At 39.4% G+C, this 288,358-nt stretch overlaps 1 long non-coding RNA gene across 1 annotated transcript; it reads left to right on the top strand.

Moving 5' to 3' along the window:
* Positions 1-78,567: 78,567 nt before the first annotated feature.
* Positions 78,568-251,446, top strand: LOC112443227 (uncharacterized). The gene is made up of 4 exons (XR_003031548.2): positions 78,568-78,710; positions 81,360-81,478; positions 112,441-112,537; positions 251,215-251,446. It is a non-coding gene; the product is annotated as an uncharacterized lncRNA (long non-coding RNA).
* The last annotated feature ends 36,912 nt before the right edge of the window (positions 251,447-288,358 follow it).

Here is a 288,358-nt window from a genome sequence, read left to right as displayed (position 1 = left end):
CCTATTTACATTGTTGGTTCAAAGCTGGTCTTTTTTTTTGATTGGCTCAGTTAAAAACTAAGGTGGAGGGTTGGAGGAAGCTCTTTTCCAATCATTTTGGCCTGGGAATGAAAATGATTGGCTAATCAAAAGGCATTTAAATTAGGCAGTGGGCTCTTGGAAAGAAATCCAAATATGGTCTCCTATGTTATTGCTCTCTATTGCAGTGTTTGGTTTTTTAAGATGTAATACATTATTTTTCTTATGCTTCACCACAGGACGACAAGGCATAACACAATAGTTTGTAAACAAAAGTCTGACTAAATTTCTCAGGTTCCTTTTTGCTCCAAATTGTTTTTTTTTCCTTCTTTTTTCTTTTCCAAATGTTACCCCTTTAAAATGGCACATGCTAATTTCTTTTCACAGTTTTAAGGATTTCTGATTATTGTCTATTTTAAATTTCCTCTGTCCCTTTTAAAGACAATTGTACCATATTCTCTGTGTAAAAAATTAAGAAAAACAACAAAGAGAGCCTTTCTGATGATAACCATGGGTTTACTAATGGGAAAATAACCACTCTTGATTTCAAAAGGATAGAAACCAAACCAAACCACAACCTCCCAACATTGACCGCATATCTCAGATCATTTCTCATATATTTGTAAAGAAAACAAAAAGGATAAATAACACTGATCATCACATTTCAAATGTAAACTCAATATTACAGAATACTAATTTTTGCAAGTGTTCAGCAGTTATGACCTGAAACTTCCATGGGTTGCACCCTTAACACTGTTTTGCTGACCACACATGTATAGTTTCATCATACAGAGATGTTAGATCTGTGTTAGATCCTCTTGCAATATTGTAGTGTGTAATTGCAATTTAGTTCTGCTGTCCTAGGCATTTCCTTCAAATTTTCTACTTGTACCTTTCACATGAAATATTCATCTGAGTCCCTCTGATATGGCGACAAGCCTCAGCTGTAAAGTGGAGAAGATGTTTTTGGATGTCCCTCTCCAGATATCCGGATTTGCTTCTCTATAGTACTTGAAAAATGAATAGCTTCCATCAGCTATATACAAGGCCTGATAAGCTCACTCCCTTGACATATTTTAAAATATTATTATTCAATGCCATTTTTTTCTGTGGCTACCCAAACTCCTCAATTTCAGCTTCAAAGCATAGTGCCTTTACTCTAATTATGTATGTTATTTTTCATGTTCACAGTCTCCTTGCTACAGCTGATTTCTGACATGTAGGCAGAGACAGGAATTTGCTGGTGGGCTCTCATCCATGAAATTACTCTGGCTTCTCAGAGTCTAAGACTGCAACTTCACAACTTTTGAAATAATAGTTCATTTTAGGGTGGGTCAATTTCTTTAAAGAATATTTGTGGTGATTTGCTGCAATTCTTTAACTTCCTATGTTTTAATGAACGCTCCAGGACAACTTGTTCTGAGGGAGTTAGTTTTAAGCAATGAAAGGTATTGGTAGCCACGCAATTTGGTGAAAAAGAAGTCCAGCGCTAATTTTTTTTTTTTTTTTACTGTTGTTTGCTTTGGGAGTCAGCCATGAAAATGTGCTCAGCTCATTACTGAAGGATATCGAAACACATTTCTTGCCGACATGGCGTCATCTGTGGTGTGGATGGAACCTTCATGCTGACAAATACTGCATAAATGGCTGTTACAGCCAGTAGGCACTCCTGATGATTAACTATAAAAACGTTTTTGACTCTGGCTGCTGACAAGAATGACAATGCTTTGGCCAGACTGGTCTCCTTCTGGACACCAAAGGATGTTCCAGTCTTGGTTTCACCATCTGGTTTCAATATAAGCCAGGAACGATGAAGAGAAGAGAGTTTTAAAGAGGCAACAATAGACTAATACTTCCGGCTGTATAATCTCTCTTTGATAGATAACAAAAAAGCATTTATACCTGGAGAAAAAAGCAACAGCTTCTGAAATTCTATTTTCTAGGATAGATAAAGGTGTTTTGAACATTCCCCATAAGGCAAAGGGATCTGACTGTGTGAGTCACAAACAAGCTTTATGTGGAAAGGACAGTTTGTCCTGTAGAGCTGAAGTTTAGTATGCATGAAGGAAGGCCAAGCACATATTTAATAGGAATAATTTCCTTCTAAGCAAACTTAAATTTATTAATCTGATGAACAGATACTTAGTTCTTTAAATGGTAATAAAAGCAGCAATAGCAATAATATTTCTATAATGCTTTATAACTTCCAAAAGGTGTTCAAGGAGATTGTTTCCTTTGATCCTCACAAATACCCTGTACTAGAAGTATTACTTTTATATCTTCAGTTTATACATACATGAGGAAACCAAGTCAGAGAGATGAAAAATTCATCCAAGGTCACAAAGAAAGTGGCAGGAGTCAGAGTAGTGGAGGAACTCTAACTCTGGTGACTTGTCGTCAAAGCAGTAAGCTTTCCGTTGCCTCATGCTGCGTCATTTCCTCCCAGCAACATTCCTACAGCCCAAGGAAAGTCAGGTTAACTCCCTGACTATAACTTTAAGAATAAAATATTGCCTTATTCTTCCTATAACTCATCATGGATTTACATAGAATGCTTCTTAGACTCAAATGCCATGGACTATTTTGCTTTATCAATAAATGATGAGAACTTGAATTGTGCAGGTTATATGGTATAGATTATAATTATCTTGAGTGGGAAAGCATGGAGAAAGCCTGGTATGTTTGGGTTCAGAAGGGCTTATTTGTAGAGTGATGTTGCTTAAATGATGCATCAAATAAATCCCCATATCTTTTAGAGTTTCTTCTCTCCTATTCTTGTCTCCTAGACTTTACAACTGTATGTCCTTGTCTCTGTGCAAACTGAATGGTACTTTCATAAAGAGGAAGGCAGTAATGGTAAGGATAAATTTATTACACTAAATACTATGTCTATTTAGTATAATAACTGACACATAGTAAATAATACATAAAAGCTTTTATTTCAGAGGCAATATGAAACCCTGACCACTCCTTGAAGTCTTCCCTAGAAATTCAGACCCATACATTCCTTTTTTTCTCTGAATCAATATAGTACTTACAGCTGATCCAGCAGACAAATTTTAATAAATTAAATTTTGATTAATTAAATAATATATTTAATGAATAAATTTTATTAAAGTTTTTAGTGTTTCCCAGATGTTACATGTGTGTTAGTTTGCTCTTTCCTATGAGGCTGTACATACATTAGTTTATGAATCATGATTTATATTTTTATTGTAAACTCCAAAATAAATATGCTGGTATATAATTATTTTTAAGCAAATTCTTATTGGTTATTTAAAACGTATGCATAGAAATATGTGAACTAGCAGTCCTATTCAGACATAGAAAGATGAAGATTGGGAGTAAGGATGGGATGAGGGTAGATGGAGAGGAAAAGAGAAGGAAAATGACTGACCCCTTATACTATGTAACAGGTATTCTAAGTCATCCAGTGTATTCCTCCTAACAACCCTATTCTTATTTTATATAAGAAGAGAAACGTGGTGTAAGATAACATTTGTTTTCTCACCTGAAACTTGGGTAGGTGGGTAACTGGGACCATTCTGAGAAGAGCTAGAGTTGTAGATGTGCCATAGACTACATAAGCCAAAACTACATTGCCTGGCATTCAAGCTTAAGAGTGGTTTTTTTTACTGATAAGAGGTTAATATAAATATATATATATATATATATATATATATACACATAGCTCAGACAACTCAATATTTAAAAAACACCCCAACAATCCAATTAAAAATGGGTGCAATATCTGAACAGAGATTTTTCCAAAGAAGATATACAGGTGGCCTATAGGCACAGTGGCAAAGAATCTGCCTGCTAAAGCAGAAGGTACAAGAGACACGGGTTCGATCCTTGGGTCAGGAAGATCCCCTGGAGAAGGAAATGGAAACCCACTCCAGTATTCTTGCCTGGGAACCCATTATGGACAGAGAAGCCTGGCCATGAGATCCCAAAGAGTTGAACATGACTGAGTAACTGAGCACACAGCACATAGGCATGTGAAAAGATGTTCAATATTGCTAACCATCAAGAGAAATGCAAATCAAAATCACAGTGAGGATCATCTCATACTGTCAGAATGGCCATCATTAAAAAGTCTACAAACAACAAATGTTGGAAAGGATGTGGAGAAAAGAGAATCCTGGTACATTGATGGTGGGAATGTAAATTGGTGTAGCCACTGTGGAAAACAGCATTGAGGTTCCTCAAAAAAACTAAAAATAGAGCTACCATATGACCCAGCAATTCCACTCTCATAAATTTGAAGAAAATGAAGACACTAATTTAAAAAAGATACATGCCCCCAACATTCATAGCAGACTTACTTACAATAACCAAGGTATGGAAGCAACTTAAGCATCCATCAATACATGAGTGGATAAAGAAGACTGTGTGACTGTGTGTGTATATATATACACACACACAAACATACACAACAGGATATTACTCATTCACAAAAACAAATGAAATTCTGCTACTTACAACAATGTGAATGGACCTAGAGGGCATTATGGTTTAGTGAAATACATCAGAAAGAGAAAGACAAGTACTCTGTATTTTCACTTATATCTGGAATCTAAAAATGAATGAATATAACAAAATCTAAAGAGACTCACAGATACAGAGAACAAACTAAAGGCTACCAGTGGGGAAAGGGAAGCAGGGAGGGACAAGATAGGGCAAGGGAATTAAGAAATACAAACTACTATTTACAAAATAAATAAGCAACAAGGATATACTATTGTACAGCACAGGGAAATATAGACATTATTTTGTAATAACTTTGCATGCTTAAGTCATTTTAGCCATGTCTGACTCTACAACCCTGTGTAGCCCTCCAGGTTCCTCAGTCCATGGGATTCTCCACGCAAGAAAACTGGAGTGGGCTCCCATGCCCTCCCCTTCAGGTGGATTACAGTCTGTAAAAATCTTGAATCTCTATGTTGCACACTTGAAACTAGCATAATACGTAAAACAGCTGTGTGCTATGCTGTGCTTAGTTGCTCAGTCGTGTTTGACTCTTTTTGACGCCACCAATGGACCTCCTGCCAGGCTCCTCCATCCACGGGGATTCTCCAGGTAAGAATAATGGAGTGGGCTGCCATGCCCCCCTCCAGGGATCTTCCCAACCCAGGGATCAAACCCAGGTCTCCCACATTGCAGGTGGATTGTTTACTGTCTGAGCCACCAGGGAAGCCCAAAGCAACTATACTTCAATTCAATTTAAAAAAAGAGTGGGGCTTTACTAGTATCATTTGTCTTTTCACTTTGTATGCTCCTTTCTCAGAAGCGACAGCATCCAGATCTCAGTTCGTAAATTTGCAGGTGGCTCTTGAGGTTTCCCTGCTGATCTTAAAGAACTTTCTGAGTGCTACCTTCTTCACTTTCACCTGGGTCTGTTGGTTTGGGGCTGCCCATTAAGGAACCCAAGAGACAGGGAAGCTGCTTAGCTCTGCCTTCACAGGCTCTGATATTAGAACCCTCGGTAGAGGCTGGTCCCAGCCCGTCTGCAGGCATTCTGGATCAAACAGAATGAGACCGAGTGATAAAACAGTTACTACCTTCTGTCAAAATCAAGTCCACCAACTCAGTTCCTAACATGTCTGAATAGGTTCCAGGATAAAACTTGGTTTTTTGGACAAGTACCAGCATGAACTTATCATCCTTGTTTCATCTGTTCTTTCTCCAAATCAGTAGAAAGCCTGGCTAGTTGAGCAACAATGCACCTTCTACTGATCATGGAATATCATGGATTAATTATTGGGGCTCTGAGTTGGTTTTTATTGGTTATGGTTTATTTTAATGCATTATACATTCTCAGGGCTGGAAAGAACCTAAAGAGTTCTGGTATTATAAGGCAAAGACTCCTGAGACCAGTGCCTATCACAACGGAACAGATACACTATCTGTGTCAGGAAAGATGATGGTCAGAGGTGATGAACAAAAATCCAGATTCCTGGGTCCCGGTTGAAACTTCCTGAATCTCCTCTGCAAGTGGAACAAAGGAATCTGCATTTAAAAACATGATCCCCAGGTGAGAACTACTGCCATTAACTTTGCAGCCCACTTGATTCTATTTACCCAGTGGTAGCCTCGAGAATTTGTGACAAGCAGGGCAAACAAACTCTGAAAAGGTGGTGGTGTTTATAAAAAGATGTGCTTTTTATTCACATCAGAAGAAAAGATAAATTCAGTAAACAAACACTGATTAATTAAGCATGTATTGTAGCTCTGTCCCTGTGGTAGGCACCTGGAGGACAGAAATGAAATGAGTTAGAACTCTTCTTGAGGACTTGCAGGTTAGTTCTAGATACAAACCAATGCAAACCTAATTACAATATAATTAGGTTTCTAATTCTCCAAGCCAGGCTTCAACAATACGTGAACCATGAACTAGCAGATGTTCAAGCTAGATTTAGAAAAGGCAGAGGAAATCAAATTGCTAAATCCATTGGGTCATTGTGGAGAAGGAAATGGCAACCCACTCCGGTATTCTTGTCTAGAGAATCCTGTGGACAGAGTAGCCTGGTGGGCTGCTGTCCAAAGGGTTGCACAGAATCGGACATGACTGAAGCTACTTAGCATGCATCCATGCACTGGAGAAAGAAATGGCAACCCACTTCAGTATTCTTGCTTGGAGAATCATGGGGATGGAGGAACCTGGTGGGCTGCTGTCTATGGGGTCGCACAGAGTTGGACACAACTGAAGCGACTTAGCAGCAGCAGCAGCAGCACTGAATCATCAAAAAAGCAAGAGAGTTCCAGAAAAACATCTACTTCTGCTTTACTGATTATGCCAAAGCCTTTGACTGTGTGGATCAGAAAAAACTGTGGAAAATTCTTCAAGAGATGGGAATACCAGACCACCTGACCTGCCTCGTGAGAAATCTGTATACAGGTCAAGAAGCAACAGTTAGAACATGGCATGGAACAACAGATTGGTTCCAATTTGGGAAAGGAGTATGTCAAGGCTGTATATTGTCACCCTGCTTATTTAACTTATATGCAGAGTACATCATGCTAAATGCCAGGCTGGATGAAGCACAAGCTGGAATCAAGATTGCCAGGAGAAATATCAATAACCTCAGATATGCAGATGACACCACTCTTATGGCAGAAAGCAAAGAAGAACTAAAGAGCCTCTTGATGAAAGTGAAACAGGAAAATGAAAAAGCTGGCTTAAAACTCAACATTCAGAAAACATAGATCATGGCATCTTGTCCCATCACTTAATGGCAAATAGATGCAGAAACAGTGGAAACAGTGACAGACTTTATTTTGGGGGCTCAAAATCACTGCAGATGGTGACTGCAGCCATGAAATTAAAAGACACTTGATCCTTGGAAGAAAAACTATGACCAACCTAGACAGCACATTAAAAAGCAGAGACATTACTTTGCCAACAAAGGTCTGTCTAGTCAAGGCTATGGTTTTTCCAGTAGTCATGTATGGATTTGAGAGTTGAACTATAAAGAAAGCTGAGCACCAAAGAATTGATACTTTTGAACTGTGGTTTTGGAGAAGACTCTTGAGAGTCCCTTGGACTGCAAGGACATACAATCAGTTTATCCTAAAGGAAATCAGTCCTGAATATTCATTGGAAGGATGGATGCTGAAGCTGAAGCTCCAATACTTTGACCACCTGATGTGAAGAACTGACTTGTTGGAAAAGACCCTGATGCTAAGAAAGATTGAAGGCAGGAGGAGAAGGGGACGACAGAGGATGAGATGGTTGGATGGCATCACTGACTCGATGGACATGAATTCGAGTAAGCTCCAGGAGTTGATGATGGACAGGAAATCCTGGCACACTGCAGCCCATGGCGTCGCAAAGAGTCAGATATGACTGAGCCACTGAACTGAACTGAATTACAATATAATGTGACATCGCCAATGGGAATTGAGTAATTTGATGGCAATATGCATAAAGAACCTTAAAAATGCACACAGACAAAATAATTTCATGTCTATGAACTTATCTGGATGAATCACAAGCTGGAATCAAGATTGCCAGGAGAAATATCAACAACCTCAGATATGCAGATGATACCTCTTCTAATGTCAGAAAGCGAGGAGGAACTAAAGAGCCTCTTGATGAAGTTGAAAAAGGAGAGGGAAAAAGCTGGCTTAAAGCTCAACATTCAAAAAACTAAGATCATAGCATTTGGACCCATCACTTCATGGCAAATAGATGGGGAAAAAGTGGAAACAGTGGCAGATTTTATTTTCTTGGGCTCCAAAATCACTGAGGACGGTGACTGCAGCTATGAAATTAAAATATGCCTCTTAAGAGTACAGCTACATGAACAGTCATGGGAAAGCTGCCTATTATTATAAAAATAGGAAATATCCTAATAATATTCAGCATCAGGGTCTTGGTTAAACAAATTATGCTATAGTCGTATAATGGGATAATACATTCAGATATTAAAAATTGTACTAGAGATAAATTGTCCCAGGCAGGAATTTAAGCCAAAACATAAGGTACTTTCAAATGGTCTACTATATTTTATCAATTTGTGAGTCTGTTTCAATGTAGCCATATTTAGATAGAACCATAAAATTGGAAATGTGATTATTTGGCTAGACTTAACCAAATCCTCGTAATCTCCTACAATGTAGAATCTCTTTATTACTTGAATTCCAATTGTCTGTATTGGAGGCTCTGAATTACATGGTGGCGTAGAGAGATTATCATAAATAAAGAACTGAGTTCTTGTCTAACCTAACTGCTGCTGCTGTTGCTGCTAAGTCGCTTCAGTCACGTCCGACTCTGTGCGACCCCGTAGACGGCGGCCCACCAGGCTCCCCCGTCCCTGGGATTCTCTAGGCAAGAACACTGGAGTGGGTTGCCATTTCCTTCTCCAATGCATGAAAGTGAAAAGTGAAAGTGAAGTTGCTCAGTCGTGTCCGACTCTTCGCGACCCCATGGTCTGCAGCCTACCAGGCTCCTCCGTCCATGGGATTTTCCAGGCAAGAGTACTGGAGTGGGGTGCCAACTAGATCCCCAATATTCTCCAAGGAACTCACATAATAAGATGACTCTAACTCTGAATCTCTATTTGACTATATGAACAATAGTGGAGAGTATTTCCAGAGCCCAGGATATCATGCCCTGACCATTAGAGATCTAGCTATTTCTGACTATCAGAGACGAAAGCTAATTGGGTAATGGGTTGTCAGGTTAATGTAATCCTGGCCTTGTTGTCTTACTTTATAAATAATTTTGACATAAATGCTGGGGATATGCCTTATTTAAAGCTCAACATTCAAAAAACTAAGATCATAGCATCTGGACCCATCACTTCATGGCAAATAGATGGGGAAAAAGTGGAAACAGTGGCAGATTTTATTTTCTTGGGCTCCAAAATCACTGAGGACAGTGACTGCAGCTATGAAATGAAAAGATGCCTTTTGAACTGTGGTTTTGGAGGAAAAAGATATTAGCATTTAAAAATACAAAATAGTGCACTTGTAAAATGTAAAATTAAATGCAAAGCTGAGATAATTACAATGTATTCTCAACGTGCTGGAGTTAACTTAGAGTCCACTATCAACTGGTACGTGTACATGTGTGTGTGTGCATGTGTGTGTGTGTGTACATTCTCACCAATATTATGAGAAAAGTGACTGACAATCAGCAAACTTGTGTCAGAACTGTATATATATTTTAATAGGAAGACTAAGACATATTCCAAGTTCAGTTCATCTGTACTGAAGATGGAAATTTCTATACATTTAATTGGATTACTCACATTTTTAATTTCCTGGGTTAAAACAAAGTATGCATTAATACCAATTAACACATAATTAGACTATTAAATTAACTAGGATGATTCTGTAACCATTCCAGGAGTTTTATTATCCTACCCAAATTAATTGCCCCACCCACATCTGTTTTTAAGCAATAAAGGAGAAAAAGTAGGGATTTATGTCTCAGGTATTAACACCCATTAATCCTACCAGGTAATGCCTCAGACTTTTACTTTGTCTGTGAAGATTATATATATACACAGATGTGTGTATATATAAATACATGCAATTCCTTGTTTTCCAGAGATAAACATCTTTAAGTAAGGACATACTTGTGAACTGTAACATCACTGAACTTTCTGTGACTTAAGATGAAGTACTTCATTTTCCAAGTCACATTATCACCTGGAAAGAGATGGCTGTGTTTAAACTGCATTTAACTGTATTTAAAATGAAATAAAACATATTTACATTTTCTCCCCGAGTTTATATAAAGTTTACACTTTAAAAATTTTTAAGTAGAAAATGTTTCCCAGAACTTGGATTTGTATGTGTTCCTTTGACTTAGCTGTAGGAATCAATCAGATCATGTTAAGGTGCACAATAAGGCTCTTTTTGAAGCCTGTTATTAAATATACATAAGAATAGACACTTTTTTTGTGTGTTCAGAAATAAAGAGAAAGAAAATGTTCCATGTTTTTGAAGATTGAAATCCTTCAAAGCTCTTTTCGTTTGCAAGAAAACAAAAGGCTATTGTAAATTGAAGCGCTGAAACAGCGACAGCAGCAAAGTAATTAATTGCTCATTCATGAAAGAGAAAAGTATAAGTGAGAGGCAAAAGTTAACCCCTCAAAATAAAGCATACGGCTAACAAACCAGCTATCAGCTTTTCTGTTTTTAAACATGATGGTTCTCTTTGTGCCTCTGATTGTTTTGTTACGAGGACTGGTGGCAATGGTTGATGTTGCCATACCTATCTTGCAAAAAAACCACAAACTGCTTCTAAAGATTTAATATTTTTTTCTCAGAGGAAGCGCTTGCTGCTTATGGTACCACAATATGAAAGCCAAGCTAAAGCGTATTCTGGAATTAGTGTCTAGTACTTTTAATACGGCATATTTATGATTAGCTCTGTGATTAGGTCATCTAATTAAGACATACATAAATATAAATAGATACATGTATGGTAGAAGTGATTATTAAGCTTCCAGGGAGCTGTGAACAATTGCTAGATACTGAAGACTATGTAGCATTTCCCCTAAAACAGTCAAATTAAGTGATCAATCCTATTCAGAAAGGTTTTTCAATATATTTCATATCCCAGGGAATCTTGGTCTAACCAAGAGCTATGGCTACTAGAAATGCTGTCTACATTTGCAACAGCTTGAGCTATGCCATCTCACAGGGTTTAGGGAAATTGCTGCCAGCATAAAGCAAATAATTCCCTCCCTCCGGTCCTCAAGAATTGCAGGAAACTGTAATTTCTCATTATCAAACCTTCTGCTCTGTACCATCCTGCTGTACCTTCAAACTGTAAGCCGTATTCACTATCACCTTTCTGTCTTAAGCACAGGTGTATATGTATTTTGATGTGACAATATCACACTTAGTTGTTAGCATTATAACATATTCCTAAGGTGAGGGGGAGAAATCTGAAGCTGATTGAAGGGTGGCTAAGAAGTTCTCATCATCTTAATATTAATACCTTGACTGACTTAGGTTCACACATTTACATTAGTTGAAAAATGAAGCATCCATTTGGGTTTCACCCAAAATATTTGTTCACTTTACCTGAAAGAGCCTAAGGCATAACTTCCCAAATTTCATCTCTGAAAGTTAATTTAACTAGAGGGATCTTTTTTAGATTACACTGATTTAGTCTCTTAAGCTACTGGTATCAACAAAACAAAGACCAGAGTTTGGGGCTTCCCTGCTGACTCAGAAATCTAAGATCATGGCATCCAGTCTCATCACTTCATGGCAAAGAGATGGGGAAACAATGGAAACAGGGACAGACTTTATTTTGGGGGGCTTCAAAATCACTGCAGATGGTGACTGCAGACATGAAATTAGAAGACACTTGCTCCTTGGAAGAAAAGCTATGACAAACCTAGATAGCATATTGAAAAGCAGAGACATTACTTTACCAACAAAGGTCCATCTAGTCAAAGCTTTGGTTTTTCCAGTAGTAATGTATGAATGTGAGAGTTGGACTATAAAGAAAGCTGAGTGCCAAAGAATTGATGCTTTTGAACTATGGTGTTGGAGAAGACTCTTGAGAGTCCCTTGGACTGCAAGGAGATCAAACCAGTCAGTCCTAAAGGAAATCAGTCCTGAATATTCATTGGAAGGACTGATTTTGAAGCTGAAACTCCAATACTTTGGCCACCTGATGTGAAGAACTGACTCATTGGAAAAGACCCTGATGCTGGGAAAGATTTAAGGCAGGAGGAGAAGGTGATGACAGAAGATAAGATAGTTGGATGGCATCATCTACGCAATGGACATGAGTTTGAGTAGGCTCCGGGAGCTGGTGATGGACAGGGAGGCCTGGCATGCTGCAGTCCATGGGGTTGCAGAGTCGGACACGGCTGAGCAACTGAACTGAACTGGTGGCTTAGATGGTAAAGAATCTGCCTACAATGCAAGAGACTCGGGTTTGATCTCTGGGTGGGGAAGATCCCCTGGAGAAGGAAACGACTATCCACTCTACTTTGGCTCAGTCGGTAAAGCGTCTGTCTACAATACAGGAAACCCGGGTTTGAGCCCTGGGTTGGGAAGATGCCCTGGAGAAGGAAATGGCTTCCTTCCAGTCCACTTCCTTCCTTCCACTCCAGTACTATTTTATGGGAAATCTCATGAACAGAGGCCCCTGGTAGACTACAGTCTATGGGGTCGCAAAGAGTCAGACACGACTGAGCGATTTCACTTTCACTTTCCAGTATTCTTACCTGGAGAATTCCACGGACAGAGGAACCTGGCAGGCTATAGTCCTTGGGGTTGGAAAGAGTAGGACACGACCGAGCAACTAACACTTTTCTTTTTCCCTTTACCTGAAAGAGCCTAAAGCGTAGCTTCCCAAATCTCATCTCTGAAAGTTATTCATCTGGAGGGATCTTTCTTGGACTGCATTGATTTATTTAGTCTCCTGAGCTACTGAAAATAACAAAACAAAGACCAGAGATTAGAGTTAACAATAAAATGGAAACAATTATACCTTTCTGTTAAAGGGTAAATGCAGTTCTTAGTGTATGAATAGCTAGTCTCACAATTAATTTCATTTGTAAACTCATATTTAAACCTCAGAAGCCATTTTCCCATGAAAACATTGTAATAAATGGTTATCAAGTTTCTTGGCTCACATGTGAAATGTATTTGAAATGCAGAAAAGTAACTTATTTAAAACATTATTTCTATAGGAAAATGCATTCAGAGTACCCTAGAATGTCAGGGTAGGTCTTTCTCTGAATCCCAAAGTAGGGACAGGAACATCCCCTCCCCTATCTGTGACCACAGGACTTCAAGTGCTAAGGACTGAAAGCACCAGAGGTGACTCAGGCTGGAGAAGAATTTTCATCAGGACAGTGGGTTGAATGAGCTTGGCTGAAGGACTGGAATGGGAGGCATGGAACCGAGATGCTCAGAGACAGAGAGATGAAAGGGGATGGCGAGGGAGATGATTCTCAGGGGCCTAAAGTTCACATTTCATCCTGACCAACTCCCTGCTGTGGCAGGAAGGAGGGTGCAGTGGCAGTGCTTTCTCCCTCTTGAGGGATAAGGACTTCATGGCAATAGAAGAAGCAGAGTGATGAATTCATGTCTTAGTCTAGATGAGGTATTATTTGCACGTATAAGCAAGCCTGTGCTGAATATTTTCTTTGGGGGATCTTCTTAATTCTGGCTGCAAATTATCAGTGATGCTTAAGAGAAAAGTTCTTGCACAAAAAAAGATTATGTGAACATTTGTTCACTGAACAAACAGTTATTGAAGGTTTTATTTGTATAAGGCACTAGCTATCCCAAATTCTTTTAGGAACAAATCGGGTACAAAATAATGCAGTGGAAAATTTAAATTGCAAACTGTATTCTAGTGGCTCTGTTTCTTGACTTCAGGAGCTTCCAGCAATGGGGAAGATAGTATTCTCCACCTTATTTTATGGGATTCTTGTAACTGTGAGGGTGTAGAAAGAGCATAGTAAGCCTTCAGAGGAGGAAGTGAACACTTCTAGACAGAGAAGTTGGAGAAGACATCATGGCGATAGTGGCGTTTAAAGCAGGTATTGAAGGATGGCTAAGACACATGGACATAGGGTAGGCCACATCAGTCAAGCCACAGTGAATATTTGAATTAGGCTGCTTTCCATGGGAATGGATAATGGGGCACAAGACTGACAGAAATGAATGCAGAATCAACTGGTCTTAGCAACTGATTAGATAAAAAGAGTAAGAGAGTGTTACTATGATTTCTGAGCTGGAGTAATTGTGATGATACCATGATCATCACTGATAGAGAAAACTCAGAAGGAGGTTTGTAGTTTAGGTCAAGGTGAGTCTGAGCTGCCTTTTCATTTATGCAGGTAGACAGGTGCAGCTGCCAGCAATAAGAAACAAGAGATTAGAGTTATGGAGAGGTGCTGGGGCAGAGTCCCAAGTTCTATAGAAGTCGTGGGTTAGATAAGATCATCAAGGGCTCCAGAAAATTTAAAAGGGTCAATAATACATTTGGGGGGTTAGCTCTCACTTTAGAAAGCAGGAGGAAGAAAAAGGGTGTTCAGAGAGGTAAGGAGCAGAGAATGATAGGAAAAAGACAGTTATTATCACAAAATAAAAAGACTTATTTTTCTTGAGCACAAATAAACATCCACCTACTAGACTAGTAGCCAGGAAATTTTCTGCAGGGGCTGCAACTCATGGCATGTGGGATCTTAGTCCCCCGACCAGGGATTGAACTTGTGCCCCATGCAGTGGAAGCATAGATTCTTAACCATTGGATAGCCAAGAAAGTCCCAGGAATTTTTAAAAGAAGGATTTTAATAATGTGATGAAGCTGAGTGCCTGCTTCCTGGCAAGGTTCAGGAAGCAAGACAGGGTAAGAGAGTGGAGGTTGTGTAGAGAAAGGATAAACCAGTCTCATGGAGAAAAGTGTTGCAGATCAAAGGACAAAATCAAGTAAACAGACAGGTCAAAATGCAAAGGTGAATACGTGATTCTTTTACTCAAAAATACTCTGTAGCTCTTAGGGCCTAAAAGATACAGCTCATATTTTTTTTTTTCATATTGTAGATCTTTTTTCTTATTGAGATATAACTCATGTGCCACAAAATTCTCCATTTTAAAATGGATAATCCAATAGTTACTAGTATATTCTCAGAGTTGCACAACCATCACCACCAGCTAATTTCAGAACATTTACAACACCCAACCCCCATCTCAGAAAAACTCACACCTGTGAACAGTCGTTTCCTGCCTCTGAGACCCTGCTGCTAAGTCGCTTCAGTCGTGTCTGACTCTGTGCGACCCCATAGACGGCAGCCCACCAGGCTCTGCCGTTCCTGGGATTCTCCAGGCAAGAACACTGGAGTGGGTTGCCATTTCCTTCTCCAATGCATGAAAGTGAAAAGTGAAAATTGAAGTCGCTCAGTCGTGTCTGACCCTCAGCGACCCCATGGACTGCAGCCTTCCAGGCTCCTCCATCCATGGGATTTTCCAGGCAAGAGTTTTGGAGTGGGGTGCCATCACCTTCTCCATCTGAGACTTAGCAACCACTAAGCTATCTTTTCTATCTCTGGATTGGCTTATTCAGGACAGTTTGAATATAAATAGAAAAATAAAATACATGCACCCTTTGTATCTGGCTTATTATACTTTAGAATGGTTTGTAAGATTTACTCATGTAGCATTTTTCACTATTTCATTCCATTTTATGGGCGAATAATATTCCATTGCATGGACATACCATATTTTGTTTATTCTATCTTTACCTGGAGTTGGGAGCTGACTGTGGCTCTGATCATGAACTCCTTATTGCCAAAATCAGACTTAAATTGAAAAAATTAGGGAAAACCACTAGACCATTTAGGTATGACCTAAATCAGATCCCTTATGATTATACAGTGGAAGTGACAAATAGATTCAAGGGATTAGATCTGATAGACACAATGCCTGAACAACTATGGATGGAGGTTCGTGACATTGTATAGGAGGCAGGGATCAAGACCATCCCCAAGAAAAAGAAATGCAAAAAGGCAAAATCGTTGTCTGAGGAGGACTTACAAATAACTATGAAAAGAAGAGAAGCAGAAGGCAAAGGAGAAAAGGAAAGATATATCCATTTGAAATCAGAATTTCAAAGAATAGCAAGGAGAGATAAGAAAGCTTTCCTCAGTGATCAGTGCAAAGAAATAGAGGAAAACAATAGAATGGGAAAGACTAGCTATCTCTTCAAGAAAATTAAATATACCAGGGAACTTTTCATGCAAAGATGGGCACAATGAAGGACAGAAATGGTACGGAACCTAACAGAAGCAGAAGATATTCAGGAGAGGTGGCAAGAATACACAGAAGAACTGTACAAAAAAGATCTTCCTGACCCTTAATCACAATGGTGTGATCACTCACCTAGAGCCAGACATCCTGGAATACGAAGTCAAGTGGGCCTTAGGAAGCATCACTATGAACAAAGTTAGAGGAGGTGATGGAATTCCAGCTGACCTATTTCAAATCCTAAAAGATGATGTTGTGAAAGTGTTGATCTCAATATGCCAGCAAATTTGGAAAACTCAGTAGTGGCCACAGGACTGGAAAAGGTCAGTTTTCATTCCAATCTCAAAGAAAGGCAATACCAAAGAATGTTCAAACTACCGCACAATTGCACTCATCTCACACGCTAGCAAAGTAATGCTCAAAATCCTCTAAGCCAGGCTTCAACAGTACGTGAACTGTGAACTTCCAGATGTACAAGCTGGATTTAGAAAAGGCAGAGGAACCAGGGATCAAATTGTCAACATCTGTTGGATCATTGAAAAAGCAAGAGAGATCCAGAAGAACATCTACTTCTGCTTTACTGACTATGCCAAAGCCTTTGATTGTGTGGATCACAACAAACCATGGAAAATTCTTCAAGAGATGGGAATACCAGACCACCTGACCTGCCTCTTGAGAAATCTGTATGCAGGTCAGAAGCAACAGTTAGAACTGGACATGGAACAACAGACTGGTTCCAAATGGGAAAAGGAGTATGTCAAGGCTGCATATTGTCACCCTGCTTATTTAACTTACATGCAGAGTACATCATGAGAAACGCTGTACTGGGTGAAACACAAGCTGGAATCAAGATTGCCGGGAGAAATATCAATAACCTCAGATATGCAGATGACACTACCCTTATGACAGAAAGCAAAGAAGAACTAAAGAGCCTCTTTATGAAAGTGAAAGAGAAAAGTGAAAAAGTTGGCTTAAAACTCAACATTCAGAAAACATAGATTATGGCATCTGGTCCCATCACTCATGGCAAATAGATGGGGAAACAGTGGAAACAGTGACAGACTTTATTTTGGGGGCTCAAAATCACTGCAGATGGTGATTGCAGCCATGAAATTAAAAGACACCTGCTCCTTGTAAGAGAAGCTATGACAAACCTAGACAGCATATTAAAAAGCAGAGACATTATTTTGCTGACAAAGGTCTGTCTAGTCAAGGCTATGGTTTTTCCAGTAGTAATGTATGGATGTGAGAGTTGGACTATAAAGAAAGCTGAGCGCCGAAGAATTGATGCTTTTGAACTGTGGTGTTGGAAAAGACTCTTGAGAGTCCCCTGGACTGCAAGGAGATCCAACCAGTCCATCCTACAGGAAATCAGTCCTTAATATTCATTGGTAGGACTGATGTTGAAGCTGAAACTCCAATACCTTGGCCACCTGATGTGAAGAGCTGACTCACTGGAAAACACCCTGATGCTGGGAAAGATTGAAGGCGGGAGAAGAAGGGGATGACAGAGGATGAGATGGTTAGAGGGCATCACCGACTCAATGGACATGTGTTTGAGCAAGCTCTGGGAGTTGGTGATGGACAGGGAGGCCTGGCGTGCTGCAGTCCATGGGGTTGCAAAGAGTCTTACAGGACTGAGTGACTGAACTGAACTGAACTGATCTTTACCTGACTGGTATTTAGGTTGTTCCCATCTTCTGGCAATTGTGAATAATGCTGCTGTGAGCATTTGGGTACAAGTTTTTATTTTTTAGACATGTTTTTCATTTTGTGTGAACAATTTTAATTTCTCCTAGTTGTGATGTTGGTAGGCTATATGGTAACATAAATATATGTTTAGCTTTCTGAAAGTGAAAATGAAAGTGGCTAGTTCGTGTCCAATTCTTTGCGATTACATGAACCATACAGTCCATGGAATTCTCCAGGCCAGAATACTGGAGAAGCCTTTCCTTTATCCAGGGGATCTTCCCGACCCAGGAATTGAATCTGGGTCTCCTGCCTTGCAGATAGATTCTTTAGCAACTGAACCACAGGGAAGCCCTTAACTTTTTGAGGAACTGTCAAACTCTTTTCCACAGCAGGTGTACCATTTTACACTTCTATCCCTCAATGTATCAGGGGTTTGATTTCTCCATATCCTCACTAACATTTGTGATTAGTCTTTTTGATCATAGATATCCTGGTGTGTGAACTGATACCTTACAGTGGTTTTGATCTACATTTCCCTAATGCCTAATGATATTTAGCATCTTTTCATGTGCTTATTGGCCATTGTGAATCTTATTCTATTGGCCATTGTGTATCTTTTCAAATACTTTCCTCACTTTTAAATTGAGCTATTTGTCTTTTTATTGGTGAGTTTTATGAGTTCTTTGTATATTCTGGATATTAGACACTCATCAGAAAAATTATTTTCAAATATTTTCTCCCATTACATTGGTTGTCTTTTCACTTTCTGGATATTGTCTTTTGAAGTTCACATTTCTGGGCCATATAAAGTCCTCTAGGATCTGCTCCCAATCTATCTTTCAGTCTCATCTTTCTTGATTCTACTCATGCTAACTAGATAACATTCATTTTTTATTTTTCAAAAACATTTAGGTACACTCATCATGCTAATGCCACTCTCTACACTGAAATATGCTTCCTACTTCTTCTACAACTATCTGAGTCCTATCTATACTAAAAAGCCCACCTCAAATTCCGCCTTCTTTCTAAAACCTTCATAGACAATCTTAGCCTAGAGTGGACCCTTCTTCCTTTAAAATGCCTGTAGTCTGCCTACACTTTCTGTTGCTGCTACCAAATATTTGGTACCTGGCATATGATATATAAACTCTTATGCTTAATAATTTTTTCAGCATTTTTACCCAAAGTGGATCCCTTCTTTGCATATTTACATTTAAGTGTTTGTCTAAGAGACAGAGAGGCAGGTTTTTATTTTATTCAACTTTGTTTTGGGAAAAGCTGTCTAGTTTACCTCCAAAACAATGACAAATGATTGGTACTAAATCAGTTCTCTCTTACTAATTCATGTTTATTCCTGATATTAAATATATTTAGCCAACTACCTTTCTTCATAAAAACAAATATTTGCAGTTTATGAGTTCTGAATGTGATTCTCAGAGAAGAATATTGGTAAGAAAACAGATTCCACTCATTTTAATACTCAAAATAAGTGTATAATTTATTGTTATCCTTTAATTATATTTATTATTACATGTAAGACAATTAGAGAAATATGAAAACATAGTTACTTCCAATATGACAAGGCTGTCTTTTAAAAAGGAACATTATAGAAACCAACCATTAATGTGGAGACTGGGAAAACTATTTGAATATGTGATAGCTCCCAGCAGGAATACTGAGAAAGGAATGAAGGTTACAGTTGGGCTATAATTTTGGAAGAACAGGTTCCCCAGGGTTACATCATGATTGACACTGTCTAATAAGTGACACTCCAAATATTGAGAATAGAATACAGAAATAACATCTGAAGTGGTCAGGAATCATGTGAAAGAAAGATTAGAGGAAATACCCACCCCTTTCATATTTTTTTAACTAGGAAGATAAACTTTCATGTTGTATTTTGACACTGGTAATGGATAAAATAACATAGTCTTTTTTTCATTCTTGAAAAATTGACATGTTTATATGAGGTTTTCAAGGTAGAAGAAAGAAATGGGAATGGATATCTAATTTCTCTTTATTCCTTCTTCACCAAATTAAGCAAGGATTAATACACTCAAGGTCAAGGTCTTGTTATACATGATAGACATAGATATGAAACAATATTTATCAAGCTAGGATCTCTGTTTCCTCCCCCATGCCCACAATTCCACCATGCAAGGTGGGGACATCAAAACATTCTTTGGGGTGGGGAAGACAGAGCGAGTGTTAGAGAGATAGCCAGAGAGTTATAGATAACTGAGATGGGACACTGCCCCATGAACCACCTCACGCCAGGGCAGAGGAATCAACCCCCTTGACATACTTGGCAATCTGAACAATGGAGATGTGTGCCTCATCTTCCAGGAAATGTCTCAAAAAATGACAAGGTAAAGCATTCCTCTACATCCCTGATGTCATATATCAGCAACAGAGTGGCTGTGATGACAAGTCACGCCTGATCTCAAAGAGTCGGAGATAGTCCATCTGAATTTGTACTTTCCTGACCAAGAATAACATGATAAAGTTGCCACAGTGTCCTGTTCTCTGAGAGAGCTGTGCAGAAATTGGTTGAGAGGAAGTAGGTGAACCCACAGGGACCTCATGATTGTGACACAGGAATGCTATAATGGAAGGCAGATCGGAGCAAGAAAATTAGAAGAGGGTGTGGAGCGGAGATACTTTGGTGGTTTCCACCATGGAAGGGAGAGGTCAGATGAGGAATAAATAGTACTGTATGAACATGTCACAGGATGTCATGGTGGACAGATGCTGGAAGAGACAGGTCTCTTTCTAGAGGCATGGACAGTACAGAAAGACCTTAGAATGCAAATGTTCCTCTCCAGAGAAGGAGATGGATGGAAAGTTTATCCATAATTGACTAGGATCACATTTCTGTCATAGGGGAGAGCAGCAGTATGCTGGAAAATGTTTAACAGCTGGCTCTCTCCAGCAACAAAACAAAACAAAACCCAGATGTGTAACATTTGCTGACTTCCAAGGTGTAAATATTCCCACCACAGCTGATTTTGAACTAGTAACCTGAAGTCACCGAGTATGGACCTGGGAAGAAATGAACACAATTAGCTTTTGAGCCAGTAGCAGCCCATCCTGTTGTATCATTGGGGGAGGCTATCTGAACATGAAATGAGGTGGTATAGAAAAAAATAAGTTGAAAAGGTACACACTTAAGTACAGGGCTTGAAAATTTGTATTGGCTGTAATTGGAGTAAACTAAATTTTGATCATTGCTTTCTTGGCCATTTATTTCACATGCTCTTAAAATTTATTAGCATTTGGGTTAATTTTCCCAGATCATTTGCAAAGGGAGAGCAAGGGCAGGTAGTCATTCTTGCTTGTTTTACAGTCTTACTACTTGACTGTACAAAATGAATATTGCTTCTTAAATCATTCTTATATCTTCAAAGGAAACCAGGTTTATAAATATTTCCAAGGCTAAGAGTAGGTAATAGTTCATCCCAGGTGGAACGAAAAGGGAGAGGGGATAAGACAGGAGGTGTTCAATTAGGAAAATACAGCGCACCATTACTTCTTGAGGGATTGTGGGGCTGCCATCCATTGCCAGCTTTTAATATTCTAGCATTTCAATTCCTCAGGAAAGAGGTACCAGTTACATCCCAGGTTATTGTTGAATAACCATATGCCTTGTCATATATTTAACAGTGTGCTTCAAAAGTTTCTAAGAGCTAAAATGGGTTGCAGTAGGCCTTCAGATCTTTATGATATTCATATTTAACAAATGATGGGGTTCTTTAAAGAGTAAGTCTCCTATTCCATGATGATGCTTTTCCATTGATATATCAGAAATGAAAAAATTAGGAAAAGAAGATACTACATAATAAAAGATACCAAGGGAAAATTTCATGCAAAGATGAGCTCAATAAAGGACAGAAATGGTAGGGACCTAACAGAAGCAGAAGACATTAAGAAGAGGTGGCAAGAATACACACAACTGTACAAAAAAGAGCTTCACGACCCAGATAATCATGATGGTGTGATCACTGACCTAGAGCCAGACATCCTGGAATGTAAAGTCAAGTGGGCCTTAGGAAGCATCACTACAAACAAAGTTAGAGGAAGTGATGGAATTCCAGTTAAGCTATTTCAAATCCTGGAAGATGATACTGTGAAGGTGGTGCACTCAGTACACCAGCAAATTTGGAAAACTCAGCAGTGGCCACAGGACTGGAAAAGGTCAGTTTTCATTCCAATCCCAAAGAAAGGCAATGCCGAAGAATGCTCAAACTACCACACAGTTGCACTCATCTCACACGCTAGTAAAGTAATGCTCAAAATTCTCCAAGCCAGGCTTCAGCAATACGTGAACTGTGAACTTCCAGATGTTCAAGCTGGTTTTAGAAACGGCAGAGGAACCAGAGATCAAATTGCCAACATCCTCTGGAACATCGAAAAAGCAAGAGAGTTCCAGAAAAACATCTATTTCTGCTTTATTGACTATGCCAAAGCCTTTGACTGTGTGGATCACAATAAACTGTGGAAAATTCTGAAAGAGATGGGAATACCAGACCACCTGACCTGCCTCCTGAGAAATCTGTATGCAGGTCAGCTTATGCAGGTCAGAAAGCAACAGTTAGAACTGGACATGGAACAAAAGACTGGTTCCAAATAGGAAAAGGAGTACATCAAGGCTGTATATTGTCACCTTGCTTATTTAACTTATATGCAGAGTACATCATGAGAAATGCTGGGCTGGAGGAAGCACAAGCTGGAATCAAGATTGCCAGGAGAAATATCAATAACCTCAGATATGCAGATGACACCACCCTTATGGCAGGAAGTGAAGAACTAAAGTGCCTCTTGATGAAAGTGAAAGAGGAGAGTGAAAAAGTTGGCTTAAAGCTCAACATTCAGAAAACTAAGATCATGGCATCTTGTCCCATCACTTCATGGCAAATGGATAGGGAAACAGTGGAAATAGTGGCTGATTTTATTTTTCTGGGCTCCAAAATCACTGCAGATGGTGAGTGCAGCCATGAAATTAAAAGACACTTACTCCTTGGAAGGAAAGTTATGACCACCCTAGACAGCATATTAAAAAGCAGAGACATTACTTTGTCAACAAAGGTCTGTCTAGTCAAGGCTATGGTTTTTCCAGTGGTCATGTTTGGATGTGAGAGTTGGACTGTGAAGAAAGCTGAGCGCTGAAGAATTGATGTTTTTGAACTGTGGTGTTGGAGAAGACTCTTGAGAGTCCCCTGGACTGCAAGGAGATCCAACCAGTCCATCCTAAAGGAGATCAGTCCTGGGTGTTCATTGGAAGGACTGATGTTGAAGCTGAACCTCCAGTACTTTGGCCACCTGATGTGAAGAGCTGACTCGTTGGAAAAGACCCTGATGCTGGGAAAGATTGAGGGCAGGAGGAGAAGGGGATGACAGAGGATGGGATGGTTGCATGGCATCCCTGACTCAATGGACATGGTTTGGGTGGACTCCGGAAGTTGGTGATGGACAGAGAGGCCTGGTGTGCTGCAGTTCATGGGGTCACAAAGAGTCGGACATGACTGAGCAACTGAACTGAAATGAACTGAAATAGTAAAAGTGAGTAATGAGTTTTATACATACCCTCTAAGAAATCAGCATTACTTTCCTGTCATATTTTACAGTATTAACAGGAATAAAAGCCTAATATGTGATAATAAAAGGGTAATAAAAGGCAATTGCATATTTATCAGAAAACTAGTTGTGATGATTCATCTGTCTTCTTGTAATATTAAAATGCAACCAGTATTCCTTACAAAAGTAGTGTAAAAGCTGAATGAGTTAAATTTTTCTAGGCAATTTTCAACACTAAGAAAAGAGATGCCTTTTGAAACTAATGACTGTTTCATAGATGCAGTGGAGAGATATTCAGCATCTATAATTCTCTTTGGCCCAAGAATGAAGAGATAAGTAGTAATCATGCCTTCAAGGTAGAATTCATAATCAAATTCTTAATTAAACTCAATATGAGAAGTACTTAATAAATACCAAAATCTGACTATCAGATTTTCTGGCAAATATTTAATGCTGTGTTCAGTATCTGCTATCTGAACATCACTGTGGAAAGAATGAAGCCTTTCTTCTATTTACTGGGTACTGGGGGACTATCCCTGTCATATTTAAACTGAGAAATATGTTATATTTTAATAACATAGCTTCATATTATCCTATTTTTTTTTGCTTTGCACATACTTAACACTTTCCAGAGGAATTTCAACTCATTTTACTCTTTTAAAATTATATTAATTATTTATTAAGTGATTATGTGCAGCTTATTCTTCAAGGAGTTTTTAATCAGTCCTCTTCTATTCATCCAGACCAATAATCTCATTGTCTTTCTTGACTCCCCTCTTTCTCTTATAACTCACTTCTTTATATTCTCTTTAGCATTTGTCATCCTTTAACATACCATATAAGTTATATATTTATTTCGCTTATCATGTCTCCCCAGGAAGAACGTAAAGTTCCACGAGGGCAGCGATTTCTGTGTTGTCCACTATTGTGTCATCGGTGCCTAGAACGGTTGAATAAACATCTACTAAATGAATGGATGAATGAAATACTTTGTTCGTGTGGATTAACCTTCATAAAACATGTAGAACTATTTAAATGGTACAAGAGTACATGCTGCATTTATGCTGTACTGAGAACAATGAGAACAGGAAAAAGAAAAGTACTTTTTTATTCTAGGAAGGCAGTTGTTCAAACGTCTCAATTAGGACAAAATGTCATCTCCTTGATACCAAGTCCACACAGGCTTCTAGAAAGAGGTAGTGTTTCAGATCCTGCTTGAAACATGGAAGGAATCCATTGTAACCACCTTCTTTGAGTTTGAGAACACTTGAATTTTGGTAAAGTGTTAGAAATTAGAGTAGGCTGGCTAGATTGGCAGTATAGCCTAGTGGTTAAGAGAAGGGCTGCAAGGTAAGAAAACTTGGATTTGTATTAGGGGGTCTAAGGTGCTATACCTATGAGAATTGGGTATAATTGTTAAATTTATTTGCCTCAATTCCCTTCCCTCCAAAAGGAGGATAATTATAGTACCTGCTTCATAGGGTTGTTGTGACTGTTAAATAAATTAATTCATGTAATCACGTAAGACAATGTTTGAACCTAAGAAGTGCTCATTAAATTGGAATTAGTATTTTCATCATTATTATTTTTACCACAAACACTGATGACAGAGGCCATTAGGCAAACCAAGGGAGCTATTGCCCTGAAAATTGAGGTCAAAGAAGATACTGAATTGGAAATGGATCACTGGTATCTAAGGTAGAGCAATATTGAGGGTGGTAGGGATGGTGGGGGGTAGTTTGAGGAACATTTCACAGTGGAGGGTTCTGAAGCCAGATTGGTTGGATTTCTGACCGTCACTACAAGCTATAAAGCAGAGGATAGAGGGAACGAATGTATTCCAAAAGCCCCTATCATAATTTCCCCCAAATTTCAGATATCCCAGTAAGATAATGAAGTGAAGGTGTAAGGTCAGAGTAGAGAGAGCTGGCAGGGAAGGAGAAACAGTGTTTTAGCTGTGACTGGAAAATGCTATTCAGTAGGAGGAGTGCATAAAAATACTCTCATTAAAAATTAGAAAAACTAAGAAGTAATCTAAAATAAAGTCAAAGATAGAGTCAAATATCCAGATGACATGCCAAAATTCTATCAGCCATTTGATGTTTCTGAATATCTTGGTGTCTAGCATTGTGTAGGTAAAATATCCAGCTGCTTGTTTAAATTTTTCATTTTTCATCCAGATGTTTCCATCCCTTATTGTACATGGATATATTTAATAATATTTATAGTTTAATTAGGCATTTATGAAAGCAATTATGAAGTTTGATTGGATATTCACAGTTATGAAACTATAAAGAATGGCATAAAATGTTTGTACTGCTATAATAAAATTCTATTTTTATTTTGCAAAGATGTACTTGATTTTTCAATAGGAGAAAGAATATAAAAAATTCAGTGTAATAACAAATTTGACACATCTGTTCCTCCTGTACAGAATCCTAGAACTATGAGGCTGAAATGTACTTTAGGTTACAGACTGGCTCTAACAGAGGGCCAACTTAATGAGAAGAGTTTGGGCAGGGGTTATCTAAGATTCATGGAGCTGACAGCTGCCTTGCTAAAGTTCTGTCAATTAACCTTCTTTCAGGATTTTACAGTTGGTGTTCAAAATCCATCTTTATTCTTTCCCCTCAGGCCAACCTTAAAAATGTTTAAAGGCAACACTCATATCTCTCCTAACTTCTCCCTACCTATATATCTCTTTCCTTCCATCATTCTTCATGTGATCGTGTTGAAGTACTTCTCTATCCTAATCACAAATCTCTGTATATAGACTGCTGTTGTTGTTCAGTCACTCAGTCACGTCAGACTCTTTGTGACCTCATGCACTGCAGCACACCAGGCTTCCCTGTCCTTCACCATCTCCCAGAGTTGGCTCAAACTCATGTCCACTGAATCAGTGATGACATCCAACCACCTCAGTCTCTGTCATTCCCTTCTCCTCCTGCCTTAAATTGTTCCCAGCAGCAGGGTCTTTTCTAATGAGTCAGATCTTCTCATCAGATGGCCAAAGTACTGGAGTTTCAGCTTCAAAATCAGTCCTTCCAATGAATCTTCAGGACTGATTTCCTTTAGGACTGACTGGTTTGATCTACTTGCAGTCCAAGGGACTCTCATGAGTCTTCTCCAACACCACAGTTCAAAAGCATCAATTCTTTGGCGGTCAGCCTTTTTACTGTCCAACTCTCACATCCGTACATCACTACTGGAAAAACCATAGCTTTGACTATACAGACCTTTGTTGGCAAAGTCAAGTCTCTGCTTTTAATTGCTGTCTAGGTTGGTCATAGCTTTTCTTCCAAGGAACAAATGTCTTTTAATTTTGTGGCTGCAGTCATCATCCACAGTGATTTTGGAGCCCAAGAAAATAAAGTCTGTCACTGTTTCCATTGTTTCCCCATCTATTTCCCATGCCGTGATGAGACTGATTGTCATGATCTTACTTTTTTGAATGCTGAGTTTTAAGCCAGCTTTTTCACTTTCCTCTTTCACTTTCATCAGGAGGCTCTTTAGTTCCTCTTGCTTTCTGCCATAAGGGTGGTGTCATATGCATATCTGAGGTTTTGATATTTCTCCCCACAATCTTAACTCCAGCTTGTGCTTCATCCAGCTTGGCATTTAGCATGATGTACTCTGCATATAAGTTAAATAAGCAGGGAGACAATATACAGCCTTAACGTACTCCTTTCCCAATTTTGAACTAGTCTGTTGTTCCATGCTGTGTTCTGTTGCTTCTTGACCTCCATAAAGGTTTCTCAGGAGGCAGGGAAGGTGGTCTGGTATTACCATCTCTTTAAGAACTTTCCACAGTTTGTTGCGATCAACACAGTCAAAGGCTTCAGTGTAGTCAATGAAGCAGAAGTAGATGTTTTTCTGGAATTCTCTTGCTTTTTTCTATGATTCAGCAGATGTTTGCAATTTGATCTGATTCCTCTGCCTTTTATAAATTCAGCTTGTACATCTGGAAGTTCTCAGTTCATGTATTATAGAAGCCTAGCTTAGAGGATTTTGAGCATGACCTTGCTAGCATGTGAAATGAGTGCAATAGTGTGGTAGTTTGAGCATTCTTTGGCATTGCCCTTCTTTGGTATTGGAATGAATACTGACATTTTCCAGTCCTGTGGCCACTGCTAAGTTTCCAAATTTGCTAGCATATTGAGTGCAGCACTTTCGCAGCATCATCTTTTAGGATTTGAAATAGCTCAACTGGAATCCCACTAGCTTTGTTTGCAGTGATGCTTCCTGAGGTCCACTTGACTTTGCACTCCAGGATGTTTGGCTCTAGGTGAGTGATCACACCTTCATGGCTATCTGCGTCATTAAGATCTTTTATATATAGTTCTTCTGTGTGTTCTTGCCACCTCTTCTTATATCTTCTGCTTCTGGTCCATACCATTTCTGTCCTTTATTGAGCCCATCCTTTGCATAAAATATTACCATGGTATCTCTAATTTTCTTGAAGAGATCTTTAGTCTTTCCCATTCTACAGTTTTCCTCTATTTCTTTGCACTGTTCACTTAGGATTACTTTCTTATCTCTCCTTGCTATTCTCTGGAATTCTGCATTCAGATGGGTATATCGTTTCTTTTCTCCTTTGACTATGACTTCTCTTCTTTTCTAAGCTATTTGTAAGGTCTCCTCAGACAATCATTTTGCCTTTTTGCATTTCTTTTTCTTGGGGATGGTTTTGATCACTGCCTCCTGTACAATGTTATGAAGCTCCATCCATAGTTCTTCAGGCACTCTGTCACATCTAACCCCTTGAATCTATTTGTCACTTCCACTGTATAATTGTAAAGGATGTGATTTAGGTCATACCTGAATGGCCTAGTGGTTTTCCCTACTTTCTTCAATTTAAATCTGAATTTTGCATTAAGGAGTTTATGATCTGAGCCACAGTCAGCTCCAGGTCTTTTTTTTTTTTTTTTTTTTTGCCGACTGTATAGAGCTTCTCCATCTTTAGCCACAAAGAATATAATTAATCTGATTTTGGTATTGACCATCTGGTGATGTCCATGTGTAGAGTTGTCTCTTGTGTTGTTGGACGAGGGTGTTTGCTATGACTGGTGCAGTCTCTCGGCAAAACTGTTGGACTTTGCCCTGCTTCATTTTGTACTCCAAGGCCAAACTTGCCTGTTACTCCAGGTATCTCTTGACTTCCTACTTTTGCATTCCAGTCCCATATGATGAAAAGAACATCTTTTTTTGGTGTTAGTTCTAGAAGATCTTGTAGGTCTTCACAGAACTGTTCAACTTCAACTTCTTTGGCGTTAGTTGTTGGGGCATTAACTTGGATTGCTGTGATATTGAATGGTTTGCCTTGGAAACGAACTGAGTTTGGCCTTGGAGTACAAAATGAAGCAGGGAAAAGGCTATTAGAGTTTTGCCAAGAGAATACACTGGTCATAGCAAACACTCTCGTCCAACAACACAAGAGATGTCTCTACACATGGACATCACCAGATGGTCGATACTGAAGTCAGATTGATTATATTCTTTGCATCTGAAGATGGAAAAGCTCTATACAGTATATAGATTACTGTGATTTTAATTTCCTTTGAAAATTATGACACTGATAAGAAACCCAATACTCACCCTGGAGTCTGACTATAACAGAGGTCAAAGGAATGATTACTTTTCTTATTTCGGACTTTATAGATATGCATGCAGTACAGTACACAAGTATTCATCAGTTTTTTTTTTTAAAGTTACATTTTGTTGCTGATTTTTGTTGGTTGATGTTAACCAAAACATTTGGATTCTTTTCATGTAGATTCTTCTCTCATTTTGTATATCCCTCATTCTGTTAGGAGCCTTTGGTTGTATACTACCATGGCATGACTTTTCTCTCTACTGAGTTTTATCTTGGAAGTTTCTATACATCATTTAGTGTACTCAGAAGTATCCTTTCCACTGTTAGGTCAGATGAAGATTTTAAAAAACATGGTTTTGATATTTTTATTTAAGGATTTTATTAAAATCTGAATAAAACAGAGCTAGACTTGATCTCCATGGAGTCACAAGAGTCGGACACAACTTAGGAATTCAACAATAACAACAGACTTGACTAACGACCTTGGAAATGTCTTTCCTAGTGGTAGCAGTGAGGAGGGCCTTCCAATCATATAACCTCTGGAGAATATCTGTGCTTACTCAGAGTCTGAGATAAATCTTTGGGAATAAACATGTTTTGTTGTAGAGTTTACAATTTGAGCACCTTAAGGGTTTCGTTTATTGCTAAGAATTAACATCTAATTAATTTGTTAAATTGTTTCAACAGCAGTAAACAAAGTAGGTAAAGGGGAAAAAAAGCAAAGCAGTTAAAAAAAAGATTGGTTGATGCCATGTGCAAGAAGTGAAGTTGAATTGTGCCCTGATTAATTGATTAAGGATGGTTCCTGTGGTGAATAATTATGTTCAATAACTGTCAATATAATTTGCAATCAATTATCACTTATAAGCCAGCCTATAGCAAACTCAGTTTTACATGCATCCTAATGCAACTGCCACATTAGGCAGCATAACTTTCCATTTCTTTAATCATGTCCTTTATTCAATGAATCATATTTGAACATCTCACTTTTTATTCCCTTTCAGAAACTGCCTTAAAGTTTGTTTTTTATTTTTTTTTTCTCTAGAGAGTCCATTGTGATTAGTGGCTGTGTCAGAAGTCACCCAGCCTGTAGTAGATTGAATTTCTCACAATTCATCACTCCTGTAGAGGCATTATACATCCACACCTTTGACATAACCTCATGGTAGGTGAAGAAAATTTCCTGCCTTGACTCTGGGACTCTGTCATGTGACTTGCTTTGACCAAAGGGATGCAAAGGCTTGAAATGTGCTTATTATAGATGGGCCTGTCCTCTTGTGCATCGCTAGGAGAAGAGCACCCCTTGGTAGCCACTTGCTCTTTCAGCCTGGATCCCAGAAAGAATGTACATGGAACAGAACTGAGCCCAGCCTGTAGTGAGGAGTCACATCCAGTCAGACTCAAAACTTGGAGCAAAAGCCCTTGCTTAGCCCAGCGTAGATGAGCTTAATCCTAGCTGACCTAGAGCCCGTGAGCATGAGAATAAACGTCTATCATCACATGCCACTGCATTTTGGGATTGACTTTTTAATGGAGCAATAGACAACAACATGGTTGTCTCACATTTCTTAATGTAAGTGAGATGTTTATTGTCTATTCTATTATTTAAGTTTAGTAGAAATTCTTCTAGTCAGAATTTGGTTTCCAGAAACCTCATTCATCTGTAATGCAGGCAAGGACACAGAACAGAGAAAAAGAGAGCTCCCAGTAGCCAAAATGGATATAATGTCCACATACTAACACTCACACAATTATTCATAGGAGAATTCTTTGGACATCCAGTCAGATATATTTAATCTGATTTTTATATCTCATATAAAGTTTTTACTAATCTGTTGTCCCAGCTATAAGGAAGTATAAGAAGCAATATAAATGTGAGATAAAGACTTTTACATTGGACACCTGAAAGGAAATATATAGATAACATATGGTTTGATAGGAAGTGACAACACATGGCAAGTATAGAAGTCTAGAATGTTCAGTATGGGGCCAGAAACCGACCTATGTCTGCAACCCTTGAGAACATCAGTGCTTTCCTGAGTGGCTCCTAAACAGAAGTGCACAAAGATACATACTTTGGGGGCATGCTATAACAGAGTAAACATGGGTCATACTTTTGGACTTTAAAATTTTCTTTTTAGACTTCATGGTAAAGTAAAATAGTAGATCCAGGATTTTGAATATTTTGGACAAGTAAAATAAAAGTGGAGTGGTTCTGTGTTTTATTTTTTTTATCAATTAAAGGGCATTCATCAATATCATTTCATAAAGAAAGGCTATTTTAACATTAACCAAATAGAAGAGACATAAACCTATCCAAAAGAGGTCATTTGGTAAAGTGAATACTTTGTCAAATCTATGAACCAGTGTTAGGAAACCACTGATATAAAAGAACTAGCTTCACCTTTAAACAAAGATATATTATCGAATGCAAAATTTAGATAATAGTGTAAGATAAAAATGGGGCATTTCATGCTTATTCACTTGGAAACAAATGTTCACTCTCTTCTGCTGATAAAAGTTGTGTAGAAAATGTTGAGAGATGATGCTCTCATTGTTAAATCAAGTCCATGTTGGCCTATTTGAGAAAACAGAGAAGTATATTCTGTATTCTAGAATGTAGCATAAGTTTCCATCAAATGGTTAAAATGGAAAAGATTATGATGCTTTAAATTTAGGAGTACATTTCTGTGTCCATGGAAATCATTACTCTGGAGCCATTTGTTCAGTTACCACAGTCTAGATAGCTGAGTCATCACTCTTTATCAGTCAAGAGAATCTCACCTCTTCTAGGAAACTTCTGGTGAGATATAGCACTGAGTTAATTTATGGTGATTCTCAGAGCCATAGAAATGTCAGTTTGCATCCAGGGCTACCTCTATCAGGAAAGAAGAGGTCATGGCCTGCATGGACGGAGTCGAGGGCCAAGTTGTCCTTCCCCCAAGCATTCCTTACCTGCCTGCAATTTCCTCCATTGGTATAGATACTATGACTTTTATAATGAATTATCAGGCCAGGCAAGCCACGGACACCACCAACATTTCCTGCCATATGCTAGGAGGGATGCGAGACACATACATGTATGACTCCTGCCTCAAAGAGTTTATAATGTAGTTGGAGAAATAAGATGGGTATGAGACAGTAAAACAATAAAGACAAAGCAGTAGGTAACTAGGGCTTCCCTGGTGGCTCAGATGGTAAAGAATCCACTCGCAATGTGGGAGACCTGGGTTTGATCCCTGGGTTGGGAAGGTCCCCTGGAAGAGGGCAAAGCAACACACTCCAGTATTCTTGCCTGGAGGATGCCAATGGACAAAGGAGCCATGGGGGTCGCATGGGGTCGCAAAGAGTCAGACATGACTCAGTGACTAAGCACAGCACAGCACAGCACAGTAGGTAACTGAGAATGAAACTATGTGGTACTGTTTCCAGGATTTGTAGGAAGCTTGAGGAGGAGAAGTTTAGCAGGACTGAAGTAGCAAGAAGGTTTCAGGGCTTGAGGAGTAGTCTTTGAGTGAGAGTACAATTGAAGAGAGTGGCCAGAAGAAAAGAGGTCATCCAGGGGACTGTGGTGTTGGGGGATGGTGACTTGAATGGTAGAAACCTACTAGCAGCAGGTAAAAATACTTTTCGGTGATGAGGAGTAACACTAGGAGATCAAAGGCATTAGAATTAAAGTAAAGGGAAATGAAAGGCTTTTGAGTACATAAGTAATCCAATAATAAGTAAGTTGACCTGAAAATAGGAATACAACAGGAGAACAGTTAACTGTATCAATGAGCCACTTTTTAAATTGATAGAGTCTTCATCAATTTAGGCAACATAAAGATACCCTGAAGAGGTGAGATAAAGGATAGGCAAGTTCCCCTGTATGTATGCGTATGGGACGCTTGAGTGACCAATACTACTTCACAATTTGACTTCTGCAATCTGGGATGGTACATTTGGTTCACAAGTTGTAGAACTGTGAATCAGCCTTGGGTTCACGACTGAAGCGACTTAGCAGTAGCAGGGTTTTCATTCTGGTTTTTCAACCACATGTATCTTTTCCTCCTCTGTTCTTTTTCTCTCACGAAGTAGAACCAATGAGCATTTTGGAAGATTGACTTGCTGGACAAAGTGAGATTATGTATAAAAATAAATAGCATTTTGTTTAAGAACTCAAATAACAGAAAATAGAAGTGGCACATACATGTATAGTATATATCCATTTATGCACTCCTCTTGCTCTCTAGATAAGAAGTGCTGCTTGAAGTGAAAGTTTTTTTTGTTTTTAATATAGAGAACCTGAAATAAAATCTTTCAATCCTCAATCAAGAGCTTCAGTTCAGTTCAGTTCAGTTCAGTCACTCAGTCATGTCTGACTCTTTGCGACCCCATGAATGACAGCATGCCAGGCCTCCCTGTCCATCACCAACTCCCGGAGCTCACTCAGACTCACGTCCATCCAGTCAGTGATGCCATCCAGCCATCTCGTCCTCTGTCATCCCCTTCTCCTCCTGCCCCCAATCCCTCCCAGCATCAGAGTCTTTTCCAATGAGTCAACTCTTCGCATGAGGTGGCCAAAGTACTGGAGTTTCAGCTTTAGAATCATTCCTTCCAAAGAAATCCCAGGGCTGATCTCCTTCAGAATAGACTGGTTGGATCTCCTTGTAGTCCAAGGGACTCTCAAGAATCTTCTCCAACCCCACAGTTCAAAAGCATCAATTCTTCGGTGCTCAGCCTTCTTCACAGTCCAACTCTCACATCCATACATGACCACTGGAAAAACCATAGCCTTGACTAGAGGGACCTTTTTTGGCAAAGTAATGTCTCTGCTTTTCAATATGCTATCTAGGTTGGTCATAACTTTTCTTCCAAGGAGTAAGCGTCTTTTAATTTCATGGCTGCAGTCACCAAAGACAGACAAAAAAAAAAAAAGGTGTTTTCTATACTGTGTTCAGCGGAGGCCTGAGGGTAGGGGAAGAGATAAAATGGGACCTACCTGATATTTGGGGTCTCATGACTCCTTCTCCTATCCTAGATACTCTTCTCCTTAAAGGACAGTTATTTTCAAATGTGTAAAATTTCCTTGGACAAAGGGTTATACAGCTTAAAAAATGAGGGCCAATTTTCAAATCCAGTTCCTTTCTTTTTTCGCAAACATCATCAGCTTAACAACTTAGCTGAATTTACTCTGAAATCAAACCTTGTTTTCTGTTTAGTGCTGCAAATGATACAATGCAGAATATGTTATTCTAAACGGGTAAGAAGATATGATCAAGATATTGAAATAGTGACTAAATATACTCACATAACCATTCAAGTGAGAGAAAAACTGACTCCAGAGGAAAAATAGCTGTTCTAAGCCACAAAAATAACAGGCCCTGCTTCAAAATTCTTTGGGCAAATCGAGGATGGAACTTACTCTTGGGAAAGCAAGTGGCACAAAGAATTGAAGTGTTACATACAGCAAAGACTCAGACATCAACTAGAAACATCATCATTTAGATCTTTACAGGAGAGTTTTAGGGATGAAAGAGGCATTCAAAGATTTTTAAAAACTTCTGATACATATTCTTGGATTTGCTCTCCAGACTAGTTTTAGTATTTCATGCTACCAAAGCTCATCAAAATATTCTAGGAATGGTAGTTAGCCCACAACTTCATTAATTGGGTATTGTCATTTAAAGATCTTTTCTGGCTTCAGGTATTAGGGGAAAAAAACCAACAATTGGAGGAGGTACAGCTTTCCTCATCAAGTGGTACCCTGAGTTGCTGCCCATTACTATGGGAGCATGGAATTGTACAGAGCAGAAAGCGAAGTGAAAGTCACTCAGTCATGTCTGACTCTTTGCGATCCCATGGACTATACAGTCCATGGAATTCCCCAGGACAGAATACTGGAGTGAGTAGCCTTTCCCTTCTCCAATGGATCTTCCCAACACAGGAATCGAACCAGGGTCTCCTGCATTGCAGGCAGATTCTTTACCAACTGAGCTATCAGTACAGAGTAGGACCCATGCAAACTGTCCTAATCTGTACCATCTTGGGGGGAGTCTACAGCCAATCCATTGGAACTAAAGCTTTCCAAAGAGCATAGGTTCATTTGAATGAACATTATAGTTAGCAATCTGCAGCACTGAACAATCTGAGATAATTGGAACTTTTGAATAACCAACTGCAGTACAATGTTTGAAAAGCTATAAAAAAGACTTCCTCATGATTCACAACTGAAGATGGAGACTTTTATAATTCTGCCCCGAAGTGTTCCATTTTAAACATCTTATAGGTAAATAGAAGTAAATGACATGTATTTAAATTGAATTTGTTCTCAAACCTGTTTCAACTTGAGCAATTGCTGCAATAAAATTTCCTTTAATATCTTTGTTTAACTGCCATTGGTAAAAAACCCCAAATCTGAAGCTATTTCTAAAATTGAAGATTGAACATAATTGATATTAAGTACCATTAAGCTCATTATCGGTCTTGTAAAGATATTTCTATATTCTCTGGAACAGATATCATCTCAGAGAAAAGAAAGTTCATCTCTTATGTGTTTCCTTTATTCAGTTCTGTTCATCAGACTATGCTATGTAATGGGCTAACCTCTAAATACCAGAAAAATGAGGAACAAACCCAGTCTTTAAGAAGCTCTGTATAGAGGTGGGTGGCATATGTTCAAGTACACAAATAATCCATTGTGATGGGCGCTGTAATACAGACACATATAAATGCCTTGAAAACAACAAATCTGAAGTTACTAATTCTGAAATCACAGTAGGGGGGAATGGGATGAGACAGGCCAGAGAAACTAATAAGAGATGGCATTTTGGCTGGGACTTAATTTGTGAATAAGAGTTTGTCAGGTCAATGAAGCGGGCAAGGAGATCCCAGACAATGGCAGAAAGAAAATCCAGGAAACAGTGGGAAATTTAATGTGTGTGGCCACATGAAGAGGAAGAGGCTGGAAAGAAGCTTGGAAATTCTAACCAGGTATGCCGCAGGCAGGCTGTGAATTGCATATTTATTTGTCCACTGAATTCTGAGCTAGAATGTACCTTTACTTAAAATCCCGGAGTTGTGGGATAAGTTCTCACTCGATTGCCTCTGTAAAGAACTGCATTTCCTTTCTTCTAAGATATATATGAAAGGAAAAATAATGATTTTGAGAATGAATTCTAATACATCTCCTTCTAACAACATTTATTTGTATTTGAGTTTCTAAAAAAAAAAAAAAAACAGGTATTCAGTGTATGGATCTGTAGAAATGTATGTGATTTTACTGAAATATATATTTCCACAGAGCCATAATCATTTCTATCAGATCTTTCCTATTCTGCAATAAAAAGTCCTTAAAATGAATGACAAGCCAATGGTCTAGCATTATCATTATTAGGAATTCTTAGAGATAGTATTTGTCAGTGTTTGAATAGTGCATTTTTGCATGGGAACAAGCAAATTGTGGGCCTTAACAAAAAGCATCTCAGAGAATTCTTTTGATGATGATGAATTTTATCTTTGTACATGGGGTTATGCTGGGTGATTTCTAATGCGTCTTTTACTCTCTCTGCCTTTCTGTCCCCCCACCTCCACTTTTCTGTCTAACTATCTATTTGTCTACAGGGCGGTGCAGGGGCGGGGGGGGGGGGATAACATCTGGAAACATACTAATATTATTTTATTATATTATAATATCAAAAATTCTCTATTATAATCCATGTCTACAGACTTGATGGCTGGAGTGTAGTTTCAAACTGGCTGATATTGAAATGTCAAATATATTTTGACATTAAATAAGATAAGATGCTTAAAAATAATTGATTCTATAAAGCTATGGTTTTTCCAGTAGTCACATGAGAGTTGGATGATAAAGAAGGTTGAGTGCCAAAGAATTGATGCTTTCCAACTGTGGTGCTGGAGAAGACTCTTGAGAATCCCTTGGATAGCAAGGAGATCAAACTAGTTAATCCTAAAGGAAAGTGCAAGTCGCTCAGTCGTGTCTGACTCTTTGCCATCCCATGAACTATACAGTCCATGGAATTCTCCAGGCCAGGATACTAGAGTGGGTAGCCTTTCCCTTCTCCAGGGGATCTTCCCAACCCAGGGAATGAACCCAGGTCTCCCGCATTGCAGGCAGACTCTTTAGCAGCTGAGCAACAAGGGAAGCCCAAGAATACTGGAGTGGGTAGACCATCCCTTCTCCAGCGGATCTTCCCAACCCAGGAATTGAACTAGGGTCTCCTGCATTGCAGGCGGATTCTTTACCAACTGAGCTATGAGGGAAGACCAAAAATCAACCCTAAATATTCACTGGAAGGACTGATGCAGAAACTGAAGCTCTAATACTTTGGCAACCTGATGTGAAGAGCCAACTTACTGAAAAAGATCCTGATGCTGGGGAAGATTAAAGGCAAAAGGAGAAGGGGGTGGCCAAGGATGAGATGGTTAGATAGCATCTTTGACTCAGTGGACATGAATTTGAGCAAACTCCAAGAGATAGTGAAGGACAGGGGAGCCTGGCACTCTGCAGTCCATGGGATCACAAAGAGTCGGACATGACCTAGCAACTGAACAATAATGGTACTTTGGTAGAGCACCTTGTCACTTTGGGGAGGTATTTCAGGTATAAGTTGATATTTCAATATCTCTGTCAGAAAGCAGCTTTAAATGATGGTCTATGTCCTGGATGAAAATAGAATATAGAATTGGAGGATAGAGGATAAGTTGGAGGCCACAACAGACTGATTATATATACAAATGACAGTCTGTCAGAGCTTGACCTTGGTCATATTCTATCTGTACAGAACATTTCAGTTGTACATATAGGGATAGGTGTTATTTATTTATATTGGCTGCTCCATATTCTTCTAACAGTCAAATAGAACATTTTAGATAGCATGTGTGTAACTTCTGTCAGTGTCCTAGGTATGGAAGACTAACAGTGACCCATTAGTCAGTCCCTTCCTTCTGAATTCCCCCCAGGCCAGGCCACAAGTAGCTCATATGACCAAGCTTTGCAAAATAAGAATAAAGAGCCTCTTCTTCTAGATGGACATAGTCCAGGGAGCATGGATTAGGGATAGAGTACAAGATTGATCTGGGGTAACTTGTGCCAAGAGAACACACTGGTCATAGCAAACATCCTCTTCCAACAACACAAGAGAAGACTCTACACATAGATATCACCAGTCAACACTGAAATCAGATTGATTATACTTTTTTGCATCCAAAGATGGAGAAGCTCTATACAGTCAGCAAAAACAAGACCAGGAGCTGACCGTGGCTCAGATCATAAACTCCTTATTGCCATATTCAGACATAAATTGAAGAAAGTAGGGAAAACCACTAGACCATTCAGGTATGACCTAAATCAAATCCTTTACGATCGTACAGTGAAAGTGAGAAATAGATTCAAGGGATTAGATGTGATAGACAGGGTGCCCAGTGAACTATGGACAGAGGTTTGTGACATTGTATAGGAGACAGGGATCAAGACCATATGCATGAAAAAGAAATGCAAAAAAGCAGAATGGCTGTCTGAGGAGTCCTTGAAATAGCTGTGAAAAGAAGAGAAGCAAAAAGCAAAGGAGAAAAGGAAAGATATACCCATTTGAATGCAGAGTTCCAAAGAATAGCAAGGAGAGATAAGAAAGTCTTCCTTAGTGATCAGTGCAAAGAAATAGAGAAAACAATAGAATGGGAAAGACTAGAGATCTCTTCAAGAAAATTAGAGATAAAAGGGAACATTTCATTCAAAGATGGGCTCAATAAAGGACAGAAATGGTATGGACCTAAGAGAAGCAGAAGATATTAAGAAGAGGTGGCAACAATACACAGAGGAGCTGTACAAAAGGGACCTTCACGACCTAGATGATCACAGTGGTGTGATCACTCAGCTAGAGCCAGATATCCTGGAATGTGAAGTCAAGTGGGCCTTAGGAAGCATCACTATGAATAAAGCTAGTGGAGGTGATGGAATTCCAGTTGAGCTATTTCAAATCCTGGAAGATGATGCTGTGAAAGTGGTGCACTCAATACACCAGCAAATTTGGAAAACTCAGCAGTGGCCACAGGACTGGAAAATGTCAGTTTTCATTCCGATCCCAAAGAAAGGCAATGCCAAAGAATGCTCAAACTACCAATTGCACTCATCTCACATGCTAGTAAAGTAATGCTCAAAATTCTCCACACCAGGCTTCAGCAATATGTGAACTGTGAACTTCCAGATATTCAAGCTGGTTTTAGGAAAGAGGAACCAGAGATCAAATTACCAACATCTGATGGATCATTGGAAAAGCAAGAGAGTTCCAGAAAAACATCTATTTCTGCTTTATTGACTATGCCAAAGACTTTGACTGTGTGGATCAGAAAAAACTGTGGAAAATTCTTCAAGAGATGGGAATACCAGACCACCTGACCTGCCTTGTGAGAAATCTGTATACAGGTCAAGAAGCAACAGTTAGAACATGGCATGGAACAACAGATTGGTTCCAAATAGGAAAAGGAGTACGTCAAGGCTGTATATTGTCACCCTGCTTATTTAACTTACATGCAGAGTACATCATGAGAAATGCAGGGCTGGAGTAAGCACAAGCTGGAATCAAGATTGCCAGGAGAAATATTAATAACCTCAGATATGCAGATGGCACTACCCTTATGGCAGAAAGTGAAGAAGAACTAAAAAGCCTCTTGATGAAAGTGAAAGAGGAAAGTGAAAAAGTTGGCCTAAAGCTTAACATTCAGAAAACGAAGATCAAGTCATCTGGTCCCATCACTTCATGGGAAATAGATGAGGAAACAGGGGAAACGGTGGCAGACTTTATATTTTGGGGCTCTGAAGTCACTGCAAATGGTGACTGCAGCCATGAAATTAAAAGACGCTTACTCCCTGGCAGGAAAATTATGACCACCATATTAAAAAGCAGAGCCATTACTTTGCCAACAAAGGTCTGTCTAGTCAAGGCTATGGTTTTTCCAATAGTCATGTTTGGATGCGAGAGTTGGACTATAAAGAAAGCTGAGCACCAAAGGATTGATGTTTTTGAACTGTGGTGTTGGAGAAGAGTCTTGAGAGTCCCATGGAGACTGCAAGGAGATGCCTCCAGCCCATTCTAAAGGAGATCAGTCCTGAGTGTTCATTGGAAGGACTGATGTTGAAACTGAAACTCCGGTACTTTGGCCACCTGATGCAAAGATCTGACTCATTTGAAAAGACCCTGATGCTGGGAAGATTGAAGGCAGGAGAAGAAGGAATGTAAGAAGCTATTTGTAAGGAGAAGGATGAGATGGTTCAACAGCATCACCAGCTCAATGGATATGAGTTTGAGTAAACTCCAGGAGTTGGTGATGGACAGGGAGGCCTGTCATGCTGCAGTCCATGGGGTTGCAAAGAGTCGGACACGGCTGACCAACTGAACTGAACTGTGCTGAAAATAAACTGTGTGATGGCCCTGCCTCCATTATCTAGCTCCAGGCACCTCCCGGGCATTAATTCTTTTTTTTTTTTTTCTCTAATTTTATTTTATTTTTAAACTTTACATAATTGTATTAGTTTTGCCAAATATCAAAATGAATCCGCCACAGGTATACATGTGTTCCCCATCCCGGACCCTCCTCCCTCCTCCCTCCCCATACCATCCCTCTGGGCCGTCCCAGTGTACCAGCCCCAAGCATCCAGCATCATGCATCGAACCTGGACTGGCAACTCGTTTCCTACATGATATTTTACATGTTTCATTGCCATTCTCCCAAATCTTCCCACCCTCTCCCTCTCCCACAGAGTCCATAAGACTGTTCTATACATCAGTGTCTCTTTTGCTGTCTCGTACACCGGGTTATTGTTACCATCTTTCTAAATTCCATATATATGCGTTAGTATACTGTATTTATGTTTTTCCTTCTGGCTTACTTCACTCTGTATAATAGGCTCCAGTTTCATCCACCTCATTATAACTGATTCAAATGTATTCTTTTTAATGGCTGAGTAATACTCCATTGTGTATGTGTACCACAGCTTTCTTATCCATTCATCTGCTGATGGACATCTAGGTTGCTTCCATGTCTTGGCTATTATAAACAGTGCTGCGATGAACATTGGGGTACACGTGTCTCTTTCCCTTCTGGTTTTCTCAGTGTGTATGCCCAGCAGTGGGGTTGCTGGATCATAAGGCAGTTCTATTTCCAGTTTTTTAAGGAATCTCCACACTGTTCTCCATAGTGGCTGTACTAGTTTGCATTCCCACCAACAGTGTAAGAGGGTTCCCTTTTCTCCACACCCTCTCCAGTACTTATTATTTGTAGACTTTTGGATCGCAGCCATTCTGACTGGTGTGAAATGGTACCTCATAGTGGTTTTGATTTGCATTTCTCTGATAATGAGTGATGTTGAGCATCTTTTCATGTGTTTGTTAGCCATCTGTATGTCTTTTTTGGAGAAATGTCTATTTAGTTCTTTGGCCCATTTTTTGATTGGGTCGTTTATTTTTCTGGAGTTGAGCTGTAGGAGTTGCTTGTATATTTTTGAGATTAGTTGTTTGTCGGTTGCTTCATTTGCTATTATTTTCTCCCATTCTGAAGGCTGTCTTTTCACCTTGCTAATAGTTTCCTTTGATGTGCAGAAGCTTTTAAGGTTAATTAGGTCCCATTTGTTTATTTTTGCTTTTATTTCCAATATTCTGGGAGGTGGGTCATAGAGGATCCTGCTGTGATGTATGTCGGAGAGTGTTTTGCCTATGTTCTCCTCTAGGAGTTTTATAGTTTCTGGTCTTACGTTTAGATCTTTAATCCATTTTGAGTTTATTTTTGTGTATGGTGTTAGAAAGTGGTCCAGTTTCATTCTTTTACAAGTGGTTGACCAGATTTCCCAGCACCACTTGTTAAAGAGATTGTCTTTAATCCATTGTATATTCTTGCCTCCTTTGTCGAAGATAAGGTGTCCATATGTGCGTGGATTTATCTCTGGGCTTTCTATTTTATTCCATTGATCAATATTTCTGTCTTTGTGCCAGTACCATACTGTCTTGATAACTGTGGCTTTGTAGTAGAGCCTGAAGTCAGGTAGGTTGATTCCTCCAGTTCCATTCTTCTTTCTCAAGATCGCTTTGGCTATTCGAGGTTTTTTGTATTTCCATACAAATTGTGAAATTATTTGTTCTAGCTCTGTGAAGAATACTGTTGGTAGCTTGATAGGGATTGCGTTGAATCTATAAATTGCTTTGGGTAGTATACTCATTTTCACTATATTGATTCTTCCAATCCATGAACATGGTATATTTCTCCATCTATTAGTGTCCTCTTTGATTTCTTTCACCAGTGTTTTATAGTTTTCTATATATAGGTCTTTAGTTTCTTTAGGTAGATATATTCCTAAGTATTTTATTCTTTCCGTTGCAATGGTGAATGGAATTGTTTCCTTAATTTCTCTTTCTGTTTTCTCATTATTAGTGTATAGGAATGCAAGGGATTTCTGTGTGTTGATTTTATATCCTGCAACTTTACTGTAGTCATTGATTATTTCTAGTAATTTTCTGGTGGACTCTTTAGGGTTTTCTATGTAGAGGATCATGTCATCTGCAAATAGTGAGAGTTTTACTTCTTCTTTTCCAATTTGGATTCCTTTTATTTCTTTTTCTGCTCTGATTGCTGTGGCCAAAACTTCCAAAACTATGTTGAATAGTAATGGTGAAAGTGGGCACCCTTGTCTTGTTCCTGACTTTAGAGGAAATGCTTTCAATTTTTCACCATTGAGGATAATGTTTGCAGTGGGTTTGTCATATATAGCTTTTATTATGTTGAGGTATGTTCCTTCTATTCCTGCTTTCTGGAGAGTTTTTATCATAAATGGATGTTGAATTTTGTCAAAGGCTTTCTCCGCATCTATTGAGATAATCATATGGTTTTTATTTTTCAATTTGTTAATGTGGTGTATTACATTGATTGATTTGCGGATATTGAAGAATCCTTGCATCCCTGGGATAAAGCCCACTTGATCATGGTGTATGATCTTTTTAATGTGTTGTTGGATTCTGATTGCTAGAATTTTGTTAAGGATTTTTGCATCTATGTTCATCAGTGATATTGGCCTGTAGTTTTCTTTTTTTGTGGGATCTTTGTCAGGTTTTGGTATTAGGGTGATGGTGGCCTCATAGAATGAGTTTGGAAGTTTACCTTCCTCTGCAATTTTCTGGAAGAGTTTGAGCAGGATAGGTGTTAGCTCTTCTCTAAATTTTTGGTAGAATTCAGCCGTGAAGCCGTCTGGACCGGGGCTTTTGTTTGCTGGAAGATTTTTGATTACAGTTTCAATTTCCATGCTTGTGATGGGTCTGTTAAGGTTTTCTATTTCTTTCTGGTCGAGTTTTGGAAAGTTGTACTTTTCTAGGAATTTGTCCATTTCTTCCACGTTGTCCATTTTATTGGCATATAATTGTTGATAGTAGTCTCTTATGATCCTTTGTATTTCTGTGTTGTCTGTTGTGATCTCTCCATTTTCGTTTCTAATTTTGTTGATTTGATTTTTCTCCCTTTGTTTCTTGATGAGTCTGGCTAATGGTTTGTCAATTTTATTTATCCTTTCAAAGAACCAGCTTTTGGTTTTGTTGATTTTTGCTATGGTCTCTTTTGTTTCTTTTGCATTTATTTCTGCTCTAATTTTTAAGATTTCTTTCCTTCTACTAACCCTGGGGTTCTTCATTTCTTCCTTTTCTAGTTGCTTTAGGTGTAGAGTTAGGTTATTTATTTGACTTTTTTCTTGTTTCTTGAGGTGTGCCTGTATTGCTATGAACTTTCCCCTTAGGACTGCTTTTACCGTGTCCCACAGGTTTTGGGTTGTTGTGTTTTCATTTTCATTCGTTTCTATGCAAATTTTGATTTCTTTTTTGATTTCTTCTGTGATTTGTTGGTTATTCAGCAGCGTGTTGTTCAGCCTCCATATGTTGGAATTTTTAATAGTTTTTCTCCTGTAATTGAGATCTAATCTTACTGCATTGTGGTCAGAAAAAATGCTTGGAATGATTTCTATTTTTTTGAATTTACCAAGGCTAGCTTTATGGCCCAGGATGTGATCTATCCTGGAGAAGGTTCCATGTGCGCTTGAGAAAAAGGTGAAATTCATTGTTTTGGGATGAAATGACCTATAGATATCAATTAGGTCTAACTGGTCTATTGTATTGTTTAAAGTTTGTGTTTCCTTGTTAATTTTCTGTTTAGTTGATCTATCCATAGGTGTAAGTGGGGTATTAAAGTCTCCCACTATTATTGTGTTATTGTTAATTTCTCCTTTCATACTTGTTAGCATTTGTCTTACGTACTGTGGTGCTCCCGTGTTGGGTGCATATATATTTATAATTGTTATATCTTCTTCTTGGATTGATCCTTTGATCATTATGTAGTGGCCTTCTTTGTCTCTTTTCACAGCCTTTGTTTTAAAGTCTATTTTATCTGATATGAGTACTGCTACTCCTGCTTTCTTTTGGTCCCTATTTGCATGGAAAATCTTTTTCCAGCCCTTCACTTTCAGTCTGTATGTGTCCCCTGTTTTGAGGTGGGTCTCTTGTAGACAACATATGTAGGGGTCTTGTTTTTGTATCCATTCAGCCAGTCTTTGTCTTTTGGTTGGGGCATTCAACCCATTTACATTTAAGGTAATTACTGATAAGTATGTTCCCGTTGCCATTTACTTTATTGTTTTGGGTTCGAGTTTATACACCGTTTTTGTGTTTCCTGTCTAGAGAATATCCTTTAGTATTTGTTGGAGAGCTGGTTTGGTGGTGCAGAATTCTCTCAGCTTTTGCTTGTCTGAAAAGCTTTTGATTTCTCCTTCATAGTTGAATGAGATCCTTGCTGGGTACAATAATCTGGGCTGTAGGTTATTTTCTTTCATCATTTTAAGTATGTCTTGCCATTCCCTCCTGGCTTGAAGAGTTTCTATTGAAAGATCAGCTGTTATCCTTATGGGAATTCCCTTGTGTGTTATTTGTTGTTTTTCCCTTGCTGCTTTTAATATTTGTTCTTTGTGTTTGATCTTTGTTAATTTGATTAATATGTGTCTTGGGGTGTTTCTCCTTGGGTTTATCCTGTTTGGTACTCTCTGGGTTTCTTGGACTTGGGTGATTATTTCCTTCCCCATTTTAGGGAAGTTTTCCACTATTATCTCCTCAAGTATTTTCTCATGGTCTTTCTTTTTGTCTTCTTCTTCTGGAACCCCTATGATTCGAATGTTGTAGCGTTTAATATTGTCCTGGAGGTCTCTGAGATTGTCCTCATTTCTTTTAATTCGTTTTTCTTTTATCCTCTCTGATTCATTTATTTCTACCATTCTATCTTCTAATTCACTAATCCTGTCTTCTGCCTCTGTTATTCCACTATTTGTTGCCTCCAGAGTGTTTTTAATTTCACTTATTGCATTATTCATTATATATTGACTTTTTTATTTCTTCTAGGTCCTTGTTAAACCTTTCTTGCATCTTCTCAATCCTTGTCTCCAGGCTATTTATCTGTGATTCCATTTTAGTTTCAAGATTTTGGATCAATTTCACTATCATTATTCGGAATTCTTTATCAGGTAGATTCCCTATCTCTTCCTCTTTTGTTTGGTTTGGTGGGCATTTATCCTGTTCCTTTATCTGCTGAGTATTCCTCTGTCTCTTCATCTTGTTTAAATTGCTGAGTTTGGGGTGTCCTTTCTGTATTCTGGCAGTTTGTGGAGTTCTCTTTATTGTGGCGTTTCCTCACTGTGTGTGGGTTTGTACAGGTGGCTTGTCAAGGTTTCCTGGTTAGGGAAGCTTGTGTCGGTGTTCTGGTGGGTGGAGCTGTATTTCTTCTCTCTGGAGTGCAATGAAATGTCCAGTAATGAGTTATGAGATGTCTATAGTTTTGGGGTGACTTTGGGCAGCCTGTATCTTGAAGCTCAGGGCTGTGTTCCTTTGTTGCTGGAGAATTTGCTTGGTATGTCTTGCCCTGGAACTTATTGGCCCTTGTGTGGTGCTTGGTTTCAGTGTCGGTATGGAGGCATTTGATGAGCTCCTGTCAATGAATGTTCCGTGGAGTCAGGAGTTCCCTGGAGTCAGGGTTTGGACTTAAGTCTCCTGCTTCCGATTATCGGTCTTATTTTTACAGTAGTTTCAAAACTTCTCCTTCTATACAGCACCATTGATAAAACATCTACATTAAAGATGATAAGTTTCTCTACAGTGAGGGTCACTCAGAGAGGTTCACAGGGTTACATGGAGAAGAGAAGAGGGAGGAGGGAGTTAGAGGTGACCCAAATGAGATGAGGTGAATCAATAGTGGAGAGAGTGGGCTAGCCAGTAGTCACTTCCTTATGTGCACTCCACAACTGGACCACTCAGAGATGTTCACGGGGTTATACAGAGAAGAGAAGAAGGAGGAAGGTAACAGAGGTGGCCAGAAGGATAAAAGGGGGGAATGAAAAGGAGGGAGACAGATCCAGCCAGTAATCCGTTCCCTAAGTGTTCTCCACCGTCTGGAACACACAGAAATTCACAGAGTTGGGTAGAGTAGAGAGGGGTTAGGGAGGAGACACAGGCGACCTGGTGGAGAAAAAGGAGGGTCCAAAGGGAGAGAGAGCAGTCAAGCCAGTAATCTCACTCCCTAGTGAAAAATGGGTCCTGAAGATTGGGTCCTTATAGGTACAAAATTGGTAACAAATACATAAAAGCAAAAATTAAAAATCTAGAGTAGAGTTTGGAATTTCAAAAATACGATGTTAAAGAAAAGAAGAAGGAAAAGAAAGAGAGAAAGAACGAACAAACAAAAACAAACAAGGTCGCGAAAATTATAGAGAAAGTACAGGTACAAAATTGATAACTAATACCAGAAAGTGAAAATTAAAAATCTAGAGTAGAGTTTGGAATTTCAAAAATATGATGTTAAAGAAAAGAAGAAGGAAAAGAAAGAGAGAAAAAACAAACAAACAAAAACAAACAAGGTCGCGAAAATTATAAAGAAAGTACAAGTACAAAATTGATAACTAATACCAGAAAGCAAAAATTAAAAATCTAGAGTAGAGTTTGGAATTTCAAAAATACAATGTTAAAAAAAAAAAAAAAAAGAAGAAGAAAAATAAAGAGAGAAAACAAACAAACAAATACGAACAATGTCACAAAAATTATAAAGAAAATACAGGTACAAAATTGATATCAAATACCAAAAAGCATAAATTAAAAATCTAGAGTAAAGTTTGGAATTTCAGATATACAATGTTATATAAAAGAAGAAGAGAAAGAAACAGAGAAGAAGAAAAAAAAAGAAAAAAGAAAAAAAGTCACAGAAATTATATAAAAAAAAACTATAGGTACAAAATTGATAACATATACCAAAAAGCAAAAATTAAAAATCTAGAGTAGAGTTTAGAATTTCAAAAATACAATGTTAAAGAAATGAAGAAAAAAACAAAAACAAACAAAAAAAAACAAGGTCAAAAAGTTATAAAATATATATATATGAAGTTTGTTGAAGAAGAAAAAAATAGGGTCTTTTTTTTTTTTTTGCAAAGTAATAGGATATAAAGGTGAAAATTAAAGGAACAATAGAGGACTTAAAAATTTTTTTTTTAATTAAAAAAAAAAGAAAGAATGATCGTAAAAATAATAAAAGTATATCTAGGACTTTTTTTTTTTTTTTTTTTTTTGTGGGTGTTGTGGGTTCAGTTCATTTTTGGCTAGTTCCTTGGTCAGATTTATACTTCTCAAGATCTATAGGCCCCTTCCTATGTAGTCCGTAGTAACCACAGGGTTTTGATCTATTGCCTGTAGCTTCCAAGGCGTTTCCCTCTGTTATATCTTCTTCTGTTTGCTAGTCTCTTCAGTATCTGGTTTCCGCCCTGACTCAAAGGGCACGGTGGAGGACACTTTTTTTTTTTTTTTTTTTTTAGGCTTACTTGTTCAGTCGCGCTGTGGGGAGGGAGGGAGGGATGCTGCAAACAAATAACACTGGCGTGGGCTCGCAGTGCCTCAGCCACCCTGGGTCTGCCCCCGCTCACGGCGCGTGTAGCCTCCCTGTCCACACTGCTCGGACTCTAGGTTGTTCCGCCGGGAACAATCCGAGGCTGGCCCTGGGCTGCATGCACCTCCCAGGTCCAAGCCGCTCAGGTTCAGGCACTCGGGTAGTCCTCAGAGGCGCAGACTCAGTTGGGCCTGCGTTTTGTGCTCTTCCCAGGTCCGAGCGCCAATTTGCTCTTCCCAGGCGAGCGCCAATGCTGCGACTTATCGCCTCCCCGCCACTCAGTTATCTGGATGTAAAACCGGCGCACCTTCTCAGGCAGATGTTGACCGTCCAGACCCCCAAGAAGTTTTAGTTAGCAAAGAAGCCTGCTTACAATTTTATAGATAATGTCTCTCTGGGGCTGCGATTGCCCCCTTCCGGCTCTGGCTGCCTGTCACCGGAGGGGGAAGGTCTGCAGCCGCTATCTCTGTTCAGTCCTTTGTTCCGTGCGCGGGCCTGGCGGTCTTAGGTTAGGGCTGGCTTTTCGCGTGGTAGGTATCCCACAGTCTGGTTTGCTAGCCCAAATTATTTCGCTCAGATAGCGCTCAGGGTATTCAGGCCAGATTCTTACTCTCAGCGATGCAGCCCACGCCGCGCCTCCCTGCCCAGCCCCGGTTTGCTAATGGCGGATGCAGGCGTCTGCGCTGCTTCTCTGCTGGGGGAGTTACCGTAGGGCTCGCAATCTGCGAGTTTTAAATTGTTTATTTATTTTTTCTCCCTGTTATGTTGCCCTCTGTGCTTCCAAAGCTCGGCACAGATTCGGCAGTGAGAAGGTTTCCTGATGTTTGGAAACTTCTCTCTTTTTAAGATTCCCTTCCCGGGACGGAACTCCGTCCCTCCCTCTTTTGTCTCTTTTTTTTTTGTTTTTAATATTTTTTCCTACCTCCTTTCGAAGAGTTGGGTTGCTTTTCTGGGTGCCTGATGTCCTCTGCCGGCATTCAGAAGTTGTTTTGTGGAATTTACTCGACGTTTAAATGCTCTTTTGATGAATTTGTGGGGGAGAAAGTGTTCTCCCCGTCCTACTCCTCCGCCATCTTGGCTCCTCCCCCCCGGGCATTAATTCTTAAGAGAGAATCCTATTGCCCACTTTTGGCTGAACACTTATTGTGTACTCACATAAGTATGTGATTAATTATCACTACTAATATGTATACTTAATAATATACATATATATGTATAATATACTAATATACATATAGTATACATATTAATGTAATACTTAATATGGAGGCAGCATTTCAAGATTGCTAGATTTTTCCAATTCCCTTTGCTAAAGTAATGACAAACCTTTGAAAGATTTCACCCCATATGTTTCTGTTATCAGTTATTCTAAACCATAAGAAATAGTGTGAACTCATGAAATATCTTGATCATTAAAGCAGATGGTCATAAAAGTCTATAGAAATTCAGTTAGCATCCTGAAGTCCAGAGGATGAAGTGTTATCCTGGTGCTTGGCTAGGATGAGGAGGAAAAAGTATTTTCAGAAAGTCATATAACAATATGAATCCATGTTTACTTAAGTTTCACATTTTTTTACTCTTTTTGAAAGGCTGAATAATGGTCTCCCCAAAGCTTTAATCTCTGGAACCTGTTACTATGTTACCTTACATGGCAAAGGAACTTGGAAGATTAAGTTTAAGGATTTGGGGATGGGCAGATTATCTTGGATTATCTGAGTGGGCCTGACCTAACCAAATGAATCTTTAAAAGAGCCTTTCCTGACTGAGATAAGATTCAGAGGAAGTTGTGGTTATGAAAGAATGGTCAGAGAGAAATGCAATGTTGTTGGCTTTGAAACTGGTAGAAGGCAGCCATGAGTCAAGTAATGTGGTCGGCCTCTGGGGAGCTAGGAAAGGCAAGCAAATATATTTTTCCCTAGACTCTTCAGAAGGAATGCAGCCTTGAAGACAGAGAGTCCCTTGGACTGCAAGGAGATCCAACCAGTCTATCTAAAAGGAAATCAGTTCTGAATATTCATTGGAAAGACTGATGGTGAAGCTCCCATATTTGAGTCACCTGATGCGAAGAACTGACTCATTTGAAAAGACCCTGATGCTGGGAAAGATTGAAGGCAGGAGGAGAAAGGGATGAAAGAGGATGAGATAGTTGGATGGTATCACCAACTCAATGGACATGAGTTTGGGTTAACTTCAGGAGTTTGTGATGGACAGGGAGGCCTGGTGTGCTGCAGTCCCTGGGGTTGCAAAGAGTCAGACATGACTGAGTGACTGAACTGGCTGAACTGAGGATCCATTTCACAATTCTGACCTATAGAATCGTAAGAGAATAAATTTTCATTCTGTTAAGCCACTAAGATTATGGTATTTTGTTACAGCAGCAAAACAAATACACATTTTAAGTCTATCATGCTAAATTACATACTGCAGGTTTATATTTGTTCTGGGATGCCTCTTTCCAAGACTTCAAGACATGTAATTTTTAAATTGAAAGTTAATATACTTTGAACTTAGTGCACTGAAGGACACTATCAATGGAGTGAAAAAGCAAACCACAGGATGGGACAAATTATTTGCAGATCATATATCTGATAAGGGATTAATATCCAAAATATATAAAGAATTCTGAGAGTTTAACAAAACAAAAATAATCCATTAAAATTGGGGAAAGTACTTGAATAGATATTTCTCCAAAGAAATACAAATGAAAATAAGCACAAGAAAAGATGCTCAACATCACTAATCACTAGGGAAATGCAAGTCAAAATCACAATTAGATACTAATTCACACTATTAGAATACCTAAATTAACAAAAAAAAATCCAAAATATAGCAGCACTGGTGAGGTTGTGAAGACACTGGAACCCCTGTGTAATGCTGGTGGAAATATAAAGTGCTGCAGCTGCCATGGAAAACAGATATTGGTCTAGGCACATTTGAGAAATGGTAAGGAAAGCACAGCAGGAGAAAAAGGGTCTCGACTAGGAGAGATTTTTATCCCCCATGGACATTTTTGATTGTCACAGATGAAGGGTTGCTACTGGCATCAAGTGGGTAAAGGACAGGGTTGCTGCAAAATATCTTACAATGTAGAGGTCAGCCTCCCACAGCAAAATGTCTGGAGTGCTGTAGGTAAGAAACCAGATAGAGTTGGAGACAACTGTTGAGAAGTATCTTAAAAAAGCCAAGTTTAGAGTTTGTGCAACAGGGAGATTTTGAGACAAGATGGTGGAGTAGAAGGACCTTGGGCTCACCTCCTCTTATGAGCACACCAAAATCATAACTAACTGCTGAACAACCATCAGTAAAAAAGATTTTCTGTATCCAAAGAGGATGCCACAGGAAATGGCAGGAGGGGTACACTCACAATATAATCAAATCCTACACCCGCCTGGGTTGGGCAACTCACAAACTGAAGAATAATTATATTGCAGAAGTTCTCCAACAGGAGTGAGGGTTCTGAGCCCTAAGTAAGGCTTCCCAGCCTGGGTCTGGCATCAGGAGGAGGAGCCTCCAGAGCACTTGACTTAGAAGGCCAGCAGGGTTTGCCTGCAGGAACTCCCCAGGACTGGGGTAAACAGAGACTCTGCTGTTGGAGGCATGCACACTCCTGGAAGGTCTCTTGGACACTGGAACCCAGGGCAAAAACAGTGAACTTCTTAAGAGGCTGAGCCGCACTTGCTAGTTTGGAGGGTCTCCTGACGAGGTGGGGTGTGCGTAGCCGTGGCTCACTTTGTGGACACAAACACTGGTGACAGAGAGATACTGGGAGTATTTGTCTGTGTGAACTCTCCTTGGAGGATGACATCTTGATTGGGTCATTAGCATCAAGAGCTGGTCCTACAGCCTATAAGCTCCAGTGCTAGAATGCCTCAGGCCAAACAACCAGCAAAGCGGGAATGCAGCCCAACCCATCAGCAGACAGGCTACCTAAATGCATTCTAAGTCCCCAGCCACTTCTAGATATATCCCTAGACAAGGCCCTGCCCACCAGAGGGCCAGGACCCAGCTCTACCCACCAGTGGGCAGGCACCAGCCCTTCCTGCCTGGAAGCATGCACAAGTCTCTAGACCAGTCTCACCCACCAGGGAGCAGACATCAGAAGCAAGAAAACTACAATCCCATGGCCTGTGGAACTAAGTCCACAAACAGGTCAGAACCTACCCTGGGACCAGCTGCTGCCTAGACCTTGGGTGACAAGAGGTGAGTGTACTGCTGGAACACATAAGACATTCCCTACAGAGGGCTGCTTCTTCAAGGTGGAGAAAGGTAACCAACCTACCATTTACATAAACATACAACTAGACATTTAGACAAAATGAGATGGCAGAGGAATATGTTCCAGGAAGAAACAAGATGGAGATGGTATAATAGGCAAAAAAGTTTTTTTTATGGTGGGATAACAGGGACTTGATGATGCAAGGTTGGATTAGATGCAAGGATAGATTAAGGGTAGGAGACCAGATAGGCAGTTACTGTGATAATCTAGTTTGGTACAGCAAAATTCATAATGATCTGTGTAGTTGCATGTGCCAGGCACTATTCTAGCCCTTTACAGGTATTAACTCACGCAGCCCTCCTAATACCTATGTATTATACCCATTATTCTCATTTCACAGAAGAGGAAATAAACGGAGGAAATATTCAAGGTCAATAATGGATGGAGCTGGCCTTTCAACCTACAAAGTCTGTGCTGCTTCTTTTTATAGGCTGAAATACTTTTTTAATACTCAGATGTATCTCCTTTTTTTTTCTATCAACTTGGTTGGAAAATTGGGTTTATGGTTAAGTAGGATAAGTGGATTTTACTTTAGTACCCACTTTCTACATTAGATTGAGTTTGAGGAAGACGGAACTGATAAAACAGCATTTGGTTTCTTGAATTTTAGAAAACTGCTTGGAGGGAAGATTAGAATTGAGAGTGGGTGAATTAAAAATATAGGTTGGAGGAGGTGAATAATCAGGGAGAGATCGCAATTTTTCACCCACCAGCTCTCAAATTCTGACTCTCCAAAAGCTTCAGCAGCCTGTAGATGCCATTCCATTGACATGCATCAAACTTGAAAAACACAATCTAGGCCAGGACTGTCACTCCACCTCCCACTCCCCGGTAACACTCACTCATCCTGAACACTTCCCACTCAATAATTCTTTCCCATGAAAAGGAAGGAAGATGGCCATGCCCTGCTGCTAGGGCCTTATGTGAGCCTGTTTAGGAAATAGAGGAAGGAGAAAGGAGAGAGAGGGGGCTCTTTGTTTCATTGAAAGCACATCACACTCCACTGTTTGCCTGTTATTTATAATCAGGATTGCAGTTTGCCATAGTGTTGAAGATCTGGAAAAGGCTGAAAAACTCCTGGCCCAATTACTGTTTGTCCCTGAAGAGGTTAAAGACCAGGAACCCAGCTGTTGAAGCCTTGATTCTATCACTAATAAAGTCTGTGATCTTGAACACTATTACCATATTCATCATTATTTTACTGCCTGTTTTTCCATGCAACTTCTTCTTTTTATATTCATAACAGGCTGTTGGAGTAGGCAAAGCAGATATTATTCGCACTTTTTTCTGATGATAAAAACTGAAATTCTAAAAGGCTAAGTGATCTACTCAAGGTCACTCAGCTAGCATGTGATAAAACTAGGACACAAATAGGGTGTGATTCACTTCAAATCCATTGGTTCTAAAAGACATTATTTTTCCAACTCAAGGGTGTATAAGCATCATCTGGAGACTTTATTAAAACATACTCCTGGGACCTCTCTAAGGTATAGAATGTGCTTTACTATAGAATAATACTAATGGTATCTATCACTATAATATCTCTATTATTCAGATAGTATCTCCATGTTAATTTGTAGATCTGGGGTGGGATCTGAGAATATGCAATTTTAACAACTGCCCAGGTGGTGCAAGTCTATGGCCCATTTAAAAAGTAGCATCATTTTGTGCAATACCCATGCACCTCTTTGTACCACAGTTTCCTCATCTATAAAAGAGAGTTGTTAATAACTGGTTGGGTTCTCTTTATCTCTGAGAGTTCCAATTCAGATTACAGTGAATTAAAGATGTCTACAAATATTTCGCAAGTCCTCCCTTTAAGAGAAACAGTCTATTTCCTTGCCTCCTGAATCTGAGCTGGTCTGGTGTCTTGCTCTAACAAATAACATATGGTAACAGTGACATGTGACTTTCAAGCAAGACCTTAAGGGGCCGTGAAGCTTCTATTCTTATCCTCATGGAACCCTCAAGTCACCATGTAAAGAAGTCCAGGCTAGAACTGGTGGTGGCAAAGACCCTGCTGGTGATCCAGACAAGAGTGAGGCCATCCAGGATTGTTCTTTCAGTTAAATGAAGCCACATGAGACAGTCAAAGAGGTAGTGGCAGAAGAACTGTCCCATTAACCCACAGGATTATAAAAAAGGATAAATTGTTGTGCTTGAGGCGGTAATTTTACATCAATAGATAATTCAAATAAATTAAATTCAAATGAAATAAATGAAATAAATTCAAATGAATAAAATGGAAAATGACTATAAAATATTTTGAAATTATAGTAATAGCTCTGCAAATTCTGTAAGAATAAAGCTTTTTAAATAATTAATAACATTAATAAAATCAGCCATAATAAAAATTAACAAAGCAGATAAAAGTTTTAAAACCAAGCTATCAGAATAAATAGCATGTTGAAATATCCTTTTTATTAAATAAGATATCTATGAAGACATAAAAAAAAGATACATGATAAATGAATGGGAGAAAAAAGGATTCTTCTATCCACAAGTGAGTGTACAGGGAGTGTTGAAGTTAGACAATCAGCATTTTGCAACCACGTGGTAAAGACGGATTAGAGCAAGAGTCATCTGTGGATGCTAAATCTAGGGGGAAAGTTTGATGAAGGTGGTATTTGCTTCGTCTCATAATATCTTCACAGATTGTTACTGCAAAAGGAACATTTTACATTACACAGTAGGAAAATCATACAATACTATGACTAGATAATCAAAATTAAGTTCATCAATGAAGGTCAATGGACACTGTTTGTCTCTAGATGTGATACTATGAGAAGGACATAGCTTGAATCTACTCATGAGGAAACATTAGATAAACTCAAATTGAGGGATATTTTGTAAAATAACTAGCTTGTATTTTTGAAAAAATAAAATGTCAGACTGAGAAATCGATCCAGATTAAATGAAACCAAAGACATAGGATGACTAAATGCAAGATGTGATCTTTGATCTTTATCAAGATCTTTAGTTATCTTGATAACTAAATGCAAGATGTGATATTGTACTCAAGGAGGAAAATGCTGTAAAGGACATTACTGGGACATTTAAAAATAAATAATTACACTCATGCATACATAAGAGGCAGACAGACAGAGAGCAGCAAGTTGGGAACATGCAAGACACAAAGCAAAGAAGCAAATGTGGCAAAATGTTAAAAATGGATGAATCTTGGTAGAAGGTACATAAGAGTTCTTTTAAGTTATTCGTGCAACTTTTCTGAGCTTGAAATTATTTCAAAACAAAAAATTACAGATAGTATATAAGTGAATATATTTTAGACTTCCAAGTGAAGATGAATATTGTGAACTTAAAGAAAGAAATCATAACATGAATAAGTGATAGATTTTACCATATTAAAAAGAAAGTTTCCATAAAATCATCAGCAAATTAAAAGACAGAATGAAGGCTATGGGAATATTTGCAATAAAAATAACATAAGGCAAATATAATTAAAATTATAAATATGGACAGCTCATACAAATTGCAGTAGGTAAGTAGAAAATATGGGTGCATGTAGGGATGTGGCCATGGCCAGGTAAGCACAGACTGCCTGAGAGGGGTTAAGTGTCTACAGTCTCCCATCCTCCAGGAGGTCTGCAGTGCACCCTGAAACCCTGGAGCTTCAGACTGTGGCACTCCATACATGATGATGGATTAGCCATGGTGGGAAAAGTATGTGATCTTGAACCTCCATCTTTGTGCTTCTGTGTCAGAAGCTGTTGGCCTTCCATGTCTACTTCTTGCTTCTGAGGAGCAATGGCGTCCTGGCCCTACTAATGTAGGGTCACTGCCAATTCTGCCCTGTGATGTGGCACCTGCTGGACCATTCCTGGATCACAACAGCATTGCCACCTCCAAGCACTGTATGCTGTGGTTGTCTCCTATTTCCTTCTAGCAAAAGTTGGAACAGAGGATCAAGGACCCCAATATCCAAGCCTTCAGGGGCACCATTGCCCAGAAGGACTCACTCTGTACTTCCTACAGTAGCAGCCCCATCAGGCCAGGTCCAGGGTAGCACCTAAGAGGAAGCACAGGTCAGAAAGGTAGAGATTTGCCCCAGACCATGCAGCCAGTGAGTGGCTGAGCTTCTGTAGAACCCAGGGCTGTTATCTTCAGAGTGCGTCATCAGCCCCACCCATGCTGCATCTCAAAGTAAAACAGCTTTTCAGTGGGTGCTTACTCTGAGTTTTCAGCTTCTCCATCAGATGTCAAAATCTATCTACCCTGGTTCCCATCTGGGAAAGGCTTTGCACTCCTCATTCCCCTCTGTCTCCCTCTCTGTGGGTCTTGATACCAACAGCAGGAGGGTCAGAGTTCAAGATCAGAGTCTAAGGGAAAGAGGCTGGAGTTACTCTAGTGTCCCATCCGGGCCTCATGTACAGCTTGGACAGTGGGATCCTGTAGGGGTGGGTGAGCCTTTTGTTAAGAGTTATTGCCACTCCTTTCTCAGAATATGAAAGAAAATGTCTTGTGGTATCTGCCATCAATTCTAACCTTCATCTGTACCTAACCAGGTCTGGGGTACCAGGTCTGAGAGTAAATGCCATGTTCAAAGAATAATACAGAAGTAGCTGCTACCTTTATGGAATGCCTCTTACCTGCTAGGTCCTGTCTGTGCCAGTCATTTTACCCACACTATCTCTTTGAGCCCTATCACCCTTTGAGGTGTGGGTTTCCAAATTATTGCTGAATATCACACGTTAGCCATGTTGACGATACTGATTCTTCCAATCCAAGAACATGGTGTGTTTCTCCACCTATTTGTGTCATCTTCTATTTCTTTCGTCAGTGTCTTACAATTTTCAGAGTACAGGTCTTTTGTCTCCTTAGGTAGGTTCATTCCTAGGTATTTTATTCTTTTTGATGTGATGATCAACAAGGTGTTTCCTTAATTTCTCTTTCTGACCTTTCATTGTTAGTGTATAGGAATGCAAGAGATCTCTATCTATCATTTTTGTATTCTGCAACTTTACCAAATTCACTGTGAGCTCTAGCAGTTTTCTGGTAGGATCTTTAGAATTTTCTATGTATAGTGTCATTTTATCTCTAAACAGTGACAGTTTAATATCTTCTTTTCCAATTTAGATTCCATTTATTTCTTCTTCTCTGACTGCCATGGCCAGGACTTCCTAAACTATGCTGGATAATATTGGTGAGAGTGGACATCCTCACCATCCTCATGTCTGTGTTCCTGATCTTAGAGGGAATGTTTTCAGCTTTTCACTGTTGAGAATGATGTTAGCTGTGGGTTCATTATATATGCAATCTCTATCAAATTACCAATGACATTTTCACAGAACTAGAACAAAAATTTTAAATTTATATGGAAACATCAGATCAGATCAGATCAGTCACTCAGTCGTGTCCGACTCTTTGCGACCCCATGAATTGCAGCACACCAGGCCTCCCTGTCCATCACCAACTCCTGGAGTTCACTCAGACTCACGTCCATCGAGTCAGTGATGCCATCCAGCCATCTCATCCTCTGTCGTCCCCTTCTCCTCTTGCCCCCAATCCCTCCCAGCATCAGAGTCCTTTCCAATGAGTCAACTCTTCGCATGAGGTGGCCAAAGTACTAGAGTTTCAGCTTTAGCATCATTCCTTCCAAAGAAATCCCAGGGCTGATCTCCTTTAGAATGGACTGGTTGGATCTCCTTGCAGTCCAAGGGACTCTCAAGAGTCTTCTCCAACACCACAGTTCAAAAGCATCAATTCTTCGGTGCTCAGCCTTCTTCACAGTCCAACTCTCACATGCATACATGACCACAGGAAAAACCATAGCCTTGACTAGACAGACCTTTGTTGGCAAAGTAATGTCTCTGCTTTTCAATATGCTATCTAGGTTGGTCATAACTTTCCTTCCAAGGAGTAAGCGTCTTTTAATTTTATGGCTGCAGTCACCATCTGCAGTGATTTTGGAGCCCAGAAAAATAAAGTCTGACACTGTTTCCACTGTTTCCCCATCTATTTCCCATGAAGTGGTGGGACCAGATGCCATGATCTTCGGTTTTCTGAATGTTGAGCTTTAAGCCAACTTTTTCACTCTCCACTTTCACTTTCATCAAGAGGGTTTTTAGTTCCTCCTCACTTTCTGCCATAAGGGTGGTGTCATCTGCATATCTGAGGTTATTGATATTTCTCCCGGCAATCTTGATTCCAGCTTGTGTTTCTTCCAGTCCAGCGTTTCTCATGATGTACTCTGCATATAGGTTAAATAAACAGGAAACATACGTGACTCCAAATAGCCAAAGCAATCCTGGGAAAGAAAAATGAAACTGGAGGAATCAGGCTCCCCAATTTCAGTCTATACTATAAAGATACAGTTATCAAAACAATATGGTACTGGTGCAAAGACAGAAATGTAGATCAATAGAGCAGGACAGAAAGCTCAGAATTAAACCCATGCATCTGTGGTCAATTAATATATGACAAAGGAGGAAAGAATACACAAAGGAGAAAAGATAGTTTCTTCAATAAGTGGTGCTGGGAAAACTTGACAGTTATGTGTAAAAGAATGAAATTAAAACATTCCTAGACAGTATATTAAAAAGCAGAGACATTACTTTGTCAACAAAGGTCTGTCTAGTCAAGGCTGTGGTTTTTCCAGTGGTCATGTATGGATGTGAGAGTTGGACTGTGAAGAAGGCGTAGCATCGAAGAATCGATGCTTTTGAACTGTGGTGTAGGAGAAGACTCTTGAGAGTCCCTTGGACTGCAAGGAGATCCAGCCAGTCCATCGTAAAGGAGATCAGTCCTGGGTGTTCATTGGAAGGACTGATGTTGAAGCTGAAACTCCCATACTTTGGCCACCTGATGTGAAGAGCTGACTCATTGGAAAAGACCCTGATGCTGGGAAAGGTTGAGGGCAGGAGGAGAAGGGGACGACAGAGGATGAAATGGTTGGATTGCATCACTGATTCAATGGACAAGGGTTTGGGTGGACTCCGGAAGTTGGTGATGGACAGGGAGGCCTGGTGTGCTGCAATTCATGGGGTCGCAAAGAGTCGGACATGACTGAGGGACTGAACTGAACTGAAAACATTCCCTAACACCACACACAAAAATAAACTCAAAATGAATCAAAGACCTAAATGTAAGGCCAAACACTATAAAACTCTTAGAGGAAAACATAGAATAGTCTTTAACATAAAGCACAGCAATACCTTCTTTGACCCACCTCCTAAAGTAATGAAAATATAGTAAAAACAAAAATAAACAAGTGGAACTGAGTTAAAAGCCTCTGGACAGCAAAGGAAACCATAAACAAAAGGAAAAGAAAACCCACATGATGGGAAAAAATGTTTGCAAACAAAGTGATTGATAAAGGATTAATCTCTGAAACATACAAACAGCTCATACAGTTCTGTATCAAAAAAGCAAACAACCCAAGGGAGTTCCCTGGAGGTCTTGTGGTCAGGATTCAGTGCTTTCACTCCTGTGGCCTTGTTTCAATTCCTGGTCAGGGAACTGAGGTCCCACAAGCTGCATGATGTGGCCAAACAAGCCGATCAAAAAATGGGCAGAAGATTTAAATAATTATCCAAAGAAGACATACAGATGGCCAAAAATCATATAAGAAGATGCTCAACATCACTAGTTATTAGAGAAATGCAAATCAAAACTACAATGAAGTATCATCTCACACTGGTCAGAATGGCCATCGTCAAAAGTCTATAAACAATAAATGCTGCAGGGGCTGTGGAGGAAAGGAAACCCTCCTACACTGTTGGTGGGAATGTAAGTTGGTGCAGCCACTATGGAGAACAGCGCCAACACAATATTGTATAGCAATTATCATCCAATTAAAAAATTAAAAAACAAAAACTGAAAACAGAATTAACATACGATTGAGCAATCCCACTCCTGGGCATATATCTGGAAAAGACTACAACTTGAAAAAATAGATGCACCCTAGTGTTCATTGCTGCACTATTTACAGCAGACAGGACATGGAAGCAACCTAAATGTCCATCGATGGAAGAATGGATAAAGAAGATGCATATACAGTGGAATATTACTCTGCTATAAAAAAGCATGAAATAATGCCATTTGCAGCAAGATGGATGGACCTAAAGATTATCATACTAAGCAAAGTCAGAGAAAGACAAAAACAGATATCACTCATGTGAAATTTAATTAAAAATGATACAAATGAACTTATTTACAAAACAGAAATAGACCTACAGATATAAAAAACAAACTTATGGTTGCCAAAGGGGAAATGTAGGAGAGAGGGATAAACCAGGAGTTTGGGATTAGCTAATACATAAATATTATATTTATTTATATATAACAAATAAGATAGAAAAAGAATATAGATAAAGAAGATAGATAACCCAAAAGGACCAACTGTGTAGCACAGGGAACTCTACTAAATATTCTGTACTAACGTATATGAGAAAAGAATCTGAAGAGTATGAATATATTTATATGTATAACTGAATCGCTTTGCTGTACATCTGAAACTAACACAACACTATAAATCAATTATACTCCAACAAAATTTTAAAAAAAAGACAGTACAAGCTATAACATGGGGCAAGAAGGGGAAACCTGCACCTGAGCCGGGACTTGAGCCCCTTGAGGAAGGCATTTTTGCTTGTTTCCAGGAGGGACCACCCTAGAATCCTGGCTTCCCTGAGTCATGAGATCAAGTCCCTTATCATCTGTCCTTGCTGCTGCTAAGTCACTTCAGTCGTGTGCAACTCTGTGCGACCCCATAGACGGCAGCCCACCAGGCTCCCCCGTCCCTGGGATTCTCCAGGCAAGAACACTGGAGTGGGTTTCCATTTCCTTCTCCAGTGCATGAAAGTGAAAAGTGAAAGTGAAGTCACTCAGTCGTGTCCGACTCTTAGCGACCCCATGGACTGCAGCCTACCAGGCTCCTCTGCCCATGGGATTTTCCAGGCAAGAGTACTAGAGTGGGGTGCCATTGCCTTCTCCATCACCCGTCCTTAGGACACACTATAAGTAAAGCTGGCAAATAGAGATGGAGGGTTCTCTTCCTCCTGGTGGCAACTTCTTTCTCCTCTGAAGAAGGAAGAATTTGAGCAAAAAATAATTAGAATCAGAAAAGTCTTCAGTCTGGCCCTGCCTGGGAACTATTGGGCCTGACCCTTCCATTTCTGGGAAACTGGCTTTCCTCTCCTCTTCTGGGTACTGGGAAAAGGCCATTTCAAGCAGAGCTTTCTTTTTCCTCTTGGGTCCCACCACCTCTACTGCCTAGCACTTTCCACAGTCATCTGAAAAGATGCCAGGTCCCATCTGGAGAACAAGGCAAGGCCAGGAAACCATCAGGGCTGCTTTTTATCCCTCTTACCTGCCTCTACTGTTTCCCCTTTATTATCAGCACCATATAGGTTAGGGATTGGGGTGACCAGAGGGATGTGGGAGAGTTAGGGGGTCACAATTTTTGATCAAATTCTTTCATTAGCTGAAGAAAAGAGGAGGAAAAAAAGTCTTTAAAATAGGAGAGTGGCCATTTGTGGGGACAAGTAGCTTTGACTGTTTTTAAAGTTACTGCATTTCTTTAGGGAAGAAAAGTAGCCAGCTGTTGCTTTAGCGTGTGGTTCTCTTTTAGCTAGGAAAATTTGGCCTCATCTCTGAGCCTAGATTTAACACCTGAATTGGCAGCAGGTAACCCTGAATGAATCTGTAAATGGGCATCTTGCTGGGCATAAAGGAATTACCTAGGAGTAGTACTAAAGTAGCCTGTCTGGTAGAGAACAAGCAATCCTGGGGCCCAGGCATCAGAAATGGGGACAAAACTTTTTTTTTTTTATGGAATCCTAATCTTCACTACTTACCTTTTTGTTAAGAATTCTTCTAAAGGCAGTGTGTTGGTGATTGTTAAAAATGGATAATGCATTCCTGGGGGTTCATGATAAATATTTTCTCTGTTTTTAAAATATATATTTAAAAATTTCTAAAATAAAGCATTTTTTAAGTGAGTAAAAGATAAAAATACAAACCAGACTACTCAAAAAAAAAAAGAAAAATCAATAACCAGTGTTAAAAATTTATCCTTATAAATAAAACAAAAATGAAATAGAAAAAATTTTTTTTTTCACTTAGGAAATCAGTAAAAATGGAAAATGATAATATTCAGTGATGTCAAGGATGCAGCATGGTGAGCAGTTAAGCTGGTAACTGAAAATCTACACAGTTTGGAAAGCATGTATCAAGAAATTTTAAGCGTGTTCTTACTCTTGATCCAGTAACTAAATTCTAGAAATTCATCCCATAGAAAGGATCAGAAATCCACACAATAATTTATGTCTAAAGATGTTCTTTGTAGCTTTTTTTTTTTTTTTTAATTTGGCTGCGTCTGGTCTCAGTTGTGGCACGTGGGATCTTCGCTGTATCATGTAGGATCTCTTGTTGATGCGTGCGGGCTCCCTAGCTGTGGTGCCCAAACTTAATTGCTCCACTGCATGTGGGATCTTAGTTCCCTGGGCAGGGTGTGAACTCACGTCCCCTGCATTGCAAGGTGGATTCTTAACCACTGGACTCCTAGGGAAGTTCCTAGTGTTCATATGATTGAAATTTGGAGATAGTGCAACAAGAAGTTAAATAAATTAGGTTGCACATGATGTCTGTAAAAAGTTTTTAGTAATACAGGGAAATTCTTGTAATATATTAAGCAGAACAAGAGCATAGACTTAAAAATTATATGGAAATGAAACAAAATATTAACAGTAACCCACCAGACAGGATCCTTGTAGGACAGAGACGGCACAGCTGATAAAGTTTAACCCACCAAGGTTTAAAGAAGGGATGATCTACAGAGGTGTGGGCAAGATGATAGGGGCCTTTTAAGAACTCAGCAGTAGAGAGTAATATTATGGGACCCAGTCCTCAGGAAGGCAAGCGCAAGGCATGATGACTAGAAATTGGTGACAGCTGAAGCTTGGCAAGATCCTAACCTAGTTCTTTTCCTACACGATGATCGCCTGATCTCCCACTGTGTGCAGCAGAGGTGAAGCCAGGGAATGCAGTCCCTAGAGATGAGTTTGCTGGCCCACAGAACAGGGCAGAGAACTATGCAAAGTGAACCTAGACATGCAAACAGAAACTAACCAGGACAATACTATCTCTGGGCTGCTCTCCTGGTGGCTCAGTGGTAAAGAATCCACCTGCCAATGCAGGGCACATGGGTTTGATCCCCTGGTCTGGGAAGATGCCATGGAGTAACTAAGCCCATGAGCCACAACTATCGAGCCTGTGTTCTTGAGCCCAGGAGCTGCAACTACTGAACCCACACGCCTCCACCACTGAAGCCTGTGTGTCCTGGAGCCCATGCTTTGCCACAAGAGAAGCCATCACAGTGAGAAGCTCTCCCACTGCAACTAGAGAGTAGCCCCTGATGTCCACAACTAGAGAAAGCCCACACAGCAACGAAGACCCAGCACAGCCAAAAAAAAAAAAAACTACCTCTGATTAGACGGTTATGAGAGCTTATTATTGTCTTTTTATCTGTGAGCCTATAAAACTCGGAGGCCTAGTGTGAACACACCCTTGTCCGCGAGAAGTTTGGTAGCAAAAGCCGTATAGTTTACATATTATGTTTCTTTTCGCAAGCTGTCATAGTTAACACAATTTAAAATGCAAAATTTATATTAAGAAGCATATGCTTGTATTTTTCTAAGCTATATCTTATGTTCTTTAAAAATTAATCCTTCTTCTCTCTTAATTCTTCTTTCCTGATTTTCTATTTTTTTTTTCCCCATATCATGTTCTTAATAAGTAAACTTCTTACATCAACAACAAAAAAAACCTCACAGGACCATCTGCTTTAAGAATAGCTGTGACTGCATAAAGCAATGTACTGTTATAGCAGCAGCAGGAAGAACAGCTTTGATTTGATCAAGACCAATCAGAACAATCGGAGAAGGCAATGGCACCCCACTCCAGTACTCTTGCCTGGAAAATCCCATGGACGGAGGAGCCTGTAGTCCATGGGGTCGCTAAGAGTCAGATACGACTGAGTGACTTCACTTTCACTTTTCACTTTCATGCACTGGAGAAGGAAATGACAACCCACTCCAGTGTTCTTGCCTGGAGAATCCCAGGGACGGGGGAGCCTGGTGGGCTGCTGTCTATGGGGTGGCACAGAGTCAGACATGACTGAAATGACTTAGCAATCAGGACAAGGGCCGACCACTTCCTTTGCTCCAACCTGGGGAAATACAGTTCTTAGAATGTCCATGGCTACTGTAGAGGTGGAGGAAGATTCAAGACTAGTGGAAACACCAGTTTCCTATTTTTAGAATCACTGTGACTATATAATGGATTTTTTTTTTTAGGACTGCCCTGGCCAAATGATCATGTACCTATAGTTTGGAAGTACAGTTCAATTCAGTTCAGTTCAGTCATTCAGTCTTGTCTGACTCTGTGACCCCATGGACTGCAGCATGCCAGGCTTTCCTGTCCATCAGCAACTCCTGGAGCCTGCTCAAACTCATGTCCATTGACTCAGTGATGCCATCCAACCATCTCATTCTCTGTCATCCAGTTGAGAGCACAACTTTAACATAAAAATATTAAAATTCATTTTAGTTGCATTTAGGAACATAATACTTGAATACTATTATTTGAAATGTGTTGATTTTATAGAAAGTGTTTGATGTGAAACAAGTGAGTATATTATAAAATATGAATTTAAGAAAACTTCCCCACAAAGATCTAGTGTTAATTCAACCAGGTAAATCTGATTTTTGTTATAGAAATTTTGTGTTTGAAAAGTGGTCATACTGGAGGTGTGTAATGATATATCATTTTAGCCTTGACAAGGTAATTTGAAAAAAAAAGATTATGGAAGAAAAAAGGTATATTATTCACTTAGAATTTTGAATAACTTTTAAAAGTATAATTTGAAATGATTAAAACAACTCATTACCTCCTAAAGGCTTGGGTCAGGTGTATTTTGACTTATTTTGTTCATTGACATTGATTTTGATCATTTGTTCATTATCATGGTTTCTATGTGATTATTATGCAGTCAAACTATTAACAACACAGATTTCAATTCTGAATGTTAAAATTCACTGAAACATTATATGTGGATTTGGTGTATTGAGAAATTCAATCTGAGCTTAGAAACCAATCAATCGAGAATATCAATCTGTCATGGCTTACTCCCTTGGAGAGGCACTAATTTTCTCAAATGCTTTGGCCCATTTGAGTGTTAAGAACCTGGACCCTGAAGTGAAGTGAAGTCGCTCAGTCATGTCCGACTCTTTGCGACCCCATGGACTGTAGCCTACTACGCTCCTCTGTCCATGGGATTTTCCAGGCAAGAGTACTGGAGTGGATTGTCATTCCCTTCTCCAGAGGATCTTCCTGACCCAGGGATCAAACCCAGGTCTCCTGCACTGTAGGCAGACGCTTTACCGTTTGAGCCAAATGAACTCATCTTTCTAGGTTTCAAATATAGCTTTAAAAACATTATTTTGGAATAAATTAGATGAAATAGTTTGGGGTCCTTTAATGGACTGGAACCTGGTGGTCCAGAGTCGATGATAAGAAAGTGAAAGAGAGAAAGAGGCTGATATTCCCTGGTTTACGCAGAGAACCAATAAAGCCCTTGACACAGGGCTTGCATCACTCACGAAGGCACAGGGTGGCCCCTCGAGGGGGTGAAGGCACAGGGCGCCTTCTCAAGGGCTTCTTAGATGCCTGGGCAGGAGAGTGAGCAGGAGGGGTTTCTAAGATCTGGAGAATTAGCTGGGGGGTGGGGTGGGGAGAGAGAGAGAGAGAGAGAGAGAGAGAGAGAAAAGACATGGGGATCTAAGCTCTGATGAAGCAAAGGTGCTTTAATGATCTTTCTGTGAGTATACATAGGCTGTGGTACAAGAAATTTATTTAGACAATGATAAAGATCAGAAAACCAAATGTACAGCAACAGTTACCAAGGGGACAAGGGATTGATAATGGTCACAAGGTCAGGAGACAATTCATATCTCAAGAAAGGGGATTGAGACTAAGCAGTTCTGTCGTAAAGAGAATGTTTACTAAAGGAGATTCAAGCCTGTCTCACATAATGACCTCAGTCCTGGGAGCAGCTTGCTGCTCCACTTGATAAGGAACAAAGGACTTATGAGAAACAGCACATAGGAATCCTCCTGTTAAACACTCTTGACAAAGTAGATGCTGATGTCCTTCCTTTTCATTTTTTCATGTTTTTACATGACTTTGTTATCAAACTTGAATCATTAATTTAAGCAAATGCACTGCCATGGTATGTTTATCAGTTCCCTCAGTCAATGGACAAAATACTTTTTTTCTTTGCAAGATATGAAATTAAGAGCCATAACTTTAGTGTTAGTTGATAACAGACATGCAAACAAATTACTCATCTGGCTTCCGTAAACCATGTAAAACTGCTTAGTTATCAACATATTAGAAGGGTAAAAATTCAGCATTGAATTTTTGTAACTAAGTCAAAATACAGAAGTATAGCAAGAATTAAATTGATTCGTGACATTGTGCAGGAGACAGGGATCAAGACCATTCCCATAGAAAAGAAATGCAAAAAAGCAAAATGGCTATCTGGGGAGGCCTTACAAATAGCTGTGAAAAGAAGAGAAGCAAAAAGCAAAGGAGAAAGGGAAAGATATAAACATCTGAATGCAGAGTTCCAAAGAATAGCAAGGAGAGATAAGATTGCTTCTTCAGCGATCAATGCAAAGAAATAGAGGGAAACAACAGAATGGGAAAGACTAGAGATCTCTTCAAGAAAATCAGAGATACCAAAGGAATATTTCATGCAAAGATGAGCTCGATAAAGGACAGAAATGGTATGGACCTAACAGAAGCAGAAGATATTAAGAAGAGATGGCAAGAATACACAGAAGAACTGTACAAAAAAGATCTTCACGACCCAGATAATCACGATGGTGTGATCACTGACCTAGAGCCAGACATCCTGGAATGTGAAGTCAAGTGTGCCTTAGAAAGCATCACTACAAACAAAGCTAGTGGAGGTGATGGAATTCCAGTTGAGCTATTCCAAATCCTGAAAGATGATGCTGTGAAAGTGCTGCACTCAATATGCCAGCAAATTTGGAAAACTCAGCAGTGGCCACAGGACTGGAAAAGGTCAGTTTTCATTCCAATCCCAAAGAAAGGCAATGCCAAAGAATGCTCAAACTACCACACAGTTGCACTCATCTCACATGCTAGTAAAGTAATGCTCAAAATTCTCCAAGCCAGGCTTCAGCAATATGTGAACCGTGAACTTCCTGATGTTCAAGCTGGTTTTAGAAAAGGCAGAGGAACCAGAGATCAAATTGCCAACATCCGCTGGATCATGGAAAAAGCAAGAGAGTTCCAGAAAAACATCTATTTCTGCTTATTGACTATGCCAAAGCCTTTGACTGTGTGGATCACAAGAAACTAAGGAAAATTCTGAAAGAGATGGGAATACCAGACCACCTGATCTGCCTCTTGAGAAATTTGTATGCAGGTCAGGAAGCAACAGTTAGAACTGGACATGGAACAACAGACTGGTTCCAAGTAGGAAAAGGAGTTCGTCAAGGCTGTATATTGTCACCCTGTTTATTTAACTTATATGCAGAGTACATCATGAGAAACACAAGCTGGAATCAAGATTGCCGGGAGAAATATCAATAACCTCAGATATGCAGATGACACCACCCTTATGGCAGAAAGTGAGGAGGAACTCAAAAGCCTCTTGATGAAAGTGAAAGTGGAGAATGAAAAAGTTGGCTTACAGCTCAATATTCAGAAAACAAAGATCATGGCATCCGGTCCCATCACTTCATGGGAAATAGATGGGGAAGCAGTGGAAACAGTGTCAGACTTTATTTTTCTGGGCTCCAAAATCACTGCAGATGGTGACTGCAGCCATGAAATTAAAAGACGCTTACTCCTTGGAAGGAAAGTTATGACCAACCTAGATAGCATATTCAAAAGCAGAGACATCACTTTGCCAACAAAGGTTCGTCTAGTCAAGGCTATGGTTTTTCCTGTGGTCATGTATGGATGTGAGAGTTGGACTGTGAAGAAGGCTGAGCGCCGAAGAACTGATGCTTTTGAACTGTGGTGTTGGAGAAGACTCTTGAGAGTCCCTTGGACTGCAAGGAGATCCAACCAGTCCATTCTGAAGGAGATCAGCCCTGGGATTTCTTTGGAAGGAATGATGCTGAAGCTGAAACTCCAGTACTTTGGCCACCTCATGCAAAGAGTTGACTCATTGGAAAAGACTCTGATGCTGGGAGGGATTGGGGGCAGGAGGAGAAGGGGATGACAGAGGACGAGATGGCTGGATGGCATCACTGACTGGATGGACGTGAGTCTGAGTGAGCTCCGGGAGTTGGTGATGGACAGGGAGGCCTGGCGTGGTGTGATTCATGGGTTGCAAAGAGTCGGACACGACTGAGCGACTGATCTGATCTGTTCTGATGACAATGGTTTGAGCTAAGGATAAACAAGATGAAGAATGAGCCCATTTATATATAATGTAAATCATTGCCGTTTTTCATTTACTAAATATTTAAGAACACTAGACTCTTACCTTTGCAAAGGGGACCACTGCTAGGGCCTGCACTTGAGAATGTGCACGTAGCACACATAAGCATAAAATAAATTTATTAAACAATGTATCATGGGAAACTCTGCCACTAGGGTCTAGTGCTTAACAATAACATAGCAAGTTTCATTAGGCTGCAAGGCCTGAGAACAATAATCTGTAGCTTGATACCTGGACCTGGATCCTCAGAATGTCCTCTGTGCCTATGGCTTTATCCTTGGGTTTATGTTTTCCAGTTGGTGCAATCCAGGATGGCAGTATTTCTGTTGGAAAATCTTTCTGGTCTTCTGTGCAGTTCATGGGGATCTAAGACATCACACAAGAAGGTCTTCCAAAGACCTTTCCTGGGTAACCCCATCTTTATTCCCAACTTCTGCTGAGATGGTTGCTGGGATCCATGAGTTACATGCCTTAGCAAATACCATACCATCCAGCCATACCATTGGTATTCTCTCCAGTGAACTCTCTCATCTTTTGCCATCTGCACTGGTTAAGAATTTTCCAAATAAAATACTGGTTTCTTTTTGTTCAACCGTTCCTTCTTCAATATCTCTCTTTCCCCTTGCATTTTATAATAAGCAGTAAGTGTACCTTCCACGCTTGGCTTGAAAATCTCCTTTGCTAAATATCCAAGGTTCATCAATTATAAGCACTACTTTCCACCTAGGAGAAGGAAATGGCAACCCACTCCAGTATTCTTGCCTGGAAAATCCCATGGACAGAGGAGCCTGGCAGGCCATGGTCCATAGTGTCGCAGAGAGTCAGACATGACTGAAGCGACTAAGCATGCACACATGCACTTTCCACCTAACTGCTGCCGCTAAGTCGCTTCAGTCATGTCCGACTCTGTGCGACCCCATAGACGGAAGCTCACCAGGTTCCCCCATCCCTGGGATTCTCCAGGCAAGAACACTGGAGTGGGTTGCCATTTCCTTCTCCAGTGCATGAAAGTGAAAAGTAAAAGTGAAGTCGCTCAGTCGTGTCCGACTCTTCACGACCCCATGGACTGCAGCCTACCAGGCTCCTCCATCCATGGGATTTTCCAGGCATGAGTACTGGAGTGGGGTGCCATTGCCTTTCCACCCAACACTAGAACACAAATCAGCAAAGTTTTCTGTCAATTTATAACAAGGACTGTCTTTACTCTGGTGTTCCATAATATGTTCTTAATTTCCTTCTATGAGTTAATCAAATCACCTTTAATGTCCATATTTCTACCAACTATCACTTTAAGGCAAATTAGGCTTTTCCTATAAAGCAACACAAAATTATTCCAGTCTTTTACCAATTATCCAAAGCCACTTCCACATTTTAAGGTATTTGTTACAGCAGTATCTACCTCTTAGTATCAAAATCTGTTTCCTAGGGCTCTGTAACAAAGTACCACAAACTAGACAGTTTAAAACAACAGAAATATATTGTCTCATGGTTATGGAGGCTTGAAGTCCAAAATCAAGGTGTTTTAAAGGAGCCCCTACCTTGCCTCTTTTTAGCTTCTGGTGTTTGATGGCAATATTTAGCATTTCTTGGCTCATAGGTATATTACTCCAACCTCTGTCTCTGTCATAACACATCTTTCTCCCTTCTGTCTCTCCACATAGCCTTATAATGAGGATACAAGTTACTGGCTTTAGAACCCACCTTAATACAGTATAACTTTATGTTAACTAATTACATCTGCAAAGACTATATTTCTATATATGATCATGTTCTGAGATTTTGGGTGGACATTAATTTTGGGGGGACACTCTTCAACACAGAGAACTTCAAACATATTAAACTGCCTAACAAACCACAAAACCAAAACTGTTCATTATAGTCAAATTAGCAGTAAAGTGAATCAATAGTCATTGAGTATCACAGATATTTATGACCAATTAATTCAATTTGCCTCAGGAAAAGTGAATTTCAGGTGCAGTTCAGTACACTTTTCTTAGAATTTTTTTTATGTATCTTAGTTGGGTTCATCTTCTCAAACTACTTTAGAGAGGCACAATCTAAAAAAAGTCAAAGGACAAAAGATGGTGTTTTAAAAATGTTTTACTGAGGTATGGTTGATTTAAAATATTAGTTCTAGGTATATGGCAATATAAAAATGACAATCATTTTTGTTTTCCGCTTGCTTCTTTCACTCTCCCCTCACTGTCCCTGCCAAACTCTCCTCTCTGCCAGTTGTATTTGTGATTCTCCATTCCCCTTTAAGTGATCTTTTTATTTGGGGGAAAATTCCCAACTTGTAAGTTCTGCCTACATATATTAAAATCCCTAGCCCCCTTATCAGTTCTCTTTAACACTGAACCAGAAATTCTAGCCAGGCAAGGGGGAAAAAAGGTAAGCAAGTTGGAAAGAGAGAAAGAAAACTACCTGTGTTCACAGATAGCACTGATCGTTCATACTGAAAATCCTATGGAACTGACCACAGAAAAAGCCACTAGAACTAATCATTGAGTTTAGAAAACTTACAGGATATAAAGTCAATATACAAACTATATTTTCATTTCTATATATTAGCAGTGGGGCTTCCCTTAGAGCTCAGTTGGTAAAGAATCTGCTTTGCAGTGCAGGAGACCTGGGTTCGATTCCTGGGTCAGGAAGGTCACCTGGAGAAGGAAACTGCAACCCACTCCAGTATTCTTGCCTGGAGAATCCCAAGGACAGAGAGCCTGGCAGGCTACAGTCCATGGGGTTGCAAGAGTTGGACATGACTTAGTGACTAAACCATCACCATATTAGCAGCAAACAATCAGAAAATGAAATAAAAATAATACCATGCATCATAGCATCAAAGACATGAAATACTTAGGGCTAAATATGACAAAATTTGTACAAGACATGTACATAGAAAATTACAAACCACTGTTGAGAGAAACTAAAGAAAACCTAACTTGAAAGATATATGATATTCATGGATCAGCAGAGTCAATATTATTAAGGTGTCATTTATCCCCAAATTGTTCCATATATTTAAAGAAATCAGAATTAATATGCTAGAAGACTTCTGTACAAGTTGGCAAGCTGATTCTAAAATTTGTATAGAAACACAATAGACCTAAATAGCCTCCCTCCCACCCGCTAAACACACATGAAAAAGAACAAAGTTGGAGTATTCACACCACCTGATTTTAAGACTTATAATGTCTTAAATCAAGACAGTATGGTATTGGTACAATAACATATAGTTTAATAGAATAGAATATACAAATAGATTCAAATAGGTTTGGTCAATGAGTTTTGACAAATATGATAGGGGATTCAACAGAGAAAGAATCCTCTTTTTGACAAATGGGTAGTCTATAAAAAGAATGAATCCTGAACTCACACCATATACAAATATTAATTCAAAATGGATCATATATCAAAATGTAAGAGCTAAAACTATAAAATTTCTAAATGAAAACAGGAAAAAAGATTAACTTGGGTTTGGCAAAGATTCATAAATAATAGACAAAAAACCCCACAAACTACAAAAGAAAAGACATCAGTAAGTTGAACCTCATGAAAATAATTTTACTCTTTGAAAGACAAAGGTAGGAAATGCTAAGACACACTAGGAAAATGAAAAGGTATGCCACATGACGGCAATTAAACACACACAAATGTGCTCAACATCACTAGTCAATAGGCACCAAATAAAATGGTTAGTCAATAAGACTGACAATGTCAGGTGCTGATGAGACTCTGGGGTTACTAGAACACTCAGAGACTGCTTGTGCTAATGTAAAATGGTATAGCCATTTTGAAAACAATTTGACAGTTTACTAAAGTAAAAACATACCCCAACCATTTGACTCAGGCATTCTTCTTCTAGGTATTTACCCAAGAGAAATAAATGCATGTATTTGCACAACAACTTGTACATGAATATCCATAGGAGTTTTATTTGTAACAGCCCCATACTGGAAAAAAGCCAAATACCCATCTATGGATAAATGAATAACTGAAATAAGTTATATCCATACAATGTAATGCTATTGAGAAAAAAATCATGTAGGGCTTCCCTGGTGGCTCAGATGGTAAAGCATCTGTTGGCAATGCAGGATACCTAGGTCGATCCCTAGGTTGGGAAGATCCCCTGGAGAAGGAAATGGCAGCCCACTCCAGTACTCTTGCCTGGAAAATCCCACGGATGGAGCAGCCTGGTAGGCTACAGTCCATGGGGTTGCAAAGAGTTGGACATGACTGAGTGACTTCACTTTCACTTTCATTAACTCCGAGAAAAAGAACAACAACAAAAAACTACTAAAAAATGTGATCATGATTTTCTACTTGGTTAATCATGTCATCTGACTGAAGAGATGGCACAGACCTACTAGAAAGTTTGCTTTGCATTAGCCCAAGGGTTAATATTGCCACAGATCCCTACCCACAAAACCTCCTGTCCTTTCTCAGTAGCTGGTAGTCAAGTGTCTTGATTAACTAGACATCACTGTGAGTCAGCATTTTTATTATGTATGATTACATCACAATAAACTGTGGAAAATTCTGAAAGAGGTGGCAATACCAGACCACCTGACCTGCCTCTTGAGAAACCTATATGCAGGTCAGGAAGCAACAGTTAGAACTGGACATGGAACAACAGACTGGTTCCAAATAGGAAAAGGAGTTCGTCAAGGCTGTATATTTTCACCCTGCTTATTTACTTATATGCAGAGTACATCATGAGAAATGCTGGGCTGGAGGAAGCACAATTTGGAATCAAGATTGCTGGGAGAAATATCAATAACCTCAGATATGCAGATGACACCATCCTTAAGGCAGAAAGTGAAGAAGAACTAAAGACCCTCTTGATGAAAGTGAAAGAGGAGAGTGGAAAAGTTGGCTTAAAGCTCAACATTCATAAAACTAAGATCATGGCATCCGGTCCCATCACTTCATGGCAAATGGATGGGGAAACAGTGGCTGACTTTATTTTTCTGGGTTCCAAAATCACTGCAGATGGTGATTGCAGCCATGAAATTAAAAGACATTTACTCCTTGGAAGGAAAGTTATGACCAACCTAGACAGCATATTAAAAAGTAGAGACATTACTTTGCCAACAAAGGTCTGTCTAGTCAAGGCTATGGTTTTTCCAGTGGTCATGTATGGACGTGAGAGTTGGACTATAAAGAAAGCTGAGCACCGAAGAATCGATGCTTTTGAACTGTGGTGTTGGAGAAAACTCTTGAGGGTCCCTTGGACTGCAAGAAGATCCAACCAGTCCATCCTAAAAGAGATCAGTCCTGGGTGTTCATTGGAAGGACTGATGTTGAAGCTGAAACTCCAATACTTTGGCCACCTGATGCAAAAAGCTGAGTCATTGGAAAAGACCCTGATGCTTGGAAAGATTGAGGGCAGGAGGAGAAGGGACGACAGAGGATGAGATGGTTGGATGGCATCATCGACTTGATGGACGTGGGTTTGGGTGGATTCCAGGAGTTGGTGATGGACATTGAGGCCTGGCATGCTGTGGTTCATGGGGTCACAAAGAGTCGGACACGACTGAGCAACTGAACTGAACTGAAGTACGTGAAAGTTGAGGATGATTTGTGATAACGATACTGCCATTTACTGATCCCTTATTGCATGCCAAATGCTTTCCTTGGTTTCGTTCATTGATTTTTATTTATTATCAGTTCCATTTTAAGATGTAGAAATTGAGATTTAAAGAGGTTAGGCAACTTCCACAGAGTGATAGGGCTTGGATTAGAAAGTAGGCAGTGCACTTTCAGGGAGTGTACTCTTTTTTTCCCATTTAATGAAGTATAGCTGATTTACAATATTGTGTTAGCTTCAAGTGTACAGCAGAGTGTTCAGTTTTGCATTGTTATTGTTCAGTCACCCAGTCATGTCCGACTCTTTGCAACTGCGTGCAGCATGCCAGGCCTCCCTGTTCCTCACCGTCTCCAAGAGTTTGCCCAAGTTCATGTTCACTGCATTGGTGATGCCACTCAGCCATTGCATCCTCTGATGCTTTCTTCTTCTTCTGCCCTTAATGTTTCCCAGGATCAGGGACTTTTCCAATGAGTTGGCTGTTTGCATCAGGTGACCAAAATACTCGAGCTTTAGCTTCAGCATCAGTCCTTCCAACGAGTATTCAGGGTTGATTTCCTTTAAGATTGACTGGTTTGCATATATATATATATATATATATGTTTTTTTTCAGATTCTTTTCCATTATAGGTTATTACAAGGTATCAAATATAGTTTCCTGTGCTATACTGCGAATCCTTGTTGTTCAGAGTCTATACTCTTGACTATTGCTCTTTTCTGCCTCAACACATACTTTCCAGGATATGAGGAAGGGATATATACTTAGGAAACCAAGGAGGGGAACCAGAGGAAACCAAGTTTCCTCTGGTGGAAGTGGGGATAGAATAAAGCAGACTAAGGCCAGACAGCAGGAGGAGCAGGGACAGTAGGCTGACCTGTCAGTCTACTCATAAGAATTCAGAATTGATACGATATTTTAACGACTCATTTAACTTAGAGATGCTGAAAAATTCCTTTACTCTACTGAAGAGGGCAAGAACATTGGCATCAAAACGGATTCTTCTCTTGCAACTCTCACTTCATCCCTTTCATGTCTTTTGACTACCATTCTTTTTTCATTTCTCATTCCCTTTAATCACCAGGCTTCACAAGCAGAGAAGCCCAGGTCTGGTTTCTCTTGTCTGAACTTTCCTTCACTTATATGTGTCCCCAGGAGTCTTGGCAACTAAGCAAGGTGACGACAACCTGGAGGCAAAGAGGACCTAGTTCCCTCTCCCACCCCCGCCCTCATTATAATATGGTGCAGTTCCTACCAAGAGGGCTGGGGGTGGAGGCTGTGTGGGCAAGAGACACAGCTTCCAAATGTTCTTGTAAATATTCATAAAAACATGTCAGTGTTGCTAAACCCACAGCAAACGATAATCATCTGTCCCCCTACACTCTCATCTTTTTGCTGTTAATCCTTTTGTCCGTTTTGAATTTCTTCCCACAACTACTTCTCCCTTATCCTTGCATTTCTGAATTGCTGCCAGCCTCCCTAGCCTCTGCAGTCCTTCATGCAAGTCTGTGGTACCCTTTAAAAAGCAGTGGTGCTCTGTTGCCAGCAAGCGATGTGAATAACACACCGTTCCAAGGACGTTGCTTCTTCTCATCTCCATTCCTTACTCTTGGGGAACACAACAATTATTCTGCCCTGGAACTGATGGGGATTTCTGAACAACCTGGCACATCTGAAACATTTTTCTGACTCATTGAGCTGGCATATACTGCTAAATCAGCACTGGCCCTGTTCCACACAGCCTGTCACCAACAGTGGGTGTTGTTGTAAGCGCTAGTTTTGATTGTGGCAAGATGGGCTCTGTGACTCTCCTCTTGTTCTGTTGAGTTCAGAAAAGGCATCTGGTCTCCATTCACATTACATTTGACAAGAGTCCAAAATCTAAATGAATGTTGCTAATAAAGAACTGTAAGGAAAAAACATGTTGTGAACTACTGAGTGTATTCAACACATACCAAGCTTTGGAGCAGAGGGAGGGGGAGGAGAGCGCATGCACTGGGTTAGAATCACCAACTGGAGGGCAAGGTTTCCGGGCTCTGTTCCTGGCTCTGCCCATGGACTGTGTCTAAGACTGCCTTCTTTGAATTCAGAGTACTCAGCAATTTCTTATAATACAGAAGAGGCTATAAGTAACCTTGTATATGCTTAACTCTCCTGTTGGTCAACTAAGTTACAGAGGAACTAGTGTTAACTGAACAAACACGCTGGGCTTAAGTCAATGGCTGCCAAGGGGTGGCTTTAGGGCCCGCATAGTCCAGTCAAGGCTATGGTTTTTCCTGTGGTCATGTATGGATGTGAGAGTTGGTCTGTGAAGAAGGCTGAGCACGGAAGAATTGATGCTTTTGAACTGTGGTGTTGGAGAAGACTCTTGAGAGTCCCTTGGACTGCAAGGAGATCAAACCAGTCCATTCTGAAGGAGATCAGCCTTGGGATTTCTTTGGAAGGAATGATGCTGAAGCTGAAACTCCAGTACTTTGGCCACCTCATTCGAAGAGTTGACTCATTGGAAAAGACTCTGATGCTGGGAGGGATTGAAGGCAGGAGGAGAAGGGGATGACAGAGGATGAGATGGCTGGATGGCATCACTGACTCGATGGACGTGAGTCTGAGTGAACTCCGGGAGTTGATGATGGACAGGGAGGCCTGGCATGCTGCGATTCATGGGGTTGCAAAGAGTCAGACACGACTGAGTGACTGATCTGATCTGATCTGATAGTCTTCACTGGTTCCCCATCTCCAAATTCTGTGATCTGGATAATTGGCATGTCCTTCACCTTTTGTATAGTACATTCAAACTTGGCCTATGGCTATCTCCCTTTTATCTTTCAGAGACATATCTCTTGCATGTGGACCTAACCAGCACAGAAAGAGAATTTATTTCTAAATGGACTTGGTCAGAATAGGCTGAAAAATGCTGATACATGTGAATCTAAATTAAACTTAATATCAATGAAGCCCCCATTGAACAATGAGTTTTTCCTGGGGTAGCTTCTAAAAATGAACTATCTGCAAAACATACACCCAATGGAGGTAACTGAATGAGGAAACTTTTTTCTTTGCTAAAATATAGTGGATTTACAACGTGGTGTAGTTTCAGGTGTACAGCACAGTGATTCAGTTATTCATATATATATGGAGATATATATATATATTCTCTTTCATATACTTTTCCATTACAGATTATTACAAAATATTGAGTATATTTCCCTGTGCTATTCAGTAGGTCCTTGTTGCTTATGTATTTTATATATAGTAGTGTATACATGTTAATCCTAACCTCCTAATTTATTTCCCCTGAATGAGCAAACTTTTAAAAGAACAGCTCTTAAAATTCCAGGATAATTATAACAGTTAAAGTTCTGTTTTTCAGATAACATGATAAAATAAAATAAAGCGATGGATTCCAAAGCACCTTAGATTAACCTGATAAAATCATATTGTCTGTACCTGAAAGACTACTTATTTTTATATTATAGAAGGTATATGGTAGTGGTGGTTTAGTTGCTAAACTATGTTCAACTCTTGGAACTCCATGGTCTGTAGCCCACCAGGGTCTTCTGTCTGTGGGATTCTCCAGGTAAGAATATTGGAGTGGGTTGCCATTTTCTTCTCTAATAGAAGGTATATGCCCCTGCTTATTAACAAGTGTATCACAAATTAGAAGCCAATTTCCCCACTGGGTATTTTTAACTGCTTTGTCCAGAGAAAGTTCCTACTATCTAAATTTTTGCAAAAATATTATGATGCGGAATATCTATATTTTAAAAATTTTAGTTGTATCCCATGACTCTAAGACCATAACCAGTCTACTTCAAAGACTGGGAAAAGTAAATAAAAGCTACAGATAATCTAATGCTGCTGTTTGTGGTGGGTTATCTTATGGTAGATAACCATATATATAGGTTGTCTGCACTTCAGACAAAATACTGGGCCAGGAATTCAGAAATGATTTGTCAAGCAAATGTTTGGTATACAGTGTTGATGTAACATATAAAAAAGTAACGGCCTATTATTTTGGGGAAGTAAAAGGCCATCCTTTTTGAAGATGGAAAGTTGTGTCTTGGATCTAGCTATGTATTACTATCTAAACAAGCAAGGAATGGAACACAACATTCAGAAGCGTTTCCAAATACCTTTGGAGGTAAAAATTCTTGGCAGAGAAGCTAGGAAAGTAATCTGATTGACTCAAAGGGAAGACTAGTGATGAGTGCAATCACACGTGTGTTAAGTTCCAGATGTTGGTGGAGTAGACAAGCATCAAAGAGCCTGAAGTCAGCTAAGAAGGTAAAATTATAGGGTTGAGGGGCAGATTTGGGATTCAACTGTTGAAATCAATGTTATATGAGAAGTGTATGCAGGATGGAACAGAGTACAAGGACCTGAAGCTTGCGGGACCCCTGTGACAACAAGTCAAAAAGGGCAGTTGACAGGAATGTGCAAAGTAAAGGGAGATGGAACTTGAAGAACGAATCTCATATTTGGATTAGAGCAGATTATTTGTTCAGTCATTCAGCCTCTAAACCAATACTTATTGCATGCCTATTTACACCTGAACCTGTGCTAAGAGTTGGAGACACAAAAACGAAAGAATGTGTCTTGCCTTTTAGTGCTGGAATAGAAAAACAAATACTTTTACATAATATAAGATGATAATTGCTATTATTACAGAAGTACTTACAAATTGCATGGACCTTCAACCCTTAATTTCTTCCAACTAACAAATTCCCTCTCTTCATCACAGTCAAATTTCTACATTTGCTGTTTCCATGTCTATATTTGCTTGCACCACTCTATCAAAACTGCTTTCAAGTGCCCCTGCTAAATTCTAAGATAATCTGCAGTTCTCATTTGCTTCACTTCTTGGCAGGATTCGATACTTTTAATCGTCCTTTCTAAAAATTTTTTATTTTATATTGAAGTATAGTTGCATTATAATGTTGTGTTAGTTTTAGGTATACAACAAAGTGATTCAGTTTTGCATGTGTGCGCTGAGTCACTTCAGTTATATCCGACTCTTTGTGGCCCTGTGGACTGTAGACCCCCAGGCTTCTCTGTCCATGGGAATTCTCCAGATAAGAATACTGTAGTGGGTTGTCATGCCTTCCTCCAGGGGATCTTTCCAATCCAGGGATCGAACCTTCATCTCTTACGTCTCCCACGTCGGCAGGCAGGTTCTTTACCACTAGCGCCACCTGGGGGGTCCTCAGTTATACGTATACATACATTTACTCTTTTTCAAATTCTTTTCCCATTTAGGTTATTACAGAATATTGAGCAGAGTTCCCCGGGCTATACAGTAGGTCTTTATCTATTTTAAATAGAGTAGTATGACTATATTAGTGCCAAACTCCTAATTTATCCCTGCCCCACATTCCCCTTTGATAACCGTTACGTTTGTTCTCTAAGTCTGTGAGTCTGTTTCCATTTTGAAAATAAATTCCTTTGTATCATTTTTTTAGGTTCCACATATAAGTGATATTGTATATGTCTTTTCTTTTCAAAATGCTTTCTTCCTTTGAATTTTCAAGGAAACACATTCTCTTTTGTCTTATTTGATCAGTCCTCTGAATATCTTCAGGAGACATACGACATAAGGTTTAATCCCTGAGTTGCAAAGATATCCTGGAGGAGGGCATGGCAACCCACTCCAGGACTCTTACCTGGATTATTCCATGAACAGAGGAGTCTGGTGGGCTACAGTCCATAAGATCACAAACAGTCAGACATGACTAAAGCAACTTAGCATGCATGTACGCCCTGAATCCCTTGGGCTTCCCAAGTGGCACAGTGGTAAAGAGTCTACCTGTCAATGCAGGAGATGCAGGTTGGATCCCTGGGTTGGGAAAATCCTCTGGAGCAGGAAACAGCAGCTTGCTCCAGTATTCTTCCCTGGAAAATCTTGTGGACAGAGGAGCCTGGTGGACTACAGTCCATGGAGTTGCAAAGAGTTGGACATGACTGAGTTACTGAGCACATCCACACTGAATACCTTTCTTCCTCTACTCACACCCTAAACATTAGGGTCCTTGGAGCTCTCTCTTCTTACTCTCTGTACCTTGATTAGTTCTTCACAATATTCATTGTACTTTGTTGTTACTTCACTGTCTTTCTTACCACTGTAAACTTTATGAGGCCATGATTATGTCACCACTCTATTTTCAGTATTAGCACCATGCAAACATGAAGTCTGTGCTGAATAAATATTTGTTGAGTGGATGAATAGTTGATTGAACCCTTTACAGAAAAGTTATATTTGAGTTGAGGATTAAAAGAATAGGAGTGTCAAGAAAGAAAAAGTAGAGATTTTTAACATGACAGGTGATTGAGAGGCATTTGTGAATTTTTGAGCAGATGAGTGATATACTGAGATCTGAAGTTAGATCACTCCAATGACAAGGTGAAGCACAGACTGGAGCAGGGGGTAGGGGTAACTGATATTTCAATATTCTTAGCAAACAAAGTGAAGGCTATAGATATGAAGGAAAAGGAAATGAATGGTTCAGGCATAATTGGGAGATCGAGCCAACAAACCTTAGATGGACTGGTTATAGGCAGTGAAGGAGACAGGAATCTTGGATGCCTTGGATTCTTTCACCAGCATAGGAGGAACAGAAGAAAAAGAAATCTGGGAGAAAAAGCTAGTTTTGGACCCCAAGAGCTTCAGGTTCTTAAGTGTTCCATTATGGGTACAGAAGTTAGATTACATTATAAAGTCTAGGCATTCAGAAACCATGTCAGTTTAATCACATAGTTCATCCTTGTTGGTGCTTGATAAATTCTTTTGGTAGTATTGGCAGAATATGACATCACCAATACTGCACTGCTGATCCCTCTGGGGAACCCCTTTATATGAAGCTCATGTGTTTATTTACTTACTCTTGTGGGGGTTTATGACTCGGTTGCCCTTTAGATGAACATTATCTATTTTTGCAGATGCTGTTTCAAAATTGATTAGTTCTCTGACCCGCCCACTGAAATCATCCAAACTATTGAAGAAGCAGAATGGGATGTGGATTACAGGGTTTCAGATAACACCAAGTCCCCAGTGAAAGGTATGTTATTTCAGTGCTTTGTTCTCCTTTTGGAAAAGAGTAGCTGTGTTTTCTTTTCTCCAACTGTATAGGTCACAGCAATTTTTTTTTCCACTGGGAATTACAAGCTATATGGAAGATTTCCAGAGTAGAATCAGTCTCACATAAATGCTAAATACAACTAATCAGGGCCTGGAAGGTACACAGAGCGTAATTAGTAGGTTATATTTGGGTCAGTACTAAGGTCATTTATGAGATACAAGAAAAACAGACCTTTTGCTGTTCTGTAGAAAAAAAAGAAAATATATTCATTTTGTGCACTGTAGTATATGTATTATAATTGGCTAAAGGCATTTTTGATAATTTCATGTGTATATGTAAGATAATTTTAAAGAGTAAGCAAAAAAATGCATTGTATTCACAATAAGAATATTAAGATTGATAGCAAGAAATTGCATATGTTTGTCTAATATGATTATAACTAATATAAAAATGGAATTATCTTAGCAGATTAGTATGTGTTCTGCTACTAAGAAGTCATTCACTTGACATGCTTAAAGCTTTTACTTTACAACTACAGCTAATGAGTTCATGATAACAGAACATGATTATTGAGGATCTTAGTTCCTTTTCAGGGCTTGTCTGACTGTTAAGGACACCAAATGAGAGGAAATAATGTTCAAAGTGTAAATGTAGGATAGATATTAAAAAATCATTGAAGATAGTGAAGTTCATCAAATTGGTGAATTACAGTAATGGATTAAAAATAAAGCAAAAAAAAAAAAATCTCTTCTTCATACATCCGTATGAGTTAATCTTATCTATATCTATTGTTTCAACCACTATTCTTAGAGCAGCAGATTTCTCCCCACTTTTTCTCTCTAGGTCAAACTTTTTCTCCTGAACTCCAGATACACCAATCCAATTGCCTTCTATATCTGCATCATTTTTTGTCTAGATCCATAACATTATCAATATATTTTTCTATATTTCAATGTGTTCAAAGTTAAGCTCAATGTCTTCTTCCATAAACTTCCCCTTCCTGCTGAGGTTTCTAATAAACAAAATGGTCAGTCCTGGATTATCATCCTTTTGTATTTCTCTCTCATTGCCAGTATGTGAACAGTTACTTCTTAGAATGATTCGCTCTATAAATACCTATGGAAACCAATCTTTTACCCACTTCCTGTCACTGTTTTACTTCAGGCCTTCATGATTTTCCCCTGAATGACTCCAATGACTCTGGTTGGGTCTCCCAGCTTCTAGTCTTTTGCCATTTTCTCTCTTTTAATCCAGTCCTTAAATCTCTACCAGAAAAAGTGTTCTAAAATACAAATCTGGTCATATAACTCTCCCTTTTAAAACCCTGGTCTGCCTTTCTTACCCTCAAAAAATAACCATTAACTTCTGCTTCCTACATAAAACAGAGACCTTCAAGCATGAACTTTCTTAACTTCATTTAACTCTCATTGTGTGAATTTGTATTTACACTCTTCCCAATTTTGCCTCCTCAGTTTCCTTACTTCTGGACAAGGCCAAACTCCAAGCCTTTCCTTTCTGCCTCCTCAGGGCCCTCAGGCCATCACTGGTGGCAATTCTTCTCATCTTCCACCTCTCTACTACCTTTCTCCCCTTAACATATAGACATGTCCAAATTTCCCTGATCCCAGGCCAAAATAGAACTCACCATTTCCCAACATTTGCAGTTAACTCTTTTTTTGTTTTTCAAAACTCAGCTAAAGTTGTACTCCCTGCCCCTACTCCCACACTGTGCTATGTGACCTTGAAAGCTTATCAAATATTTCTCGTATCATAGCGAATGATTTGCTAACTTATCTTCTCTATGAGACTGTGAACTTGTAGGAACTGGTATTAAATCATTCTTACAATGTGTGTTAGTCGCTCAGTTGTGTCTGACTCTTTGCAACCCCATGGACTATAGCTGGCCAGGTTCTTCTGTCTATGGGACTCTCCAGGCAGGAATACTGGAGTCGGTTGCCATTCCCTTCTTCCGTGGATCTTCCCAATCCAGGGATTGGACCCAAGTCTCCAGCACTGCAGACAGATTCTTCACCATTTTGAGCCACCAGGGAGGCCCAAATAATTATTACCAGTAATTAATTAATTAAACAGCGAGTCAAAATGTAATCAAAATATCGTCTCAGGTATAGATGCTCTTATTTTTCTAAACTTTAAAATTTTAGCTTTCATTTTGTCAGAAACTAAACTGGAAAAGGTCAGTTTTCATTCCAGTCCCAAAGAAGGGTAATGCCAAAGAATATTCAAACTACCACACAATTGCACTCATCTCACATGCTAGCAAAGTAATGCTTAAAATTCTTCAAGCCAGGCTTCAGCAGTACATGAACCATGAACTTCCAGATGTTCAAGCTAGATTTAGAAAAAGCAGAGGAACCAGACAACAAATTGCCAACATTCATTGGATCAAAGAAAAAGCAAGAGAATTCCATCAAAATATCTACTTCTCCTTTATTGACCACACCACAGCCTTTGACTGTGTGGATCACAACAAACTGGAAAATTCTTCAAGAGATGAGAATACCAGACCACTTTACCTGCCTCCTGAGAAATCTGTGTGCAGGTCAAGAAGCAACAGTTAGAACTGGACATGGAACAACAGACTGGTTCCAAATTGGGAAAGGAGTACGTCAAGGCTGTATATTGTCACCCTGCTTATTTAACTTTTATGCAGAGTACATCATGAGAAACGCTGGGCTGGATGAAGCACAAGCTGGAATCAAGATTGCCGGGAGAAATGACTCCACTCTTATGGCAGAAACTGAAGAAGAACTGAAGGGCCTCTTGATGAAAGTAAAAGAGGAGAATGAAGAAGCTGGGTTAAAACTCAACATTCAGAAAACTAAGATCATGGCATCCAGTCCCATCACTTCATGGTGGGGAAACAATGGAAACAGTGACAGACTTTATTTTGGGGGCTTCAAAATCACTGTAGATGGTGACTGCAGCCATGAAATTAAAAGACACTTGCTCCTTGGAAGAAAAGCTATGACCAACCTAGATAGCATATTAAAAAGCAGAGACATTACTTTGCTGACAAAAGGTCTGTCTAGTCAAAGCTATGATTTTTCCAGTAGTCATGTATGGATGTGAGAGTTAGACCACAAAAAAGGCTGAGTGACAAAGAATTGATGCTTTCGAATTATGGTTCTGGAGCAGACTCTTGAGAGTTCCTTGGACTGAAAGGAGATCAAACCAGTCAATCCTAAAGGAAATCAACCATGAATATTCATTGGAAGAACTGATGCTGAAGCTGAAGCTCCAATACTTTGGCCAACTGATGCAAAGAGCTGACTCATTTGAAAAGACCCTGATGCTGGGAAAGACTGAAGGTAGGAGGAGAATGGGATGACACAGGGTGAGATGGTTGGATGGTATCACTGACTGGATGGGCATGAGTTTGAGCAATCTCCAGGGGGTGATGATGGACAGGGAAGCCTGCTCTTGCTGCAGTCCGTGGGGTCACGAACAGTCGGACACGACTGAGTGACTGAACTGAAACTTATTCAGTCAGGTTTATTACCCCACTGTCCCCCACGCCCCAAGACTGTGTGCAGATGACAGGCAGGATATGAAGTATTGATGCTGGTGGTAGGGGCAACATGGGATATGTTTGGTCCCAAGTTGCCCTGGCTGCATGCCTAAGACTCCCCATTCCTGCCTGATCTCTATTCACTGTGCATTCAAAATGGCTACACCCTCCTGATCAAGACAACAAGCTAAACTGACTTGATTTTGACTACTTCAATCTCTTCTCAGGAACTATGTAGATGGAATTTCTCTTGTCCCTCTCCTTCCTGAGATTAGGACGGGGTTGAGCAGAGAGGAAAATTTCTTCTTAGGAAATATCAAATGTTAGTTTTCTTTCTTTCTCTCCTTCTTTGCCTTAAGAAATCAGTTTTTAGATCAAACTGACTTTGACTTTTGCTCCCAAATCTGTTGGCATAAACTTTACATTATGACTCTTTCAGAGATTAGGGTTTTGAAACCCTAGTGTATCAGTTCTGATGCTTCCTGCTGTAAAAAACAGAATACCTAACTTAAAAGGCTACAACTCATGGGCCGCAAAAGAGTAAGACACAACTTAGTGACTAAACAACAACACAAACTAAAAAGTAGCCCCCACAATAAGAGGTTTTAATGATCTCATACAGGAGAAGGTTCAAAGGTAGGGAACAATTCTTGGGTCAGTCTATGGCACAGCAATGTCAATGATAATTCAGGTTCTTTCCTTCTCTCTGAATCCCCTTGCCCTGCACCCTGATCCTTTGCATGTTGGCTCAGTTCTCAAACTTGTTTCTTCATGGTCTCAAGATAGCTGTCACTCTCTCTCTCTCTCTCTAATCATTGGGAAGGAATATATATTATATTGGGCTTCCCAGGTGGCACAGTGGTGAAGACTCCACCTGCCAATGTAGGAGACGCAGGAGAAACTGGGGTTCAATCCCTGGGTCAGGAGGATCCCCTGGAGGAGAAAATGGCAACCCACTTCAATATCCCTGCCTGGAAAATCCCATGGACAGAGGAGCCTAGTGGGCTACAGTCCATGGGGTCGCAAAGAGTCAGACACGACTGAGTACATATATCATATTACACTTCTAGAATAAGAAGATACTGCAGGATCAAGTCATTCACAGTGTGGTAGCATCTAAAATGTTTGTAACCCTAGCAAACTAGGAAATTAAATGATCATGGCAACTTTAATATAACAAATAACATTAGCATAAACATTTCCAGATTTGTCTTAAATTTGGAAGTCATGCATGGTGGACATTATTTAGCTGGCTTACATAAAACATCTCTGCAAAATACACACTAACCAATTTCTATGTGTGTGTATATATTGGTGTGTGCTAAATCACTTCAGTTGTGTGGGACTCTTTGCGACCCTATGGACTGCAGCCTGCCAGGCTCCTCTATCCATGGGATTCTCAAGGCAGAAATACTGGAGTGGGTTGCCATGCCCTTTTCCAGGGGATCTTCCCAGCCCAGGGATCAAACCCGCATCTCATGTCTCCTGCATTGGCAGGTGGGTTCTTTACCACTAGCACCACCTGGGAAGCCCATATGTATTGGCAGTATGTAATAATCAACAAAACCAAAAGAAAAATAAAAAAGGAGGGTAAGAATTTGTCTAATATACAACTCAAAGCCTAATGCATTAGAAACTCATGCCTGCATGTGAAGGTTCAAATGTCATGCTTTGATTTAAATGACAGTACACTGGTTTTCTAGAGAAACTTTTCTGTACCTTCATCAACTTACTTTGCTTATAATAAGCTTTCTTCCACTTTTGCTTACTTACAAAGCATTTTATTTCTGTCTTATAAGTCTGTTACACTCATCTTTACCTCTCTGATGATTGACCTGTAGGTTGTCAAGCTAGGTCCTGGAGCAGCCCAGAATCAAAGCATCTGATGCTTTTCATGATAACATCGAATCCCTAGGTGGCTATATATTTTACTCCAGAAGGAAGAGATTGTTTATATCTGGCTTTCGTCCTTCCTTAGTTTGCATTATAACCACAAAAATTATGCACTCATGAGATGAACCAGCTCACAAAATAACAAATGAGTAATGATACTTGGCTCTTGTTTTCCTTTTTTAATTTTAAAGGACATAATGTGTGTTATCTCAGAGAATGTCACTTTGCTGATTCAAATTTGGCCATGTGGTTGAATCCAGCCACCCTTTATAACTCTACTTTTTAATATATTTAAAATTTCTTTCACATTCCAAATAGCATAAGTGAATGCATTTTCAAGGCCAAAACTGGGATTCCTGCTTGGATTCCTGTTGAGAACAGTCAAATCTCAGAATGAGCTTCTGTAGGCCATGACCTTTTTTTTCATAGACTCCAGAATCTTAAACTCTGTGGCATATGGGATCCTTACATATTACCTGCCAAGGAGACTGTCTAGCTAAGAATGAACTCAAATGCATGCATTTTTATAAAGTTTTGAAAAATGAGCTCCTAATACTATTCTTTGTCAATCATCCACTTATTATTTATTAGGTTTCTATAGCACCTTTTCTCCAAAGAGCTCAAATGTATCATAAACACATGTTACAATGCACTTTAAATAGGTGTTACCAAATTTGGCATTACATGTGAGAAATAGTGCTAAAATTATGAATTCCAACTGCAAATCATTCAAAGGATAAAAGGAAATTTCAGCATCATTTAAAAATTACATATACATACATACATACATACATATATATATATATATATATATATATTTCCCACCCCCCCCCCAGTCTTGTTAGCTCTGTTAGAAGCTCTTTCCAAAAGAATTGCAGGGTTAGCTTTGAAACAGTGAACACTATCTATAAATACAGGCACTTAACTGGTATTTGAAATGTTATGCAGTTTTCTTGTTTGCAAAGGTTCTGATGTTTCCTCTGATTTCTAGAAATACAACAATAGCCATTTATGTTTAAATGTCAAGTGACAGGCCCAACAGGCCTTGGATGTTTATTAGGTTGGACTAAAAGGGGCTCCCAATTCTTTTGTGGTTAATATGCTATTTCTTTTCTTTTTGCCATTAGTGTTGAAGCAAGACTGAATACCAGGGAGTTATCATCAATGAGCTCTTGTCCCCTCGATAGAGGAGGGAGGAGAGTGTGAGGGTGATGGAGGCAATTACTATCTCTCTCTTCTCAGAAGAGGGAAATAAACACATTATAATCTTTAAGTTAAAAGTAATTCAAAAAGCCAGAGGCAGGCAATGCCTTCTAATTTAGAGACATTTTCTCTTTCTTTGCCACTCCCTCCCCAAACTACAACAGTAATAAAAGAAACCCCACAATCAAAGACCCAATTCCGACCTCCTCATCCTAGAAATCCCAAATTGGGGGCTTCAGTTGCATTCTGCTCTGTTCTTTTCTTTCCTCTCTCTTTTACTCAGGTGGATTGCTTTCAGTTGGGGCAGTCTTCATTCCACATGAGCTTTGAAATCATATCCTTGGATCTCTATAGAACGGCAGTAGTTCAAAGTATTAGTAGCAGCCTTCCATAGTAATGCTGCCATTAGATCATTATAACTATTCTAAGGTTCTACCTGTGAGCATGGCATGAATTTTATATTTGGAAATAAAATCCTCCCGGGATACCACAAAGCTGCACGCCGGCCTTGCCCCTTCTCCCAGGCCGTTAGGATTGGCTGCCCAGGCTCCGTCTTGTGTTACGCAGGAATAAGTCCTGCCGTGTTTGTTTCACATAAGAACCCCTTCAATTTGTTTATAATGATCTGAATGATATTATTAGGTGAACAAAGCCACTCAATGGTGACATTTATTAACCAGTCATATCATCTGTGTTTAAATCTCGTATTACATTTCAGGGAAATTGTGTGAACCTAACTCCAGCATAACTTTTCTTCAGGGACCATTGCTTTGTATTGAGTTTGAAATAAAATAGAAGAAAGTACAAGGCAGGTTTTATTTCCAGGACAGCATTTCACTTAAGAGGTTTAGACTGAGCCAGATTATGTGTAGAGGCCCACAGAAAGGTGGATGTGGGGACTTTTCAACCTAGCACGCTGGCTATGTGTCTATGATTGAGTTACGGAGTATGGTGTGTTTCTAAAGAGGGATATGACAATCAGAATGAACAGTACTGGTGAAGTAGAACAGAGAGGTATAGTGCAATGAATGGAAGAATACCATGTCTATAAAAATGAAGTCTTTGTGTGTGGGCCGGGATAAAGATGGATTTGCTGTGACACCTCCATGAGGATGAGTGTGCATGTGTGGGGTAATGCCCATTGTCTGGGAAGAAGGTATGCAGATAGCGGTGACTGTGGTTAGGTAAGTGGGTAAATCAGACTGTGGAGAAATTGGAACATGACTGAAGAACTGAAGAATCACAGCCTGTGAGAGCAAGGAGGGCTGGCATGGGTGTATGATTTTGAATGATGATGAAATTATGTACTTAAATTTTTTTTGTGTGTGTGTGGAAAACCCTAAATATCACCCAAGAGTAGAAGGAATATAGTATGATGAAGCCACATGTCCATCACTTAGCTTTGACAATGAACTCATAGACAATCTTATTGCACCTTCACTTCCCCCTCCTCCCATCACTACTGTATTAAACGTATCTTTGCATCCATATTGACTTCTGTTTGAATCTTAAAAGATAAAGAATCTTTTTAAAAAACCATAATGATGGTACCATTTTCATACCTATAAATCAATAATTTATCATCAAATATCTAGTTAGCTTCCAAATTTCTCTGACTGCCTCATATATATATATACTTGTTAATGATTGTTGTTTTTGTTATTCAAGTGCTCAGTTGTGTCCAAGTCTATGCAACCCCACTGACTGCAATATGCCAGGCTTCCCTGTCCTTCACCGTCTCCCGGAGCTTGCTCAAACTCAAGTCCATTGAGTTGGTGATGCCTTCCAACCATCTCATCCTCTGTCATCCCCTTCTCCTCTTGCCTTGAATCTTTCCCAGCATCAGGGTCTTTTCAAATGAGTCAGCTCTTCCCATTAGATGGTCAAAGTATTGGAGCTTCAGCTTCAGCATCAGTCCTTCCAATGAATATTCAGGATTGATTTCCTTTAGGATGGACTGGTTTGATCTCCTCGCAGTCCAAGGGACTCTCAAGAGTCTTCTCCAACACCACAGTTCAAAAGCTTCAATTCTTCTACACTTAGCCTTCTTTACAGTCCAACTCTCACATCCATACATGACTACTGGAAAAACCATAGCTTTGACTAGATGGACTTTTTTTTGGCAAAGTAATGTCTCTGCTTTTTAATATGCTGTCTAGGTTGGTCACAACTTTCCTTCCAAGGAGTAAGCATCTTTTAATTTCATGGCTGTAGTCTCCGTCCGCAATGATTTGGGACCCCAGGAAAATAAATTCTGTCACTGTTTCCACTGTTTCCCCATCTATCTGCCATGAAGTGATGGGACCAGAAGCCATGATCTTCATTTTCTGAATGCTGAATTTTAAGCCAGCTTTTTTATTCTCCTCTTTCACCCTCATCAAGAGGCTCTTTAATTCCTCTTAGCTGTCTGCCATTAGGGTGGTGTCATCTGCATATCTGAGGTTATTGATATTTCTCTGGGCAATCTTGATTCCAGCTTGTACTTCATCCAGTCTGGCAATTTACATGATGTACTCTGCATAGAAGTTAAATAAGCAGGGTGACAATATACAGACTTGACATACTCCTTTCCCAATTTGGAACCAATCCATTGTTCCACGTCCAGTTCTAACTGTTCCTTCTTGACCTGCATACAGGTTTCAAGAGGCAGGTAAGATGGTCTGGTATTCCCACCTCTTTAATAATTTTCTACAGTTTATTGTGATCCACACAGTCAAAGGCTTTAGTGTAGTCAATGAAGCAGTAGATGTTTTTCTTGAATTCTCTTGCTTTTTCTTTGATCCAATGGATGTTGGTAATTTTAATGGTTGGTTTGTTCAAATCAGAATTTTAAGAAGGTCAACAGATTACATTTGATTATGTCTCTTAAGAATCTTTTAATCTTTAAGTCATCTCTTTTATTTTTCTTGTGATTTGTTTACAAAAATGAGTCATTTTCTCTGTACATTTCCCCACATTTTGGATTTTGCTGATTGCATGTCTTCTTTATTTCCTGTGAAATAGTAGTTAGATTAAGAGGCTTGGTCTGATTCAGGTTTGATTATTTGGCAAAAATACTTCATAGGTATTATGGCGCACTTCCATCAAGAGGCACATATGTATGATTATCTCTATTTTGGGGAATGTTAGCAGTGCCTGATATTTATTTCACAGGTCCATTATTTCATTAAGGGTTTGCAACATGGGATTTTCTTCATTTCTTTGCTGGATTATGTCTATGGAGATAAATATTTCCTTAACAATGATTATTTGTCACTGAGGCACAGTTCATACAGGAAAGACAAAACAAATGCTTGATTTTTTTCCTTTTTATTTAGGTGGTCTCCTAATATTCTCTAAGATCAATGAGGTTTGTTTCCTCTAGTACCATTATGAATGCATGGATTTTAACGTACTTCATTCATTTCAATCCAAAGAACTTGTTAATATTATTATTATTATTACTATTGATGTTCAAGTTCTCCTATCTTTGGCCATTGGGAGACTTTTCAAATTGACTCCTTATTTCTTTGACACAATAGCTTTTGAGCACTTTCTTGCCTTTTGGTGTAACTGGATATCCCAGGCTAGATTTTTGCATATCCTATACAAGGCCTGAAATCAACCATTTCTTTAGGAACCTTGGTTCCTTTCAGTGGAAAGTGGAAATTATGGGTGATCATCATTTTTAGTTTGTGGTTTGTTTGTGGAATGATTTGCATTAGGGTTTGCCAATATTTCTGAAGTAGAGTGTGTTTGTTCAACTCACATTTGTTCTGTGGTGATATTTACAATTGTATCAGGATATTTTGTGTAGCAGGAAACAGAAAGTCTGACTCAAGCTGACATAAAAGGGAATTTTCTTTCTTTTTTTTTTTTTTAAGGGAATTTTCTTTTCTTCTGTTCTTTTTGCAGCTGCAAAGTCCACATTTTCAGTTCAAGGGAAACTTTCAGTTTCTTTCTGTCTCTGATATATCTTTCTTAATGCTGGTTCCAAGCTAAAACCTGCTCTCCTATCAGTCGTGAGATGGTGCCATCAGCTCCAGGATGGCATGTTTCCATAGTTATAGCCAGCAAAAGTCATCTGTGTCTCTTCCTTTTCAGAAATAATCCTGAAATTCTTTCTGAATGGAAATATTTAGTTGGTATATGTATTCAAGACAGAGCCAAAAACTTGCTAGTTGGAGTCAAAGTGCTAACTGGTTACCTAGATTCCACCCCTGGAGCTGGAGACAAGAGCTTCTCTAGAACCACCTGAATCTTCAAAAAGAAATTAGAACTGTTGGAAGGGAAAGAAAGGAAGGGAAGCACTGGACGTTGGAAAGGGGCCAAAAAATGTCCGCTATTACCATATAGTATTTTTTCTTTCTAGCCATCTATGAATTCAGCTATACATGCTATTTAGGTACTATTTTAAGCATTATGGAGGCACATAAGAGTAGAGTTAATAGAGGTAGGCCTTCCCCGGTGGCTCAGATGCTAAAGAATCTGCCTGCAATGCAGGAGACCTGGGTTCGAGCCTGGGTTGGGAAGATCTCCTGGAGAAGGGCATGGCAACCCACTCCAGTATTCTTGCCTGGAGAATTCCATGAACAGAGGGGCCAGGTTGGCTACATTCCATGGGGATTGCAAAGAGTTGGAAATGACTGAACGACTAACACACACACACACACACACACACACACACACATATTATCCTTGCAACAACCATGAGAAGATACTATAAAGTGTACAGTGAGGTCCAAGGGATGACAATCATGTCTATTTGGGCAGAGGTCTTCTCAGTTGCAAAAATTTCATGATTCTGATTACTTTATGATACTTTTGTTATATTCCAAAGAACATACATTGGAAGGCTCAAACATTGAAGCATTATGAAAATAATATTATTTCACAGATTCATTAAGAAAATTCTTTCACATCTATAGCAAGAAAGTATCTGCAGTAAGAACAAATTTCTGGGATTCTCTTCCCATATGGCCAGAAGGGACAGACTGGTAATGTTCTTCTAGAGATGAGAGAAACTCATGTTGTTAGTGCAAAGCTGTTTGATCATTCTGAGTTGGTTCAGATGTCATCAGAAAGTTATATACATTTGTAATTTAAACGAAAACAAGATGCCAAATCCAAATCATTCCTTTGGGATGACCATTTATTGATATGTAGGTGCACTGTGGCTCAGATCATGAACTCCTTATTGCCAAATTCAGAATTAAATTGAAGAAAGTAGGGAAAACCACTAGACCATTCAGGTATGACCTAAATCAAATCCCTTATGATTATACAGTGGAAGTGAGAAATAGATTTAAGGGCCTAGATCTGATAGATAGAGTGCCTGATGAACTATGGACAGAGGTTCACGACATTGTACAGGAGACAGGGATCAAGACCATCCCCATGGAAAAGAATGCAAAAAAGCAAAATGGCTGCCTGGGGAGGCCTTACAAATAGCTGTGACAAGAAGAGAAGTGAAAAGCAAAGGAAAAAAGGAAAGATATAAGCATCTGAATGCAGAGTCCCAAAGAATAGCAAGAAGAGATAAGAAAGCCTTCCTCAGCGATCAATGCAAAGAAATAGAGGAAAACAACAGAATGGGAAAGACTAGGGATCTCTTCAAGAAAATTAGAGATACCAAGGGAACATTTCATGCAAAGATGGGCTCGATAAAGGACAGAAATGGTAGGGACCTAACAAAAGCAGAAGAAATTAAGAAGAGGTGGCAAGAATACAGAGAAGAACTGTACAAAAAAGATCTTCACGACCCAGATAATGACGATGGTATGATCACTGACCTAGAGCCAGACATCCTGGAATGCAAAGTCAAGTGGGCCTTAGAAAGCATCACTACGAATAAAGCTAGTGGAGGTGATGGAATTCCAGTTGAGCTATTCCAAATCCTGAAAGATGATGCTGTAAAAGTGCTGCACTCAATACACCAGCAAATTTGGAAAACTCAGCAGTGGCCACAAGACTGGAAAATGTCAGTTTTCATTCCAATCCCAAAGAAAGGCAATGCCAAAGAATGCTCAAACTACCGCACATTGCACTCATCTCACATGCTAGCAAAGTAATGCTCAAAATTCTCCAAGCCAGGCTTCAGCAATATGTGAACCATGAACTTCCTGATGTTCAAGCTGGTTTTAGAAAAGGCAGAGGAACCAGAGATCAAATTGCCAACATCTGCTGGATCATATAAAAAGCAAGAGAGTTCCAGAAAAACATCTATTTCTGCTTTATTGACTATGCCAAAGCCTTTGACTGTGTGAATCACAATAAACTGTGGAAAATTCTGAAAGAGAGGGGAATACCAGACCACCTGATCTGCCTCTTGAGAAATTTGTATGCAGGTCAGGAAGCAACAGTTAGAACTGGACATGGAACAACAGAATGGTTCCAAATAGGAAAAGGAGTATGTCAAGGCTGTATATTGTCTTCCTGCTTATTTACTTCTATGCAGAGTACATCATGAGAAACGCTGGGCTGGAAGAAGCACAAGCTGGAATCAAGATTGCCAGGAGAAATATCAATAACCTCAGATATGCAGATGACCCTTATGGCAGAAAGTGAAGAGGAACTCAAAAGCCTCTTGATCAAAGTGAAAGTGGAGAGTGAAAAAGTTGGCTTAAAGCTCAACATTCATAAAACGAAGATCATGGCATCTGGTCCCATCACTTCATGGGAAATAGATGGGGAAACAGTGGAAACAGTGTCAGACTTTATTTTTTTGGGCTCCAAAATCACTGCAGATGGTGACTGTAGCCATGAAATTAAAAGACGCTTACTCCTTGGAAGGAAAGTTATGACCAACCTAGATAGCATGTTGAAAAGCAGAGACATTATTTTGCCAACAAAGGTCCATCTAGTCAAGGCTATGGTTTTTCCAGTGGTCATGTATGGATGTGAGAGTTGGACTGTGAAGAAGGCTGAGCACCGAAGAATTGATGCTTTTGAACTGTAGTGTTGGAGAAGACTCTTGAGAGTCCCTTGGACTGCAAGGAGATCCAACCAGTCCATTCTGAAGGAGATCAGCCCTGGGTGTTCTTTGGAAGGAATGATGCTAAAGCTGAAACTCCAGTACTTTGGCCACCTCATGCGAAGAGTTGACTCATTGGAAAAGACTCTGATGCTGGGAGGGATTGGGGGCAGGAGGAGAAGGGATGACAGAGGATGAGATGGCTGGATGGCATCACTGACTCAATGGACGTGAGTCTGGGTGAACTCCGGGAGTTGGTGATGGACAGGGAGACCTGGCGTGCTGCGATTCATGGGGTCGCAGAGTCAGACACGACTGAGCGACTGAACTGAACTGAACTGAGGTGCACTGTTTTGAATTACAATATTAAACTTCTCTACCACATGAATTTCATGGCTGCAGTCACCATCTGAAGTGATTTTGGAGTCCAAAAAAATAAAGTCTGTCACTGTTTTCATTGTTTCCCCATCTATTTGCATGAAGTGATGGGACTGGATGTCATGATCTTCATTTTTTAAATGCTGTGTTTTAAGCCAGCTTTTTCACTTTCCTCTTTCACTTTCATCAAGAGGCTCTTTAGTTCTTCTTCACTTTTTGCTATAAGGGTGGTATCATCTGCGTATCTGAGGTTATTGATATTTCTCCTGGCAATCTTGATTCCAGCCTATGCTTTATCCAGCCCAGCATTTCACATGATGTACTCTACATTAAGTTAAATTCTGCAGCCATGAAATTAATAGATGCTTGCTCCTTGGAAGAAAATCAATGACAAACGTAGACAGCATATTAAAAAGCAGACTTTACTTTGCTGACAAAGGTCCATCTAGTCAAAGCTACGTTTTTCCTAGTAGTCATCTATGGATGTGAGAGTTGGACAATAAAGAAAGCTGAGTGCTGAAGAATTGATGCTTTTGAACTGTGGTGTTGGAGAAAACTCTTAAGAATCCCTTGGACTGCAAACAGATCAAACCAGTCAATCCTAAAGAAAATCAGTCCTGAATGTTTATTGGAAGGACTGATGCTGAAGCTGAACTCTAATACTTTGGCCACCTGATGTGAAGAACTGACTCCTTGAAAAAGACCCTGACGCTGGGAAAGATTGAAGGCAGGAGGAGAAGGGGATGACAAAGGATGAGATGGTTGGATGGCATCACTGACTCGATGGACATGAGTTTGAGCAAGCTCCAGGGATTGGTGATGGACAGGGAAGCCTGGTATGCTGCAGTCCAGGGGTTGCAAAGAGTTGGATACAACTGCGTGACTGAACTGAACTGAATCACATGAATTAGAGCAGAAGTTGGTAAATGAATACCTCTTAATCGCATTGTGGGCTTCCCAGGTGGCGCTCGTTGTAAAGAACCCACTTGCCCATGCAGGAGATTAAGAGACACGGGTTTGATCCCTGGGTCAGCAAGGTCTCCTGGAAAAGGGAATGGCAACCCACTTCAGTACTCTTGCTTATAGAATCCCATGGACAGAGGAGCCTTGCAGGCTACAGTCACAGGGTCACAAAGAGGTAGACACAACTGAAATGATTTAGCATGGTAATTCTGATCCCATCTAGGCAAATCTCATTTCAGAGAGCAAAAGATATCCTTGGTGGAGAAGTCCCACAGCAAAATCTCTGGGTATGAAGGTCACAAATGATCTAAAGATCATCAGTTGAAAAATAAATTTAAAATAGCCTGATCAACTTATTGTAGAGATATGGAGAGGAGACTATCAACTAATTTAAAGTCAAACATGCCTTCAATGTAACAAAATATCATTATGAAAGGCTCTAATGACGGTTACCTTTTTCATGTTATTGGCTGATGTGACATTCTAATAATAAATTACAATCACAACTTACTCTGTAAAAAGCAACTTTAACTTTTAAACCCAGGGAATGTCACTAATTATATTTTTAATCATCAAAATGATTCATGCATTCCTTTGTCAATCTACTTTTCATCATTAAAATGGTTGACACTTGTTAACTGACTGTATTCTGTCTAGTCTCCCGTTCTCATTCACTTTTATGATTTATTAATAATATCTTAGAGCCCTACCATACTGTATTGCATAAGGCTTATTGTGGTCAAGTTTGCCCCTGAAAAAGCCCTGGGGGAAAAAACCACCCAAACAAAGCTAGCAATCTTAAACCCAAACCCAACCATCTGTGCTGTTTGATGGGGCGTTCCTGATGTGGAGCATTAGTCCTGGCTGAGAGGTACCACAGAGTAAAATCGTTTATGCTGTGCCACTATGTAGAGCAGACAATACCACACAATCAAAGCCTTCACACTCAAACAGACATCACACTCTGTAATTATATTTGTCTGACAGATTATTATAATTGTACATGGCAGGTAGTGTAAAGCAGCTCCTTTTTACAGCCTAAATAATGTGGCATATTCTGCGTACTCTAAATCAACCTTGCAGAAGGTAAATTATGAAAGCTAAATGCACGTTGAGTGTTTTTATTTACTCTTTCAGTTAGCATCTTCTGTGGTGCTAGACAGCAAAAGAGCATTACCTTATTTTGCCTGGTAGTATTTCACTTAACACTTTGTTATGCAAAGTTCCTTTCTGCATGACAACTTCTTTCATTTTGGCATACTCAGTAAAGCTCTAGTAATGATTATTGGCAATTCTTTTCCTCACACCCAAACTGACCAAATACCAGATCAGCCTATGCTAAGTCAGAATGAGGATAAAATGCCTTCCTTAAAATTAAAGAAACAAAAACCAAAACCATAAACTTAGTTTTATGGCTTCTGCAACAATGAGAATAAAAACAACTTGTTGGTGAAGCATCCATACAGTTGTTTGCAGAATTTAAGAACTTTGTGATAGCCTCCTAGACAAAGAGACATATCTTATGGTAGAGTCTTTCAGTGCTCTCAGTGTCTGATCTCTTCTTCGTTCAAGTAAATGGGAGGATTACATTTCTGAGTTAGATGGGGGCTTGTTGACTAGTTTTTGCAATTGGTTGTATGTGGAAGTGATGTATATCATTTCCTTTACCAATATACTTAGCAATGTGAGACCCTCCAGGGTCTTCTTATCCTGCTGGTGACAAAGAGGCCTGCAATGTTCCAAAAGAAGCAGATATTAGAAAGCAGCGCTTCTGTCATCAGCCCAAATCCCTGAGTAGCTGAAGCTAAGCTCCTGCAAGCTTCGTGTTTCATTTGTTACCTTAGAATAATTTAGCCTATCCTAACTGATATATGACTGTTTAATACTTCATGTGTCTAAGTCGATCACATTTTACATTAGATTTGTGATGTTACATCAAGTTGTCATACTTTCCACATTACAATGATTCTATCATGTATGCTCCAAAAATATACGTGTTAAAACCATAACAGCTATTACACACTGAATGTGTGACATATGCTGCCATTGTGTAATTTTTACTTACAGTATGCCTAATTCTCAGAAAAACATACATTTGAGATCACTGAAAGCAGGTAATTGATTTCTAAAGTCCATACAGGGGAATGACTGTTCAAAATCAGTCCTATCTAGTTCCAAAATCTATTTCACTATACTAGTTAATGTTTTTATCTCCTGAAATAGTTAAATGAGTTAAAAAATACAAACAGCAAATATATTTATATTTCCCAATATTTTATAGTATTCCGTTTATCTATTGCCTGGATTGATATGTGGGGTTAGATACTATATAAGGCTAATCTTACAAGGCAAAGCATTGTCTTCAGATACTGTTATTCCAGGAAGAAGATATGAAACATACATAAATGCATTCAAATAAAATGGCTGATATTTTAAGTGATCAATCCAGCTTTTGAATTTTGACACATTTATCTATGAAATTCTAGAATGTACTCTTCTTTTTTTTTTTTTTAAGAATGTGTTTATCTTTTGATAATTATTTTTTACATTTATTTATTTGGCTGCCTCAGGTCTTGTGGCATGCAAGATTTTCGTTGTGTCATGCAAGACCTTTTCAGTGAATGGACTCTCCAGTTGTGGCACGTGGGCTCCAGAGCATGCAGGTTCCGGAGTCATGGCACACTGGCTTAATTGCTCCATGGCATGTGGGATCTTAGTTTTCTGACCAGGGATCGAACTCACATCCCCTGCATTTCAAGGCAAACTCTTAACTACTGCACCACCAGAGAAGTCTCTTGGATGTACTCTTAATACTGAAGTCAGTTTCAGTCCTATCTCAAAAGACTGTTGTATTTAATATGGAAACATATTTAGAGCTGCTGCTAAGTCACTTCAGTCGTGTCTGACTCTGTGTGACCCCATAGACGGCAGCCCACCAGGCTCCCCCGTCCCTGGGATTCTCTAGGCAAGAACACTGGAGTAGGTTGCCATTTCCTTCTCCAACACATGAAAGGGAAACGTGAAAGTGAAGTTGCTCAGTTGTACCCGACTCTTAGAAACCCCGTGAACTGCAGCCTACCAGGCTCCTCCGTCCATGGATTTTCCAGGCAAGAGTACTGGAGTGGGGTGCCATTGCCTTCTCTGATACTTAAAGCAGAAATTAACATACAGTAAGGTTTGGGTTAGGGCTGAGCTAAGGTGAAGCAAGAGAGGCACCTAGAGTGTGAAATTTACAAAGATATTAACAAAACCCTGACAGTGCCTTCTTAAATCTTGTTCCTCAGGTGGCTCTCCTGTCCTACTCTAGTCCTGATCCTAGGCTGAGCGATTATTCATTCATTCATTTATGTATACTTCACTGTGAAAAGCCATAAGGAGAGTTTTGTTATGCATACAAAAATAGGGATATTTAGAGTTCCTACCCTATGAGTTTTTGTGAGGATCACGTGAGATAATTCACATAAAGAGCTTAGCACAGTATCTGGCATGTAGAAAGTATTAAATAAATGTGAGCTTTTAAAAAAGAAGGTGATGGACTAGGTAACCACTACCATTGCCTCACACCTTTAAAAATCTGTATTTATATATATCCAGTTAAAATGTAATTACTGAAAACTCTCTCGAAGAAAGGTGGCACCAACATTTAGCAGCGTGACTCTGTGGGGGTGGGATTATAATAGGATGGAGAAAAAAGCATGTTCTCAGTCATAAGGGGCTCACAATCAGGCTGAAAAAAGGCAGGTGAATAAGTAAAACATATTCTCATACATATGTAACAACACTATCTATATCCAAATACACTTTCCATGGGGAATGGCAGGCTGTTGAGATAGAACTCTTTGGAAAGCTGCTTTTCATTCTAACCAGTCAGGAATGATTTTGAGAAGGTGGCCAGCTTTGAGTTCTTTGAAGTATTCACTGGGAGAGGGCCATTGTTTAGTCTGATGGGAGTTTGGGAGGGTGTTTGAAGGCTGGGAGGTAGAATGGGTGGAATCTTAGGTTTAGAGCTGAATCAACTGAGAAGGTGAAGCTAGATGTATTAAAAAGTGAAATGATGGGATAAAGGAACACAGTTTAGCATAAGGATATTAAGAATGGTACTGGATGATCTTGATGGATAGGTCCCAGAACTTCATGGGTAGGTGACAGACCCTTAAAGACTGCTAATGTAATTGCTCATTTGCCCATCTCATTTATCAAGGCAAGCCTCTTAGCCTAACTGATATCTATTATTTGTTATCTAAGGGCTTAAAGAAGTACAGAATGGCTTAAAATCCTGGTGATTTGCCCCAGATTGCTATAGACTATACTTCTGTCAAGAGAGATTTGCTGGAATTCCTTGTTATTAATTAACTGGTCAACAAGCTGTAAAGGTCCACATGCTACTCAAAAGTAGAGTGACATCTTTACATACATAAAACATAAATTAAGTACTACTTCTGATATTTGGAGAAATGTAGGAAAAACATAAACATTCCCTGGTGACTTTGAAATAAAGACATACCCAGTGTGGATGCTTAAATATTTCTGGCATGGCATATGGTATAGAACAAGTTATACACTAGGTACTCAATAAGTACCTGTTGAATGAATCAATCAATAAGTGAGAATTGTCTTTGGATTGGGTAGAAGTAATTGTGCAGTGTTTCTTAAGTGTGTATATTATTTCATACAGTTATTCTAAGGATGATGCTACAGATACAAATTATTACATGAAGGAAGTACACATTACTGAATTATAGAAGTAAAGGCTAATTGATGTAGATGCAATTATTTTGAGGCAAAAGGATGTGCATATGTGGGTATTATATCCTTAAAATTAAATGGAAGTCAGTAGAAAAGTCTGAGTCACTAACTTCATAAAAGTCAGAGGTTTTAAGAGCTGCAGAATGTCTTATGAGGATATATAGATTAAGGTATTCAAAAAGAATTTGCTGTAAATTCATCACCATCGTAATTGGGTTGTGGCTGCTGCTGCTGCTAAGTTGCTTCAGTTGTGTCTGACTCTGTGTGACCCCATAGACGGCAGCCTACCAGGCTCCTCCGTCCCTGGGATTCTCCAGGTAAGAATGGTAAGAGTGGGTTGCCATTTCCTTCTCCAATGTATGAAAGTGAAAGTGAAGTTGCTCAGTTGTGTCTGACTCTTTGCAACCCCATGGACTGCAGCCCACCAGGCTCCTCCGTCCATGGGATTTTCCAGGCAAGAGTACTGGAGTGGGGTGCCCTTGCCTTCTCTAACTGAGTTGTGGAGGTAACCTAAATGTCCAACCACAGGCAACACAGTGTTTCTTAATGGAATATTATACAGGTATTAGAGTATTACTGCAGTTGGAGAATATTTAAACACATGGGAAGTTGTGTGAAAAAAAAAGGAACTTAAAAATCAGTGTGTGCCAGATTAACTTTTTCAAACATGCACAGAAGAAGCCTGGAATAACGAGATCTAAAATCAATAACAAAATAATTTCTCAGAGATAGAATCATTGACAATTTTTTCTTTTATGATTGTGTGTGTATTTGAATTTTTTTACAATGGACCCCAAATTTTAAATATGCTATTAAATTATTTCTTAAAATAAAGAAGAGACCCAAAGGACCTACTAAAATTAGAGATAACACCCTCTTTTTGTTTCCCTGCTGAACTCAATGTCAACCTCCAGGTGCTTCTGACCTTGGCATTACCTATACCAATGATTTACCCTCTTGCTTGTGCATGGAGTTAATGTCTCCTGCTATTTTAATACAGCCACATCCTACTCAGCCCTGAATTTTACTCCATAAAATAGATTTATGAACTAGATATCACACATTCTTTCTGAAACCTGAGCATAGTTTTGTTACCATAAATATTCATGAGTATAGCTCATAGCAGCCCCACCTTGCTCCACAGCCATCAGTACAATTACGTCATAAGGTCTGTGACCTTATTATTTGGCAATGACAAAGAATGTTCAAACTACCGTACAACTGCATTCATTTCACATGCTAGCAAGGTCATGTTCAAAATCTTCCAAGATTGGCTTCAACAGCACATGAACTGAGAACTTCCAGATGTACAAGCTGGATTTAGAAAAAGCAGAGGAACCAAAGATCAAAGTGCCAACATCAGTTGGATCACAGAAAAAGCAAGAGAATTGCAGAAAAACATCTACTTCTGTTTCATTGACAACACTAAAGCCTTTGACAGTGTGGATCACCACAAACTGTGGAAAATTCTTAAAAAGACATGAATACAAGAAAACCTTACCTGCATCCTGAGAAACCTGCATGCAGGTCAAGCAGCAACAGGTAGAACTGGACATGGAACAATGGACTGGTTCCAAATTGGGAAAGGAGTACGTTAAGGCTGTATATTGTCACCCTGCTTATTTAACTTATATGCAGAGTACATCATGAGAAATGCTGGGCTGGATGAAGCACAAGCTGGAATCAAGATTGCTGGGAGAAATATCAACAACCTCAGATATGCAGCAATGGCACCCCACTCCAGTACTCCTGCCTGGAAAATCCCATGGACAGAGGAGCCTGGTAGGCTGCAATCCATGGGGTCGCTGAGGGTTGGACACGACTAAGCGACTTCACTTTCACTTTTCACTTTCATGCATTGGAGAAGGAAATGGCAACCCACTCCAGTGTTCTTGCCTGGAGAATCCCAGGGACGGGGGAGCCTGGTGGGCTACCGTCTATGGGGTCACACAGAGTTGGACACGACTAAAGTGACTTAGCAGCAGCAGATATGCAGATGATACCACCCTAATAGCAGAAAGCAAAGAGGAACTAAAGAGCCACTTAATGAAGGTGAAAGAGGAGAGTGAAAAAGCTGGCTTAAAACTCATCATTCAAAAAATTAAGATCATGGCACCCAGTCCCAATACTTCATGGCAAATAGATGAGGGAACAATGGAAACAGTGACAGACTTTATTTTTTGGGGCTCCAAAATCACTGCAGATGGTGACTGCAGCCATAAAATTAAAAGATGCTTGCTCCTTGGAAGAAGAGCAATGACAAACCTAGACAATGTATTAAAAAACAAAGACATTACTTTGCCAACAAAGGTCCATCTAGTCAAAGCTATGGTTTTTCCAGTAGTCATGTATGGATGTGAGAGCTGGACCATAAAGGCTGAGAGCCAAAAAATTGATGCTTTTGAACTGTGGTGTTAGAGAAGAGTCATTAGAATCTCTTGGACTGTAAGGAGATCAAACCAGTCAATCCTAAAGGAAATCAATCCTGACCATTAATTGGAAGGACTGATGCTGAAATTGAAACTCCCATACTTTGGCCACCTGTATGGCCAAATGTATGGCCATACATGTATGGCCATCTAACGGCTGACTCATCAGAAAGGACCCTGCTGCTGGGAAAGAGTCAAAGCAGGAGGAGAAGGGGGTGACAGAGAATGAGATGGTTGGACGGCATCACTGACTCAATGGACATGAGTTTTAGCAAGCTCTGGGAGATGGTGAAGGACAGGGAAGCCTGGTATGTTGCAGTCCATGGGGTTGCAGAGAGTAGGACAAGACTAAGGAACTGAACAACAGCAAAAGTCTACAAAGATAATACCTTTGTCGATGGATGGAGTAAAAGACAGAAAGGTCAGAGAGACTATTAAAAAAGACCATTTCAGAACTGACCAGGGCCTGTAGAAAGGTCAAATTAGGCTATTTAGCATTTAAAAGAAAATGATTTGTTTGCTTAATACACTGTTAGTACCACTGTCAACACATATAGTGTTTTAACATTATGAGTTTATTAAAATAGTAAATCTGTGGAGAACATTCAAATCTTCACACAATTAGGCTTGAACCTAATGTTCAAGTGAAAATAGGCTATGGTAATAACATCGTACAACACTGGAGACAATTTCTCAGCCTGCAGGTACAAAAAATGTTACTGATTGCCTGAGGTTTGTGCCAGCTCCTTTTTATCTGTCTGCGTGCTGCTTTTCATTCAAATTATAACACCTTTTCCTGCAAGATAAATTAACAGGTTTTTTTTTTTTTTTTCTTCCTAGTTTTAAGTTTAGATCTTTCGAAAAGCTTAACATAAAGTAGAGTCATTAGGCTTTGGTAAGAGGCCAAATTTAGGCAAAGCAGATACAAAAATACTTCATGTAAAATAAAAATGCAAATATGGGATGCATGCATGGAGCTGCCTGATTGCTGTATTTTAGAGGGCCTGCAGGTTTGTTTTAATTTCTTCCTGCATTCATGAATCCTTGTTTTTACTTTTATTTTTGCTGTCCTTTCTCTTACTGTGGGGGCTTTGTATTGGCTTTGATTTCCCCTTTCTGATCCTTTTATAATGAGCAAATGAATTTTTCCTTATCACTCATATTTTTTTTTGAAAGGTGCAAAGTATTCTCTATTCTTCAGTAATCATTAATTTATATATTTTCTTGATATTGAAGCAGTACTGAGTGCTTTGGTCTGGTAGCATAAAAAGGAGAACAGGAGAGAAGAAGGTTGGTGAATAATGACTACCTGGAGCCCAAAGCTTTTCACTCCAGAGGCATAAAGGCCCAGAGAGCCATGACATTCAAATAGGCATTGTCTTTAAAATGCGTCCAGATAGGGACGGCAGTTGAAGTCAAATGTTAACCCAGGTGAAAAGGATTTCAGTTCCTTTCCTGACAACTTACTTAGTTGGATACGCTGTTCTTTTCCCAAGTTTTAAGGTGATATGCAAATTGACATCTATTATTAAAATCATGATGTGTAGTCACTTAGGATATGTACATAATAGTAAGAGAATATGAATATAAAAGCAAGATGACCAGTACTGCTTTCAAAGTGTTTCTAATCCAGATGTGTTAATACCATGCCATCATTTAAGACTATGCAGATTTATGAATCTAATCCTCACAACACCCCTAAAACGTAGAAGAAGCAGATACAATGATTTTTAATTTATAGGTGATAAAACTGAGTTTCATAAACAGTAAGGATCTCCCAACTGGTAAGGGCAAAGCTGGGTGCATGCAGACATGCTCAGTCTCTTCAGTCGTGTCCAACTCTTTGTGACCCTATGGATATAGCCGGCCAGGCTTTTCTTTCTGTGGGATTCTCCAGGCAAGAATACTGGAGTGGGTTGCCATGCCCTTCTTCAGGGGATCCTGTGTCACCTGCATTTCAGGTGGATTCTTTACCTGCTGAGCCACTGGGCAAAGCTGGGACCTGATGTCAGATCACTTGATTTTGAGTGCAGTGAGCTTAACGATTCTCACTTGTGATGATGTAGGAATTAGAACTACAAGGTAGTATTTTTAATTGCTCAATGCAGGTGCCTTCATACATTCTAGCATGTGATCTTAGAGTTTAGATGACTATTTTCTTCTCTACACGTATTAGACTACAGAGGAGGTCAAAGTGAGGTGGATGGGAGGGCAGATTCGTAAATATTTGAATATACATATGCGTTTCTTCTCAGATGTTTTTAATATTCCTGCTTTACCCAACTGAATCTATTAAGAAGCACTGAGGTAAATACTGAGAAAAGATAAGAATATAAGCCAGGGTACAATATGTGTCACTTGAGGAACCAAGAAGGGATTGCAATCTGTCCTATCTGCCTCTATTTGAAAGCTTGTCTTTCAAGCCTTGCAATACCTGGTATGGGACCCTGTTTTATTAACTACTAAACAAATTGTGAGCAAACCGAATACAAGTATTGATGTTCCTTTAGAATCTGGCATGATCAGGCCAGGCCCTGAATTAGTGTCCCTGAGTTGGGGACTTGCTTCAAATCACTTGGGGTTTTTCTCTAATCTGTAACAGTTACACTAATCGGATTTAAAACTGACTGAACACTTTTATTATAGCCTGCCAGAGGTATGCATTAAAATTTAACACTGTTTCCTCTTTGAACATAAAGAAAGTCCTTATGGTGTGATTATATAGGATTAGAATTTTTCATTAAAAAGGGCTTTAAACACTTCAGCAACTAAAAGGCAGAATCCTATTTAATGAGTTTTTAAAGGTAGTGAAAGTAAGCAAAGTTTAACAGAACTGTTTTCCCTCCCCTCACATGAAGCCCCCATTTCACTGTGATGTATGATGAATAAATCAGGGCCTTATGACTTGTATAGGACTGCCACTTGCCCACAGCAATAGAAGACAAACCCTGTTATAAAATGATGGAGATATTATACAGAAATCTAAAGAGCAGATCAGAATGCTTCATAGTCTTGAGTTTGGAGAATATCTAAATTATAACTATACAGTGATTTTATAGGCTCTATACTGTGAACTAGGGGAGGTACTTGATGGTCTGTAATCATCTTAAGAGGCTTATAGCCTGGATTCCTAAAGAAAGTTCAAGGTCTAGGAATTTGAAGGCAGTTACTGATGTGTGGAGTCCTCTATCTGTGTGGTTCACAGTGGTGGATGGGTGCCTGGGGCATTCCCTATGGGGCATGGTTCTTATGGAGGTTGGCAGTTGTAGGGTCATTTAATACTGCCCTAGTTGCCATGTGCAAACGCCTAAGCCACATAATACAAAGCTCAGGCTTCTGGAAACAGGAAATCTAGCCAAAATATTTAACCAAGTAATTTTATCACTGCCTTTGAAATGGCTATGGTATGCATTTTAGTCAGGTTCAGGAGTACATGAATCTCAAAGAACTTGGGCTGAAACCTACCTTAGATCTGTTTACCCAGTAAGATCTAAAGATTCAATTTTCCAAGCATTTCTGAAACAGGAGTTGTTGGAATTGGAGCAAGGCAGCTCAGTGGCAACAGTTTAAGTTTTTTCTGTTGTGAACGCTCTTAGGAACAGAGTGGCTATTGGAAATATTGTGTGTACATTCTCATTTATGACTAATTAGAAATATTTTTGTGACTGGATATGGGGAAATGTGTCATGGCTGTCAGCACACTGCATCGCACAATTAGTAAGAATTGGCACTAAAGGCACATGTATCATATTTGGAAGCAAACTTTGATGATGAAGACACAGTTTCAGAATTGTGTATACATTCTCATTTATAACTAATTAAAAGTATTTTTTATCTGGTATCTAGGAAGTATGACATTAATGTCAGCAGAATGTACTATACTAACAGTTGCATCTCAATTACGAAAAAAAATAGATCACCAATGTGAACTTATCTGCTTCTTGAAGAAATGAGATGACCAGGAAGTTGGAAAGAGAACCCTTCAGGCCAGGCTGAACACCTGTCAAGAGGGCACTGTTTGCCAGGCATACCCTGTTCCACCAGCATTCTATTGGAAACTTTGGAGCTATTTTCTTCTTCCCTTTGTCTTTTTTCTTTGTCCATGTTCTCCTTATCCTTCCTCTCTCTCTTTATTTCCTCCTAGAAGCAGAAGTTGTCTTAGCTGCAGGAGTGGAGTGGCTGTGGGTGAATGGTCACCCCGCTGCCATGACAGTGAAGCATAACTCCTCTGTCTAACTAAAGGCTGTAGCATCTAAGAGCTCAGCTATTTTTCTTTCTATAATCAATTATAAAGAAATAATAACAGCTAAACTCTATACAGCATTTACTATGTGCCAGGTATCATTCTGAAAGCTTGCTATGCATTTCCCATTTAATTTTCTTAAGTCCAATGAATCAGGTACTACATTATTATTATTTCCATTTTCAGTTCAGTTCAGTTCAGTCACTTAGTCGTATCCAACTCTTTGTGACCCCATGAATTCCATTTTACAGATGAGGAAATTGAAACCCAAAGAAATGAAATAACCTGCCCAAGATCATGCAATCATGTGACAGAGTCAAGATCTGAATGTAGTTGTCTGGCTCCACAGTCTGTACTCTTAACCAAATATGCCAAATGGTCTCTTCATTTTTCTGTTGGGTATTCATTGCTTTAATGGTTTTCTGATTATATAATTAATCTATGCTTACTGTAAAATTTAAAACAAGAAAAGTCTGAGGATGAACATAAAACTCTACCTGAAACCTCATCTCCCAGCAGACTGGTGATTGTCCTTTTTTATCTGTCACAGGCAGGTACTCAGATGTGTATGGTTTTACCTGAATGGAACAGTAACATTATGTCATACATGTGATCTTTTACATGATGATCTCTTTTTCCTTCTTTCATTAACCCCTTCCTTCCACTCCCACACCACCAACCACATTTAACAAACTAGTATCTTTTTTAGTTTAAAGGTAACTAAAAAGTAAATTCTCATATATTACATTTTCAAGTAAGTGTTTTTCATATAGATACAAGGATTTAGGGGAGGCTATTTTTTGTTTTATTTCATATTACATAACAGCTCTGCATCTTGCTTTTCATACCAAACAATGTCCTGAAAATTTCTCACATTTAACTGGATCCACAGTTTCCAATGCTTGCATACTATTTCACTGTATGGTCTGTTTTACACATTTGGATCACAAAATTCGGCCTAAATTTTCTCCTTTTATAGATACTTAGCCTGGCTTTCCTTCTAAAGCAAAGTCCGAGGCAAGGGTTTGAACGTGTGTAACTTAGGGAAGTGATCCAGGAAGGGAGATCCAGAAGGGAGAGACTAGGGAAAGGGAAACTGACAATGCCGGGTCATCAGTGCAAACCTGCTTTGCTGACTTGCTGGGGACCTTGTCTGAGGGGTTTTACCAAGTGCGCCTTGGAATTCGGGCTTTTAGCCTCTTGCCCACTTGCCCAGCGGCTGAGAACCGTTCCTCAGGGTAAACCGCGGAGCCGACGGTCAGCCAGCTGCGCATGCGCAGTTGCAGAGGTGCGCGGCGGACCGGAAGTTGGGGCTGGCGGCCCGCGTAGTCACGCTCCACGCGCTCCACACCTGCTGGGCTGGCTGAAGTAAAAAGCTGAGGTAATGAGGCTTCTGATACAGAAAGTTAACACGTGCATTCTCAGCCCGAGAGTCCATGGTTTTAATGCAGAAGACAATCGCATCCTGTGTTGTGATATTATTCAAGATAATAGTGTACTTCGTCTTCCACAGCAGCTTTGTTCAGGGTGCTTGCTCTCTGTATCGCATCACCATCGTGACAACAGTCACATAAGGTAGAGGTAGGCAGGTATTTTACACAGGGGACAAGGCGGGGCCCAGGGAGATAAGGGAGGAGAGACCATCTGTACCACGTTCTCTTTGTGTTCTTAATGGTTAGCACCTCGCCTGCCGTGTAAAGGATACTTAACATATCCTTTTAAGGGGATGCTGTTCAAGTAGTTTACCAAGTCACACACTCAATATATAGCAAATCTGGTGATTAAACCCAGGACTTCTTAACCCCAAAACCTGTATGTCTTCAGTTATACCAGTGGAATGAAAAAATTGCAAATTTTTCCTCACAGTTCAGTTCAGTTCAGTCACTCAGTCGTGTCCGATTCTTTGCGATCCCATGAATCGCAGCACGCCAGGCCTCCCTGTCCATCACCAACTCCCAGAGTTCACTCAGACTCACGTCCATCGAGTCAGTGATGCCATCCAGCCATCTCATCCTCTGTCGTCCCCTTCTCCTCCTGCCCCCAATCCCTCCCAGCATCAGAGTCTTTTCCAATGAGTCAACTCTTCTCATGAGGTGGCCAAAGTACTGGAGTTTCAGCTTTAGCATCATTCCTTCCAAAGAAATCCCAGGGCTGATCTCCTTCACACTCAGCCTGAAAGAATTTCGTAAAACTTCTTGCACGTTAAAAAAAAAAAAAGTGTAAAATTGTTCATTCTAAATTTGAAAGCTTATTTTTTAATATGAGAAAGGAAATGCTTAACATTTTATAAGATGAAGCTAGGCTACACTTAGTACATGTAAGCTATGTTTATATTATGATATGATAAAATGAGGTTTAACTTCTCATTGAATAGCATTCTCTATGAAAAAATTGTATGAATATTTTACTTGTGGATTTTTATCCAGTACAGCTTGGAAAAATCTTGAACACATTACAATTACATGTAAAGAATTGGCATCACTACCCTAAACAGCTTCAGTTCTGAATTCACAGTATTCCAACATTGACCAAACTTCTCCCATACAGAGATAATGTTTAAAGTGGAGGAAAATCAGGAAGCTCCATTGGTTTAATATTCAGCAATTAATCACTGAAGGATTAGAAACCAATATTTCCGTTTTTTTTTTTTTTTTTCTTCTGCTCTTGGAGTTTTCCGCTCAGCAGAATACTGCACCATAAAAAGGTTTGGGATGGATGGGGGGCGGGGGGACTGCATTTCTTTTGAGAAGTTGTTATCTTCTTAGACCTCTGGGCCTGTTTAAAACATCTTGACTGCTTTGAAATATATTATTTTCATGATATTCTAGTTCTTTTTTAAATAGATGACACATGTTAATGACAAAAAAATTAAGCCATATAAAAGTACAAAGAATATAAAAATCACATCAAATCGTACTACCTAGATAATGTAATGTTATCCTCTCCTCTGCCTTTGATGTGATGTTGTCTTTTTATGGTTCTCCCATCCTTGTCTTTTGGCTAACTCCTTGTCTATCTTCCGAAATCTAGTTTAATTCCTAAAACAAAATTCCTGTGGGTTGGATGTGGAATCTGATCTCTTGATACCAGCAAAGATCCCTGAGTTCTGTGATATGTGATTGTCAGGTTAAGTCTGAAATAAAAGGCTCTAAACTTCTAGCCATGATAACCTGTATGTGGGAAGTCAAGGGCTGGTACCTCTGGATGTAGAATTTGAGGATGGGATTCTCTTGAAGGAAGTTTCTTCTCCAGCTTTTGTATTTTGTTCCTGTTGGATAACAACACACAAACAATGGAGACTTTAATGTAGAAAATAAGTACATTCTTAGTAACTTCACTTCAAAAAAGAGTTTGGGCCAGTTTAGTTTGAATATAAAACCAAGCTGACTACTTATCAAGTCTCCCTTGTTTCTCACTCAGGTGTTTTTTTATTTGTCTCATTTCCATGAAAGTATATTATGGTTTGACAGATAAACTGTAACTACTCAAAAAGTGCCATTATGTTTCCAAAATATACTGTTTTCTCACAGATATTTCAAGTAGCATATGCATTGAAACACATACAATTAAATAGAAGAATGAAATTATATTTGGAAACTATTAACTAAAAGAGCCTACCTTTATGTCTTTTACCACAATTCTTAAGCCTTACAACAACAACAAAAAAATGTGTTTTCTTACTACCCGAGAGCAAGGTTTTCTATGTGCTTCTTCTGAAGTGAAGAAATTTACCTTCTGACTGTTGAAAATAATGTGGTAACTAAGGAAATTAAAAGGAAAAACAAAGTGTGGGCTCAGTATGCTTTGCTGAGGGCTGGGTTCTGACTGGTCCATGAATTATGAGATGCCAGTATACCAAAAGATTAATCCTTCATTAACAATGTGTAATCAGTTGGGAAGACTTGCTCCACAAGGCAGCACACCAGTGGTTGTCCTGCAGAAATATCCTCAAGTCACAAGTTAAGAGTTATTTGCTCTTCCCTGGGCTTAAATGCATCGAGTCAGGCTAGACAGAGCAGCCTTCCATCTGTGATTGCATGCCCCAGGTTTACATTCCTTAAAAGCTAAAGTGATCCATTCCAAACACCTATGTGCCTGTACTTGTTAGCTATTGCTACATAACTCACTAATGCAAGACAGCTACCATTTTATTGTATCTCACTATTTTGTGGGTCGAGAATTTAGGCATCTCTTCTGTTCTTTGGTTGGTATCACTTGGTGACTTTCAGATAGTATCTGGGCTAATCTGGAGGGCTCAAGACAACTTTACTTACGTATTTGATCACTTGACAGTCTCAGCTGGGTCTCTCTCTTTCTCCACGTAGTCTCAGGGCCTTGCTGTATTGTCTCTCCTTTAGAGTAGTTGAACTTCTTATGTGTGACAAGTAAGTGAAGGTGGATACTGCCAATCTCTTATAGTCTGGGTCCAGAAATGTGCTCAACATTACTTCTACTGTATTCTGTTAGTCAGAGCAGGCACAGAAACCCACCCAGAATCAAAGGGGTGAAATAGAGATCTCATCTCTTAATGGGAGGCATATCAGAGAATTTGGCACTGTCTTCAATTTGCCTTAATGTATTCTTGCCCCCACTGTTAACATCTAGGAAGAGGGATGAAGGCAAATACGAGGAAAAGCACTCCCAGACTCCTTGCCTGGAACATCTCAGCCTCAGGGAAAGAATGGAGGACTTTGGCAAACAGGTAAGGAATATATTTAACTTGGGAGATAAAGTTTCCAAGTGCCCTCTGTCAGCCTCCTCGTGAACTAGCCTCTGCAGTGTTAAAATACAGTGAATTGAGCTTTCCCAAAGTAAGAAGGCTTTGATTCATTTCCTTAACTTGGAAGGCCATGTGGCCCCTTTGCAGCACCTGCTGTGGCAGCTGATGAGCAGGAACATGGCCACATGGCTTCAGGAAAAGCTTCCCGCCACAAAGTGGGGAGCATCCTCAGCTTCATTCTCTAAGGAGGAATTCTTACAAGGTGTGAGAAGGGAGAGAAGATCAGTGGGGCAGGATAAACACACCAGTTGTCTGTCTCTTCTTAAGAAAGGAAATAGGATTTGCGGATAAATTCTACAATTATGTTTCAGTATTAATTCGTATCAAAAAAATAAGAACAGAGAACATTAACCTAAACCAAGGTGTTAACGTCAGCATGATTAGTGTAAAAATGTCTTTTCAAAGTTTTGTGATAAAGCACTTATTATGGTGTCGGAGATGAAAATATGAGTTGTGGCAGGGGAGGTGGTCAGACTGCACTGGGTTGAATTTCAGCCTCAAAATGTGCAGCAGTGTGATCCTGGCCATTCTTTGTTCCTTCATCTGTAAAATGGTAGTGATAATAGTATTCAGTAACAATAGGGTAATAATATATACTCACTTCCTAGGACTGATGTGAGCATTAAATGAGATGATGCATGGAAAACCCTCAGTACCATCCCTGACTCTTATTAAGTGATCACCATATAAAAAGTGTTCAATAAATGTCAGCTTTTATCACTGTTATTATAGCAGCAGCCCCCACCCTGGTGGCAAAACACAAGGACACTGGGGAACTAAAGAAAGGGAGGGGTGGAATCACAAGTAAGACTTCTCATTCCTCTCTCTCTGGTTATAGCCACTGGGGTATAATGTGATCTATAAACTCTTCTGTCTGTTGACATGCCAGCAAATGATACATCTCTCTGATCTACTTAGATTTGCAAGCTAAATGTAAGGGCCCAGGTGCTGGAGGCTCAGAGCAGAGAGAGAGCTGGGGGCTGGGGGCTGTCCTGGCCTTTATAAACCATTGCCACTCTTATAAATAAAGCATTCACTCAGAGAGCCTGAGAGCTGGGGAGCCACATTGCGTGCAAATCCAGATCAGTGACTGAGCTTCTTCCAGGTTGAAGCTAATCACAACTGACATGTTAGAGTAAAACTACTTTATAAAATCGATATTAAATTTACAACCTTTGACATCCTGGGACATCAAAGATAAGGGGGAAATAAGCCATAGAGTAAACAGTCCTCCAGCTATGCCAGCTGCTCAAGGAGATGGGGGAGATGTGGGAAACCAGAAGCCTAAATCAGACACTATTAGTCTTGTTTTTATGTCAACGTCTTGACATCAATAAAAACATTAAAAAAAAATCACACAAACATTTACACACAGAAAAGACAGGGAACCAACAAGGAGAACTCCACCAATCCATCAGATGCCCAGAATCATTCCAGAGTGAAATGATTAGATTCCTTCTCCAACAGCGAGACTTGATTTTTCTGGACAGTGGGCTGCTTCAATTAGGGAGAAAACACCATGTTGTGAGGCTGGCAAATCCCCTGCTGAAAATCCTAACCTATCTAGCCAGGGACCCTGCTGTAATAAAAGCCTGCACCTCTCTAGCAGGTCCTCACTGTAGTCACTGGGATTTGAATATAGCTGCAAGGGACACTTGGAAGCAGAGCAAAGCTATAAAGGTCATCACAAGGTAAGAATATGTTTCTCTGAGTGCTCCTCATGGGGTACTAGCTCTCAGCTGCTCAAATCTGGAATGGATTTCTACCTCTGGAAAGAGGATTGAATTTTAATATCCAGAAGCAGAATTGCCATAAATTCTACCAGGAGGAGTGGGCAGAGTCAGAAGACCCTGTAACATCTAGCACGGTCAAGATCATGAAGGATTTCCTAGCCCTTAACATCCAAAAGCATTTGTCTCAAGGGCTGGTCAGAGAATTGTGTCACCTTCACTGTAAGTCTGAGGAAAATACCAAGTGCTCTAGGAAAGGTGGAGTGAGGAAGTTAAGGCCATGTGGCCCAGCTGGTCTAAACAGATTCTTCTATAGTGCTTCCTCCTTTGCAAGAACAACTTGAATTTATACCCAGGTTCACCTGCACTCCATGGTGTGAATCTGAACTTACTAAAATCGATGTTTAATTCAGTGTTTCCATCTTTTAAAGCTTTAAGGGGAATAGCAGCCATACCCTTCTCTCCGCACTCCTCTCCCTGTCTCCCATCTAACCCTCAGAAGTGACTGATTTGAGCCTCTCTGCTTTGTGGCCATCATGAGGTCATTTCTGATGGATTTTGAATGGTCCTATGATCAGAGACAGGGACAGTAAGATCAAACCTATCAGTAACATTTGGTTTCCATCTGCTTCCTGAATGCAAAATAAAACATAAATAATATTCTTCATTTAGAATTCTACAGAAACAGACTCACAGGGTCAAAAGACTAGGAGGTGTGCAGCTGTTGGTGGGTCTTGCTGACGTGTATGAGTATGAATGTATGGGAGCCTTTGGCACAATGGTTGAGACCAACAAATGCCTACTTGAGTCTGGTATGTGTAGAAAGTGAAAAAATTACTGCAGTACATAAAAAAAATTTGCTTTTTTGATAAGGTTGTAAACTCCAAGAGTTCCTAGAATGGTGTCTGGCACATAGAATGTGTTTTTTTGTTTTGTTTCTTGTTGTGAATACATGAATTAGAATTTCCTAGATAAACTGTGGGAAGAAACTGATACTTGTTTAGGGCTTTATCTGTGCCAGGCACTATGGTAGATCCTCTTCTTAAGCTTTCTTACAGTACCTCTGTATTGCTTTTTTAATTGTCACTGGAACAAATTATCACAAGCATGGTAGCTTAAACAATACACATTTTAAATATTATAGTTCTGTCGGTCAGAAGTCTCACACAGATCTCACTGGGCTAACATCAAGGGGCCAGGAGGACTGTGTTCCTTTCTGGAGGTTCTAAGGGAGAATTTTTTTCCTTGACTTCCCCAGCTTCCAAAGGCCGTCCTTTTTTCTTAGCTTATGGACCCCTTCCACCATTTTCAAAGCCAGCAGTAGCAGATGGAATCTTTCTCATCCTGCCATCTTCCTGTTCTTTGTTCCACTGTCACATCTTTTCGTGACCACAGCTTGGAAAGTATCACCACTTTTAAGCACTCATATTTTAGATTGGGCCCAGGATAATCTTCCAGGATAAAGAGTCTATATACCCTGCAGTCATTTTTTGCCTGTAAAATATCATATTGACGGAATCTGGGGCATGATGTGTAGTCATCTTTGAGAGCTCTTATTCTGCCAATCACAACCTCTATACGATAGATATCATTGACCCTATTAACAGAGAAAAAGACACTGTATCAGTAACATGATCCATACAGTATGTGATAAAGTTGAGACTCCAGCCAAGGTCTATGTGTCTCCGAAGCCCATGCAATTCCTACTGTGCTACACCATTTCACACCACAAAATGGCTTGCTGCTGGATGGGTTGGGCTTAGGGTCTAGTGAGGTGGGAGCCAGAATAGAAACTTAAAGGGGAATTCTCATAAGAGGCAGGGTGAGAATCAGGGAATTGAATTCTGTTGGAAATGCTCCCTTGGAAGAAGAAATGGATTTGCACTTGAAAAAAATAATTCACTTCTTTGAGGGAGAAGTTAGTTTAGGAGCAGGGGATCAAGTCTGAGAGTTAAATAAAACACCTTCTTCTCTCCCAGGGCCTCAGGGACCCTAGTGATCCCATATCCTATGTGGTCCTGCACCCACTTGGAAAGAGTTTTACCAATCCAATTCCTTACAAGCTGTAGGGACTCCATATGTTACCCTTCTCAAGAGTTTTACATGTAAAAACAGAGCGCCATAACCCAAAGTCATACACAGAACCTCTAGATTTCTTGGTTTTTTGAATGGATAGGAAACAAATCAGAGCACTATAAGTTTTCATTTGTTATCATGAGCTAACTTAGTTTGTTGTAGTAGTGAACTTTTAATCACTATGGCACCTGAGTCAAGGAGATATTCTTGGTGGTGGAAGCCTTCCAGGTTTGAGGCTGGTTACCACCTATTCTAAACCTAGATAGCATATTCAAAAACAGAGACATTACTTTGCCAACAAAGGTCCATCTAGTCAAGGCTATGGTTTTTCCAGTAGTCATGTATGGATGTGAGAGTTGGACTGTGAAGAAAGCTTGAGTGCTGAAGAATTGATGCTTTTGAACTGTGGTGTTGGAGAAGACTCTTGAGAGTCCCTTGGACTGCAAGGAAATCCAACCAGTCCATCCTAAAGGAGATCAGTCCTGGGTGTTCTTTGGAAGGAATGATGCTAAAGCTGAAACTCCAGTACTTTGGCCACCTGATGCAAAGAGTTGACTCACTGGAAAAGACTCTGATGCAGGGAGGGATTGGGGGGCAGGAGGAGAAGGGGACGACAGAGGATGAGATGGCTGGATGGCATCACAGACTTGAAGGACATGAGTCTGAGTGAACTCCAGGAGTTGGTGATGGACAGGGAAGCCTGGCGTGCTGCAATTCATGGGGTTGCAAAGAGTCGGACACGACTGAGTGACTGAACTGAACTGAACCACCTATTGTGTATGCTTGAGAAAAATATGTGGGTAACGTACTGTGTTTCCCACGTTGCAGGCAGATTCTTTACTGTCTGAACCACCAGGGAAGCCCCCAAATGAAAAAGATTGATATAAAATTAAAAAAAAAATTGTATTGAGTATTTGCCTATAACTTGAAACTGCTGGGGCACATACTTGATTGCTTGGAGAAAGGTAGTTCGAGGAATTGGGTTTTGTTGTTGTTCAGTTGCTAAGTTGTGTCCCTCTCCTTGCAACCCTATGAACTGCAGCTCACCAGGCATCCCTGTCCTTCACTATCTCCCACACTTTGCTCAAACTCATGTCCACTGAGTTGATGATACCATCCAACCATCTCATTTTCTGCCACCCCCTTCTCTTGCCTTCAATCTTTCCCTGCATCAGGGTCTTTCCAGATGAGTCTGCTCTTCACATCAGGTGGCCAAAGTATTGGAGCTTCAGCTTTAGCATCCGTTCTTCCAGTGAATAGGCAGGATGTTTACCCTAATACTTGGTGTTCAACTTCTTTTCCTTTTTTTATAAGATAAAAAAATGATAAAAGTCAGCCTTCCTGAATTTCATTCTCTCATGCTAATAGGATAGAGCAGCAATGACATACCATAAAAAATAAGGATATGATTTACAAGCAAACCAGATGGCTCCTATCTCATCTCATTGAATTGTTATCTTTTGAAGAGTTCCTTTTTGTGGATTTTAAAGAGAATGTAATCACTTTAGAAATCCCCAGAGAGTTTCATAATGAACCCTACTTACATTGTGTTGACACTAATAGTAGCTATAACCATGATCTTCAAATCCCCATGTAGGAGGCAGGCTTGTTGAAATTATAGCATGGGCTAGTAATCCATTTAAAAACATACTTTTAAAAATGAGATTTATGATGACCGAAAGCTCACTTAAATCAGTTTCACTTACAAATATGAGATGCTATATTAATAATGAAATCAATCTGGTTTAACTCAAGAAAAACAACATTTTACTGACAAGTTTTACCCAGTTTAGTCTCATGTCAAATTAAGAAACTAAGTAAACCAAACATTTATATGACTGACTCATACCGTGAAAAAAATGTGATCACAGCTTCATATCACAAAACTATTAAGTTCTGTTCAAGTAATTTCCTCTCAGCATTTCCTTTCCTCACTTAAGGTTTCCTTCTTAACCAAAAAGCATCAAATTAGGAAGCTTAAATGACTGAAGTATTAACACTCTCAGGAAAAAAATTATTGCCTTTCAGAATGGGGGGAAAATATCCTCTCACCAACCTATCTAACCAAGGCAAATGGTTACGAAGTAACAGGAACACAGGGTTTTTTGTTGTTGTTGTTACATTCTTTTCTAATACTTTGGTTTTTGATTTGAAATTTCTTTAAAATTAATCCTTTAAAATCATTTCCAGCAGTGAGCAATTCAACAAGTTCAGAGAACAAAATGGCCTTTGTATCCTTGAAGATTGGATTTAGACTAGTGGAATTGTATTGAAGTAACTTTGGCTATTTCAAGTATAATAAATTATAACTCATATATGGTTCAATTAGCATTCCTGTGACTAAATCTAACATTTTCCTCTATGCAATCTTTAATTTGGTATGCCTAGTTCATTTTCACAGTATGTCCGAATAAAAATGAAATTTTGAAATTTCACCTATCTTTGCAGATTTTATATCTATCATATGTAAACTACCCTCCCCCCCGCCCCCGTACCCTGCAATACACACACAGAATAATTTGTTAAGTGAGGCTGATGTTTATTAAGGTGGCAAATGTTAAACACTCCCAGACCAGGTATAAAAAAATATCTTTTCTGTGGAGTTTGGACCTCACTCTCAAAGTTCTAAACACATTGCCTTAGGTAGCCATTACCAATTAATTGATTGAGGCATTTGAGTCCAGACCTTCATCATAGCATTTAGTTCATAAAATAGAACCTGCTTTAAATATCTTGAATGGAATGTAATACAGGGAATTAGGTGCTTTAAAATAAAATCCTGGAAGACCTGAGGAGCTGACTTGAGGCCTGACCTCCAGGAATGACTCCCAAAACACCACAGAACGGAGTCCCCAGTTGCATGCTGCCTGCCAAGTTGCTTCAGTCACGTCCAACTCTTTGTGACTCTATGGACTGTAGCCCACCAGGCTCTTCTGTCCATAGGATTCTCCAGGCAAGAATACTGGATTGGGTTGCTATGCCCTCCTCCAAGGAATCTTCTTAACCCAGGGATCGAACCCACATCTCTTACATCTCCTGCATTTACTGGTGGGTTAAGGAGATCCAACCAGTCCATTCTAAAGGAGATCAGTCTTGGGTGTTCTTTGGAAGGAATGATGCTAAAGCTGAAACTCCAGTACTTTGGCCACCTTATGCGAAGAGTTGACTCATTGGAAAAGACTCTGATGCTTGGAGGGATTGGGGGCAGGAGGAGAAGGGGACGACAGAGGATGAGATGGCTGGATGGCAGCACTGACTCGATGGACGTGAGTTTGAGTGAACTCCGGAAGTTGGTGATGAACAGGGAGGCCTGGCGTGCTGCAGCTCATGGGGTCGCAAAGAGTCGGGCACGACTGAGTGACTGAACTGAACTGAACTGAACTCTTTACCACTAGTGCCACCTAGAAAGCCCCATTCAACCAAAACTTTAATGCATCTTGAAAATAGAAAATGGATGAAGCAAATACCCATAGCAATATGGGTCAGTATGCTAAATGTTAAATGTTTACTTTTGCAGTTTTATGTAACTGGCAGAGTGATAGTGATATGACTTTTCCATCTCTGATGTATGTGTTTTCAATCTATTTTAACGTATGCTGTGTGTTTAGATACTACAGCCTAATAACCATTTTAGAGCAACTCTACATTCCTATGGAAATATCTCTTCTGCAGAAAAAAATGTATGTGTATAGGAACATGGCCAGGGTTTCCCAGATGGCTCAGTGGTTAAGAATCCACCTGCAGTGCAGGAGACACAGAAGACACGAGTTCAATTCCTGGGTTAGGAAGATCCCCAGAGGAGGAAATGGCAACCCACTCCAGTATTCTTGCCTGGGAAGTCCCATGGACAGAGGAGCCTGCTGGGCTGCAGTCCATGGGGTCACAAAGAGTTGGATACGACTGAGCAACTGAGCACACACACGTACACATAGGAACATGGCCATGAAGCTGGAATTTTTTGTTGTAACTCTTTTAGTAGGCTCCCTCCACCATGTTTGTGTCCATATGCAACTATTCCTTTCAAGGCTGCTCTAAATAACTGTCTCTCCCTGCCTTCTCCCTCTGATATCACTGTGTAAAGCTTCTTCTCACCTGCCACATCTTCTAAGAGCCAAGTACATTTTAGTAGGTTTTAATATCTAATCTTACTTGGCCTGTAGGGCAAGCACACTGATATGTAGCTTTTTATCCCTATATTTTTTTCAAAGTGACTTCCTGAAGCTAAGTCAGTGTGAAGGGAGGCTACTCAGTCCTTCTGAACCTAAACTATTTGATGTGAGATATAAATACAGCCTTCTTTAGGCTCTTGTGTGTTAGTCACTCAGTCATGTCCAACTCTTTGCGACCCCATAGACTATAGTCAGCCAGGCTCCTCTGTCCATGGGATTCCCCAGGCAAGAATATTGGAGTGGGTTTAGGCTTTTAGGACCCCGTGAAAAAAGATTTAATTTTTCAGCCTGAGAGAGTTAAAAAAACACAGTAGAGGTAGAGCTGGACTTGAATATAAAAGATAAATCACAGAACTGGAAAACAATTCTATCAGGAATATTTCTGTATTAAACTTACGTGTTATTTGCTTAGATTTTTGAACTAATTGTCTGTACTCTGTCACTACCTCTTTCTTTGTCAGCAAACTCCACAAAGGAAGTCACTCAAATAAGTTACTTAGAAAAGTTTCTTCCTTTTTTTTGTTTGTTTGTTTTTTCATCATGGAGAAGCTTGCCTACTCACAAGTACTCTGTTGGTTTTTTTTTTTTTCCTTAAATATGGTGCCTATAAAGAAAGAAGCTGGATGACTAGCTTTAGGTCAGAAGTCATTTGTATCCAAGAACCCTAAATCAGTCAAGCCTGACTGATTTAGTTGGTAGTAATGAGAATCTGGGAAATACAATAAATGGGACAAGGAGTGCTCTCAGGTGACAGTTTCTGATGGCTTGTAATATCACATCATGTCTTAGTTTTTGGTCTCTGATAATAATCTGTTATGATGTACAGCAGGTTCTGGTATACAGAGTAATTCAAGTGCTCTTCTGTTGGGCATATGGTGCTTTTAAGTACACTCCAAGGGTTGATTTGACTGCTCCTGTTGATAAAGGGTGGCACAGTGGGAAGGAAGGGAACAAGCTATGGATGGTGCGTGGGATTCAGAAGAGGAAGGGATTCGTATGAGAGCAGAGCTGCTGAGAAAAACAACATGCAGTGACTTAATTAGAAAACCAATTTTGCCATTCTTTAAGTTGAGTTCCTGCAAGTGTCACTGTTTCTTATGGTAAAATTTAATGATATATGTGTGTATAAAATATGCATGTTATATAAGGTGTGTTTTATATATGTAAATATGCATGCATATATACATGTACATATATTAAACAGCAAACTCAAATGAAGTAGCAGAAAGACAAGATTTAGTCCCAGCTGTTGAACTGCGAGCAGGGGCAAATATTTAATAAGAGCAAAAAGAAATGATTCTAGAGGAAACTTTTTGAGTAACAGAGAAGAATCTTCCAGGAAACACAGCTTGGTACTCTTTCTTTCTGCTTTTAAAAACAGGGAAAATAATGCATTTTTTTTCTCATAATATCATCCACAGATCCCATTCACTGGCAAGAGAAGTGACTCTGTATATAAAATTAACAGGTTGTTTACACTTGAAGAGTTTTCAGAATTTTCTTTTACAGGAATTTGTGTCATAGAAAATAGAATCAGAAATTGTCAGAACAATAGAAATATGGCTGACCAAATCTGTGCAGTTATAGAAAATCCTCATGCCAAATTTGAGTGATTTTAGGCAGAGAGCCTGAGAACTCTGCAATCAGAAGGTCAGCTCTGATATAAAAACAGACCAAACATCAATGAGGATGGAACAGAGAGGGAGAACTCAGGACTTCACAGGACTAAGAGTTCAAGAAAGACTATGCTTAAAGCAGGTCCATGATAGACATAAATTAGTCATTCTCAGCAAAGACTTTCTTGAAACCATGGTGGTCCAACATATGGCCTATGAACTCAATAAATTATGTCTGAAATTGGGTTGCAGTTCACCTGTGATTTGAGGGGGGGGGGAATTCCCTCATTAACTAATTTTTCCATCCTAACCAACTGACATGCTTAACTAAAAGCTGAGTGCTGCTGGGTTTTATAGAGGAAGCTTAGATCAATATTTGTAGTTGAAGCCAAAGTTATTAGTTGTATACTTGTGAGTTGTTCAGGTTTAAATATGTGGCTCAGATCATGAACTCCTTATTGCCAGATTCAGAATTACATTGAAGAAAGTAGGGAAAACCACTAGACCATTCAGGTATGACCTAAATCAAATCCCTTATGATTATACAGTGGAAGTGAGAAATAGATTTAAGGGCCTAGATCTGATAGATAGAGTGCCTAATGAACTATGGAATGAGGTTCGTGACATTGTACAGGAGACAGGGATCAAGACCAACCTCATGGAAAAGAAATGCAAAAAAGCAAAATGGCTGTCTGGGGAAGCCTTACAAATAGCTGTGAAAAGAAGAGAAGCGAAAAGCAAAGGAGTAAAGGAAAGATATAAGCATCTGAATGCAGAGTTCCAAAGAATAGCAAGAAGAGATAAGAAAGCCTTCTTCAGCGATCAGTGCAAAGAAATAGAGGAAAACAACAGAATGGGAAAGACTAGAGATCTCTTCAGGAAAACTAGAGATACCAAGGGAACATTTCATGCAAAGATGGGCTCGATAAAGGACAGAAATGGTATGGACCTAACAGAAGCAGAAGATATTAAGAAGAGGTGGCAAGAATACACAGAAGAACTGTACAAAAAAGATCTTCACGACCCAGATAATGATGATGGTGTGATCACTCACCTAGAGCCAGACATCCTGGAATGCAAAGTCAAGTGGGCCTTAGAAAGCATCACTACGAACAAAGCTAGTGGAGGTGATAGAATTCCAGTTGAGCTATTTAAAATCCTGAGAGATGATGCTGTGAAAGTGGTGCACTCAATACACCAGCAAGTTTGGAAAACTCAGCAGTGGCCACAGGACTGGAAAAGGTCAGTTTTCATTCCAATCCCAAAGAAAGGCAATGCCAAAGAATGCTCAAACTACTGCACAATTGCACTCATCTCACACGCTAGTAAAGTAATGCTCAAAATTCTCCAAGCCAGGCTTCAGCAATATGTGAACCGTGAACTTCCTGATGTTCAAGCTGGTTTTAGAAAAGGCAGAGGAGCTAGAGATCAAATTGCCAACCTCCGCTGGATCATGGAAAAAGCAAAAGAGTTCCAGAAAAACATCTACTTCTGCTTTACCGACTATGCCAAAGCCTTTGATTGTGTGGATCACAAGAAACTGTGGAAAATTCTGAAAGAGATGGGAATACCAGACTACATGACCTGCCTCTTGAGAAACCTATATGCAGGTCAGGAAGCAAGAGTTAGAACTGGACATGGAACAACAGACTGGTTCCAAATAGGAAAAGGAGTACGTCAAGACTATATATTGTCACCCTGTTTATTTAACTTATATGCAGAATACATCATGAGAAACGCTGGACTGGAAGAAACACAAGCTGGAATCAAGATTTCTGGGAGAAATGTCAATAACTTCAGATATGCAGATGACACCACCCTTATGGCAGAAAGTGAAGAGGAACTCAAAAGCCTCTTGATGAAAGTGAAAGTGGAGCGTGAAGGAGTTGGATTAAAGCTCAACATTCAGAAAACAAAGATCATGGCATCTGGTCTCATCACTTCATGGGAAATAGATGGGGAAACAGTGGAAACAGTGTCAGACTTTATTTTTTTGGGCTCCAAAATCACTGCAGATGGTGACTGCAGCCATGAAATTAAAAGACGCTTACTCCTTAGAAGGAAAGTTATGACTAACCTAGATAGCATATTCAAAAGCAGAGACATTACTCTGCCAACAAAGGTTCGTCTAGTCAAGGCTATGGTTTTTCCAGTGGTCATGTATGGATGTGAGAGTTGGACTGTGAAGAAGGCTGAGCACCGAAGAATTGATGCTTTTGAACTGTGGTGTTGGAGAAGACTCTTGAGAGTCCCTTGGACTGCAAGGAGATCCAACCAATCCATTCTGAAGGAGATCAGCCCTGGGATTTCTTTGGAAGGAATGATGCTAAAGCTGAAACTCCAGTACTTTGGCCACCTCATGCGAAGAGTTGACTTATTGGAAGACTCTGATACTGGGAGGGATTGGGGGCAGGAGGAGAAGGGGACGACAGAGGATGAGATGGCTGGATGGCATCACTGACTTGATGGACGTGAGTCTGAGTGAACTCCAGGAGTTGGTGATGGACAGGGAGGCCTGATGTGCTGCAATTCATGGGGTCGCATAGAGTGAGACATGACTGAGCGACTGAACTGATCTGATCACATTATGAAATTTAGATAATTTAAATGATTGTGGAATGAAGAAGAGTTAGCATAAAGACCACTCATGCTTGAGTTGAGGTCAATATTCAGTAGACTCATTATTACTAGCTAAATAAGTAAGTAAGTGAATAAATAAATGTCATCTACTACTGTAGACATGAGTGTGCTCTTAGATCAACAGCAGAGAAGGAGGAAAAGGTGAGATAAACTTAAGTGCCCCTTATATGCCATGAATGGCTCTAGAAGTTTTTCATATATCTCTTCTTCCCTCAAAAGCCCACAATATGTAGATTCCCACCTCATAGTCAAAGAATCTGAGGCATAGAGAGCCTATTTAACTTGACCAAAGTTCCACAGTTCGGCGAGGTACATAGCCAGCTCTTTGAACCCATGGTTCTAAAGTCTGTATTCTTAGTTATGCCTAAGACTAAGAATTAATGTGTATATTTATGGATGTATTAGTGTTTCTTAAACCTTATGTAGTTAATTTATTAATGTAAATTTAGGTCTTTTAAACTAACTATAAAATAACATAAAATTGATAAGATTAGCAATAATTTAAAAATACATTACATGTAATTATAGTGCAGTACGCAATGAAATAATATTTTTTGTTCCTTAGAAAACTGTGAGTTGAAAGAACTCAACTAAGTTACTAAGAATGATTATTTCAGAGTGGTAGGAGAATGGGTGACTTTTGATTTCTCCTTTGTGCTTTTTGTATTTCCTGTTTTTCTGTGATCATCATAGGTCGCTTTTTCTAACATGTCATTGTGATGAGCTTCCTGAAATAAGTAGACTCCAATGTCGCTTGTAACGCGCTTCTTGGATGCTGTCAGAAAACCAAAGGCATACCTTGCCATCCCTGTTCCTTTCCATTTTGAGTGTGTTACCTCTGAAATTTATTTGGTCAACTTTCTCATTTCCAAGTTCAAGGCCTTTTATACTCAATTAAGTTAAAAACATTTGTTTGGAACAGCCTATGTAGGAAGTGGTAAATGTTAAGGATATATTTGGTCCCAATTGTTAATTCAAAGCTGAGTGTCAGAAAACCAATGATCCCGCCTATATGAGATTTTTGGAAGTTGTACATGTGTTGTATAGTGCAAGAGCTTTAGGGCAAGATGGTTTAGGTTGGATGCCAGTTCTATCATGGTAGGTGTATTTTATATGGTTAAATTTTAAATCTTCTATGGCTTAACTCAGCCTTCTGTAAGATGGGAATAATTATAGTACCTGTATCTCATAAGTTTGTTGGAAGAATTAAATAAGTTGATATATGTACATAAAGCATTCAGAATAGTGTCCGATACTTCACTTAAGCACTCAGTAAACATTAGCTGTAATTTAGCTCAGGTGGACATGTATCACAGTAAGGAAAGAACTAGCTTACACATTTCTACAGACTTGTGTTATATATAACCCAAACCTTTCTCACAGAATACAAATCTATGCTCTTAGGATGAAATAATTTGGAAGCACATTATATATCATGTTTGAACTCATGTTTGATAACTGTGAGCCCCAAGAGGTTGTCTTAAAATTGTATTGTGCTTTTCTCTTTTTCTCTGTCAGGTAATCTGCCGTGGTTATCATGAAATTAGTGTTACATCTTCCCTTCCTTTATTTGATCAGTATGGGAATGTTGTAAGTGTGTGGGAAGAGTGCAAGCAGTTGGAGGTTTGGCTTTTAAATGCTCAGTAAAAACAGCTGCTAATAAATTGGGTGCTTTACCATGATCAAGCTCTACCATGATCAAAGCACTCTCCAAGAGTTAATGTAATCTTCCTTCTCTTTCTGTATCTATATGATGACATGTATTATTACCTCTGTATTATAGGTGAGGAAATTGATCTCTAGAAATTAGTCACACAACTAATTAAGAGATGGAATTGGGATTAAAATCCAAGCAGTGAAAGATAAGTCTGGCTTTCCTGTCAGCTCTGTCTTGTCCAACAATGAATGCAAATAATAGAAACCGTGAACGTAGATATTGACTTTAGGCCCAGAGGTATGATATTCAAAATATTCACCAGCTGGTCATCCAAGGCATTAATTCTGACCAATCAGAACGGATGCCAGCTGTGAACAACTGGTTTAGCTATTTGGGTGTGAACTGTCTGAATACCAGCTCTAATATTTTAGTGACAAATGGTTAATTTGTGAAGTATATCACTCAAAATCTTCAAAAAGAAAATTGATTAAATTACAAAGGATCACTAAAGACCATATTAAGTCCAATATATAAGGCAGGTCATTACATGCTCCTTCCATACACATTACTCAACCCTGAGTTACCCATCAGCTGAATGGCATGTTGTAAAGATGTCTGTGTTCTTTTCCCAGATGATGCTGCTCTCCTTGCTGGTACCATGAGCTAGTGGTAGCCAGGCTCAGGATGGAAAGAGCTGTCTTTAAGTCTTTTTCCCTTAAATTCATCTACCAACCTGTCCAAGGGATATTAGAATGGATTTTTATTTCAATTCATTTCATTGATTTGGCATCTGTTTGGTGTGATGTAGGGAATAGGATGAGTTTAATGTTACAGTACTGGATGGTTAAAAATGCTGTCTGTGCTTCCCTGGTGACTGCAGTAAAGAATCTACCTGCAAATTCAGGAGACATGAGTTTGATCCCTGGGTTGGGAAGATCCTGGAGAAGGAAGTGGCAACCTACTCCAGGATTCTTGCCTGGGAAATCATATGGACAGAGAAGCCTGGAGGGCTACAGTCTGTGAGGTCACAAAGAGTTGGACATGACTGAGTGATTAAACAACAACATTACCACCCAGAATCCAGTGATAAATGTTAGTGGACTCCTGTTTGATGTATTTTGACAAATACACCTACATTTAGAGCTCCCACTTTTACTGCAATGGTACATGCAGATTTTCTTACTAAGGTTTTTCACCTCTGAGAAGCAATTACTTCTGTCACTTATGGTTTGAAATGTAATATTAAGGTCATAGAACTAAACACATCTGGGTGATGGCCCTAGACCTGCTTCTGACAGACCTGAAGCACGACAGCTCATGTGTAAAACAGTCCCTACTGTGGAGAGCTGTGGGGCAATTTAACGATCTCAAGCCTGCACTTCCTTTCTGAAACAACAAGAGCAAAAATATTAAAAACATTTGGAATCCCCACATTCTCTTGACAAGTTTTTGAAAGTGCCATAGTCCTTAAAAATACTTATTTGAGAAAAAAGTTTGTTATTATTATATCCTTGGCATGTGTGCTAATTTGTTTCAGTCGTGTCTTGCTCTGTGTGGCCCTATGGACTGCAACCTGCCAGACTCCTCTGTCCATGGGATTCTCCAGGCAAGAATACTGGAGTGGGTTGCTGTGCCCTCCTTCAGGGTATCTTCCCAATCCAGGGATCGAACCTGCATCTTTAACATCTAACCTGAATTGGCAGGTGGGTTCTTTACTACTAGCACCACCTGGTAAGCCCTTATATTCTTGAGGGGAGTAGCAATAAGATAGACATTGTGAGCTGCTTTGCCACTGTCTCCTCTACATTTTGTCCACCCAGATGTGTGTGTGAGGCCCAGTTTGGCATGCCTCTAAACCCTAACCCTGTCATAAGGAAGTTATATTTAGGGTCCAAGAAGCTTATTTTAGGTTTATAGCTAATGAGATACATTTCTTTGCTTCCTTAAAGATTTTTCCCATTCAGATTTTAGATCCTCTTATAGTTTTCTTAATAAAATGATGGACCCCAGCTTTTATAATATACTATTACAAGCGCTGAAGAATTGATGCTTTTGAACTGTGGTGTTGGATAAGACTCTTGAGAGTCCCTTGGACTGCAAGGAGACCCAACCAGTCCATTCTGAAGGAGATCAGCCCTGGGTGTTCTTTGGAAGGAATGATGCTAACTGAACCTCCAGTACTTTGGCCACCTCATGCGAAGAGTTGACTCATTGGAAAAGACTCTGATGCTGGGAGGGATTGGGGGCAGGAGGAGAAGGGGACGACAGAGGATGAGATGGCTGGATGGCATCACTGACTCGATGGACGTGAGTCTGAGTGCACTCTGGGAGTTGGTGATAGACAGGGAGACCTGGCGTGCTGCGATTCATGGGGTCGCAAAGAGTCGGACACGACTGAGTGACTGAACTTGACTGAACTGAACTGAACTGAACTGATTATGTTCTTCTGGCCAGTTTTCTCCCAGCTTATCATTTTAAGCAGACACTTGGAGATGTTTTGATTTTTTGAGGTTGTCACCTTCCGAGTCGCAGAGTACCCACTACTACAATAATCTGTCTCACCTGGTGTCCAGCAACAACTAGGAAATGATTCTTCTTTTGGTATTACTACTCTGTGCATTTTCAAGTCCTGATTTTCAACTTTTGAGTGCTCTTTTCTATTAAGTAAAATTGCTCTGGGCTTATGTGAATGACGAGTTGGGCTTACGTGTAGTGTAATATACAGTGGAAGCAACAGACAACAATGCCCTGCGGGGCTCACCATAGGCCAGAAGAGCTCATGGAAGATAAAACATAGGGGAAAAGGTGCACTGGAAGCACAGTTTGATTTTGTCAGATTCTTGGCATCTGGTTTTCAGTTAATGCTGTTTCTTGAATTTGAAAGAAATAGCACACATTTTTGCTCTAGGAGCACTTAGAGCAAGAACAGTATCACCCATCTCTAAAAATATTTCCTGGTGGATAAACTGTTAAGAAAACATGTTTGTGGGTCACACTTTGAATAGAAATATTTACTATTCATACTCTACTTGAACTTTTTTTTTTAATCAAGTAACTAAATTGGCTTTTTGTGAGATGTTGACTAAAATCAGGGCACTGGGTCATCACATTTATAGCCAAAGCAAATGATTAATAATAATTTCAGAGCCTTGAAATAACCTACACTGACCCAGCTTACATTGTACTGAGGTTTGTTTTAATTCAGAAGCACAGTATTTCAGGAAAACATGTTAGAAATTAGTTTGTAAAAACCTGAAAGACAATGAGTATTTGATCATTTCTTGAAACTTTAATGAAAGCCTCTTGTGTTCATTAAAAAATGAGCGATTCTAGTTACGTTGATGAAGGTCTGAGCTGATGGGCTTAATTAATGTCACTATTGTTTTTCCCCAGTCAAACTTACTTACAGTCAGTGTATATTTTATAGCAATTTCTTTGTTAAAAAACAAAAAAACCCTTTTTTTTTCAGAATGGACCAGGTGTATGGGGGTCTTTAAAATAAGGTAACTTAATGGCTCAACTCACCAAGTCTTTGCTAGGTGTCAATCAACCCTTTATTTCATCTGCTTACCATCAAGCCTACATTTTGGCTTCTTTTCTAAGTGACCCAAATTTGAAAGAGGATGATTTACCCATTCTGAACAGTATTAAGGATAATTGAAAGCACTGCAGATAGTTTTATTTATTATTTCCTTGCAACTTTACAGCAGTTTTATTTAGAGTAGGATCATTTACAAATACAGGTTTTGTAGTTATTTTTGTTCTTACTGCATATATCATCACTGATTTTTTGCTGCTAAACTGTTCAGTGTGTAGCAGTGTTTAGCTCATTCAGTGCTGCCTTATTTAAAAAAAAAAAAAGGAGAACAAGATGTTGGAGGAGTAGGTGGACGTGGAGTACATCTCTCTCCACGGATACATCAGGCATACACCAGCTGAGAGTGGCCAGGAGGACCTGACCAGTGGAAAATAGTATATAGACCCACACAAAACTCAGTAGGACGAAGGAACTAGGGGGAAAAACAGGAGTGTTAGTAGGATTGGACCTGCCCTCAGCGTGTGGAGGAACTGAAGCAGGGGTCCGGATCCCCACATCCGGGCAATTGTCTGAGTCAGAGGAGAAACATTTAAGGCTGAGAGTGAAACAGCTGATCTGTGGCAGCCTAAATAGAATGAGAATCAGACAGTCTTTGCCACAGCCATACATTCCCCGGACAGGAATGCTGGTCTCCTGGAAGGCGCAGGGGCTGGAAGCTGGAGTTTAGGGATTGTGGAGCAATCCCAGGGTGAGGGCTGCTGTTGACTGTGGAGAGACTGATCCAGGGGATGTGAGAGAAGAGATCGTGGTGGGAAATGCCTGTGTAAGAAAGCCAGGCAACCATGGAAGCAAGGCGATACTGCTGAGTCATGCATATTGGGTGGAGTCATCACCATAGCCCCTCTCTCCCCACACGCCAGCATCAGCAGCTAAACAATAGAGAGGCTGGACCATCAAATGCCTGATGCATTGAACTACAGAGTAGGACCCCCCACCAGGGTACTCATTTCAGTGATTGATGCGCTGAAATACAGGGTAGAACCCCACCCAGAGTGCCCCTTTAAGTGCCTGATGCACTGAACAACATAGAAGAACCCCAGGAAAAGGCTCCCTCTAAGTGCCTGAATGGGGCGGAGCTATGGAGAAAGATGAGCCAAAGAGGCCTTCTGATCGCCAGCTACAAGAAGCTCCAAAAAGACTCTGAGAGAGCCATACCTCCTGCGGCAGAGGCAGTCCATGTCCCTGCACACTTGGCGCCGCCAGAGTCCCCGCAAGCCAAGCAGCTGCACCATTATCACACTCAACTCTCACTGGGGCAGAGCTGCCACAGGCAAAAAATGTCTTGCGTCTATGCGCGCAGGGTCGCTTCAGTGGTGGCCAACTCTTTGCAACCCTGTAGACTGTGGCCGGCCAGGCTTCTCTGTCAGAGAGGGAGTTCTCCAGGCAAGAATACTGGAGCATATTGGCCAATACTGGTTGCCATACCCTTCTAGAGCACTGTATTTCCTGCTACCCTAGCTGCCAACTCCTCTGAGTACCTGGTGATGCCAGAACCCCTGTGACCCAAGCAGCAGCATCACCTCCATACCTGGCCCTCACAGGGGCAAACCCAAGCCCTCCAGGGCAGCCTCAGGAGCTAAACCCCAGTAGACGACCCACATGTAGAGGTGGAAATAAAACCACAATTGATACCCAGGGACAGTGTGGCTAAGGAAGAAGACCCAAAACCTTCCCACCAGCTGTACAAGCTGCAACTTACATCCACATGATCAACTAAGAAGACTCTATGTCTATGGAATATATAAAAGGCCATTGAGAACTCCCACAAAAAAACACACTAGCTCTGATAGCTGTGGACATTGGAGGCAAGAACTCATAGGAGTAGGACCAGATTAGAATCTGATCTGGGACCACAGCAGGTCTAGAGATCAGCACAGTTTTGGAGGGCATCCTAGGGAGGTAAGGTGAACTGTGACTCCCAGCGAAGGAAAGGACTCTGACAGCAGTGACTCAAGAAAAACATTTATTATTCTTGTTTTTTGACTTGTTCTTTTGGATTTTTCCCCCCTTCCCACCCCCCGCCCCTGGTTGTAGTTGTCGATTTTATTGGCACTAAGAAATCCAATTAAGCTTTTGAACTTTTTTTTTTCCTCAGTCACATTTTTTATTGTCATAGACCTCTGCCTCTACACTGGGCTTTTGCATGTCTGTGGAGTTTTCCTGGTTTTTTATTTTCTCTTTTTTTAATTTTAATTTTTTGAACCTGTTGTTATTTTTTTCTACATTTATTCCTTTGTTTGCTTTTCCTACTGTTCTTTTCCCCTTGCAGTTAACCTTTAATGTATATAAATCTTCTTTATCTACCTCTATTTAACTTTGCATATCTATTCTTTCTTTCTCTCTTTTCCTCTCAATGTATTTGTTAGTTTTATTTTCATTGCTTTATTCCCCAATTGACACCTTGCTTTATTTGTTTTCCAGTTTGTGCTTCAATTAGCTTTGTTCTGGTAGATGTAATTTTTGGTTTCTTTTGTTCACTGGGGCAATTTATTGTACTTTATTTTTGTTGGACTATTTTGATTTTGCTTATAGATGTATATGTGTAAGTGTATATTCAGTCACACTTTCTATTGTTGTTATAAACCTCTGCCTGTACACTGGGCTTTTGCAGTTCTGTGGAGTTTTCCTTTTTTTTTCCCTTTTTTCTTTCTTCTTCCATGTTTTTCTTTTCTCTTTTTTACAATTTTAATCTTTTAAACCTATTATATTTTTTCTACATTTATTCCTTTGTTTGCTTTTCCTACTGTTCTTTTCCTCTTGTAGTTAATCTTTAATGAATATAAATCTTCTTCATCTACCTCTGTTTAACTTTTATTGACTTACTTTCTTTCTTTTCTTTCTTTCCTTTCCTCTCAAGATATTTGTTAGTTTAGTTTCCATTGCTTTATTCCCCACTTGGCACCTTGCATTAGTTTTGTTTTCCAGTTTGTGCTTAAAAGGTAGTTTTGTTCTTAACAGGTAAATATAATTTTTAATTTCCTTTGTTCACCAGGTCAATATACTGTACTTTATTTTTGTTGGACTGTTTTGACTTTGCTCATGGGTGTATATGTGTATATTCCATTATTTTAATTATTATTTGCCTGATTTTGTAACAGCCATTTGTCTGGGGTTCATCTTTGATTTCTTATTTTTGGATATCTGTTTTAATCTCACTTAATGTCATACAAACCACTTGTGGAATCTTTGTTCCTGACCAGAGATCAAGCCCTGAGCCTTTGGAATGGGAGCACTGACTCCAAGACTCTAGACTACCAGAGAAACCCTGCTGCTGCTGCTGCTAAGTCGCTTTAGTTGTGTCCAACTCTGTGTGACCCCATAGACAGCAGCCCACCAGGCTCTGCTGTCCCTGGGATTCTCCAGGCAAGAACACTGGAGTGGGTTGCCATTTCCATCTCCAATGCATGAAAATGAAAAGTGAAAGTGAAGTAGCTCAGTTGTGTCCGACCCTCAGCGACCCCATGCACTGCAGCCTTCCAGGCTCCTCCGTCCATGGGATTTTCCAGGCAAGAGTACTGGAGTGGGGTGCCATTGCCTTCTCCAAGAAATAACCCTAGGGAGTATCAAATAGTGATAACTCACACAAAGGAAACCACTTGAATACAAGACTTGGCATCACCCAACCGTTGGTAGTACTCTGTGCAGGATGCCTCATCCAAACAACAAACAAAAATACAAACCCAGTCATTAGCAGACAGGATTACCACCTCACTCAGCCTTGCCCATCAGAGGAAAAACAAACAAAAACTTAGCACAAATCTTGAAGCTATATGAAGTTTACACAAACCACTGGACCAATCTTAGGAGGGCAGAAACCAAAAGGAAGAAAGAATTCAACCTTCTTCAGGGAAAGAATTCAACTTTCCTTGAAGCCTGGGAAAAGGAGACCTCAAACAGAATAACGTAAAAAAAAAAAAAAAAATAATGAAAAGGCAGAGAAATACTGCGCAAATGAAGGAACAAACTAGAAACACTGAAGTCCAAATAAATTAAGAGGAAATAAGCAAACTACCTGAATTTCAGATTAATAATAGTAAAGATAATCAAAAACCTTGAAAATAAAATGGAGAAAATGCAAGAATCAATTAACAAAGACCTAAAAGAATTAAAGAATAAACATACAGAGACAAGCAACACAATTACTGAAATTAAAAATACTCTAGAAGGAATCATAGCAGAATATCTGAAGCAGAAGAACGAATCAGTGAGCTGGAAGATAAAATTGTGTAACTTCTGAAGAGTAGAATAAAGTAAAAAGAATGAAAAAAGGTGAAGACAGTCTCAGAGACCTCTGGGACCAAATCAAATGCACCAACATTCAAATTATAGGGGTCCCAGGCGAAGAAGGGGAAAAAAAAGGGTATGAGAAAATTTTTGAAGAGATTATAGTTGAAAATTTCCCCAACATGGAAAAGGAAATAATCAATCAAGTCCAAGAGGCACAAAGAGTCCCATACAGGATAAACCCAAAGAGAAACACGCCAAGACACATACTAGTCAAACTAACAAAGACTAAAAACAAGGAATATTAAAAGCAGCAAGGAAGAAGCAACAAGTAACATACAAGGGAAACCCCATACATTTAACAGCTGATCTTTCAGCAGAAACTCTGCAGACCGGAAGGGAATAGCAAGATATATTTAAAGTACTGAAAGGGAAAAATCTACAACCAACATTACTGTACCCAGCAAGGATCTCATTGAAAATTGATGAAGAAATAAAAAGCTTTTCAGACAAGCAAAAGTTAAGAGCATTCAGTACCACCAAACCAGCTTTACAACAAATGTTAAAGGGACTTACACAGTCAAGAACTACAAGAGAAGAAAAAAGATCTACAAAATCAACCCCAAACAATTAAGAAAATGGCAATAGAAACATATATATCAATAATTACTTTAAATGTAAATGGATTAAATGCTCCAAGCAAAAGACACAGACTGGCTGAATGGATACAAAAACAAGAGCCATATGTATGCTGTCTACAAGAAACCCACTTCAGACTTCAAGATACATATAGACTGAAAATGAGTGGATGGAAAAATATTTTCCATGCAAATGGGAAGCAAAAGAAAGTTGGAGTAGCAATCCTCATATCATACAAAAATAGACCTTAAAGAAGATTACAAGAGATAAGGAAGGACACTACATAATGATCAAGGGATCAGCCCAAGAGGAAGACATAACAATTGTAAATATCTAGCATATTAAAAAGCAGAGACATTACTTTGCCAACAAAGGTCCGTCTAGTCAAGGCTATGGTTTTTCCAGTGGTCATGTATGTATGTGAGAGTTGGACTGTGAAGAAAGCTGAGCACTGAAGAATTGATGCTTTTGAACTGTGGTGTTGGAGAAGACTCTTGAGAGTCCCTTGGACTGCAAGGAGATCCAGCCATTCCATCCTAAAGGAGATCAGTCCTGGGTGTTCATTGGAAGGACTGATGCTGAAGCTGAAACTCCAATACTTTGGCCACCTCATGCGAAGAGTTGACTCATTGGAAAAGATTCTGATGCTGGGAGGGACTGGGGGCAGGAGGAGAAGGGGACGACAGAGGATGAGATGGCTGGATGGCAGCACCAACTCAATGGACATGAGTTTGGGTGAACTCTGGGAGTTGGTGATGGACAGGGAGGCCTGGCATGCTGCAGTTCATGGGGTCGCAAAGAGTCAGACATGACTGAGCGATTGAACTGAACTGAACTGATGCACCCAACATAGGAGCTCCATAATACACAGGACAAACACTAACAGACATAAAGGGAGAGAATGACAGTAACACAATAATAGTGGGAGACTTTAACACCCAACTCACACCAATGGTCATCAAAATGGAAAATTAATAAGGAAACACAAGTCTTAAATGATACTTTAGATGAGATGGATCTCATTGATATCTTCAGGACATTCCATCCAAATGCAGAAGAATACACCTTCTTCTCAAGTGTACATGGAACATTCTCCAGGATGGACCACATCTTGGGTCACAAATCAAACCTCAGTAAATTAAAGAAAATTGAAGTCATATCTTCTCCAACCAAAATGCTATGAGACTAGATATCAGTTACAAGAAAAGAGGTGTAAGAAACACAAACACATGGAGATTAAACAACCCGTTTTAAGATAACCAACAGGTTACTGAAGAAATCAAAAGGGAAATCAAAAAATTTCTAGAAACAAATGACAATGAAAACATAACAACTCAAAACCTATGGGATGAAGCCAAAGCAATTATAAGAGGGAAGTTTATAGCAGTACAATCCTACCTCAAGAAACAAGAAAAACATTGGATAACCTAACTTTACACCTAAAACAACAGGAAAAGGAAGAACAAAGACACCCAAAATTAGTAGAAGGAAAAAAAATCACAAAGATCCAAGCAGAAATAAATGAAAATAGAAATAAAAGAAACAATAGTAAAGATTAATAAAACTAAAAGCTGGTTCTTTGAGAAGATAAACAAAATTGACAAACCTTTAGCCAGACTCATCAAGAAAAAAAGAGAGAAGAGTCAAAGCAACAAAATTAGAAATGAAAAAGGAGAGGTTACAACAGACAATGCAGAAATACAAAGGATTATAAGAGACTATTATGAACAACTAAATGGCAAAAAAATAGATAACCTGGAAGAAAAGGACAGATTTTTTAAAAAGTTCAATCTTCCAAGACTGAACCAGGTAGAAACCGAAATTATGAATGACCCAATTACAAGCATTGAAATTGAAGCTCTGATCAAAAGTCTACCAGAAAACAAAAGCCCAGGACTAGATCGCTTCACAGGAGAATTCTATCAAACATTTAGAGAAGAGCTATGCCTATCTTTCTAAAACCCTTTCAAAAAATTGCAGAGGAAGGAATACTTCCAAATTCATTTTACGAGCCCACCATCATCCTGATACAAAAACCAGACAAAGACAACACACGAAAAAGAGAACTATGGTGAACATAGATGCAAAAATTCTCAACAAAATTTAACAAACAGAACTCAGCAACACATCAAAAAGCTCATACACCATGATCAAGTTGGGTTTATTCCAGGGATGCAAGGATTCTTCAGTATATGCAAATAAATCAATGTGATACACTATATTAACAAATTGAAAGATAAAAACCATATGGTAATCTCAATAGATGCAGAAAAAGCCTTTGACAAAATTCAGCACCTATTTATGATTAAAAGTCTTAAAAAAATGGGCACAGAAGGAACCTACCTCACATAGTAAAGACCATATATGATAAGCCTACAGCAAACATTATTCTCAATGGTTAAAAACTGAAAGCGTTCCCCCTAAGATCAGGAACAAGACACGGGTGCCCACTTTTGCCACTATTATTCAACAAAGTTCTGGAAGTCTGAGCCACAGCAATCAGAGAAGAAAAAAAAAATAAAAGGAATCCATATCAGAAAAGAAGAAGTAAAGCTCTTACTGTTTGCAGATGACATACTGTACATAGAAAACCCTAAAGACAGTTTCAGAAAAGTACTAGAGCTAATCAGTGAATTTAGCAAAGTTGCAGGATACAAAATCAATACACAGAAATCACTTGCATTTCTATATACTAACAATGAAAAATCAGAAAGAGAAATTAAGGAATCAATCCCATTCACCATTGCAACAAAAGGAATTAAATATCTAGGAATAAACTTACTTAAGGAAACAAAAGAACTGTACACAGAAAATTATACGACACTAATGAAAAGAATCAAGATGACATAAATGGATGGAGAGATATTCCATGTTCCTGGGTAGGAAGAATCAATATTGTGAAAATAACTATACTACCAAACTCAGTCTACAGAGTGACTGTGTGGATCACAATAAACTGTGGAAAATTCTGAAAGAGATGGGAATACCAGACCACCTGACCTGCCTCTTGAGAAACCTATATGCAGGTCAGGAAGCAACAGTTAGAACTGGACATGGAACAACAGACTGGTTCCAAATAGGAAAAGAAGTATGTCAAGGCTGTATATTGTCACCCTGCTTATTTAGCTTATATGCAGAGTACATCATGAGAAACACTGGGCTGGAAGAAGGACAAGCTGGAATCAAGATTGCCAGGAAAAATATCAATAACCTCAGATATGCAGATGACACCACCCTTATGGCAGAAAGTGAAGAGGAACTAAAGAGCCTCTTGATGAAAGTGAAAGAGGAGAGTGAAAAAGTTGGCTTAAAGTTCAACATTCAGAAAATGAAGATCATGGCATCTGGTCCCATCACTTCATGGGAAATAGATGGGGAAACAGTGGAAACAGTGTCAGACTTTATTTTTCTGGGCTCCAAAATCACTGCAGATGGTGATTGCAGCCATGAAATTAAAAGACGCTTACTCCTTGGAAGGAAAGTTAAGACCAACCTAGATAGCATATTGAAAAGCAGAGACATTACTTTGCCAACAAAGGTCCGTCTAGTCAAGGCCATGGTTTTTCCAGTGGTCATGTATGGATGTGAGAGTTGGACTGTGAAGAAAGCTGAGTGCTGAAGAATTGATGCTTTTGAACTGTGTTGTTGGAGAAGACTCTTGAGAGTCCCTTGGACTGCAAGGAGATCCAATCAGTCCATCCTAAAGGAGATCAGTCCTGGGTGTTCATTGGAAGGACTGATGCTGAAGCTGAAACTCCAATACTTTGGCCACCTGATGCGAAGAGTTGACTCATTGGAAAAAACCCTGATCCTGGGAGGGAGTGGAGGCAGGAGGAGAAGGGACGACAGAGGATGAGATGGCTGGATGGCATCACCGACTCAATGGACATGAGTTTGAGTAAACTCCAGGAGTTGGTGATGGACAGGGAGGCCTGGTGTGCTGTGATTCATGGGGTCGCAAAGAGTTGGACACGACTGAATGACTGAACTGATTGACTGATCAAATTACCAATGGCATTTTTCACAGCACTAGAATAAAAATTGCCACAATTCATATTGAAACACAAAAGACCCGGAACAGCCCAAGCAGTCTTGAGAAAGAAGAATGGAGCTGGATGAATCAACCTTCCTGACTTCAGATTATGCTACAAAGCTACAGTCATCAAGACAGTATGTTACTGGCACAAAAACAGAAATATAGACCAATGGAACAAGATAGAAATCCCAGAAACAAACCCATGTGCCTGTGGGTACCTTATATATGACAAAGGAGGCAAGAATATACAATGGGGCAAAGACAGCCTCTTCAATAAGTGGTGCTGGGAAAACTGGACGGCTCCATGTAAAAGAAAGAAATTAGAACACTTCCTAACACCATACACAAAGATGACCTCAAAATGGATTAAAGACCTAAATATAAGACCAGAATCTATAAAACTCTTAGAGGAAAACATAGGCAGAACTCTCAATGACATAAATCAAAGCAAGATCCTGTATGACCCCCCTCCAAGAGTAATGGAAATAAAAAAAAAGTAAAGAAGTGGGACCTGATTAAGCTTAAAAGCTTTTGCACAGCAAAGGAAACTATAAGCAAGGTGAAAAGACTACCCTCAGAATGGGAGAAAAATAATAGTAAATGAAAAAACTGATGAAGGATTAATTCCTAAGATATACAGGCAGTTCACAGAACTCAATACCAGAAAAACAAACAACCCAATCAAAAAGTGGGGAAAAGACCTAAACAGACATTTCCCCAAAGAAGACATACAGATGGCTAACTAACACATGAAAAGACATTCAACATAGCTCATTATTAGAGAAATGAAAATCAAAACTACAATGAGATATCACCTCATATTGGTCAGAATAACCCTCATCAAAAAGTCTACAAACAATAAATGCTGGAGAGGGTGTGGAGAAAAGGGAACACTCTTGCACTGTTGGTGGGAATGTAAATTGATACAGGCACTATGGAAGATGGTATGGAGATTCCTTAAAAAACTAGGAATAAAACCACCATATGACCCAGCAATCCCACTCTTAGGCATATACCCTGAGGAAGCCAAAATTGAAAGAGACACATGTACCCTAATGTTCATTGCTGCACTATTTACAATAGCTAGAACATGGAAGCAACCTTGATGTCCATCAACAGATGAATGGATAAAAAAGTTGTGGTACATATACACAGTGGAATATTACTCAGACATAAAAAGGAATGCATTTGAGTCAGTTCTAATGAGGTGGATGAACATAGAACCTATTACACAGAGTGAAGTGGGTCAGAAAGAGAAAGATAAGTACCGTATTCTAATGCATATATATGGAATCTAGAAAATTGGTACTGAAGAATTTATTTACAATGGAGAAACAATGGAGAAACAGACGTAGAGAACAGACTTATGGACATAGGGAGAGGGGAGGAGAGGGTGAGATGTATGGAAAGAGTAACATGGAAACTTACATTACCATATGTAAAATAGATAGCCAATGGGAATTTGCTGTATGGCTCAGGAAACTCAAACGGGCTCTGTATCAACCTAGAGGGGTGGGATGGGAAGGGAGATGGGAGGGAGTTTCAAAAGGGAGGGGATATATGTATACCTATGGCTGATTCATGTTGAGATTTGACAGAAAACAGCAAAATTCTGTAAAGCAATTATCCTTCAATAAAAAATAAATTAAAAAAACTTTACTTCATTCCTCTTCACTTTCTTGTCATGAGATGATTTCCATGGTTGATAACTGAGGATGTTTGAGATACAAACGCAGTAATATAAGCTGCCTTGCTTTATGACACTCAACACCTTGACATTGTTTCCAGGTAACAGAGTCATTCTTGATTCCAACACTCGAAATGGGGATGGGGTAGAGCTCCAGCACAGCACAGGCTGGTCAGAAAATCAGCAAATGGCTGCAGATAGTCGTCACTTACTTTTTCTTTTGTTTTAGGGTAGAGTTTTGTCTCAGTTTTAAGAACTTTAGAAAAAGGATGATATATTACTACATCAATATTATATTGATGATGATATATTACTACTTAACATGGAAAACCTATTGACATAGTTTATATTATTACAATTTCATGTTATATTTGAAACTTTATATAGTTCCATTTATTATTCTTCCCCAATATCAGATGCCGCCAGGATTTGTTCTAAGTTCTAAGAAGCAGATGGAATGTTCTTGTACTGTTTTGCATCTTAAAAAAAATAAGTGTTTTTGGCTGTGCTCGGTCTTTGTTGCTGTGCACATGCTTTCTCTAGTAGCGGCGAGCAGGGTCTGCTCTCTAGTTGTGGTGCGTGGGCTTCTCATTGTGGTGCCTTCTCTTGTTGCAGAGCACGATCTCTAGGCGTGTGGGCTCAGTAGTTCTGCTCAAAGGCCCTAAAGTGCTCGATAGTTGTGGCACACAGGCTTAGTTGCCCCACGGCGTGTGAAATCTTCCTTGACCAGGGATTGAATCCATATCCCCTGCATTGGCAGCTGGATTCTTAACCACTGGACCACCAGGAAAGTCCTGCATCTGTATTTGAAACTAAATTTCTGAAGAGATGATGAACAGACTTCAGGAAATCATAAAGAGAACGCTTCATGATGCTTTTAAAAGGCAAAGGTCCATTCAATATGTTTTTTCCCCCCACTTTGTATTTCCTAATTCCTCCTTCCTCCCACCATTTTTGAGTTCAAATTAAGGCAGTAGAACAAGGAGAGGATTCTAAGTGTTCAGTAACACTGCTTCAGTATTCTACATAAATACAGTGATAGACAAGAAGAGGGCCAGAGGCCCAATAGCCACTTTCTGGACTCCAGCCATTCTTGGTAGGCAACCCCAGTGAATTCAGAAACAGAAAGTCAGTATTCTTAAGTATTTATCAAAGCCACCAGAAACAAGCTTTCAAGACATTTCTTCCGTTCTTGTTTGCTTTCCTCTTTTTCTCCATTCCTCATTTTTTGGCAGGTATTCTTTAGTTTTCCTTATCCTTTCCTGTCTTATATACAAGTTGCTTAAGTTGGAAAGGAAAGTTATGACCAACCTAGACAGCATATTGAAAAGCAGAGACATTACTTTGTCAACAAAGGTCCGTCTATTCAAGGCTATGGTTTTTCCAGTAGTCATGTATGGATGTGAGAGTTGGACTATAAAGAAAGCTGAGTGCTGAAGAATTGATGCTTTTGAACTGTGTTGTTGGAGAAGACTCTTGAGAGTCCCTTGGACTGCAAGGAGATCCAACCAGTCCATCCTAAAGAAAATCAGTCCTGAATATTCATTGGAAGGACTGATGCTGAAGCTGAAACTCCAATACTTTGGCCACCTGATGCAAAGAGCTGACTCATTTGAAAAGAACCTGATGCTGGGAAAGATTGAGGGCAGGAGGAGAAGGGGACAACAGAGGATGAGATGGTTGGATGGCCTCACCGACTCAATGGACATGGGTTTGGGTGGACTCTGGGAGTTGGTGATGGACAGGGAGGCCTGGCGAGCTGCAGTTCATGGGCTCACACAGTCAGACACAACTGAGCGACTGAACTGAACTGAACTAAGTTGGAAAAGGTTAAAAAATACTCAACAAGGGAAATTTTTAAGAGCAAGGAGATAAAAATAATGGCCAGAGATTAGGAAAGAGATAACTGGGAAAAATGCACTTCGTGAGTCCCTCTTAGACTTTGAGAGAGTCTTGATCAGGGAAGAAATAATGGTTTTAATATGTAGAATAATGGCTTTAATATGTAGAGCAATTCTAGTTAGGACTTTGGGAGTAGTGATACATCTTAATGTTTAGAAAATGTTTGAATTTTTAAAAATAAAATAATATAGTTTTATATAGTAAGATGACAAAATGTAATCAAATCATGCATTATATATATATTTTTTTTCTTTATTTTTTTGACCATGGCTCACAGCTTTGTAGGGCTTCCCAGGTGGCGCTAGTGGTAAAGCAACTGCCTGCCAGTGCAGGAGACACAGAAGATGTGGGTTTGATCCCTGGATTGGGAAGACCTCCTGGAGGAGAGCATGGCAACCCACTCCAGTGTTCTTGCCTGAAGAATCACATAGATAGAGGAGTCTGGTGGGCTACCGTCCATAGGGTCACAAAGAGTCAGACATGACTGAAGAGATTTAGTACATAGCACATGGCTTTGTGGGATCTTAATTTCCCAACCAGGATTGAATACATGCCCCAGCATTAAAAGTGCAGAGTTCTAACCCCTGGACCACTGCGGAATTCCTCAAATCATCTATTATAGATAGGAGTAATTGGCATGATTTTCATCGTAAGTACCAAAGATTTATTGACTAATCAGAAAAAAAAGGTTAAAGAGCCTTACTATGATAACATAAGTTTCTTAAGAAAGAACTAGCTTAGTAGGATCAGTAATCCAAGTGATTTTGCATGCTTCCAATTCAAATTAAAAACAAAAAAAATCTCTGCTAAAATGTAATCATTGCAAAGGGAAAATGGATTCACCTCCTAATTCCTGCCTCTCCAGTGACATGGAAAGTATTAACTTATGTTGCTTCTCCTCCTTTGCCCCCATCTCTTTGAGATGACACGTGAGACTCAATAAGACCTTATAATTAAAGAATAATGTCCTGATGGTGAAACACTTTTCATTTCACTAAATAGTTTTGAAAATAGAAATTCACTAGAACCGATAATTTCAGAGATCCTGATGCCAAGAATGGGTGACATCAGCCAGGTTTTTGTGTGAATATCATCAATGGCTGTTAAAACTGTTGGGGGTTAGCCAAAGCCAAAACATGTTCTCCATGCTGTTGCATTTTACGTTTGGTTAGCATGACTACATGCTCCATGAAAGAGGTGAAAAAGGCAAGGGAAAAATCCAACAAGAGGAAGTAAAATATCTGACTACTTTTCTCTGTATGATAACAATCTTCAGGATATATAAAAGAGAAAAATCATAGAAACATCAAAGCAAAATTAGGATAAGAAACCCAGACAACTTAGTCTCTAAGGGTGCACTTTTACTCAGTTCTGATACCTGCTCAAAATTTATACCCATGCCATATAATGGCAGTTATTGATCTTTGTTGAATGAATCAATGAATGGCCAAGTTTAGCACAAGCTTGTCTAACTCACTAAAGGAGCTGTTTGCTCAACCAAATGCTTGGAATTACAGGGAAATAAAGGAAATAAATGTAAGACATGGTATCTTCACTCAAGTTAATATCCACCTCTGAGAAATTCACCTTCTTTTAGGGGTCTGCTGCCTTGACTTGATTTGATTTTTCACTCTTTGCACAATCCAAAAGTACTGGGCTTATACTAGTAGTGGCAATACTAGTGCTCAAAGGCCATTTTTCCAAATATGGAAACCATTGACCAAATGACAATTTAACCATTTCTCCAAATACCCATAAATGTATTTAATAACTTACTAAGGAAAATTTCAAGGCATCTCTGGTGGCTCAGTGGTAAATAATCTGCCTGCCAATGCAGGGGATATAGGTTCGATCTCTGGGTTGGGAAGATGCCCTGGAGAAGGAAATGGCAGCCCCCTCCAGTGTTCTTTCCTGGGAAATCCCATGGACAGAGGATCCTGGCAGACTATAGTCCATGAGGTTGCAAAAGAGTCAGACATGACTTAGTGACTAAAATAACAACAACACAAAGGAAGATATCACAATATATCAAAGCTTTGAAATAGCAGGCACAAATTAGCCTGAAACCTAGACAGTGTATTAAAAGCACAGACATCACTTTGTTGACAAAGGTCATCCATATAATCAGAGCTATGATTTTACCAGTAGTCATGTACAGATGTGAGAGTTGGACTATAAAAAGGCTGAGCACTGAAGAATTGATGCTTTCAAATTGTGCTGGAAAAGACTCCTGAGAGTCCCTTGGACAGCAAGGAGATCAAACCAGTTAGTCCTAAAGAAAATAAACCCTGAATATTCATTGAAAAGACTGATGCTGAAGCTGAAGCTACAGTAGTTTGGCCACATGATGCAAAGAGCCGGCTCATTGGAAAAGATCCTGATGCTGGGAAGGATTGAGGGCAGGAAGAGAAGGGGGAACAGAGGATGAATGGCTGGATGGCATCACCAACTCAATGGATATGAGTTTGAGCAAACTCCGGGAGATGGTGAGGGATAGGGAAGCCTGGTGTGCTGCAGTCCTTGGGGTTGCAAAGAGTTGGACACAACTTACTTAGTGACTGAACAAAAACATCCCATCGTCTGGATGTGGAATCGAATCATCAATTATAGGTTTGGATGGGGATTTGAGAGCTGTTGGTTATATTAATACTTTTCTTGATGAAGCATTGTTATTTTATTTGCTTTTGCCATTCTTCATTTCCCTAATTTAAAAGGGCAGCCTTCCATTGCATCCATGCATTTTATTTCACAGAATGACAAGCTAAGAAATGAAGGGAATATTCCTTTGTGAGGAGAGTTTGGGCAACTAAATGACTTACCATTAGCCATCTTAGTATCTTTGAAAGTGTAACACATGTTTTGATTTGGATTCCCTGTCTGGAAAACTGCTTCTTCCTCTCAGTTCTTTTAACTACTGCCAGAATCTCAAAGATAAGTGGAATCTGTTACTTCATTTATGTGATTTCAAATCACAGAGTTGTATAATTAAGTGAGATTCCACTTACCTTAGAGTACCAGGAAGGCATGTTGGAATTTATCTGGGGAGACTTAGGACTCATACATTAGATAAGGCTACAATGCTGAATTCTGCACAATCAAGACAACAAGGTTGTAATGCCAGTGAATCTAAATTAATAGTTAACATCTAAAGAGAGCCAAATATACACAGAAACGCTCTTGGTTCTATACAGTTAAGAGTATCCTGCTAGAAATTTATATGTAAATCAAACTATGCCTTGGGAGTGAACAACCAATTATTTAAGAGACATCTTATTCCCTTGCTTGGCCAGTATGTATCAGAGTATATTTTGGATTGACTTCTCATATTGAATCATTCAATAGTATGAATACTTCTCAAGATGATGCTGAAACTTAATTCTTTTCTTTAGGATGTGTACTTTCTATAGAAGTAATGCACTTTGTATGAGTTACAAACCAATTCAAAGTTATGTAAGTTTCAAATCAAATCCAGCTACTATTCTAAACAGATAAGGAGATAGGGTGGGCAAATGGTAGGTTCAAAGACTATAGACTTTTAATAAGAGGAACCCAGAAGGCTTATAAATAACTAAAAGAAAGTAAACATCTTATTCATATAAGAATAAAAAAAGAAGGAATTAGGTGAGCAGAATAAAAAATGACTCATCAGTATAATTTTGTCTACAGTATTGTGTACACTAGTTGCTCCTTAAAGTTTTGATCACACAAACACTGCCAGGAGTGCATATGAGCTTTTTTGACCCATACAGGCATTTTTATAAATTACCTTCCAAGCACTGATAAGAAAACTTCATCATTGTAGCCTTAGAGGTAGATGTCAGACCAGGGACTAAAAAGACCAGGAAGAGCCCTGAGAGAATGGGGGTCAGGTCCCGTTGTGGATGCAGAGTGAGGTTAATAACAAAATGCCCTAGAGATCTGCACCAGAGGAGATTTTTGTTGTTGAATACATTTATTAACTATCTATAAGATGAGGTGAAAAAAGGACTGATATTATTCAATGACCCTAAAATTTCAGTCCAATAAGAATCACAAGGGACTCCAGCAAGACTTAACCAAACTAGGTAATTGGGAAATATGATGAAGATGAAATTTGAAGCAGGCAAGTGTGAGGTGATGCACATCTGAAAGAACAATTTAAGCTAATCATACACAGTGATGGATATTGAATTAGCCATAACCTTCCAAGGAAAAGATCATGAGCTTTGCTCAATGTGCAACAATCCTAAAAATAAGTCACTGGAAGAAGAGTGAGAATAATGTGGAAAATATTAAGGTGCCATTATATAAATTGACAGTCTTGTCTAGAATATTATGTTGAGTTTTTGTCAGCTCATCGTAAAAATGGAATGGAAGAAACAGAAAAATGCTCTGAAGGCCAGCTAAACTGATTAGAAATTTAGGATAAGCTTCATTATGAAGGAAATATTTTATGCCACATTTAATGATCTCCTGTTGCAAAAATCCTATAGAGATATAAAAGATAGGCATTTATGACTCTCAGTAGCATCTCAGGTATGTCCATTAAAGAGAAAATAAGCACTCACATTTTTCACTGTAGTTTCTAGACTCGAGTAATCAAGACATTTTTATCCTCAAATAGTGTCTTGAGTCCACTGAAAGTAGTATAAGTTGGTGGCATCTTTTGCAGGCAGAAAAGAACATCTCCTTGGAAAACGTCTTTGGGCTCGAGATGATGCTTGTCTGTGTTTCACTTTTGTAGTGGTAATTGGTGTTCATAATTGGTATTCATGATAATTCTAGGTCACTGCATGATTAAAAACTTTCAAAATCAAATAACTTGAACAGACAAAAAACACAAGTAAATTTTATTCAGTATAAGTGAATGAATAAAAGTTGACCTATTTTTTCTAAAACTTGGGCATTGATTTTTGGTCAGTGTTCTAATTTATTCACTATAATATTTATTTACTCAGTACATTCCAATTCTTGGCCACAAAAGATAAATTATTATCGTTGTTTCCCAGTCTCTATTTAGCCTGAGAACTTCATCCAAGTTAACAATAAAATGAGATAAAGATAAAATAACACATGATACTAAAAAAAGGAAAGGTCAGGCACCGATGTTCTTCTCTCGGTTGCCTTCGAACTTGTGAAGGGGTAGGTGGTGGGGGTGGGGGTGGAGGTGGAGCATGAGGGTTTCTATCTCCATTATTATCTTTGTATGTACACACTCAGCCTCTGACTGTTAAAACTTGTTTTGAAGGAGGAACTGAGAAATAATGTACAAGATGAGCTCAAAAAGAGAGGAATCTAGTACTTGGTAGCAAGAGTAATAATCAAGTTAGGCTAACTTAAGAAATGTGATTGTTTACACTAACTTGGCTCATACTTTCTTTTCCTGGAAAATCTATTTATATGATAAATGGTATCTTGGGGGATGGTTTCTTGCAGAATGTTTAGACTCTTTAACGCTTCGAAAGATAATCTCTACCAGGATATAAACCTCAACAGTCCTTGCCATAAATTAGATGAACATCATTTCAGAATTTGTTGTTATCTCTAAAACATCATCTGGGTTGCTCTTGTAGATATAATGAAGACCAACCAAATGAGAACAAAGGCCTTTGCTATAGTGTGAGGTTGAGCTACTTCTGTCATTTGTGTTTTGGTAAAGATTTAAAGGCATGCAGAGGAATGGTGAGGTTTTATAGTGGACAAAAAGGAAGGCTTCAGATGTGTTCTGATTGACGGCTGTTGACATGGGGAAGCTGTAAACTTCCTAAGCTGTAAGCTAGGTGGATAACTAGATGTGAGATATCCTATGTGATTAATCAGGAGTACATATTTTTCTCTGGTTGATTCTAAGATAGAAGCAGGAATAAAAATTATAGAAGCTGTCAGTTATTAAGACCTGCATGTTTGGGGCTGACTGTTACAAGGATTATTGTTTGGTTTCCCAGGTTGTTACTAGAGATAACAGCATGACTTCCTACAAGTCTGACTTGTAGGAGGCAAACAGTGGTAGATAATGAGTTGGTTTCCTGGGCAAGTTGCTTGAAGTTGCAGGAGTCAGATTTCTCTTTTTATATATGGTCTGACCATTGTCCATTTGTATGTTCAGTCTCTCACTCCCTAAAATGAGAAATGAAGTTCACATTTTGAGGGAACTGAGCTCTTCAAAGCATCAGACTTCCCATTTTTGAATAGCATTTTTAGTTTTCTCATGCCTGAAATAAATCATCACCAAGATAAGAAAACCTTTGGGAGTCTCAGATTATGTCTTGCTTGTACTTTGGGCAAGAAGTGACATGAGTATAGAAATTTCATTCAAATAAGGCAACTTAAATTATAGAATTCAAGTTGAAAGTATGGCAATATGAAAAAAATAAAGAAAAAAGACTACCATATGTTTAAAACTTCTTCTGTACTTTTATTAGTTAAAGAGGATAGCTTTTAGTCAAGTCCAAGAGTGAACCAGGCTGTCTTGAAAGTTGCAGTAATAATTTCAGGCCACCAGGTCACCATTTTGGAAGCTGGCTGGTGGCTCAGATGGTAAAGAGTCTGCCTGCAATGTGGGAGACCTGGGTTTGATCCCTGGGTTGGGAAGATCCCCTGGAGAATGGAATGGTAATCCACTCCAGTATTCTTGCCTGGAGAATCCCATTGACAGAGGCGCCTGATGGGCTACCACCCATGAGATTGTGAAGAGTCGGACACAACTGAGCAACTAAAACGCACATTGATATTCTCACAGACCAAAGAAGCATACCTTAAGTGAGGTAAGCTTAAGTGCCCTGGATGCTTTCTCTGAAGGATACAGTATGAACCTGGATGATCTGCCTTAGCAATAAAGAACATCTGATTGATGGATTTGATAATATTCAGTATCCTAGGTTGAATGGTTTTAAGCCAGCAGAAAGAGCTAATTTTTTTTTCTAGGTGCTAGCAATGACGTTTAGCCATGTATCATATACTAACACAATTAACTAAAATATACCGTTCCTGAAATGTGTTACAACTGAATGCACTATATTTTTCATATGATTTGCAATTTCCATGGAGAGCTCATTTGGATTACGTTTATAATATTCATTTAGCAAACTCCATTAGCAATGTTTACAAGTGCTTATGGATCTGGTAAATGAGTTTGCGGATGTGCTGTGAACGAAGCTAAATGCATCCATTTGTGTATGGGATCTAATTCATAAACTCATTCCAATCAGGTAGGGTGTGTAGCACATTAAACTCTAACCTTGGAGTCTGGATTCCTATATGGTTCCTACATGGTTTCTTAGTATGACTGAATTGATTAACCTTCTGGTTTCTTGATTTCCCCTGAAGGAGAAAACTCATTGAAAAATTGGATTAATATGAGCCACTGAGCATAAGAATTCTTAAAGGCAAATACACAAGTAAACAAATACACAAAATAGAGAGATTGATTCAGTCTCTTCCTAGTTTGAAATTAGCTTTTTAGTGCAAAATTGTTTTAGCACACTGAGGGTTTTAGAATGTTTGTCACATTAATGGGAATATTAACTTTATAAATTTCCTGGTAAACTGAAAAGCTTTCTGCATCTTGAAGAAGGGCTTAAGTTAAAAACTTTAAGTGTTAGTACTTGGAGTGGCTGATTCTTTGATGGGAAATGTTTAGAGGCCTATTAGAAAGAATAACAAAGGTCCTTTGTTAGACCATTGATGATCTGCATTAACTATGGATTTACTAATTCATGAGATCCAAATTGCTAGGTCATTGTTTATGCTAGGTCAAGATAGGGGTGTGGGGATGTGGGACCTGGGGAGGTAGTAGGTCAATGATTCTGAGATCTGTGTAGATCTCCCAGGATTAGGATTAGAAAGAAAGCCTATAATGATATTAACTAATATTTATTGATGTTTGGCGTGCTGCGATTCATGGGGTCGCAAAGAATCTGACACGACTGAGCAACTGAACTGAACTGAACTGAAGCACTAATCCTCATAACAATCCCATGAGGGCAGCACTATTATTTTGATCTTTATTTTGCAAATGAGGAAACTGAGGCATGGAAGAATTAAGTAATATGTTCCATGGTTACACAGCTACAAGGCCACAGTGCCAGATTTTGAGTTCAGGTGCTCTGACTCCAGACCCCCTGCTCTTTACCACTGTATGGCAGATATTTTCCTTAGAACTCACATTAAAATACAAAACTGGCTGAAATAGAAGAATCAGCAGTCTTTCCCAAGATTGCACTTGTTCTTTTAGATAGAAGTTCTAATTTTGGCTTACTGAAGACATAGGGTAAAATTCCCCATCTTGAATCTTATTAATATCCAGAAATTTGAGTCATTTTTGATATGGTAAGAAATTTATCAAACAGTGCCATCCAACGAGGATATTTTCTTGTCTTCTTTCAAAATCAAGTTGAGAGTTTTAGTTATTATTTTAAAAATTTTCACAAATATAGCTTTTTTTTTTTTTCATGAAACACAGATGCTCTTAACTCCCTAGCAGTCACCATCTGTACCTCAATTTACATTTCCCAAAACACTGGTGACATCTGTTTAAATGCCAATCTCCTTCCAACTTAGTAGGATTTTTAGCTCAAAAGTGATATTCTATTTGTGATTTGAAATTTCAAAGTTAAGCTGATTTTAATCAAAATACTCAATGGCTTTATAGGTGTATAGGCTTTATCTGCTGCTTTGAGAAGGTTCCCACAAAATGGAGGCAAATATTGAAAGTGATCTATCATTTCCAGTGGAATGTGGGACCATTTTGTCAGGTTAGACTTTTCATCTATGGGAAAAGGAAGGGATGGGTTCTGAGTTGTCATGGAGGGTATTCTGGTTGATTTAAAAATTCTCCTTGAGAATTGCTGCCCCTGATTCCTTTCCACAGGTTGATGCCCCTTTTGTATAAGGATGTCTGACTTTCTTTAATGAATCATTTTGTGAGAAGAGGTATAGAAAATATGTCTGGGGATAGACACAGTGCAAAAATAGGACAGATGGCTGATTGAACAATGGGCCTGAGAGATAATCATGAGCTGTGGGATATATATACATATACATATATATTTTTTAAAGAAATTATGTCCCTAAATGCACATTGTTCCTTCACAATAAGTACCCAGAGAAATGATCAACTTAATCCAATGGTGCTATAACTATTCAAAACATTCTTAGAGTTACTTTGAAATCAGGGACATATTTTGGGGGAAATTCTTAGTGATAGCAGGCTTCCCTGAAAACTCAGTTGTTTAAAAATGCACCTGCAATGCAGGAGACCCCAATTCGATTCCTGAGTTGGGAAGATCTGCTGGAGAAGGGATAGGCTATTCACTCTAGTATTCTTGGGCTTCCCTTGTGGCTCAGCTGGTAAAGAATCTGCCTGCAATGTGAGAGACCTGGGTTTGATCCCTGGGTTGGGAAGATCCCCTGGAGAAGGAAAGGCTACCCACTCAAGTATTCTTTCCTGGAGAATTCCACGGACTGTATAGTCCATAGAGTTGCAAAGAGTCAGACATGACTGAGCAACTTTCACTTTCACTTAGTAAAATCTTAATTTGAGAGAAAATTGGATTTTTTGAAAAATCCAAAAGTCATCTGGAATATGGTATTGCTGTTGTATAAAGTGAGTTTAAGGGGGCAGTTTTTCCTTAGTGGTTTACTAACTCACTCTAAGAAGAGAATTTCAAAAGATGAGCTTTAGAAAACTTGTAAACAATGGGAGCATCAGAAACTAGATATATATTCCTTTATGGGGAGGGAGGAAGGTGGGAGGCGGGTTCAGGATGGGGAACTCGTGTACACCCGAGGCGGATCCATGTTGATGTATGGCAAAACCAATACAAGATTGTAAAGTAATTAGCCTCCAATTAAAATAAATAAATTTATATTTAAAAAAAGAATTCATTTTGAAGTAAAAGTTTGGTCATGTCTATGTTTTGAAATCAGACAGAACTGGGCTTTAGATCTGAACTTCATACATATTTCAAATGTATGACCTGTGCTTTTTAACTATGTTAAGCCTCAGTTTTATGTGTTAAATGGAGGTAATAATAATACTTACCTGGTATTAATACTTGTAATAATAATACTTACCTGGCATTGTGAGGATTAAAGAGGGTGGTGTGTGTAAAGTGTCTTGCCCTGTGCTCAGCATATAATAGTGTTACTTGCTCAGTCATATCTGACTCTTTGCTACCCCATGGACTGTAACCCACCAGGCTTCTCCATCCATGGGATTCTCCAGGCAAAAATACCAGAGAGGGTTACCATTTCCTTCTACAGGGGATCTTCCTGACCCAGGGATCAAACCCAGGTCTCCCACACTGCAGGCAGATTCTTTACCATCTGAGCCACCAGGGAAGCCCAGCATAAAGTAGGCAGCCAGTAAAAGTGATGCTGGTCATGCATGCCCTCCTTTATATCCTCAAGGTAGGCATACAGAATCAAATCTCATGTGATGCAGTGTGAAGTATGAGAATGCATTGGAGCCATGTTCTACCATTTATTGGGCTATAATGGTCCTAGGCAAGTAATTTAACTTGTATAGTCCTGAATCCTTCTTTGTAAAGTGGGTATAATAATACTTCTTTTCCCATTCATTACCATGAATATTAGAGCCAATGTACATAAATAATTTAGAGCAATAATTATGATTATCTTGGAAATGAATCTTGGGATAATAACCTTTTAATGAGGTCTAGATTGTTTTATGAAGATGATAATAAGTTTAATGTTTACTAACATATGCATTTTAAAACTAATATTTGCACAAAAAATCAAAATTTTAAACTAGATCTTGGGAATTTTTCAAGATGGCAAATATTTTTGGGCATGGCTCTCGTACCTATATTTGCTCATTTCTAGGTGCAGACCTAAATTATCATAGGTTAGATTGTCCCACTTATATCTTTGCATGGATTTCATAGTATTATCATCCTATGGCCTTAATTAACGATGGAGCCCAGTGGAATATCACTTCCATGGTTAGAAGTTTTTCGCTAACTACATTCCAAGACCTTAAAGGATAGTTTCAGTTATGAAATATTTAAATGCATCTTTTGAAATTCAAATAAAATTTTTAATAGAGATAGAGTACTATTCTCTTCCCAATTTTCAGCATTGAATTTCCCCTGAAAAGTCTTTCAAGAAATTATTATAACAAAGGAAAATCAGATCCTGTAGCAGCATCTCTCTTTCAAGAGGAGAGCATATTCATATTTTCTTTTCAGTTTGGCAAAAATGTCTTAGTTAAAATGAGATGTCTGACTCATTTCTACAGCCAAATAGTTCTGAAATAAAAGTTTGAAGTTACAAAAAAAAAAAAATCCAGTTCAATTCTGAAATAGGCTTAAAACTTGCTGATTTAAATAAAACCAAAATGTTTAGAAACAAAATTTTAGTGAATAAGTAGTTTTCAAAGAAAAAAAATTAGAGTAGAGTCTTTTCTTCAAATTGACTCTTACAGAGAAGTCTAAAGTGAGAAACAGATAGAATCAAGGCTTCTTGAGTTAAAGAAGGGAGAGGCCCACCCTTCACCTTTCTAACTTCTCCTTCCTTCCCTCCTCCATTCCCTCTGATCATGTGATACTTTCCCAGAGTCCCTGGGATTCCCAGAAGCATGATTTGGGAGTTGTTCTTTTGGTTTCATCTGCCTGTTCCTTTGGTTTCATCTAATGGCCCTTTAAAAAATAAAAAGACAGTCTTTATGCATAGAGTGTTAATTCTGTCAGCTTGAGTAGGCAGGAGACAGACATGTTTATACTCTGACAGCTTAGTTCTCTCTGGTTTGCCCAATGTTTGGGAGCAGGGGTTCTGAAGATAGACAAGTCTGTCTGCAAGTTTGATTTCTGTTGGTGGTGAAGTCTCTCCTGGTTGACTTGGCATATTTTCTCTAATGACTTTCAAATCAAGAGGACAGGTCTTAAAAAGTAGCTCTACTGATGTTGGATAACTGAGTCATGTTGTTGATTGTCAAAGGACAATGTTAAAGCAATGGTGTGCTGGAAACTTGAGTACTCAGAAAGAACAGAGACCCTCTGCAGCATGTTCCATCTGATTAGGAAAGATTGTTTGCCCTTGGTGAGGCAAAGGATGGGGAAATGTCACCAAGGTACAATCTCTGTCTCATGCCCTGTAGTGTTGATGTGGCTTGTGCAGTCTCTCAAGCGTCCTTCAGTTAGCATCTGGATTTTAGAATCCAACAGCCAGAAATCATCTCACTCAAGGAGTATAACTGGAAGTACTTGTAGAATGATGCCCCCAGACCCCAAAGTAGACAGAAATTGCTTGGGACTGATGCTCCACATTGGCCTGAGTGCAAGGGACCTCACTGACAGAGGGAGGAAATAGTGGAGGAGAGGCTGACATAAATAATGAACTGTGCTGCTGGTTCTTCACCTCCTGGTTCTGTGCTAGTCAAAAAACCTAGTGGTTGATATCATAGGCCTGTAAGGAGGCACTCAAAGAGAGAAACCTACAGCAGAGTTTTATGCTTCCAGTCCGACTATGACTCTACTTTCCTTAGGTTATGTGTCTTTGGGCAATTAACTTAACTTCTCTAATTAAACCTTGGTTCTCACAGCTATACAGTAAATTCCAGTGTTTCTCAAGCTGTCTTTTCTGAAGGACCAGGTTTTTAAAAACATTTCCAGTCCATCTATAGACCTATACTTTTGTAATATACAATAAAAGTGAATTTATAGAAATACTTAAATATTTTATTCTTAAATTCAAAAGACTAACGTTACTCTATCAAATTGCTTTTAAGGTTTATAAACATTTGCTCTCAATTTCTGTAGTATTTTATTGCAAATCAGTAACAATTTGTGGACTGACGTCATTAACAACTTGTAGACAGAAGTTTGAGTGTTATTGGTACAGATATTAATGGTATTCACCTTATATGAACGTGTTGTGAAGTTAAATGGAATAGTACATATATTTGATAACCATTTTCATAATTTTTGTTTTTCCTATAGGTTTAGCCTTTGGAAAAAGCATTTTGCCACCAGTAAATTCCTACTTTTATTATCCCTTAACACATAAAGGGTAGTCTTCCCAGGTGACTCGCAGATAAAGATTCTGTCTGCCAATGTAGGAGACACAGGAAACATGGGTTTGATCCCTGGGTTGGCAAGATCCCCTGGAGGAAGAAATGGCAAGCAACTCCAGTATTCTTGCCTGGAAAATCCCATGGACAGAGGAATCTGGAGGGCTCCAGTCCATGGGGTTGCAAAGAGTCAGACAGGACTGACCACACACATATGCATGTATTTCATAAAGGGTACATTAGAGGAGAGAGAAAGAATGGTTCAAATCAACCTCTGTGGAGAGACTGAGGAATGGTAGGTCTCAGGAACAGTAGATGAAGGTTCAGGCTTTGGAAGTCGATCCATTCACCAAGCACAAGTCGTGGAACTGCTACTTTAAAAATAAGAACTGAAGACATCCCAAATAAGCCCTTAGATTGGGTAAGAGACATATCTGCAGCATGATCAATCAGCATGATGCTCCAGTGATTAGAAGGGATTTCATTCCCTTTGCAAGAACTGCCAGGCAGGTGAGCAGCACAGGCTTTAGCACTTGGGTTTGGGAACACACAGACTCGGGTTTTGAAAGTCTCCTGCTTATTGCTAGTGTGACCATAGATGAGGTTATTTATGCTCTTCAAGCTCCCATTTGCTTCTGTATAAAGCGGGGACTAATAATAGTGCCTGCTTTTCTTAGTGCTGCCTAAAGGATTAAATGACAATTCCTATTAGTACTCAATAATTTTTGAATGGGTAATGATAGTTAATAAGACCAGAGTGAGCACCTCAATTTTAGCCAAGCTCTGCTAGCACACCGCCAAGATTTTACTTGGAATTGTAGACAAAGGGGTCACTCTCTTGGACACAGTAGAAGAAAAGAACCCCAAACCCTGGTGCACCACTTTTAAAAGGTTTCTGACCCTTAAATTATGACTTTCCCTATCGCTATCTAATACTCTCTCCTTCCCTTCACCCCAGCTGTGAAAGAGATGGTTATAATATGGAAAAATGAATCAAAGTCTTGAATATATCATCCAAGGTGAGGAAAACTGCAGGGGTTGAACAGAAGTCTGGGGAAGCAGGAGTCCACCTTTTTTTCCTATCTTACACAATGTGCAAAGAATATCCATGATTAAAATTCTTAACACGATTTCAAAGCATCACCTTCCTAGGTAGATGACATGCAAAGGCAGACATCGAGATTGAGGAACCATCTGACTCGAGTGGCTCATTTGTAAGAGCTTGAGTAACACTCCATAATGAATTTGCTATTTACTGATAGAGCAGTGCATTGATTTGGCATTAATGGGCAGGGCCAATGTACAGTCATAGTTATTTTATTTAAATTCAAGCTTTGGTACCAGGTGACTAAATTGCTGCAAAAGGAAAGTGACATGTCAATTTCAAAGGTACTTATTGCCATACCATCTAGTAGCTGAAAAACAGAAAGAAGGTATGAAAAATAAGATGAAACTATAAATTCTGGCTAATGATGATAATTATGATGCTACTAATAACACTTTATTTGGAAGGCACAATTAGTGAAAGTAGATTTCCTGAAAAGGTATTTGGCCCACAAGGCGTGAACATAAGCTGCAACATGGGCCAGTGGTTCTCAAATACTTCTAACTTTTACAATTATGGGGAAAAATTCATTAGGTGTAATTTTTAATTGAGCATCCATAGGCTTCAACTCTCACCCCATCTTCAATCCAAAACTCTTTAGTTGTTTTTGAAGTCTTCAGGCCAGATGGTGTCTCACATGTGCCCTAAAATGAGCCACCTCAGATGTTTTGGTCTCCTTGTAGAAGGACCTTGACACTGACTCTGTCCTGGAGGCCTCTGTAAGAATGCTTCCTTCCAGTACAACCCCACTTTCTCTGGGAGGCTGTCTTGACCACGCAGGCTGTGGTCTGCAGCAGAGCGGAGATGGTAGTTCTTCATCACACAGTCTTTTGTAAACATAGGTCTCCCATTTTCTTACAGTAACCTCTCTCTTATAGAAACTCAAAATCAGGCTAGGTTTTGTGTGTGTGAAGCAGGAAGGCAGGTGAAGATAGAGACCATGCTATTTGGTGCATCAACTTCATCTGACTCCTCCTAGGCACTCTATGCAGTCCCTGGAAACCGTCCTTATGCACATGAAAATTGGCAGAGTGGAGAAGATCATCCAGCTCCACTCACCAAATGCATCTGGATCTTGGCTGCAGTCCAGAGAAGAGCACCCTTAGATTAAAAAATTGATTAAGTCATATATATCATTTATGCCTTCACATATATGGATTTTAAAGATATTTTTCTAGGAACACACTTGGATAGGAGAATAGTTGGAGAATATTGGAAAAGATTAGAGTGAAGAGATAAAACATCAAGGATACTAAATCCAGCTTTGATGACATCACAGTCATACTTTCAGATGGCTCTGCTCACCCACCTTTAGCAAAATTTAAGACACGTCAGAAATGAGGTGTTTCTGCTTATTTGGTGTAACTGAAAGGAAACTTAGGTTCAAGTGTTTTCATTTGAGTCAGCCACTGTGTGTTCTGCCTCGGTATATGGCATTTCTAATGTTGGGGCTGAATCAAGATCCCCTTTGAAAAATGAGATGAAAATCCTTAGAGACTGGTTATCCGGCATTCTATGATTATGAGCAGTGTCCTCCCAAAGAAAAGTCATACATTTCCACCTTTGATGCTGCAGTTCTTCTCTGAAGATATGTTTCAGAGGAGAGCTGCAAAGGATTCCTATACTTTTGACTCTGAGGAGAATGCTGGTCATTCTCTGAAATCTGTTTCTCCAATGTCCAGGTCACTTCTGCTGTAGACGTGGCCTTTGGCAAAGGTGGTGAGGAGGAGGCATGTGGGGATCAGGAAGGATTTGTTCAGGCCTGGCCTGTGCCTCACTCAGAGTCTCTTGACCTAACTCTAGATCTTTTCCAATGGAGTGAATCCAGGGAGATTGTGCAGACAGTTGGAAGCACAAGTGTAGTCAGGGCCAGGTTTCCTCCTTTTGTCATCACCAAGGCCTTTTAAAAAATTGTTCTTTTTCCCCCTCAGGGACTTCACACATTAGCAATTTTATTTACCAAATAGCATTTATCACGTAATAATCGCTTTGTTTTCTTTGTTTATTAAGATAAGCTAGGGATAACTGCCAATCAGAGTTTTTGATTGACATATGATAACTAGTGTTATTGATTTGATACAATGCCATAAAAATTAAACAAAACAAAATGAAAGAAAGCCTAGTGTGTGTGTACTTATGTTTATTTTAGTTATGTATATTTCCACTAGGTTTTCAAAATACTAAATTTAATTCACAGATGTCTATTACTGCTTTTACTCAAACTTTGAATAACACCAAAATTTAGGACAGCAGGATGGAAAAGTTTCCTGGGGTCTACCAAGTTTAATGTATGGAGAGCCACATCATGCCTTTGGAGACTTTGGGGCTTTTGGAATACAGTCAGCATTTCAGGGTGAATGATAGGGGTATACCTACTCCTTGGATATATTCTGGTTCAAAAATTTTGTCCAAAGAGTGGTGGCTTTCTTCAAGCTACCTGCAAGACTGGTTATTTAGACCACTGTCTTTCTACGTATCCTGTTTTATTTGCGTTTTTCAGCCTTGACACCACAGAGAGAATATTGCATTAACCTGGTTCTAGTCAACGTCAGTGAGCTGTGTGGGCAAATTTAGCCTATGTAACAACTTCCACAAGTCCTTATTCATCAATTTCTTAGCAAAAGGAAATATACCATTGTAGTGAAATGTAGCGCTTAGTCACTGTCTTGTCCAACTCTTTGCGGCCCATGGACCGTTGCCTGCCAGGCTCCTCCATCTGTGGGAGTCTCCAGCAAGAATACTGGAGTGGGTAGCCATCCCCTTTCCAGGGGATCGTCCTGACCCAAGGATTGAACCCAGGTCTCCTGCATTGAAGCCGGATTCTTTACCATCTGAACTACCAGGGACGCCCAGTGAAATATGGGGCCTGAGGAAATATGTGGTGGAATTTGGGTGTCATTTCAGCCATTTTCATAGGCCCCTGGTTTAAGTTCTCACCTACACTTGCCAAATGGAAGAGTGAAAACAAAGTGAATGAGTTCAGCAGTTTGCCTCCATCACAGAGATGTCTGTTAAGGCATTTGTACCTTATGAGCAGTTTTGAGGGTAACCATGTATTAGTGTACACCTACAGAATCTTATGTCATCTTTGGATTGGTGATGAAAGCAGGATAGGAAATGGGGAAGTAACTTAGATTATGATATTTTGGAGAGAAGAGTAGAATCTTGGATCCATTGAATTACTGACCTTTTGTGGTTATTAATAATTCAGGTAAGAGACTTCTCATATGAAAGGTTAACTTAAAATACGTATAACAGACAAATAAACATAGAAAACTTTTGGGAAGCGGTGGTGGCTCAACTGCCTATTTAAACCAAACATACATTTGATTGTTTTTAAATATTGATGCCTTTGCTGTTATTACAAAACACTGAGTAGGAGTTCACACAATGAGGGCGACATGTGAACGTGTCAAGCTAATGTCAAAACAACAGCCTTGAGCAGTATTGCAGTCTGACAGGTTTCAGAATGGAGTGACTGCTGACTGGACTGCTCTGAGGTTGAATTAGGTCTCTCCTCATAAGGACTTTGCTATTTTCTTGGGTGTCTGCAGCCTGGAGTCATGTCAGACTTCACTGATTACATCCCTGTGCAGAGAGGGAGGGCATGAACTTTGCCAACAGGAGGGATGAATATGTATGGTGTTTTTCTTTGGATCAGGCTGACTGCGACCTCTGTTGAGAGCGATTGTATGACAGTATGCTTGACTTTCTTAGCATGAGGCCTGCCAAATAAAGCATCGAGGTTACATCTCTCATATAAGGACCATCAACCAGCCAAGGCTGTACTTCCTAGTGCCTGGAAAGCACTTCTCTTGCTGTAGGGCCACTGAAAATGCTATTTCCTTTGCCTGGAATAGTTTTGACTTCCCCTTTACGCTGGTCATGTCTGACATATAACCGTGATGTAAATTTTGGCCTAAATGTTGTTTCTTCAAGAGGCCTTCACTGATTTCCCAAACTATGTTAGGAGGACCCTTTAATACATGCCCTTCTGTGCTCAGTAGCTTAGTTGTGTCTGATTCTTGCAATCCCTCGGACTGTAGCCTTCCAGGCTCCTTTGTCCATGGGATTTCCCAGGCAAGATTACTGGAGTGGGTTGCCATTTCCTCCTCCACGGTATCTCTCCAACCCAGGCACTGAATCTATGTCTTCTGCATTATCAGCCACTGAGCCACCACTGAAGCCTATACACCCCTATATCACCCTTCTTCCCCCATTGTAGTAATCAGGATTTTCCAGAGAAATAAGAACAACAGGATCTGTGTGTGTGTGTGTGTGTGTGTGTGTGTGTGTGTGGAGAGAGAGAGAGGGAGAGATATCAATTGATTGGTTTTAAGAAGTTGGTTTACGTGCTTATGGAGGATTAGAGAGTAGATAGCATATTAAAAAGCAGAGACATCACTTTGTCAACAAAGATCTGTATATTCAAATCTACGGTTTTTCCTGTAGTCATGTACAGATGTGAGAATTGTACCACAAAGAAGCTTATGAATTGGTGCTTTTGAATTGTGTTGCTGAAGAAGACTCCTGAGAGTCCCTTGGACTCTGCAAGAAGAGCCAACCAGTCAATCCTAAAGGAAATCAACCCTGAATATTCACTGGAAGGACTGATGCTGAAACTGAAGTTTCAATACTTTGGCCACCTAATGCAAAGAGTCAACTCACTGGAAAAGACCTTGATGCTGGGAAAGACTGAGGGCAGGAGGAGAAGGGGGCAGCAGAGGATAAGATGGTTGGACGGCATCATTGATGCAGTGGACATGAGTCTGAGCAGGCTGCAGGAGACAGTGAAGGACGGGTTGCAATCACCTGATACAGGCACTCTCATGAGCATCCCAAACGAGGAGATTATAGTATTGACAGATTAAGAAACTTGTCCCCAAACAAATAGCTTATAAGTGACTAAGCCAGGATTTGGGTCTAGCTATTTGACTCCAAAATCCACATGCATAACCAGTATGTTCCACTGGCTCTGGTAACCCCATGGGATAATCTGTAAAGGAATCATGAGGTTGTATAGGCTTGAGGGTCCAGTTGAAGTTCAAGAGAATAGTGACAGCCTCAGTGGAGGTGGAAACAAGGTCTCTGATATCTGATGACAGAGAATACTGGAAAATCTTTTCAGTGAGTAGAGATCTCTAAAGTGGTGAGTGGCATGTGTGTGGTGTGGGAGAAGCGGTAAAGTCTATCCACACCTGTCAGGGTGTTTTAGTTAAGTCACTTGCTGCTCTGCCTAATATGTGCTCTGACACTTTGAAGAATAGGGTACAGGCTTCTTGAAGGAGGCAGGGTGATGACAGCTGAATTTCCATGTGACATGCATAAGGGATTCTCTGAGACAGGGATAATACTGACAGCTTGGTCCATCTTGCTTTCTTCTGAAAATTTCTAAGCATGGTCCACACATACACACACAAATCTGTGCATTTATATTTTGATGTGGTTATCAAACAATCAGGTTGATAAAATTGGTGAGGATGAGAGGAATAATAGGGAGTCACATATCAAAGAGAAGCCAGGCCACCTGCTTGTTCAGGGATTGGCACCATCCCTCCCACAGTTGTCTGCCCTGTGATTCTCTCTCACTGTGGCTGGGCAGGAAGGACAGAGTCCACTCACCTGAGCTCTCAGAAGCAGGACCATTGCTTCAGTCCTTATGCCAAGAGGTCTGTGTGCCTTGTCTCCTCTTCTGCTCAGTCAGCTTGTGGGGAGAGGAGATCAGGCCTTCGAAGACTTGTTGCTGTTAAACAAGTCTCTGTTGTCATATCAAAGAAGATAAAATTTGTGGTCTCGTATCAATGTATGGAAGAAAAAAAGCACTCAGCTATTTATTATTTTTTTTTAAACAGGGAAAAGAGCTAGATTGCTAACTAAAAAAGTGTTACCAGATTTCCAATAGGTGATAATTGCAAAAGAAAGTCTACATGGGCTCTTATTTTGAACTAAAGGGTGAAAAAGCCATTGGAGTTTCAGAATGATAACCTTTTGTCTTCTAGTATACAGAAGAGTCTTTTGCAATTCTGAAATGCCTGACCAAAATGGCATTCACTTGGGTTGAACTAGGCTAGCCAGCTAATTGTCCCCATGTTTATTCTGTTCATAGACAGTTGTCACCTGAGCCTCTGGTACTACTCCTAACAGAAAGCAGTAGTTGCATTACCCAACAGCATCTGCTTTGATACAGTGATCAAGTGGATGCCTTACTCTATGGTGGTATGTTCAGTATAATGCAACTGACTTTTACTGGACTCCAGATAGATAGATGCAGGCACTGTCTTAGTCCTTGGATAAGATAGAGTCAGTTGTGCTTTCTGCTCTCCCATCCTTCTGTGTAGAAAGGAGACAAATGCGTGAGTAATTTTGGCATAATGCAGATTGAACTGTAATGTAGGTACATGCTGAGTGCAATTAAAATTATTTGTAGTGATAATATGGGGCTTCCCTGGTGACTCAGATGGTAAAGAATCTGCCTGCAATGCAGGAAACCCAGGTTCAATCCCTGAGTTGGGCAGATCCCCTAGATGAGGGAATGGTTACTTACTCCAGTATTCTTGCCTGGAGAATTCCATACTAGGGGCATTCATATCTTTAATAAACTTCTGTGATGATGAACCTGTAAAATGGGAAAAGCCTGAGATAGATTTGACCTATAATAACTAGCATTTGAGCTATATCTTAAATAGAATATGGACCCACAATAATTTATCTAACATAATATTAGTTAACACTTTTGAGTGCTTATTATGTGTCAGGCTCTGTCCTCCATGGTTTATATAGAATATTCCATTGAATTCCCATACTCTATGAGACAGAAACTGTTGTTTCCTCCATTTACAATTAAATAACATGCTGAGAGAGATTAAATCAGTCTCCATTGCCAGGTACTAGTAATGGTGAAGCTAGAGTTAGAAACCGTGTTTGACTTACTCTAAAATACTTCCATGTTGCTGTGTTTCATATCTGCATATATGGAATGAATGTACCAAGATACAATGATCTCTAGTGTATAATATTTTCTGTCTCAATAAGGTTCGTCATGGCCCCAAACTGCTTCTCCTCAGGTTTCCTCATATCACAAAAGAAATAAATGGTCTTGGGTCAAAATTAAAAAAATTTTTTTTTTGCAGTTTTGGTGCCAGGAGTGCTTTTATGCTAGAAATGGCACTGTCAGATACATGAACGTGAGCTGGGCATGAGAGATTGTTACCGAGTCCAAGCTAATGCTGCTTGTCCATGACAGGCCAATAAACTGAGAGATAGGTGTTGGAGCAAAGAATAGGGATTTTATTCAGAAATCCAGCAAAAGAGTGTCCTGAAGACCCATCTTACCTGAATTAGAATTCTGGTTTCTTTTATCCTAAAAGGACAGCAGATGTGGCTGGTTGTTGCAAACTTCTTCGATGCTGGAATCTTTTGTTCTTATAGTGTCCATGTAGGTGTGGTCACAATGTTCCTATAAACCTCCAGCAAGTTAGTTGTCATTTTTTGTTGTGAAACTTTTTATCTCTATATGAATGGGAAAGTGTTATACCCTTAAAGTTTAGAGCCTTGAAGATGGACTATCATATATATTAATATTTCAGGTTAGAGGCACTATTCTTTTACAAATGTGTAAAATTAGCATGACTAAGCACAGGCATTAGAGGAGAAGGGTTAGAGCTGAGGGAATAGATCCAATATGGAGTCAGGTTTGTTCTTGTTCTTTCTGTTACAATACGAGTTTCGGTCATTTTTTTTTTTTTTAATAGCTCATTCTTGCAGAACATCAGAATTCTGGAAGAAGTAGAACAAGCAATATGGTAGCTACTAACAAAAGGAAAGTTCTTTAACTTCCTTCAATTAATAAAATGTAGATATTATATTTTACTTAAAACCAATAAAAAGTCATTTAAAAATGTACTTCTGAACATGAAGACACGGAAGGATGTCTTTTGGAAAAGTGTGCAGTATGAGATCTGGACTGACTGAACACTGTCACTGATGAAACTGTGATTTAGTTGTGTCCAAGAGAGTCCCTTGGACTGCAAGGAGATCCAACCAGTCCATTCTGAAGGAGATCAGCCCTGGGTGTTCTTTGGAAGGAATGATGCTAAAGCTGAAACTCCAGTACTTTGGCCACCTCATGCAAAGAGTTGACTCATTGGAAAAGACTCTGATGCTGGGAGGGATTGGGGGCAGGAGGAGAAGGGGACGCCAGAGGATGAGATGGCTGGATGGCATCACTGACTCGATGGACATGAGTCTGGGCGAACTCCGGGAGTTGGTGATGGACAGGGAGGCCTGGCGTGCTGCGATTCATGGGGTCGCAAAGAGTCGGACATGACTGAGCAACTGATCTGATCTGATCTGATCTGAATGCTGTCTGAGGTTGTGTCGAGAGTCTTCTCACTGGCCCAAGTGAAAATTGTGAGGCAAAATAGTTGCTTAACCTTTTCATCATAAACGTAGCCTCTGGTCTGCCTGAAAGTCTGTAGGCCAGGATTTGGGTTTTAACTTTGCTGCTCAATTACATTTGTCAGTTTCTCTCCATGTCTTCTTCTGTCAAGTGGATGTGAGGGCTCTCTAACTGTGACTTTGGAAATCATATTTTATTCAGTTTAGGTCTTTCAATGCTTCATGTGCATCTGCCACTGAGAAGGAGAGCATCCTGTGGCCAAATCTCAGCTGTGAAATGGGACTAACAGTACTTATCCATCTACCATCTTGTTGGAAGTTTTCAACTAGATAATGGATATGAAAGCTCTTTAGCTCAGAGTGCACCTAGGATGGGGCTAGGCACATTGCCTATACTAATTTATACAGCATCTTCACAGACTTATGTTGTTCTATATTCATAACGTCATCTGCAGTGGGAAAAGAGGTAGCATCAAATCTGTTTTACAGATGAGGAAACCGGTCCAGGGTGATTGTGACTTATTGGTAATCAAGAGTGAATTAGCAGAATCAGGACTGGATCACAGCTCTGCTGCTGGGCACTTTCCCCTTTAAATATGACATATTATTTTACTTTGAAACACAGAATAATGGAGAACAAGGAAAATTGAGTCTTTTAAAGTAGTTTTTAAAATGCTCTAAAAGCTTACAAATAGCTGTGAAAAGAAGAGAAGTGAAAAGCAAAGGAGAAAAGGAAAGATATAAACATCTGAATGCAGAGTTCCAAAGAATAGCAAGAAGAGATAAGAAAGCCTTCTTCAGCGATCAATGCAAAGAAATAGAGGAAAACAACAGAATGGGAAAGACTAGGGATCTCTTCAAGAAAATTAGAGATACCAAAGGAACATTTCATGCAAAGATGAGCTCAATAAAGGACAGAAATGGTATGGACCTAACAGAAGCAGAAGATATTAAGAAGAGGTGGCAAGAATACACAGAAGAACTGTACAAAAAAGGTCTTCACGACCCAGATAATCACGATGGTGTGATCACTGACCTAGAGCCAGACATCCTGGAATGTGAAGTCAAGTGGGCCTTAGAAAGCATCACTACGAACAAAGCTGGTGGAGGTGATGGAATTCCAGTTGAGCTATTCCAAATCCTAAAAGATGATGCTGTGAAAGTGCTGCACTCAATATGCCAGCAAATTTGGAAAACTCAGCAGTGGCCACAGGACTGGAAAAGGTCAGTTTTCATTCCAGTCCCAAAGAAAGGCAATGCCAAAGAATGCTCAAACTACTGCACAATTGTACTCATCTCACATGCTAGTAAAGTAATGCTCAAAATTCTCCAAGCCAGGCTTCAGCAATATGTGAACCGTGAACTTCCTGATGTTCAAGCTGGTTTTAGAAAGGGCAGAGGAACCCGAGATCAAATTGCCAACATCCGCTGGATCATAGAAAAAGCAAGAGAGTTCCAGAAAAACATCAATTTCTGCTTTATTGACTATACCAAAGCCTTTGACTGTGTGGATCACAATAAACTGTGGGAAATTCTGAAAGAGACGGGAATACCAGACCACCTGACATGCCTCTTGAGAAATCTGTATGCAGGTCAGGAAGCAACACTTAGAACTGGACATGGAACAACAGACTGGTTCCAAATAGGAAAAGGAGTACGTCAAGGCTGTATATTGTCACCCTGCTTATTTAACTTCTGTGCAGAGTACATCATGAGAAATGCTTGACTGGAAGAAACACAAGCTGGAATCAAGATTGCCGGGAGAAATATCAATAACCTCAGATATGCAGATGACACCACCCTTATGGCAGAAAGTGAAGAGGAACTCAAAAGCCTCTTGATGAAAGTGAAAGTGGAGAGTGAAAAAGTTGGCTTAAAGCTCAACATTCAGAAAACGAAGATCATGGCATCTGGTCCCACCACTTCATGGGAAATAGATGGGGAAACAGTGGAAACAGTGTCAGACTTTATTTTCCTGGGCTCCAAAATCACTGCAGATGGTGACTGCAGCCATGAAATTAAAAGATGCTTACTCCTTGGAAGGAAAGTTATGTCCAACCTAGATAGCATATTCAAAAGCAGAGACATTACTTTGCCAACAAAGGTTCGTCTAGTCAAGGCTATGGTTTTTCCTGTGGTCATGTATGGATGTGAGAGTTGGACTGTGAAGAAAGCTGAGTGCCAAAGAATTGATGCTTTTGAACTGTGGTGTTGGAGAAGACTCTTGAGAGTCCCTTGGACTGCAAGGAGATCCCACCAGTCCATTCTGAAGGCGATCAGCCCTGGGATTTCTTTGGAAGGAATGATGCTAAAGCTGAAACTCCAGTACTTTGGCCACCTCATGCGAGGAGTTGACTCATTGGAAAAGACTCTGATGCTGGGAGGGATTGGGGGCAGGAGGAGAAGGGGACGACAGAGGGTGAGATGGCTGGATGGCATCACTGACTCGATGGACGTGAGTCTGAGTGAACTCCAGGAGTTGGTGATGGACAGGGAGGCCTGGTGTGCTTTGATTCGTGGGGTTGCAAAGAGTCGGACACGACTGAGCAACTGATCTGATCTGATGTGAAAAGACAAAAAACTTTTCCCCCCATTTAAAGCAGATTTTTTTGAAACTCATATTTATTAGGGTAAACAGGGCTGTTTGAGAGAGAATTCCTCATGGTATTTTATTTTATTTTTTTGGTGGGAAGTTGAATTTTTTTTTTTTCTCTGCAGTAGGAAAATATTAAGTTTTAAGTGAGACTTGGGAATGTGAAAACAGGCTCTCAGATGAAAGTTGTATGGGGCACTTAGCATGCTGAAAAATATTTGAGTCATTATGTTGCAGTTCTAAAATTGAATTAATGCTGTATTTAATAAGACACAACAGGCCATGAATTATTACACATTAATTCATACCCGGTGTGTTGCTAGGCACATGGCTGAAAGCTGAGTGCAGTCAATGCAACTAAACATGAATACATCATAATTCACACACCAGAAAGTCCCACTGTAATTATAAAATGCTATCAAGCATTATTGAAAATATTTAGATATATTAAGTTTTATACCTACATGATTCATTATATGTGGTGTTCTTATAAAATCAGCAGCTCTCTCTCCTTTTTCATTCCCATAATTTCAGGATTTTCATCTTGAATCCTAGATCTCCACTTGTCTCATCAATAGACTCCCTAAGGCTAGAAATCTTATTCTGTAGTTTTCAGTTGGAAAGAAACAGATCTTTCTCTTAAGCAAAAAGTGTCATGCCAAAATGTGTGGAGCAATGTTTTAAATAAAGGGGAGTAGAAAAGGGTTAGAAATTCTATTGCAGTTTCACTGGAGACAAAACGATGGTCAGGCTGGTGGGTGCAAGTGGGTTTTCCCAGGAGGATGCTGTGGGGCACTGAGGAAGGAGAAACAGAAGGGAAGCCCTGATGCTAGTTCCAGATATCACCAGGAGGGTGGGTGAGAGTAAGTGAAAGGCATGATTGCTGTGGCCTGCTTTTATTTTTAATTTCATGAAGAAGTATGGTTTGTGTTAGGAAGATTGCATTTAATGTTGGCAATTGTTGATGAGATATTAAAAGCCAACTCATTCATAAAATACATGTATAGTACTTCCTCAGGAACTACATAGGCATCATCTCCAGTGACCCAAAAGCGTAATGGAGACCGGTGGAACTCTAGGACAGAGAGCTGTGGGTCCTCAGGCCTAAACACGATGAAAGTAAAGTTGCTGTGATGTGTGCAATAAAACTTTAGTTTACATAATATATTAAAACTGTAATATTTATGAAAGAATAAACAGTTGACTGGTTCATAAGATATTTTTATAGTCTTATTGATACTTGTGTAGCATAATATTTTACTTCATTAAAGTGAATAAGTGGAGAAAAATTGACCTTTTACCTCCAATCATTAGAAAAATAAGATTTTTCTTTTAATAATTATAAAAAGAATCTTAGCCCCTATTTTTTTTCTGAAAATCTATTCCTGTGCTACCATATTAAATTGTAATTCTATTGTCTATGTTATTAAAGTATATTATGAAGTTTATAGGGGCTTCCCAAGTGGTGCTAGTGCTAAAGAACCTGCCTGCCAATGCAGGAGAGGCAAGAGACGTGGGTTTGATCCCTTGGTGGGGAACAGCCACTGAGGAGAAATGGTAACCCGCTGTAGTATTCTTGCCTGGAAAATTTCATGGACAGAGCAACCTGGCGGGCTAGGTCGCAAAGAATCGGGCATGACAGAAGTGATTTTGCACGCACCTGCGTGCAAGTGTAGCTATTATATTAATACCTTGTCTTATAAACTTCATGCATATGTGAGTGCAAGTTGCTTCTATTGTGTCCAACTCTTAGCAACCGTGTGGACTGTAGCCTGCCAGCCCCGCTCTGTCCAAAGGATTCTCCAGGCAGGAATGCTGGAGTGGGTTGCCATGCCTTCCTCCAGGAGATCTTCCTGACCAGGAGATCGAACTCGTGTCTCCTCTGTCTCCTGCATTGGCAGGGGGGTTCTTTACCACTAGCACTGCCTAGGAAACCCAATAGCTAGATTTACATACTATTAAAAGCCAAACCAGGAGGGATATCGCTAAAATTAATGAACCAAGTTTAATTTATGTTTCTATTATCAAGACTAATTGTAAGAACCTCCACCTTGATTAGAGTCCATAGTAAATAAAAATATGCTCAAATTTTTTTAGAGCATTTGAATTGCTCAAGTATCATAGGACATTAGACTTGACCAAGACATTCATCTGTTCAGACTAAGGTTGGAAAAATGAACTTCATTAAACAATAAACCAAAATACAAATTAAAGATCTCTATTGTCTCTGTCATACATTTACTGGTTGTGATTTTCTTGCACATATTGTATTGAATATACAGCCATCTTTAGCCATCTTAAACATGTTGTAAACTAGTTAAGGTCCCTCAGTAAACTACAAGTAAAACCACTGCACTTAACGTTGCTAGTTCTGTTCTCAGCCCAGTGCAGTAGCTCTCCAACTTCCAAAGAGTGTCAATAGCACTTGGCCAGTTTGTTAAAACCCAGATTGCTGTACCCTAACCCCAGAGGTTCTGATTCAATAGGTCTGGGGGCGCTCAATAGTTTGCTGTTTCCAATAAGTTTCCAGGTTTGTCAAACTGTTACTGTTGCAGCTTTGAAACCAGCTTTGAGAACTTCTGTTGGTGGTTTCACACTTTGGTGTTTTTTTTTTTTTTTTTTAAATACATTACTGTTTTCTTTGATTTATTAGCACCCAAGTTGGTGTTTGTGGAGCCTGGTAGAGGTAACTTGAGTTTATGATTTATTTTCTTGATGACCAGTACCATAAGTTAATAAATCTAGATTGAAAGAAGAACATTCAATATAGGATTCCTTCTAAGCTCTTTATGGACATTAGTAGGTCGAAGGCTTTCAATCACACAAGGTATATGCATATTCCTGGTTTATGAGTTTGTTGTTGTTGTTTTTGTTTTTTTGTTTGTTTGTTTTGTTTTTTGTTTTTACTGTCCTGCAAATGGCAGAACTAACTAGAAAAAAAATGCCTCTTAAATCCACATGTGGCTGAAACATGGTACCAATTGAACTCTTGTTGCCTACTATGTAAGGAAATATGTTCTCAAATTAATAATGATTAAAATTATGACAGCTTAAAATGTCCAAAGTGCTTTAACATGTATTACCTTATGCTGATTGCAGCCATGAAATTAAAAGACGCTTGCTTATTCCTTGGAAGGAAAGTTATGACCAACCTAAACAGCCTATTAAAAAGCAGAGACATTACTTTGCCAAAAAGGTCCGTCTAGTCAAGGCTATGGTTTTTCCAGTGGTCATGTATGGATGTGAGAGTTGGACTATAAAGAAAGCTGAGTGCTGAAGAATTGATGCTTTTGAACTGTGGTGTTGGAGAAAACTCTTGAGAGTCCCTTGGACTGCAAGGAGATCCAGCCAGTCCCTCCTAAAGGAGATCAGTCCTGGGTGTTCATTGGAAGGACTGATGGTAAAGCTGAAACTCCAATACTTTGGCCACCTCATGCAAAGAGCTGACTCATTTGAAAAGACCCTGATGCTGGGAAAGATTGAGGGCAGGAGGAGAAGGGAACGACAGAGGATGAGATGGTTGGATGGCATCACCGACTCAATGGACATGGGTTTGGGTAGACTCTGGGAGTTGGTGATGGACAGGGAGGCCTGGCGTGCTGTGGTTCATGGGGTCACAAAGAGTCAGACATAACTGAGTGACTGAACAGACTGACTGACCTTATTTAATTGTCTCAAAAGTTCTATAAGAAAGATCTAATTACAGTAACTTTAAAGTGTATTCTGCCTATGGTCCTACAATCAGTCCCTGATGGAGTCAGGATTTGAATCTAGGCTCTTTGACTCTGGATCCTGTGCCATTTCTACTTGCTGTAACATTTCTAAGTGTCACCTAGGACCTTGACACTCTGGGATCATATGAGTCTGTCTGGAAGCCTCAACCGCTGAACCTAAGTCTGAGTTTTTAACTCTTCTTACCTGAATTTTGTGGTTTAACACCTACTGATCTTGAACCCAGAGTGCCTACTTGTTCCTTTATACCTAATCCTTGATACTTTTTTGCTTTAAATGTCCTTATTGGATTTGATCTTTAGCTCACTGTGGCAACTTTCATTTGCCCTTTCTGTCTAGCAGTTCAGGTCCTTTTTTAGCCCAGGAGATTCAAGCTCAATATAGAGTGATAAGGCAAATGGAATAAAATGTTATTCTTGAAAAGCAGATGGTTGTTGTCATTTAGTCACTAAGTTGTGTCCAACTCTCTGTGACTCCATGGAGTGTAGCCCAGCAGGCTCCTCTGTCCATGGGATTTCTCAGGCAAGAATTCTGGAGTGGGTTGCCATTTCCTTCTCCAGGGGACCTTCCTGACCCAGGGATTGAACCTGTATTTCCTGCATTGGCAGGCAGATTCTTTACCACTGAGCCACCAGGGAAGCTCCAAAAAGCAGATTACCTCAAACTTAATATCAACAGGGTTTTCTCCAGCTTTGACTTGAAAGATTGACCACTATGCCAGTGGACTAGAGAGATTTCCCTAATTGCTGAATTTAGGGACAAGTCAGATCATCATGATTATGGCAATAAGTGAAATCCCCACTCTTAAACCAGAGCACTAGTGCATAAGTATATGGTTTATATGTCCTTTGAGATATTAATTATTGATCAATCAAATATGGAGCAATATTAAGTATGGGTGCCAACTGAGGATGCCATTCTGATAGGGCTCATTCCTGGCTTTAAGAAGACTAGGTTCATAGTCCTCAAAGCTGTGTTTTTTCCATACACCTTTTAGATTATACAAAGATGACTTACTCTTCAGTTGTCCAAAGTGCCAATTATAATGGTAGAAGACAAGTGAGGTACCCAGCAACCTCAATTAGCATAAACGAAGGTACATAACCATTAAGCTGAAGAATACTTGGCGTGTCTGTCTGACTAAAGAAACACCAGTAATGAAAGCAGAGCAGTGCCACCAGAAACAGGGGGGCTGAGGTCGCCTTCAGGCCCATGGAGAGTTAATATTAGCCCTCTTTAGACATGAAAAATAAAAATTAAACACTGCTTGTCAATTAATGCCAGCTTAAAGAAAAGCCCTACACTTAGATTAAGTGAGGAGCATGGGTTGCCTGAGAACAGCAAGAAAGGAGGAGGGGAAAGGGTATAAAATAATGGAAGAGATAAGGTAAAAAGGGAGAATAATTAAACACAAACATACTTTTGCAGAGTTGGGGCACTCATATATCTAATTAGAATTTCAATGCAGGAGCCCAATTTAACCTTAGGGAGTCTTTATATTCACGTCACTGTTGTACACAGCAATCAATTCAACTCTGGCATCTTACTTGCAAGTTGAATTTTCATATTACATTAGTGGAGCCCCAATCTCATTGTATTTTTAATGGATATTTTCTTTTTTGGAGCTTTGGTATGTGTTTTGTCTTCGGAAAATTCTATGTTGAGAGGAACAATAGCCATTTAGATACTGGAATTCAAAAGAGTCAGTGGCTTCTTGACATTAACCCATTTCTTTCTTCATAAATGCAGTCATAGTACTTTTGGAATCATCCTTAATCATGTCTGCTTGAGTGAATTTAGAAGACTAATCAATGTATGTTCAACAAAACAGCCTGGTGCACTAAGCAGTGGATGGCAATAAAAGACCCCAGAATTCGGTCTCCTGTGACTGACTAGTGTTAATAAATCATCTCACAATTGAGTTCCTCCCAAATCTCTAACATGGAATTTTGACTTTGTCCTCTCCTCCTATTGTCTTCAGCAGATTCATGTTTAGCTGGCAATTTCTAATCTTTGCACATATTATATACCCACAGCCTATTGCTCTATATAGCTAAAAAGTCAGTAGTTCTAGTCCTCCATCGTATCAGATGGGGAACTGAAACCAGAGAGATTAAGTATTTTGCCCCAAATAAGAGGGCTCAGTAGGAAGTGATTTTAAGTCATATCATGTAATGTAGAACTAGCATATAATTAAGTCCTCTTAAGCAGAAATTTATGAATTCCCATGCCATACCTTTTTGGCCAAGCCTTAATATAAGACTGTTTATTGGGTCAGATCTAAATATTATTGAGGCCTGTAATTTGTCTCTGACAATATAAGTAAGAGATTATTATGTCCCAACTCCTACTGTCTTTAATGTGGTTTTCATCTGAGATCTTAGAAACTAAGTGTGTTTTGGCCTATCTCAATATATGCGTGGTTTCGTCTGACTGGCAGTATGTGGGCAGAATCAGCAACCAATACAGACTCTAAATGAGCTTGCCAACTTAGAGCAATGATGAGCCACAGAAAGGTGCATTCTGTACACCTGGGTACCAGCCAGAGAGCTAGAACAAAAGATTGTGCATCAGGGTAGCAGCTGGGAACTGATGGGGAGATTGGCTGTTTACCCAGGACATCCTCAATTTCTTAGTCTAAAGAGACTGAGGGAAACATTGATTATCATTGCCTGAATATGTGTGCTGGGCAGCAAGGTGCAGGCATGGCTAGTCTTGGTCCACATTCTGTGTTGGATTGTGAGGCTAAGAGAAAAAGAAATCCCTCAGCTATATATGATCAGATACATATTAATTCATACCAGATCATTTAATTGCAATATTACAATATGTTAATATAATTTGGCACTTGAATCTCTGAGGACAAGGCCTGTGTTTGTTTTATTTCAAGCACTACTCACTGCCTGAGACATTGGAGAGGCCAAATAAATGTTTATCTAAACAGTTTTCAATTCACTACTATAGAAGAATGGTTTTGCAATGCCAAAGGATGTTCAAGCTACTGCAAAATTGCACTCATCTCACACACTAGCAAAGTAATGCTCAAAATCCTCCAAGCCAGACTTCAACAGTATGTGAACCATGAACTTCCATATGTTCAAGCTGGATTTAGAAAAAGCAGAGGAACCCGAGATCAAATTGCCAACATCCGCTGGATCATAGAAAAAGCAAGAGAGTTTCAGAAAAACATCTACTTCTGCTTTATTGACTATACCACAGCCTTTGACTGTGTGGATCACAACAAACTGTGGAAAATTCTGAAAGAGATGGGGATACCAGACCATCTGACCTGCCTCCTGAGAAATCTGTATGCAGGTCAAGAATCAACAGTTAGAACAGGACATAGAACAACAGACTGGTTCCAAATTGGGAAAGGAGTACATCAAGGCTGTATATTGTCACCCTGCTTATTTAACTTCTATGCAGAGTACATCATGTGAAATGCCTGGCTGGAGGAAGCACAAGCTGGAATCAAGATTGCCGGGAGAAATATCAATAACCTCAGATATGCAGATGACACCAGCCTTATGGCAGAAAGTGAAGAGGAACTGAAGAGCCCCTTGATGAAAGTGAAAGAGGAGAGTGAAAAGGCTGGCTTAAAACTCAACATTCAAAAAATGAAGATCATGGCATCCAGTTCTATCACTTCATGGAAAATAGATGGGCAAACAATGGAAGCAGTGACAGATTTTATTTTCTTGGGCTCCAAAATCACTACAGATGGTGACTGCAGCCATGAAATTAAAAGATGATTGCTCCTTAGAAGAAAAGCTATGACCAACCTAGACAGCATATTATAAAGCAGAGACATTACTTTTCAACAAAGGTCCATCTAGTCAAAGCTATGGTTTTTCCAGTAGTCATGTATGGATGTGAGAGTTGGACTATAAAGAAAGCTCAGTGCCAAAGAATTGATGCTTTTGAACTGTGGTGTTGGAGAAGACTCTTGGGAGTCCCTGGGACTGCAAAGAGATCAAAGCAGTTAATCCTAAAGGGAATCAGTCCTGAATATTCATCAGAAAGACTGATGCTGAGGCTGAAGCTCCAATACTTTGGCTACCTAATGGGAAGAACTGACTCACTGGAGAAGACCCTGATGCTAGAAAGCTTGAAGGCAGGAGGAGAAGGTGATGACAGAGGATGAGATGGTTGGATGGTATCACTGACTGGATGGACATGAGTTTGAGCAAACTCCAGGAGTTGGTGATGGACAGGGCGGCCTGATGTGCTGCAGTCCATGGGGTTGCAAAGAGTTGCACACTACTGAGTGACTGAACTGAACTATAGAGGTATTTACAATTTACCAGGTGGTGGGGAAGAAGCAAAGGTAAGCCACACATAATCATTACATTCAAGGAGTTTACAAATTCTAATGAGTGAAATGCAAATGATAATAAAGATTAGAAAAAGTGTTGCAGGGGGTGAAACTGGTAGATATTACATTAGACAAAGAACAGGGGAGGACTTCATGGTAGAGACATATAAGCTGGGCCATGGAGGACAAATAGAGGTTGAGATGTGATGGACTGGGAAGGAGAAAAGAACAAGATAAGTCTAGCCAGGACTTGAGAAAGTGCTAGGCCATGATCAAAATGTGTCCTCAGAGGTGGAAGAGGAGGAGGAGGAGGTGTTTGTGTTGGTTTGTGTGTGTGCATGCGCATACTTCATGGGTGTGTATGTGTGATAAATTCATGAATTTATCTGGGAGACCTTGGATGAGTTGATTTCAGTAAATAGTAAGAATCACTTAGTCACAACTATGTATTAGTGTACCTTCCAAGAGTATACCAAATTGAGGGTGAGAAGTCAGTTACGAAGTTACTGTATAAACTTAAGTTGGAGGTAATAAAGGCCTGTAAAAATGTATGGCAGCCAGAAATGTAAAGGAGGAAATGGATTCAAGAGATAATGTAGGGTTTATAATGAAAAAAAAAATTGTAGATCAGTTGAAAGAGGGTGATGAGGAAGATTAATTATCAAAAATGACTGATATTTTATACTAGAGCAATATGAAATCCCAATGACATTAACTGAAATAAGGATAAAAGGAAAGGAAAATTTAAGGGGTTGAAAAAATTGAACAGCTACCTAATTCTCAAAAGATGGAACTTGAATCAGAGGTACTTTGTTCCTTATCCATCTCCACTCTGAAATCCTAGTCACCTCTGCCACACTGAGGAGTTGGTTGGCCGCATGCAAGTTATGGAAGGTGTGAGCAAGACTCTACCGGAGTGGAAGGGGAGCAAATACAAAGCCTTGTGCTCTTTGGGCCTGGAGAAACCCCTACAGGCTGCAGCAGAATACTCAGAGTGTGAGGACTAGAATACTATGCATCCTGGAGAGGAGTCAACTTGAGTCACCCTTAGGTCATTCCTGAGAAAGAGCAGCACCCCCAGGAAGTGGCCTTACTGGTTCTCAGAAGCTATCAGGAAGTGGCATGTTACTCTGGAGGCTGGAGGAACCCCAGCCTTGACTGCAGTAGAGACTGGGGAGGGGCTTCCTTCCAATGCCCAGGTAACAAACTGGCGAATTGACTGCTGGATTTGACCTGTGGAAGCAACGTGCTTCTCTTTTGGGTACCCCAAACTCTGGAGATGAGATTTGAGAGTGAGTTAGAAATCAACAAAGAACACTCAGCAATGACAGGAGAAGAATAGCATCCAGAATATGTAACTCCTAAGAGAAATAGAACTGCTAGTGGAGACTGAAAACAATTTGAACAAAAAAATAATAAGAGAACAAATGCAGTTTTAAATCTCTTACATTCTTGGAATTAAAAAACACATAATTTTTGAATTAAAAAAATCAATACATGAAAAGGAGGAGAAGATAGTTACCATTGAGTCCTGAATCAGTGGCCTGGAAAATTAAGTGAGAGGGGAGAAAAAATAGCTGAGAACAGAAATGGAAAGGTAGAGAAAACAAGAAGGGAAAGATAAGTGATTTTGGAAAACAGGCGCTCAAGATATAAATAGGAATTCCAAAAGAAGAAGTAGGCATCAGTGGAGATAAGCAATAATAAGACAAATAATAGAAGACAATTTCTCTGTACTGAAGGAAGATTCGAGCTAAGGAATCAAAAGGTTCACTGAATTCCTGGCATAATTGTTACACAGACACACACACACACACACACACACACGCACAAGCAACAAACTAGTCCTAGCCCAGGAATCTCTGAGTTCAAAGGATACAAGGGAAATTGTGTAGACTCCCAGAGAGAAGGAACTAACTGTTTTAAAAATAAGGAATTAGGAATTAAACTGGCAGTTAGACCTCTTATCTACAACACTGGAAAATAGAAGGTAACAGAGTGAAATCCAAAGATAGCCAAGAGAAAAAGAAGACAATCCAAAAATTCTGTATCTAGTCAAAATATCCCTTACTTTTTTGAGGGGAAAAACCTGAGGATGCATAATAATTCAGAGAATGTATTATCTACATACCATATCTGGGGAGAATATTCAAGAAAATCTCCAACAAAGAATAATTGAATGAAAACAGATGATGAATGTATATGTGTAAAAGTGTGTGTGTAATATTGTAGCATGATGGGAACATATAAGTGCTAAATAAAGATTCTTGAAATAGAAGTAATATGACTAATGATGCAAACTTTAGGAATGGGGCCTGGCATAGTAGAGTGGGGAAAGAGGGAAGTAAAAACATTCTAATGACTACTGATTGGATCTAATCAACATGGATCCTGTTTTATTTATATTTTTGACATTTTTTCATTATTAATTTTTTTCATATAATTATGAGTTTTTTTTTTAAACTAGTGCATTAAAGAATCACTTATTTTGATTGGAGTTTTTTGGTGCTCCCTTCAATTTTGTATCCAAAGCCAGTGCCTCACCTGTCTTAACTTCATCCCAGCCTTGCCAGCAGAAAAGGAAATGGGGGAAGAAAACAGCAGTCACAGAGCCAAGTAAGAAGAAAGTTTTAAGAAGGGCATCAACAGAGGGAGCATAGCATACAGTCTGAGCAGAGTTCATGGGGTCTGTGCTAGGCAAACTGTGGTACTAGCTGCAGTCATTAGTAAAGTCTAAGTGAGCACTTTTAGAAGTAGAAGCTACTGATAAATACAATGATTAAGCATGGTACTGGTTTTATAAATGAGAAAGTCAGTTGTTAACAAAACCAACAAGCTTTTGTCCTTAAGGATGACATCACAAAAAATTTCTGTGAAGAGAAATGACTTGGACTTAGGGCATCACCAAAAGCAAATAGCTGCTACTTATCTTTGGCTATTGAGGCAACACTGAGATGAAACTGGTCTTTGAAAGAAAGTTTCTAGGAAGTCCATGTCTCCTTGGATGTCACATAGCCAGGAAAACAACACAGGCTTTCAAATATCATTGTTATCTTCCTCTCACATGGGTAGCCATGACTGTGGAAAATGATGTGTTCTCCTTTCTTATCCATCCTTCATTATGCACATGCACTTCTGAAGGAATAAAAATAGGGAACTTATAGACTCTTTCTTTTTTATGGCCCCTCTTCAGACCAGACTCCCTTTAGGACTTACTCTTCCTGTATATACTTCTAGAAGTGTTGCCAAGGAAACCCAAAACAAAGACGACTTCATGCACTGAAAGCAGGAAAATGCATCAGCACCTCAAATCTTTATACATTACCATGGATTGACAGTCTCCATCCTTTTTCTAACTGAAGTTTTAAAGAACAGCCTTAAAGCACTCCACATTTATTTTTTTTTTTAATTCTAGGATGCAGTCAATAGGGAGTTTTTTCTCTTATCTTTTGGCTACTTTACAAGTGTTTTTGCCATTATTTCACAGTTTATGTATCCAAAAGTAAACATTACAATAATAGCAACTCTTCATTTAAAAAAATGAAAGAATTAAATAAAGAAATGTAGTTTTTTATTCCATATTGACTTCTGTAAGCATCACCTCTACCAAATATTGCTGTGGCTTATATGTTAATTTTAGAACTCCTAAGGCTAGTGTAAATATCAGTGGAACAGATCTTCTGTTGTTGCTTGTCAGAGTATATAACCCAATAAACCTGCTAACACCTCAAAATCTTTTGTGTATGAATTGGCTAGTTGTAGGAGTTAATTGTCATAGCGAAATAAGGGTCATTTTCAACACTGTAAATTGATGTATCTGATTTAATTCATTAGATTGTCTTTTGCATCATGTTATTAGAACAGGAAGAATGCACTATATTAAACAAGAGTCTTTCAGTTCAGTTCAGTTCAGTCGCTCAGTCGTGTCCGACTCTTTGCGACCCCATGAATTGTAGCACGCCAGGCCTGCCTGTCCATCACCAACTCCCAGAGTTCACTCAGACTCACGTCCATCAAGTCAGTGATGCCATCCAGCCATCTCATCCTCTATCGACTCCTTCTCCTCCTGCCTAGGGGGAAATAAAATCCTGATACTTGACTAGTGACATGGGCAGTGCATGGCTAGATAAAAATAACCAGATTTTTCATTAAAAAAGGAGAATATTGTATAAGCAGAGGGGTATTGGAGTAAAATCTGGAGTAAGATCTGGTGAAAACTAGAAGGAATGAAGGTGGATAGAGTAAGAGTATCTGTTTGGGATTTGGAAAGAATGGTCATGGAAATAAGATTTGAATCTGAGAGGGTATGTGTCTCTGTGTGTCTCTTTTCCAAAAAACCAAGTTTAACTTTCCCTGTGGTCATCTCCTTCTGAAGGGCACTATTTTCTTGACTGTATCTTGTCTTGAGGTATTATTTTTGAGAAACTGCACACAGCCTCCAGGGAAGAGATAAATGTGATGTTGTGAGAAGTGAAGGGACTCGTACACCAGCCACCTGTGTCATATGGAGGCAGCCCAGAGAGGTAGCACTTTAGGAGGTGTGGCAGCTATCATGTGATAATCATATCCTTGGAGAATCACAGATCCAAGTCGTTCTTCTTACCTCACAATGCCCTAGGGTGTGATTATCTTATGATAACCATCTTAAAGATGTCTTTTTTGCTCAATTAACACATACTTCCATGAAAATTAGCTATCAAGATGAGTTACAAAATACCGATATTTAACATGACAGATTAAAATAGTACAGATGTCTTCATCCAATTATTGTAATTTGCATTCTGGACAAGGAAAACTACTTGGATGAGTCACTCAAGTTGCTAACATTTATAGGTTTTGTAATTGTATATGATTACCAGATTTCTTCATATTGGGCAAACTCTGTATTTTCCTGACAGAACTGTCTTTTTGAAAGGCAAACCCAGGCAGGTTTACATGAGTGTCTTCAGCTTCTATCAGTTTATTCTGTTTGGACCTCCCTTTTACAAAACTTCCTCAGGGATCCCAATACATTTTCTCATCTGTTCTATGGCATGCAATGAGAAGGAGCCAGACCATTTGTTTTTGAGCATTTGCTGGCACAGAGTAAAACATACTACTTGTCATGTGTGCACAGGGGCTTGGAATATTTCTTGAGAATAAACGGGGCAGTGAAATGAGGAAAAGTTTGTACATTGTTGAAGGAGTTGGTATTGATCTGAGTTCTCCCTGATTCCTGGCAGAGTGCAGTAATGCCTCTATGGACTGTGGGTTCCTTCTCTGAAAGTAAGCATATCCGTTCAGATAATCTCTAATTTTCTTTCCAGCTTAAAATGTCTGTGCTTCTGCAATGACAATACATATGACCTCCTGATAGAGGAGGGTGCTAAATGGTTAGGTCTTTTCTATACCAGAGGTGTAGAATTGGTATAGAATTTAAAGACTCAAGAGACAGTTTACTATAACAGGTTAACCTGGGGTATCCTCTAATGCACATTAATGAAGCCTCCTTTATGTACAGTTGGGAAGATTCCCTGGAGGAGGAAATGGCAACCCACTCTAGTATTTTTGCCTAGAGAATCCCATGGACAGAGAAGCCTGGCGGGCTACAGTCCATGGGGTCACAAAAAGTTGGACACGACTAAGCGACTAATACTATACTTTCTAAAATGCTTGGGGTGGTAGTTCTCAACTGGATGCAGGGACTGTTGACAATGTCTGGAGACATTTTTGGTTGTCACGCTGAGGGGAATGCTATTGGCATCTAATGGATAGAGACCAGGGATGGTGCTAAACATCCTGAAATGCACAGGACAGCTCCCTGCACCACCCCCCGCCCCCCTCAAGAATTACCCAGGCCCAAATGTCAAGTGCTTAGATTGAGAAATCTTGCTTAGGGCAAATTCCTTACATCTCTAACCCTGTTTCCTCATCTGTAAAGTGGAGGTGATAATATGAACCTAATGGAGTTTGCCAACAAAGGTTCGTCTAGTCAAGGCTATGGTTTTTCCTGTGGTCATGTATGGATGTGAGAGTTGGACTGTGAAGAAGGCTGAGCACCGAAGAATTGATGCTTTTGAACTGTGGTGTTGGAGAAGACTCTTGAGAGTCCCTTGGACTGCAAGGAGATCCAACCAGTCCATTCTAAAGGAGATCAGCCATGGGATTTCTTTGGAAGGAATGATGCTAAAGCTGAAACTCCAGTACTTTGGCCACCTCATGCGAGGAGTTGACTCATTGGAAAAGACTCTGATGCTGGGAGGGGTTGGGGGCAGGAGGAGAAGGGGACGACAGAGGATGAGATGGCTGGATGGCATCACTGACTTGATGGACATGAGTCTGAGTGAACTCCGGGAGTTGGTGATGGACAGGGAGGCCTGGCGTGCTGCGATTCATGGGGTCTCAAAGAGTTGGACATGACTGAGCGACTGATCTGATCTGATGTGATCTGAATGGAGTTTCTGTGAAGCAATGCACATAAAGCAGCTAGCCCTGCGTACACGTATTGGGTTGACAAAAAAGTTCGTTTGGATTTTTCCATAAGATGATACAAAGACCCAAATGAACTTTTTGGCCAACCCAATAATAAAGACTCCTTAAGTGTAAGCAGTCATCACTAATTTAAAAATTAAAAGTGCCAATAATATTTTTAAAATATGCTTTCTGCTATTGTTCAGTTGCTAAGTTGTATCCAACTTTTTGCAACTCCATGGACTGCAGCATGCCAGGATTCCCTGTCCTTCACTATCTCCTGTAGCTTGCTCAAATTCATGTCCATTGAGTTGGTGATGCCATCCAACCATCTCATGTTCTGTCATCCCATTCTCCACCTGCCCTCAATCTTCCCTAGCATCAGGATATTTTGTAGTGAGTTGGCTCTTCATGTCAGGTGGCCAAAATATTGGAATTTCAGCTTCAGCATCAGTCATTCCAATGAGTATTTGCTGTACACTTGGAAGAAAAATCCTTTTGAGTCAGTTTTTCAGTGACTCTTTCATCAAGTATGCCAACAACTTGAGAGGCATCCTGGACCTCTGAAACAGTGTACCACAGTGGTTCAGAAGATATGGTCCCTGAACCTGCTGCATCAGCATCACTTGGGAACACATGAGAAATACAAATTCTTCAGCCCCTTCCCAGATCTACTGAATCAGAAATTCTGATGGTGGAGTCCAGGAAACTGTTTTAACAAACCCTCTCAGTGATTCTGACGCAAGCTAAAGTTTGAGAGTCACTGCTCTACATATACGTTGGGAATAAGTCCTCAGTGAGGGAACTAGATCTCATCTTTTTAATTACTCAACACCTGGTTGAGTGCCTTGTATGTGGTATGTACTTGGTAACATGATTGAATGGGATAAAAAGCTAATTCATGAGCAGGACTTGATCCTACATTTTTGACAATTGTCCCTGCGGTTTGTCATTGACTGATGTTGACAGATACAGCTGAGTTATACTCACGGACCCTAATCTCTCTCTGTCTGCCTGTACCAGGTGTAAGGCAGCATGCCTGTGGGCTAAAGAGGCCACTTGTGCTTACAAGTTGAGACCTGCCAGCACAGCTCAAGTGATCCTACACCTTAGTCAAGGCCAAACAGAGGGAGAAGTTTCATTAGAAATAATTAAACTCAAATGCAACAAACCCAGGAGTTCGACAGAACTGCACCTGTGGCTGTCATCAGATCATTCTCTGTTGTTTATAAGGAGCAATTTTGCAACTCACAGACAAATGTTTTGGGGATGTTTGTGTGTATATTTGGATTAAAGATGTAAATTTCATTTTCTGAGTCTCCTTTTTGGTATTCAAAATTGAATGTAGCTGAAAATATAAATCACACTGTAGAAATATGGAACCAAGAAGAAAATATAATGATTTAAACTTAAAGTCATCCTCTACTCTTGTTGCATGGATCTAGAAGAGGGATTCATATATTAATCATAGTAAGACTTGTTGAAACTCTAGTAGTTTATGGGTCAACATGTCTAGTGATAGGTTTTTAAATTATAAACATGAAAAGTAAATATGAGAAAGGCAGCATACTTGGGAGATAGTTTAAAAAATACTCACTACATGAAATGTGAAAGTTATAAATTGTAATTGTACACTGGACATTCAAGAGGCCATCATTACAGGTAGGCGGTAGAATATTACCAAGGTTATTGAGGCTTCCTTTAGATCCCTTGTTCATTGCAAACCCCTGGCTGCTATAGTGTTAACCCCAGTAACCCCTCTACTGAGTTGTGCTTTAAAAAACCTTAATACATATGTACTTATCCATAACTTACTTATTTTTAGAGTTTGCTGGGGTTTTTTTACTTTGTTATAAATATCATACCATATGCATTTTCTGTGATCTGCTTTTCATTCAGTTTTATTCATGTAGTTATGAATTCTATGCTGATAGTCCATTTATGACTGTATTATAGATTATTCATTCTCCTGTCCAGTTTGGATGTTCATTCATTCATTTATTTACTCATGATTAAATGGTACTAATTGGAAAAACTCTCTTGCATATATACCCCAACCACTTTATCTGAAAAGCAAAGTAGTTCAACCAACATTTTAAAACTTGGAGTTCAAGGCATCCTCTAGTCCTTGCTTTTTGGTGATTTGTGATCTTTACATATATCTATTTAATCTACTAGATGTGAGTTTTTTGTGGGAAGGAATATATATATTTCTTTTCTATTTCTCTATCACCCAAGATAGTTCTTGATGCGTCATAGGTGCAGAAGTGGGAATGGTTGTAAGTGACAGAAAAGCAACTCAAACTGGGTTAATTGGGTTCATTTTTTAAAATAATATATTGATTGATTTACCTGAAAGTCTCAGATGTGACCCCTAGAAACTTCAGGCATCTGTTGTCATGGCATCCTGCCTTTTTAGAGGGAGACTCCTTTATAGCTCCTGCTGAAATTTCTGGATCCATTCTCACTGGCCTAAATTGGATCATTTGCTCATCCCTGTACTGATGACTGTGATCCCAGGTTATGAAATGCTATGGGTTTCTTATGCCCAAGTCACATATCCCAGCCTTGGTACCCAATCCAAATGGTCTTTACTAAGAGTAGGAATGAAGTTCTCTCAAAGCAAAATTCGGAGCTCCCAAAGTGAAGAAAAGGACTTCCCCGTAGGTCAAATGGTAAAGAATCTGCCTGCAAGGCAGGAGACCTGGGTTTGATCCCTGGGTGGGGAAAATCATCTGGAGAAGGGAATGGCAATCCACTCCAGTATTCTTGCCTGGAGAATTCCATGGACAGAGGAGCCTGGCAGGCTATAGTTTGTGGGGTCGCAAAGAGTTGGACATGACTGAATGACTAACACTTCACTTCAAAGTGAAGAAATAGATGTAAAAACAATAAATGTCTACTATGATAGATCCTTGATAAATTCTAATTGAAAAGAGTAGACAAAATTTCGGAGAAGGCAATGGCACCCCACTCCAGTACTCTTGCCTGGAAAATCCCATGGGCAGAGGAGCCTGGTGGGCTGCCGTCTATGGGGTCGCACAGAGTCGGACACAACTGAATCAACTTAGCAGGAGCAGCAGAAGACAAAATTAAAAAAATCACACAAATAGGAATTGATCAAAGGGTATGGGGATTTAGCAAGGATTCAGTGGGCTTCCCTGATAACTCAGTTGATAAAGAATCTGCCTGCAATGCAGGAGGCCCCAGTTCAATTCCTGGGTCAGGAGGATCCCCTGGAGAAGGGAAAGGCTACCACTCCAGTATTCTTGGGCTTCCCTTGTGGCTCAGCTGGTAAAGAAACCACCTGCAATGCAAGAGACCTGGGTTTGATCCCTGGGTTGGGAAGATCCCCTGAAGAAGGGAAAGGCTACCTGCTCCAGTATCCTGGCCTGGAGAATTCCATGGACTGTACAGTTCATGGGGTTGCCGAGAGTTGGACGTGACTTTCACTTCACAGTTTATAAAATGATCCAAAGGATGCACTTATAATGAAAAGTATTTTTCTGATGGTGAAAAAGAGAAAGGGGAAAAGGGAAAGACATGAGTTATGATTATTTCAGCATAAATTCTGGGGCTGTGGGCTGAGTGCTTCAGAGATGCTAGAGGTAATGAGGCAACGAAAACAAGTAGTGGGATATGGAGAGGGGCTAATAGGAAGCCTCGGCAATGGGGATCACTTTGGTGTCAAGAAAAATTTGAATTTGTAGGAGGGAGATAGAAAACAGGGGTTTACCAGTGCCAATTTGAAGTTGACACATACAATTTGATTTCATTGAAGAAGATAATTTTTATCTATTTCAAGTTCCCTTAATTCTATATGCTCTATTTGGGGGATATGAGATCTTCCTCTTTTCAAAGAGACAGAACATTAAGGTGTACGAAATACTTCCTTCTTGAAGAGTTACTATACTGTGACTGTAAAAAGAGATATATGCAAGGCATAGATAGTTATCTCTGTAGGTATCATCATCATTATTATTATTTGCTAATAAACTTAGAGCAGAGAGAGCAATCTCTGTGCCCTTTAAGCATAAACACAAGAGATGCAACTATAATTTAATTTTCATAGGTTCAGAGTGTGAACTTATATCCAAGTTAAGTCTCAAAATTCCGAGGGGGTTTTATGATTTCTCCACAGTGAGGGAAACATCATAAAAATTATAGCAACTTAAGGAAGAATTAATTTTTTTCTTAAAGCTATGAAGATTCAGTTTGGTGGGATGGTTTCCCTAGCAAATAAGATGATGGTAAAGAACTGATGGACTTATCAGGCCTGGGTGATTCCCACCTGGTCTTGGCCACTGCTCATGCCATTGGTCCTTGCCTACTTTGTAGTTCTTTATGCACCTTACACAATGGACTTTCCTGAGTTTCATTCTTGGAGTCATTTCTCTTTCTCTCCCCTTATTTCCCAGAAGTCTTAGATGTTCTTGTTTATTTCAGCTGTTACATCTATACAGATAATTTCAGATTGTCATCTCTAGTTAGGTAGTCTTTAGTGTCAGTAGGATGTCCTCTAGATACCTTAAACTCAGCATATCCAAAGGCAGGCTACCTATTGTCATTGCATGAGAATTGCTTATCCTGACTTTCCTGTTTTATTTATTGACATCCAAATCTCCCAGTAGCTCAGCTGGTAAAGAATTTGCCTATAATACAGGAGACCCTGGTTCGGTTCCTGGGTCAGGAAATGCCCTGGAGAAGGAATAGGCTACCCACTCCAGTACTCTTGGGTTTCCCTGGTGGCTCAGACAGTAAAGAATTCGCTTGCAGTGGGAGACCTGGGTTCAGTCCCTGGTTTGGGAAGTTTCCCTGGAGAAGGGAACAGGTACCTACTCCAATATTCTTGCCTGGAGAATTCCATGGACAGAGGAGCCTGGTGAGCCACCATCTGTGGGGTCAGACATGTCTAAGTAACTAAACCACCATGAATAGATGAGAGAACCTGTCTTTTCCATTCTACGGCTACTACTCTACCTAAGTCTTTTATTCCTTCCAGTCTGCTTTTTGCATTAGGTTTTCCTCCCATCTTGTCTTATCTCACCATTAATCCATCCTTTGCACCGAGACCAGATTAATTCTCCTAAAGTGCAACTCTAATTTAACTTGATACATCAGTTAAAGGCAAGAAGAAAGAGCAAAAACAAAACTTCATTAGCTCCCTCAGTCAGTTCAGTTCAGTCACTCAGTTGTGTCCAACTGTTTGTGACCCCATGGACTGCAACACACCAGGCTTCCCTGTCCATCACTAACTCCTGGAGTTCACTCAAACTCATGTCCATCAAGTCAGTGATGCCATCCATCCATCTCATCCTCTGTCATCCCATTCTCCTCGTGCCTTCCATCTTTCCTAGAATCACAGTCTTTTACAGTGAGTCAGTTCTTCGCATCAGTTGGCCAAAGTATTGGAGCTTCAGCTTCAGCATCAGTCCTTCCAATGAATATTCAGGGCTGATTTCCTTTAGGATTGACTGATTTGATCTTCTTACTGTCCAAGGGACTCTCAAGAGTCTTCTCTAATACCACAGTTCAAAAGCATCAGTTCTTTGGCGCTCAGCTTTCTTTATTAGCTCCCTACTTCCTACATAATTTCACAATAAACTGTGGAAAATTCTGAAAGAGATGGGAATACCAGACCACCTGATCTGCCTCTTGAGAAATTTGTGTGCAGGTCAGGAAGCAACAGTTAGAACTGGACATGGAACAACAGACTGGTTCCAAATAGGAAAAGGAGCTCGTCAAGGCTGTATATTGTCACCCTGTTTATTTAACTTATATGCAGAGTACATCATGAGAAATGCTGGACTGGAAGAAACACAAGCTGGAATCAAGATTGCTGGGAGAAATATCAATAACCTCAGATATGCAGATGACACCACCCTTATGGCAGAAAGTGAAGAGGAACTCAAAAGCCTCTTGATGAAAGTGAAAGTGGAGAGTGAAAAAGTTGGCTTAAAGCTCAACATTCAGAAAACGAAGATCATGGCATCCGGTCCCACCACTTCATGGGAAATAGATGGGGAAACAGTGGAAACAGTGTCAGACTTTATTTTTCTGGGCTCCAAAATCACTACAGATGGTGACTGCAGCCATGAAATTAAAAGACGCTTACTCCTTGGAAGGAAAGTTATGTCCAACCTAGATAGCATATTCAAAAGTAGAGACATTACTTTGCCAACAAAGGTTCATCTAGTCAAGGCTATGGTTTTTCCCGTGGTCATGTTTGGATGTGAGAGTTGGACTGTGAAGAAGGCTGAGTACCGAAGAATTGATGCTTTTGAACTGTGGTGTTGGAGAAGACTCTTGAGAGTCCCTTGGGCTGAAAGGAGATCCAACCAGTCCATTCTGAAGGAGAGCAGCCCTGGGATTTCTTTGGAAGGACTGATGCTAAAGCTGAAACTCCAGTACTTTGGCCACCTCATGCGAAGAGTTGACTCCTTGGAAAAGACTCTGATGCTGGGAGGGATTGGGGGCAGGAGGAGACGGGGAAGACAGAGGATGAGATGGCTGGATGGCATCACTGACTTGATGGATGTGAGTCTGAGTGCACTCTGGGAGTTGGTGATGGACAGGGAGGCCTGGTGTGCTGCAATTCATGGGGTCGCAAAGAGTCGGACACGACTGAGCGACTGTTCTGATCTGATCCTACATAATTTAGAATAAACTCTCTGGTATTTGGGACTTCCCTGGCAGCTCAGTGGTAAGAGAATCCACCTGCAATTCAGGAGACTTAGGAGACATGGGGAAAATCCCTGGGTAGGAACAGTCCCCTGGAGTAGAAATGACAACCCACTCCAGTATTCTTGCCGGAAAAATTCCACAGACAGAGGAGCCTGGCGGGCTATGGTCCATTGGGTTGCAAAGTGTCAGACATTACTGAAGTGACTGAGAACATTCTGATATTTGATGCTCTCTACAATAGAAGTTATCCTTCTAGTTTTGTCTTTTAAAAACTCCCCTGTTTTTGCCCTTCACTCCAGCCTCTCGTTCATCATTCTGTAGACATTTTCTTTTAACCATGTCTTTGTTCTACACAAAATGTTAATAGCTAACTCTTTTATAGAACTTAATATGGTCGAGACTGTAATCTAAGCACTTTATGTTTGTTTGTTTATTTAATTGATGTATAGTTGATTTATAATGTATTAATTTCTGCTGTATAGCAAAGTGACTCAGTTATATACCTGTATACATTCTTTTAAAATATTGTTTTCCATTGTGGTTTTTTTTTTTTTTTTTTTGAGGCTTAGTGAACCCAGGAAAGACTGTTAATCTGGAAAACCCCCCAGCCTCTCTCCTTCTCCTTACTTAGCCCCTCCTGGTCTATCTCCTCCACACGTTTCCTCTCATTTTCATCCTTGGACCCTTCAAACCCACAGGTTCTGAGTCCAGATGTCCTTGTTTTCGTTCCTTTCTGCAAAACTTACTCGTCTGTGTCCTGAGCTTGCCTCAGTGTATCTGACAAGATCACTGGACTTCTTTCCCAAATGAATAAATTTCTGCTCAGGTACCATAGAAGGTTAATGGACAAACCTGTCTACCTGCCCAAGCAAAGGTGTGTCCGTGAGCTAGAGTCCAAGGCAGGGCAGAGAGGGCCAGGGGAGTAGGATCCTTTCTATCTTAACTGTGCTACTTATGCATTTACATTATTGACATAGACTATCCAGTTTTTGGTCCAAAAAGTCCTGTTTGATATCTTTGAAATGGCCCTCTTATTTTATGTGTCCTCAAAATATCTGCAAAAACTGGCTCCCATGACCTTTACCACCATCTGGACTTTCTATTTCTTGTCTGGAAATACTAAAGATATCATTGAATATAGCTTAAGTGATGACACTTCTTATACAAGCCAGAGTAGACCCTAATATGATGAGAAACAATAAAACAGAAAGCCTTGGTGATCACATAACATGTTTGTGGTGACACACACAATGAGTGTTTCAGCAGAAAGGAAAACTGGTATGGGGGCTCAGAAGGCAGGGAAAACAGAGGACTGTCTGGACCTTAGGATCACTTCAGAGACCGTGAACAGAAACTGAGACCTGATTTGACCAGAATAACTTGGAATGTTAAATCCTAGCTGTGTTTCTTGAATCTGTCCATGTCAACATTCACCGACAGTATTCAGGTATTCACATTGTTTCCCTTTACTCTAATCACCTTTTCATCAAGCCAAATGCTTTTTAAAGCGATTTGCAAACCTGGTAATTTCACTATGCATTTTATGCAGTCTCTTTTTCCAAACATTAAAAAGGCAGTTTTACATATAATCAATTTAACACTGATTTCTTTTTTTTTTTTTTTTTTATCTTCCCACCTTCTCCCTCTCCCACAGAGTCCATAAGACTGTTCCATACATCAGTGTCTCTTTTGCTGTCTCGTATACAGGGTTATCGTTACCATCTTTCTAAATTCCATATATATGCGTTAGTATACTGTATTGGTGTTTTTCCTTCTGGCTTACTTCACTCTGTATAATAGGCTCCAGTTTCATCCACCTCATTAGAACTGATTCAAATGTATTCTTTTTAATGGCTAAGTAATACTCCATTGTGTATATGTACCACAGCTTTCTTATCCATTCATCTGCTGATGGACATCTAGGTTGCTTCCATGTCCTGGCTATTATAAACAGTGCTGCGATGAACATTGGGGTACACGTGTCTCTTTCCCTTCTGGTTTCCTCAGTGTGTATGCCCAGCAGTGGGATTGCTGGATCATAAGGCAGTTCTATTTCCAGTTTTTTAAGGAATCTCCACACTGTTCTCCATAGTGGCTGTACTAGTTTGCATTCCCACCAACAGTGTAAGAGAGTTCCCTTTTCTCCACACCCTCTCCAGCATTTATTATTTGTAGACTTTTGGATCACAGCCATTCTGACTGGTGTGAAATGGTAACTCATAGTGGTTTTGATTTGCATTTCTCTGATAATGAGTGATGTTGAGCATCTTTTCATGTGTTTGTTGGCCATCTGTATGTCTTCTTTGGAGAAATGTCTATTTAGATCTTTGGCCCATTTTTTGATTGGGTCATTTAGTTTTCTGGAGTTGAGCTGTAGGAGTTGCTTGTATATTTTTGAGATTAGTTGTTTGTCGGTTGCTTCATTTGCTATTATTTTCTCCCATTCTGAAGGCTGTCTTTTCACCTTGCTAATAGTTTCCTTTGATGTGCAGAAGCTTTTAAGGTTAATTAGGTCCCATTTGTTTATTTTTGCTTTTATTTCCAATATTCTGGGAGGTGGGTCATAGAGGATCCTGCTGTGATGTATGTCAGAGAGTGTTTTGCCTATGTTCTCCTCTAGGAGTTTTATAGTTTCTGGTCTTACGTTGAGATCTTTAATCCATTTTGAGTTTATTTTTGTATATGGTGTTAGAAAGTGTTCTAGTTTCATTCTTTTACAAGTGGTTGACCAGATTTCCCAGCACCACTTGTTAAAGAGATTGTCTTTAATCCATTGTATATTCTTGCCTCCTTTGTCAAAGATAAGGTGTCCATATGTGCGTGGATTTATCTCTGGGCTTTCTATTTTGTTCCATTGATCTATATTTCTGTCTTTGTGCCAGTACCATACTGTCTTGATAACTGTGGCTTTGTAGTAGAGCCTGAAGTCAGGTAGGTTGATTCCTCCAGTTCCATTTTTCTTTCTCAAGATCGCTTTGGCTATTCGAGGTTTTTTGTATTTCCATACAAATTGTGAAATTATTTGTTCTAGCTCTGTGAAGAATACTGTTGGTCGCTTGATAGGGATTGCATTGAATCTATAAATTGCTTTGGGTAGTATACTCATTTTCACTATATTGATTCTTCCAATCCATGAACACGGTATATTTCTCAATCTATTAGTGTCCTCTTTGATTTCTTTCATCAATGTTTTATAGTTTTCTATATATAGGTCTTTAGTTTCTTTAGGTAGATATATTCCTAAGTATTTTATTCTTTTCGTTGCAATGGTGAATGGAATTGTTTCCTTAATTTCTCTTTCTGTTTTCTCATTATTAGTGTATAGGAATGCAAGGGATTTCTGTGTGTTGATTTTATATCCTGCAACTTTACTATAATCATTGATTAGTTCTAGTAATTTTCTGGTGGAGTCTTTAGGGTTTTCTATGTAGAGGATCATGTCATCTGCAAATAGTGAGAGTTTTACTTCTTCTTTTCCAATTTGGATTCCTTTTATTTCTTTTTCTGCTCTGATTGCTGTGGCCAAAACTTCCAAAACTATATTGAATAGTAATGGTGAAAGTGGGCACCCTTGTCTTGTTCCTGACTTTAGAGGAAATGCTTTCAATTTTTCACCATTGAGGATAATGTTTGCAGTGGGTTTGTCATATATAGCTTTTATTATGTTGAGGTATGTTCCTTCTATTCCTGCTTTCTGGAGAGTCTTTATCATAAATGGGTGTTGAATCTTGTCAAAGGCTTTCTCTGCATCTATTGAGATAATCATACGGTTTTTGTTTTTCAATTTGTTAATGTGGTGTATTACATTGATTGATTTGCGGATATTGAAGAATCCTTGCATCCCTGGGATAAAGCCCACTTGGTCATGGTGTATGATCTTTTTAATGTGTTGTTGGATTCTGATTGCTAGAATTTTGTTAAGGATTTTTGCATCTATGTTCATCAGTGATATTGGCCTGTAGTTTTCTTTTTTTGTGGCATCTTTATCAGGTTTTGGTATTAGGGTGATGGTGGCCTCATAGAATGAATTTGGAAGTTTACCTTCCTCTGCAATTTTCTGGAAGAGTTTGAGCAGGATAGGTGTTAGCTCTTCTCTAAATTTTTGGTAGAATTCAGCTGTGAAGCCATCTGGACCTGGGCTTTTGTTTGCTGGAAGATTTTTGATTACAGTTTCAATTTCCGTGCTTGTGATGGGTCTGTTAAGGTTTTCTATTTCTTCCTGGTTGAGTTTTGGAAAGTTGTACTTTTCTAGGAATTTGTCCATTTCTTCCTCGTTGTCCATTTTATTGGCATATAATTGTTGATAATAGTCTCTTATGATCCTTTGTATTTCTGTGTTGTCTGTTGTGATCTCTCCATTTTCGTTTCTAATTTTATTGATTTGATTTTTCTCCCTTTGTTTCTTGGTGAGTCTGGCTAATGGTTTGTCAATTTTATTTATCCTTTCAAAGAACCAGCTTTTGGCTTTGTTGATTTTTGCTATGGTCTCTTTTGTTTCTTTTGCATTTATTTCTGCTCTAATTTTTAAGATTTCTTTCCTTCTACTAACCCTGGGGTTCTTCATTTCTTCCTTTTCTAGTTGCTTTAGGTGTAGAGTTAGGTTATTTATTTGACTTTTTTCTTGTTTCTTGAGGTGTGCCTGTATTGCTATGAACTTTCCCCTTAGGACTGCTTTTACTGTGTCCCACAGGTTTTGGGTTGTTGTATTTTCATTTTCATTTGTTTCTATGCAAATTTTGATTTCTTTTTTGATTTCTTCTGTGATTTGTTGGTTATTCAGCAGCGTGTTGTTCAGCCTCCATATGTTGGAATTTTTAATAGTTTTTCTCCTGTAATTGAGATCTAATCTTACTGCATTGTGGTCAGAAAAGATGCTTGGAATGATTTCTATTTTTTTGAATTTACCAAGGCTAGCTTTATGGCCCAGGATGTGATCTATCCTGGAGAAGGTTCCATGTGCGCTTGAGAAAAAGGTGAAATTCATTGTTTTGGGATGAAATGTCCTATAGATATCAATTAGGTCTAACTGGTCTATTGTATCGTTTAAAGTTTGTGTTTCCTTGTTAATTTTCTGTTTAGTTGATCTATCCATAGGTGTGAGTGGGGTATTAAAGTCTCCCACTATTATTGTGTTATTGTTAATTTCTCCTTTCATACTTGTTAGCATTTGTCTTACATACTGCGGTGCTCCCGTGTTGGGTGCATATATATTTATAATTGTTATATCTTCTTCTTGGATTGATCCTTTGATCATTATGTAGTGACCTTCTTTGTCTCTTTTCACAGCCTTTGTTTTAAAGTCTATTTTATCTGATATGAGTATTGCTACTCCTGCTTTCTTTTGGTCCCTATTTGCATGGAAAATCTTTTTCCAGCCCTTCACTTTCAGTCTGTATGTGTCCCCTGTTTTGAGGTGGGTCTCCTGTAGACAACATATGTAGGGGTCTTGTTTTTGTATCCATTCAGCCAGTCTTTGTCTTTTGGTTGGGGCATTCAACCCATTTACGTTTAAGGTAATTACTGATAAGTATGATCCCGTTGCCATTTACTTTATTGTTTGGGGTTCGAATTTATACACCATTTTTGTGTTTCCTGTCTAGAGAATATCCTTTAGTATTTGTTGGAGAGCTGATTTGGTGGTGCAGAATTCTCTCAGCTTTTGCTTGTCTGAAAAGCTTTTGATTTCTCCTTCATACTTGAATGAAATCCTTGCTGGGTACAATAATCTGGTCTGTAGGTTATTTTCTTTCATCATTTAAGTATGTCTTGCCATTCCCTCCTGGCTTGAAGAGTTTCTATTGAAAGATCAGCTGTTATCCTTATGGGAATTCCCTTGTGTGTTATTTGTTGTTTTTCCCTTGCTGCTTTTAATATTTGTTGTTTGTGTTTGATCTTTGTTAATTTGATTAATATGTGTCTTGGGGTGTTTTGCCTTGGGTTTATCCTGTTTGGGATTCTCTGGGTTTCTTGGACTTGGGTGATTATTTCCTTCCCCAGTTTAGGGAAGTTTTCAACTATTATCTCCTCAAGTATTTTCTCATGGTCTTTCTTTTTGTCTTCTTCTTCTGGAACCCCTATGATTCGAATGTTGTAGCATTTAATATTGTCCTGGAGGTCTCTGAGATTGTCCTCATTTCTTTTAATTCGTTTTTCTTTTATTCTCTCTGATTCATTTATTTCTACCATTCTATCTTCTAATTCACTAATCCTATCTTCTGCCTCTGTTATTCTACTATTTGTTGCCTCCAGAGTGTTTTTAATTTCATTTATTGCATTATTCATTATATATTGACTCTTTTTTATTTCTTCTAGGTCCTTGTTAAACCTTTCTTGCATCTTCTCAGTCCTTGTCTCCAAGCTATTTATCTGTGATTCCATTTTAATTTCAAGATTTTGGATCAATTTCACTATCATTATTCAGAATTCTTTATCAGGTAGATTCCCTATCTCTTCCTCTTTTGTTTGGTTTGGTGGGCATTTATCCTGTTCCTTTATCTGCTGGCTATTCCTCTGTCTCTTCATCTTGTTTAAATTGCTGAGTTTGGGGTGTCCTTTCTGTATTCTGGCAGTTTATGGAGTTCTCTTTATTGTGGCGTTTCCTCGCTGTGTGTGGGTTTGTACAGGTGGCTTGTCAAGGTTTCCTGGTTAGGGAAGCTTGTGTCGGTGTTCTGATGGGTGGAGCTATATTTCTTCTCTTTGTTCAGTCGCGCTGTGGGGAGGGAGGGAGGGATGCTGCAAACAAATAACACTGGCGTGCGCTCCTAGTGCCTCAGCCACACTGGGTCTGCCCCCGCTCACTGCGCGTGTAGCCTCCCTGCCCACACTGCTCGGGCTCTAGGTTGTTCCGCCGGGAACAATCCGAGGCTGGCCCTGGGTTGCATGTACCTCCCAGGTCCAAGCCGCTCAGGTTCAGGCACTCGGGTAGTCCTCAGAGGCGCAGACTCAGTTGGGCCTGAGTTTTGTGCTCTTCCCAGGTCCGAGCAGCTCAAGTGATGAGGTGTTTGGCGAGCGCCAATGCTGCGACTTATCGCCTCCCCGCCACTCGGTTATCTGGGTGTAAAACCAGCGCACCTTCTCAGGCAGATGTTAACTGTCCAGACCCCCAAGAAGTTTTAGTTAGCAAAGAAGCCTGCTTACAGTTTTATAGATAATGTCTCTCTGGGGCTGCGATTGCCCCCTTCCGGCTCTGGCTGCCTGTCACTGGAGGGGGAAGGTCTGCAGCCGGCTATCTCTGTTCAATTCTTTGTTCCGTGCGCGGGCCTGGCAGTGTCTTAGGTTGGGGCTGGCTTTTCGCGTGGTAGATATCCCACAGTCTGGTTTGCTAGCCCAAATTATATCGCTCAGATAGTGCTCAGGGTATTCAGGCCAGATTCTTACTCTAAGCGATGCAGCCCGCGCTGCGCCTCCCTGCCCAGCCCCTGCTTGCTAATGGCGCATGCAGGCGTCTGCGCTGCTTCTCCGCTGGGGGAGTTACCGTAGGACTCGCAATCTTCCGAGTTTTAATTGTTTGTTTATTTTTTCTTCCTGTTATGTTGCCCTCTGTGCTTCCAAAGCTCGGCACAGATTCGGCAGTGAGAAGGTTTCCTGGTGTTTGGAAACTTCTCTCTTTTTAAGACTCCCTTCCCGGGACGGAACTCCGTCCCTCCCTCTTTTGTCTCTTTTTTTGTCTTTTATATTTTTTCCTACCTCCTTTCGAAGAGTTGGATTGCTTTTCTGGGTGCCTGATGTCCTCTGCCGGCATTCAGAAGTTGTTTTGTGGAATTTACTCGACGTTTAAATGCTCTTTTGATGAATTTGTGGGGGAGAAAGTGTTCTCCCCGTCCTACTCCTCCGCCATCTTGGCTCCTCCCCTCCATTGTGGTTTATCCCAGGAAACTGGATACTGTGGGCATCCAATGCTATACTGTAGGACCTTGTTGTTTATTCATTTAAAATTTAATAGTTTCCATCAGCTAACCCCAGACTCTCAGTCCATCCCTTTAATTATTTAATTATTGCAACTATCTTAAGAGGTATGTATTATCACTAGCTCCATATTTTAATAAGGAAATAAAAATAAGACAATTTAAATGACTTGCCTTGAATCACAAATGTTTGATAGTGGAATCTGAATTGGGATCTGGCAGAGCCCATGCTCTTTGTCACTGTGTTCTTTTGCTTGTTTTGTCAAGTTCTTAACTGTGCCTCTGTGCCTGTCAAAATCTTCACCATCCGGCTCATATAAATGCTGCTTTTTCAATGATGCTTATTTTGGTCTTCACAAATAGTGGTGATTTTTCTCTGCCGTGAGCAGCATAGCCATTTGTTTTCTACATTTTCCCAGTATATATACCACGGATGGTAATTTAGTTTCTCTACTATTTTTATTCTTCAACTAAATAAATAAGGCCCTCTTCTTGCGCTTAAAGACTTCACAGTCCTGCGTCTTGAAGCATCTAGCAAAGAAAAGTCCAGTATTTAATTAATGCTTATTGGAATTAACTAATATAATTGAAATCCATAAAAGACTCATCCCAAGCTCCAGAAGCAAGTCAGATGAACTAAAATGTTTAGTGCACTTTGAAGAAGTTAATAATTATTTGTAATAGAGTATAGTCACCATCTACTTAAGACATCCTTTTAGCATTATTTTATATTGAACTTCAATGCATGTTTTGATTTTTATTTCCATACCAGAGTTACTTAGCAGTTCAAAATCTTCAATAAAATAACAAGGGGGATTTATTGTTTTTGCTAAACCTTGCTAAACTGCACATCTTCACATGGACTTCAAATAAAGCATCCTGGGAACCCTTCCAGGAAAAGCTATAGGATGGATTAAGCATTTGATTTGTTCTTTGCTTAAGGCACTATATTTCTTTACTTTATAGATGGTACCCAGAGTCTGGTTCATATCTTCTAGTCCCTTGAGACACACTTTTTAAAAGAGGGATTCAGTGCAACAAATAGCTACACTTATTTGGATACAATATAGAGTAAACACAGAGGTCTTTAAATTCATTTCTCTACTTCAGGTATCACCAGTAATGTAATGAACTCCTACAAAGCCATTACTAGCCTGGGCCTCTAGTCTTCAGGTTCAGTTTAAGCCCTCAGTCTGGGATAAAGATAGAAAATGGCAGAGAACAAGGAATCAGTTTTTCAGAAGAGAATGCCAAATCTCCCAAAGGGTATATCTTCATTTTGTGGGATTTGCTTCAATCAGAACTTCATTCTTTCTCCCCATTTCTCTTATAAAAAAGTTAATATTCAGCTGTGGATTTTCTTCCCAGAACTGTTTTTTCAGGTAATCAGAATGTGTATAGGTCTGTTTATAAAAACATCTACGATGAAAGTGGCAAACGTCTGGGACGTTGCCAGAATCAGTGGGCCCACTTCCTCTGGCCCATGCTCCACTTTGTGGATAATGAAGTTAGCCTTACATGCACAGTGAGTGGAGAAGACAGTCACTAATGTGGGATGCACAGTCATGCTAATAAGATTGCCATTAATACAAGTTAAAGTTGAAATTTCTGCATATAAATAAGGTGAGAAGCAATCAGGCAGCATCTACTTGAAATCAATTGCTCTGGGTGTCTAGTGAAATTATATTTTTTTTATGAATGGATTTTAATTTCTAATTTTTAAAAATGTCTTTGCATAGTAAAGTGTGTATATGAACTCTGGCTATAGTGAATCAGGCAACATTTATAGTGGAGGGTGAGTCCCTTTCCTAGAAGCTGTATTATTGACCCACAGCTTTAAAACTAAAGATTATCTTATAGTCTATCAGCCACAGAGTTTTTTGGCTGAAATTGCATTAAACTCTGGTATTGAAGCGAGAAGAGGAAAAGTCCTTTAAAGATCAAAACCTGTAAGAGATAGGATTGAGGGGTCAGTTTATGGTTTGTTGAATAATCCACTTATCTGGGGAAGTCATCCTTTACAATGGAGTCAGTAGACTGCAGTGTGATATTCATGTAATTCTGGGTAAAGGACTCTTTTTAGCCGGTTGGATTAGTAGAATCAAATTAGGTCATCTGTAGGTCACAGACTCCATACCCAGTTCAGAATGTTCTCACTTGGTTGATGGTCACTATACCACTTCGACAATGGAACATTCCAGTACCCTACAATGAAGTTTCATATCTTTCTATATTATCAAATTAAAAGTGTCAGTTTCTTTACTCATTTAACTTTATTACTTAATTTTATATAGGGATATATATATTATATAATGACATTAACTCCTATTTTTCCTAAAGAGATATTTGTTTGAATAAATGAAATAACATAAGAAGATGGTGAATCTTAAGTTACATGGATCCAAAATATTAAATAAATATTTAAATAATAAAAACAAGTGCTTCCTGGGAACAATGATTTCATTTAATTCAAGTCAGTTTGTTTTTGAGCATGTATTTATTGGGTTCTGAGTGCCAGATAGTGTATTAAGTAGGTATGGTGATACTGAGCAAGTAAGATATAGTCTCTGCCATCATCAACTTTCAGTAGGGGAGGAGGCTGAACTTTATAAAGCATAGTGATATATAAAGAATTTGTTTCTTATAGAATATAATTGATTTAATTAAATCAGTGTGTATGATTTAATTAAATATCCATTAGTCTCTGAACCCATTGACAGTGGAGGAGGTTTTAGTCATCATTGTAGCAAATATAACATTTATTCCATGGCAGGTTCTTAATAAATGTTTGCCTAATGAAAGAGTGAATAAATGTCAATAAACTAACCAGTAGGGTGGGCATATTTAGCCTCAGTAATTTGTAAAAACATAAATTGTTTTATCTTTGTGAACCCTGACTCTTTTTATGGAAAAATAAAGATACTAGTTATTATTTATTTAGTGTTCATCCAGTGTCAGGCACTGTACTAAAAACAGCTTTAAATATGTAGTCTTCTTTAATCTCCACAACAAGCTTGAAAGGCAGAGTTATTTTACATTTGATAAAGTTTAGCAAAGTCTAGTAGCTTGTCTAAGATCCCATAGGAGATAAATGGAAGGTTTGGGACTTAACTCCAGGGTTATCAAATTCTGAAGCACATTCTCTCGACTGGTACACCACATAGTGTTTAAGACTTTTTTCAAAAGACCAATAACTTTGGAGAAAAAGTTGATTAAGTTTTCAGAGTTTTACTTGTATAATAAAAAAAATTGCTAAGAATAATATAAAAAGTATTTTAGTCAGTGGTACAAAATAGTTTTGGTGTTGACAGAGACTCTCAACCCATCTGGTCAGACAGGACAAGCTGCGGTCTCATTCCCACAGTGCTGGACAGGAGTGTAAATTTAACTGGGGAGCAGAGGAGTGTGGTGGGGGTGGTGAGCCCTGGCACATTTGATGAAGAGCAGGCTCATCGTGGGTGTTTAGGTTTGTGTGGAGACAGGAGATCTCTATCTGCACAACCAAGACAGTTGCCCTTTTTTTTAGCCTCCTTTCAGCCTTGCCATACCTTTTCTTCCTGCCAAACTTCTTTAAGAGGTGGCTCCCTCTGCATTAAGGTGGGGCTGTAGAGGTGCTGCGAGCACCTAGAACTTTATGAGGGTGGTGGCAGGGGGTGGGGATGCTGGTTGAAGTAATATTTCTTTTCCTAATATAGTTGTATCTTTTGCATCATTAGGAGAAACCCAAAAAGACTTTGTAGGAGTCTATGTTAGAAATATGGTCATACCCAGAGACTTGTCCTTAGGGAAGAACCCTGAGGCAATGTTTGACCCAATCAGCAGCCCTTGTCTACTTTCTCTCATAATAGGATGCCCTCAGCTTGAGTTAATTCAGTTTAGTGAAAAAATGTTCAAGGCAGGAGGCTTTGGTTTCTGGAACTTTCCCATTCACTGGTCAGTAGCCCTGGATTAGTCATCATACCTCTTAGGTATTGTTTCTTCATCTACGACATGTGGGAACTAGATTAGATGATTTCTAAAAATCCTCAAGGTAAACAGAGCCTGGAAACAAACTTGGCTTAAAATGCTTTCAGATGGCTTTGCTGCCCTATTTGTTGTGTATACAAACACACACACACATACATGTACATAATGTAATATTGGAATATGAATCCTACTCTCTCTACTTTATAGGGTGGTTGTCATGATCAAATTGGAATAATATTTTGAAAGAATTTCATAAACTGTGAAGTGCTTTGCAAAATTAAGATACTATAAAAATTTTACATTATTCTCCTAACCACACATTCATACTATTTGTGTACCTAGAATATGTTATTAGATAGTATTTGAGGAGCTAAGATTCAACCATTCTCACTTTATCATATGTTCATTTTAAAATTTGCTCATATTAAGGTGTCAAACAGCACTCCCAACAAATAGTAAAATACCACTCCTATGCAGAATAAGGTATAGTAAATCCATGCAAATCTGGTGAAAAGAGATTTAAAGAACTTTTAAGAGTTTAATGCTGGTATCCCTTTTAGTTGTTCACCTGCATAAAACAATGTTAAATGAAGTATACTTTTTTTTTTTTGAAAATCATTAAAGAATGTCCATTTTTAAAATTAGGCATTATGAAGAAAGGAGAGGTAAAAAAATGAAATTAAAATTGTTACAGGATGACAGAATTAGTAAGATTTGCAGTTTAACTCACATGAAACAGGCATATGCAGATGATAACTTATCTCTTTCATTGTGCTGGTTATATTCTCAGTTTTATATTTGCTTAGTAATAGCCATATTTACTAATTTCTATTATACATCTGTATGCTATTTTATTTTTACATTAAAATTAATTATCCTGGAAGCCCACAGATTAATTTGGTACCTGCGTGTGTACTCCTTTAATTAAGCACATATAAATAGCAGGTCTTAGATTCTTGCCATCCCCCATGGAGTCTGCTGTTTTCTTTTTGTGGCTTCATCTTCCCAAGAAGAACTCAAGCTCAGTCACTTGGGATATGTAGGTCACAGTGGAGGTCAGCAGTTAGTGACTGATTACCAGCTGTCTCCTAGGTTTTTGAGGAGGCAGAGCAATATGATGGCGAGAATGTGGTCTGTGAATGAGACCTGAGTAAGTCTCCAGTCTCCGTTTCTACATTTATACAATGAGGGAGTCATTGTTTCAAGATTTCTTCAAATCTAATTAGGAAGTGGGGTAAATAGAGAGTGTTGTATGGAGTTGAGATTGTTAAACTGACTGGGTTTGAATCCTGACTCCACATACTTATTGCAGTAGGGGCTTGTTATTTATTTATTTATTTTTTTTTAATGTTCTTTTTTAAAAATTTTATTTTATTTTTAAACTTTACAATATTGTATTAATTTTGCCAAATATCAAAATGAATCCGCCACAGGTGTACCTGTGTTCCCCATCCTGAACCCTCCTCCCTCCTCCCTCCCCATACCCTCCCTCTGGGTCATCCCAGTGCACCAGCCCCAAGCATCCAGTATCGAGCATCAAACCTGGACTGGCGACTCGTTTCATACATGATATTATACATGTTTCAATGCCATTCTCCCAAATCTCCCCACCCTCTCCCTCTCCCACAGAGTCCATAAGACTGATCTATACATCATTGTCTCTTTTGCTGTCTCGTACACAGGGTTATTGTTACCATCTTTCTAAATTCCATATATATGCGTTAGTATACTGTATTGGTGTTTTTCTTTCTGGCTTACTTCACTCTGTATAATAGGTTCCAGTTTCATCCATCTCATTAGAACTGATTCAAATGTATTCTTTTTAATGGCTGAGTAATACTCCATTGTGTAAATGTACCACAGCTTTCTTATCCATTCATCTGCTGATGGGCATCTAGGTTGCTTCCATGTCCTGGCTATTATAAACAGTGCTGCGATGAACATTGGGGTACATGTGTCTCTTTCCCTTCTGGTTTCCTCAGTGTGTATGCCCAGCAGTGGGATTGCTGGATCATAAGGCAGCTCTGTTTCCAGTTTTTTAAGGAATCTCCACACTGTTCTCCATAGTGGCTGTACTAGTTTGCATTCCCACCAACAGTGTAAGAGAGTTCCCTTTTCTCCACACCCTCTCCAGCATTTATTGCTTGTAGACTTTTGGATCACAGCCATTCTGACTGGTGTGAAATGGTACCTCATAGTGGTTTTGATTTGCATTTCTCTGATAATGAGTGATGTTGAGCATCTTTTCATGTGTTTGTTAGCCATCTGTATGTCTTCTTTGGAGAAATGTCTATTTAGTTCTTTGGCCCATACCTCAACATAATAAAAGCTATATATGACAAACCCACAGCAAACATTATCCTCAATGGTGAAAAATTGAAAGCATTTCCTCTAAAGTCAGGAACAAGACAAGGGTGCCCACTTTCACCATTACTATTCAACATAGTTTTGGAAGTTTTGGCCACAGCAATCAGAGCAGAAAAAGAAATAAAAGGAATCCAAATTGGAAAAGAAGAAGTAAAACTCTCACTATTTGCAGATGACATGATCCTCTACATAGAAAACCCTAAAGACTCCACCAGAAAATTACTAGAACTAATCAATGATTATAGTAAAGTTGCAGGATATAAAATCAACACACAGAAATCCCTTGCATTCCTATACACTAATAATGAGAAAACAGAAAGAGAAATTAAGGAAACAATTCCATTCACCATTGCAACGGAAAGAATAAAATACTTAGGAATATATCTACCTAAAGAAACTAGAGACCTATATATAGAAAACTATAAAACACTGGTGAAAGAAATCAAAGAGGACACAAATAGATGGAGAAATATACCATGTTCATGGATTGGAAGAATCAATATAGTGAAAATGAGTATACTACCCAAAGCAATTTATAGATTCAATGCAATCCCTATCAAGCTACCAACGGTATTCTTCACAGAGCTAGAACAAATAATTTCACAATTTGTATGGACATACAAAAAACCTCGAATAGCCAAAGCTATCTTGAGAAAGAAGAATGGAACTGGAGGAATCAACCTACCTGACTTCAGGCTCTACTACAAAACCACAGTTATCAAGACAGTATGGTACTGGCACAAAGACAGAAATATTGATCAATGGAACAAAATAGAAAGCCCAGAGATAAATCCATGCACATATGGACACCTTATCTTTGACAAAGGAGGCAAGAATACACAATGGATTAAAGACAATCTCTTTAACAAGTGGTGCTGGGAAATCTGGTCAACCACTTGTAAAAGAATGAAACTAGAACACTGTCTAACACCATACACAAAAATAAACTCAACATGGATTAAAGATCTCAACATAAGACCAGAAACTATAAAACTCCTAGAGGAGAACATAGGCAAAACACTCTCTGACATACATCACAGCAGGATCCTCTATGACCCACCTCCCAGAATATTGGAAATAAAAGCAAAAATAAACAAATGGGACCTAATTAAACTTAAAAGCTTCTGCACAACAAAGGAAACTATTAGCAAGGTGAAAGGCAGCCTTCAGAATGGGAGAAAATAATAGCAAATGAAGCAACTGACAAACAACTAATCTCAAAAATATACAAGCAACTCCTACAGCTCAACTCCAGAAAAATAAATTACCCAATCAAAAAAAAGGGGCTTGTTATTAACTTCTTTAACCCTCCATTCCCTCTCCTCTAATAGGATTAAGCAGTAGCTCTTTTTTTTTAATTTAAAATTTTAAAAACTTTATGTTGGAGTATAGTTGATGTACAATGTTGTGTTAATTTCAGGTATAGAGCAAAGTGATTCAGTTATGCATATATCTGTTCTTTTTCAGATTCTTTTCCCATATAGGTTATGATACAATATTGGTAGAGTAACTCTTTCACTGAGTTGTTATGGGTGTTAATGAACCCCTTTGTAAGGCAATTGGTTCTCAACAGACCAGCCCTTACTGTTGTATAACCTTGAGCAAGTTATTTAAGCTTGCTGTGTCACTTACTTCATCGGTGAAAGGAATCAACATTGATACTTCTCTAAAATCATTATGAGAATTAAATCCATCAGTACATGTAAAGGATTTAGAATAATGCCTGGCTTGTAGCAAATATACTAAATATTAGAGGAAGAAGGGAGAAATTCTAATTAGCAGCATCAGGTAGGGTGGGATTTAGATGAAATTAATTAAAGGATCATTAAGTTTTTGACTTCCCTGGTGGCTCGGACGGTAAAGCATCTGCCTACAATGTGGGAGACCTGGGTTCGATCCCTGGGTCAGGAAGATCTCCTGGAGAAGGAAATGGCAACCCACTCCAGTATTCTTGCCTGGAAAATCCCATGGATGGAGGAGCCTGGTAGGCTACCGTTCATGGGGTCGCAAAGAATTGAACACGACTGAGCGACTTCACTCACTCACTCACTAAGTTTTTGACAGACTGGGAAAATAAGAACATTCAATCTATAGGAAAACAGCACCAGCGGAAGAATCCCCTGAAAATGCGTGGCATGCTGGGTGACGCTTTTAAAAAAATTATTTATTTTATGTATTTATTTTTGGCTGTGCTGGGTCTTCATTGCTGTGTGGGCTTTTCTATAGTTGCAGCGAGCAGTGGCTACTCTCTAGCTATGATACATGGCTTCTCACTGCAGGGGCTTCTCTTGTTGCAGAGCATGGCCTCTAGGGCTCTTTGTGCGTATGGGCTCAGTAGTTGCAGTTCTTGGACTCTAGAGCACAGGCTCAGTAGTTGTGGTGCACAGACTTAGTTGCTCTGAGGCATGTGGGATCTTCCCATATCAGAAATTGAACCAGTGTCTGCTACACTGGCAGGCAGATTCTTTACCACTGAGCCACCAGGGAAGCCCTGACCCTTGGTTTTATATATAACAGAAACATATATAAATGGAATAGGAGATGCAATTGGCAACAGAGCTTGGGGCTAGTGTGGAGAAGGTATTGAGTGCCATGCTCTTATGTTAGCACATTTTGAAACTGTTTCCTGGTTAAGTAGTTTGATTTCCAGCCTTATCATAAGATGTTGAGCACCTTTTCAATAAAATATCTTCTTTCCTCTCCCTTCTTCTGTGTTCCCTTGGCATGTTGTACCTAGAATATTTTAATTGTATAGAGTGATATAGAATTGTGTCATAGAATGTTTTAGTTATTTGTTTTACATATATCTTTCTCCTCCTCTAGACTAGCAGTAACTTGGAGGCAAGAACCAGCACTGAGTCACATTTGTATAGAGAGCACCTAACAACCCCCTGGCCCAGTGCTTACTCTGCACACAACTACTTCCCTGAAGCAAGAGAAACTGGGTCCCTCTCAGTGAGACCTCTGTGTTGACTGAGGCCTGGGACTGCTTTGAAGTATTTGATGGGAGACATATGAACTAGGTCTCCAGTGTTTGATCATTAGACAATGAATAAACACATTTTATATTGATCAGATTGTATCTGATCTGTACATAGGTAATTTTATTACTTTACTGTTCCTTTAAATGTTATTTTAATTAAAAAAAACCCCAAAAACTCTGCCTTCTTTATTTATTAAAAGGAGTTTTAACAGTTTCTTAATATAAAAATATAAATAAGATATTGAAAATGTTCTCCATAATCTACCTACCTAGATATAGATAGCCCTTGCTGATACTTAAGAAAAATAAAAGTTATAGACATATATCTTTAGACTTTCAAAATGATCAGAAGGGCACAAAATAAAAGTGACAGCCTTTTCCTAGTTTGCCTTCCCCAATCATAATCATTTCTCCCTAGATTAACTGCTATTAAATTTTTATGATTCCTTGATTTATGACATGTATGTTTTGTTTCAAATAATATGTATTCTGTTATTTTATGAATAACTTTTTCCCCTAGACAAAGCATGTTTACAATTAAAGTGTGCATTTTAATTTTTATAGTTAGCATGACATGTAAATCCACCTTAATTGACTATTGCCAGCATACTATTGCCTGGATTGGAAGAATAGTCTCAGGTGGAAGTAATATCTTCAGGGGTTGCCTAATAAATCTAGACTGTTTAGTGGACTCAGAGTTATAATGGACCTCTTTCTAATCCTTATTATTCTGCTTAAACTGATTTTAACGTGTAGAATTAGAATTAAATATGATTTTTATAGACTTCCCAGGTGGTGTCAGTGGTAAAAAACCTGCCTGACAATGCAGGAGATGTAAGAGATGCGGGTTTGATCCCTTGGTTGGGAAGATCTCCTGGAGGCGGGCATGGCAATCCATTCCAGTATTCTTGTCTGGAAAATGCCATGGACAGAGGAGCCTGACAGGCTACAATCCATAGGGTTGCACAGAGTTGGACATGACTGAAGCAACTTAGCATTCATGCATGGTTTTTATACCTGCAAACAAGTTGGAAGCATTTACTCTATCTTGAACCAAATCAGAAAGGCCAGGTTCCAGCAGGTAGCTTTCTCTGGTGGTAACTACAATGATGACTGCCTGGTGAGGGCAGCAGAGGGTTAGAGCCCAGGAGGCTTGGGAAACCTCCCTTGGAAAGGTGGCTGATTAGTGACACTAGAGGGCCAAAAGTAGAGAGGTGAGAGGAACCAGTCTGGGGAAAGGTAGGCCTGATCCTGGAAGTCAAGACATACATAGAAAGGAAGACAGAATGGAAGTGAAAATTGTTGCTGAATCTGGAAACCAGGTGACCCCTTTGGTGGCAGTGGTTCAGGACTCCCTGGCTGACCCTGCCCACTCTAAATAGCCTTGTTCCAGTGGTTGTGAGCCATGACAAACTTTTCAGCTAAAGCCATGTCTCACTTCTCTCTTCCTTCTGTTATCTTCAGTTAATCCTTAAGCACCAGGCACTATGTTGGTCCTAAAGAGAAAAAAGATCTATCTCTATCATTGAGGAGCTTATAGATTTTTATTATTTATGAAAAAGGAAATAAGTGGAAAGCAGTAGAAATATACTCTAACAATGATGCCTTATTTCACTGATTCATTCACACCAAACACTGGGGAAGCGGTGGTCCTCTGGTGGGTAGACAAATATTAATAACTGCTACCCAGAGAAATGTGACATTAGATGCTTAATACTATGAAGGAAAAGTATGCAGCTGTGTTCATGAATCAAGGCAAATTGGAAGTGGTCAAAAAGGAGAAGGCAAGAGTGAATGTCAACATTTTAGGATTCAGTGAACTAAAATGGACTAGTATGGGTGAATTTAACTCAGATGACCATTATATCTACTACTGTGGGCAAGAATCTCTTAGAAGAAGTGGAGTAGCCCTCATAGTCAACAAAAGAGTCTGAAATGTAGTACTTGGATGCAATCTCAAAAATGACAGAATGATCTCTGCTTGCTTCCAAGGCAAACCACTCAATATCATAGTAATCCAAGTCTATTTCCCAACCAGTAATGCTGAAGAAGCTGAAATTGAATGGTCCTCTGATGACCTACAAGACCTTCTAGAACTAACATCCAAAAAAGATGTCCTTTTCATTATAGGGGACTGGAATGAAAAAGTAGGAAATCAAGAAATACCTGGAGTAACAAGCAAATTTGGCCTTGGAGTACAGAATGAAGCAGGGCAAAGACTAATAGAGTTTTGCCACAAGAATGCACTGGTCATAGCAAACACCATCTTCCAACAACACAAGAGAAGACTCTACACATGGACATCGCCAGATGGTCAGTACTGAAATCAGACTGATTATATTCTTTGCAGCCAAAGATGGAGAAGCTCTATACAGTCAGCAAAAAAAAAAAAAAAAAAGACCAGAGCTGACTGTCGCTCAGATCATGAACTCTTTATTGCAAGATTCAGACTTAAATTGAATAAAGTAGGGAAAACCACTAAACCATTCAGGTATGACCTAAATCTAATAATCCCTTATGATTATACAGTGGAAGTGAGAAATACATTCAAGGGATTAGATCTGATAGACAGAGTGCCTGAAGAACTATGGATGGAGGTTCATGAAATCATACAGGAGGCAGGGATCAAAACCATTCCCAAGGAAAAGAAATGGAAAAAGACAAAATGGTTGTCTGAGGAGGCCTTACAAATAGCTGTGAAAAGAAGAGAAGCTAAAGGCAAAGGAGAAAAGGAAAGATATACCCATTTGAGTGCAGAGTTCCAAAGATTAGCAAGGAGAGATAAGAAAGCCTTCCTTAGTGATCAATGCAAAGATAGAGGAAAACAACAGAATGGGAAAAAGGAGAGATCTCTTCAAGAAAATTAGAGATACCAAGGGAACATTTCATGTAAAGATGGGCACAATCAAGGACAGAAATGGTATGGACCTAACAGAAGCAGAAGATATTAAGAAGAGATGACCAGAATACACAGAACTAACAAAAAAAAGATCTTCATGACCCAGATAATCACAATGGTATGATCACTCACCTAGAGCCAGACATCCTGGAATGTGAAGTCAAGTGGGCTTTAGGAAGCGTCACTACAAACAAAGCTAGTGGAAGTGAGGGAATTCCAGTTGAGCTATTTCAAATCCTAAAAGATGATGCTGTTAAATTGCTGCACTCAAAATGCCAGCAAATTTGGGGAACTCAGCAGTGGCTACAGGACCGGAAAAGGTCACTTTTCATTCCGATCCCAAAGAAAGGCAATGCCAAAGAATGTGCAAACTACTGAACAATTGCACTCATCTCACATGCTAGTAAAGTAATACTCAAAATTCTCCAGGCCAGCCTTCAGTAATACATGAACTGTGAACTTCCAGATGTTCGAGCTGGTTTTAGAAAAGGCAGAGAGAGGAACCAGAGATCAAATTGCCAACATCCGCTGGATCATAGAAGAAGCAAGAGAGTTCCAGAAAAATATCTACTTCTGCTTTATTAATTATTCCAAAGCCTTTGACTGTGTGGATCACAATAAATGCTGGAAAATTCTTCAAGTGATGGGAATACCAGACTACCTGACCTGCCTCCTGAAAAATCTGTATGCAGGTCAAGAAGCAACAGTTAGAACTGGACATGGAACAACAGACTGGTTCCAAATTGGGAAAGGAGTATGTCAAGGCTGTATAATGTCACCCTGCTTGCTTAACTTATATGCAGAATACATCATGAGAAACGCTGGGCTGGATGAAGCACAAGCTGGAATCAAGATTGCTGGCAGAAATATCAACAACCTCAGATATGCAAACTTTATTTTTTGGGCTCAAAAATCACTGCAGATGGTGACTGCAGCCATGAAATTAAAAGATGCTTGCTCCTTGGAAAAAAAGTGATGACCAACCTAGACAGCATATTAAAAAGTAGAGACATTACTTTGCCAACAAAGGTCCATCTAGTCAAAGCTATGGTTTTTCCAGTAGTCATGTATGGATGTGAGAGTTGGACTATAAAGAAAGCTGAGTGCCGAAGAATTGATGCTTTTGAACTGTGGTGTTGGAGAAGACTCTTGAGAGTCCGTTGGACTGCATGGAGATCCAACTGGTCCATCCTAAATGAAATCAGTCCTGAATATTCATTGGGAGGACTGATGCTGAAGCTGAAGCTCCAATAGTTTGGCCACCTGATGTGAAGAACTGACTCATTGGAAAAGACAGTGATGCTGGGAAAGACTGAAGGTGGGAGGACAAGGGGACAACAGAGGATGAAATGGTTGGATGGCATCAGCAACTCAATGAACATGGGTTTGAGTAGATCCCAGGACTTGGTGATGGACAGAGAGGCCTGGTGTGCTGCAGTCCATGGGGTCACAAAGAGTTGGACACAACTGAGCGACTGAACTGAACTGAAATGTGTCACAGAGATCCGATCCAGACTGATGAATCCGGGAAGGCCTCTCAGAGAAAGTGATGTCATTTTTTAATTTATACAAATGTTCAACTAAAATCCACATTTTGATAATTGCTCTGTAAATCATAGTGCTGTAAAATAGTCATATGCATTATGGTAAATGCAAGTAAGTACACTTCAAAGGCATTTAGGAGTTAATCCTGAGAACAATGTTTTCCATTAATGTAACACTGTTTAAATAATTCCATTAAGTGAAAAGTTTTTCTTATGATAGATATAATTAATTGTTGGAAAGCAGGTAATCTGTTTAACATCAAAGGAAAAAATCTGTGCTGATTTTTGAAAAACACTGTTTAACAAAGAATCAAAAAATACTTGAAATAAAAAGGCAATAATATAGGGACTTCCTTGGTGGTTCAGTGGTTAAGAATACATCTTGTGATGCAGGGGTTGTGGGTTCAATTCCTTGTCAAGGAACTAAGATTTCCACAGCCATGGAGCAGGTAAGCCTGTGTGCCACAACTACTTAGCCCATGCACCACAACTAGAGAGTCTGAGCACTGCAACAAGAGATTGCACATGATACAGTGAAGATCCTGCATGCTGCAATTGAGACCCCAAGCAATTAAAGAAAGATATATATATGCATACATATATATGTATGTATGTATACATATAGGACTTCCCTGGTGGCTCAGATGGTAAAACGTCTGCCTACAGTGTGGGAGACCCAGGTTCAATCCCTGGTCAGGAAGATCCTCTGGAGAAGGAAATGGCAACCCATTCCAGGACTCTTGCCTGGAAAATCCCATGGACAGAGGAGCCTGGTAGGGTACAGTCCATGGGCTCACAAAGAGTCAGAAACGACCAAGCGACTAAACTTTCACTTTCACTTTCATATATATATCAGTTCAGTTCACTTGCTCAGTCATGTCCGACTCTTTTCGACCCCATGAATTGCAGCACGCCAGGCCTCCCTGTCCATCACCAACTCCCAGAGTTCACTCAGACTCACGTCCATTGAGTCAGTGATGCCATCCAGCCATCTCATCCTCTGTTGTCCCCTTCTCCTGCCCCCAATCCCTCCCAGCATCAGAGTCTTTTCCAATGAGTCAACTCTTCGCATCAGGTGGCCAAGGTACTGGAGTTTCAGCTTTAGCATCATTCCTTCCAAAGAACACCCAGGGCTGATCTCCTTTAGGATGGACTGGTTGAATCTCCTTGCAGTCCAAGGGATTCCCCAGAATCTTCTCCAACACCACAGTTCAAAAGCATCAATTCTTCAGTACTCAGCTTTCTTCACAGTCCAACTCTCACATCCATACATGACCACAGGAAAAACTATAGCCTTGACTAGATGGACCTTTGTTGGCAAAGTAATGTCTCTGCTTTTGAAAATGCTATCTAGATTGGTCATAACTTTCCTTCCAAGGAGTAAGCATCTTTTAATTTCATGGCTGCAGTCACCATCTGCAGTGATTTTGGAGCCCAAAAAAATAAAGTCTGACACTGTTTCCACTGTTTCCCGAACTATTTCCCATGAAGTATGGGACCAGATGCCATGATCTTCGTTTTCTGAATGTTGAGCTTTAAGCCAACTTTTTCACTCTACTCTTTCACTTTCATCAAGAGGCATTTTAGTTCCTCTTCACTTTCTGCCATAAGGGTGGTGTCATCTGCATATCTGAGGTTATAGATATTTCTCCCGGCAATCTTGATTCCAGCTTGTGCTTCTTCCAGCCCAGCGTTTCTCATGATGTATTCTGCATATAAGTTAAATAAGCAGGGTGACAATATACAGCCTTGACGTACTCCTTTTCCTATTTGAAACCAGTCTGTTGTTTCATGTCCAGTTCTGACTGTTGCTTCCTGACCTCATATAGGTTTCTCAAGAGGCAGGTCAGGTGGTCTTGTATTCCCATCTTTCAGAATTTTCCACAGTTTATTGTGATCCACACAGTCAAAGGCTTTGGCATAGTCAATAAAGCAGAAATAGATGTTTTTTTATATAAAGCAATAATATAAAGCAAACAAGCTACCTGAATTAGTCCTTAGAAAAATTTCACATCATCTTAAAAACCTTATGTAGGATTCTTCATAAATCTGAAAGTTGTGAATTTTTTCATTGGAAGGGGTTTTATAGTTATGTTTTAATCCCCTACATTTTCAGATGATGCAACTGAGGAGCAAAGATTTTAATTGACATGTTTCTAGCAATAACATAAGTCTAAAAATATTTCAGGAGAAAACAATTGGTGAGTCATTTAAAAAATGTATCCCCAATTTAGATAAAAGCTTCATCCTTTAAGATATATAGAACATTTTGACGTTGAATCTGAATTCTACTTCTGCAGTATAAATAAATGAATTTAGAGAAAGACAAATACTGTATACTATCACTTATATTTGGAATATAAAAAGATAAACAAATGACTGTAACAAAATACAGACTGAGAGATAGAGAACAAAATAGTGGTTACCAGTGGGGAGAGGGGAGGGAGGGGAACAAAATAGGAATAGGAGATTAAGCAGTATAACCTACTATGTATAAAATAAGCTACAATGATATATAGCACAGGGAATATATCCAATATTTTATAAAACTTTTAAGTGAAATATAATCTATAGAAACTTTAAATCACTAGGTTTCACACCTGAAACTAATATAATATAGTTAAATAAATCCCTTACATATGATTCAAAGATGCAAACATGCATGCCAGCTTCTGTATGCCAGCTGTTGTACTGGTCTACTATTCTTTTCAAAGTAATACTGTAAGATTAAAAATGTTTTCCTTAGTTTTGTATTTGTTTATTCAGATCAGAGTCAGATCAGTCACTCAGTCATGTCCGACTCTTGTGACCCCATGAATTGCAGCATGCCAGGCCTCCCTGTCCATCGCCAACTCCCGGAGTTCACTCAGACTCATGTCCATCGAGTCAGTGATGCCATCCAGCCATCTCATCCTCTGTCGTCCCCTTCTCCTGCCCCCAATCCCTCCCAGCATCAGAGTCTTTTCCAATGAGTCAACTCTTCGCATCAGGTGGCCAAAGTACTGGAGTTTCAGCTTTAGCATCATTCCTTCCAAAGAACACCCAGGGCTGGTCTCCTTCAGAATGGACTGGTTGGATCTCCTTGCAGTCCAAGGGTCCAGAACTTAACCATAGCCTTGACTAGACGGACCTTTGTTGGCAAAGTAATGTCTCTGCTTTTGAATATGCTATCTAGGTTGGTCTTAACTTTCCTTCCAAGAAGTAAGCATCTTTTAATTTCATGGCTGCAGTCACCATCTGCAGTGATTTTGGAGCCCAGAAAAATAAAGTCTGACACTGTTTCCACTGTTTTCCCATCTATTTCCCATGAAGTGGTGGGACCAAATGCCATGATCTTAGTTTTCTGAATGTTGAGCTTTAAGCCAACTTTTCCACTCTCCTCTTTCACTTTCATCAAGAGGCTTTTGAGTTCCTCTTAAGTTTCTGCCATAAAAGTGGTGTCATCTACATATCTAAGGTTATTGATATTTCTCCCGGCAATCTTGATTCCAGCTTGTGTTTCTTCCAGTCCAGTGTGTCTCATGATGTACTCTGCATATAAGTTAAATAAACAGGGTGACAATATACAGCCTTGACATACTCCTTTTCCTATTTGGAACCAGTCTGTTGTTCCATGTCCAGTTCTAACTGTTGCTTCCTGACCTGCATACAAATTTCTCAAGAGGCAGATCAGGTGGTCTGGTATTCCCATTTCTTTCAGAATTTTCCACAGTTTATTGTGAGCCACACAGTCAAAGGCTTTGGTGTAGTCAATAAAGCAGAAATAGATGTTTTTCTGGAGCTCTCTTGCTTTTTCCATGATCCAGCGGATATTGGCAATTTGATCTCTGGTTCCTCTTCCTTTTTTGTTTATTATGTGCATATTATTTCTGTGAAAATTATTATAAACCTATTATAGTACAGTTCTATAACACATATAGCAGATTATGTTAGTTAGGTACCTAGGCTAACTTTGTTGAGCTTATGAACAAATCAGATTTAGGATCATGCTCTCGGAACAGAGCTTGTTCTTATGTAGGGGCCTTATTGTATTGTAAATCATCTATACCTAAATAAATAAATAAGTAAATTAATAAGTAAACTAACAAACGATATTTTTAAAAGTATTTCTTTTATGTAGTTTGAAAATGATAAAGAACTTTCTACATTAATCATGATACAGAATTGTTACCAGTATATTTGAGGTTCTTGCCTCATCTCAGAAAGAATTCAAAGATGAGGCAGAGGAGTCAGGAAAGTAAAGTGAAAATTTATTTAAGCAAGAATATACTCTCAGAGGGACAGTGGGCAGACAGGTGAATAGCTGCCCTGGGCTTCTTTGGCAAGCCAGTTATGAGAGGAATACACATGAAGGGGCAGAATATTCACTGGGGAAGGAGAAGTTTAGAGGTCATATTCCCTGATTTTCATCCCAGGTCCACCTTCCTGTGGGGAGGAGGGATTTTTGTGCTTATTGTCTTTGATAGGAAGTGTTCTGGTGTCCATGCCTGATGGGTACTTCTTATCTGAAAGGCTGATTTTATTGTAATGGTGGCGTAATGAGCAACAAGTTACGTTTGATGCAGGAGACGCCACCTTCCCCCACCTTTCTTTGGCTGCCTCCAGGTCACTTATCACCCCAATGTGAGGTTTCCTGTCAGTCTGGAGGTTCCTACTTTTCTTTGTCTGCCTATGGACCCCTGCTGATTCCAAGGTACATAATTTCCTGCCACCTGGCTCCTGTCCCCCTTTCTCTGCTCATATCTAGCTACCTGTCTGCTGTAACAGAATCTTTAGTTATACAAATAAGGGAGAAAAGGAGTTGATGTCTTCAAAAATAGTGGGTAGATATACATGGGGAAAATCTTTATATATTTTAGAAGGAATAAACAATTATCTCTTTGCATAAAGTGTTGCATTTTCTAAAAGTACTTCTCATATTAATATTTCCTTACATGATTTCTCAGAGAGAGGTAGTAAGACCCAGGGCTGCTTTCTTCAGTTTTCAGAAGAGTGAGGCTCCGAAAGTTCCAAAGGTTAAGGAGACATCCTGGACTCTATTGAGGCAGGAGGTAGATGGGCTCCCTGACCCTAGGGTAAAGCAATTGGAGATTCATTCGCTATGGACTGAAACACCAAGAGGAGAATAGCAGGACAGTTAAGGGAGAAGTCTGGGCCCTTCCCAGACCACATATTTTTCATTCCCCAAGTCAGGATACCTCCGCGACCACATGTGCGCAGAAAGACTCCTTGCAGATCAAAAAGGGAGCAATGTCAAGGGATGCTCTATCCGTATTCCTGTATGGTAGAATCCATCTTGGCTCAGAGATGCATGAACACACATGGAAGGTTCTTGATATATACCAAATATGGACTGTGAACCAGGAAAATCAAAATGATTGGCCAAAGGAAACCAGGAAGAAATGCTCCATAAAAGTAATTCACACTACCATGAGGGTGCAACTCAGTGACTCTTTCTGTCTCTGAATTCACCTGTGTGTCTGTCCACACATACTGTAGTCTTTTTCCTCTTCATAAATACTTTGCTTGCTTCACTACTTTCTGTCTTTGTGGAAATTATTTTCTCCAAAGCCAGGGGGCCAGGGCCCTTGTCATTAACCACTAATCTAGTGGCTAGGATCTGGTGCTTTCACTACCGCAACCTGGCCTCAGTCTTTGGGTGGGAACCCAAGCCCCACTCAAGCTTTTGCAGGCCAAGGCCACCCAAGATCATTATGAGACTTACTCCAGTATTCTTGTTCCCACAACTCAGTATAAACTGCCGCTGTTACAGCTGTATGAGTATGGTAGAATATGGGCTTGCTTGGTGGCTCAGTGATAAAGAATCCACCTGCAATGCAAAAAATGCAGTTCAATCCCTGGGTCTGGAAAATCCCCTGGAGGAGAGCACAGCAACTCACTCCAGTAGTCTTGCCTGGAAAATCCCATGGAGAGAGGAGCTTGGTGGGCTGCAGTCCATAGGGTTGCAAAGAGTCGGACACGACTGAAGTGACTGAGCATGCATGCACGCATGGTAGAATATGGGATGTTAACAGTGTTTGTAAAGACTCTAAAAGAAGTGAACAATGTTTAGTCATATTTGTAAAGATGAAGATTTGATATAAACATCTCAAAAATGTGACCGAAGTGTTTAGTGACCAAGAAGATATTGGAAACTCACAGCTAACATCATACTTGGCTGTAAAGGGCTGAATGCTTTCCTCCAAGATCAAGAATAAGGCAAAGAGGACTGCTCTTATTACTTCTTTTCAGTATTGTCCTAGAGGTTCTAGCCAGGGTAATTAGGCAAGAAAATGATATAAGAGGCATCCAGATTGGAAAGGACAAAGTAAAATCATCTCTATTGATGGGTGATGTGATCTTGTATATGTAAAATTTTGAGGAATTCACAGAAAACTATTAAAACTAGCAAACAGTTATAGTAGGTTGAAGTATATAAGATAAGTATATGAAAATCAGTTGTATTTCAATTTGTAATAAATAACCTGAAAATGAAATTAAGAAAATAATTCCATTTACAATAATATTAGAAAAGAATAAAGAACACATTGTTGATCAGTTGCTAATTTGTGTCTGACCCTTTGCAACCCTGTGGACTGCACCACGCCAGGTTCCTCTGTCTTCTACTGTCTCCCGGAATTTGCTCAAATTCATGTCTGTTTAGTCTCAGATGCTATCTAATCATCTTATTCTCTGCCGCCCCCTTTTCCTTCCTTTTGGCTTCAATCTTTCCCAGCCTCAGAATCTTTTCCAGTGAGTCAGCTCTTCCCATCAAGTGGCCAGAATACTGGAACTTGAACTTCAGCATCAGTCCTTCCGGTGAATATTAAGGGTTGATTTCTTTTAGAATTGACAGGTTTGATCTTCTTGCAGTCCAAGGGACTCTCAAGAGTCTTCTCCAATACCACAGTTCAAAAGCATCAATTCTTAGGCACTCAGATTTCTTTATAGTCCAACTCTCACATCCATACATGACTACTGGGAAAATTGTAGCTTTGACTAGATGGACTTTGTCAGCACAGTGATGTCCCTGCCTTTTAACATGCTCTCTAGGTTTGTCATAGCTTTTTTTCCAAGAAACAAGCTTGTTTTAATTTCATGGCTGCAATCACTGTCTGTAGTGATTTTGGAGCCCAGGAAAATAAAATCTGTCACTGCTTCCACTTTTTTCCCCTTCTATTTGCCATAAAGTGATGGGACCATATGCCATGATCTTAGTTGTTTTCATGTGAAGTTTCAAGCCAGCTTTTTCGCTCTCTTCACCCTCATCAAGAGGCTCTTTAGTTCTTCACTTTCTACCATTAGAGTGGTATCATCTTCATGTCTCATATTGTTGATATTTCTCCCAGCAGTCTTGATTCCAGCTTGATTCATCCAGCCCGGCATTTCATATGATGATATCTGCATATAAGTTAAACAGAGTAACAGTATACAGCCTTGTCATACTCCTTTGCCAGTTTTGAACCAGTCCATTGTTCTATGTTTGGTTCTAATTGTTGTTTCTTGATCTGTATATAAGTTTCTCAGGAGACAGATACGGTGGCCTGGTATCCCAATCTCATTTAAGAATTTTCCACAGTTTGTCATGTTTCACACAAATGCTTGGCATGTAAAAATAGATGCTCTTCTAGAATTCCCTTCCTTTCTCCATGATCCAAAGAATGTTGGCAATTTGAGCTCTGGTTCCTTTCCCTTTTATAAACCCAACTTGTATATCTGGAAGTTTTCAGTTCACATACTGCTGAAGCCAAGCTTGAAGGATTTTGAGCATAACCTTGCTAGCATGGGAAATGTGTGCAATTGTATGGTAGTTTGAATAATTTGTAGCATTTCCCTTCTTTGGGATTGGAATGAAAACTAACCTTTTCCAGTTTTGTGGCCACTGCTGAGTTTTCCAAATTTACTGACATACTGAGTGCAATATTCTAACCACATCATCTTTTAGGTTTTAAATAGCTAGGGTGGAATTCTGTCACCTCCACTAGCTTTGTTTGTAGAAATGCTTCCTAAGGCTTACTTGACTTCACACTCCAGGATGTTTGGTCCTAGATGAGTGACTACACCATCATGGCTGTCCAGGTCATTAAGAACTTTTCTGTGCAGTTCTTCTGTGTATTCTTGCCATCTGTTCTTAATCTTTTCTGCTTCTGTTAGGTCCTTGCTGTTTCTGTCCTTTATTGTGCCCATCCTTGCATGAAGTGTTCCCTTGATATCTCTGATATTCTTGCTAATCTTTCTTATTCTATTGTTTTCTTCTATTTCTTTTCATTGTTCATTGAGTAAAGCCTTGTTATCTCTTCTTGCTGTTCTCTGGAACTCTGCATTCAGGTGAGTATATCTCTTCCTTTCTCCCTTGCCTTTAGTTTATCTTCTTTCCTCAGCTATGTGTAGAGCCTCCTCAGACAACCATTTTGCCTTCTTGAATTGCTTTTTCTTGGGGATAGTTTTGGTCACTGCCTCCTATACAGTGTTACAAACTTCCATCCATAGTTTCCAGGCACTCTGTCTACCAGATCTAATCACTTGAATCTATTCATCACCTCCACAGTATAATCATAAGGGATTTGATTTAGGACATACCTGAATGGCCTAATGGTTTTCCTTACTTTCTTCAGTTTAATGATCTTGGTTTGTTTCCAAGGCAAACCATTCAACAGCACAGTAATCCAAGTCTGTGCCCCAAACAGTGATGGTAAAGAAGCCGAAGTTGACTAGTTCTATGAAGAACCTCTAACACCTTCTAGAACTAACACCAAAAAAGTTGTCCTTTTTACCATAGGGGATTGGAATGCAAAAGTAGGACGTCAAGAGATATCTGAAATAACAGACATATTTGGTCCTGGAGTACAAAATTAAGCAGGGCAAAGGCTAACGGAGTATTGTCAAGAGAACACATTGGTCATAGCAAACACCTTTTTCAAACAGTACAAGAGACAACTCTACACATGGACATCACCAGATGGTCAATACCCAAATCAGATTGATTATGTTATTTGCAGCTAAAAATGGAGAAGCTCTATACAGTCAGCAAAAACAAGACCTGCAGGTGACTGTGGCTCTTCTCTTATTGCATGAGCTCTTTATTGCAAAGAGTATAACAAGGAATAAATTTACAAAACAAATGCAAAACTAAATTGAAATCCACAAAACATTGATGACAGAAATTAAAGAAGACCTAAATAAATGGAAAGACATTCCATGTTCATGGATTGGAAGATCTAATATTGTTAAGATGCCAGTACTCTCTAAGTTGATTTACAGATTGAACACAGTCCCTATAATAATTTCAGTTAATTTCTTTGCAGAAATTGACAAACTGGTCTTAAAATTCATATGGAAATTAAAGGAAGCTAGAATAACCACACACTGTTGAAAAAGATGAATGTTGTAGGATGCACACTTCCTGATTTCAAAACTTAATCTAAAGCTGCAGCTACTACCACTCACGACTGTGTGGTAGTAGCATAAGGAGAGACCTAAAAATCAATGAGATGAATTAAGAATCTAGAAAAGGGATTACCACGTGGTCTAGTGGTTAAAATTCTGGACTTTCACTGCCATGGCCCAGGTTCAGTCCCTGGTCTGGGAACTGATATCCTTGAAGTCGCATGGCCAAAAAAAAAAAAAAAAAAAGCACTCACATTTTGGGTCAGTTGATTTTTGGCAAGCATTCCAGTGCAGCTGAACATAAGAAAGAGTAGTCTTCTCAACAATTGGTGTTGGGACAATTGAATGTCCACATGTAAAAGAATGAAGTTGGGTCCCTGCTGCTGCTGCTGCTAAGTTGCTTCAGTAGTGTGGTGGGCTGCCATCTATGGGGTTGCACAGAGTTGGACACGACTGAAGCAACTTAGCAGCAGCAGCAGCAGGGACCCAACTTCATTCTTTAACATATGGGCATTCAATTGTCCCAACACCATTTGTTGAGAAGACTATTCTTTCTTTTGTTCAACTGCACTGGAATGCTTGACCTCCATATAAAAATGTTAACTCAAAGTGTCCAAAGATCTAAAATTTTATATCTAAAAATATAAAAATGTCAAAAGAAAGCAGGGGTAAATCTCTGTGGCTTGGCTTTGGCAAAGGTTTATTGGATATGACACATATAAAACCCCCGGTAGCTCAGACGGTAAAGCGTCTGCCTACAATGAGGCAGATTCGGGTTCTATCCCTGGGTCGGGAAGATCCCCTGGAGAAGGAAATGGCAACGTACTCCAGTATTCTTGCCTGGAAAATCCCATGGACTGAGGAGCCCAGTAGGCTACAGTCCATGGGGTCGCAAACAGTCAGACATGACTGAGCAACTTCACAATTCACATAGCAACCAAAACAAACAAACAAACAAAAAAAACGTAAGTTGGACTTCATCAAAGTTAAAAACTTTTTTGCTTCAAAGGTCATTATCAAGAAATTGAAAAGACAGCCCAGCCACTGGGTGAAAATATTTGCAAATCATATATCTGATAAGGGATGTGTAGCTATAATATGTAAGGAATTCTTACAACTTAACAACAAAAAGACAAACACCCCAATTAAAAAATAGGCAAAGGATCTGAATAGATATTTCTCCAAACAAGATACATAGATGTTCAATAAGCACATGAGAAGATTTTCAACATTATTAGTCATCAAGGAAATGCAAATAAAACCCAGTGAGACACCACTTTACACCACTGGGATTGTTGAAATTTAGCAAACAAAGAATAGCAAATGTTTATAAGGATGTGGAGAAATTGGAGCCCTCTACATATGTTGCTGGAGGGAATATAAGATGGTGCCTTTGCTTTGGAAAATAGTCTGGCTATTAAACATAGTTACAGTATGACTCAGTAGTTCTATTCCTAGATGTATACTGGAGAGAAATGAAGACAGATATCCACACAAAAACATGAATGTTTTTTGTGTACATGAATGTTCATAGCATTGTTATTCAAAATAGCGATAAAGTACATGAACTGAGAAAGAACTTCCAGATGTACAAGCTGGATTTAGAAAAGGCAGAGGAACCAGAGATCAAATTGCCAACATCTGTTGGATCATTGAAAAAGCAAGAGAATTTCAGAAAAAATGTCTACTTCTGCTTCATTGACTACATAAAGCTCTTGACTGAGTGGATCACAGCAAATTGTGGAAAATTCTTCAAGAGATGGGAATACCAGACTACCTTACCTACCTCCTAAAAAATCTGTATGCAGGTAAAGAAGCAACAGTTAGAACTGGTCATGGAACAATGGACTGGTTCCAAATAGGAGAAGGAGTACATCAAGACTATATATTGTCACCTGCTTGTTTAACTTCTATACAGGGTACATCATGTGAAATGCCAAGCTGGATGAAGTGCAAGCTGGAATCAAGATTGTGATCTGCATAACCTCAGATATGCAGATGACACCACCCTTATGGCAGAAAGTGAAGAGGAACTAAAGAGCCTCTTGATGAAGGTGAAAAAGGAGAGTGAAAAAGCTGGCTTAACACTCAACATTCTAAAAATGAAGATCATGGCATCCGATTCCATCACTTCATGACAAATAGATGGCAAAACAATGGAAACAGTGAAAGACTATTTTCTTGGGCTCCAAAATCACTGTGGACAGTTATTGCAGCCATGAAATTAAAATATGCTTGCTCATTGGAAGAAAAGCAGTGACAAACTAGACAGCATATTAAAAAGCAGAGACATTCTCCTACAAAGGTCTGTATAGTCAAAGCTGTGGTTTTTCCAATAGTCATGTATGGATGTGAGAGCTGGACAATAAAATAGGCTGAGCACTGAAGAATTAGTGCCTTCGAACTGTGGTGCTAGAGAAGACTCTTGAGATTCCCTTGGACAGCAAGGAAATCAAACCAATCAATCCTAAAGGACATCGACCCTAAATATTCATTGAAAGGACTGATTATGAAGCTTCAATACTTTGGCCACCTGATGTGAAGAGCCAGCTCATTGAAAAAGACGCTGATGCTGGTAAAGATTGAAGGCAGGAGGAAAAGGGGATGACAGAGAGTGAGATGGCTGGATGGCATCAGCAACTCAATGGACATGAGTTTGAGCAAGCTCCAGGAGATGGTGAAGGACAGGGAAGCCTGGCATGCTGCAGTCCATGGGGTTGTAAAGAGTCAGACACAACTGTGCGACTGAACAACGGCAACAACAAAACCAAATTTCATCAGCTGATGAATGGATAAATAAAATGAAGTGTATCTACGCAATGGAATATTATTTATCCATAAAAATGAATGAAGTACTGATACATATAACTAAATGGATGAACCTTGAAAACAGTATGCTAAGTGAAAGAAACCAGTCACAAAAAAACCCACATATTTTATAATTCCATTTATAAGAAATATACAGGATAGGTAAATCTATAGCAAGTAAGTTAGTGGTTGCCTAATACTGATATCAGTGGTGGGAGAAAAATGGAAAATGACTGCTAATGGGTATGGGTTCTTTTTCTAGGGTAATGTGTTAAAAGAGTTGTACTGTACACTTTAAATTGTATATTTTGTAAATTACATATTAATAAAGCTGTTACTAAATAAAAAAAGGACATTGAACCATTCTCATAATAATAAACGGATCTTTATGATATAGAGAAGACATATAAGACTTAAGCATTATGTTAGTGGATTCAGTCTAGATCCTGAGTGCTTTTTTGGCATCGGGAAGCTGCTGGCAGTATTTTATCTGGTGTCTCCTTTCAGTTCCTCTTCTTTTGTTTGGATTCTTTTTAATTCTTTGACCGCATGACAGATACCAGCTTAAGTTAGAGAAAAGAGGACAATATTATAAGGGTATAGGTGCCTTTTTATGATATCCTGGAGAAGGATTACATTTGAGTCTCAGAAAAAGCCTAGAAAGAAAACTTGGAAAGCCAGCAGGGCTCCAGGAAATGCTCTCTTTTCTTTCACTCACTCTCTCTATTACTTATTCTCTCTGGCATGATATTCTCTGATCTCAGTTCACAGGGTGGAATTTGGACATCTTTAAGCTCCCTTCTTCTGAGTTAAATTCACCCATTCCAGTCCATTTTAGTTCACTGATTCCTAGAATGTCGATATTCACTCTTGCCATCTCCTGTTTGACCACTTCCAATTTGCCTTGATTCATGGACCTAACATTCCAGGTTCCTATGCAATATTGCTCTTTACAGCATCGGACCTTGCTTCTATCACCAGTCACATCCACAACTGGGTATTGTTTTTGCTTTGGCTCCATCCCTTCATTCTTTCTGGAGTTATTTCTCCACTGATCTCTAGTAGCATATTGGGCACCTACCGACCTGGGGAGTACCTCTTTCAGTATCCTATCATTTTGCCTTTTCATACTGTTCATGGGGTTCTCAAGGCAAGAATACTGAAGTGTTTTGCCATTCCCTTCTCCAGTGGACCACATTCTGTCAAATCTCTCCACCATGACCTGCCCGTCTTGGGTGGCCCCACACGAGCATAGCTTAGTTTCATTGAGTTAGACAAGGCTGTGGTCCGTGTGATTAGACTCACTAGTTTTCTTTGATTATGGTTTCAGAGTGTCTGCCCTCTGATGCCCTCTAGCAACACCTACCGTCTTACTTGGGTTTCTCTTACCTTGGAAGTGGGGTATCTCTTCACAGCTGTTCCAGCAAAGCACAGCCACTGCTCCTTACCTTGGACGAGGGGTATCTCCTCACCGCCGCCCCTCCTGACCTTGACGTGGGATTGCTCTTCTCGGCCACCACCCCTGGCCTTGGATGTGGGGTACCTCCTCTCGGCTGCTCCTGTGCCATCTCAGCCTGGCACTCTTGGCCACCGCCCCTGACCTCGGACATGGGGTAGCTCCTCTTAGCTGCTCCTGTGCCGTCTCAGCCTGGCACTCAAGGCCACTGCCCCTGACCTTGGGCGAGGGATAGCTCCTCTTGACCATGCTTCTGGGTGGCCACACTTAAATTAGATCAGATGACCATTATATCTACTACTGTGGGCAGGAATCCCTTAGAAGAAATGGAGTAGCCATCATGGTCAACAAAAGAGTCTGAAATGCAGTACTTGGATGCAATCTCAAAAACGACAGAAGGATCTCTGTTGATTTCCGAGGCAAACCATTCAGTATCACAGTAATCCAAGTCTATTCCCCAACCAGTAACACTGAAGAAGCTGAAGTTGAACAATTCTATGAAGACCTACAAGACCTTTTAGAACTAACACCCAAAAAAGATGTCCTTTTCATTATAGGGGACTGGAATGCAAAAGTCGGAAGTCAAGAAACACCTGGAGTAACAGGCAAATTTGGCCTTAGAATACGGAATGAAGCAGGGCAAAGGATAATAGAGTTTTGCCAAGAGAACACATTGGTCATAGCAAACACCCACTTCCAACAACATAAGAGAAGACTCTACACATGGACATCACCAGATGGTCAACACTGAAATCAGATTGATCATATTCTTTGCAGCCAAAGATGGAGAAGCTCTATACAGTCAGCAAAAGCAAGACTGGGAGCTGACTGTCACTCAGATCATGAACTCCTTATTGCCAAATGCAGACTTAAGTTGAAGAAAGTAGGGGAAACCACTGGACCATCCAGATATGACCTAAATCAAATCCCTTAGTTTTTACAGTGGAAATAGATTTAAGGGACTAGATCTGATAGATAGAGTGCCTGATGAACTACGGACAGAGGTTTGTGACATTGTACAGAAGACAGGGATCAAGACCATCCCCAAGAAAAAGAAATGCAAAAAAGCAAAATGGCTGTCTGAAAAGGCCATAAAAAAAGCTGTGAAAAGAAGAGAAGTGAAAAGCAAAGGAGAAAAGGAAAGATATACGCATCTGAATGCAGAGTTCCAAAGAATAGCAAGGAGAGATAAGAAAGCCTTCCTCAGCTATCAGTGCAAAGAAATAGAGGAAAACAACAGGATGGGAAAGACTAGAGATCTCTTCAAGAAAATTAGAGATACCAAGGGAACATTTCATGCAAAGATGGGCTTGATAAAGGACAGAAATGGTATGGACCTAACAGAAGCAGAAGATATTAAGAAGAGGTGGCAAGAATACACAGAAGAACTGTACAGAAAAGATCTTTAAGACCAAGATAATCACGATGGTGTGATCACTCACCTAGAGCCAGACATCCTGGAATGTGAAGTCAAGTGGGCCTTAGAAAGCATCACTAGGAACATAGCTAGTGGAGGTGATGGAATTCCAGTTGAGCTATTTAAAATCCTGAGAGATGATGCTGTGAAAGTGCTGCACTCAATATGCCAGCAAATTTGGAAAACTCAGCAGTGGCCACAGGACTGGAAAAGGTCAGTTTTCATTCCAATCCCAAAGAAAGGCAATGCCAAAGAATGCTCAAACTACCACACAACTGCACTCATCTCACACGCTAGTAAAGTAATGCTCAAAATTCTCCAAGCCAGGCTTCAGCAGTACGTGAGCCGTGAACTTCCTGATATTCAAGCTGGTTTTAGAAAAGGCAGAGGAACCCGAGATCAAATTGCCAACATCCACTGGATCATCAAAAAAGAGAGTTCCAGAAAAACATCTATTTCTACTTTCTTGACTATGCCAAAGCCTTTGACTGTGTGGATCACAATAAACTGTGGAAAATTCTGAAAGAGATGGAAATACCAGATCACCTGACGTGCCTCTTGAGAAACCTATATGCAGGTCAGGAAGCAACAGTCAGAACTGGACATGGAACAACAGACTGGTTCCAAATAGGAAAAGGGGTACCTCAAGGCTATATATTGTCACCCTGCTTATTTAACTTCTATGCAGAGTACATCATGAGAAACGCTGGACTGGAAGAAACACAAGCTGGAATCAAGATTGCCAGGAGAAATATCAATAACCTCAGATACACAGATGACCCTTATGGCAGAAAGTGAAGAGGAACTCAAAAGCCTCTTGATGAAAGTGAAAGAGGAGAGTGAAAAAGTTGGCCAAAGTTCAACATTCAAAAAACGAAGATCATGGCATCTGGTCCCATCACTTCATGGGAAATAGATGGGGAAACAGTGGAAACAGTGTCAGATTTTATTTTGGGGGGCTCCAAAATCACTGCAGGTGGTGATTGCAGCCATGAAATTAAGAGATGCTTACTCCTTGGAAGGAAAGTTATGACCAACCTAGATAGCATATTCAAAAGCAGAGACATTACTTTGCCAACAAAGGTCCGTCTAGTCAAGGCTATGGTTTTTCCAGTGGTCATGTATGGATGTGAGAGTTGGACTGTGAAGAAAGCTGAGTGCCAAAGAATTGATGCTTTTGAACTGTGGTATTGGAGAAGATTCTTGACAGTCCCTTGGAGTGCAAGGAGATCCAACCAGTCCATCCTAAAGGAGATCAGTTCTGGGTGTTCTTTGGAAGGAGTGGTGCTAAAGCTGAAACTCCAGTACTTTGGCCACCTCATGCGAAGAGTTGACTCATTGGAAAAGACTCTGATGCTGGGAGGGATTGGGGGCAGGAGGAGAAGGGGACATTAGAGAATGACATGGCTGGATGGCATCACTGACTTGGACGGACGTGGGTTTGAGTTAACTCCGGGAGTTGGTGATGGACAGGGAGGCCTGGCGTGCTGCAATTCATGGGGTTGCGAAGAGTCGGACAGGACTGAGCGAGTGAACTGACTGACTGAACTGAAGCTCCCTTCTTACCCATTCTCATTGCAGCTATATACATAAATGAACTGGCTTCTTTCAGTCTCATTTCCAATTTGAAAGGATCAGGAATCTGATTGGTCTGTCTCAGGTCAGCTATTTTCTTTAAGTCCAATTAGCAATGGTCTTGGGGTGGGATCTTACATAAATGTCTTCTGGATGACCACTTCAATGAGGCTCAGGACAGTTTGGGAAAATACAATGGCTTGTGGGTTTAGCAGGTATTGGTAAGGAAGACTAGCATGCTTAGACAATATTATAATGATAATAATGATAATTAGTTCAAGTTATTGAGAACCTGCCTGTCTCTGTTAGGTGCTTCCCATCTTTAGTTTATTAAATCACTGTAATCCTTTGAGGTCATGTCATTAGTCCCATTTTATAGTTTCTGAGATTGATACTGGTAGAGGTTAAATGATTGTCCAGAATTTCACAAGACTAACTCTAGTCCTTTATACCATGTGGCCACTTCTCAAGAGCCCTATACTTCTAGGTAGCTTAGCTCAGCCCTGCCTCTGGCTTTCTCTTATAGCTCTTTGAGGACACAGGGAAATGGAGAAGACAGGATTTATAGTGGTTATTCTGCTTTTCTATTTCCAACCACTCCAAAACTTGGTGTGTTAGTCACTCAGTCATGTCCAACTCTTTGCCATCCCATGGACTGTAGCCTGCCAGGCTTCTCTGTCCATGGAATTCTCCAGGCAAGAATACTGGAGTGGGTAGCCATTCCGTTTTCCAAGAGATCTTCCCAACCCAGGGATTGAACCTGGGTCTCCTGCATTACAGGGAAATTCTTTACCATCTGAGCCACCAGGGAAGTCCACTCCCAAACTTAGTAGCTTACAATTATAATTTATTATGGTCTCATCATTCTGGGAGTTGATGAGGCTCAGCAGGGTTCTAACTTGGGTGTCACGGAAATGTGATTGCCACAAGATGGTGGCTAGTGATGGGAGTCATTTGAAGCCTTGACAGTGCTGAATGTCCAAAGTCCTTTCTTCACTCATGTGTCTGGTATCTCTGTGCTTTGCCCTGTGGTGTCTCTTTCTAGCAGAGGAGCCTGGACTTCTTACATAGAGGCTCAGGGCTCCACGAGAGAGTACCCCAAGAGTGAACATTCCAAAAGAGAGGAGAGGAAGTTGCTGGTTCTTCTAAAGGCTAGGTCTAGAACTGGCACAGTATCACTTATTCCTTAGCCAGTGGTCAGAGCAGTCGTAGTAACACCAATTCTAGAGGCCACATGAGAGGAATTATTTTGTAATTCCAAAGATACCACAGTGTTAAGGGAGAAAGAGAGGTAACATCAGCATATTAGTAGGAAACTAATGGGAGTGACAAAGTAGGGTCTTTTGAGAGGAACATAGTCTTATATATGGAGTGTGTTCCCCGTGTCCGCCTTGGCATGGCCATGGGAGTGAATTTTCAAGAGAAACTTTTTAAAGACCCAATGCCTCCCAACTGTCCCTTCATAATATTTCATATTTTGGCAGGACATGATCCCTTAGGTGGAGATAGTAGTTTCATCCTCTCATTTGCAGCCTGCTCCTGAGCTGTCCTGTGGGTGTAAATATCCTGAGTATATAAAGCTAGGACTGCTAGAGCCAGAATCACTTACTCAATTCCTCTGCCTACAGATAAACCATAACAAAGTCATAAATAATGCATTTCAGTAGGGGGCCCAGCCTATTTTTAAAGACTTAAAGAAGAGAAGCTTCCATGAAACCCTTAGGGAAGCCATTCTGAGATACAGTCGTTCTTTCTGTGTAACCTAAGTCCTTTCCGCCACCTGTCAGTCACCTCCCTGAACCTGACTCTGTGCTTGGGAAACAAAGCACTTACACACTTCAGAAGGAAGTTATTTGGATGAACAAATGAGTGGTTACAAAGGGCTTTGGAAATATAAATTTCTGCATAAATACTTAATGTCTATATAAATACCTTTGCTATAGCCTAAGTGGGGCTCAGGCTTTTTGAAAGATTTCTGCCTTATGAGGTATCTGAATAGCAAAGATAAAGCTCCTGCTAAGTGAGGATAAAGTGATTTTTGCTTCTATTATGTATATTATTTATTGCAAAGGCATTTCTAAAATAGAAACATGGCAAATTTTAGAGAGGAAAAAAGTATTTCATGGTTTCCTTTAGATTGTAAACTCTTTCAACCAGGTCTGTGTTCAATACATGCTTTTAAAAATATATATTTAATTCACAGGTATTATTGGTGTTGGGAAATAATGTGCAAGTGCTTTCTTGCATATGATGTTTTCTTGGGGACGTGGAGAGATGTAAGAAAAATTGACACTGTATTTTAACATAATTTTCTTTTTTTGCCCTCATCTTCAACTTTTAAGGCATTTTTTAAAAATGAAAGATCATTTGGAGCATGCCTTCTCAAAAATGATATTTTAATACTTAGAAATTAGAAAAAAGAAGTTAGGGATTATATTCTGTAATATAATTCTCTCAGCAAATTATTTTTACCTATTCCTTGCTCCTGCTGAGGGCTGAAAGAAGAAAAGGATGTATCACACATACAACTGGAACATACAGCCATCCTACATCTCTGTTTCATGGCCTCCTTTCCCTAGAATTATTAGTAGGTCAACAAAAATAAAGAATCATTTAGAATCTCACATTGAGAGGATTTAAAGAGTAGAGGTCAGTAGAGGAGACCCAGTTTCTGTGTCGAAATTGTTTAGTAAAAGGTGAAAGAAGCTTTTCCTAAAAAGCCAGTCCCTTAATACCTTTACCAATTGGTAGAGAGTGCTTTAAGTCTCATGAAAGGGTAAAAGCAGCAGAAATGGAGGGATGGACAGTTGTTGCTGAAGTTGAAGCTAAACCCAGAATATCTTCATATTCTTTGAGCTTCTGCCTGAAGAAAGGGAGTCTGGTAAATCTCCTTTTATCCTTTTTATCCCATAATCCAAGATGGCAGGAAGGATAATTAAATGAATTGATGCAAACTGCAATCAGAGGAAAAGTGTACTGTCTCTAGGACAGTTATTTTGAAGAGCTGTTTTGTAATTAACCTGCAAATGACATATTCAGATTTGATTAATCTCATGTGGTCAGTAGGTAAGCTCAAGTTGAAGGTTATCATTTTTTTATAATCAACAGTAGTCCCTTCTCTATGATGTGTTTGAAGGAGAATGTTTAAATAATAGAAATGTCAAAAGTGTTGATCGATTCCATGGTCAGAGATTTGTCTCAGTTTCATACATAGAACGTGTGAACTGTTTCTGTTTAATATAGAGAGACATTGATTTGGGTTCAGTTTATATATTATGAAATCATATATGTATATGTAAATATGTATAGAAAGATTGTATAAATATGTCTATATATATAGATATATATATGTTTATATATATAGTGGAACATGTATACATATTTATGATAAAAAGTCATCTAATTCTTTAACCAGAGGGATTTGGTTTTCATTTGGCCCCTATCCATTCTTTTAATTGGTATATACATTAGATTCCAAGTTATAGACTATTTCCTATCACATTGGTAGATTACAGCTCAAACCTAAAGTTTAAAGATTTAATTTTCTGTTGTTCTTAATGAAATAACCAAAGCAGCAGCTCCCTGTGGCGGGATATGAAAAGTAGTGTATAGATACCTACTAAAACATTTGCAGACCTCCTCAGTTTTCTGTTTTTAATGTGATGAAAATTTGTACAAATAACAAAGAAAGAATGTCATGGTAACAAAAACATTTCCTATACATGTATTTTAGAGGGAAGCAAAATCAAAGGTCTTCAAAGAATTACTAGGGTTCTTTCTAGGAGGTTATTGACAAATACGTAGTTTGTCTCTGGAGTTTGTGCCTCTTTCACAGATTGGTGTATTTGTGATCCCACAGGCAGAATAAGTGTCTGTAATTCATTTCTCCTTGTTAACTAGTGTGCCTTTGTGTGTAGGATGATTGGCAGCAAACTCGGCTGCGTCCCAACGGATGAGCTTGTTAGCAAAACCCTAGCATCCTATCTCTAATAAAGCATATCAGCAGTACATTTTGTCCTATCTATTAGCCTCTCTGTTTCTTTTTTTGTGAAAAGCTGAGTGTCCCTTTGAAGCAATGACAAATAAACCCCTGAACTGAAGTGCTAGGCCGCCTTACGGACAGCTGGATAGTAAATGTCACACCGTGTAGAGAATGCCTATTATCAGAGTGAGCCATTTGTTCCCGGCCTTTCAGTATCTTAATGTAATACAAAATTGCTAAATCAAGCCCCATGTCTGTGACAGAACATAATTAATGAGAAAGCAGGAGCCAATTCAACACTCTTTATTGGGACCTAATTGGCTCAGGCAACAGAGTTGTCACTCAACAAGAGACTTCCTTTAAAGCAATTTTGTTCTTGGTTGTATTACAGAGCCTATTAAATTGTCCCCTCCTTGATCACACAAAGAAGTATCTGCATGCAATAATTAGCTTTTCCAGGGGGAATTTTTTTTTTTAACTCATTCAATACCGGATCATTTTAAAACGCTCTGGAAAAACACCCAGGCCGAGGGGCTGGCTGCCATACTGAGCAGCGCTGTAGGCTGTCTTCCTGTCTGCCGAGGCCCCAGGAAGCTGCCGAAGGATGAAAAAGAGCCCCAAGGAAAACAGCAATGTGTTTGAATGTGGAGGATGGGACAGTGGAGGGAGTGGAGGAAATTACTTTGATGGGTAATCACAGCTCACTTCAGAGTCTTCAGCAACAAGGAACAAAAAGGAAATACTCATAATGTACATATTTAAATATATGGTTAGTTTTTGGTACTCCTACCCAGCTCACTGAGGAATGAAAATTAGTAAGAGTTCTGGCAGGGGTAGAGGTTAAACACGTAAAGAATTGTGAGTAGTAACATCAATTCATACGATCGTATCTCAGTGTTTTATGAGCCATACTATCTCAAAACCAGTATAAATATTTAATAGCATTTATTACTTATTATAATCAAAATTTCATTTTAGGGATTATGTTCTTTCCTTCTCCCTTGTTTAACAAACATCAAGATAAATTTATGCCTGGTACTTATTGTTACAAAATTGTTGTGTTTTTTTTTTTCTCCTGTCACAATGTCACAGACTTCAAATAAATGTATACGTTTGCCTGATAAGTTTTAAACAATGTTACATACAATGACTACAGACTGCAGACAATTGAGCTTACAGTTTAAACTGGTATTTGCCTGGATTTGGGCAAAAACGGACACAGCTGACTAAGCTTAGGGTAAAGCAAATGGGGAGTTGTAGGAAATGCACTTTTAAACCTTAGAATTAGGCAATAAACAGTTTGAGTTTGAAAAATGAAACAGCATATTTTTAGAAAAAAAAATGAGTGAAAGTTGGTCAAGGTGACAACCCTTGGGCTTGCTTAAATAAAGGCAAGTATGTGGCCCCCCTTTTTGAAATAGTTGCTAATATCTCCCTTCTGTGCCCTCAGTCACAACGCAGACTGTTTAGTTTACACAGCAGCGACGGTGTGGGGTTGGATTCAGGGAGCCCTTTGCGGGCATTGTTCCTTTCCTCAGTGTGGAAGTGCCAGATGCTGGGAAAGGAGAGGAGGCAAACCTCTGGTGGAGGGAGAGCTGTGCGCGGTGTGGTCCGGGGACAACGCCTGCAGCTGCGGAGAAGCCGGAACTGTGCCTCAGTGAGGACGTGATTATGCGGTGGCGCTCACAGTGTCGCATGCTTCATATTTTCTTGCATTTTGTCGACATATTAGCTGTATTGGTTAATTGTCATTTATTCAAGCATATGGAGAAATTACTGGGTTTCCCCCACTCCTCTCAAACCTGCCTCTAAACAGTGAGCAGACTCCTGAAGGCAGTCTAAATGTTTGAAAAATATGAGTTGTTATTCCACAGGGTAATAGAATATAAAACTAACAGCAATACAAAAATATTAGTCAATAATGTCCTTTCCCAGGTGACTCCTGAACCTTGTGAAAGCATACATTCTCAACAAAGATTTATTAGTCTAGTCGGGGAATACATGATAATGATAGCAAGAGCTGCCAGAATCTAATTTGCTTTAATTAATCATTTGCTTCATAACACGGCAATTCTTCCCCCTCCCCCAGCTTTTTTTTTTTTAAGCTGTCGAGATTATTTTAAAACATTAGATATTACACTGTGGATGGCTGGTGAAACTGAAATTGAATGCTGTAAAAGTTAGATTAAAAATTCATTTAACAGTATAAACATTTTAGAGTGCAGAAGGGTGCCGATTAGGTCAAGTGTGTATGGAGTGATAAAATCAGTCATGGAGCTGAGAGAAAAAATATTGTCAGAGGGCACTCAAACAGCTGAATTTAGTCTAATTTAAATGTTATAGCAGACAAAAAATCATTAACTGGAAATCCTATTATAATTACTCTTTGGTATTTCAGCAACACAGACTGATAAGAAGTTAGAACCTGGGTTTATACACATTTATTCATTTAGCTGTACAAACAAGCTTTGGTTCTGACTGGAATTAGTTCCCATGGTTAGGTCAAGGGGCCTTGGTGGAATGCTGAGGCTGAGTCAGAGGCCACTTTACCTGGCCCTCTTAGGAGAATTATTAATAAATGGACTATCTCAGGTTACCAGGAGAGCCAAGACTTTGGATCTTCATCATGCCTTGTTATGCAAACCCTTAGAAGATGTTGCAGCTACTCTGTTTTGCTGATGCCTTGAAGGATGTTTTTGGTACTTAGTTCTTACCTTTGTCTTTATAAGATTCCGCTTGAGTTGATTGGCTATATTGGATGGGATTTAGTGCAAATAACTGTTCAGAATTCTCTAAGAGTTCCCCATTATCTACCAGATAATCCTAACCTCTTTTGGATGTCACCTAAGGTCCTCAAAGCCTTGGGCCCTTCATATTTATATTTACGTACAGCCTCATTTTGGCTCCCATTCTATCTCAATACTTCACTCACCATTAATGATGTACTATGTGTAATGCTGTGCCGTGCTTAGTTGCTCAGTGATGTCTGACTCTTTGCGACCCCATGGGCTGTAGCCCACCAGGCTCCTCTGTCCACGGGGGTTCTCCAGGCAAGAATACTGGAGTGGGTTGCCATGCCCTCTCGCAGGTAATCTTAGTTACGTCCCACTAACTCAAGTCACCATGCCTCAGCTTGAATGTTATTCCTGACAAGCTTTGTCTCTTTCAGATACATAGTGCTGACCTTATAAGGTTGCTATGAGGAGCCAACGAGTTAATTTATTTGATGAGCCTGGCACATAGAAGGCACTACGTGTTAGCTATGTTTATTAAGCACTCCCTTTCCTGTGCTGCCTCTACAGTTTGTACAACTCTCTCACACAACAACCACGTTATTAATACAATATTGTTTGTTTTCATGGCTTTTTCTGCACTGTATTATAATCTTCTTGAGGATATTTACTGATCATCTTTGGATTCTCAGCCTAAGACGATGTCTGGCTGCCCTGTAGTAGGTACTCAATCAGTATCTCTTACATGAACAAGTGGCTATTTTCTGTAAATTATTCTGCAGTCTGGTCACCGACCAATTTTCAATAAGTATATAGGACTTTAAATGAGTGTTTTTCAAAGCAGTAGATATTTTGCATGGAGCATAACATTTTTGTCTCAGGCATCTTTTTATACTGCATTCAGAATCAACTGTAGACCCTCATAAGAAGATTATTATCAGAATATTATAGTACCATCTCTTTTCTTTCCAAATAAAAATAACATTCTCTAAGACAATCAATTCATTACCTTATTCATTAAAATTGATAATTTGTGTATTAAAATTGTTTTTAAAGTTCATCCTCTAAGTACAAAAACTTGGTTATCACTGAAAATATTCAAAGGCATTTCTCAAAATGAAGTCAGTAGTATGGAGTGAGCTTGTATTCTCTCACTGTGGTCCTTTAATGGAGACTGTATTCCAATACTCCATTAAACCTCTGAGTTCTGGGATGTTCTAAAAGTCAACAAGCTATTCCTTTTCCTCATTTGCTCTGTAGACTTACCCTGAAATACATTTATAATTTTAACTGTAGACTAATAAGATGAGAAAATGACAGAGTTAAGAGCCCTATTCTTATTCTCAAGGATGTATCAAACTAGGAGAATCACCCTAATTTGGAATTTTGAAAGGAAAAGGACATTGACATCTCCTGCTTTATCAATAGTGTAAAGCCTTATAGACTCTTATGGTCAGAAAAGCCAAAGTCATGTAGTTCTTTTCAAGTCCTTGACCCCGAGAAGTTGGGATGTCCACTGCAGCTCAAGGCACATATTCACATAGAATGTCATCAAGCTTTGTGCCAAAAAGTAGGGCAGAATCAGAGAGATTTGTGGGTCTCCTTGCAATTTAAAATATAGGGGCGGGAGGCAGGATTGCAAACTGGTATTGATTTGACTGACTTCTCTGAATCTCACTGAAATAATCTGAGCAGAAAGGAATGCACCATCGCTTGCTTAGTTCAGAATTTCTTAATATTCAAAACGGGGTGGGGTGCAGTGGGGAGTGGTGAGTAACTCCTGTAGTCCCACAGAGAGCATTGTAATCAAAGAGAGCTCTGAACAGTGTTAGAAGGGTCTTTACAACCCCTCTAGGTCCCTGCAATATGCACTTGGAGAATTGGTTAAATGAGCCACCATACTCTGGTCAATATGAATAGGCTTGTAAGATGCTCAGTTTGATTTAATGGCCACCCATGGACACTTCCATACGCAGAAGGGAGTGTCACGTTCAGTCTTGAATAAAGCTCTAAAAATCAACTACTCCATTTGGCATTGTAGCTGTATTTTAATGTCCTCTTCAGAATTTTCCATTATAGTAACATCTCTGCAATCAGTCTAGCATAAAAAGGCCTGTTTATAATAAATTGGTCAGCCTCTTATGTGCCTATCTTTCCTGATGGGATAGAGAACTATAAGATTGTTCCTTGTAGACTAGGCTGTAAGATATTCAATATTACTAGTTTTATCTTTCCATTTGCACAGATGATTTATTTCAGGCTTTATTTCTGTTTTGAGTCTTTGTTTTCATTTTATCTCATAATTATCCTGAGGGAGAGGGAAGCAAATAGTTCTGCTAGTGAAGTATAGGTCCTTGGGAGCCATTTGAGTGAGATGAACTTTATGAAGAGGCCAGTAAGTGAAAAACAAAATTGTTCCGTCTTTTGTCCTCTTTTCAATCAGAAAACCTATGTGACAGTTGTAAACTATAGTGGCCTGGATAGGAAAAGTTGTCAGAGGTAGAAGTGTGCCATTGTTTTTATGACCATTCTAGGGTGGAATAATCACATTACCTTCTTAGTCCATAATAATCACTCAGTGTACAAGACCCTAGACCTTTGGAATCACTCAAAGTTTTCATTAGAGAATCAGCAGTCTTTTAGACTCACTATGGTATACCTCAGTGTCAAAATTGCATGTTACAGGTTATGCTCCTGTAAATAAAGGACATTTTGTTATGCCCACACTCTGCTGCGTTTCCTACTGTGATTTCTTTACCAGACCCTGCTGTGATCTGTTGCCAAATAAAGTATATTATTGGTGAGCCTTTTTTACCTGAACTTGATGTCTGTCCAAAAGACAAAAACACTGATTAGGTAGAAGGAGGATTAAAGTCCTTCAGGAACAGAATGACTCTGGACCTTAGCTATAAATTGCAGCTTATTCAAAAAGACATCCTGTCCTGAGGGCGTCTTCCCACCTGTTTCTGGGAAGCATGACTTCCTTTTGGATTGAGGTTTAATGGGAAATGACCAAACGTGACTCCTGGGGTAGATTTGTAGAGGCCACTCTGGTTCAGGTTTAAAGGAGGATCAATTCCAAGGCAGTCCCTTGCGTTTATGTCTCGTGAAGGGTTCTGTGAGGGACTCAAAGATGACTCAGTTTCGTAAATGCTTGGGGAAGTTATTAAAGAGCCAGCAGTTTCCCTAGACCTTGTTTCTATTTCTCAGTACTTCTCTGCTTTACTCAAAACACACAGAATAGCTGTCTCTTCAAGAGATACTAGTATTCCGGGTTGTCATGTAGATGAGGAAACATTTTGTCCTTCAAGAAAGTTCATTTCCCTAGTCATTTCTTAGTCTATAGATTTAGAACTCTACTATTGAAAAATGGCAATTAAGAGACTTTCATCATGAATGTTTTTGGTGAAGCCAATCAGCAAATATTCATAATAGCATCAGCAATTTACAATTTCCCTTATTGTGAATCCCATTTATAAACAGTCTCTAATGTTATCTACATTAATATGAGTTTAATAACTTGCAAAAGCCACTTTGTTGACAATAGTTGAGAACAAGCTTCTGAGTTAGACAGTCCTGGTTCTGCCACTCACTTGGCTGCATGAACTATTTGCCAGTATCATCTGGTTTCAAGTTCAGTGTTTTTTACAGCTTACTGTGCTGCTGCTGCTGCTAAGTCACTTCAGTCGTGTCCGACTCTGTGCGACCCCATAGTTGGCAGCCCACTAGGCTCCTCTGTCCCTGGGATTCTCCAGACAAGAACACTGGAGTGGGTTGCCATTTCCCTCTCCAATGCATGAAAGTGAAAAGTAAAAGTGAAGTCGCTCAGTCGTGCCCGACTCTTAGTGATCCCATGGACTGCAGCCTACCAGGCTCCTCCATCCATGGGATTTTCCAGGCAAGAGTACTGGAGTGGGTTGCCATTGCTTTCTCCATTACTGTGCTACTGGTTTCAAAAAATTACCTTACAAATTAACTAGATAGAAAGAGAATATATTTCCTTAAATATGCACCACAGGAATAAATTTTTAACCCTGTTTTTCAAAGAATGGTGGAAATTATAACTAGTTTTTTTCAAAGCAAGAAAGCTTCCTCCAAAGATACTCAGTTCTGTTTTCTGTTGGCTGAGGCAGCTAATCTTATCTTTTACTCTACGAAAAGATAAAGGCTCTGTTTTATAATATACCTTCTGAGTTATCATGTAGTGGTGATGTTTCTATTAAAGAGTCACTATCTAGGAGAAGAATCTGAAGATGATCAGTTTAAACAATCATGCTTAACACAGAGCATGAGCTTTGGAACAGTAATTTTTTTTCCCCTGTTTGTTTTTATTTCTCTGATTAAAATCTAAGAAAAAATCTGTTGAATGGTGAAGTAAGAAAGAATTAAGAAATTGAATATGACCAACATGTCCAGCTGTACCTATGATAACATATATACACTCAACACATGCATGCACACACATACATAAAGCAAAATAAAGAGCAGTTGAGTTCCGGTTCTTTTCATTATAAAGATTCTTTATAATCATACATGTGCAGAAGGGTTGCGAGACTGAAGTGATACCTGGGAGAGGCCTGGGAATATGTTTGCACTACATTACTTGGACTGCATGATAATTGAGAGTCATTGTGGCTGAACACTTTATGAGTTTGTTTAATTTGTCACAGTAAATAAAGCTTTTTTGATGCAAGTTAATTAGCTCTCTTGTGTTACTGCACATCAAATGTAATTAACAACCAACTGCCAGTGTGGGGTTGCCCTCGTGTAACATGGTAATGGGGGAAAAACTTAACTGGGGCTGGAGTAAGTAAAAGATAAGCTGTTGAATCAATCATCCTTCTGCCTGCTTAACTTTGGATGGGCTAGAATCTAGGGGAAAATATCAGGTCTCATAAAAGTCTCATGTGTTATGTCAAGCTCACATATGCCACCATGTTAAGTAAATTCAGCTAAGTAAAATTCCTACCACTGTTCCGAGTTCACTCTCTCCTCGGTTGGCATTGCCTGTTTATTCCCTTTGCTCATATCTTTCATTCCCTTTCATTTACCTTTCTTTAGCTTTGTCATTTTATCTCCTTTGTGAGAAGTGCTGCCATAGCTAAAGCAGAGGAAGTGCTATTAAATAATGACTAAGGAGAAATGTGTTTGAATGGGCAGAAGAAATTGAAAAATCCTTTCAAAGAAGGGGATCACGCTTCTAAATTTATAATGGTATTCTGATCTGGTTTATATTTTGAGAAGTGTTCTTCCATACTTTTTCAGTTTTTCCTAGGTAAAGTTAACTCAAAGATATCATATATCCTTGACTTACAAGTGACCAGAAGGAAGTTAGAAAGATAGAAACATCTTTAAAGGTACAAAATAATAGTAGACACTTCAGTTGCCTACTATTTACATTTAAAATACTCACTGGGGAGACAATTTAAAATGAAATAAAATTATAAAGATAAGTAGCTTTATTAGAGTAAACTTTTCCCTTTCACCACCGCTGCCCTTGAGGAGGGAAGAATCTACACCAGTTTCTCTAAGTAATAGCACTGTTGTGGGGAGTAGCAGTTTGAATAGGAAGGGAAGTTGAATTGGAAGTAGAAGACCTGGGTTAAGACCTGACTTTGCCACTAACCAGCATCTTACCACCTGGGGTAATTCACTTTCTCTGGGACTCAGTTTCCTCATAGAAAAAGGAGTTACATTAGGTAGCTTCATTGTTATCTTCATCTTCTAAAATTCTCTGGTTCTATGGTATCTGTTATGCTCTTCCGTGAAAGCCTCTGGTTTCTTCCTTTTTTTATTTGCCTTACCCACCTATCTTTGCTGACTGACTTTAGTAATAGAGGATGTATAAGTCCAACTATTAAGAAGTCAAAGAGAGGTGTGTTTAAGTGAGAGCCAGTGACTCTCCCCTCTGTCATTCATTAAACAAATATTTATTTCATTTTCTATAAACTAGGTTCTGGGAATCTGAGGATGAAAATGATCCCCATGATCCTTCAATATGTAATTGAAAAATAGAAAACAGCTAGTTTAATAAATTATATCTTTCTATTCAGATTGAATTATTTTAAATTATTTTCAAATAAAAAATATGTATTTATATGTATCTATCATATTGGGGTTTTTCTATCAATGCCTTACATATTCAGTAAGTACACTGAAACAAACAAGCAAATCTAAACTAAGGCAGGGGAAAGAAAATAAAGCTCCTTTTATACTTGAACATTTCATCTTGAAATAGCTCTTTTTGCTAAGAGTTGTTAACAATACATGCCTATTTTCTCTTACTTGATTTGAAGATTCAATATGAAGAATTACATCACATATCAAATTCATTTTTACTTTTAAAATATTGTTTTTGTTAATCATGAAAGTAATAATACATTCTTATTTTTTAAAAAACAAAGTATTATAGAAATTTAGGATAGAGAAGAAAATTAAAATGCCCATTAGTCCATTTTCCAGAGATAATCACATATTTTGGTTCATATTCTTGTTTCTAGAGCTTACATGTACTCTCTCTCTCTTCAACTCTCTCTCTCTCTCTATCCTAGTAGAAATGTTTTATTATGTCTTTTCACACATATAGAATAATACTTTAAATACTGAAACTTAATTTTTTCATAGTTTAACTCTATTTCCATATATAATGATCTCATTTTTAAAGAACTGTGTTTTATTCTATTGAATGGACCTATGTTTGTTTAACTGAGTCCCAGTTGATAGATAGTTGAGTGTTTTGCTATTATAAATGATGCTGTATAGTATTTGTAATAATATTATAATCACTAGGAAGAGTAATAAACACTTAAGTACTTATGAGCTGCCAGGCAGTTGTCATATACTTAATAGGCCTCATTTAATTTAATTCTCAAAATAATCTTGCAAATTAGGACAGTAAAATCTAGATGTGCTATGTAATTTGTCCAAGGTCATATATCTAGGAAATAATGGAGCTTCAACTCCAACTCAGGTCTGTCTTATTCCAAGGCTGGTGTTCAACATTCACTCAGAGAGTGTTTTTGTGCATATATTTGGTATATATGCATATACTTTTATAAAGATAAAATTGCTGCAGATCAAGATGGTGAAGTAGAAGCATCCTGAGCTCACCTCCTCCTGTGGACACACCAGAACTACAACTACATTTAGGATAACTCTCTGAGGATGACTTGAAGACTAGTAGGACAGCTCTTCCACAGCTAAGAATGCAAAGAAAACGAAAAGGAGACTGCTCTTAAAGGATTTGTACACAAACTGACTTGCTCTGAGTCCCAGCATGGAGTCAGCAGATTGGAAAACACCTGGGTCGTATATGCAGAAGATTCATTGCTTAGTTTTAGGGTGAGTGCTGAAGGGGCAGGGATCTATTGGAACTTCATTGGGAACCAAAGCACTAGTAGGCACCATTTTAAAAATTCTCCCTCTACTTAGCTGGCCCAGTGCTGGAGGGTACCATTTCTGACATTTGCCATCTTCATTGCTAGTAGCCCTCACCCTGCTCCAGCTGATAGCCCTCCCCTACAAGGGCTCCCACCACAGGGGGCCTGCCCAGCCCATTAGCACACCCACAGCAGCCATGGCATTGCCACAACAGAAGAGTACACATGGCCCATACCAGGGATCCCCCTGAAGGGCCTGGCTCTGTGGCCAGAGGGGATTGTTCTTTTGGGTCCTTCAGGAAGCTTTCTGCATAAGGCCACTCTTTCAAGACCAGGAGACACAGCTGATCAACCTAATACATAGAAACAAACGCAGAGATTTAGACCAAATGAGGAGAAAAAGGTATATATTCTAAACGAAACAAGACAAAACTTCAGAAAAAGAACAAAATGAAACAGAGATGAGTAATTTACCTGATAAATAGTTCAAAATAATGGTCATAAAGATGCTCCCTGAATTTGGGGGAAGAATGGATAAGCACAATGAGAACTTCAAAGAAAAGATGAAAAATATAAAAAAAAAGAACCAGAGATGAAGAATACAATAACTGAAATGAAAAATACACTAGATGAAATTAACAGCAGATTAGATAAAGCAGAAAAATGTATCGGTGATCTCAAAGAAGAGAGAGTGGAAATCACCCAATAGGAACATCAAAAAGAAAAAAGGATTTTTAAAACATGAAGATATTTAGGGATCTCCAGGATACCATTAAGTTTACTAATCTTTGCATCATAAGAGTCCCAGAAGGAGAAGAGAAAGAGAGAAAGGGATAGACATAGAGTGGCTGAATAGATTAAAAAATAAATAAATAAAACCTGCCTATATGCTGCCTATAAAAGATTCACTTCAAATATCAAGACAGAGACTGACAGTGAAGGAATGACAAAAGATATTTCATTCAAATACAAATAAAAAAACTGGAGTAGTAATACTTACATCAGACAAAATGAACTCAAAACAGAGGCCATAGCAAGAGACAAAGAAGGGCACATGTTGTTGTTCAGTCTCTAAGTTGTGTCTGACTCTGCAACCCCACAGACTGCAGTGTGTCAGCTTTCCCTGTACTTCACTGTCTCCTGGAGTTCGCTCAGCTCATGTCCATTGAGTTGATGATGCCATCTAACCATCTCATCCTCCATGTTGCCTCCTTCTTCTCCTGCCCTCAGTCTTTCCCAGCATCAGGGTCTTTTCCAATGAGTTGGCTCTTTGCATCATGTGGCCAAAGTATAAGCTTCAGCACCAGTCCTTTTAATGAATATTCAGTGTTGATTCCCTTTGGGGTTGACTGATTTGATCTCCTTGAAGTCCAAGGGACTCTCAAGAGTCTTCTCCAGCACCACAATTCAAAAGCATCAAGAAGGGCACTACATAATGATAAAGTTAATGAATTAATGATCAGTTCAGCAAGAGGATGTAACACTTGTAAATATTTATGCACCCAAAATAAGAACACCTAAATATATAAAGCAAATATTAACAGACATAAAAAGAGAAATTGATAGCAATGTCTAAATAACAGGGGTCTTTAATACACCTCTTACATCAATGGATAGATCATTCAGACAGAAAATCAACAAGGAAGCACTGGCCCAAAACAACACAGACAAATGGGCTTAATAAAGAACATTCCATCCAAAAATCAGCAGAATACACAATCTTTTCAAGTACATATAGAGTATTCTCCAGAATAGATCACCACAAAACAAGTGTCAATAAATTTAAGAATACTGAAATCATATCAAGCACTTTATCATCCATGACAATATGAAACTAGAAATCAACTATGAAAAGAATTGAAAAGACACAAACATATGGAGACTAAACAGCATGCTACTGAACAACCAATGGGTCAATGAAGAAATAAGAGAAGAAATCAAAAAATACTTTGAGAAAAGTGGAAACAGAAACAAAACCTTCCAAAATACATAGAATGTAGCAAAAATAGTTCTAAGAGGGAAGTTTATCGTGACAAAGACCTATCTCAAGAAATATATATATATTACATATATGCATATATTGGAGAAGGCAATGGCAACCCACTCCAGTACTCTTGCTTGGAAAATCCCATGGACGGAGGAGCCTGGTAGGCTGCAATCCATGGGGTCGCTAAGAATCGGACACGACTGAGCGACTTCACTTTCACTTTTCACTTTCATGCATTGGAGAAGGAAATGGCAACCCACTCCAGTGTTCTTGCCTGGAGAATCCCAGGGACGGGGGAGCCTGGTGGGCTGCCGTCTATGGGGTCGCACAGAGTCGGACACGACTGAAGTGACTTAGCATAGCATAGCGTAGCATATGCATATATATATATTATATATAAAGTGAAAGTTACTCAGTTGTGTCTGACTCTTTGCAATCCCATGGCCTATATAGTCCATGAAATTTTCCAAGCCAGAATACTGGAGTTGGTAGCCTTTCCCTTCTCCAGGGAATCTTCCCAACCCAGGGATTGAACCCAGGTCTCCCACATTGCATGTGGATTCTTTACCAAATGAGCCACAAAGGAAGCCTGTATATGTGCATATATATATATGTGTGTGTGTGTGTATATATATGTGCATATATATGTGTGTGTGTATGTGTATATATATATGTGCATATATATATGTGTGTGTGTATATACATACATACATACATACATATATATATACACACACACATATATAGTGAAGTACTACTCAGCCATAAAAAAGAATGAAATCTTGCCATTTGTGACAACTTGAATGGACCTGTGACCATTCAGTCATAACTTAAATTTATTACAGTATTATTGACCATATTCTCTAACCTGTGTGTTATATCCCCATGACTTATGTATTTTATAACTGGAAGTTTGTGCCTCTTAATTACCTTCATCTATTTCACCCAACAGCATCCCCTGCTCCCTGGAAACTGCCAGTTTTTCTCTGTATCTGAGTTTCTGTTTTGTTTTGTTTATTTTTTGTTAGATTCCCCATGTAACAGAGAAAAACAAATACTATATGATTTTACTTACATGTGATTTTTCTAATTGGACCATACTCTTGAGGAATAACAAAGGAAGGGACCATTTTACTTCATTAAGAAAAACAGGCTCCTAATTCATATGTTTTCTCTTTGAAAGTTACCTGCTGTGACATATCCTTGTGTAGGCAAGAGTTTCTTTCTTTTTTTTTTTTTTTTATCATTTTATTGACTTATTTTGGCTTTGTTGGGTCTTCATTGCTACGTGGGCTTTTCTCTGGTTTGGAAAAGTGGGGGCTACTTGCTAGTTGTGGTGCGTGGGCTCTGATTGTGGTGGCTTCTCTTGTGGGGCAGGGGCTCCAGGTGTGTCCTGGGCTCAAGAGCACAGGCTTAATAATGTGGCACAGGGGCTTAGTGTGCTCTGCAGCATGTGGGATCTTTCTGGATCAGGGATCAAACCCTTGTCTCCTGCATTGGCAGGTGGATTCTCTACTGCTGAGCCACCAGGAAAACCCCCACAGGAGTCTCTTTTTTGTAAAATTCTAGCTTTCCATAGATTTATCAAAAAAGGAATAAAATAATTATATCACGGTGTTTGTTTGCTGCATTAAAAATGTAGTTGCACAGAAAGGTGGCAAGCCAGACAGATTATTATACTGGCTGAATCCTTAAGGAATCTGAGACTAAGAACATGACCAGAAAGCACTGGGGAGGTATACAACAGAGAGCAAGGGACAGTTAAAGCAAAGGAGAATATACTGCATCGTTGGGCCCCTGATGGAAAGGGATGGCTTTTTGCAGACTACCCCAATGCCAGGAAACTCTTGCAGCAAAGCAAACTTTAAAATGTTTTGTCTGTTACAACATGCATCTTGGAGAAAGTAATCAATTCAATTTGTCTATAACAGAATCATAATATATTGGTGAAAGGGGCCTGCCAAGGCAAAATGTAGTGCTGAAAATGTGTTGTTTCTTAGTAGTAATGCTAAGTCACTTCAGTCATGTCTGACTCTGTGCGACCCCATAGACAGCAGCCCGCCAGGCTCCCCCATCCCTGGGATTCTCCAGGCAAGAACACTGGAGTGGGTTGCCATTTCCTTCTCCAATGCATGAAAGTGAAAAGTGAAAGTGAAGACCCCATGGACTGCAGCCTACCAGGCTCCTCGGTCCATGGATTTTCCAGGCAAGAGTACTGGAGTGGGGTGCCATTGCCTTCTCTGCTTAGTAGTAATAGAAGTTACCAAAGTGAACCTTTAAAAAAAGTAGGCCTGGCCAATGAGCTAACATGAATACCGTCTCCTACTTGCAAAGATTCCAACTTTCCCCAAGAGCCTCTGGTTCTTTAAACGTTTTCTTCTTGTTGTTTCTGCCTGGTTTGGATATTTCATTTTCTGCTAGGGATTTTGGAAACAAGGAATAAAGGAAAGAAGAAAATCTTGGGAAAAAGAGGAAGTTGAATTGTTTTTCTTTCATCAATTGTTTCTTCTTTCCTAAACTGGAACAATTCTGTATATCAAATCCTGTCATGTGTCCTGTTTCAGTGTAGGGCAGACATGGCACAATTGATGCCTACAGAATGGGGCAGACTAAGAGGAAAAGGACTTTGGAATTAGGCTGCCCGTTGGGAATGTGCTGTCCTGGAGGGGAACTCTTCTGCGTATGTAGGTAACATGTTAGCCTGGCCAACAGAGCACGTTTCCAAAAGTTTGGGCAACAAATAGGTGTGATGCCAGTAGGAAGTTGGTATTGGAAGCCTGGTGGAAACCTGGTAAAATGTGACAATGGGAAACCTTGAATACTGGTTTGGAAGCTCAAATGGCAAATGCAGGGAAGCCTCTTAGCAAGAAGTGGCAGTGCCCAGACACTGGCCTGAGGATAAAGAACAGGACTCAAGCCCACGGTAGAGAAACTTGCATGAACTGACCCATGCCCCAAGGGATTTTATTTTTCTGGCAGTGATATGATTCCTGTTTGGATAATGGCTAAGTTGTTACCAGAGTAGAAAAACAAGGAAACAAGCAGGAATTGTTGATTCTTCTACAGTGGGTAGCAAAAACAGCAGTAGCAGGTTGACACTGCAAACTCTCATCTCTAATGTAACGGTGCACAATTCCCTTGACAAGAGACAAAGCAACTGCTAGATTTAATGTGTCTTTACAGGAGCAAATGATCTCACATAGTAATATTGCACCGTGCTGACAATCCTTTATGAATGCAGCAGTGTAATGCCGACAGTTAGCTAACAACAGAGCTGCCTGCCCAGATAGAAGGTTTGGAACTACACGGGAGGTGCATATTCGACTCAAGGTAATTCTGGGAAAATGTAGAAAGGCTGACATCTGGACTGTCATGCAAAGCAGATACATTTTGAAACACAAGAGAAATACCATCTGAGAGGTCCTAGTGAGGCTTCCAAATTGTCATCAAGAGCTTGTTAAATTTTCATAATTTTAATGTGGAAGCAAAAAAGATTGCTGTAGAGAATTAGTGGGAGGGCCTTGTGCTTGAGATGATGCATTTATTCATCTGAATATTTCTTGACTACTTTCTGTAGTCCAAGTACTGTACTAGGTGACAGAGATATGGATGTGAATAAGACAGTCCCTGACCACAAGAAGGTTATTGTATACATTTGGAGAGAGAAATAAGCTAACAATCACAGTGTGCTGTGGTAGTAAGTAGGAATTAAGTAAAGGTTGCTATGGGAGCTGAGTTAAAGAGCATCTAACTCTGTATGTATGTGTGTATACGCATATAGGATATTCTAATTAATGTTACAGGGTAAGTAGGGATGAGTCAGAGGAATGGGTGATTGGGTGGATAGGTGAACATTCCTGTTAGAGGTAAGGATATGTCCAAAAGTTCAGATTGATAAAAGGGACACTTACAGAGTATATGGTGTAAATTGTGCTGGGAGATATAGTGGAGACATGGAAATCAATAACTGCCAAATGCCTTATTCAGTAGCACCCTTTGAGGGTCTTTTTATTGATAATAGAATATACAGAACTAAGAGGTAAAGTTTTTCTTTCATGGCAGGACAGAATCAGATTACATATAAAAGCATTTCCTCATACAAAACTGGTGAGACCTTAGAGGAAGTTGCCGAAGATTAAGAGATATCCTTCTCTGAAAGGTATGGTGTAGAAAGTAAGGAAACTAATAAAGCGTTCTTCCAATTCTGGGATTTCTCTTTGTTTCTAAAACTGAAAGGAGTTGGAGGAGGATAATTAATGTAGGAGGAGGATACTGCACAGAATGCAATTGAAAAATAGTGCAAACCTTTTGGGGCAGGCAAACATTATGAGATCTTATGCAGGAGGGTTTCAATGTCAAGATGACGATTGTGGCATAATGGCTAAAATTATTTAACAACCCTAAAGCATGTGAACTATTTACAGTAAATTCTAACATGCTATCCTTGAAACAGGGATTCACTTGGCTCAGGAAAATGCACTGAAGAAAGCCCAGATCATTATGGACATTTAGTTGGTCTTTAGTAATAGGTCCTGACTTCCAGTACTCCCCCTGTCTTCTGGATTGTCTTCTGCCATTTGTGATCTGGAGAACTCTGATCCAGCCTGTGTATCGTAGCCCATTCATTAGTGGTGGCCAGGTTCATGTCTAGTTCTCCATTTAACCCAACCATTGATACTTGTATGCAAACTTTATCAAGTTTTTGCTTTGATATTTACATCCTACAAATTGCATGAAAAGTATAAACAGATATTTTGAGATATAAAAGTGTATCATATTTGGTTTTCAAAGCACATTTCTCCATTCCTTCTTTGCTTGTCACATCTCATTGATACTAGGAGAACCAGAGGTGACAGCAGGGCTGGCTCAGATGAGAATGTCATTCAGTGTCACCTCCATCTGGAAACATGGGACAGCATAGGTAATTTCACATAATTATCAAATGTTAAGAGTTAGTAAGACATTGAAAATCATCCAGTTCCTCATCCTCAATTGGCAGGTGGGGAAACTGAGATCTTTGTTCAGAGCCCTATAGTAATAATAGACTAGAGTTTAAATTTTTCTGAGGGGCAGGGCAACACTTCCTTCTCAGCCATAGCATTTTCCCTTTGATCTTTCGCTCAGTGCAAGTGAAAGTTGCTCAGTGAAAGTCACTCAGTTATGTCTGACTCTTTGCGACCCCATGGGCTATACAGTCCATGGAACTCTCTAGACCAGAATACTGGAGTGGGTAACCTTTCCCTTCTCCAGGGGATTTTCCCAACCCAGGGATTGAACCCAGGTCTCCCACACTGCAGGCGGATTCTTTACCAGCTGAGCCACAAGGGAAGCCCCTTTCATCCTTATGAATACTTATGTTCTATTTGTTGTTATTGTTTAGTTGCTAAGTCATGTCTGACTCCTTTGCATCTGCATGGACTGTAGCCCGCCAGGTTTCTCTGTCCATGGAATTCTCCAGGCAAGAATACTGGAGTGGGTTGCCATATCCTTCGCCAGGGGATCTGCCTGGCCCAGGGATCGAATCTGTGTTTCCTGCATTGGCAGGCAGATTCTTTATCACTGAGCCACAAAGGAAGCCCTATTTTCTTTTATGGTTCAGCTATTTTAGAAAACACTTTGAAAATATAAATGCCATAAAAATGTGTTATTTAAAAAAATTATATAAGTTACATTGAATTAGGATTATAAACCTTACACTTACTACAACGTCACATATTTGGTTACATTTTTCACACAAAGCTCCCAAAGTCCAATAGCCTCTGCATGTGTTTTTTTTGTTTGGTTTGGTTTTGTTTTTCCACCTCACATGATCCCATCTGAAAACTAGCAACCTGGCTAGCAACTCATCGTGATAACTTGGTTGGCAGAGGCAGTCGAGCAAATCTGTGTCATTAAGTACTTAAGCATGTTGCTCATTACAGAGTGATTCCATCTATTTCTTGCTTTTCCCATGTAACAGCCTTAAGAGGCACACAGGAAAGTTAACTGTGCTCGACAGCAGTCAACAGTAGGGTTCACATTTAATGTGTCCCCAAAACATACTTCCTAAAACATCTGAAGAAATGACTGACACTTTTTGATCCCAAGTACAACAGTGAAAATTTTGATAGTAAAATTAGCAACACCAAATAATTGATCTTAAGCAACTATAGTCCTGCCTTTGGTGTTTCTTCAAGGAGTTCCACCGCTCACTCACTGCTCACTCCTTGGTCCTATATCTCATAGTCCCTCAACACTTCTGTGCAGCTTCCTGACCACTAAGCTTGCCTACTTTCTATGGCATACCTTTGGGCTCTCTGCCTGTCATTTTACAACTAACTAATTAGGGGTTCCCAGGTGGCGCTAGTGGTAAAAACCTGACTGCCGATTTAGGAGACTTACATAAGAGTCGTGGGTTTGATCCCTGGGTGGGGAAGATCCCCTGGAGGAGGGCATGGCAACCCACTCCAGTATTCTTGCCTGGAGAATCCCCGTGGACAGAGGAGCCTGGCGGGCTATAGTCCATAGGGTCACACAGAGTCAGACACGACTGAAGTGACTTAGCATGCACGCATGCAATTAGTGCTCATGGAAAGGGGCTAGAATAAAAGGTTTTCCCACCCAAATCAGGGCCCGCACTTTCCTCCTCAAATCAGGATTACTTTTAAAGGACAGAACCCTTTCACTTTTATCATTTCCCCCATTAGTGACTTCTGTGACAGGGAAATGTACGGGTGTAGAAAGAAGCTTGTGTATCCTTAATACCAGCATTATCTGCTGAAAGATAGCCTGAATCCATACAGTAGATTAAAGTGGGGAGGAGGGGATTGGGTAAAGATGGCCAAAAAGACACAAACTTCCAGTTATACGATAAATACGTTCTAGGGATGTATAGCATGTTTGAAAGTTGCTAAGAGAGGAGATCTTAAATGCACACACTGCTGTATTTAAAATGGATAACCAACAAAGACCCATTGTATAGCACATGTTGTGTGGCAGCCTGGATGGGAGAGGGTTTGGGAGAGAATGAATACATTTGTATGTGCTGAATCCCTTTTCTGTTCACCTGAAAGTGTTAAAACATTGTTAATTGGCTATACCCCAATACAAAATAAAAAGTTCAGGAGGAAAAGTAAAGTTCTCAAGGGAAAAATATTTTTAACTATGTGAAGTGATGGATATTTACTAAACTTATTGTAGTAATTCTTTCACAATATATACATATACCAAATCAATATGTTGTGTACCTCCAATTTGTGCAATGTTGTATATGAATTATGTGTAACAGTAACACTAGAAAAAAAACAGATTACATGGAAAGTAATCTGGCAGAAAAAAGGCAGAAATACATGGAAAGTATCATTGACTTAATCAAATAAATCTCCCTCCCTTCCTTCAGTTCTGTTTTTCTTCCCTATCTCCTCTCAGTGCATATTTACTGAGCATTTGTTCTGAGTATAGCCAAGTATAAAAATGATAGGCAGCTAACAACCTATTTGGAAGACATATACACTGGGATAGGGTCTGGGTGTAGGAGAGAAGGACTTTGTTATTAAATGAGTTTGGAGATGGTAAGTTAATGGGGATCCTAAACTCAAATACTTTCAGAGGCCAGGCTGGTCATATGAATGTAGTGTAGTTTGAAGACAGTAGGATGAAGTGGCATCTACACGCCTCCAGTTTGCACTTTTAAGTAAAAAAAAAAAAAAAAAAAAAGGTGCCACTAGGGCATTAATATCCCAAGACAAAAGACAAATATTTTTAGAAATACCATTCTAAACTCTAAAGAGTGCGGAGTCATTGAAGAATTGTGAACTGGATATAATATCATTAAACTTATGTTTTGAGGGAGATTGAGAAGAAGGCAGTAGTGTCAGTATGAATTAAATGTAGGGAGACAATATATACCAGTTAGTGTCAGACAGTCCTGGTTATCCACTGCAATTATTAATGGTGTTCCCCTTCACTTCCACAGGTATCGTGATTTGGACCGTGAAGATCACCGTAATCAGTGGCCTGTATCAGCCATCTCCTTGGTGAGTAGAGCCCCAATTCACAAGGACTCCAACAGTCTCCTGTGAACATTTAAGAGGACCTTCTACTAAGAAGGTCTACTAAGACCTTCTAATATCTACCCCAACTGTGGCATATCATAGTTTAGGTGTGGATGGAGAGAGACATACAAGAGAACAACATAGGCTGACATTTCCAAGGTGCTTTGTTGCTGGAGTGATGGTGGTAAGATTGACAAGTTTAGATATTGGAATATGATGGTGTAATTATAGGATAATATAGGGAAGGATATTTATCCAACAGGGAACGTTGATTTTCTCAGGGGAATGGAACTGAATGGAGGAAAAGGGAAGGCTATGATTTTTAATTTATTTATATACTTCTGTTCTGTGCTGTGCTGAGTCGTATCTGACTCTGTGTGACCCAATGGACTGTAGCCCACCAGGCTCCTCTGTCCATGGGGATTCTCTAGGCAAGAATACTAGAGTGGGTTGCCGTACCCTCCTCCAGGGGGTCTTCCCAATCCAGAGATTGAACCCAGGTCTCCCACATTGCAGGCAGATTCTTTACTGTCTGAGCCACCAAGGAAGCCCAAGAATACTGGAGTGGGTCACCTATCCCTTCTCCAGGGGATCTTCCTGACCCAGGAACTGAACTGGGGTCTCCTGCATTGCAGGCAGATTCTTTACCAGCTAAGTCATCAGGAGCATTGGTTGAATTATATAAGTATCACATTGGTAAAATTTTAATAAAATTATAAATAGTAAGAAGAAGGCTAGGTTGGTTCCATATCGTGTGATATACTAGTAAATTTGTACATATGTCAGTATTTGAACAGATTTAGATCATCTTTTCTTCTTCTGATCTTATCTTCTTTGTGAATATATTATATTCTTCACTTAAGATTTTGTACACATTCTGTTGCAGGTACTTAATCTTTAGTTCTTAAGGACTAAAATACTGGATTACTATATCAACAATTATGTAACAAAAATAATAATGGTTACCAATACCATTTGTGAAATTCTATATTTCTATGCCTATAGTTTTGCAAGGTGAATGTTGTATTTTACACATTATATGTTATAATTGTGTAAAATTATACACAGTGAGGAAATGGCTTCAGAAAGTCTCAGTGACTAATCCAAGGCTGCTGCTGCTGCTGCTGCTGCTGCTGCTGCTAAGTCGCTTCAGTCCTGTCTGATTCTGTGCGACCCCATAGACGGCAGCCCACCAGGCTTCCTGGTCCCTGGGATTCTCCAGGCAAGAACACTGGAGTGGGTTGCTATTTCCTTGTCCAATGCATGAAAGTGAAAAGTGAAAGTGAAGTCGCTCAGTCATGTCTGACTCTTCTCGACCCCATGGATTGCAGCCTACCAGGCTCCTCCATCCATGGGATTTTCCAGGCAAGAGTACTGGAGTGGGGTGCCATTAATCCAAGGCTACACAGTTTATAAGTATCAAGCTGGAATTCCCATTGAAGTATGGTGGTATCAAAGTCTGTGCAATTATAAATAAACAATGGAAGGCATATACAGCAAGATTTGATTTAAAACTTTCAAACATGGGGCATAGGTACAGTTATTAGTCATTTCAACAGGTTACACTTGAGAATATCAAAACTAGTTTTGAAGCTTCTCTTTCAACGCTGTTCTCTAAAATGACCTGCAACTTCTGTGTAAAGTGGATGGGTGGTAGACTATATCTGACAGTGTTTAGTCATTGTCATAGCAAAAAGAATCTTTTAATGAAATAATTGTATCAGGACTGGATGCAAGTTTGTGTTTTTTTCTTGTTTATTGATATCACAAAGTACTTGGCTATTAAATAATTCTCAGTCCAGTTTTATAAGGATAACGTTGATAACATTAGGGCACACTCTCAGAGGTGGCCCTCTATTTCAATCTTTTATCGAATGTAAAAGTATATCATTCACAGAGTTATCATTTATAGACTACTGGTGGTTGTACATGACTATGAAAAAACCAGTGACTTCTATTCCTGGTTTGTCTACCTGAATGTCCTTGGGAAAGTCATTTATATTTTTGAACCTCATTTCCATCTCATGAAGGAACTATAGTCATTCAAAAATTTCCTCTCTTCCAAGCATTTCTGGGGGTCCCCAGGGGGAATCTTATTTGCTTGTGAATTAGTCTGCAACACAGTTTACTTTGTATGCTCTTTTGATGAACACTAAAGCTGGATGTCTGATGCTACTGTTGGCCTTCTCAAAGCTTCTGTCCCTGTTGCTAATATTTTTGTCCACCCAGAGCCCATGTTTCACCTTAGGTCAAGGTTCCCTGTTTGTCATAATGTAATAGTTTGTGTGAATTGTGGTGACCCAAGGACGAAAAAGCAGATAAAACCAAGGAGGGTCTTGGAATGCAGAAACGGGGAAGCCAGACCCTTATCGTCCTTCCCTCCCCCATGTTGTAACTGTTAATGGAACAGTATAACTTGTCTCTCCTCCTACCCCATAGGAAGAAGGTATTTGCCCTACTCTTTCTTCCCCCACCCTGTATACACACCTCATCCAATCAGCAAACGATCCACAAGACCCCTATCCCGCTCCTTGTACCGTGGGTATAAAAGTGGACTAAAGACCCCTGTTTGATGTCGGTTCTTCCTTGAGCTGGTTCTAACAGCATCTCCCACTCTAATAAGGTTTATTTCCCTCTCATTCTGTCTCATGTCTGGAAATTATTTTCCAGTCCATGCCCAGACCACAACATGAATGGTTCCCCTAGAGCTGTGAAGTGCATAACCATGCATGCATGTGTGACAAAGCCTTAGTTAAGCTTAACCTAATATTTTGCTAAACATGCCCAGACATGTCTGCATTTTCAGTTGGACAGGCAAAATAATGAATGTCTTCTACATGTGCAAACATACATTGTTGTTACTATTATAAATATTAATTAGTGATAGTTTGGAATGACCTTTATCAAGGAACATAGTTCCTCCTGGTTGAGGAGAAATCCTTCATTATATGTGGCTTAAGTGGGCTCTGTCACATGCCTTACGTGGTAGGTAGCTAAGAGACCTTTCATTGCCCCTTAATAACCTTGTAGTCTATGATTGTAGAATTACATGTGAATCTACATGTTTTACCCAAGAAGGATGTGGACCTAAAAAGCCATCTCTACAAAAACAGCACTGCTGTTCCATTTTAAGTTTTTTGACACTGAGAAAGTTTAAGTTCAATGACAAAAATTAGAAGAGAGCAAAAGAAGAAGCATAATAATTTTTTTAGACTTTACATATATGTGTATAATCATATACACATATACAAAGATTAACCCTAGAATCTGTCCTAAAGAACTAAAATTATTGCTGCTTTTAAAATTAAGAACAAAAAACCCCCGACAAATGTGAAAACTTTAAAATTAAATTCCAACATTTTCAAGCAAATGCTGCCTGGGAGATCACGCAAAACATCCAAAGCCTAAATTGAATGTATGTTGGCAAGAGCATCTTAACATCTCTCTAAATAACTAGCTAATACAGTCAGTATTTTGCACCTCATCGAGGCCTGGCACTTATTTGCAAAATGTTCCAGTCAATTGTCAACTAAAAAGAATGCAGAGTTTTAATCCTTTGGGGGGAGTTGAGGGGGCTGGGAAGGAGGAGGAAAGCAGGAAAAAGGTTTCTCTTCTCCCAAAGAACGTTGCATTGCAAAGACTAGAATTCTCCAGGGGCTGCCAAGACTGCTGTCAGGTGTAATCTAGTCCTTCAGCAGTTTTTAGGAGAAAGACAGAATCAACAAAGAAACAAAAAATGAAGGCTTTCAAAAAAGAAATATAGAAGCATGCATCTTTAAGATCCTATCAACTGAAAAACTAAATGTGTGTTAGTTGCTCAGTCCTGTCCAACTCTTTGCGACCCCATAGACTGTAGTCCCCCAGGCTCCTCTGCGCATAGCATTCTCCAGGCAAGAATACTAGAGTGGGTTGCCATTCGCTTCTCCAGGGGATCTTCCCAACCCAGGGATCAAACCTGGGTCTTCTGCATTGCAGGCAGATTCTTTTACCATCTGAGCCAGCAGGGAAGTCCAAGCTCCTATAATTTGCTGTAATTAAGCATTTCACTATCCTTTTGAAGAAAGTCTTACAGAAAGTCAAATACAAAATGTGTAAAATACTGTAAACTGTTTTTTTTTTTTTTTCTTTTCATTATTCTTTTGCCAGGCCTCTATTTATCTAACCAGAACAAAAGTTCATCAGTCATTCAGCCTTTCACTTAATGGTCTATTTATTTAAGAGCAAGACAAGTGATCACAAAGCATATTAGCTGCACAGCTTAACAGTCAAGGAATATATCATCTGTAGAGGGGAAGAGACAATACTGAAATTGTTATAATACAGGGCTTCCCCAGTGGCTCAGCAATAAAGAATTCTTCTGCCAATGCAGGAGCCGTGAAAGATGCAGGTTTGATCCCTGGGTCAGGAAGATCCCCTGGAGAAGGAAATGGCAACCCACTCCAGTATTCTTGCCTGGAAAATCTCATGGACAGAGGAGCCTGCTAGGCTGCAGTCCATGGGATCACAAGAGTCAGACACAACTAAACGACTGAACAACAGAGAAAAAGAGCATCATGAAAGAAGAGCAAGGGTCTGTAAGCATCCAAAAGAAGGATACATAGGTGAAGGTTGGGATCTCATTTTCTGAACCCACCTACATTACAGGCAGTATTCTCAGTGCTTTGCATAGTAAACCCTTTAATAACCCTATGTGTATAGGTATTTCCCCATTTTGTAGATGAAGACATTGAGACTTACAGGTTAATGCATTTGATTAGGTCCCCACAGTAGACAATAGGACTGATATTAAAACCCTCAGGTACCTCTGACTCTGATTCTGGCAGGAAGGCTTCAGGAAATACTTCACAGGGATAGGGACATCTGCACAGATTCTTGAGGTTTATGTGGATTTGAATCGTAAGAGCTGTGAGAAATCCTTATTTCTTGAAGAAGAAATGGTATGGGTCTAGGAGTTAAAAGTTTGGTAAGCACCCAGGGTAGGATGAGAATTTCGGTATCAATTGAGTTGATTTCAGTAGCTAGTTTGTAAGTTGAAAGCTTGGTAAAAGTGGGGGAATCATTAAAAAAAAAAACACATGTAGCCTTTTTAACATAAAATGTGCAGGCATACATTTATTTGCCAATCTTTTCCTGAAGAACAGATCATTTTCTTGGAGTAGGAGTCTGCTGATTGTAGATCTTGCCCAAAACACACCATTTTATGCTTGAATTGATATAAACCAATTTGGTTTATTTAACATGGAGCAAAACTCGGAGACATTGACAGCAATCTGAGTGTGGTATCTTTCTATATTTTTATTATTTATTTTCTCAATCTATTATAGCTGTATCAGTCAGTTCAGTTCAGTCGCTCAGTCGTGTTCAACTCTTTGAGACCCCATGGATAGCTGTATCACCCATTTTTAACTTGACTTCATTCTTTTATTGGCTTGGTGTTTTTTAATCAAGCGTATAACTCATTTTTCATAGAAACAATTTAGTTCCTGTACTCATATTTTATCATTATTTGTGTTTAATTAAATCCCGTAATTGCAAGAACAAGTAATACCGGCATAAATAGGTTTGGACAAGCATATAGCTAATTGGTGAGGGAAGGGCACAGATGGACTGTATTACTTGCTAGCCCGGAGTGTTTAATCATCAGTGTTTCACAGAGGCCAGATTTTACAGGGCATGGAGACTATTGATCTGATGAGTCAATTAAATGGAAATGTTTTAAGAGAACTACTGTTGCAATAGAAAAGTAGGAGATAACATCTACCAGGGTAGATCTTCTAGGGCTTTGAATGCCAGATAAGTAGTTTAGTCATCATTGATTAGCCATTGTTGTCATCTCCACGATGTTGGGATTGCTGTGCTCAGAGCCATGGACAGGGAGGATTAATTTAGATACTGCCTAGAGAGATTTGGTAGAGAAAATTGTGAGAGGAAATAGTACAGTGGGAAGTGTGAAAGGAAAAAAGGGGATGATGTGAAAGATTGTGGGTGTAAGATAAGTAGGATGTGACAGTGGATCAGATGTGAGTGTGGTATTCAGTGTGCTTTTCTCATTAAAGTGAGTACATAGGGATTTGCCACCCTGCGTAATATGGAACTCAGGGGACTTCACTGGTGCTTCTGACTTTCTGTCCCATTTATTTTAGTTGTTGTGCAAACCATCCAAGTGGTTGCAGTGGTATCTATTGCAGCAACCCTTTACCCATCACTGTGTTTACAGCCTCTCCTGTATTTAGCATTGTTGTGTATTATTTTCTGGTTGTTACAGTATATAACCTATTGTGTTTAAAACTAAGATGCACTTTATATTTTTGCATTTCTAAAAATAGAATGCCTCTTAAAATGTCAGTGCATCTTGACATACATGATAACATGTCAAAATTTAATGAGGTGCCTGTTTTTCCTTTCTTAGCAGGTCAGAAAATGGCTGTGTTTTATAACCAATAGCATTTCACCTGCTCAACCAGGTTACAAATTCCAGGGATGATTCTCTGGCTCCTTTCCTTCTGCCTTCTTTATAATGCCTTGCACAGTGCCAGGTATGGAGTAGACCTTTAGTAAATGCTTGTTAACTTATTGTTAACTCAAGTTAGAATCATGGTAGGTAGGTTCATAAATAAGGCATGGATGGTATAAGGACTTAGAAACTATGGTATTCTGAACTTAAAGGAGACTTCCAAAATCTGTTAAGGAAACTAATAAATGTTCATGGAAATCAAGGTGTGAGCAAGAATTAAATCGGTTGGATTTATATTAAAATTTTTCTATTGTTGATTAGCTCTCATGATACCAAAGGAATTTTTGAAAGGGGTTATTTAATTTTCCTTCTGTTTGTATATTCTTATATATGAATATATCAATTATTGGACAAGAAAAAGTGAAGAGACAAGGAAACATTCAGATAATAAAACCATCTAGACTCTACAAAATAAAAGTGAAGTTGACTGTTTCCAAGGTTGTCTTAATCAAAAAGCCTGAAAGAAAAGGAGCCAAATGTAGAATACAGATATTAGAACTCATAGTGGCATTTGAACAAAGGCAACAGGCTGGTTAAGTAGCATTTTAAGGAAGATGTTCAAAATAAGCTTGGATTATCTGGTAATTTCTTCAGCTTTTCAATCAGAATATAGAAATTATTTTCCTTAGAAAAGGTACTGGGTGATAGAAATAGACTTAAATTGTTTGTTGATATAGAAAATAAGCTCGTGGAGGTGATGGAATTCCAGTTGAGCTATTTCAAATCCTGACAGATGACACTGTGAAAGTGCTGCACTCAGCATGCCAACAAATTTGGAAAACTCAGCAGGGGCCACAGGACTGGAAAAGGTCAGTTTTCATTCCAATCCCAAAGAAAGGCAATGCCTAAGAATGCTCAAACTACCACACAATTGCACTCATCTCACACGCTAGTAAAGTAATGCTTCAAATTCTCCAAGCCAGGCTTCAGCAATATGTGAACCGTGAACTCCCAGATGTTCAAGCTGGTTTTAGAAAAGGCAGAGGAACCAGAGATCAAATTGCCAACATCTGCTGGATCATCAAAAAAGTTCCAGAAAAACATCTATTTCTGCTTTATTGACTATGCCAAAGCCTTTGACTGTGTGGATCACAATAAACTGTGGAAAATTCTGAAAGAGATGGGAATACCAGACCACCTGACCTGCCTCTTGAGAAACCTATATGCAGGTCAGGAAGCAACAGTTAGAACTGGACATGGAACAACAGACTGGTTCCAAATAGGAAAAGGAGTACATCAAGGCTGCATATTGTCACCCTGCTTATTTAACTTATATGCAGAGTACATCATGAGAAACACTGGGTTGGAGGAAGCACAAGCTGGAATCAAGATTGCTGGGAGAAATATCAATAACCTCAGATATGCAGATGATACCACCCTATGGCAGAAAGTGAAGAAGAACTAAAGAGCCTCTTGATGAAAGTGAAAGAGGAGAGTGAAAATGTTGGCTTAAAGCTCAACATTCAGAAAACTAAGATCATGGCATCTGGTCCCATCACTTCATGGGAAATAGATGGGGAAACAGTGGCTGACTTTATTTTTCTGGGCTCCAAAATCACTGCAGACGGTGATTGCAGCCATGAAATTAAAAGACGCTTACTCCTTGGAAGGAAAGTTACGACCAACCTAGATAGAATATTAAAAAGCAGAGACATTACTTTGCCAACAAAGGTCCATCTAGTCAAGGCTATGGTTTTTCCAGTGGTCATGTATGGATGTAAGAGTTGGACTATAAAGAAAGCTGAGCGCCGAAAAATTGATGCTTTTGAATTGTGGTGTTGGAGAAGACTCTTGAGAGTCCCTTGGACTGCAAGGAGATCCAACCAGTCCATCCTAAAGGAGATCAGTCCTGGGTGTTCATTGGAAGGACTGATGTTGAAGCTGAAACTCCAATAGTTTGGCCACCTGATGCAAAGAGCTGACTCATTGGAAAAGACCCTGATGCTGGGAAAAATTGAGGGCAGGAAGGAGATGGGGACGACAGAGGATGAGATGGCTGGATGGCATTACCAACTCAATGGACATAGGTTTGGGGGAACTCCAGGAGTTGGTGATGGAGAGGGAGGCCTGGCGTGCTGCAGTTCATGGGGTTGCAAAACATCAGACACGACTGAGCAACTGAACTGAACCAAACTGAAGTGATAGAGAATAAGTTTTGAGTGGAAAGATATTTGCATTATCTATAAATGGAAGGTACAAAATAAGGATTCAACACACTGTTTCTAGGTGGGAATAGGTGTTTGGAGTCTGAGGACAAAATTTAAGAGATTACAATGGATGTGGCTTGATGCTTCCCCTCTTATTATAGAACCTATACCATACTGGAAAAACAGCCTTCCTAGAAAGATCCATCCCTTGCAGTGAGTGAACACACCTTTCCCCATGAGTACAGTGTATACCAGCCCCATCAGGAAAATGATAGTAGAAAGAAAATTGTAAAAAGAAAATCACGAATAAGAAAACATCTAGTGAGGCCAGTGTGGTATTGATTTAATAATGATAAAAAAAAAAGAAGAAATGCTTTTTATTATTTATCCTGACAGCTTCACTTTGAATTGACTTTTCTAGGATTATTAAAGATTAAATAACACTAAGAACTAAGATCTGGTGTAGCCAGATACATAAATATTAAAAAATACAGTCCCAATTCTTGACTATTTGTGTGAAGAGATGTTTTATTGGCATATAATTAATAACAAATTTTGACTTCCATTATATCTTGAAATTGGAGAAGGAAATGGCAACCCACTCCAGTATTCTTGCCTGGAGAATCCTATGGACAGAGGAGCCTGGTGGGCTACAGTCCATGGGGTTGCAAAGAGTCAGACACGACTGAGTGACTAAACTACCACATAGACTGAAATGTTCCCCAAGCTTTTCTGCCAGTGGAATTACCCGGGGATCTTTAAAAAAATACTGTGCTTGGCTCGCACCCCTAGACATTCTGATTTCACTGACTTGGGTTATGACCTGAGCAGCAGGTTTTTCAAAAACTTTGTAGACCATTCTAATGTGCAGCAATGTTTAGGAATCACTGTATTATCATGAAAACGTGTTCTGCCTACTTTTTTGTCTTGTTGACGTAACAACTCCTGCTATTCACTGTGTCGACTGAGGAACCTTTTGGGAATGAAACACATGCCCTTTGAAGAAAGGGTAATTTGTAGAGAGGGGCACTTTTGCCTGAGAGAGTGATAATGCGGGAACAAAAGTAGAATACTCTGAGCGTGGAAGGTTATGGGAAAGAATTAAAGGGTCTTGATACATAATGAAGAAAGGGATATTTCTTCCTTTCCCCTGAGCTTGGACTTTCATGAAGCCTTGTTAATTTGTTAATATAAATCTTCTATATAATATATATCCATATTCAAATGTCAGTTTGAAATATATTAAAAAATAAGTTTTGATATTCACTATTCTGAATTATTTAAGCCTTGGGGAATAATCAGAGGTCTATTTTCTGAAAGGGAAAAACACTGCAGATTGTTGATCATGGCAATCACTACTCTAGGTAGATACATATTATATCTTTGTTGTCTTTACCTTTGATGATTCCCTGAACTAAAACTTGTTGTAATACCAGCCTTCATAATGGCCCTGACTATTCTTTGGCTAGTTCTGTGATAAAAAAGAGCAAGACAGTAATTTCAAGATGTATTTCCTCCATGACTCTGCTTTTGTGACTTTATTGATCCCGACATTATCTGAACTCTTTCCCCCCTAGTTTTGGGATATCAGATGAGAAGGAGTTATTTTGCTATCTCTTGAAGAATAACATCGATGAACTATTTTTGTCCAATGCAGCATAAATTGTTTTTGTCCACAGTGGATTCCACCCAGAGAAGGCAGACTCTGATTACTGGTTATTAAGCTTTTTTTTCCCTGCCATATGTCTGAATGGAAACGTGGCAGATTTTCCTTTGGTTTTCAACAAAGTGTTTTCGCAAACCACAATGAAACGAGTTGACTGAAATGCCATAATAACAGTGGTGGTAGTAGATTGTTGGTACTTCTTGATAAAACAGAGAAATGGGGCTATTTGAAATCAGGGTAACTTTTGGGTGAAAGGATAAGGCCTTGAAACTAAAGATCAAATTTGCAGTTAGTCTGATCCTAGCTAAATGAAGTGCTTTCTTGATTGGTATCTCTGCAGACAAGATATTAGTTTTCTATCTCCTGAGACATTCAAGAAACACCTCCAAATGGAAAAGAAATGCCAGGGCAGCACTCGTGTTGGGTGATGTTTGTGTTGGCTGTACTTATGCAGGAAGAAAATGTCTTCTTTTTCCTGTTCAGTAGCAGTCCCAGTCCATTTGGGGTGGTATTTAATGGGGCTGGTCATCAGCCCAGAAATGCATAAAGGAGAATGCATTAGCCACAATTTGTCTCGATAATGCTCTCTTTAGTCGTTCCGTACAAGAGACTGATGCATTGTAAAGATCGTCTTGCTAGGACTGCTGATCACAATGGTCTCATTAGACTTTCTGAAGCACTGAAGTGGACTTTTTTGATAGTGATGTGATGTAATTGTTTTATTCGCAAGTCTGAAGCCAAAAGAGTTACCTAAAATTAACGAGGGACTTTTGATAAGATAATACTAAAATCAAAGTCCTAGAGTCTTGGGCATCATACAAACAGACAAAAATCATAATATGTTATTTGACCAAGTGCCTGAAATTATGGGCAAGGGTAATTGTTTTTACCTCAGTAAATTGGATTAACTACATTCCTTTTTGTTTTTTCCCCCCCAAACACTTATTGCTCATTTATATTTTTCTTTTTGATTGTGGCTAAATATACGTCCGGAGAAGGCGATGGTACCCCACTTCAGTACTCTTGCCTGGAAAATCCTATGGATTGAGGAGCCTGGTAGGCTGCAGTCCATGGAGTCACGAAGAGTTGGACACGACTGAGTGACTTCACTTTCACTTTTCACTTTCATGCATTGGAGAAGCAAATGGCAACCCACTCCAGTGTTCTTGCCTGAAGAATCCCAGGGACGGGGGAGCCTAGTGGGCTGCCGTCTATGCGGTCGCACAGAGTCGGATGCGACTGAAGTGACTTAGCAGCAGCAGCAGCAAATATACATCACATAAAATTTACTACTTTAACCATTTTCTTTTTAAAATTTATTTTGTTTATTATTTTTTGGCCACACTACATGGCTTCTAGGATTTTAGTTTCCTGCCTGGGAATTTAAACTGGGCCCTTGGCATTTAGAGCCCAGAGTCCTAAACACTGGATACCAGGGAATTCCCCACTTTAACCATTTTAAATGTTCAGTTCTGTGGTGTTAAGTACCTCACCTTACTGTGCAACCATCCCTACCATACATCTCCAGAACAGTTTTATCATCCCAAACTGAATCACTGTGCCCATTAGGTAAGAACTTCCCATCCCCTCTCCCCTCAACCCTGGGAACCACTATTCTAACTTCTGTCTCTATGAATATGACTATTTAAGGTACCCCAGATAAATGAGATCATACAGTACTTGTTCCTTTTTATTATAAATTCTTTCTAAGCATCAGGTTTTAAAAAGTTGTACCATAATCACCGTGTAGACCAGGAAGAGATCAGTTATGCCAACCTACTTGCATGGATAAGGGAGCTGATGACTAGAAGTGAGCCAATTTGCTCTGTTGACTTCTCGCCCACAATATTTTATCTGGTTTAAGATATTCCATTAAAACACTGTTTGTACCTATATTCACTTTCATGACATTTGTGCTAGGAAAATCTTTAATGTCTTCTGCCCACCATTTCTCTACCTTTTCTTCCACTTTCTCTAAGTAAATTAACATTGACTATAATGATGTTGAGGGGCTTCCCAGGTGGCACTAGTGATAAAGAACCCTTCTGCCAGTGTAGGGGACATGAGTCACAGTTTCGATCCCTTGGATGGGAAGATCCCCTGGAGGAGGGCATGGCGACCCACTCCAGTATTCTTGCCTGGACAATCCCATGGACAGAGGAGCCTGGCGGGCTACAATCCATAGGGTCACAAAGAATTGGACATGACTGAAACAACTTAGCCCACACACATGCATGCATAATGATGCTGAAGATAACTAATATTTATGTGTTCTTGCAATAATTTGACTAGCATAATGCTAAGTGTTATATATGTATTGATCTCACTTAGTGTACGTAACATTTTATAAAGTAGGTACTCCGGTTGTCCCCGTTTACAGGTGAAAAAACTGAAGCATGAAATGTGAGGTTGCCCCCACTAGGTTGTATGACCAGTAAGTGGTAGAGCCAGGAGACTGAGTGACAAAATTTATCCACTTGATATTTAATAAATAAGAATCATTTGTTAGAATGAACTAGATTTTCATAGTCTATTAAAATTAAGGGAAAAAATTAATTTCCCAAATTTGTTTTTTACTTTTATCAATTATTTTGTTTTCATTGGTAATTCTGTTCCTTAATATGTAAAATGATTACCCATTTAACATGATCAAGGATAATACTAAATTGGTTAAATAATAGAGTTTACAGTGACATTCTCATGTATAAAATACTTTTAAAAAGAACTATATTTGATTCCCATCTGCATTTATTTATCTGTCAGTATTATTACACATGTATATATTAGGCATTAAGGAAATTAGTGTCAGTGATACCTGTGAGAGACGAATAGCACCAAGTTAACCACCAGTCTGGGTAAAGCAATAATACTCTGATGATGCTTTTAACCTACAAGATTTAGAATTTTGCATTCTAAGTGCACATCCTCAGACAAGTCTGATTGACAATGTTGTATTAGTTTCAGGTGTACAGCAAAGTGATTCAGTTATACATATAAATATATCCATTCTTTTTCATATTCTTTTCCCATATAGGTTATTACAGAATATTGAATAGAATTCCCTGTGCTATGCAGTAGGGCCTTGTTGATTATCAATTATATATACATTAGTATGTATATATTAATTCCAAACCCCTAATTTATAACACCCCCCACCACCACCTTTCCTCTTTGGTAACCATAAATTTGTTTCTGAAGACTGCGAGTCTGTTCCTGTTTGTAAATAAGTTCATTTATATAATTTCTTTAGGTTCCACATGTAAGTGATACCATGTTTGTCCTCTCTCTGATTTACTTAGTATGATAATCTCTAAGTCTATCCATGTTGCTGCAAATAGTATTATTTCATTCTTTTATGGCTGAGTAATATTCCATTGTATATACGTACCACATCTTCTGTATCCATTTCTCTGTCAGTGGGCATTTAGGTTGCTTCTATGCTCTGCTATTGTAAATAGTGCTGCTGTGAACATTGGGGTGCATGCATATTTTTGAATAATGGTTTTCTCTGGATATATGACCAGGATTGGGGTTGCTGGATCATATGGTAGTTCTGTTTTTAATTTTCCTAAGGAACCTCGATGATTTTCTATATACTTTATTTTGGTTCTGCTCTTGATTCTCTCTCAGTAGAAGCCAAGTCTTCCTTCTGTGTCTCAGTCTTATGGTTCTCTCAATCCCATCCTACAGTGATAATAGGATGGGTCAGCGGAATGCTTGGCCAGTCAGGAGAGTGTAACTGAACAATTCTCAGCCATGAGGTGGGCAGAGGAGGTTGTGGGTTATTTAGTGACTGTCAGTATCTTTCTGATAAGGAGTCAAATCTTCCATATCAAAGTGATCAGTAATTAGAATTCCACTAGTCACTTCTCTGATAGCTCAGCTCCCTATACAGCATCTCCAAATACTCATTATAGATGCACCCTTTGTAACAGGCAGTTGGAGTGGATCCTGCTGCAGACAACAATGATATGTGAATTTGGATGAACAGTCTTTTAATCTCTGATGTTAGACAGTATTTTTTCCTTACTCTAACATTTGAATTAGAACTGGATCAGTCCAGGGCCAAAGGGGAGACATGATATTCATGCCTAGGTTCTCCAGAAATTAGCCTAATGCCTGAAACAGCTCATCATTGGACAGAACTTTTAGAGTCTCAATTTCTATGCTCACTTTCATCTTATTACTCATTGTTATGTCACAAGGCTTACTCCCATGCATGCCTCCATTTGCTACTTCACAATTTCTTTCTTTAAAATATTGTTGCCCAATGATTATATTCCCCACTTAGTGATCATAATTTTAATATAATGTATATATTGTTTGTAATGTGTCATTTTCCTTTATATTGTTACATTGTAAACATGCTGTGTTAAAATATGTTAAATTGGTTTAAACAAGTTTCCTTTTTAGATGCCTTTAATTTAGCTCAGATTGGTCTAAATCCATGAAGAACCATATATTAAACACTCTTGAATAGCTTCTATGAAAAGAAACTTAATTTATGATGTTTAGTATTATACATTATACAGTTTCTTTATTTTTCACTCAGTTCATCATGCTGTGAAAATTCATGAATATTTAACTATTAAATGAAATGCAAAATTTTCATTATCATTTTATTGAAAACTTGACATCTTAAAATACCATACATACCATTAGTATTCTAATGCATTGTCACCTTATTGAAAAATGCTGCTAAAAAACAATACAGCCATTCAGAAAAAAAAAATTTTGTCCGCCCAAGGCTATTAACTATAGTTCTACACATACATTAGTGACAAATAAGTGAAGCAGCCAATGCTCACAAAAGATGTCACTAAAATGCTAGGAAACAACTGTAACCATAGAAACCATCTCACACTGCAATCTGAACATCTTTTGTCAGTGTGTGACTAGAAATGAGATGCTTAAAATCATTAGACTATCAAAAAAATCTGAACATCTCTTCATTGAAATTTACATATTTAAATATTTTGAAACCTGCAAAAACTTCAACATGATACTTCTATAAAATATTGTTTCAGCTCCTAGCCCTCAACTATCAGTTTAGATATAACAACAAAAATTATACATGAAGACTTACAATTTTTCCCCCTCTATCTTTAGGCTACATGCATTGTCTAAGGAGCCTAAACAAACACCCTGGAGAACAGAGGTTAGCTCCGAGGGCTGTCTACCTTCCTGCTCTAAATCTTCACAATGGTGCCATTCTTCACCTTTCCTTTCTCTTTTGAACAATCACTGGCTTAAATTGTACCTGTTTCAGCAAGACAGGTTTGCAGGTTTCATAAGCCTTCATGACAGTAAGTATAAAATTGTCTTAGATAATGAGATATTTAAATAAAGGATTTGACAAACCAGTGTAGGAGAGCGTGAGTTTGGATGAATGTGGAGCAGCCTTTGCAACCTTGGATATGGAACTGACTTTTTTCCCCTGTCTTCATCTTCTCAGAAACTCCTGAAAGGTCTGGTTATTTAGCTGAATACTCTGCATTTAAGGGGTAGTAGAAGCCATTTTCCTTGAAACCTCCATTTGAAACTAAAGGTTAAGAAGCTCCTTGAGCAGCCTAGATTACTGAGACTTTACTATTTCTAAATTACTCTTCCTACTCCCTTCAGTCCTCAGTCTCAAAACATTTATGAAACCCCCCAAAGTGTGCTAGGCACTGTTGTAGGCATGTGAGACATATCAGTGAACAAAGTAATATTCATTGCCTCATGGAGCTTACATTTGGCAGGAAGAGACAGATAAGAAATAGGATAGAACAAATAAATCAGATGTCTGTAATACGGTATTTTTGAGCACCTGTACTCAGGTACTAGACACTGTTATAGGCCTTTGAGATCTAGCTCTGGGGAAGATAAGCATGGCCCTTGCTCTCTGTGAGCTTTCATTCTGGAGGAATCTGAAGGAAGTATTTAGTATTCATGAATGCATAGATAGGGTGCTTAATCTTTGTTGCTTTAGCATTGGGATCATCATCATGGTGGCCACTCTGGTCATCCATATTATAGACAGTTAACAGGATATACATCAGAAAGGTGTATGGAATAATTCTCAGTGGTTGACTAGGTATCTAAAATATAGTGTTCAGTTGTCTGTTCTTTTCATCTCATTATACTTACTTTTTCTTATGTCCAAATGCTCTTCTCCATAGAAAATGAAAACCTTTTTCTTCATGAATAATTAGTTTCTATTTTCCCACTGCCAAGTAACGATATGTAATCTTTTTTTCATGAATGTTTATAAATCAAGCTTACCAGAGATTTAATAATAAATATGTAATATGTTAAATATATATTGATATGCATATATATTAATACCCACGTTTGTTTTGAATACTTAGTATTCAAAAATGTCATCGACATTCTCATACTTAAGCCTTAAAAGAGCTTGTTGAGGTAGATATTTCTAGGGGAGAAAAACTAAGAAATAGGATAGTACCATCGTCCCTCAGGTTCCAGGACTCCCCTCAGATACCAAAACCCACAGATGCTCAAGCCTCTTGTATAAATTGTGAAGGACTCTCAGCTTCAACCAACTGGGGCAGCTATGGAATCCTTGGATATGGAGGGTTGACCACGTAGTAATAGGTCAAATGATCCATAACTAGTGACTGGTATTGCTGAACTTGAACATGAGCTTGTCAGACTTAGAAGTCTGTGATGTAACTATCATTTTTGAGTCACAGAGAGAGATTGAGGGAGATGGCCTGCACGTTGCCATAGTGGTCCTAGAGCTTCTTCTGCCCTCCTGTGGGTGGCTTCCTTCTACACACTGCATCACAGTGAGTTAGGGATCAGATGGAAAACAAGAGTTTTTCCTGATTGCTTGATAATGACCTTCTATACACAAATGTTTGTGTGTGTGTGTGTGTGTGTGTTAGTCATTCAGTGATTTCTGACTCTTTGTGAGCCCATGGACTGTAGCTCGCCAGGCTCTTCTGTCCATGGAATTCTCCAGGCAAGAATACTTGGTTTTCTTGGGAATGAAAGGGTGCTATTCCCTTCTCAGATCTTCCCAACCCTGGGATCAAACCCAGGTCTTCCACATTGCAGGCAGATTCTTTACTGTCTGAGCCACAAGAGAAGCCCATCTTTAAGTGGTAAAGGACATTGAGGACAGCTAACTCTCCTTCATTTTATTGATGAGGAAATAGGAATTTTTGAGGTGACATGAATTGCCTGATTACCTCATTAGCTAGTTAGCAGCACAGCCAGGTCTGTATGTAGGAATTCTGTCTCCCACGCATGTATATGCACAAAAATGCAGATAGCCAGCACAAATGCTCACATAGGATGTGAGCTCTCTGTATATACTGAGACTTCTCAGTGTGCTTAAATTTAATTTCCTGCTTAAATTTTACTTCTGGAATAACAACCTTGTTTTTTCATGTTTTATTTAAGCTGCCAAGTGTAATGTCACAGGCAACCTTGATTCATGGGAGGGCACTGGAGGCGGAATAGAGAAATGACTCTGAGTCTCACTCATCAAGCCTGTCTCTCCCCACTCTCTTAGTCCCTCCCACAGAACTCACACTGTTGTTACACTGTGTACCATTCCAGTCCCTCTGTTGAGAAACAGGACTGTGCAGATTTACCTGACAGTATGAATTCATTAGTGTTTTAGAATCTATGTATTGTAAATATATATGTGCCTGTGTACATATATTCTGTATGTGCATATATAATGCATACATACAGTAAGAAGGCCTACACACGCAGTCTCCTCTTTCCTTAAAAGTATTGTATAAGTATGGTACTAAAGAGTTACTATACCTTTTGAGATAGAAGACAATGCTACTGAGTTTTTAAAAAGATCTTTAATGATAAATGAGCAAATTAATAAAAATTAACTTAAAATGGAACAGCAGTTTACTCTTTTCCATGAGAAGAACAATTGTATTCCTCAATCACCAGAGTGATACAGAATCTTAAAGTGTAAGTGGTTTCTGTCCACACTGCAATCTAATATTCAGCTGTTTGCTTTTCTTCCAGCACCCTGCTGCCCACCCACCTCTAACTGAGGGCAGGAAGCACGATTAATCATTAGTTTCCTCATTGTTGAACTGGTTTCTTCTCTGAGCCCTGTCCCCCCCAGGGCATGGGGAAACCTGCTTTGGCAGACCACCCAGGTCTCCTTAGGAAAGTGGTCAGTCTGAATGCAGGTGATTGATCTCCTGCTCAGGTTTCTATTGAGACCCTTTGACTCAGCCTTGATGGGTACTTCAGAGCATTAACTCTTTCCCTCCCAAGCATTTCCAGGCTCTAAAGTTTTTGAAGGTTCCAGGAGAATTATTGCCGCTGAGTCCAGAAGTTCTGGTTCTTATGAGAGAACACCACACCAGAAAAACACAAGGATAGGATCCAAATCAGGGCCAAAATTCCAGCAGGTACCTCTTAGGAAACTGAGAAGTGCTCTGTATTATGTAATTGAATTTATAGCTTTCTTAAGGGGCTTGGGGAAGACTCCTCTGATATCTCAATGGCTCCCTCCATTAGTTTTCCAATGATTGAAAGTTTTCTTTTACAGCTTTATTCCTTTTTACTTTTGCTGCCTGTAAAAATGCAAATACCCTTGGGAGAGTAAGCACATCAAGCCTTATGAATAGAGTAAACCTTTGAATGAGAGAGCTGACCAGATTCATTCTAAGTACAGGTTTTGATAGAAGCTGGTGAAAAAGCTGAGAGGAGGGCATGGAGTAAGGGCAGGTGGAGATGCCAAAGACAGAAGAGAAAGAAGAAGGAAAGAAGGCTGGATTTGCTGAAAGCACTTAGTAAAGGCTAGGAGAATTTGAGGATTTTAGGAGAAAGAGGAAAGTGAGAAAGAGAACAAGCACCAGTGAAGAGGGAAAGGGAGGAGAGGAAGGAAAGAAAGGGAAGGAATGAATTTATCCATAGATGTGGGGTAACTGAGGGCTTGAAATGGAACCTCTACATATCCTGCTGTGTCATGTGAAGCTGTGTCATGTGAAGTCATGTCCCTTTTGACCTTCAGGTTTGCTTTTCCATAGTAAATATTGAAACAGTACTGCGAGATATACCAAGAGCTGTCTCTAAGATGTGATTCTAATGTCACCCATGAGAACTGTTTCAAAAACTCTGGGAACAAAAATGGCCATAGATCTTATTTCTCTTCAGTAAGCCCTTAATTTCTCTTTTGTTTCCACTCTGGGAAATTTACATAGCCTAGTCAAGTTGTCATTACTTGGCCAACAAAGGTCCATCTAGTCAAAAATATGGTTTTTCCAGTAGTCATATATGGATGTGAGAGTTGGACTGTAAAGAAAGCTGAGCACCGAAGAACTGATGGTTTTGAACTGTGATGTTGGAGAAGACTCTTGAGAGTCCCTTAGACTGCAAGGAGATCCAAGTGGTCCATCCTGAAGGAAATCAGTCCTGAATATTCATTGGAAGGACTGATGCTGAAGCTGAAACTCCAATATTTTGGCCACCTGATGCAAAGAACTGACTCCTTGGAAAAGACTGTGATTCTGGGAAAGATAGAAGGGAGGAGGAAAAGGGAACAACAGAGGATGAGATGGTTGGATGGCATCACCAACTCAAAGGACATGAGTTTGAGTAAGCTCCGGGAGTTGGCGATGGACAGGGGAACCTGGCGTGCTGCAGTCCATAGGGTTGCAAAGAGTCAGACACGACTGAGTGAGTTAACTGAACTGAGTCAAGTTGTAGGTCTGAATTACTTATCCAATGGGGATAAATCTGGGGTTTGGTTCCTATGCTGCTACATGCACAGTGTGATTATTAACAAGTCCCATACAGACTGCAGTAGTGCTGATACCTATTAGCCAAGTCCTTGGCTTTAAGACTCCTATGGTCTTTAAGGGGAGGATGGTCATCTTGAAAAGAGAATACAGGGAAGATGGAGGGAGAATGGCCAAGGTTAGAATGCCCAGGATCATGTTGGATTATCTCAGTCATTGCTCTTAGAGCTCAGCTCTTTCAGTCACATACACAGGTGTCTCCCAAGGCACCCATAACCCCAGGCACACTGTACTAGACACAGTCTAGTCAGCACCCCCTGCCAAGGGCCTGCTATACTTGTCTGTCCATTATGTGAATCTGTCCTCAGTGTTTGGTCCTTAGCTGCCTTTCTTTCAAAATAAAGCTAACCATCTGGTTTCCCAGAAGGGATTCCTATTCTGCCCACTTTCATCACTTCTGAAGGTGTGTGTGGGGAGATGGAGCTGAGTTTTGTGGCTCAGAAGTGAATTGTCCTAATAAGGGTCATCGAAGAGACTTTTCAGCATCTCTTCTTACTACAGCTTAGGAAAAAACAAATTTCAGCAAACGATCCTTATCCTTCTACTTCGGGCTTCCCTGGTGGCTTCAGTGGTAAAGAATCCACTTGCAGGAGAATGAGTTTGATCCCTGGTCCAGGACAATCCCCTGGAGAAGGAAATTACAACCCACTCCAGCATTTTTGCCTGGAAAATCCCATGGACAGAGGAGCCAGGCGGGCTACAGTCCATGGGGTTGCAAAAAGTTGGACACAATGAAGCAACTGAACAACAACAATAATCCTTCTACTTTAGGTATCTCCATAGGTAATTTTTTCAGTATGACCTTGAAATCCTTCTGGTGGCACTTGAGTAGACATCAAATTTGAAGTGCTCCATGACCCAGAGCGTCTTAATTTTAGTGGCTCTTTATAAGAATGGTTGATATTGTTTTTTCAGTTGGAAGAGATTTGAAGATTTTTCATTCTAGGGCTAGCAAGTAGACTGCAGAGTGATGCTAATTTCCTCTTCCATATCAAACATCACTAATCAATCATAGAACTCTTTCCTGATAAACCGCTGTTCAACCTTGAAATCCTTCCCAATGTAACATCCAGAAAGACACTCCCAATTGATCAGAGTTGATAAACAAGATGAAGCCTATCTGTCATCCAGATTCAGGCTAATCTCCTTTCTATATGAGAAAGAGAGAGAGAGAAGAAGGGAAGGGAGGGAGGGAGGAAGGAAAGAAGAGTAAGTGCCTTGCCAAGATCATTTAAGTTTTTTTGTATCACTGAGAGGACAATCTGTGTTATGCCAGCCTTTAACATTTTCATTATTTAATGTTAATAGTTTTTTTTGCTCCACAGACCTTGTATTGTAGAATAAAGTCTCCTTAGAAACAATCCTGTGAGATAAGTTGCATCATTTACACTATGAAGGATCTGAACCCCACCAGAATGAGGGTCTCTGCAGCTGTTTAGTTTCTAAACAGTCTCTGTGTCCCTCAGAGCAGAGCTAATAATCCCACAGGCTCACTTACAAGCTGAGATGGTGTGATCAATCAGGTTGTAGTTCTTTAATATTTGTGAGTGCCTGAATGCCAAATGGACTTAACTCCAAACTTTTGGCTGTCTCTCTGAACAGAGAGTCTGAAAACAGGTAAAGTGTGTGCACTCATCCTTCGGTTATTTTGGAATTAATGGTCCACTTTAGCTGGGTCTGCATTATGCCACATCAACTCATAGAAAAATGAAAAATTAGGTTAATCACCTAGCTATTTTGATGCCCATGAAAAGTGTGTCCATCAATGTGTCCATTGTGAGTGTTAAGTATAAACCTTGGAAAGCCATGATTTGTGTTATGTATAGAAAACAAATATCATCAAGACCTCTGATCCAATAATAATAGATGACATTTAATGAGTACCTTTTAAATACTGAGCTCAATGCTAAGCACTAACACTTTAGATATATTATCTTATTTAACTTTCACAGCACTATAAAGCAAATAGCATTTTCTTGTTTCAGAAATGAAGAATCAGAAGCACATTTATCTTTTTTATTTAAAACATGGATTATATATTTAATAAATATATTATTCTATACTGTGATGAATTGTAAGCCTAAGGAGTTTCATCCACTGGATTATAGAAAAAGCAGGAGAGTTCCAGAAAAACATCTACTTCTGCTTTATTGACTACATCAAAGTCTTTGACTGTGTAGATCACAGAAAACTGTGGAAAATTCTTCGAGAGATGAGAATACCAGACCATCTGACCTACCTCCTGAGAAATATGTATGCAGGTCAAGAAGCAACAGTTAGAACCGGACATGTAACAACAGACCGGTTCCAAATCGGGAAAGGAGTATGTCAAGGCTGTATATTGTCACCCTGTATATTATTTAATTTATAGACAGAGTACATCATGAGAAATGCTGGGCTGGATGAAGCACAAGCTAGAATCAAGATTGCCGGGAGGAATATCAATAACCTCAGGTATGCAGATGCATATCTGCATTCTTATGGCAGAAAGTGAAGAGGAACTAAAGAGCCTCTCGATGAAAGTGAAAGAGGAGAGTGAAAAAGCTGATTTAAAACTCAACATTCAAAAAACTAAGATGGCATCCAGTCCCATCACTTCATGGCAAATAGATGGGGAAACAATGGAAACAGTGAGAGACTTCATTTTGGGGTGCTCCAAAATCACTGCAGATAGTGACTACAGCCATGGAATTAAAAGACATTTGCTCCCTGGAGGAAAAGCTATGACCAACCTAGACAGCATATTAAAAATCAGAGACATTACTTTGCCAACAAAGGTCCCTCTAGTCAAAGCTATGGTTTTCCCAGTAGTCATGTATGGATGTGAGAGTTGAACTATAAAGAAAGCTGAGTGCCGAAGAATTGATACTTTTGAACTGTGGTTTTGGAGAAGACTCTTGAGAATCCCTTGGACTGCAAGGAGATCCAACCGGTCCATCCTAAAGGAAATCCGTCCTGAATATTGATTGGAAGGACTGATGCTGAAGCTGAAACTCCAGTACTCTGGCCACCTTTTGGGAAGAACTGATTCATTGGAAAAGACTGTGGTGCTGGGAAAGATTGAAAGCAGGAGGAGAAGGGGACAACAGAGGAAGAGATGGTTGGATGGCATCACCAACTGGATGGACATGAGTTTGAACAAGCTCCGGGAGTTGATGGACAGGGAAGCTTGGCATACTGCAGTCCATGGGGTTGTAAAGAGTTGAACATGACTGAGTGACTGAACTGAACTGACTGAAGGAGTTTCTATTAGAAAATTGATCAAATAATAGACCTTAGTACACACTGCATTGCTTTGGTTTCTAAAATTCTTCACAGTTAAGAGTGGATTTAGAAAAACAGCCTGGAGATTGGAATGCTGAAGTCATTCAGGAGAATTGAGACCTTGATGGGATTATAGGACTCCTAATCTTAAATCTTTGTTTACTGTCACCCCATATGGTTTGAGGCCACAGTAACAGATTTAGACCCAGTTTGCATTCATCCAGCTCCTACTTAGAAGAGCTGTGTCAGATTGGTGCCACAGAAGAGTACAGAAAGGAGCAATCTTGCCAAGATCATCCATAAAAACGTCCATGATCCAGGAAAGTCATACTCATTGCCAACCCTTCAATACTTTTTTATTACACATAAAATGACTAAGGTAAACAAGGAGGGAAACCCTGCATGGAAACAAATCAAAAGTAGTCAGTCAATAAGTAATTTAAGAGGAGAAACATTGGAAGGAGATATGAAAGTACTATCATTTTGCCTTAGTGGTGATAGAGGAGGTAGTAGGTCAATGGTGGTTGTGCATTTGAGTCTCAAATCATTTTAATGTCTGCAGAGAAATTTCCTCACTTATCCCAACCTGTTGCCTCCTTGAGTCAGTAATAAGTTCTGATAGTTGAGGTGCCCTCCAAAGTGTGGAGCTCAGATAAGAGCTGAGCACCTCTCTCTTCCTAGTTATATTCTTTGGACATAGATCTACATGCTAAGTAGATGGTCAGGACATGGGGACAATGCTGTGAGTTGAGACTTGTCTCAGTGTATAAACAAGACCATTATGACATTGAGATTGATTCCTAAGAAATATTTGGTCAAGAGAATTATGTGGCCAGGGGAAACAATGTTTGGCTAGGGGAAATGGAAAAATATATATTTTTTCCTTTCCATTTTCCTTTTCAGATCAAATTCAACTCCCTAGCAATCCGAGAGATGCATAAGGTACTGCCCACGGTATGGGCTCATTCAGAGTTTTGGAACATCTTGGCTTCCAGTTGCCTAGTATGGAAAAGCAAGGATCAAAATAGATCAGCATGATAAAAATATGATGCATGAAAACACAGATGTTGCAAATTCAGGTGCCGATGACTATACTGAGGCAGGTTACCATCCTGAAAGTGAGAGAGGGCTGCTGACACCAGTATGTTGAGAGAGTTATACCTCAGTGGCCAGTTTGTCTCAAGTACAATTGTGATTCATTTGCCAAGAGATTTAGCCCTTGGATAATGGAAAGGAACAGACAGGAAGTACAAGTAAGTTACCAAATAAAAATGTTTCAAGTGTTTTTCACTTAGAAAGTAGCTCAGTGATCTATAAATTGACTGAACTTGGCTTGGTTTAACTTTGCCAAATATTGTCATCATCTTTGACTCACTGATGCTATACGAAGCTGCAGTTTTTCCATCATGTTCTTTTGGTGAAGATAAATGCTCATTTTTGGTACTCTTCACTCAGCTCCTAGCCTTTTTTTCTACTCACTATTTTTCTAAGGATGAAGTTTAGCCACTGGAGATTTCACTGACAGTTAAGTGCAATCATGGTCTTTGGAGGATGGAAATAATTAAACTAGATTATATTCATATTTCATATCTTTTTATAACTTCATATACTTTAATACACCCACAGCGACAGGTAAAATTGAGTCAAGATTTCCATAAAGAGACATTTCACCTTGTGTCTAATTGAAAATGCAAAATAAGAAGTGAGTTTTAAAGATGAAACCACAGTGGAACGAAGACTCTGGCATATGAATGAGTTTGCTCCTCAGAAAAATTCATAAATGAACATACTGTTTAATATTATAAAATCTTATTTTTTTATTGTTGGGAGGAAGTAAGGGGATGGATATTTATCAGTTGCATGAGCTTGGACAAACATCTCAATGTTCTTGATTTATGTTTTCTTATCTGTGAAATAAGATGGGATAAAATTATTTCAATATCTCCTTTGCTTTTAAAATTCCACGATTCAGTCATAGAAATGGTAGAAACATTCTATTTAAGAATTGAGTGTTCTGGAAGGGAGCAAAGTTTTCAGAAGGTGCCCCAACTTACTTTGTGATGTTCATTATTAATCTTGTTCTGGTATAGTGATTGGATTATTCACATCTATGAGAATTGCTCTCCTTTGACCGATCTTGAGAAGCTTCTTATTCTCTTTATTAGTTCCTTAAGCAGCACAGTACATGATGGGTGAGAGATTTTACCTTTTTACATTACATGTTCATGTTTTTCTAAGGGAAACCCTGGTCACCTTAGTGTATGTTCCTGAGCAGAGAGAGTGAGCCCCAGAGAGTTCAGAGAGCTCAGCCTAGAGCAAGGCGGCTCACAAAGAGTCTGTGTGCTGTAAGAGACAGACTTGGACCTCTCAGCACCTTATTAAGAAGGTGATGAAAAGCCATCAATAACTTTTAGTGAGAGGAGAGATGGTGAGAATGAAATGATCTGATTTGTATTTTGGAGAGAAAACCCTGGCATAAAGTAGAGAACAAGTTGGTATAGATAACCCACAATAAGCGGTGACCAGTTAAAATGCTATGGCATAGCATTTCTCTAACAATTAGAGATATAGCACAGGAAACTCTGCTCAATATTATGTAACAATCTAAATGGGAAAATAATTTGAAAAATAATAGATACACATATATGTATAACTGAATCACTTTACTGTACACCTGAAACTAACTCAATGTTGTTAATCAACCGTGTGCTGTGTGCTTAGTCACTCAGTCATGTCCGTCTCTTTGCAACCCCATGGACCGAAGGCTGCCAGACTCCTCTGTCCATGAGGATGCTCCAGGCAAGAATACTGAAGTGGGTTGCTATGTCCTCCTCCAGGGAATCTTCCCAACCCAGAGACTGAACCCAGGTCTCTGGCATTGCAAGTGGATTTTTTACCCACTGAGCCATCAGGGAAGCCCTAATCAACCATATTCCAATATGAAAAAAGAAGAAGTTGCTATGGAAAAGGTCTAGGCAGAAGATGAAAAGGAGACTAAGGTGGGACCAGTGAAGATTGAGAAAGAGAAGGTGATGACTGCAATAATAATTTAGGGCATAGAACCACCAGCTTTAGTTGTTTCATGCACATGGAAGGTCAGAGAAAAAGAGATGTTGAAGATGACTCTCAGGTTTCTGTCTTAGGAAACTAGGGAGATGGTCGATATTTTGGTAGAGAAAATAATGGGCTCAGTTTTATGCATGGCGGATGAAAGTACAGCAGTAACAGTCGAAGGACAGGAGTAGAGAGAGTAGAGGAAATGTTGACATTAGAGCAGAAGGAGAAAAAAGGAACCAAATAAGAGAAGGTAGAGGCCTTATTGGCAGGCTCATGGGCTTCACAATACTTCTGGGGGCTCTTGTCATCTGCTGCCTTTAGCTTGCTCAGCTGATTCAACAATTACATCATACCTCAGGGAGCTTACAGTATAGGAGAGACCATTGGATGAGCTAGCATGGAGAGAGCTATGCTTCTCTCCATATTCCTGATGCTAACTAAGCATGATGCCTAACAAATGGTAAGCCACTTATGCTTGTTGTGCTTTGCTTAGTTGCTCAGTGGTGTCCGATTCTTTTTGACCTCATGGACTACAGTCGACAGCCTGCCAGGCTCCTCTGTCCATAGAGATTCTCCAGGCAAGAATACTAGAGTGGGTTTCCATGCCCTTCTCCAGGGGATTTTCCCACCCAGGGATCGAACCCAGGTCTCCCACATTGCAGGCAGATTCTGGACTGACTGAGCCACTGGGGAAGCCCATTATGCTTGTTGAATAAATGGATAAATTAATTAGTGAAGTTCTATCATAAAAGCATATAAAACTTGATATAGGACCATTCAGAAAACAATGAACTATTTTTAAGAGGAAAGTAAAAGTTAATGTTTAACAGAGAATGAGGGCAGGAAGAGAAGGGAGCAACAGAGGATAAGATGGTTGGATAGCAACAACTGAACTCAATGGACATGAGTTTGAGCAAACTCCAGGAGATGGTGAAGGACAGGGAAGCCTGGCATGCTGCAGTCCATGGGTTCTCAACTCACAAAGACTTGCAGGTGACTTACTGACTGAACAACAGCAACAGAGAATGTGACGTTTAATCTGGGTCTTGAAGGCAGAAAGTGGCTGGGAAAAATTGAAGTAATGGGAACACATTTGTAAAACCATGTCGGTATTAAAATGATTTTTTTTTGTTTTGAGCTCCTGAAGCAAGGATATGTTTTTAAGATAGTGGTGGTGTTGGGCTCTATTTTAATATGGATTATCACATGCGAATTTTTTTTTCTTAAAGAACATGCAGTCTTGAAACTATGCTTCTATTTTATGGTTTGTAGGATTGCTATATTGTTATGCTTTTAGCATAAAGTAAATAGAAATGGTGTGCATAATTTCCCCTACTTAGATGAGACAGGAGAATAATTACTTCAGTTAGTGAGTGAATGATGTAATGACACTCTTACGTGAACAACGGCATCAATACTGATAAGTAAACCTTGATAATATCTGAAGAATATAATCAAATAAATCTGGACTAAATTAATTTATAAACTATTGATAATTTTTTAAAATAAACTATAGAGTTGAAGAGCCATAAATATGCATATTTTCAGCCTTCCTTCTTTCAGCCTTCCTATAGTCTAGAAACCTGTCCTAAGGTATCAACATTCTGATATCTTGTACTAATTCACTTATTTATTTCTCTTAACAAAACAAGAGAAACAAGATGTAATGACACTTATGTAAACAATGGCATCAATGCTGATGGGTAAACCTTGTGGTATTGGAGAAAACTCTTGAGAGTCCCTTGGACTGCAAGGAGATCAAACTAGTCCATCCTAAAGGAAATCAGTCCTGAATATTCATTGGAAGGACTGATGTTGAAGCTGAAACTCCAATACTTTGGCCTCCTGATGGGAAGAACTGACTCATTGGAAAAGACCTGGATGCTGAGAAAGATTGAAGGCAGGAGGAGAAGGGGATGACAGAGGATGAGATGGTTGGATGGCATCACTGACTTGATGGACATGAGTTTGAATAAGCTCTAGGAGATGGTGATGGACAGGGAAACCTGGCATGCTGCAGTCCATGGGGTTGCAAAGAGTCGGACATGACTGAGTGACTGAACTGAACTGATTACTAACATGCAACACAGCAAGTAGCTCAAAAGAAAGCTTATTTCTTTGGGAATTCTATTGAACTTTAATAATCAGAATCACAAATATTGATTGCTGGTTGCTTTTTGTTTTTTTACTTGAGTAAATTCTCTCTTTCTAATCTGCAAGTTCCTGGGGAGCCAGAATATTCCTCATGATACATAATATCATATTTTACCCATAGAACATATTAAACACTGTTCGATTAGTTAAAGAAGGGAACATATGTGGCACTCTTAATTTAGTCCACACTTATTCATTCCAAACTAAGGTCTTCAAACATTATCAAGGTTTCAGTTCAGTTGCTCATTCATGTCTGACTCTTCTCGACCCCATGGACTGCAGCCAGGCTTTCCTGTCCATCACCAACTATCAGAGCTTGCTCAAACCCATGTCCATCGAGTTGGTGATGCCATCCAACCATCCTCTATCATCCCCTTCTCCTCCTGCCTTAAATCTTTCCCAGCATCACGGTCTTTACCAATGAGTCAGTTCTTCGCATCAGGTGGCCAGAGTATTGGAGCTTCAGCTTCAGCATCAGTCCTTCCAAAGAATATTCAGGACTGATTTCCTTTAGGATGGACCAGTTGGATCTCCTTGCAGTCCAAGGGACCCTCAAGAGTCTTCTCCAACACCACAGTTCAAAAGCTTCAATTCTTTGGTGCTCAGCTTTCTTTATAGCCCAATTCTCACATCCATAAATGACTACTGGAAAAACCATAGCTTTGACTAGATTGACCTTTGTTGGCAAAGTAATGTCTCTGCTTTTGAATATGCTGTCTAGGTTGGTTGTAGCTTTTCTTCCAAGGGTCAAATGTCTTTTAATTTCATGGCTGCAGTCACCATCTGCAATGATTTTGGAGCCCAAGAATACGAAGTCTCTCACTGTTTCTATTGTTTCCCCATCTATTTGCCATGAAGTGATGGGACTGGGTGCCATGATCTTAGTTTTCTGAATGTTGAGTTTTAAGCCAACTTTTTCACTCTCCTCTTTCACTTTCATTGAGAGGCTCTTTAGTTCTTTACTTTCTGCCATAAGGGTGGTGTCATCTGCATATCTGAGGTTATTGATATTTCTCCTGGCAATCTTGATTCCAGCTTGTGCTTTCTCCAGCCCAGTATTTCTCATGATGTACTCTGCATATAAGTTAAATAAGCAGGGTGACAATATACAGCCTTGACATACTCCTTTCCTGATTTGGAACCAGTCCGTTATTCCATGTACAGTTCTAACAGTTGCTTCTTGACTTGCATACAGATTTCTCAGGAGGCACATCAAGTGGTCTGGTATTTCCAGCTCTTGAAGAATTTTCCACAGTTTTGTTGTGATCCACACAGTCAAAGGCTTTGGCATAGTCAGTAAAGCCAGAGTAGATGTTTTTCTGGAACTCTCTTGCTTTTATGATGGTCCCACCGATGTTGGCAATTTGATCTCTGGTTCCCGTGCTGTTTCTAAATCCAATCGAAGATCTGTAAGTTCACAGTTCACGTACTGTTGATACCCGGCTTGGAGAATTTTGAGCATTATTTTGCTAGCATGTGAGATGAGTGCAATTGTGCGGTAGTTTGAACATTCTTTGGCATTGCCTTGCTTTGGGATTTGAATGAAAACTGACCTTTTCCAGTCCTGTGGCCACTGCTGAGTTTTCCAAATTTGCTGGCATATTGAGTGCAGCACTTTCATAGCATTATCTTCTAGGTTTTGAAATAGCTCAACTGGAATTCCATCACCTCCACTAGCTTTGTTCCTAGTGATGCTTCCTAAGGCCCACTTGACTTCACATTCTAGGATGTCTGGCTCTAGGTAAGTGATCACACCATCATGGTTATCTGGGTCATGAAGATCTTTTTTGTATAGTTCTTCTGTGTGTTCTTGCCACCTCTTAATATCTTCTGCTTCTTTTAGGTCCATACCATTTCTGTCCTTTTTTTGCCCATCTTTGCATGAAATGGTATCTTGGTATCTCTAATTTTCTTGAAGAGATCTTAAAATGGTGGAGTAGAAGGATATGCACTCATCTTGTGTGAGAACTCCAAAATTACAACTAAGTGCTGAACAACCATCAATAGGAGAATGTTTGATCCCACCAAAAAAAAGATAACCCACATCCAAGGGCAAAGGAGAAGCCCCAGCAAGATGTTAGGAGGTGTGAAATTGCTTTTAGAATCAAGCCCCATACCTGCCAGAGACACTCAGAGGGCAGGAGAGAGGAGCAGTGACCCCACAAGAGACTGACCCAGACTTGCCCCTGACTATTCAGGAGTCTCTGCTGGAGGCATGGGTTGGTGGTGGCCAGCTGCAGGGTCAGGGGCACTGAGTGTGGCAGTGCATGCATGGGACCTTTTTTAGGAGGTCGCCATTATCTTCATTACCTTCACCATAGTTTGGCCTCAGGTCAAACAACAGGGAGGGAACACAGCCCCACAGTCTACAGAAAATTGGATTAAAGATTTACTGAGCATGACCCCACCCATCAGAACAAGACCCAGTTTCCCCCTCAGTCTCTCCCATCAGGAAGCTTCCATAAGCCTTTTATCCTTATCCATCAGAGGCAGACAGAATGAAAACCACAGTCACAGAAAAATAATCAATCTGATCACATGGACCACAGCCTTGTCTATCTCAATGAAATTATGAGCCATGCTGTGTAGGGCCACCCAAGATGGACAGGTCATGTTAGTAATAAACACCTGATTATACCCAAGAGCCTAGTATGTATATCTGAGAAGTTTATATTTTATTCACTTTATGATCCTGTGTCATGATATACATTCTGATATATATATTTTTTCCCAGCAGTTGCTTTCATGAAAACTTTCAGAAGGCAAACAAAAATCATACATTTATCAAGTACTTCCAATGGATCTATCACATTGCCAGTTTGTTGGAGCATTCCAAGATGAATTCTTGGAATTTATTCCAGAGCCCCTGGCCTCTAGGTGCTTTATTTGGGAATGAGAAAAGTAGGAGTAGGTTGGGAGTTTAGATAAGTATTCATATGACTGCTTTAGGCAGAGTACATTAAGAATCACAGAGGAAGGAAATAAAAGTGCTATGGGTAAAAGAAATAATCTCTCAAAACATCAGAACAATTGTAGTGAGAACCTTTGATGTATCGGTTACTATGGGAACTAAAAATGTAGAGGACATATGGGAAACAAAGAAGCAGAGATCTCAAAGCCTTTATAAAATTAAGCAATAAAATTGATATTCCTAAATATTTATTTGAATGGATCATGTAAATCACCAATTTATTTGTTATAAAGAATCATCTTATGCCTTGAAAGATACAGTGGAGTATCATGTTTGATAAGCCTTTCCTACCCCACTGCCTGAGCCCAGGACTCGGGGCAATTATTCCTCTCGTCTGAGACTCAAGTATTTCTCTGGGAGAAAATAGCTCAATGGTCCTCTCCTCTTTCAGGACCAGTGACAACTGTGAATAGTACACTGCAGCCAGTCATTGTAGCACCTGCCACCTACCGCCAAGTGTATGGATGATGCCCAATTCCCATTTGGCTCCCTGTTATGACTCCTGGGAATAAATGTGAGGGAGCAGCTCCATGTGGTTCACACAGTGACACCACAATTCACATGCTTCAGATAGATGATTAAGCTGCCGGTTTGAATCTCTGTCTCCTTATAGGGCTGGCCTCCTTGCTGTTTTGAAATTTCTAGGGATCCAACTTTGGAGAAGGCAGTGGCACCCCACTCCAGTACTCTTGCCTGGAAAATCCCAAGGACGGAGGAGCCTGGTAGGCTGCAGTCCATGGAGTCGCTAAGAGTCGGACACGACTGAGCGACTTCACTTTCACTTTTATTTTTTCATGCACTGGAGAAGGCAATGGCACCCCACACCAGTATTCTTGCCTGGAGAATCCCAGGGACGACGGAGCCTGGTGGGCTGCCGTCTATGGGGTCGCACAGAGTCGGACACGACTGAAGCGACTTAGCATAGCATAGGGATCCAACTTGACATTACCGGTCAGCTTCAGGGGCTCCTGAAGGAAGTTTTCAGGTCTAGGAATCTTGGCCTCACTCTCAGGGAGATTTTTTTTTTCAGTTGAAGTATGTTTGATTTACAATGCTGTGTTAATTTCTGCTGTGGTATTTTTCTATACATGTTCCCAGGTGAATCCTACATGTAGGCAAGTTTAAGAACCACAAATAGCTCTCTGTAGAAGCCTCTGTTCTGGGAGCCTTTCTTCCCTGGTTCTGAAAGATCTTAACTACTCTTCTAGTGTACAAAGCATGGCTTTCCCAAGCCCTGCAGTTCTAGGGAGTCAGAATATTTGGGATCAATATAAACATTTTGTGTAAATATTTTATTAATGAGTCAGTAGCAATTTGTCAGCTTCCCTTGATCCTTCAAATGACCAGTATTTCTTGGGTAACTATTATGATTGCTGCTGTCCAAAGTCCAATGAGATATAACCATGAAATAAACTCTTCTGCTAACAAGAAGCTCCATGGTATGGTGTGAAAAACAAACAAAAAAGCATTGGCTTCAGAATCAGAAAGCCCTTTGTTTGAGTGTTGACTTCATTGTGTGACTTTTCAAAAATTAACTTCAGCAGGATAGACCCCTCCTCAGCCTCAGATATCACATCTATAAAATTTGGACATTAATATGTATTTTATGGTGCTCTGCATTAGGCCTAAAAGTCAGACACACACACACTCAGCATAATATTACATGTGCTTTTTTTTTTTTTTACTAAATCCCAAGATAATTCATTTATAGATGAGGAAACTGAAACTTGAGGTTAAATAATGGTTCACAGTCACACATGTGGAAAGTTTCAGAGGGAGAATTTGTATGATAATATAGTAGATCATTAAGATAATGCCCCTCAAATGAATCATACCTCCCTGTGTACATACACCTTTGCAATGTGAAGTTACTGCTCTTCCCAAAAGATTCAATTTTTCTTTCTATTCTCTTGGATCCAAGTTGGCCATATGATGGATGTGACATTGTGTGAGTTTTGGAGCCTAGGTCTTAGTAGACTGTGCAGCTTACATGCTTTCAGTCTTGGAGCCTTGAGAATATCATGCTTTGAAGAAATCCGGCCTGGCCCACTGGAGAATGAGAAGCCATGTGGAGAGGAACTGACATTCTTCAACTGACAGCCAGTACCAGTTTCAGTACAAGTGACTATTTTGGACCATCAGCCCCAGTCAAGTTGTCAGATGACTCCAGTTACCTGAGTGATCCTTAATGAGACCAGGAGAAGAACCATCCACTCTGCCCTCAGAATTAAGAGAAATAACAAGCCACTGAGTTTTGGGGTGGTTTGTTATGCATTAATACATTAATGCAATTAATACATAATATTAATACATGGCTGAAACAGAAACCAAAGCTTTTTTTTTTTTTTAACTATCTTTCTAAATACTTTATATGGAACAACTGACAGTTCAAAATTGGGAAAGGAGTATGACAAGGTTGTATATTGTCACCTTGTTTATTTAACCTATATGCAGAGTACATTATGTGAAATGCTGGGCTGGATGAATCACACGCTGGAATCGAGATTGCTCGGAGAAATATCAACAACTGCAGATATGAAGATGATATCACTCTAATGGCAAAAAGTGAAGAGGAACTAACCAGACTCTTGATGAGGGTAGAAGGGGAGAGTGAAAAAGCTGAAAAGCTGGCATAAAACTCAAAATTGAAAAAAAAAAAAAAACAACTAAGATCATGGCATCCAGTTCCATAACTTTATGGCAAATAGATGGGGAAAAAATGGAAGCAGTGACAGATTTTATTTTCTTGGGCTCCTAAATCACTGTGGATGGTGACTGCAGCCATGAAATTTAAAGACAATTGCTCCTTGGAAGGAAAGCTATGGCAAACCGAGGCAGCATATTAAAAAACAGACATCACTTTGCCAACTAAGGTCCATATAGTCAAAACTATGGTTTTTTCAGTAGTCATGTATGGATGTGAAAGTTGGACCATAAAGAAGGCTGAGTGCTGAAGAATCTAGCACTACTGAATTGTAGTGTAGGAGAAGACTCTTGAGAGTTCCTTGGACTGCAAGGAGATCAAATCAGTCAATCCTAAAGGAAATCAACCCTGAATATTAATTGGAAGGACTGATACTGAAGCTGAAGCTCCAATACTTTGGCCACCTGATGTGAAGAGCCAACTTATTGGGAAAAGACCCTGATTCTGGGAAAGATCAGGGAAAGATTGAAGGCAAAAAAGAGAAGAGGGCAACAGGATGAGATGGTTAGATAGCATCAGTGACTCAATGGACATAAGTTTGAGCAAACTCTGGGAGACAGTGAAGGACAGGGAAGCCTGACATGCTGCAGTTTGTGGGGCCACAAAGAGTCAGACATGACTTAGCGACTGAGCAACAACAATCATTCTTAGAAAATATATGGAATACATAGTGTACTGCATGGCACATAGTAGGTGTTCATTAAATGGTCATTCTTATTATTATTAGATCAAGAGGCAAATCACATACCCTCCAAGATCTCACTAATAGCAGTGATGACAAATGACAATGAATTCAACTAACATGCTGTGGGAATTTAGGGAATACTCACTTTGGGTTGGAAGAGTAGGGTACCATTGGCTTCAATGCTTAAAGCTTGCAGACAGTTGATAAACCTATAGAAATCACATTGCCCTGCAAAACATCTCCTGCCTCAGCCTACGGTCACTAAGCTTATAACCACCAATCACTTCTTTTTTACCACTTCTCATGTTGTTAATGTGAAAGAGCATGAGCCCCTGCTATACTCCCCAAAGTCACAAGATTCTATTTTAAAAACAAGAGAATTCTATTAAAAACAACCACCAGAGGAAAAGAAAGTTTAAATAGAATATAGGCAATTACCTGAAGGCCTGTTCTGATTTCCCTTGGGCAGTTTTCTGGAAGATGCTGGCATATGAGTCAGTGCACAATTTCATGACTGGAAGAGAGATTATCAGAGGCAGGATATTCCTTTTCTTGAGGGAAAACATAAGGCAGAGACCAACAAAAATCTTTTAAACTCTCTGTAGCTAGAATGATCTTGAATTTTTAAGACATCTTGAAATACTTTGGAAAAGTTTTTAAGTCATCACTGTTTTGATATTGCCAAGAGGTTAACTTAAGTGTCATTGCCTTTGAAAGCAAATTTTGAAACCAAAAGAGAATTTAACCATTAAATGGCAATTTGGTCCAATAAGCTGGAGTAAGGCAGTATCAGCATGAATTTAAAAAACCTGCTAAGAGCTATAAATATAGCCTGCAATATTTTGCAATATCTAAAGTGTTTGGCCTAATGTTGAACATGCTCCATTGTTCAAACCAGCTGTGTTCTTTCACTCTTTCATTTCTATAAAACTAGGATAAAGGCTGTCAAAGCAAACGCAGCAGCAGCAGACTTTCTTGCTGAAAAGTTCTGTGTACATAGTACATAGCAATCTCAAGATGGAACTTTGAATGTTTCAAACCAGAACAAAATCTTCATCTAATTATAAGTGAACTATATTAAGCACAAAAGGCAATTTCAAATTATACTGAACAAAGTTACATTTTACTCTTTGCTTTCAAAATGCATTTATCGCAATTTCACAAACTAATTGCAAATTCATTTTGCTTAATTTTCTTAGGTTATTTCTTTTATTGCTTTCAAGTGCTCTGCATATTTCTCAACCATCAAAATCCGTAAGAGAGATTTAGAAGAGCTTTTTTGTTGTTGTTAATTTGTAGTTAAAATTGTAGAATAGGAAATGAATCATTCTTTTTGTTTCTTATCCTTAGATTAATGCGGTGACCATTAAACCAGTTACTATAGACACATTCAAAATAGAGAAATAGTTACCAGTGATGAGCACATTTGGAAAACTAGATTTGGAGAAAGACATTACAATTTTAGAGACAAACTCTAATGGAGCTGTATGTATGTAAGTGACTTCCATTTATACCTACATGATTGCAGGTCATTGTGTAATTTTGCATGGCTTCTTAAACAGAAGTGTCTCTCCATTTTCTACCAAGGTTGGTTATTTACTGTGTAGATTGATTATGGCAAATGTTCATCTAGGGCTGGTTATTTCATTCAGTTTACTGTAATTTCTGTTTGTCTTTCCCAGTTTCATACTGTATCTAGAATGAGACAATTCTATTAATAAACTAAAGCTCCTGCATTCCAAAGTCTAATAGAAGTTGAAAAACTTCTATTAGAAGAAGAAAACATTAAAAAACTTTTTAAAATTTTATATTTATGATCTGCACTCCTCTTGCACCATTAGTAGGGATGGTAGATAGTGGTCAGTGTGTAGCACACACGATTTTGTTTCAATACTTTCATACACAAAGTGTGTTTCTGGAAGGTTGGTATTCATAGTTTAATGTATATCTTATTCATAGTTGTTCTATGAAGAAAAGAGGAAAATTGTCCCCAAAGAGTCAGCACCCTAGTCTTAGAGGTGTGTGTGTGTGTGTGTCTGTGTGTGGTGTATATTGTGGGTGTGGAGGGAAGAAGGATCCCTGGAGGGGAGGTGGGGGAAATGGGGTCAGTTCTGT

Source organism: Bos taurus, chromosome 21, assembly GCF_002263795.3.
Source record: "Bos taurus isolate L1 Dominette 01449 registration number 42190680 breed Hereford chromosome 21, ARS-UCD2.0, whole genome shotgun sequence".
Classification (NCBI taxonomy): domain Eukaryota; kingdom Metazoa; phylum Chordata; class Mammalia; order Artiodactyla; family Bovidae; genus Bos; species Bos taurus.
This window is presented reverse-complemented; position numbering and strand designations above follow the sequence as displayed.